The sequence below is a fragment of the Numenius arquata genome, chromosome 1, assembly GCF_964106895.1.
Source record: "Numenius arquata chromosome 1, bNumArq3.hap1.1, whole genome shotgun sequence".
Taxonomy (NCBI): Eukaryota; Metazoa; Chordata; class Aves; order Charadriiformes; family Scolopacidae; genus Numenius; species Numenius arquata.
In genome coordinates, this window is record NC_133576.1 from 103182487 (window position 1) to 103470844 (window position 288358).

General features: G+C 38.7%; 1 protein-coding gene across 1 annotated transcript; it reads right to left on the reverse strand.

Moving 5' to 3' along the window:
- Window positions 1-97705: 97705 nt before the first annotated feature.
- Window positions 97706-214534, reverse strand: TDRD3 (tudor domain containing 3). Its single transcript, XM_074160280.1, has 14 exons — window positions 214014-214534; window positions 169324-169408; window positions 165964-166029; window positions 156787-156947; window positions 154494-154635; window positions 146269-146340; window positions 145552-145701; window positions 144712-144852; window positions 140355-140511; window positions 139862-139987; window positions 130663-131498; window positions 128710-128835; window positions 107101-107237; window positions 97706-100643 (listed from the first exon to the last, which is right to left on the reverse strand). Exons 1-13 carry the CDS (start codon window positions 214052-214054, stop codon window positions 107118-107120), a joined length of 2223 nt encoding a protein of 740 aa, XP_074016381.1. The 5' UTR covers window positions 214055-214534; the 3' UTR covers window positions 97706-100643; window positions 107101-107117.
- Window positions 214535-288358: the final 73824 nt, after the last annotated feature.

Genomic DNA, 288358 nt, shown 5'->3' on the forward strand with positions numbered 1-288358 from the left:
TGACCCCATATTCTCTGTTCCTTCCCTATTTGGAAGTTATAGACAACAACAAGGTCTTCCCCTGGCCTGTTCTTCTCAAGGTTGAACAGCCCCAGCTCTCACAGTCTCTCCAAATGCTTTGGTCCCTTGACCACCTTGGTCACCTCAGTATGTTGATGTCTGTCTTGTACTGGAAAGCCCAAAATTGGACACCATACTAAAATGCAGTTTCACAAGTGTTAATTAGATGAAAATAATCACTTGCCTTGACCTTGCTGCCCAATATGAGGTTGGCCATCTTCCCTGCAAGGGCATACTACTGACTTAAAGTTCTTGTCCACTGGGACCCTCAGATCCTTTTCTATAAAATAATTTTATTCCCCAGCTGCTCAGGTGTAGTACTTCATATTTGCCTTAGTTGACCTTCATAAAGCTCCTGTTGGGTCATTCCTCTAGCCTGTAGAAATCCCACCAAATAGCAGCCCTGCCCACAAGTTTATAAATTGCTCCTCCTGATTCAGTACCACACACGAGCTTGTTGAGCAAGTCTCTGCTTCTAGAAAGAGTGCTCCTGGTAGATATTTATCCTGCTTGTTCTTAAGGGCACTGACTGGAGGAGATGCCACAGTTCTCCCAGCAATTTCTCCAGTGTTTTGCCATTTGTTAAGTAAGAACCACAAAATGACTTCACCCAGATAATAAACTTTAATTCATAGCTAAGTCCAAACAGCTGAAACCAATGAGACAATAAGGGTGGCCAAAGTTATGCTCCGATAACATTTAACAAATTATAGGTTTGATGTACCAGTTAGGGAAGGTATTACTACACAACAACACACAAGAACAACACATAAGAATGGTGATTCCAAAGGAAGGACTCTCACTCAAGAGTACCCAGAAGATTTAGTCACTCACCCAAGGATATTCAAAGGGGAAGTGAGGGCACTCAATCCTCAGAAGTTACTTTGGACAATGTCTTGCTCCAAAGGGAGGGCTTCCAATCACAGACCCACTGCTCCACGGAGAACCACTCAAAGGGAGTCTCTGGAAGGGGCCCCCTTTTATAGCCTGGTTGGATCTGAACTGTGGCCATCTACTGGTTGTGGTCCCAAGGCTTCCCTGGGGCTGAGGCACCCAATTGGCTGGGGACCCTGCCTGTTGTCCAAGAGTCCCACCTCCCTTTTCCCACCACTGGAGGTAAAAGTTGATGCTGGTCTGCACCCAGCTAGGGTGCGTGCATGCAGAAGTCATGGTGTATCACCAGTGACGTGAAAACAATGGCGTGAAAGAGTCAACAGCCGCGATGTTAAGAGCTCTAGCCCCTGTCAGGGATGGCTGGGGGGTGCTCCTGCCACACCATTCTCTCTTTGCCTGATTATTCCTTCTTCATTTTTGCTTACTCTCATCTCTGCAGAACTGGACTCTATTTTTAAGGCCTCTTCTCCAGCACTGAAATGATCTGAATTCTAATCTTGTCCTCCAGTGCACTGCAGATACAACCCAGTGCACTGGCGGACAGTATCTGGCTTGTATCTCCATAACTGTAATAAGTCTCCATACTCCACCACCCAGACCATAAGGAAATTTTTGAACAGATTTAAGTTTGTGAAAAAACTTTCAAAACAGTTTCAATACATATTTCTATTTTATTTAGATACATTGCAAACTACACTCCTATTAAATTTTTCTAATATATTTTGCATGCATCCAGTATGTCTGACAAGAACATGCTTCCTTATGAGAAAGTCATGACAGACAACACCCAGAAGCTTTATTAAACTCAAAACAGAAGCTTCTCTCCCCTGGTCACAGTCCATTATGTTACTGTGGAAGAATATTAGTTTGATTTGGAAATACTTGTTTTTTGACAGATTCCTCCTGAGTGTTACTTATCCTTTTAGTTATCTTCCAGATACCTTGAAATAATTGATGATTCGTTGCAGAATTTTCAGCACTGTCTCAGTTTTAACTGATATGATTGTCATCCTTAGTTTCATCTTTTTTTGAGCACTGGCACTACATTTACCCCATTTCCTTTCATTCTCCATGACTCAGTAATTAGTATTAATGATTCTAAAATTGCTTCAGCAATTATTTATTTTGGCATAGGGTTCATCCTCAAATGTGTTCCTTATTTAGTGCTCTACAGTTGGTTATACTTTGATGCTACATGCATCAACAATATTCTTTATTAAGGGAATGTTAAGGTTTATACCTTTTTCTTTATGCCAGATTAATACCATTTATTTGTCCAAATTGTTATCAATGAAAGGTGGAATCAGACCATCATGGTAAGTCAAGAAAATTTCTACTGAAGACAGTGAAATTATACTGATCTGAATAATTGGACTCTTAGACTTCATCTCAATTTTGCAAGCTGACTCTTGTCATACATAAAAAGATATTTTAATTTAAAGCAACCAAAAATTATTTTATTACAGCAGTTTAATTACCTCTATTCAAAAACTGAGTAACACATGAAAAACAGACGATTTACATTTTCTAGAAAGTAAAAGTACATTCTATAACAAAAATAAACTGTTCAATTTTTAGTCCTCCTACATAAAGTTTAAATAAATTGATCTCTCAACAGTTAGCAAATGTCTGAGAGAAAATAGAAAACAGGTAATCATCCAAACTCAGCATAGAATTGGGTAAGTATTTCTAGGCAGTCATTTCATACTGTTTTGAATTGAAAACTACACTGCCATGAATAGAGTTCGTAAGAAGGAGAGAAGAAATATTTCTAAAGTATAATTCTCATGCCATTAAAAAACCCAGTGGGATTTTAAGCATGTTTAAGGGAATATTTTGGTTTAATTTTCTTTTCCTTTTAGTGCTGTAGTTAGAAATGTATCATCAAAAACAATCAATGAGATAATTAGCTCACTGTACACTGCCAGAAGAAAGACCATCATTGCCAAGGAGTTTTGTATCTGTATAAATATAAGTCAAGAAAAATAACAACTTTAGGTGTCTCCAGAATTAAGCCCCAAGTAGAAAAAAAAAATTGTCAGAGGAAAAAAAAAATTGTCAGAGGAAAAAAAAATCAAAATATATCACCTCACCTCACCTTGCACACTACCAATATTCCCAGGCCTATCTGAAACGTCTCTCATCTGCCCTGCTCACAAGATTCAAGATTCTGATGTAACTTTTTGCAGAATCTTGAACTGGAAGTGGCATCTACCAAGCACAGTAGCAGCACCTTTCCAGTCTTGTAGAAAAATGGATGAAAAAATAAGAGTTTGAACCAGTCGACCTCCACGGCACAGAAAAAGGTATGGTTTTGTCCACAGGTAATCACAGATAGAGGTGGCTATTTACTCTGTACTGAGTAGCATGACCTAGATTATGGGCTTTGGAAGCAAGTGGTTAAGCACTTACACTTCATATAAGGACATACTTGAATTTAAGAAGCACCACTTAGAGACATGGAAAAGCCTGCAGATGCGATGCCCAGCTTTATGCAGTAGAATATGTCCAAAAATAGAAATGCAAGCTTAGAAATTTTAGAAGCCAAGTACTCATTTCAGAAGGTCCTCTGAACTCCATAAGCTATAAGCTTTTATATATTTCTAAGGTCACCCAACCCTGACACTGTAAAGATCAATAGATCTTGACTGAGTTATAAATTCACAAAGGTTGTGTACTTATGAGCCATGTAGTTCTTCTATGAGGAGTTAACATGAGCCTTTGAAATTCCTGAGCTAGTAGTGTAGTGGAACTAGCAATAAACGTGCTCCCAGTTTTTTTCTTTCTCATTGATATGTATTTATCGTAAAAAATCTTTAAGGTCTCCAGCTGGGAACTAATTCCATTCCCCCTCTGCCCTGTCAAAATCCCTCGCGTATATCTACTTTACTCAACTTTTCTTAACTGTCACACAGCATTTTTGCCTAAACTGTGACAGTGTCATAGCTGAAGATTCAAATGAGAATCACAGAAAAGCCTGTAAATTCAAAACAAGGAAAAAATCATTCTCCAAACACTTTACTGTCCAGCATGAGTGAGTCAATATTTATCAAGCCAATGTCAGAGAAACACATAATCTTACATCCGCAGTTCCGAGCCTGAGCATGAGCAAAAATGTAGAAGGCACAGTCATTCATCTACTTACTAGATTTAAATCACTCTAAGCAATGAAATATCACTGTTATCTTCAGAACCACCACAAAAAAAATATACAACCATATTGAGATAAGAGGTCATTTTCATGTTCAGACACCTAAAAGTATGTGCATACCATGCATCTATTCCTATGGTGTCTAGGCTTCCATTATGGACAGTGAAAAGAGAGCTCTCAGAGCTCAGCCTAAAGAAGACTTGTACAACTGTCCAGCTGAACAGCTGCCTCAGCTCAACTGACTGGATTAATTAGATCTCCCTTGACTGTATGGGATTTTATATACATAGCTCACGTATATATACCTGCACTGTAGAGACCTTATAGCCAGGAGTCTGAACCTGAAACTGAACCTCACCTTTAGTCTTCTCTAACTAGTTTTTTTTCAAACAAGAATGAAACTTCAGTTTGTTGGCACTCTTCTACATAAAAATGCTATAGTATGAAACTCGATCATACATTTAAGCAGCAGATTAGAGTAGGATTTACCTCACTTAATTTTAAATTTAGGCTATTTAGATGTCAACAGATGAGCTATTCATCCTAGGCTCTCTTGGTAGTCTTACATCACCATTCACTTAATCTGTTTTAGACAACCTCTTTAGGATGAGAAGAAATGTGCCCTGGAATTAATTATTTCTTTACGTTAACTTCAAGCGGCTCAAATCCAGCCACCTGCAACAACAGCCTGTCAATCACAAATATGAAATGGCAGAGCTGTGCTACAAACATTTTCTCTGTTCTGTGGAAGCAATGAATCTTTGAGAGCAAAGCCACATAAAGCTCCCATGTCTTCTTTTTTAAAACTCACAAATTAGTTAATCGTTGTGTCATCATCTGATTCATAGATGAAATTAGCTAACCTCAGTTCTCCGAGGGTTTAACCTAGGAGATGAAGTGGGATCAAGTCTTTATTTCCCTACTAGTGCCGAAGCATAGACCAAGTGGAGTAGTACTGTGAAATGTTGAATAAGATATGGTTAGACATGCTTTGTGCCCTTGATGAGAGCGTTCGACCACATCCATTTAGTTCAGTAGCCAAGCACTTTGAATCTAAAACCTTCATATTAAAGTAGTACAGAATGCCCCATCCCTGGAGGTGTTCGAGGCCAGGCTGGATGGGACTTTGAGCAACCTGCTCTAGTGGGAGGTGTCCCTGCCCATGGCAGGGGGGTTGGAACAAGATGGTCCTTAAGGATCCTCCCAACTCAAACCATTCCATAATTCTATAATTCTATAAATCTAACTAGGAAAGGAAAATACTCTCCCAGATAAGATAAAAGCTAGAAAGAAAGCACTGCAAACTCCCAGTCAACAAACCTTTTGCAGGCAACTCAGCACCCTGGAGTTGCTGAGGAGCCTTACAGAAGCTTACTCCAAAGTGCCCTTTGTGAGAGCTGTCACCTTGTCTGTCGTCAGATCTGAGCCTCATATAACCGTATGTGCTAGTCCTGGGGGAAAAACAAAAAAAGGTACAAACAGAAAGCAACATTGTTTCCAAGTCTCGACCACTTTATTTTCGACAATAATAAAGGAAAAAGTCTCCTTGAAAGCTACAGTGCAGAGTGAAATGCAGGTTTCGGGCAGGGACAGTTTCCTCAGGAAGAGGCCGGAAAGATATCATCTGGAAAGTTCATCAGATACTTGAGTAGAAATAGGAAAGTTGTTGGATCCTACTCTCTGCTGTGCCTGCCTTGCAGTGGGCAAGTCAGTAACAGGCATCAAAGATAAACTTCACAGCATCCTGACTGTGTTCCTGGGCCAAGTCCCAAATGTGGATCATAGTGAAGCCTGGAGGCAATTCTGGCAACAAGCTGAAAATTATCCCAACAGGCTGCCACCAGCTGAGTATTGCCAGCCCATGCAGCATGCCTCTTGCTTTTTCTTCTCTGTCTTTGATGTGCACCTTATGCTGACTACTGCAGGAAGGAACAGGCTTATTTAGCAGTGGCTGGGTTGCAGCCAGAGCTTTTGTAGGGAAGCAAAATGGGAATGAGTACGACAGAAAAACTGCCACAATTCAGCATGCAGGGTGGACAGTCATGCCACCACTAAATGCAAGTTTAATGTTTTTTACTCAAAAGGGGCAACATATATATGGATTCCCAGTACATGCGTGATCAAATTCGACTTTGCTGTGCACTTTATGTCCTTGACGTGTCTTTGTCTTTTATGTCTTTGATTTATTTACTTATGGACAGGCTGAGGCATGTCCAACATATTGTTTTAAAAGACATATAGCATTGTGAGAGGCAGGAAAAAAGAAATTGTGGGCTACGGATATAGGTTTGGGAATAGAATGTGAAGATCTGTGAATAAGTTATTTTTACTGACATCGTGAGCCTCGTCTTTAGACATTTGAGTTGCCTGCTGCTTAACAAAATGGCAAGACTTCTGGAACCTGAAACAGTGTCAGTGGCTTTAGACCAGTAGAAAAATTAACATATGAAGATGAGACACAAAAAGAACTACCCTTAGTACGTTACTCCAGGATCTCAAATGAAGACTTACTCCATGCATATTTTCTCCTCTTCCAATGTTCTTTGTTTGACTTTTTGCTTTTCTTAACAAAAGCAGGAAATTAGATCTGAAAGATTCCTAGGTCACTGTCTCACAGATCTGTGCTCTTCTCAGCAAATACCATCATATTTATTGAGTTATAGGTTTGAGTTTTATTCTTGATTTTTCCAGTCCTTAACTGTGACTTGATTATTTACTCCACTCTGGAAAAAGAATAAATAACTGCTTTTGTAAGAACAGCAAAGCAATCACAAATGATTGATACAACTTCCTTTGAAATATATTTCAACTTAATTTTGAAATATTTTTAAGTATATTCACATGCATTAGTAGCAGCATATTTCTCAGGTATTTTTCTGATACAGTAGGTTAATAATGACTTCCCCAATGTTTTCAAGGAGAAATTCAGCTCCTTTCCATTTTACCTAAGCAAGTGATTCAGACATAAGATCCCTTGTATATTTCCATTCTAATCTGTGTTTAGTTATGTCTTTGAACTCAGGCATTAGTGTCAGAAAAATAAACCTCAAAGTGACCATACCTCTCAAGCAAAAGACATGTAACATTGCTCATTAATGTCACAGGATTGTCCACTCATTTTTAGATGATTAAAGTAGAAAGAGGATTGGCTAATAGAGCTTCTTTTTGACTGTCTTGAGATTATAGTCACATGTTTTGAAGACAAAGTGGAACATCACCTTCTTTTTTCAGTACAAATCACTGTGACATATAAGATTTTGCCTGAGAATAATTATGCACAAAAAATCCTTGTCATAGCTTTCTGGAAAATCTCGTTCAATTTCCTGGAGCACCTTTTCTCTGTAGTATTTATCATCTTGGTTGGTATGGAATAGTATTTCTCAACAGTACTCTATAGCTACTATTTGGTCCATTGACACTTTACAGAGAGTTTAAAAGGATACTGTAAATGGCAGATGAAATTCTGTCTTGATAAATGCAGAATGACACCCATGGGGAAAAAATAATCCTAAATTGCGCATAGAGTGATGAGTTCTGAACTAGTTAATTACCACTAAGGAAAAAAAAAAGTTCTTTGAGCTCTAATGGACAATCTAAGAAAGTTATTAGTAGCTGTAAGACAGCAAAATGCTAGAAATTATTAGGGAAGGAATAGATAACACAATTGAGGACAAAAATATTCTGCCATTCAATTCTGTGATCCATCTGCATCTTGCAAACCATGTACAGTTCTCATATGTCAAAAAGCAATATAGTAGCCCTAAAAGACAAAGGTGGCGAATTTCATCAAAGGTAAGTGTGGTGGTTCACCCCAGACAGAAGCTAAGCACCCATCCAGTCACTTGCTCACCACCACCCAGCGGGATGAGGGAGAAAATCAGAAGAGCAAAAGCTTAAAAACTGTGGGTCAAGATAAAGGCAGTTTAATAAGTGAAGCAAAGCTGCATGCACAAGAAAATTTATCCACAGGCAGGCAGGTGTTCAGCCATCTCCAGGAAAGCAGAACCTCTGGACACTTAATGAGTACTTGAGAGGGCAAACACCATAACCATGAACTGCCCCCTTTACTCCATCTTCCCCATGCTTTTTCTGCTGAGTATAACATCATATGGCAGGGGATATCCTTTTGGTCAGTTGGGGTCAGCTGTCCTGGCTGTGTCTCCTTCAAATTTCTTTCCCAACCCCAGAATACTCACTGGTGGGGCAGCTTGAGAAACACAAAGACCTTGAAGTAAGCACTGCTCAGTGACAGCTAAAGTGTTGGTGTGCTATCAATACTGTTTTGATCACAAATCCAAAACACAGTGCTATACAGGCTGCTATGAAGGAAATTAACTCTATCCCAGCCAGATCCAATAAAAAAAACCAAAAGGCTTCAGTATAAGAAATGACCAAATAAACTAGGCCATCAAGTTTAATGATCAGGTAGATGATTCAAAACAAATAAAGCAGGAATGCTTTCACACAGTGTGCAATTAATATGTGGAATTAGTTGCCACAGGTTTAGTTTCCTTTAAAATGTGAAGGAAGAATAATTTTTAAAGAAGTAGTGAGAGATCCATCGTAATGACCTTTTAAAACAGACAAGAGTGTTTTCTTTCTCACCTATTTAGCCCATTAATCTGCAAACTGATCCAGAAACAAGAGCAAACACGTTTATCCCATTCCCCTTCTATCTCATCCATTCCTTTTCCTTTTCCTCCCTCTCCTCGTGGAGACATCAGGTGGTTATCATTTTTATTTTCACATAGTTACATAGTTACCTGGAGCTAATAGGAATTATGCATTTGCAGAGCCCAGATGAGAAAGGGCACATGAGCTCCCTTTATAGCAGCGTATGACATTGATGCAGTGGACTGCAAATAACATTGAAAAGTTCAAAGTGAATGAACTGAAAAATATCTTAAATTTCTTTCTGATCTGGTGATTTCAGTAGTTACATGAAACAGGGAAAAGCCAAACAATAAAGGTCTTGGTCCCTTAGAAGTCAATGCTAATTAATTCATGAAATTCCTATGACCTATATTAACCAGAACATCAAACAGTGACTTCTGACTGTAAAATATATGAAGTTCATGACCTTTTCTTTTATTTTTATAAATTAAATCGACGTTATTGTTTTGTCCCACATTCTGTTTCACCATAGATCTAATTACAGCTACATTCCCTAAATACAGTTAATACATTCCTTATTGACTGAATTTTTAACTGCCTGAAGTTCATCTATACTGACCTTGTTATTGATGGCACAGATTGAACCCCGGTTACTAGGACAAGTCTGGACACTGGCTCATATCAATGGTCTTTGTATAATGCAACCCTCGCAACAAACTACTCTTTCTTCCATACTCAGATTACTGCTCAGTTCGCTACTGAGTTCACCATGACTGAACTAACATGTGCACTGTACAGATTATTGGCAAACTATGTTCCTGAAGTAAAACAAGAAGAAAACTAATTTGACAGTACGTATACACCCAGTGCAATCCCATTCCTGCCCAGGCTAAGAATGTTGTTACTGGTTTTAATAAAAGTAGACCGCCTGATTGCTGGTGATCATTTGACAGATCTTAAGAATACTGACTTTTGAATACTAGCTCATTGGTTCAAACACAATCTTGAGAAATAATGACCAAAAAAGAGTGCATGTATGTTATTTTTTTAAAATCAAGATGCTAAGTGCAGTGAACTGGGGCTACCAACCCAGTTCCATGCAAAGGAGCGTTCATATCCCATAAATCAACATTGCAAAGCGTGTCTCTTCTACTAGTCTCAGCCTACAAGCTGAAAATTAATCTGTCCCTCATTTCCAGACCAGGCATAGAATATATGCCAAATAAAACCCAGCCAATCATAGCTGTTACTTTACCCTCAATGTAGGAAAAATCCTTTTTCCTTACTGTCAAGGCAGTGCTTTCCAAAAAACATTAAATATCTTTAAAATAAAACCACGCCTAGTGTTTTAGGGAGAACAAAGTCATCATGAAAATAATGTGTTGTTTACTTTATAAGATTGTGTTTAGCCCTTCATGTATATAAATCTGTTTCACCTGAATTTAATTGTTATCTAGGCCAATGCAAAGTAAATTTTATGGAACTTATTCGCTCTACCTGATAATTTCCAATTAATATTAATGGATTTTGCATATAGATCCATAGAAATAAAGGCCAAAAAGGATCTGTTAGGTCATCTAAACGGATTCTCTGCATATGACTGGTGATTAAATTTCAGCTGGTCCTTTCCAAAACTGAACAAAATCTTGCATGTGACTACAGCATGTCTTCTTGAACAGTCTTGATCTGAAGCTGAGAAAAGGCGAAAAATCCAGGACTTCCTTTGGTAGAATATAAATCTACTCCTTATTTCCTCAGTTTACCATTAATAATTCATCTCTTACTTAAAATCTGAGTTTGTTTGGCTTCACCTTCAATAAATGGTTCTTGCTGTGTCTTTTTTCACTTGTTTATAAAGTCTTTTATACCGGTCTAATTTCCATCTCTGAGTATTTATGTATTATAACCACATCATTTTCATACCCTCCTTTTTAAAAAGCCAAATAAGCCAGTTTCCTCAAGTGTTCCACTGATTTGTATTATTTCTGTCTCTCCAACTACTTGACACTTTTTTTGAACTGTCTAGAATTATCCTGCACCTTTCTTTGAAAATACGCACACTAAAATGATCTCACTATTCTAATTAAGGTCTCAGCAGGTGCACCTATACACTGCATTATAGTAAAGAGGGCCAAGGAATGAGCTTGAACACCAATCATCCAACCTGGCTGCTAACTCCTTCCCTGTCTGTGCTTTCTACTGCTCCAACCAGTTCTCTTCAGGACAAACCTGACGCAGAGAAGATCCTAAGCATCACAGATGTGAACTAATCAGTCCACCTTGACCAGGGCACAGGCATCATCACTTGCCCTCTTTTATTTATCTGGCCCAGACAGAGGCGTTAAAACCACTGGCAGAACGGAAAATTCCTAATTTATAGCATCCCAGGATTATTGGCTTTTCTCTCCACATCTTAATAACAGGAGCTCAAAGTCAGTTTTTTTATTTATTATGATTCCTAGAAGACCTTTTAAAAGGTTACATTAGAAACCTTTCCAAAGTGCAGTCCACATATTTTAGCTAAACTCTGCATTTGTCATTTTAAAAGGGCTACATCTGTATGTGGCTGTACTGAGGTACGTATTGCTGGAGAGGCCACAGATAAAAATTCAAAACTGTCAAATTTCTGGGTTTTGAGCACTGTTTTCTACTCTGGCAGTTGAATCTGCAAAGTTTATCAGTGGGACTTTTATATTTCCTTTCAAATTATTGATGGAAACCCTGAAAACATTGGTCCTATTATTAACATCAATGAAGTAATTAAAACGGTTCCATTCAACGATCTTTCCCCACTGACTACAGCTTTATTAAACCTCAGAATCCACATATGGTGTATTTTGGTGATTCTGGGTAAAGATGCTTATTTAATCAACATGCCAATATTACTAAGTCAATAGTTTTAAACAGTTCTAACTGTATTCTATCTATGTAGCTACAAAATTCAATCAAATATGTCCACCTGTTGGGGCAAAAATAGCAAGACGTAATTTCTATGACATGATGTGGACTGGCATTAACTCTTTAATGTCTTATTTCAGCAGTCAAATATTCTATCCAATAACCATCTCATGCAGGTATATCACATGAAAATAAAGCTCGTGATCTTCCTCCCTCCTTTGTAGCTGACAAACCTGACCGTTAGATGATTGTTATGCTCCTCATCATAATGTCATTATCCTTTGCATAGCTTCAGTGCGATGGGTGGAAAGCTACATGTATACATGATGTAGTTATACTACATCATCCCACCTGAAAGGTAGAAGGGGTTGATTTGGTCCCCTCAGGTACTACTGAGAAATGAATCGTTCTCCTGTTCCCTTGGTGTGTGTTATCATCACAGATGTTTATTACTGCAGCAGAATGCTACTGCTGCTGCCACCAAAATGCTGGGGATTTTTAAAGAAAATTATGAGCTTTTTGTCATCACCATCTACTTGTGGCTCTCCAGTGGACAAAGTTATCTTCCTGTTTTGTTACTGAGATATGCAGCAGGCAGCATTTGGGGCTTGTACAACTCTGCCATTAGCAAGCTGACTTCAAGCTACTCAGTGTTAATGGTGCCGGCTGTGTGACCTCTTTCCAATGTGCTTTAGAGCATATTACCATGGGATGGGGGACTCTGTAGGACCACGTCCATAACACTTAAGTATTCCAGAGGTAAACTTGAAGGCTCACAGCCCTATGCTGGATCTTGCATGGTGAGTCTTTGCAGTTCTGCCCTTTTATAAAAACAGGATCCATGCAACTAAAGCTATGCTTGAACTAGGAAAAAATCAGTCATGATGGTATTCTGTATCATCCTGACAAGCACATCTAAGTCAATGCCTCCACTAACATGATACCTTTCAGCCCTTTCAAGCAAAATTAGCTAATTCAGCAGATGCTCAGTTTTGACAGTACAACTGTTTGAATAATGAAAATTTCTGCTGTCAACCAAAGATCACATTCTTGATGACAATAACTATGCTGGCAGATGCTTTTATAACAGACACAGAATAAATCACATACACTGTGAAGTGCTCTGACAACCGTAAATAGTCTGGACCTAAATGTCCGTATTGCTATTGAAAGAACACTTGGGCTTGAAAAACTTTTAAACATTTCCCAAATTTTTACCTGGTATCTCATGACAAAGTAAACAAAGAGAACTGAGAACATTACGTTTTCTTTTTAATAACTTGTTAGAATATCCCAATTGATTTTTCTTGATTGATTTTCAGCCTCACCTCAACAGGCACTCCTAACTGGGTGAAAAAAACAGGGCTTCATTTATCTACTGCCCCACAGCACTCAATACTGATTCAGCTGGTGATTTACAGCTGTGAAAAATGTAAGTAAAAAGGTAGTCACAACACTTGCTGTTTGCACCTGCCTTAACTGCCATAAATAACAGGACCAAATGGTGAGCAATAAAGAATCAGATCCCAAGCGTCATGCACTTTCTTTCTGAATGGCAGAATAAACATGTTGAGACTTGAGTGTTCTCCTAAATTTGGGAAATCTGCTGTTCATTCTAATTACTCCAAAATTCTCTTGAGTTAAACCTCATCAGTCCAACAGAATTTTATGATTTTATGTAACACAGAAATTATTGACTGATTTTCCCTAAAGGATGTTCTTCTAGCCTCAGTTTTTATTACCATTTGATCCTAGTTATTTAATGGACCTAGCATATGTTACACATAGAGGAACAGACCTTTAAGACTACACTTGCTTTACTGATTCTACAAAAGTAAAGGAGGAAAGAACATGACTTATCACACAGGCCCAACAGACAATATAAACACAAGATCACATCAAGCCAACACATTCACTTTACTACTGGAAAAAAGCTATAAGCAAGCATCTGGGAGACATTAAATGATAAACACTTTATTAGTGTATAGTGCTATGTATACATTCCATAGCCTTACCACTTTATGATGTGATCAAACAAAATGTCTAAAGCATAGCAGAGATGAGTTAGTTTGGTATTTGGGCAGAACAACTCCAAGGAACCCATAGCTACTGCGGGAAGTGATGTTAGCAGTTCATAGCGTGGCATTTCTCTTTGAGCAAACATCCAAATGTAATAAAAGGGGTGACTGTTTGCAAGTTATCATCAGTATATGAAGCAAAAATTATTTTCTGAGAACTTGTTCAAAGCAAAAGGCTTATCTTAGCATCAGCTTTGCTAATGATATACTGCCTATGTAAATTTTCATGACTTTTCAAGCAGACATCAGTTCACATCAGTTCTGATCAAACTGTTGATGTGCAATAGGACCAAGTGAATCAAAATCCTGAAAAAAAAAAAAGGAATGTTAATGCTTTTTGATGAGTTGAATTTACGAAATATTTTGCGGATGCACAGTGGAATCACTTTTCCAAACAAGTAGAATAAAGAAGAGTTGAGCGGCAGGTTACCATCTACAAAAATTTTGATCCCATGAAGGAAAAATGAGCCAATTTTTCTGATTTGGTGTTGCAGTATTTCTGACTAATATCAGGGTTTTTTTCATAATAGAATTTTCTTCAGTCAAAAAATTTGTGCTTGATCACCTACAAATTTGAGGAGAGAGAGACTGGATTCACTGAAAAATGTCAACAGTCTTTTCTTTTCCCCAAAATTATATATTTAAAGGTACTGATATGATGGTTCTAGTCTTTTGCACAGTTACCCAATAACCAAAGTATTCATCCAGTATATGCAAGATCAAGGTTCAGGATCTCTCCTTGCTTCATGATGTTCTTGCCCAATGTTCAGATAATAATTTTTTTTTTATTACTGCTTTTTTAGAACATTCTGCAAAGGGTTGTCTTCAATTTCTCCGTGTACAAAATGAAATTGTGTCAATAGTAATTATGTGTAGCCCGGAGAAGGAAAATGAATGTAATGCTTGTCCTGATAAGGGAATGTCTAGTCTGTAGAGTCACTTGTTCTGAGATCGCACTTAACATCTTGCCGCAGAAGTAAATAGGGGAATCTCCACCAAGCAATTCCTCCCACCTTACAGTAGGAATGGGATGCAGTTGATAGATTTAACTATGCATGATGAAAATACAGGATACAGTTCACCTACAATTCATCGTCTAAATACATATGTTAACATACAAGCAAGGAACTTAAGTTCCCAGTGAAGTCTAAGGCGATTATAGCCAATATAGAAAATGAAGCTATACTGTGGTTCAGAGCTAATTAAAGTAGACAAATAGTTTTATTTTGCCATGCTTTAAATACATCCCTAGTATAATAAAATAAGAATAAAAACCCCATTGTATTACATCTGTAATCTGTTAACATGTACATTTTAATAAAAAAGAGAAGAATTTTTTTGTTTCCATTCAGAATAATTTTTCGATTATGAAACTAAAAATCAATTACTTATCAACCACTATTCTTGACAGTCATTTATCTCCCATTATCACATTACATTTTGTTGCACCAAATCACTCAAAAGATTGCTGTATTTCGGTTTCAAGATCTTGAGTTTTGAATCTCTTTGCAAAGGTAATTTGGATTAAATTCTTGTAATTCTTTAATGCTTCATTGCTAATTGCTATGGATTTACTTTTCACAATCAACTGAAAATATAACCCCAACTTTGTAATGAGGTTTTTTTAACTTTCGCTTTCTTCTAGAGGTTGTAAGCAATGAAACTAGTTTGATATAGTGCTTTGTATGGTTAGTAGAAGTAAATGACAGCTTGCTAAGGCACTTTATGTTGGATTTAGCTGCATTTGAATTAGGATATATTTTCACTAGTTTATGCACTGTCATATTAACAAAAACATGAAAAAAAAAAAGAGCTGAGAGATGGAAGACTGACTTAGTCCCATGCTATCTGTCAGCTATTTGAAGAATAAATCAGAGCTTTCTTATTATATGGTATTTCTTTATAACTATTAAATGAAATAAACAGTCCTTTTAAAAGCAACTTTACAGAACAAAACAAATAAGCAACATGTTGATCTTAGTGAGCACATTTCACCTCATGTTACTTGTGGTTCTGTTTAAGATAATAATAGCTGAGTCTGATGATAACTTTTAATGTCAGTGCTATCAAAAAGAATCCTTTAGCACACTTTGATTATATGGTAGTTGAGCAGTCTATCAGTAATAGGTTTAATAGTGCCTTTTGACAGTCTTATGTAACCATCTTGTTTGTTCAGGACATATACTCAAACTAAAGCAATTTATAGAAAGACCTTTCCCCCTGTTGCAGCTTGTTTACTTTCATTTAATCACAGCTTCCTTCTCATCAAATTGCATTTTTTCTGTCTTTAGGATGCTTGCTATTTTTATTAATACTCAGTAAACATCTCAGCTTTTTTACTCATTTTTTTTCTTACAGATACTGCTTTTGACATCATGTGACTGAGTAAATTCAAAGTTCTGCTTTCTGTCTCTTTTAACAACTTTCTAATATTAAAATTCTTATTACTAGTATTGTACAGAATATAATTCTCTTCAAACACTGTTTTCCATTTCTATTATCTCAGCATAAGTTGTTATTGCAGGGTATAGCCTTGTGTATTATGTGATGACACACTAATTTGTTGTTCTTTTTATGACTTGTTGACAAATCTTATTTTCACTTTATCATAGATTAATCCAAACAGCTTGGCCTTAATGCTTTGGAAACAAAATCGTTGCAGGTTGGCAATCCATTTCTCCTGAAAAAAAAAATTAACTTTTCCTTTTAAAAAGAAAAATAAGATGATAACATTTCAAGCTCATGTAAGACTGAAAGACTTGATTCCTCTCATTTCTTATTCAGGATAAGGGGCACATGTGCATGGTTTCATTTGCTTCTTTGCCAGAGCTTATGTCAGAAGTTTGATTCTTTGCTACATTGGCTTGGCTGATTCTTTTATCTTGCATATTGATTAATAAGTACTTTCTAGTTTGTCTTTCTAACGCTATCATTCAAAGGCAGAAGCTTTTTCCAAATGCAACCAAATGAGTTGGCTAGGAAATTTCAATACTATGGTAAAGAAAACAACCTTGTTACAAAAATATCTAATTACCTATGTTTAAGACTTCTCTTCTGAAATTAGAGAATCAAAATTACAAGTTCTTCGTCGAGGCATAATCAGAGAACATGCTTGTGGCCTCACTGAGAATAGTACATGACTAGCATTCCCAGGATTTCAGACCTGCTTCCATTTTGGATGCAACTTGATATCTATTACTGCTCTTGAAAAGGCACCTGGTCCACGGCGGAGGTGCAGCTCTCTACTGACTTCCGTTATACTCCCAGTAACCTTACTCAGGTGGTAAAAAAGAGCAGATAATTTGATTCTATGTGATATTACTCTGCCTTGAGAATCTCGTAGCAGGTGATACATAGAAGAAAAAAAGCATTGAATTTTCAGTTGACATCTTCTGGTTTTGGGGTCAGCTATACCTTCTTTTCTCTCTGATATAATTTGTTTCAAGATCTTCTGTTCTGTTCTAGAACAAGGTTCCCTAATCACAGCCATACGAAATTACTGCTACAAGTTTTGGAACAAACATTTTTTATCATCCCACCACATCTGCACCATGTAAAGCCATTCCTGTTACTCAACACAGGAATTCTGCCTGTATTGTTATGATCTTTCAATGGCTCAGTTCCAAAAAAGGAAGATGACCCACCAGTGCATTTGCAGCTTTCCACAAAACACTACCCAGGAGCCTGCATTTGTGCACAGCAGAAGAGTCAAAGCTTACACCCAAGTATTCAACCTCTCTTTTTTTCCCCTAGACTTAAGGACCGAAGCAAACTGACATGCGCTGTGGCCTCCTGTTGCCATGAATCTTGAATTTGTTATTAATCAAGACGCCTACCAAGCTTCAGAGATGGTCTTGAATGCCCACAGCCTGCCACCTCCCATGGACACAGAATCCCCAGCTGTGAGAAACAGAAAGGTCATTTGTAAATGGTGGTGACAGGAACCTTGAAATTCAGGCCTTTCTTCACGCAAGAACCCAGGTGGCAAGATACTTGCCATAACATGACCTGCTTCATTTCCTAGCAAAACCAACACAACTTACTGTTATTTCATACCACGCTCCTGCAACTCACCCACGGAACTCCTGTACGAAAATCAGCATAGCCATGATGCCCTGTGGCCATCTAAAAGCCACTAAACTGAGATTACTCTATCCAAGAGCTATTCAAGTAAGTTGAGGCAGGGCATACAGTAAATGCAGAACAGTGCCTAGACTGCGTAGGCACTGAGAAAACATCCCTGTAAAAGAAAGGCTACATCAAAAAAAAGTCCTCTCATCCATGTATTTTTGCCATCCCTATGGCAACAACATTTAGCCTTAATCAACACAGAAACATCACTAGTTTCCCTCAAAGTAAACTTGTATTGATGTAGTTGTTAGAGCTAAGAACAATCTTTGAGAAGCTATAGAAAAAGACTGTAAAGCATTCGGTGTTTCAAATACATCTGCACCCCATATTGTCCCTTTCATAACCAGTTACCCTCAAGAACTGTTGCATTGCAATTTTGCATTTAGAGAATCCAGCACTTTTGGGTGTTTAAGTGAAATTTGAGTGATGAGTTTCATTTGACAATTTACAGAGAGCTTTCCAGCCAAATCCAGCTTACTATTTGTCAGCTATACTACTGATATTAATGGTGGTCTGGGAAATGTGTTGCAAAGAAGGAGGAAGTAAAAAATACACTTGTTTGTTGAGGAATTATGTATCTATCAGCCTCACAGTTGGCACCATTACACCATTAACTAACTTGTTGTAAAATAGCTGTCTGGTTTTTTAATCACTCAGAAAGCATGAGATGAATCACCATCTGGCAGAACTTGTCTTCGTCCTTTGGGTGCAGAGGATCAAAGAGTAATGATACTCCCATCTAGCTGTTAGGTACTCACAAGTGGCGGGGGAGAGCACAGCCACAGTAAAGTCTCTCTAGATTGAAAGAAAAAATAAAAATCAAAACCAGTGTCATTGCTTTTTCTCATATTTTGTTCACTTTTCTTTAAAAACCATTGTCTTTTGAATTTTACAGGTGCTACACTATAGAAGAGTTCATTATCTGCTGACTATCCTCTCCAACTGTTTGCAGGAAGATTTATCTCACCAAACCTTTGCTGTCTAAACAGTATGATCTGGTATAAGGGATCATTTAAAGCAATAGGGAAGAGGTAGGTATCTTCAGACTATGATTCATCTCTATGATAGGCAGAACGGACACTTACCTCTGCCTGTGTGCTATAGGAAGAACCTTATGTAGATGAGTTCATGACTTACTAATGACTCTCAACCTCAGTGATCGCATCATGGCTGTACCTTTGACACCTGTGTCTAGAGAGCATAGATAGGCACCAGGAATGTTTATTTTGCATTCCTACAAGAGAACCATTTCTGGGAGGAAAAACAAACAAACAACAAAACCCACAAACCCCCAATATTCCATTGCTATAAAGTTGTAAAGAGAATTTTTTTCTCATGATGAGCTTCTTAAACCTTTCACATCATTAAAGTCATTTAAAATTAAAAAGATTTAAAAAATAAGCTGCCCATATCAAAATTTGCTGTCTGTTACTGTCTGTTTTTTAAAAGTATTTGTTTAGATTTTGTGGGGGAGGAGTTAAGTAATTTTTCTGCTGAATATAATTGAATAGAAATCATAGCGACAAATACATCTGCCTATTCCAAAGTCTCTTTAATACAAAGGAGACAGTCTCATTTAAGATTCACTTTTAAGCATTTTTCAAAAGTACGCCTTTAAATAATGACTCTTTAAGTGATACGAATTAAAGGCAAATTTGCAAACGTGACTGTCTCTATCTTTATACAAATATGCTTAAGTGCCTCTTAATTTCAAATAACTTTTATCTGCCAGTGCCAGTTTCCACTTGGAATTTGTTTTACTGGAGATTTATATCTAGTTGTTCATGCAACTGAGAGATTTCAGCCAACAATAGATGCTTTGCATCTTTCAATGCATAACACTGATTTTGCAGAATGACCCTTGCAATTTCTCTGACTTTTAAAAGATTCTTTCTCAGAGTGTCACAGAACGACAGCCTTTCACCAGAGTCTCTCATCCCTCTAGACATCTCTGTGGTACAACAAATCACATTATTTCTTGGTGGTATGATGTTACTTTGGATTTTTGCTTTTATGTTGGGACAACCAATTAAAACTACTGATAGACACAGGGTTAACACCAGATGCAAAAAGATATAAAGAATAAAAGCAGAACTAACAGTTCCACTTGTCAGCTGCTGTAAATCATTCTACCTGTTTCTGTTACACCCTTTTTGACCTAAAGAAACAAAAACAAATACAAACAAACAAACAAACAAAAAGCATCACTTTTTTTCCACATTTATGAACAAGTCAGTCAACACATAGTACTGTAGCTGAAAAAATTGTTGCAATGACAGATTAATGTCATGAAACTTATGTGCATTAAAAAGAACATAGTCAATGAGCTTTCTGTTTTTTTTCCATTCATACCACAGAGACATCTATCTCCCATTTTTGATACTGAAGCTTAGAGGATTAAAAATAACAAGGGAAAATGCGTTTATCTTTCTGCCTCTGAACTTCATTATTTAAAATAATGGAACTATTTCTTCCACAGATATTACTGTCTATAGTTGAGTTCTTCCTAACTGTGCCTACTGCAGTATATTGCACTGTTTTTTTCAAGGAGATACTTAACAGCTTTATCTAAGTACACTAGTCTGCCAGCCCAAAAAGTCTACAAAATGAATGGTGACTACTGAAGTTATTTACATCAATGATTCTGACCTTTACATTATCAAAACATTTATATCCCAAAACCAGCATCCTGCTTAACTCAAAATCCCACTGAAGCCAGCCAGTTGCACCTGAAGTGCAGGAGCGGGTTTCCACAGAAGTACAATGAAAAACTGGAACAGAACAAAAATATTTAGTGAAATTATTTCCCATGCTATATGGCACTCAAGTACTCAGTGACATCTTTTAAAACATGGAACACTCAAAATATCATTTAGTTGTAGGTTGTTGATAACATAGTTCCCGGGGCACCAGCCTTGATAGTAAAGTGAAGTTCATAGCAGCTCTAAAACAAGCAATACTGTGAGAACTAAAATAATTAATCCTGGTTGCCATGTGCCACTGTAGAAGATAATAATAGGATTAAATATTTAAGGATTGAAATTTAAAAACCGAAATATTTTAAGACCTCTATCTCTGTCAATGAATCAGTGTCTCAATCACTGTAATGAATCAAGCGGCAGATTCACACAATGAACTTGTATGCCTACCACAAAACTGAAGCATGATTATTTCTTAGAAAGTTTAGTAAGGAAAAAAACCAACCCTGAAGTAGCACCTTCCAGTGATATTTTCGTAAGCTCTTCATGCAAGACATTGTTGATGATTAAATGTGTGGTGTATAATGCAGAGAGGGGAGTGGTGGAGGAATGTGAATTTACTTTGTTGATGACTGCCAATTCAAGGGGTATGTGAAAATTCATTCCAGAAAGGAAAAAGAAGTCATTTCAAAAAAGGGAATGACTAGAGAATGATTACCAATGAAGTTAATCAGCACAGACAGTACTTATTTATTCCAGTGAGGTTGCCTTTGCTTTCACTGTACCTGTACAGTTTTGGCAAAGTGTTTTACATAACAATTATTCTTCGAAGAGTATAATTTTGAAATATCATATCTATTCAATAGTAAAGCAGCAATTTGTGTTAGAATTGTAGAAAATAGATTTAATAAACTGCCAGTTGAACAAAAAATGCATATGTATGTCAGAGTTCAACTACTGCCAACAAATTTTTCTATTTAAAAAAAGAAAATAACAACTTTTTGTTCATTCTGCTTTTCCTAGAATTTCCAATAGAAATGCTGATTATATTTTGTAACAGTAGTTTTGAAAACATCAGATGAATACTCCTGAGGATGCATGACCACTTATCAAAGAGATTTGTAGGAAAAATCCTGTAATGCAGGACATTTTCTTACTTCATAGTGAAGTGCAACTTGGTCGTCAAAATACTAAAGTTGAATGCACTTCATGTACACATTGTTAGTTAATTACGATAACTGAAGTTTTCACCTACTGGTTAGAAATTATTAGTCATTTTCATTTCAAAACATAAGTGACACATTCAACAGATCATTATTGCCCACTAGATTAGACGAACACACATACTGATATGCCTTTCTTTTTGCACAAAGTAATTCTATCTTAGAAGTGTAACTTTTCTGCCAGGCACATTCTGACAGAACACAGTTTTTCAGCTTTACTCGAACTAGTTCCCTGGTTGTTGTCCAGAAAGCCAGGAACAGCAACTACATTGTCTGGCCACCCAGTAAACAATATTTCGTACTTTACAAAAAAATAAGCTAAAGAATAATTTTTTTTTCAATAAATAGATTTTATTGGAGGGGGGAAATAAAAAACACAATGATACAACATTTTGGGAAATGTGCATATTCTCTGGAAAGCAGAATATATTTCAGAATACACAGGTAATATTCACAAATAAGCCCTTCTCCTTTATCTGTATGTAACTGCTCTAGTAGTGAGACATCACTGAATCTCAGGCTCACAGAAGCCCAAATGACAGTGTGTTAATGACATTAAATACAACATACTCTGGGTTCATGCTCTTGGGTTAAGATGTCCCACTAGATTCTGCTCGATTCGAACATGTGTTGTACTGCCTGTTCTTCCCCTCTGACCAGGTTGATTAACTCACTGGAGTTCCTCATATATCATCTGCGACTTCAATTAGCCAGGAAATTCCTCACCATCTCGGCTTGCTGCTTGCCCCTGCTACTAATTTCTTTCTTTGCTAGTCCTTCTCAGGACCAGTTACCCCACCAGCTGTTCGTGTTGCTCAGGCCTGATGAACCAAACTACATGCACACCTTCACACCATTTTATTTCTTCACAGCAGTACAGCAGTGAATGGGAGACCACAAGTAGCCTCTCCTAAGAAAATCTTTTCTTTCCTTTCAGAAAAAAAATTGCCAGGCTTTCCTTGCCTAAAATTTCTCACATAGAGTCTACAAAGCTGTGCCATCAGGTTAAGATATCTGTTTCTACCATTAGACATAAAGAGTAGCTGGCATGTCTGCATTTCTCCAGTATAATTATAAATCTCACATTTTCCCCAACTTTTTAACTAATTGGCTTTAACAGAAATGCCTCCAGATGTTTCGAGATCTATAAATCAACCTGGTTTAATGTGCCTATTGGACCATTCTGTCCTGGTTTCCTAGCAGAGCCTGAAAGCCCTTACAGGCTTCCATCTCACTGGAGATCAGGGAAAGATCAACATTTTTCCTCAGGCTTCAAGCAGCCAGGTTCACCCAAGATTATTTTTGCACCCTGTGGGAAAAAATACAGATAATCACTTCCAAACTGGTACTTTCTATGGAGTGAAACTAATAGGTATCAGAAGGTGTTCAGCTGGTTTCAGGTATATCAGTTGGCTGGAGTTATGCGAGTACAGTCCTGATTCACAACTTGGGATGCATCTCACTATGGAAAAGCACATGGAAGTACAGTTATAATGAAAGCTACTATGAATTTTTGTTTATATGAACTGAGACAAGGAATATGTTCACAAGCTGCGTGCTGCAAGACGAAGTCTTGTCAGGTAGCTATTCTTTTCTCACTGCTATCTTAAGAAAAAGCATTTGAATTTAAAGTCAACACAGTTTAGTTTTACAAAAAGAAACTGAAGGCTATATAAAGCCATATAAAAAACATGCACAAAATATGAAATCAATTTCTTGCATGAAAGACACCTTGCCTCATAAGATGAGTAACCAGGTGACGGAAGCAATGAAGCCATGCACTGTTGCTGAATGATGGTGAGAGCAGGAGAATGAACTTCATCATAGAGCGTCATGCTATCCGATTGGCACAGCAGAAAATATTCTTCTCATCTTGCGCTGAATCTAGACACACCATGAACATAACTATTGTTGTTTTACTCTTGATTTATGTTCATTATGTGTTCAAAAATATTGTGCATCAAGATTTTTTCTTTTTCTCATCTCCTCCCTATCTGAACAGCTGTAAAACAAAAATAGATTTTACTGCTTGATAGCTTCATGCGTGAGGATATCATTGAACACTCCTGCCGCACAGGAATTTGCACCGAGAGGGGAAATCAATAACAGGGAAAAACAGTGGACTCATGGTGTGAATTGTGCATTTAGGTCATATCAACAGAAGCTAAAGGAGTACCCTGCAGCTTCCACTCTGATTCCCAGGACAGACTTGGGCTTTTTTGTCCATTTCAGTTAAAATGATTGTCAATAGGGTGAGGCCTCTAAACTGAAGAATTGCTTTTGTCCTGTGTAGTAAACCAGGAAAAGAATACATGCTCTGCCACTGTGCATTGAAGATGCCTGCTGCACTGTCGGAAAAGGTCCTCTGAATCCTCTTGTGAGCTCACACTTCTTCACACAGACCATGCCTCTAAACATCATCTGCTTTGAAAAACACTCCCAGCCTCCAACATTTGCCCCACTTGCTTTTCTTTTGGGTTATGCTTTATACAGTTTTTCAGGGTGAATGAAAGATGGGTTTCCAAATGAACTGAAGTTAGGCCCTGAAGTCTTTTTGGTGGTTGTTTGGTTTTATGGGATTTTTTAAATACACAACTGGAATTAAATCAATGATTAAGAAACAACAATTTTAAGCCAGATGCCCAATGGAAACACACTTGGCTACTTTTCAACACTACAGGAAATCCTTGCAGCAAAGACTATGCAGCTGGATGAAGCCTTAAGCTGACATGATGAAGCTTTTGAGTCAACTTTGCCACCAGCTTTAGGAGTACCATCCCAAAATGGGTGAGACCTACACATACACATTTGGTTTGCATCTTTCCCTGTCTACCATCTGTCAAAGCACAAGCAGGCAAACCTTTTAAAACTCTCTGCTGGAAGCTTAAACAAGTGCTTTCCCCGGGCCTTTGGCAACTTTTCAATGGACTGAGGAGCACATGTACAGGTTTCATTGTCCTTTTCCACAATGTATCATTGGAATACTGTTTCTTTTTTACTTGACAATAAAACCAAGTGCCATTCATGACTGTAGGTGGAAAAATATCAGCAATAAAAACTGACTCCAGGTTTTCCTGCCATCTCAGTTATACAATAAATCTGAATAAATCCATGATCAGACATTTAGAAAAAAATATACTTCCTCATATTTTAATAGACTTATTATGATTCTGTGCCCAATGGGATACATGGTAGAGTAGTTTATCTGCAAATTACCTAAGTTTGAAAAAGCACTACATTATAAATTTGATAACTCATCACTTGTCCTTTCACAGGAAGAATAAGAAGAATATGCAGAAGATAGTAAACCTCCCCTTTACTTTACTCTTTTTCTGCAAACTTCCAATTTTTGCTTTCTTCTTTCTCACTGAACTTCTGTTAGAGAATACTTTCAATTCAGTTTGAAAGCTACTAATTCAACTTTCTTTAACAGTCAAATAAAGAGAGAAACATCTCCATATAGTAATATAAAAATACTTAAATTGGGGTTCCACTATAAATCCTCTAGATTTATGAATAACCAAATACATAGATAAATAAGGTAAACTTGTGCAGAAACTTTACATCCTGCAAACACTATTTTCTTGCCTGCCTCATTCTGCAAAAAAAGTAAAGACCTGGAAACAGAATCACAGAATCACAGAATCACCTAGGTTGGAAGGGACCTTTTAAGATCATCTAGTCCAACCGATTAAACAAACAAACAAAAAAAAAAAACACTAACCACCAAACCCAACAAAAAAAAAACCAAACAAAAAACCACACACAAAACACCACCCAACACTAATCCATATCCCTGAGCACCATGTCAACTCCTGTCTTGAATACCTCCAGGGATGGTGCCTCAACCACTTTCCTGGGCAGCCCATTCCAATGTCTGACAACCCTTTCAGTAAAGAAATATTTCCTAATATCTAACCTGAACCTCCCCTGGAGTAACTTGAAGCCATTGCCCCTTGTCCTATCATCTGTAACTTGGGAGAAGAGACCGACCCCTGCCTCTCTACAGCCTCCTTTCAGGTAGTTGTAGAGAGCGATAAGGTCTCCCCTCAGTCTCCTCTTCCCCAGACTGAACAACCCCAGCTCCCTCAGCCTCTCCTCGTAAGACTTACTCTCCAGACCCCTCACCAGCTTCGTTGCCCTTCTCTGGACCTGCTCCAGCACCTCAATGTCCTTCTTGTGGTAGGGGGCCCAAAACTGGACACAGTACTCGAGGTGGGGTCTCACCAGTGCCGAGTACAGGGGGACAATCACTTCTCGGGTCCTACTCACCACGCTATTCCTGATACAGGCCAGGATGCTGTTGGCCTTTTTGGCCACCTGGGCACACTGCTGGCTCATGTTCAGCCGACAGTCGACCAACACCCCCAGGTCCTTTTCTGCCAGGCAGCTCTCCAGCCACTCTGCCCCAAGCCTGTAGCGCTGCCTGGGGTTGTTGTGACCCAAGTGCAGGACCCGGCACTTGGCCTTGTTGAACCTCATTCCGTTGGTCTCAGCCCATCCATCCAGCCTGCCCAGATCCCTCTGCAAAGCCTCTCTACCCTCCAGCAGATCAACACTGCCACCCAACTTAGTGTCATCTGCAAATTTGCTGAGGGTGCATTCAATCCCCTCGTCCAGATCATTGATAAAGATGTTGAAGAGAACCAGCCCCAGTACCGAGCCCTGTGGGACACCACTCGTGACTGGTCGCCAACTGGACTTCACCCCATTCACCACAACTCTCTGGGCCCGGCCCTCCAGCCAGTTTTTAAACCAGCAAAACAAAAACAAAAAAAACAAAAACAAAACAAAACAAAACAAAAACAAAACAAACAAACAAACGAAACAGTAATCAAAAACAAGCAGAGGAAAGAATTGCTGAGAAGAGACATTTGTTATTAAGAGTTCTGAGTTAAACGGGACTTTGAGCAATGCTGTCTTCTCAGAGCTGATTTGTGCTTACATGGCTTACAGAGGGGTTTGGTGTCCTGGGTACGTCAACAACAAAAATACAATCATTGCCTCTCTTTTCCTATTTTACAGAAAAACATACTGATACTTAGCTCTGGTAGACTTACTCCCAAAAATTTTCAGTAGACAAGATAATTCCCTGAGATTTCTGTTCTTATTCAAGTGCAGCCTTTCTCTGATATTACCTAGAAGTAAGAACTTCTACTTCCCAATAAAAGCATCTTAGACACTTTCCTGACTGCAGAGGCCCCAGAATTTGGAAAAGAAATGCAATCAGCATTAGTCCTCTCTCATGTCCTCTGTTCACATCACTTGTCTCTGGGTGGTCAGGGCCAGGCTATAACACTTTATCAGCTGAAGAACATTACCTTCTATAAGGAGTTCCACCAGCTCCATTGTGCCTGTTTGCAGAATAGGTTCAACACAGCAGAAGTAAGAGTATGACACCTGTGCAAGGAAAGGATTATTATTGTTATCTAAAAGATTATAGAATCATAGAATCATTTAGGTTGGAAAAGACCCTTAAGATCACCAAGTCCAACCGTTAACCTGACACTACCAAGTCCACTACTAAACCATGTCTCTAAGCACTATGTCTACACATCTTTTAAATACCTTCAGGGATGGTGACTCAACCACTTACCTGGACAGCCTGTTCCAACGCTTCATAACCCTTTCTGTGAAGTAATTTTTCCTAATATCCAATCTAAACTTCCCCTCGCACAACTTGAGGCCATTTTCTCTTGTGCTATCACTTATTACTTGGGAGAAGAGACTGACACCCACCTCACTACAACCTCTTTTCAGGTAGTTGTAGAGAGCAATAAGGTCTCCTTTTCTCCAGACTAAACAACCCCAGCTCCCTCAGCTGCTCCTCATAAGAATTGTGCTCTAGACACTTCACCAGCTTTGTTGCCCTTCTCTGGACGAGATTGAGTGCCTCAATGTTTTTCTTGCAGTGAGGGGCCCAAAACTGAACACAGTATTCAAGGTGGGGCCTCATCATAGTCTTCTATGACGGCATGACTGGCTGGGTAAATGAGGGAAGAGCAGTGGACATTTTCTACCTATACTTTGGCAAGGCTTTTGACACTGTCTCCCATAAACACCCTCACAGACAAGATTAGGAAGTGTGGGTTAGATGAGTGGACAGTGAGAGGTGGATTGAGAACTGGTTGAATGACAGAGCTCAGAGGATTGTAATCAGCATTGCAGAATCTAGTTGGAGACCTGTAACTAGCGGTATTCCTCAGGGGTCCAGTCTTGTTCAACATATTCATCCAATGACCTGGATGAGTGGACAGAGTGCACCCTCAGCAAGTTTGCTGATGACAGAAAACTAGGAGGAATGGCTGACACACCAGAAGGCTGTGCCACTGTACAGTGAGACCTGAACAGGCTGGAGGGATGGGCAGAGAGGAACCTAAACAAGTTCAACAAAGGCAAGTGTAGGATTCTGCACGTAGGGAGAAATAACCCCATGTACCAGTACAAGTCAGTGGTTGACCTGTTGGAAAGCAGCTCTGCAGAGAAGGACCTAGGAGTTCTGGTGGACAAGTTGACCATGAGGCAGCAATGTGCCCTTGTGGCCAAGAAGGCCAATGGTCTCCTGGGGTGCATTAAAAAGAGTATGGCCAGCAGGTGAAGGGAGATTATCCTCCCCCACTACTCTGCCCTAGTGAGGCCAGCACTTCAATCTGTTTTACCTCAAACCAGGATGCTATTGGCCTTCTTGGCCACCTGGGCATACTGCTGGCTCATATTCAGCTGGCTGTTAACAAACACTCCCCAGGTCCTCCATGGATGGATGGCTCCATCCATAATATTCCCAGCATTGAAATGCACTTTAAGACCATACATTCATGCTGGCTAATACTAGCTGAGAGCTGTATTTCTTGACTAGCAGTGACTTGGCTTGACTCTTCTCCCAAGTGAATGATGACAGGACCAGAGGAAATGGTCTGAAGCTGGGGCAGGGGAGGTTTAGATTAGATATTAGGAAGAATTACTTTACTGAGAGAGTGGTCACAGCCTGCCCAGGGAGGTGGTGGAGTCACCATCCCTGGAGGCCCTGAAGGTATTTAAGAAACATGTAGACATGGCTCTTCAGGGCATGCTCTAGTGCCTGAGACTGTTGGTTTGCATCTGTTTGTGGGTGGGTGTGGTGTGTGGTTGTGGGTGTTTGTTTTGGTTTGGTGTTGTGTTTTGTTTTGTTTTGTTGGTTGGACTCGATGATCTCAAAGGTCCCTTCTAACCAAGAAGATTCTGTGATTCTGTGAAAAACCTACATATAGCCATAGAATCATAGAATCATAGAATGGTTAGAGTTGGAAGGGACCTTAAAGATCATCGAGTTCCAACCCCCCTGCCATGGACAGCGACACCTCCCATTACAGCAGGTTGCTCAAAGCCCCATCCAGCCTGGCCTTAAACACTTCCAGGGATGGGGCACCCACTCCTTCCCTGGGCAACTTGTTCCAGTGCTTCACCACCCTCACAGTAAAGAATTTCCTCCTAATATATAATCTGAATCTCCCCTCTTCCAATTTAAAACCATTACCCCTTGTCCTGTCACTAAACTTCCTGACAGAGTCCCTTGCCAGCTCGCCTGTAGGCTCCCTTCAGATATTGGAAGGCTGCTATGAGGTCTCCCCCGAGCCTTCTCTTCTCCAGGCTGAACAACCCATGTGGCTGCCAATCAGGTATTGAACTGATTCAAGTCTATTTAGTGCATAAGATATGGAAGAACAGTAAGACAGGTTTAGGAAAGTTTAAAGTTTTATCATTCCATATCAAGCTCTGGTCTTTCTTCTGATACTGGTTAAAATGTGTTTGGTTTCCAGTTAATCCATCAATGACACTTGTACATCACACAGCGCTCTCTGATGAACATTGCTTCTCATTCTTTGAACTGCAAACACCATCAAGTGGGTCTTACATTCATGAAATAAAAGAAAAATAAAATAAACCTGTACCTGTATCTTTTCCACTTCTTTTCCTCAGTTGTCTCAGGTTTTAAAGAAAGGAAAGGAGAGGTGAGAGTTTTCTTTGATCGAGTTTTGCTATAGCAGCTGAGAATGTTTAAGAAAGTCTGACTCCTGGGAAGATAAGAAAAACATAACGTTCACAGCCCTTGAAAGAACATAATTACAGTCCCTTTCTGCTACTCTAAAATATGCACACCTTCCACTTCATGGCTGCAGATCAGACACAGAATTTTTAAAATGACAGGGGTGAAAAATGTTCTTGTTCCATGCATGTTTGTTTTCATCCTTACCTGTTGATTGTCACTGTTGCTGGAAATGCTACACCAGCCAGGAGATCTCAGCTTGTTTGCCCCAGAGTTTGAAGCTTAACCTATTTTTTTTTCCTGAGTTTTATTTTTAGTTTAACTTGAGATGTGTTTAGTTCTTCTTCACCTTGCCCCATTTTGTTGCATCAAGTTATAAACTCAGTGGTTTGCTAGTTACTCCAAGTTTTTTAAGCAACTGTATCCAAAGTACTCCACAAACAAAGAGTGGCATTCCCTTTATAGTTTATGCAAAGTTCTCTCCAAGAAGAGAGGGACTTTTTTGTTATTTTAATGCATTGGCTGAGCAGTATCTTCTGTTGTTCTGAACAACAAAACAACTTTCTTGAATCTCTTACCCTGAGGCAAGGACAAAAAAGCTAGTTAGAGTTAGACTATGGGATTCAGGTGTTGCTGTGCCAGTAGAGCTTAGCAGAGAAGACGGTGGCTGATGAAATGTTCTTTTCATGCAAGGAGGATTTCAAGCCACATGAAACATTTCTTCCTCTGTTACAAAAGCTTATCAGGTTCCAGAGGCTTTAAAAAGTCCACATGGGAAATTCAATTTATATAGAGGCGTTTTAATCAATTATGTTAAAAAAGATTCCAAAACAGTGAAAACATATCCAAGTGAACAATACCCTACACAGAACAATGAAGGAAACTAAGTATCCGTGGAGCTTCTGGGGCAGAGCTCAAGGTCAAGACTCTTTTGCTATTGTGGGTGTTTACACTGTTTACATAATGCAGTTATGAATGCAGTCATCCAGGCATAATTTCTGAATTAACAGCAAAGAAAATTGGGGGCTAATTGAACTTTAGGTGTTTGAAACAAAATGATAAAAGCTCATTACATTAAAAATCCAGATCATAGTTAATCCACCATAAACTATACTCCAGTCCCAGAAATGTAAAATTTATCAACACTTTATTCTGGTCTCTTCATTGGGCTAACAGTACCAAAGACACTGACTAAGTCCTACTGTTGAAAACCAGAAAACAAGTTGTAGTGAAACTACACACAACAAAAGAGAACTTGAACAATAACAATGAAGTTAACACGAGAGAAAAAACCTAAATACAGTGCAGTAATTTTCTATTAATTGATTAACTGTTAAAATGAATAGATATTTTTGAATTATTGTTAAAGAGAATGAAAAGAATTGTGAGAGGATTTCATGTCACAATAAGAATTGCAAAAGTAGAGAAGATGAAGCATTTTATCTTATATGGAGTCCAAAAGAGAGTATTGATAGATGTTTAAATCATCTCCAAGAAGATCAATACATATTATGAGAGATGCATAGTTCATCATTCCTCTTGACCAACAGGAGTAATGAAATACACAATAGATAGGTGTAAACATTGAAATACTACTCTTTGAGAACATAAATAAACCTCCTGAAAATGAAGAGGTCCTCATTTTAACAAACGGAGTATCAGAAGTAGATCCATTCACTGCAGTGAATCCATTTTAAATAAATTATGTAGTTTAAACAAGGACAGGAAGCTAGTAGGCCTCATCTAAACAGGTATTTGAACTTGTACGGACCACCAAAAGAGAGTCCAGGTCTGCCGTGGGTGCCTGCATATATAATATTTCACCTAATTAGTGTAAACCTGAACAAAACACTGATCTCCAGTATAAAATGGCACATTGGAGTGACACTTATCTTAGTTCTCCTATAGTTATTCTCTTCCTCAACCTCAGAAGAATTGCTTACGCTGCATCAGCTATAATCTTATCTCCAAAGTCTTACAAATGCATATAAGCATTTACAAGCATAAAACAAGGATTTGTGCAAACAAATTATTCAGAATTTGTGTACCTTTCTGGTTCCTGCTTTTGACCATTACATAAAGATATAAATAAGAAAAAGCAAGCAACATAAAAAAAAAAAAAAAACCAAACAAAAACCACCACCATAAAATCCTCGTGTGGGAGCCAGTTACATGTTTTGGCAAAGTATGCAATGAGTCTTTTGAAATTTAATATCTTTTCAATTTCATATAAAGGCTTAATAGCACAAGAGATCATAAAGCCAAATTGATGCTGCCTTGGTGAGGTCAAGCTACCATTGAGGTAGCAACACAAACCGACATAAAGTGTCTGAATACAGACATGCTTCTCAAGAAGAAAAAGGAGTCCATGTCACCTTCCATAGCTGGTTTTCCAGTCACGAGAGGGACATCCTATATAAGGTCTATATGGCAGTGTGGCAAATGTGTCAACAGGAACTCCGGGCTCCTAGGAAAGATCTCCCAGAGCTGGAAGGTGGTGAGGCAGAGCAGTGCAGGGCTGTGGTTGAGCTAGCAACCCTGCTGGAAAGCAAATTGTCTTAACCTGCGCTCAGAACTGCCTTGGCCCATACAGGTATCACACCCGATGAGACAGTGCAGACACACTGTCACAACAACTGTGTCCTGAGCTATTTGGTACAGAGGCTCAGAAAAAGACCCTTTAGCCCCGTTTCATTTCCAGTACCCAAAGAACATAAAGCAGGAGGTCTAACTATTCCAGCCAACTTTGACACAATTTCTTTGACCCACAGAGGACAGCAAGCATCTCCAGGAAACAACTGACTCGCGCACAAGAGCTGAACTGCCCTCTGAAGTCATCTCTCTCGCATTCTCTTTGTCTCTTCTACTCCTCCTCAGCCTCTGGGAGACATGACCTCACTTCTAACAAAGATGCCTAGCTGAGGCGAGATAAATGTGCAACTTTTAGATTTTATTATCAAGTCTGGAAAAAACCCTCCATACTGTTAACTTCCAAACATGGAGGGAGGAGGTGATTCTTGATAATCTCAAAAAAAGTCTGGGCTGTTGGCTGAAAGTACATACTGAGCAGTGCTGGTCCACCGGGAAACTGCCCTAAGCCGACTGTCAAGCAGCAGCTACTGCCATCATCCATTAAAAAAAAAAGATCATAATGCACTTGTTATTTAATCAGCAGCCATACACCTTGTGTTGACTGTATATCACTGATCAACAAATGAATGTTAGTTTTGCCCTGAAGAAAGCAATAAAGTAGGACATAAAATTAATAATGAATGTCAGTGCATATGAGTAATAAATAGATTTTAATGTTTTCAGCTGCTTCGAGGGAAAAAAAAAAATCAATTTCTGAGGCAAAGTTTGATACTTTTACACAAAGCTCATTCCCACAAAAAACACCCAAACATTTTAATTTAAAAAACAAAAAACAGCAATAACTTTTTCATCTAAATTTGCCTAAAATCCTACTATAGAATTTTTTTCTGCATTGTTTCTTGTAACTTTAGTTTAACAAAGAACTAATAGCCCTGTGATCAGATGACCTATAAATAAATCAATGAATTAGTAATATTTTATTTCTTTAGCGTACTACCCAAATACAAAAGATGAAGCTGTGGGTTTAAGGTTGACTTGAATTAAAAATCTTACAGATATGGAGCCAATTTACACTTGGAAAAGAAATGGCTTGGCAGATGAGAGTGTGCCCTGGCAGTACAGCCTTCCACGAGAGCTCCCATCCTTCTGCGTCATCTTTTGTTTGCACTGCATCCATCCAATTTAGATCTGTCCTGCTCCCTAGCTTAGGTATTCGCAACACACCTATCATCTTCATATCTAAACTCCTCAGATCAGGAACTTTGTCCCACAGGGCACCTAATCCAGCAAAGTCATACAAGTATGAAACTTCTGAATCACTGTAATTAAGCAAAGGTGTCCGTTGACTGTGACCACTGACATAAAAGGAGTAACAAACAGATGTAAGGCAGTAGAGACCTACAAGAGGAGCTGAACAGAAAAGATAAGGAGGCAAGTGAAATCCACGTCCCAGAAACAGAAGGAGAGAGACACCAGGCCCTGAAGACTCAAGTGTTCAGTTTTGAAGTTAGAAAGCCAGAGCCAAAGGACACTTCTCAGAGAAGTTGCTTTGGGAAATCTGTGTAAACCAGGTGTTGAATATAGTCAACAAAGAGCCTTGATAATTGAAGAAAGTGTTTTAAAGCTTTTATCATTTTTCTCACTGAGCAGCTGCCAATAGTTGTCAACAAAAGCTTTCCAGATCCATTTCTGTCCAATTTCTGTTAAGCCCCATGTTGCAGCAAGACTTAGGGCCAAAATGAACTATTCTTGTCCTCTTCCTTTCTTTCATAATTATAATCAAGGATGAAAAATCACTAGGAAAATACATGTATAATTAACATAGTTGATGGATGTGTTGCTCTGTGGTTCCTGATTGTCTGTCTGAGAACACTGATAGCTTATCATTCTGTTCAGCAGTTAAAAATGCACCAAAGGTTGAGGCAAAGACCTTGTAGGAAGAAAATTGGGGAAATGCTAGCACAGGAGAAGATTTTTAAAAACAAGATAACAATCCTTATACATGACACAAAATCGGATCAGTTGTAATGTCAAAATACATGTCCTTCAAAAAAATGTTTTTGAGAACTACGGTTTCATAAAGTCTTTGCAGAACAACATGACACGACTTACCAAGCAGGGCTGTTCCATCCCCAACTTTTATGTAAACAGCTGGTTACAACGCACTTTCAAGGAAGGATCTAATCTGATCTCTTCCCACTTGATTACACAATTTAAATATGCCATTTAAAGTGTTTTGTTTTCTTCTTTGAAATTTTCTCAAGAGGGAAGATTTAATTTTTCGTTTAGAAGGTTTTTCAGTGGTAACTTGTTTTACAGAATTCTTACTTTTTTCCTGTAAAATCTGTCTTGAGTCCTTCCTCACCTCCACTTCCTTTGCCAAATTATTTAGTATAAAAACAGGTAAATAATTGTTCCGTACAGCTACAAAAATCAGAAACATATTCAGAGGAACACCACCTACAAGAGAAGGAATGGCTTGTAATTCTTACGTGCTTGAGTTTAATATATCCAGCAGGCTGAACTGCTAGTGAAGGGGGAGACTTTGTATTTATAGTAACAGAGCTGTCCATCATATATTTGATTGAAACTGATTATTACTCACCCATTAAAGTCAGTATATAATCTGTTCACTCCTTGCCCCTGGATATCTAAATACATCAGAATCCTTTCCTGGTAAGACAGCAACAAGCACAGTGATAGTTACAAACCCAATGACTAATCTAAATTTAATCAAAACCTTCCCCTCAGCTACCAAGGTAGCAGGAAATAACAGAATGAGCCACATGCTTCATCAGTGAGGGATAGTGACCAACACTTGTTTTCCCAGATGAAATGTCATCATAAGATGAGAAAAATTCAGCACATACAGCAAACATAACAGAAAAGTGACAGTACTTCTTTTTTCTTTTTTTCCAATGAAATTATTATTAAAAAAAAATCTGATAGTTGAATATGTAAACAATAAAAGTCTTCTCCCATAGCTGATCTATTGACTTTGTGAATGCACTCAAATAACTGATTTAACCTGATACTCTTCTCTCTTTGTGGGTGTTGGAAGCTGTGGGTTGACCCTGGCCAGACACTAGGTGCCCACCAAAGTTGCTTTATCACTCCAGCTTCTCAGCTGGACAGAGGAGAGAAAATACAATGAAAGGCTCATGAGTTGAGATCACTCACCAATTACCATCACGGGCAAAAAAAACTTGACTTGGGAAAATTAGTTTAATTTATTACCAATCAAATCAGAGTAGGATAATGAGAAATAAAAACTAAATCTTAAAACACCTTCCCCCTACCCCTACCTCCCTTCTTCCCATGCTCAGCTTCACTCCTGAATTCTCTACCTTCTCCCCCTGAGCAGCACAGGGGGACAGCAAACAGGGGTTGCAGTCAGTACATCACACATTGCTTCTGCTGCTCCTTCCTCCTCAGGGGGAGGACTCCTCGCACTCTTCTCCTGCTCCAGCATGGGTCCTTTCCAGAGGGACCTTTCCAGTCCTTCAGAAACAGAGTGCTTCAGCATGGGTTCCCCATGGGGTCACAGGTCCTGCCACAAAACTTGCTCCAGTGTGGGCTCCTCTCTTCACAGGTCCACAGGAGCCTGCTCCAGTGCCAGCTTCACATGGGGTCACAGCCTCCTTTGGGCATCAACCTGCTGTGTATTCCAAAATACTTAACAAAGTCATAGAATCAGAAACATCCTTTTTTTTTTTTTTTTTTTTTTTTTTTTTTTTGGTATCCTGCTCTACTTTAAAGAGCCACTTGTAGAAATCTTCTTGACTCCTACACTATCTGTCTTCCCTCAGATACATCTGGACATCTGGATACATCAAATCTGTAGCAGATATGCCACAAAAACAAATGACGATAGTGCAAAAGAGGCTCAAAATACACTTTGTGAACTTCATCAGTATTAACATGGAATTTTTCTCTACTCTTAGAAAAATCCACTGAACTGTGAAGACTTATTCATTGCTACAGATTTCTTCTCCATTGTCTGTGGAAACATTGTGTTGAGTAGGAAAAGTAATTTTTCTTCACTCTGAAAGGCATGGATTATATAGGTCTTTGACTATGGTAAATTACCTAGGCTGTATCACCCAAATGAGCTCTTCATAAAAAACACATTTTATGCATTTTAAATATAGTAAAAACTCAAAAAGTTTCTGACAGCTTCCATTTTTAAGACGAATTTTAAAAAATCTGTTTCAAAGAACACTATAGCTCAACTACATACTTTGTTCAAACAATTTCTGTTTGAAATTCACTCACTCAGGACATCACACTTAAAAGATAGGGAAAAAAAAAAAAAGGATGATTATGCTTTTTGCACAATTGAAATATTAGCTTTACTAAGAAGATGCCAAATTAATCATTATATGAATTTTAGAAAGTACTTATTTCTTCTGAAATTTAGTGATGTTGGGTCTGAGTAAAATTGCCATAGATTTTTATAAATTAAACAATACTCAACCAGTACTTGACTGGTGCATCTGCTGCAAATTGTGAACTTATACTGATGCCTCACTGTAGATTATAGGACCAAGTAATCTAGGATGACATATCTACATATTGTCCTTCTGTTCCACACTTTGATCTCTGCAGAAGCTGGCAGTTATGCAAGCTACAGCCAGCTGAGAAATTTTGTTAAATCCTGCAGGCCACAGATACTTGAGTGTACAACTGATTCTACTCAAAGCTGAAACTTCCGTGTTATATCTGATACATTTTTTTCCTGATTCAGTTAACATCCTCCACAGATTTTACCTAGTTTGAGCCAAATGCCTCTTCCATGAAATGCTGAATGCAGGACACTTCTGCAGATCTCTCCATAGAGGGAAGACAACTTTTAATTAGTGGGATCCTGAGCCAGCTGTGGTGCTAGCCTTTTAGCACTGAGATGACCCCATTTGTTCATCCTACAGGATCACCCTAACATTATTACTAGATGCCTGTGTTTTAATACTGTACTCATCATACAAAATTTTGCTTCTCTGTGAGCTAATGAGAATGACCACAGAAAAAATAGTTCATCCATGTATTTTATTTATTCAGGTCAGATACATTTCAGTAACTATCTTCTCTTTTTTTAATTTCCAAGACAATATTATAAAGAATTTGCCTATGTACTGAACAACAACAAAAAATATCCTAACATGCTGAAAATCTCTAGAGTGAGGGACAGGGTTGTTTGCTTGCTTTTCTCATCTGCCTACTGGACTGAGAATGTATTACACAAATTTCTGTGCAAGTGAATATTCAAATATTAGTCCACAGGCACTCCTTCGTTCCATGTTGATTGCATTTGATTGTTTTTACATGCTTCAGGCCAAAAAATACAAACTTCTTCCCTACTAAGCACTGTGTAGCTCTAAGCAGATGTTGCTTTAACCCTGTTTCTAACATAGAAACTAACAGAAAATGCCCAGAATTCCTGTGTTTTGCCTTATGGCTAACTTAAATGACTGCAACATAAACCTCTGTGTAAGCTTTTTCCTAAGCTTAGTAATTCATAATTGTTTTTCTTTAAAAAAACCCCTTTTATCCCTTTCCTAACTCCCTTTACTACACAGTAACATTCCAACCCATCCTCTACCCGTGCTAATAAACCCCAACTGACTACGAGGAGATTTCTGCTTTTCTAGCATCTTGTAACAAACTCAAATCCTATCATCCTATTATATAGCCCATTAACTCACATTTCCCACTCTTCAACTATACAAATTTGGCATCATTAAAATTTGGCATTACCAAGTGCAATCACCATTCTGATAATTACATAGTATCTCCGGTGACTGAGGATACCTATATGGAAGGATAGGAATAATGTATCTGTGAACATCCTACCAACTAGCAGTCTCTTCAGAGTCTTCATTTTCATAACATTTTTCTTTCCCCTTTTTCCTGCTCAAAACAGTAGCCAAGGGAAAGAGCAATGGAAGTAACTTCCATAGAGTTATTTGACAAAAGAATAATACAACTGGTGGCTCATTAAGAAAACATGCAGTTCAGAGTTATACAAAAATAGTATATTTGTACCTTGAACAAGGTTTACAATCCATCTAATGTCTTTTGGGTAGTTAGATTCCAAACAAATATAAAGCGAGGTTTCCAAGGAAGAAAGATTTACTCTTAATATTCTATCTAATTTTGCCTTTAAGAGTTGAACTCTTCTATAGAGGGGACTATTTTCTACTCTTTAAAATTAAAAAAAGAAAAATCACATGATGCATATAGGTTGAGGATAGGGTTTACAGAGTTCCTAAAACTGCTTATGGATTAACACTACACCAGAAAATCACAATATAGGTAAGGTTTAGTTAGTGAGCTCTTCAATCAAGTTAATGTAATAGATCGATATACTGACGTCTTTTAAGAGCACCTACAATGTCAGACAAAAATCAGACAGAGTGATGAGATGATAACAAAAATGATTGACAGGGAAGCCACATAAGCAGAAAACATACTGGATAAGATGTACTAACTTATGTAATGTTGTGAGTTAAACTGAGATAAAGCCATCTGTCATTTGCCCTCCCAGCCACAAAATCCAACATCCCATAAAGTGAGAACCAAGAAGCGTTTAATAGTCCAGAACCCCTTAACGACTGACTCAGCAAACCACAATGCAATTCACCCATAAGAAAGGCAGAAGAATTTGAAAAGGGCTGTTAATTAAAAGCAAAACACCTGAAGACATGCACATCGAATCTCACCAGCACTTAGTGCTAAGAAAACTCCGAAGAGATGTTATTCAACTGAAAATGTGGCAACTGAATTTACAAATAAATCTTTGGTCCAACCACAGTGTGAGAGACAACAGAACTTTTCTAAAAAAAGCTGAAAACTGCGGTAGCCAATGATGAATGGAAATTGGAATTAAAAATAAGATATTGAAAAGGATATGTTCTTAATTAGTCAAAGAAAGATGCTAGTGGTTTGATGTAGGATTGATCTAATGAATACAGACTCCCAAGTGTATATGAAAACAGTTGGAAAAGGTTTGAATGTGCCATTCCTCAGAAGTACTACCAATATTTAAATGTTGTACATTCAAGCTTTCTCTAGTTGCTGTCTGCATACACATCATCACTCACTCCTGTAATTTCCCTATTTCATTGTGAGTAGTGTATTCATTGACCTGTCCCAACTACTGTTTTGTTTTGTTGAGTCCAAGAAGCTTAGCCGGAGCGCAGTACAGCAAGTATCAAACAAAGGCAGGTTGGGTTATTACAGATAGTAAATTCAGAGAAGGTGACAGGCAAGCACTGGAACAGGCTGTCCATGAAGGTCATGGAGACTCCACCCTTAGAGATATTCAATAGCTGTCTGGACATGGTACTGGGCTAGTGGCTCTAGGTGGTTCTGCTTGAGCAGAGGGGTTGACCCAGATAACCTCCAAAGCTCCCTTCCAACCTCAACTATCCTGTGATTTTGTGATTCTATGAAATGAAGGGGATACAATTACCTCCCAAAAAACTGAAGAAGGTACATGAAGCCTACTAATAGTAAAGTGATAAACACTTCCAAACACTTCCATTAATATTTTGACTATCCTGATAAAAGTCCCTGCAAACCTGTACATGTCTGCTTCATCTCTACCTTACTAAATTTAGTAAGCCTCCCTATGTACACAAAGCTGTCTTATTGAAAACACATTACCACTAACTTTCTTTAACATATTGTACTTCTCAAGGTTGCATGACTATGTTTGTGTAGCCTTGTTACCATTTTTCATGTGAATTGCAGAGCTCTTTTCACCATCCCCCCTATGCCATTTACAGCACTGACTGCTCCTGAAGATTTCCCAAGTGATGAGGTCATTTTCAGAGTGGAAGGAACCATGTGCTCAAATGGTCAACCTGCCTGCTGAGGCAGACATAAATAAATCAAAAAGACTCAAGGCCAATATCAATAAACTTATGTAAGCCAAAAAAGTATTAGAGCCTGATAGGTACCTCTCAGGTTAGCTATACATTCATCTTCATTATAAGCTGAGGAACACTGAGGAGAAACTCACCAAGAGCAACATGACAGATGATAGCTCATCACAGTTAGAAAAGTAAGAGAAGGGGAAAACACTGTTCCAGTGGCACAAGAAGAAACTGCTAGCACATTACATGTTTATGGCCATATTTCAGTGAGCTCTAACTTGTTTCAATACCCTAGTGAAATTCTATATAGGAAATATGTGTTTAGTTACTGGATCTCAGACTGATCTCCAGAAGCAGGACACTACTACATTTTATTCTTGCAGTTAGTAAGGTAGCTAGAGAGAAATCAACTCATTCCCACACAGGCTTCATAAGACACTTCTCATTTTGAGGCCAATGAATCTGGTCATAAATTATTTCTAAAATGAGAGACACCACAACCACCATCCAGTTACCATTCCAAATGCTATTTTTCTTTCTTTGTGTATAAGTTTTTTTCTTAGGACTGAAGGGTGGAAATGAAGTTGGTTCAAAACAAGAGAGTATGTTTTGTTTTTTAAAATCAGGATTATATCTTTGAAATAAATAGTATTCAAAGACAGTGCACACATATTAGATACACTTTCATTGGTTATGGTCATTAGTCATGTATTTCACAATAATCAAGTGCCACCAAAAAGCTTTTGTACATTGCTTCTCATTTTTCATCCATATTTCTCATTCAGAAGACAACTCATCAAGCTACCAAACTCACACCGTGGTAGTCAATATAACATGTTCTCTGGCCACAGTTCATTTAATTGGGGAAGATCCATACCACAAAATCAATCAGTCCTGTGGGCTCAGTTTCAAACCTGAATGTAACAAATGGTATAGCACCTATGTCATCAAGAACTGGAGTCTTTCATTGTTGTTTAGATCACCCAAGGGTACTAACTAACTGTTGTTAGTTCACCCAAGGGTACTCAGGGAGCTGGCGGGAGAGCTCACCAAGCCTCTCTCCATTATCTATCAACAATCCTGGTCAACAGGAGAGGTACCAGATCACTGGAAGATGGCCAATGTGACGCCCATCTACAAGAAGGGCCGGAAGGAGGATCTAGGAGACTATAGGCCTGGCAGTCTGGCCTTGGTACCAGGAAAGATCATGGAGAGGATCATTTTGAGTGAGCTCACACAGCAAGTGCAGGGCAGCCGAGGGATCAGGGCCAGCCAGCAGGGGTTTATGAAAGAGAGGTCCTGCTTAACCAACTTGATCCCTTTCTATGACCATGTGACCCGCCTTCTCGATCTGGGGAAGGCTGTGGACGTTGTCTACCTGGACTTTGGTAAGGCCTTTGACACCATCCCCCACAGAGTTCTCCTGGAGAAGCTGGCGAATCATGGCATAGACAAGTGTACTCTTCACTGGGTAAAAAACTGGCTGGATGGCCGTGCCCAGGGAGTTGTAATTAATGGGGTGAAATCCCGTTGGCGGCCGGTCACCAGTGGTGTCCTTCAGGGCTCAGTTTTGGGGCCAGTCTTGTTTAATATCTTTATTGATGATCTGGATAAGGGGATTGAGTGCACCCTCAACAAGTTTGCAGATGACACCAAACTAGGTGGGAGTGTTCATCTGCTTGAGGGTCAGAAGGCTCTACAGAGGGACCTGGACAGGTTGGATCAATGGGCCAAGGCCAATGAGATGAGGTTTAATAAGGCCAAGTGCCGGGTCCTGCATTTCAGTCACAACAACCCCAGGCAACGCTACAGGCTTGGGGAAGAGTGGCTGGAAAGCTGCCCAGCAGAAAAGGACCTGGGGGTATTGGTGGACAGCCGGCTTAACATGAGCCAGCAGTGTGCCCAGGTGGCCAAGAAGGCCAACGGCATCCTGGCTTGTATCAGGAATAGCGTGGCCAGCAGGAGTAGGGAAGTGATCGTGCCTCTGTACTGGGCCCTGGTGAGGCCTCACCTCGAGTACTGTGTTCAGTTCTGGGCCCCTCACTACAGGAAGGACATTGAGCTGCTGGAGCATGTCCAGAGGAGAGCCACCAAGCTGGTGAGGGGTCTAGACAACAAGTCATATGAGGAGAGGCTGAGGGAACTGGGCATGTTTGGCTTGGAGAAGAGGAGGCTGAGGGGGGACCTCATTGCCCTCTACAACTACCTGAAAGGAGGTTGTCGAGAGGTGGGTGTTGGCCTCCTCTCCCAAGGGAATAATGACACGACCAGAGGAAGTGGTCTGAAGTAGGGGCTGGGGAGGTTTAGATTAGATATTAGGAAGAATTACTTTACTGAGAGAGTGGTTAAGCACTGGAACAGCCTGCCCAGGGAGGTGGTGGAGTCACCATCCCTGGAGGTATTTAAGGAACGTGTAGACGTGGCACTTCAGGGCATGCTCTAGTGCCCGAGATTGTTGGTTTGTGTCTGTTTGTGGGTGTTGTGGTGTGTGGTTGTGGGTGTTTGTTTTGGTTTGGTTTTGGTGGTGTGTGGGTTTTTTTGTTTTGGTTTGGTTTTTTTTGTTGGTTGGACTCAATGATCTCAAAGGTCCCTTCCAACGAAGTAGATTCTGTGATTCTGTGTTTCTAAGAACACTGCATTTTGAACTGCAATCTTGCAAGTATTGCATTATTTTAGCTATAAACCAAAAAGTGATGACAGAGGCCTGCAGGTCAGGGAAATCCGTAAGTAAGGAGCACAACAGAGGATGTGATTTTGCATAATCGAACAGATCTAGGAGAAAGTAGGGGAAAGTCCCCTTGCAACTGTTGCGTGAAGGGGCAAAATAGTTTTGGCAGAAAATAAACCCCCTTGCGTTCTAACACTCCTCACCGAGGTGGGAGGCTAGGGGCGGCTGGGTTTAAATTCTGAGTGATGCCCAATTCACCACTATCAGTTCAGTCGTGTTTAATATATTAAACTATCACGATTCTGGATACACTGACAGTGGACTGCACCTTCAGTCTAGTCGTGCTCACGAACGAGCACGGCCGCACTTTCGTGTCTGGTCACGTTCAGTGAGAAACCAAAACGGCTAGCTACTTAAACAGTGCAGTTTATTTAAGCAACAGATATAAAGGTTCTTATGGTTTGCCGGTGATAAGTACAGTCTGCAAAGCACGTGCAAGTAAAAGAAAAAATGTTGATGGTACAAAGCGCACGACAAAGTTACAAACAATACAGACTGGCTATAAATGTCACAGGTAACCCTCTAGAGAGATTTCTAAGTTCCCCGAGGAAGCACTCGGTATAGTCTAAGTCTTACCCACAGGCATCCCTATGGAGGGGAAGAAAGGCTCAGCCCGTTGACTGGTCCCGGGAGTCAGAGGCAGTCCGTGATGGGGTCCTCCCTGACTTGTTCACGATGGTGTCTTCCCTAGCATCCCCCCTTTCTCGGGTTATTTTTATATTATTTTTTAACTTCAAAGTGGAGTTTGAGTGACTTTAGTCATAAATACCTTTATTATGATTGGTGTAAAATTCTCTCGCCTCGCATTTAAAGGTATAGTTTACGAAAAATTCAGGGTGCAGACTCAAGGAGGAGTGGTCGCACCTTGGAGGCGGGTAGCCTTCGGGCTGGAGGTGTGTTTTGGTATTATAATGACATTATAATGAGCAAAGTTCACACAAAGGACAGCATTTCATCAAAATTTGACAGACTGTTGGCTCAGGGTAGCAAGCATGCCGCTTATCACTTCCATAGGATCACCTTGTTCCCATTCTGCTGTGTAATCACAGAGCTTGGCCGTGGAATCTTCACTCCACTCCATTCTCTGTGTTGCTTTTGCAAACAATATTGTTCAGGGAGTCATAGATGTAGCGGATTCCTTGCATACCAGCTGCCGCTGTGTTCCACCCTTGAAACGTTTCAATTTTATACTTTTCCTTAATGTGTGAACAATGCTATATATTTTTAATAAAAATTATATTTTAGGAATTATTCCACTGCAACTGAGCGTATAACCCATGGAAAGGAACTGTTCCGGTGAAGAAGATCTTCAGACAAACATAGCAACCGAAGCCAGCTCTCCCATTTCTGAGATGAGTGAGGCAATCACTAGGCTGTTATAGGAAATACTGATGAGTTTTGTCCTATCCAAAATAAGGAGAGATTGTCTGATTTTTGCAAAAAAAATTATCTTCGGCATCCTCAAGATATGACAAGTGTGTCTGGCCCTTCGGGAGACACATGAGGAATGTCTAGTTTCTGGATCTAAGGTAGGAGCTGTACAACAAAATGCTATAAATAGAACGTGATGATGCAAGAAATCTGGTAAACTTTAAAACAAATTTTCAAAAAGGATGGCATATAATGACTGTGTTTATTGTGAGACAGTACTTGACAACAGGGAGATAAAGACAAGAGAGACAGAAATGGTGAGTCTCTGGTAAACGATTTTACTTCATTTTAACAGCCGCCTTCTATCCTATCATCAAGGCAACAGTGGAAGCAGGAAACAGTAGAAACCAATGCTCTGTTTGCCAGGAACAGACTTTAAATATATTCATTACCTATGTTCGGATTATGCCTTTCCTTTTACCATTCCATCTTTTAATAAGAATGTCTACAATTCATATAAATTAACAACATGAGCACTGTCTGAATTAGATAACACTACACTGTGTCTTTCACTGTCATCTGATAATACCACTATTAATGATCTGTGCTTGGTAAATCCAATTAGAGACAGCAGCAGTCACAATGACCATGACCTCCATAAAGCTGATTTCAGCAAACTAAATGAGTTAAAAATTCACACAAATAATTCTGTTTTAACCTAAACTCATCAAGTAATGAAAACCTGTTCAGAAAAGATGTTCTCTCTTTTATCTTTAATGTGCTATATCTAGAAATTATGCTACCTATAAAAATGAATAAATAGACTGACTTTTCCTGGAACACTAGAAGTAGTAATACCAGAAATTGTAATCTCCTTTATGCTCTAGAACAATCTGCTACTATTCTCTCTGCTCCTTTCAGGTTCCCAGGGCACAACTGACAGGCATGCACATTATCTGATGCTCAAAATGGCACAAGAGAAAAACTCTCCTATTAATAACAGGTGTCACCTGCCAAGAAATTATGAGGACTTCATGCACACAAAAAGCTGCTACAAGCAAGACATATAGGACTATTGGGTCAAGCCCACCAGAAAGACCCTGTAGTTTTCCATTGTAGGGTGAATAATGGACTAACTAACAGAACCCCAAAAATAAAGGAATGACAGAAGGTGAGAAACTGAAAAATTAAAATTAGCCAAGCAGAACAGTGAAAATGCAGAGTCAAAACAAGGTATCAAGACTCATCAGTGCTGGGCAGAGAATTCAAACGTACTCCCAGCTCTGGAGTCACCTAAAGGGCATAAGTGGGAGAGATGGGGGAAAAATCCCCAAAGTATTAGTCAGCTGTTGTTCTAGATTTGTCCTCTTGAACTGGTTGATGAACAGCCTTATTGGCCCTAAGAGGACAGAGGGATTCTAGGACTTCTCCAGAGCTCACAGAATGTCATACCCATGCAAAAAACAGCTAGAACCTCCATAAAAGATTAGAGAGAAATAGGAAAGCTGCATTTAACAGGCGTGTCACTAAAGTGCCAGTGGCTTTTTTTGTTGTTTTCAACCAATAATGCTTGATTTCTGGTCACACAGCCACGTTCCACAAGAGAGCTCATATGCCTACTGCTCAGGGCTATCTCCCCACCTTCCCAAAAGCAAATTGGACCTGGACAAAGGTGGCTGAGGGAGTCTACAGCAAAGTAAGGGAATGGAGAATCAAGATCCAAGCACTTGATTATGTTTCCAACATCTCTTTTTTTTATCAAAATGGATATACTCACATGTGTGTGTTAGCAGCCACAGAAAATATAATACCTATCCTCCCCTGAAGGGTGTCAGACAGGTACAGGAGAGTGAATGCTTCCCATGTTTTTTTTCAATGTGTCTCAAATCCATTATGATGGGACCACTTCTGGGAGGATGTTGAAACCATTTGCTTTCAGAATAGCCCACAGAATATCACTTTTCTTCACTCTGTACATGCAAGCACTTCAACAAACATGACCAGTAACAACTGTGGAGGCAGTTTTATGATATGGATATCTGTCCCCTGGGAACAGGACTGAAGCTACAAACCCAATTTGCATGGACTACTGTGTGATCTTCAGATGGTAATAAACTAACGTGACTACTGCCAGCTAAAGGCTTGGTATTCTTATTACAAAACACCTGAGCAAAACAGACAGTATATAGCTTTTGAGACTCTAAATCAAACCTGTAACATTTTGTGAACGTAGGTCATGCCATTTTGTATCTTATTTTGCATTGGAGAATGAAAAGACAGCAGCCTTTAGAAGGTGTTTTGGTGGGAAACATGTCAACCAGCACTTTAAAAATTAGCTGAACATAACAAATGATTCTTAATATACATTCATAACACACACTGTAATGACTGAGAATGCTGCAAATACTGAATGTTAACTACTGGTAATGTCTTTTACGGACCCACACCACGGAGTACATGCAGTCATGTTTCAAGTTTCAGTTGACAGATTGACAGACACCAATTGACAGAATACACTGTAGTGGAATTCTTGACATTGCTATTTTCTATCATAGAGTGTAGATGCAGCATCACAGTAGGACATGTTTCCATGTGAAAGATTAGTCATAGGAAATGGTGCCTTACTATGTTTCAGTAATGCTGACTGTATGGAAAATTAAGGATGATGAAGGTATGGTGACAGTTTTCACTACCTTTTCATAAAATGTTGCTTTAAATGTTGCAAGGAGTAATTAAAAGAAAAATATGGTTATGAACTAATAAACTGAAATACTTGATTTACATAATCAATTTGTATCTGGAAAATCAATGGGTAGAAAGCAGAAAAGTCAAAAGTATGTTTATACCTCAGCTCTTTAAAGTACATGGTCCATATTAAATTGCAAGGAAGTCACTCGGGAGCCCTATGGCTCCTCCTAGAGAAACATAACAACAAAATAAGTTTTATCACAAATTTGAATAAGACAGTCCTTTAGAGTTGTTTTCCTTTAAGAGATACGGATACATACATTTATATATATGCATATGTATGTATGCATATCTGAACAAAATGTCCTAAGAACAGAAGTTTACAACATAAACTTCACTGTGTCCTAGTTTAGTGCTCTCACCAAAACATAAGACAAAATTCTTAAATGTTTAATTAAAAGTAACATTCAACCAGCAGCATGACAGTGTAAAGTGCTAGAATATGCCTGTAAGAATTGTTACTCTCTTCACATATTTTACATGCCATGTGGATTTTTCTTCTTTTCTAGATGACTCATATTTGTTAACAAATTCTCAGAAACAAATGCCAGAGGAATGAATCAAAAGGCTACCTCATGAAGGATAATGTTAGAGGCAAAAATAAATAGATCTGGGCATGCACAGAACATGCAGTTCTCGAGAACATTCCCATAGGAATATCACGAATACAGAGAAACTGAAGGCTTTTTGATTTATAGGAGAATGAACCTTTAACAATGGAAAATTCAGATAGAACTAAATATATATAAATTGCTTTAACAGATATTTCAGCAAATTGAAAATCTGAATTACTAGTTAAAAAAATGTTGAAATTTGAATTAAAGTGTCATGGCATTATCAATAGAATTATACTACCATAATGTAAATCAATCTAAATAAACCATAGATTTCTTGTTATTTGCCACATTTAATTAAAAATCATTCTGTGATCCATACTTGTATAATTTCCGAGGCCTCCTGTGGCTGCCAGTGACAGTCTACAGCTACAATAGGGAATCAGTTCATACAACAATGCATACTAATGAAGCAACTGATACAGCATTCTCTGCCAGCACAGGAGAAAATGCAAAAATGTTGTTGCCTTAATTGTGCAGATCACTGGGAATTATAACAGGATGGGATTTTTTCTGTGCTATTAATATATACTTTAGAGTGCAGCTGCAGAGTGTGCCACATTAATGTGTTAATTCCTTGATGCAAGTTTAATCACTTCTCATTGACAGAAAGCCAACTGCTTCCAAGTTGCTTGCACTGCTATAATATTTAATTTCTTTTTTTCCTTTTCCTCCTGTCTTCTCTTTTCAGACCATAGTTTAGCATACTCTAAACCTCTGCCAGTTACGGGAATTATAGATGTTGCTTTGAAAAAATAAGATTCCTTGAATCATCCTGGGGAAAAGAAAAAAAAAAAAAGAGACATAGCTAGACATGCAGAGCATTCTGTAAAAGGTCTTAACATTGAATTTACCATCTGACAAAGAGATGATTTACTTACTACACCTCTGTTATTACTGTATGCACTTTCACTTCTGGCAGTTTCATATGATAAGGTGGCATCTTTATGGTGGTTTGTTATATATTGAGTATTAAGTACCACAAAAAAATCCCCAAACGCCTATCAACAAATGTTTCAGCTAAGTGACCTTTTTCAGATTTCCAGCTGCAGCATATTTTCACTCAGGTGCTGCATATAAAGCAGTTTAAGGAGATGGAACTTAAATTTATGAAAAACAAAACTTCAAAAAGGAAAATATGGTTCTTCCTGCAATTTCTTGGCAGGATATCTGATGTTCTGGTTTGTCATTCAAATCAGACAGATCAGTTCTGACCTCTTCCTAAAGTGTGCACAATCCAGCTGATTTAATACCTTTTTGTGTGAAGGTAAGGGACAACAGAAATGCACCCCTAGCAGCAACTAGATGTTCAAACCTGCAAAACAAACATGGTGCTTAGCAAAGATAACGTTTTGATAGATGAAGTCCTCATGGTAGTCTTAGTTGAGATGTTCACAGTTCCTTATGTGTAGAGCTAATGCAGCAGAGCAGGGATGACTGAAGTGTGGACAGCGGATAAAACTAGCCCATAAAGCAGTTTTAGATGGTCTCTGGGAATGCTGCTGGCCAACCGATCAGCTCACATTACCTGCTGACCACCCCAGAATGAAACTCATGAATCTTCAATAATTCCCAGACAGGTTTTAACTCACCTGTGTTGGAAAATAAGAGCATTCTTCTTTCTCGCATCCTGGTTCAAGACCCCTCCTGCCCAGCCACTGGAGCCCAGCCCAGTAGCCCAAGGACTCTGGCCAGGATGAAGGATGCAGCTTCTGCTGTCACCTTTGCAGGTTCAGCCAGAAGTGAAGCTGAGCGTATATCCCAGACACACACACACAGAGAGGACATGAACGTGGCCGGTCACACAGACGAGGCGCTGCCTTCACGAGCACCCGTATTCAGGACTCACAGCAGACACAGGCACAGACAGCCACGTCCCCTCCTCCCCTTGGGCTGGCAGAGGCAGAAGGTCACTAGTGCAGCACACACACCACACTCCCCAGGTCCACAAGCACATGCACATTTGTGGATCCCCCAAGCACAGCCCCTCAGCCCCTTTCCGACCCAGTGTCTGGAGGTTAAAGACTCCTCACCAGCTCTAGTAGCTAATGACACTAAGAACCCACTGGCTCCAGTAGCTAGCTTCCTCCTTTTCTTATTATCCCATTTTATCCACTGAAAGAAGTCCTTAACCAGATACCCTTAAAGGAGCAGACACTCTCTTTCTATATACCTTTACACAAACCAAGTGTGGGAGGTTTTGTGCCCAAAACAAGGGGTATTCCGCAACCCAGAATTCTGGATTAACACAGACGTCATATCCACGTCTGTGGATATGAATATGAATATGAATATGAATTGCCTGTGGCAATTCCATGACATTAAGACCATTTAGCATGGAACAATCCATAACTTTATTTTAAAGTTGCCTTGTCCCCCAAAATCCTGAGGCTGAATACAAACTATTTGGCATGGTCATTGGCCTATGCCAGCTCGCAGATTAATTCAGACCATGCTAGCTGGCATAGGCAAAAAGAACACCACCTACTCCGTAAAATTGTTAGAACAGTTTCTAATGGATCCCAAGTGCTTGGGCATGTTCTTTGGCATTTCTTAATTTACTGGTGTAAACCTTGCCTACAAAGCTCAACAAGAACCAACCTGGGTTCAGCAAAGCCAGCAGAGAATTAAAAGTCATACTACTTGGTTTGTATGGTTTTAAATTGGAAGAGGGGAGATTTAGATTAGATATTAGGAAGAAATTCTTTACTGTGAGGGTGGTGAGGCATTGGAACAGGTTGCCCAGGGAAGGTGTGGATGCCCCATCCCTGGAAGTGTTTAAGGCCAGGCTGGATGGGGCTTTGAGCAACCTGGTCTAGCGGAGGTGTCCCTGCCCATGGCAGGGGGGTTGGAACTCAATGATCTTTAAGGTCCCTTCCAACTCTAACCATTCTATGATTCTATGATTCTATGATTCTAACTAAAGAGACCAGGAGTGGTGTAGCATGCTCTCATGTCTCTCCACTGAGGCCCATAGTTTATCTTATTGTATTTTTATCATGCAAATTTCCTCATTACTTTGACAAAGAAACAATTTTACCCTGTTTTAGGGGTCAAACCCCCAAGTGTATAAATGAGAAAAAGGGCAGAGACACATAGACTTTGACCTTCCATAAATATGAAGTCTTTTTAGCTTTTGCTTACTCAATTTCAAAAAGGGATTTAAGAATGGTCAGAACCACAGGTACAGATCAAATAAAATATAACAATAGCCAGCATGTATAGGGGCAGGGTGAAAAATCTTGAGGTATTTTCTGAATATGTTAGCAGCACTTGATTAATGATGAGGGAGCAGTTGAAGTGTCCAGAGTATCAATGCAGTCATGTTTGATCAGATTGATTTATTAGTATTGAAAAATAATGTTAGAGAAAAATACCAAGTTTTCTCAGACCTAGAAGATCCAAAGCATTGTCCCATACTTATTGACATTATCATAACAGTGACCAGAAATGCCAGAGAGTCTACAAGCACCAGTACAGCAATAAGGAGAAAGTGCAAAGGGCTTAGTAGCACGAAGATAATGGTTTGCATAACTTGATAAAGAAATTGAACCAATCTATATCTTGCTGCTGATAGCTTTTGAGTAGTATTTTTCATCTACTATGTTTTATACATCACAAAATTACAAGAAGCCACTTCTACTTCTTGTTTGTTTTCTATCTATTCTTTCTTTTGACAGGAGAGCATTTTCAGTGGAAGATGCATAGATGAACAGTCTAGTTTTTAGCTAGTTAGAAAAAAAGTATAATTACCAAAGAAATAAGTTGCATGTATCTTCTCCTGCCAACATCACCAGGAAACTGCAGAACTGCCTTCTTGATTTGAGATATGCATCTCATTTAAAAGTTTTATTTGCCAGTGCCTTTGATCAGCTAATAAAAATATCCCATTAAAAAAAGCCTGTCTGCAGAATTGAGTATTCTTTCTGGTTGCTTACCAATTGCCCAGTGATTATAAAGGGCAATAAGAAAATTTAAGCTAAAGAGTAAAAATATGACAATAAAAATAGCACATATACCATCTGCAGCATCACGCAGCATGGCTAATTTATGGCATGATGTTGAAAGTTAGAACAAGGCTCAACTGTACTTGCCTAAACTTTTTCTCCTACACAGATTAATAAAGAACAATCAATCCAGTGTACTGCTCTTTCAGTAGACTTAATGTACAGTGAATGGATAGTAATTAAACTTTAAACGTCTAAATTGTCATTGTGCTATGATCTCACTTTCTCTTTTTCTTCCTCTGGTACCACCTATAAATTACACTATAATGTATTATTAAAAGGATACAGGAGGCAGTATTGAGATTAGAATATCAAAGCACCACAGCAGCAAACAAGTAGAGTTCTGCTTTCAAAGACATTTTTATCCTACAAGTGCAGTAGCAAAAGAGCACATGATGATTTGCTGGGAGCAGAGAAGAAAGTTATACATGATTAAAGTATTTCAAACGAATAAAAGCAAGACAGATCCCCTTCTGGATGAAGGACTTCAGACATAAAGTCATGAGTTTCTACAGAAGAAGCTAAAAGCCAGCTTTGGTCATTAAAATACTGGTAGACTCACATTCCATAACTAGTAACCTAGCTCAGATCATTAATATCTTTGATAGCTTCCCATTCATTGTCATGGTCAATATCCCATGTCCTCCCTTGCCCACACTTATTTATGCTTAATTTTAGCTATCAGACTTTAACGTTCAAGCTAGTTGTCCAGTTTCCTCACACTCTCTTTATTGTCAGTGGGAAAAGGCAAGCTTCTACAGAGTCATTTGGAACAGGACCGCAAATATGGAAGAGGTCCAGATTTCCCTTGAGCAGATTATCTCACTCTGCTGACTGGGGAGAGGCCAGTGACAATGTTCCTAGTTTAAATATTTAAAACCAGGCAGCTCAATCCAAGTCAGTCTAGCCTAACACACCCGTACATCGTTTACTTTTGAAATAACAAAAGGCAAATTCTGCTTTCAGTTTCTCTGCTCACAGAGACAGTTTTGCACTGGGAAGGAAGTAATTGGCTTTGAATTACAGCGAAATAACCTGGTCTCTAACAGGGCAGGGCCAGCAGCTGGCTCATTTCTCCTGCAGCTGCCCAGGAGAATTCATCCAGCAGCTGATAGACCAAGGCTTGCAATCTGATATGAACAGATTTGGACAGACAGAGCTGATTGAAATTGATTGCTGGCCACCAAAGCATGGCGAGTTTTGTGTGAATAGTCCATGGGGAAGTGATGTGTGAGAGTGTGTGTGCTTGTACAAAGATTGCAGCAGCAGCAGTGTTAAAATTGTACCAAAAGATGAGGCGCTAACCTCCTCAAGAGGAACCCAAGATGTCTGTCAAGAAAGAAATGAGGTAGGTTAAACTAGAGGTGTCAGAATGAACAAACCACCTCCCTTTGTCTCCCTTGTGTGACCCCGTACTGTAGAATTCCTCTCTGCTCAGGTGCTAAAAGTCCAGGTAGGTTCAAAACTGACATGACAATGTCATGGGGAAAAAAAAAAAAAAAAATCTACCAAAGGCTGTTAAATGCAAAGACACCCCTCAATCCATGAGTCAATTGGTCAGGAACAACTGGAGGTTGGGATAATATTCTGGAAAATACCAAATGCTGACTTTCTTCATATACTCTTCCTTAGGCTACTCTTGGATAGCAGATATTCACTCTGACACAGTAGGGACATTTTATGTTCCTTGTCATATTGTTAAATTCTCTTACCAGACTGGGGGTTCTCCCTCACTTCCTATAAAATCTGTCACTGTCTCCCTCTCCAGTGAATCTGGGTAAGGATGGCGGGAAAACAGGTATGTCAGAAAGAAAAGTCTCATTTGATCAAGGTGCTCCAAAGAGAATAGAAGAGGAAACATTTGTTTCCTTCCACAGGCACAGATGAGATGGAAAGCAAATTTCCCACGCAGCAAGCAAACAAATCAACAGAAGGAAGTTTCGTCTGAATCTCTTATGCTGATTTATACAATCTGGGTGAAGATACAAATGCAGATCTCTGGATTCAGGACTAACTACCTAACCTGTTCAATTCCCTGTTAAGCCCTGTTCAACGTCTGGTCATCTAAAATGTTTTAAGAAGTAAAAGCTCAGATGTTCCAAACAGCTACCAAAAATACCAAGAGATTCCTGCATATGTTAACCTCAGCTATTCTAACCTTTCTTATACAGTAGCTCAGAAAAGCATAAGCACAACCTTTCATCCTTCTCTATTCAGCAAGTGTTCTACTACATACATGCTTTAGAGATTTGCAAAGTAAGGATGGTTGTTTGAATCAGGGTTCAAACAGCCACACTTTTTTATAAATCAGTTTTACATAAGCTCTGAGATTCAGAGAAGAGTAAAAAAGGCACCATTGCTGTAACGAAGTCTATTCTGCCACATAACACAGGTCACAGGTATTAAATCATGCTTTGGGTCTAATAACTGTGGTTGAGCCAGAGCACATCAAAAGGTTTTAGCAAGAAAGAACTAAAAAGGAAATAGGGCCAAAATAAAAAACTTTTCAAAGCTGCTGGGAAATTATAGTTCCTAGAGACACAGAACACAATATATCCCAACAAGGTCTAGAACATGAGAGAAACCAAAACTGAAAAGTTGTAAAGATAATTCAGCCTTATGTGTTCAATCAGACAGAAAGCAATAAAGTACACTAACTATGCTAGACCTAGATATTTCAGTTTAAATTATAAGCCTAGATTGGAAATGTTTCCTTCCAAAGGCAACCAGAATACCCAAAGCATCTGGCTGCTTTGAATAATGCATGAAGAGGGGAAAAAAAAATATTTTAACTTCCTTAGAAAAATAAGGAGAATTTTTGTTAGAATTCTAAACTTTACAGTCTCATTTCAGAAAAATAAAAATGCCTTGAGAGACACAAAATATTCTTAGACTAAAGCAATGTATATTAATTAAAACAATTCATTCTGGTTTTATTCAGAAACTATTGATACATTCTATTTAACTAAGACAAACTGTAAACACGTTTATCAAAGGGCTGAGATCTAAAAGTTGATATTATAACATCACTTTTACTTTTAATCAAGATTCATTTTAATAAAAGACTGATATCACAAAGATTTGTACATGTGCTTCAGTATATGCAGTCTGAGTAGTCCTATCTGACTCAACAGGAAAAGTCACAAAGGATAAAACTGAGCAGTTGCGTAAGTCTCTATAGGATTGGTGTTTAATACATTTGGGAAAAATAATTTAACTATTAGCCTCTGGGTGAGAAGAATCTGAAAGGCACTGATCCCCAAGGAGATCTGGATATTTTAATTGGGAATTTAATTAGATTACTACGTAATATGACAGAAAAATAAAAAGGGCAATGCAATTCTGATTGAGGTATCGCTTCACAGAAGTAGGGAGAAAATAATCCTCTCTGTTTTAGTCAGATAAGAAAAATAGTAGCTATAATTAGAAAAAAATAAATATAATTACATTACTGAAAATTAAAACCTTGAAAAATTATTAGAAAAAAATATTCTAATAAGGGGAACTATTAAGCCATGGCATAATCATTTGGAGAAAAGAATAAAAAGCAGAGTAGAATTTAGGAATTTTAAACTCCACGAAACATAATGTTAGAAAAATTACTCCCAGAACAAGCCTTCATAGGCTAGAAGGCAAGGTAAGAAGCTTTTTTTTCCCTGTATTTCCATTGCTTGTCATTCCATGAGCTTCCAGCTGTGTGAATAACACTAGTGACTCTGACCCAGTTTTGGATGCAGTGGCGGCTCACATAAGATATAGACATACTATGTCTGAGAGTATTCCCTCTCCGCAGGCAAGACACCAACGACGTCTCATGACTGACTCTAACTGTGCTGAATTATGCCATAATTAAATAATTATAATTACTTATATTAACCATAATTTAATATAATTACCTAAGTGATCACTGTAAGTTTGTCTCTCAAATTAGCAACTTTTTCTCCCATTCAAAGACAGATGTCCTTTGTGGTAACTGTCAGTGCTATTTTTTTTATTTCTTACAACCTGTCTTCCCTTGCCAGTTTGACTGAATAACAGGTACCTGCCCCTTGGAGAATTTGCCTCGATAGCTAAAAATGTTTGAATCCAACTCAGTCTTACATAGACTCAATTACAGCTCCTGCGCGACTGTAACAGTGTGGAGGACTCAGATTTGCAACACTTTCTGTTATAAAAATGTGGGGTTTGGGTTTTTTTATGACTTCAATAAATTGAACAATTCAGGTCAAAATTTTCTATGTGCCATGATTTCAATTTTAATGTTTAAAATGTTCAAAACCATGAAATATTCTGTAAGCACTGAGAAAACCTTGCTACAGTTTCTAAGACCAAACAGATTTCCAATTTGCCATGTCAGTGTCTGGGTGCAAGTAGAGGAAGTGATATATAATTTTACTTCAAATAAAAAAGTTGCTTAATTTTTTTCTGTTTCACAGGGACATACTCTGGCTTTATCCTTGGGAAAGAAGAAAATGAGATCCTATGATTTAGCATCCAGCCTCCCACCCCATCCCCACACCCCAAAAAATGAACCTCAGCTAGTAATTTCCCTAACTGCAGTACTAATTTGTAATAACAAAGTGATCATTTTTATATCACATGTAAAGAAGCAGAAGTTTTGCTTTTGCTCTTGTTCAAAAAAAAAAAAAAAAAAGGCAGTTTAATAGTTTAATAAAGGGAGTTCCCCTATTCTTTACGTTTTATGACGTGTGATTCTTCTGCTTGTCAGTTCATTTTGTAGTCTCCCTGTTCTATGAAAATAGCTTGTGACACAATCTTAAGTAAGGAAGTTCTCTAAGGATTTCAGGGCAATGTTAGTTAGTATATGAATGAACCACCCTCTACAAGCAGGAGGTTTGAACCTGCGTGGCAGTAATAGATCCATCTCAAAAAATATGCTTGCACATAAGGATTTTATTTAAAAAAAAAAAGAAATCCAGCCTCACTTGCTCAGACTGGAGTTCTTTCTTAGAAGCTGCCAAATCCCATAGCCTGACAGATGGAAGGTTGTTGCACCTCTGTGACCCCATCTCCAGCCAGTAGTGAGGTAGAGCATTCATTCCCAAGAAGCACACATGCACATTATATAGTGTACATATATAAATATATTCATATTCACACAAATCAACACAGAACACACACAGCACTCTCACACAAACAGGGAGCCTGGGCCCTGTTCCTCCTCTCCAGCTGATCAGATTGAAATCTGTCATTAGAATGTAACACCATGGGTGTCCATATACACAGTTACAAATACGTACATCTGATATATGTGTGTCTGCAATATCAATCCCTCCAGCAGCTGGCCTAGATGCTCGGTCTATCCAGTAGCAGGTCTCCCCAGTTGTGGGCACACAGACCTGTGAGACCCTGGAGGTTCATGGTCCCACTCCAGTCGCTGGTACTAACACCTCCCTGGCTAGTCCAGTTTTAAGTTCATTGATATTCACACAAACACATACTGAGGATGGAAGGCTCACCCACACAGGCAGTAAAAGCGAAGTTTAATAAAAAGATATGGCAAAGTGTGGTAATTAAGCACAGGACTAATTCAGACAAGTGTACTGACCTGCAACCTGATTACACTTAACCAGGTCCTTTAATCTCTTCTTCTATTTTCCCCACACAATTCCTCCCCAGTCCACCTTTTCCTGCCTTTATTAATACCCCTAAACAAGCCATAGTAAATCTCACACATCACTACAATCCCCTTAAAATACCCCTTAATAAGTTTTACACAATCATCAAAATACTCTTCTGCCTGCATCCCACGATGGGTCCTATTAGCCCTGCAGGCAGTGACATACAATTAAAGAGTAAAGGACATTACCTCAACCTTACATAACCTCCTTTTGTGCAGCTGACATATAACCAATTACTTATTTTAAAGAAACCTGAAGCCTGACATAATAGAGTAACTAGTACCAACAAGAAAGGAAAAAAAGGTTTTGGATTTGCTTACGCACAATTCATTATACTAATATTAGCAATTCTTTACTCTGTGGGATGGATGAGACAGTGGCTGCAAAGCAGGTCTTAAAATATCTAATGCAAAGAGTTAAACAATGAAAACATTTCTCCATTGAGGGCTGAGTATAGACAGTTCACCATGCAGCCATGAGGATTAAATGTTTGCATTAGCCACACAGAAATTAGCAGAGAAACTGTCCGTATCAGACCAAAATCTTCCTACCTTTTTGCAAAAAGTATCTTGAAAATCTGAAATAATCACGAAGCATCCTCTTGTGAACACCGTGTTTAACTACACTAAAGCAGATGTGTAACTGGTTGTTGTATCTGGAGCTACTTTTTTACAACCAAATGGTAGAATGGACAAGAACATATTTTTCTCCTCGAAAGAAGAGTATCTCAGCCTTTCCAAACAGAATTTGATTTGCCTCAAAATATGAGGCGAGCCTGCACCTGCAGGTTGTACAGATTACTGCAGTCTGGTTTAAGTGAACCCACTGCTTCGGAGCTCTGCTTTCCAATTCGTTTCTCAACAAACCTGCGGGATTTTGATGTAAGATTTTTCCTTTAATCTACAAGATTTCAAGTGATTACCTTCAAGCGATGATATGAAAGATAGCTTATAGCCACAGCAGAGTAACAAAAGGTCTTTATTTGGACCACCTCTGCTGTTGTCAGGACTTTCTCTGGTAGGCAGCCTTGGTTTTTTGAACTCGTTCACCTTTAATCTCTTCCTTTCTCCAGCACACAGATTTGTTTCTGTTTTCAGATATTCAGCAGAGCCCACCACTTCTCAGGCTATTTCTCTAGAGGAGATTGTAGTGATTGACTTAGCCCCCGCTTTTCTCTCTCCTTAACCCATGAGATTGAATACATTAGATAAATAATAACCAAACTTCATGCTGCAAAGCAACCAGGCAGAGGGAGATTTCATACCCATGGCTATCTGAACCATTCATGCTGGGTACTCAGGAAAATGAGGCCATTTAGCCTTGAATGAAAAGAGAGAGATGCACTATGAGCAGAAATGATTAGTGTTCAATCTTTTTTTCTTCTTTTTTTTTTTTTTAAAAAAAATAACTGAATTTTCCGAGCATGTGTCATACTGCATAGTATTAAAGAAGAAGGAGAGATAAAGGTTCCTTAGCCCATCATTTGAGCCCCCCTAGGAAATCATCCTTCAAGACTGTCAAGCGAAATGCATCTAACACATACTAGACTTGATCCTGAGCAGCTTACAGCTCCAAAAGATTTTTCAGGATCTACTACAGGTACATAAAACAATAATAGAGAATAAGATCAAAAAAAAGTTACTAAAATTTAACATGAAGAAAAATATTTCATACTAGAATTTTAACTTTAAATCACATCAGTTCACATACAGTCCTCAAATATAAGCCTACCAAACACTGTATTATTGTACATATACATCAAATGTCAAAGTACCTCTGTATTTTGAAGTGATAACAGTAACGTCTTGAGTATTTTCCAAGTGATGCTGCCTCTCAAATGCTAAATAAAATCTTAATTTCTGTTTAACATTTTTATAGCTTCAATTTCAAAAGATTTAAATTTATCTCATTAAAAGATTTGCAAAATATTTTTTCAGAACAACTTTGACCATAATACGAAAGGGGAACATATGTACCTCTATATATTTGTATGTATATACACACAGGTATTTAGAAAATATACATTTATATTTGTGTATGTGTATATATATGTGTACGCACACATTTATACACACCTACATATATGTGTGCATACACACATATATACGTACAAGGATCTCTGTAGATCATATAATTTCTATTTTCCCCTTCCTTATAGAAAGAATTTATCAAAATGTCCAAGAAGCTGAATTATGAGACAACTTTTTTAAAGTAAATAAGTGAACCCTCAACTATTAAAACAGTAAGTCCCCAATTGTTACCCTGAAAAATGCTAAATGACTTTCATCATCACAATGCAAGTCTTGATATTTATGGTTTTCTATGATTTTGCAATAAAGCAGTATGTAGCACTGCCCGTTCCAAAGGCAGCTAGAAAAGCTTATCTGGAGTGTTCATTGTTTTAATATTCTTTTACAGACATTATGATTTCTGCTTAACGTTCTGTTTAACGTCCCATTTCTGTTTAACATCTTTATTGATGATCTCGACAAGGACATAGGGTGTATTATCAGCAAGTTCGCAGATGACACCAAGTTAAGCAGGAGTGTTGATTCCCAGGAGGATAGGGAAGCTCTACAGAGAGACTTAGATAGATTGGATCATTGGGCCAACATCAATGGCATGAGTTTCAACAAGGGCAAGTGCCAGGTTCTGCACTTGGGCCACAATAACCCCAAGCAGCGCTACAGGCTTGGGGAAATGTGGCTGGAAAGCTGCCTGGAAGAAAGAGACCTGGGAGTTCTAACTGACAAGCGGCTGAATATGAGCCGGCAGTGTGCCCAGGTGGCCAAGAAAGTCAATGGCATCCTGGCTTGTATTAGAAATAGCATGACCAGCAGAAGTAGGGAGGTGATTGTGCCCCTGTACTCGGCACTGGTGAGGCCACACCTCGAGTATTGTGTCCGGTTTTGGGCACCTCAATACAAGAGAGATATCGAGGTGCTGGAGCGAGTGCAGAGGAGGGCAACGAAGCTGGTGAAGGGCCTGGAAAACAAATCATATGAAGAGTGGTTGAAGGAGCTGGGACTGTTTAGTATGAGGAAGAGGAGGCTGAGGGGAGACCTCATCACTCTCTACAACTACTTGAAAGGACATTGTAGGGAGGTTGGTGCTGGTCTCTTCGCACAGGTAATTAATGACAGAACGAGAGGGAATGGCTTCAAGCTCCAACAGGGTAGGTTTAGACTGAACATTAGGAAAGAATTTTTCACAGAAAGAGTGGTCGGGCATTGGAATAGGCTGCCCAGGGAGGTGGTGAGTCACCATCCCTGGATGTGTTTAAGAGACGTTTAGATGTGGTGTTGGGAGATATGGTATAGGGGAGAACTTTGTAGAGTAAGATAGATGGTTGGACTCGATGATCCCAAGGGTCTCTTCCAACCTAGATGATTCTATGATTCTATGATTAGAAGGTGGCATCTATGGAAGAGCTGCATTGGTTGTTGCACCATAGATGATAGCTTCCAGCAACATGCACCGTGGCTCTGTGACTCCACAAAGGAGCACTGCTTTTCTTTCAGCTCAGCAAATCTGTCAGCAGTTCATTCTGCAGATGACTTCATCAGAGAAAATCATAGAGTTCCTTTCTAGCACCCTCAGTCGTTATTTTTATTCTTTTTCAATTTTGAAGATGTCGTGTTCACGTAACTTCAGGAAAGCCTTTAGAGACCTTTGGTACTTCCGGAATTATAGCCTGAGAATGATTGCTTCCAACCATGGTTCTCTCCTTGGCTCTCTGCTCCCATAATGTTCTGAAGTTTGTTGTGTCATTTGGAGGGTGGAGCACAAAACTCAATGACAAAAAGGATTAGAAACAAAAGAGGAGACGTGACTTTGAGGTGGGAGGTTGAATTAAGAGGAACAGACAGATAGATAAGGTTTTTTTTCCTACACATCAGCAAGCTTTCAACAGTAGGAGCAAAATATTGTCTGTTTGGATAGACCACTACCTAATAGCTAAGGCAATTTGTGGGAGATGCAAATATGATTCCCATCAAAAATGGAGGGACTTTCAGGTTAACTGTGAATGCTCTCACATCATAACCACCTTCTCCTGCTTCTGTTCTGCAAAGTTTTATAAGGGGAACATAAGCAGAAGGAAAGTTAAGTGCCTGGAGTTCAGTCCTCCCTTTGGCAAGTGGTAGGTACTGGTGCGAAAACCAAAACTAAGATGTTTCTGCGCATTTTTGAAATTTGGGCACTGGCCAAAATGCAAAGCCCCTTCACATCAGGCAGCAGATGAATAGATTACAGGTTTGCACTTCAATGCTGAACTATCACTGCTGCTTCAGCATAAAGGATAGAGGTTTTTCTTTGCATCTCAACCTTTGGGACTCTCCCACATGAGCAAATCACAGCATTCATCAGAACTCTCCATTGAAATACACAGCTTCACGACAAGGCACCAGGACAGATAAAAGCTAACCATATTGTCAGCAAGCTTAGGTGGTGACTTTTTAAGTCATGACCTTTCAGGGATATCACATATTAAACACCTCAATATCCAGTAAAACTGTCTAGAGTTTCTTCACAAGGCTTAGATATATTGCATGTGTTGGCAACCCAGTTGCTCTGTGGCAGCTGACCTGCGTTTTGCCATTCTGCTGCCATGACAGTGTTGGCATTAGAATGTAATCAATACAATTTTGTATGCAATCTGGATCTAGCTTCAGAAAGGCATATAATTGGGTTATCTATTGAATTGTAACCTCGTAACAACTGCAGATGGGGCTTCTTGTATCTTATGCGGTCAAGGACAGGTGAAGTATGAGAGCATGTTATTGAAAACAGGAAATTCTATTAATAAGTCTATGTTTAATGTGCTTCAGTATGACCTGAATCTCCCCAGATCTGGAATCTTAATCTTTCTTTTCCAATTTATTAGCAGAGTAGCTTTAAGTATATGAATAAAGGAAAAGAATTAATAGAGAGAATGGAGTCTAGGAAGGGTCCTCTTTTCCTACTCTCCCATCTCTATCTCCAGGAATTGGAGTTTTTCCCTCCTCACATCCTACTAAAGGCTGGAGAGCTCATTAAGTATCAGATGAAAAAACCCAGTTGTTTAGACTTTGGCATATAAATAAAGCTTAGGAACTATGTTAGCACTACAAGTTACAAACTTTGGATTTTTTTGCAGATTTGTTGGATTGGTAGCACAAAGCAAAGCACCTAAACTTTATTTGAAGTTTACCTTACAAGCTTGCCAGTCAAGTTATTTATGAATTACTCCTGACTTCTGGGCTGGGTACAATAGCTAAAGCATGACCCATGAGCAAAACCTTGTATCTTTACTCGGTGATGCGATCCTTGTTAAGGGCTGGGGCAAAGCAGAGATCTATTCTCTTTGGAAGTGCAATAGGAACTGCCATGCTATTCCATAGGGACACTGATTTTAATAGTACATAAGCTAATTACATAGGACTGGACTTTCCCTGAGAGCTTTAACTAATGTGCTTCCAACTAGGAGAAAGGCAATAGCAATGGAACTACTACAAATATTTTAAAAGAAAGGCCACAATTGCTGCACTGTCCTCCCCTAACCTCAAGCAGCTGAGATGAAAAAAAGGGTTCAGAGCCCTTGATCTGGAGAGGAAGGAGAGAAGTATGGAGAGGTCTTTCATAGACCAGAAGATGACAGCCAAATGCAAAACAACTTCCCTGTCTTTTGCATCTTTATTCCCTTATAAAAAGCACCTTAAGTTTTGAGAACCCCATCCGTAGGTGGCTGGTTGTGCAATGTGCTGTACAGGGAAGCCCAGATACCTGTTTCAGGATTGTCTTCAAGTAGTTACGTGCGCATCTAGTCCAAGGTCCTTTCATTTCACATAAAGACATGGGGTCAAGTAGCAGAAAAAAAGGGGATTGTGTTCTTTTTATACGCTTCACACTGTGACTCATTAGCACACAGCGAAGCACTGTCACAGCATCTCATGCTGACAAGCCTCAATATTACAGCACGTCGCAACCAGAGAACTACCTGTTTAGGCTTAATTTATCTACTACTGTATCCCATAATCAGCTTGGTTTTGCTACTTTTATTCTGTTGTAAAAGCAAGAGCAGTTAACATCCCAATGTACATTTTACTGCTGGGTTATGGCAGGAGCCTGCAGATGAATAACTGTAGCTTTTGGAATATCCCAGGAAGTATTACTGTGAAACAGTCATGCAGGCAATTGGACAAGAAAAACAACAAAAGACTGAAATTCCAGGATGACATTCAAATCCACTCTGTTATTATGTTGTTTATACCAAAGCCCATGGCTCTGCTGTTGTTAAGGGTCTTGTCGGCTTTTCCATTATATGTTCTTATTTTCAGGGATTTGTTGGTCACAGAGATTCACTCCAGGCAGAGCGAAAACACTAGGAGACTAAAATCTGGCCAAAGGCAAAGAGCATTGTTTACAGCTGATAAATTCACAGCTGGACCAACTCTCTATTTTAACAATGTCAAAAATAAATGGAGAAGTAAGAATGTCTTCTTATAAAATGAAATTTAATCAGAACAAAACCTTTAACTTGATTTTTACAATACCATAACCAACTAAGCACTAAAATGCTGGTGAGCAAGACAAACTCTAGGCAGAGCTTTTCAACACAGTCACATGCCTTTTCACGCTCATTCCCAACTCAGAATTTCAGGGTAGGAGCAAGAGTACTTTGACATCTGCATCTTCATGGTAAAACTCTGCCTGCACATATAAGTTGCATTCAGTTACATACTTGAAAGTACACTTTGACCACCTCTAAGAATCTGTTTCCAGGTCTTCAGAAGCAGCAACAATCTAGATTAAATGGATGGTTCTAAGCCATGCATAGAGATCCAAATACTCACAAGCTTTGGATACAGTCACACTTCAGTTCACATGTCATAACTGATTTGTATGAAATCAGAAACACCTACAAAGCACCTCCAAAAAAAAGAGAGTCATAATTTAAGCATCACCCAGGTATATCTGAAGATAATATTTCTCTAAATTTTTAAACTTAATTCTATCATTAAAAGATGGGTATTAAACAATCTGATAAAGACAAAGAGGATTAGGAAAAAAAAAAAAAAAAAAAGAGGAAAAGTGACTTTGAGGTGGGAACTTGAAGAACAACAGACATATAGATTAGAAGAGTCCTGATTTTGTTCCTGCACATCAGCAAGCTTTCAATAGTGGGAGAGGAAATATTTGATGTATGGTTTTCCTCATTTTTAATTGAAGAAAAATTTCAAAGAAAATTCACATCTTCACTTTTTTGGAGAAAGTCTTCCAACACTCATACACTCATCATCTGATTTATATCTAGATTTATATAAATAATCTATATAATAGATTATAATCTATAATAGATAATAATAGATAATAATATAATAGATAATAAACTATATAATAGATTTATATCTATTTTTATATCTAGAAAATATGGAAATGTTTATTCACAAAAGTCACAGACATTTGGATTTAAGTAGCTTACCAAGATTTCTTAGCTTAGTTGTATCTATGGTATTCTCAGCTTGCCAGCAGGGAAAAGAATGTAACACAGGGCTGGGAGTGAGGATGCCAGGTTCAGTTTCTGGCTGTGTTGTTCACTGCCTCTGTCACCCCAGAGAAGGTGCTCTGCTGTCCTTCTATAAAATGGTGCCACAGAACTTCTTCCTGCCTTGAGGTGTCATGAGATGTTCAGAAACAACAGGCAACAAATTCATTATGTTAGAGAAAAAAAAAGAGATGAAGCAAAGATAAATTCTAAAAAGACAAGACTTCTTTTTCCCATTTTGCTCTGTGAGTTAAGTGACATCAACTCTTGGGGGGATACGCAGAACCATTTCAGCTTTGGAAAGTACATGTTTTTCCCAAATCCTTAGTCTGTAAGCACATTAACAACCATTTGCCTGAATGTTTTAATTATGGTCTATTCCTGCAATACATACAAAGACAAGCCGTCGCAAAGCTTTTATGGAGAGTGGCAAATCCTCTTGGACAACCGTAGCAGTATTAGAGCACCACAGTCATCCTGTTAGATTTGAAACCTGTACAGTTATTTACATCTTTTCAGCTCACCTCCAAGTTCTAAACCTTAAATCTCTGGTTACTGCAGAGATGTGCAAACAGTAGGAGGTCTCATGTATCATGCTAATACTTTTGGCACAGCAGCAAGAGACACTATAATTGCCTCAGCAAAATTCCTTCATTTATGTGTCTACATCACTGAAGAATTTGCAATTATTTTTAAATATTTGCTGGTGGGTCTTTTAAAAAATATTTATAGAGCTAACATTTTGTGCAGCTCAGAAACTATAAACTGCACAGTCTGTTCATTATTGTTTTGTGTGTTACACTTCACTGACACTACAATGTCTCTAATGGAAAGGAATCCTGATACTTTTATTGCCATGTGAATTTTAACGGGGTTTCCAGAGCACACAGGTACTCTTCTCCAACTCTGTAAAGGGTCAACATGAGCTGTTGCATTTCTAGTGGCCTATTAGGATGAAATAGAAATTGCAAAGCACGTAGGGTATACAAACCAGAAAACATGCTCCAGCCTCCTCAGATGATACTCATCAGACAAGCCACTGTGCCACAATTTCCTTCTATTTAATACATAACCTTAATATCTCCATGCTCAGAATAATTTGGAAATGCTCTCTATGCTGCTGTCTCTTTCTAAGTGAAGAACATTAAACATTTTGATAGCTTCGCTGTACCTCGCTGGGGATATTTTCCTATGGCAGGGCAAACTGGAAGTAAATAATAGCAGCAGAGTATTAAGAAAGATGAACAAAAATTCATTCACATAAACTCACAAAATATCCCTTGGCTAAGAACTTGGCTGAAAGGGGAAGTTTCACCAATAATAACAATTTTCATCACAGCTGAACAACTCCTGGTACAAGTGGAGATTTTTTTAATTATGGTTTGAAGCCCCTTTCAAGTAACACACAATGAACTTAAAAAAGGATAATTCTTTTTAAATCCCAGAATAAGCTTCAACATTTGCAGCGGGTTGGGGAGAGGGAAAGGCTGCAGAAAATTGCTTTGGGAAACAAGAAGAAAGATGCACCATGGTTGGTTTAAAAAAAAAAAAAAAAAAAACAAAGAAAAAGAAGTCTTAATTCTGGATACCAACAGACAAATCATAGTAGTGAGTTTCTATAGGAAAGAATCATGATTTAGAGTCAACAGGCCCAGAAGAAGTCCTTTCCCATCAGCTGACAGTCAGGAAGAATGTACTGGGCTCAGGTGATTATTGCTATCTTAAAGACAAGACCAAAGATGAGCTAGCATGCTACGCCAAGTAAAGGGACTCTCTTGAAGAGATTGATATTTGATATCCAACTTAAAATATGAGACTTTTGAAACACTATGCAACTGATGCAGGAAAAAAAACAAACAATCATGAATTCAAGAGTCATGTTAGCTAAATTACAAGGTATGGCAGCATAAAATGTATTTGTAAGGAAAACGCAGAAATTGCCAAGAATTAACATTTATAAGAGCAGCTGAAAAGTTATAATAATCACAAAAGTTCATTTATAATTACTGAAATTTTCCACCATATCCTGTCACATCTACCTGGTTTCAGATGAAATGGAGTGCTGTAGAAAGCTATTCCATTGCTGCACACAAAAAACAGACCACTAACTTGCCTTCATGCGCTTTCCTGCAAAATTACTTGAGCTTTCTAGTCAGAGTATCCTTCTAAAGCACTTGACTCCTCGAGACTCAATAACCACCTGAAATCTCAACAGAAACTTAAAACTGATCATGAAGTAAATTGAGCAATGATTTTCTTTTAACTCTAAATGAAATTAAAAGCAACATGACTGAGAAAGAGCAAAGCAGCCAACTTCAAGTGTAGTCAGCTTCCCTTTAGAGCACTTCTAAGCAGTTGGATTGTACTGAAGGCATCTATTAAAAATTGAAGTACAATAAAGGGAACAATTCCAGAATAATTGCTGTTACCTTTTTAAAGCTTTAATCAGCTAAGAAGCAGTGAAGATATTTACCAACCTCACACAGAAATCAACACAAAATTCAAAATCTTGTGAGCAACATTAAAATTCTGAGTTTGATTTGGCACATCATTTGCTTGATAACAATATTGAGGGCAGTGATTAGAATTACATACAGGGGAGTGCAGTCTTGCACACCCCCCACATCTCTGAAGCCATTTCTTCTGCTGCAATGGAGCAGCTCTGCATTGCACTGCAGGCAAGAGGCAGCCCTAAAACTGAGATAGCTATTAAAAAGGAGGATTACTTCAAGTGCTGGGGAGCCCTCCAGTGGGACAGAGTTATTATAGCGATTTCTCCACTGCCTCTGGCTCCAGCTTAGAGCGAAGTACATTGATGTTTGCCGTGCAGATGAACTCCCTGGGGAGTCAGTCTCATCTGCAACAATAAACATGTTGCTCCAAATCACACACACGTGCTGGGGAATTGTACAGTACATGCATCAGAAAAAATGAAAAAAAAAAAAAAAACCAGCATCAGAAAAAATGAAACAAAATCACTCGTTTACTTTAAAACTGTAAGCCTGTCCGCAAGGAATGCAAGCTCATGGGTTATAGCATGTCTTTGCATTCATGAGAGCCAAGTTCAAGTTCCTGATCTACTGTGGGGTTAAGAAAATCACTGTGTGATCTACTGCAGGGTTAGGCCAGAACCCCCCCGCCTCTGCTGAAGGATGGAGATCCAGCTGTACAGGAGGGTTTTTAAAATAAATATATTGGAGACAGTTGAAACCAGACTGCATACACGTATAACTACGTAAATACCACAGAAGTTTCAAAGAACAGCCAGCCAGCTCTCCTCCGGTTCATCTGTGAGTCTTCACCTCATTTCTCAGTTACTGCTGCTGCATTTCTCAGTAAAGGCCATTAACTGTAATGGCCCAGAACAGCGTCACAGAAGACAGACCTTTTTCGTTAGAAGTGCGCATGGATTAATGCCAACATTGATCAAAGCAGGGATCAGCCGCTCTCCCTCTTGTGCTGGGGCACTTTATGAAGCCTCAGCTGAGGCCCTAAGCCACAAGAGAGATCTCCAGCAACATGGGAGATCTCCACAAGAGAGCATATCAGTCAGCTGGCATTACCAGGTAAATTGACAGTGTTCACAGCCCAAGGGAAGAGCGTTCCTATGAGGATATTTCATCATAAAGGAAATCTGATACTTCTGATTGCTCAATCTGTTCCCACTCAATTTTGATTTTCCTTCATACTGACTTTGGGAGGGGAAGGCAATGTTTAAATATCCAAGGACAAACTAGGTCAAAAAAAACACTTTTTATGTGTTTGGGAGCATATTATTTTCATACAATAGCCCACGCAGCAGCATCAAGCTAGTTGTTTGGGTTTTTTCTCCCTAACCCTTCCGCTAGTGTACATCACACAGCTTCCAGCCCTCATGTAGACATCCTCTTGACTTCAATGTAGAGCGCAAGTATATTCAAGTGGCAACAGAAGAAAATCTCTGCTGTTGTAGTTTAAATTGCACAGTTTACAAAGTAGAAAAACATATGAGATTATTCCTGAGTGCTGTATTTCTAAAATGCACAAATTATGAAGAAACTAGACCTGGCTGAATCATTTGCATTTTTTTTTGTGAAGCATTGAAATTGTTGTTAAATTCTAAGAGCAAAGTGGCAGAACATTGGCATTTCAAAAAGGAGGCAAAGACTAATTACTAAGAAGTCAAAGGAAAAATATGGTCTTGTTCTGCACTTTCATTTTCTTCCATTTAGCAAGAACTAGAGCTGATTGTATTAAAATATTTCATTAAGCCTTGAATTTCCAAAGGTTGAAACAAGCTGCTCAGTGTTTAATTGCTCACAATACAAGAAAAATGAAAAATAGTGTAATCAGTATAATTGCAGAAGAAGAAAGCAGCTTTTCTTTCATTGATGCTAAACAAAATCAAACTTGTGCAAAATGTATATTTGCATCTTATGTTGTTTTAACAATGTATCAATTTACTAATATTAAACTAGAACACATAAAAACCCCCCATATTTATATAATTAGTCTCTTCCAAACTAAACCAAACCCGAAGGAAATATAAGAATGTAACTGGGGGGGGGGGGGGGGAAGGGGGGAAGGGGGAGGAAAGAGAGCATTATTTCACTGTACAACATGAACTTTCTATTTCTTATCATATTCTCACCACATGCCTGCAATAACACTCCTGCCCATAGCTTTAAATTACAGAATAATTAATAGCTATTAATGGAAGGCTATACTGCATAGATTCCCACTGTTACTCTAATAAAAGAGAACTCTAATATAGGCTTGACTCTTCTAGTAGAAGATTATACTGTTATAGAAGAGTATTTAAAACAGAAATTAAGGTAAATATATGCATTGTTTAAAGGAGAGATATGAACACACTGACTAGGTAATTTTTAAATTAATCTCACAGTAAGAAGCATCTGATTAGTTCCAAAGAGTGACTTCGCTGTTTGAGGAGGAAGGGAACTAGGGCAGCTCTGTTCTATCAGGCCCAGCAGATAATGATTCTGCATACACACATAGACTCTGTAGCTCTGGACCAAAAACCATCATCGAACCGTGGATGAAATATCAAAAATTCATTTTTGATGATTCAGTAGCTTCATTAAGCTACTGAACACCTGTCATGTGGGTAGAGATCAAGGAAGGGAGATGTGGCATAGACCGTTTTGGTCCTCTAAGAACCAACCTGGCATTTCAACGTCTTCCCTTCCAAAACTCAGCAGCGCCTGGTGAAATCATGTTGTGTCACATTCCTGAATGATATTTTGGCTTCACCTGCTGTGGGGTCAGTACATAGAGATGCCCTGCCCCTACAAAATGTAATTACCAGAAGGAAGTAGTTCACCACACACTTAAGGTTCAGCCTCTCTGCCTGCTGCAAAAATAGGAAACAGTCCACACTGAAACATTTATTGCACTAAGTGGAAGAAACACAGGCCTAATTCAGGTAGGTATTTAAGTTTTATAAACTATTTACATGAAAATAAACATTAATGTATGAACTTTCTTTGAAAAATTGGTTTTAGATGCTAATTTTATTTATCCAAAAACTGCCATTCTTTTGGCAAATAGAACAGTTTTGCTACACTTTGTATCATTGAGGCTTAGATTTCAGCAGAAGGAAGGTGGCAGCATCATTTTTTAAATGTTTTCCAGACATTAAAGAGAAAAATAGTTTTGCCTTTTTTTAAAAAAAAATATCTTTATGTTTTAAAAATAACAAAGCATGCCACAAAAAAACCACAATGTTGCGTTGAACACTGAGGATGGCAGTCATCTGACAAAGCACAGCATTCCCCATTGGGAAATCTGTTCAGGACTGCTAGTAGGAGCCAACTCACTTGAAGACTGAGTGGTTGCACCATATATTGTCTTAATACTTCAATCAGTGTATTAATACTAAATTGCAGTCCTGTTAGTAAGAGCATTTTGGAGATGCTGATGTTTTCACTGGATGAACTGCTCTCTGAAAGTGCTCTAAGGTAGATGAGATGATTCCTAGTCTTCACTATGCCATTTCTGACTTTTATTTGGTATACACAGTAACACAATATATGCTACAGTGATTCTGATAACAATTTAATTCCAGATCAGGGTCAGGCAGGAGCAGGAGAGAGGCTGCAGGGAATCGAGTTCTGGGAGTGCATGAGGCCATGATTAGGGTATAACTCATGTGGAAAGAGCTCAGAGTTGATCTGTGCTCTTATTTTATTCATGACCTACTCTGACCGCCAGTAGAATAATTTGGTCAAAAAGTTCACTTGGAGTTCTTTCATTTCAAAGTCAGCAACAAAACAAGAAAGAAATGCGGGATTTGTCAGTTGATTGAACTGCTTTTGCTATATTCACTTTCAGTAGAACGATGCTAATTTACACCAGCTGAGAATCTGCCCTGATATGTTTCATTTGCTCTTGAAGACCTTTAGAAAACATACCAAGTTCACCTGGTAATTTTCCCTAAACTTTTGAGGTCAGTCACCCCTACCTACTTCTGAACATCTCTTTGAATCAGAATGGGAATAATACAGTTTCTCTGCACGGAAAGAGATCCATTTCTCCTAATTTACAAAGAATTCAGTGAGCAAAATGATGATTCCATCTACTGTGATATCTCATAAATAAATATAACAGCAGAATCAGTGCTGTTGCCAGCTATTCCACAGGAACCTATCATCCTTACTAACAATATGTCAATATGCTCAATTAATGACTGGAAAGCAGATGAAAGCTCAAATTCATGGCAGGTTTTCAACCCAAGGATGAAAAATGCACATTTGCTTCCCAGGAGACAAAGAAATTAATCAAAAGATAGCATGCCACACACCAAGAAAAACACAGTGATAAGACACAGTGATACAATCCATGCAAAACCAGCTTAAAAATATTAAGAAGTCATTTTACTAGAGCACCCATGGAAAATGTATTTTCCTATTGAAGGGCAAGGAGGCAAGAAGAAAAAGAGGATAATAAAAAAATTATAAGCTTAGAAACTTATACAAGCTCAGTCTCAGTGAGACTGACAAGTTGAATTCTCTCTGTGCTATAAAAATACTTTTTAAGTAATTTGAAATTTTCAGAAAAATTATCTCTAGGCCTAAGATAATGACTCATTTAGGCAAATGAACATACTGAAAAACTTTCTGCCAAAACAAAATACAATTTTGCATTTTGTATCAACTGTGAAGGTTATCAACGTCTGAAGGTTAGTAACCTTCTTCTAGATTCTAACCTAACTTTACCCATGGAAAAAATAGTATTTCTGGCTCCTCTTCCACCATTCTCCTTTAACTCTTGTTTCCTAGCATTTACCCTGGATATGTTTCTACTCTGCAATCAGACTTTCTCTTGCTATACTAAACAAGCCTATTTCTTTTAATTTGTTCTGAAAAGATTGGCTCTGCATTCCCTGGTCATCCTAGTACTACTTTCCTGCAGCTTTTGCATTTTGAAATCATTTGAAGTCAAGGAGGTTATATCAGAGTAAATCTGTATGTAGTAGAAAGAAATAGGAGATGGTCTACGGGATAGACTTAAAGGTACCTGTGTGCCCTAGACTATATTTGTTTCTTATAGGGAGGGGAATAACACTGGGTTAATAACTTGGCCTCTCTAGTCTCATTGCTTTCCTTTGTTTCCTCTCAAACTGCTTTATTATTAATTGCAAAGATCAAATCATAATAAAATTGGAATGCAGAAACTTGGCTGTGCCAAAAAAACTTTCCCTAACCTCAAGGACATTTTGCCATTAGCAAATGCCTCACATAAAACTGAAAATAAATGCACGGACTCGGCTTACAAGATTTTCTTTCTACAGCTTCTCCACACTACCAAAACACAAAAACCAGACAAGGGCAATAGAGCCTAGGGTGCTCTGTTTCCTCTCCCCGAAGGTTATAATTGCTTATACATTAGCTTATGCTTCAAGAATTTACAGTGTAGAGTGATAAACTCATTATTACGTTATTTCTGCCTAGCTTCTTCATTTTTCCAATTATTCTGAGATTTAAATGGAAATGTATACCAAAACATAATTTCATATTTCATTGGAATGATCCCTGAAGCCTTATAATCTTATATGGGGAAATCTATACGTGAAATAGCCTCAAATGTCACATTCAAGGTCTCAAATCTCCTTATTTTACTTCTCTTTTAGAAGACTGAACTAAATTTTCCAGAAAATGTCAAAAATACCTGAATCAGCTCTGTTACTGACTTGGGTTCCACTGCTAGATCAAAATGTACCACATGAGAAAGGCAATTTCAACAGCAGAAGAAAAATATGGCAAGAAGACTTTACTGAATTCTTTAGTATTTTCGTAGACTGAAGGACTCAGATTTAAACTCATCTCAGGCTGAATCTTCCCTATTTGTTCCTGCTAACATGTGACAGTACAGCCTAGATTCACCCAGTTGAAATAAAATTACCGTCTTTATCAGTTCCCTCACCACAGAATTGCAAAAAACAGATGTGGTAGGACAAAGACATTAATTTGCAATTTACTGGCAACGACTAAGGGGGTAGAGACCACTTATATTGATTTAGCCTTTCTGTGCAACAGGTATGTCCTGCTTTGAGGTAAAACAGAACCAACTTTCTGTTCAGCTATTTTACACCTTAGCTAAGGCAAAAACCACAACAGCCCTAGATTTAGAAAAATGTTGCACATTTTTTCAGGTAAAGTAATTTACTGACTGAAATAGTGGCAATACAGCCTGAGAAGGATGGCTCTCAGTCAGCACAGGCATCTTGATTATTTCTTGGTGAGTGATTCAGAACCATATACTAATTAAAGCTGAAAGGGACTCAGGAGGTCATGTGACTGGGAAAAGCTTTGCCATTAGATAAGGTAGCTCAGGGCCCTATCTAATTGAGTTCAGAGTATTTTTGAGCATCTTCCACAACTTTTTGAGGCAATTTGTTCCAATACCTGATTGGAACAGGTATGATTTTTTTATTCTATGATTTTTTTACCTAATGTCTAATATAGGATTTTTCCTGAGGCAGCTTGCGTCCATTTCCCTCCATCTTTCACCCGTGCTACCCCCTTTAAAAGAAACTGGCTCCGTCTTCTCTACAGAAAGAAAAAATCCTTCTGCCAGTAGATAGCTGAAGACATCAGTTTATGCACAGAAAACAACCAGAGAGAAAGGTAAACATTACTATTTTAACAGTTGTGATACTTCAGAATATTGAAAGATTCTATTATACAAGAACTGAAAAAGACAGGTTCAGCCCATGGGTAGAATCATCGAATCATAGAATGGTTAGGGTTGGAAGGGACCTTAAAGATCATCGAGTTCCAACCCCCCTGCCATGGACAGCGACACCTCCCATTACAGCAGGTTGCTCAAAGCACCATCCAGCCTGGCCTTGAACACTTCCAGGAATGGGGCATCCACAGCTTCCCTGGGCAACCTGTTCCAGTGCTTCACCACCCTCACAGTAAAGAATTTCCTCCTAATATCTAATCTAAATCTCTCCTCTTCCAGTTTAAAACCATTACCCCTTGTCCTGTCACTACCTCTTCTGACAAAGAGTCCCTCTCCGTCTCTCCTGTAGGCTCCCTTCAGATATTGGAAGGCTGCTATGAGGTTTCCCTGGAGCCTTCCCTTCTCCAGGCTGAACAACCCTAGCTCCCTCAGCCTGTCTTCATAGGGGAGGTGCTCCATCCCTCTGATCATCTTCGTGGCCCTCCGCTGGACCCGTTCCAACAGGTCCATGTCCTTCCTGTGTTGAGGACTCCAAAGCTGGACACAGTATTCCAGGTAGGGTCTCACGAGTGCAGAGTAGAGGCGAAGAATCACCTCCCGCGACCTGCTGGCCACACTTCTCTTGATGCAGCGCAGGATGCGGTTGGCTTTCTGGGCTGTCAGCATGCACTGCCAGCTCATGTTGAGCTTCTCATCCACCAACACCCCCAAGTCCTTCTCCTCAGGGTTGCTCTCCAGCCATTCTCCGCCCAACCTGTATTTGTGCCTGGGATTGCCACGTCCCAGGTGCAGGACCCTGCACTTGGCCTGGTTGAACTTCATGCAGTTTGCACAAGCCCATCTCAAGCCTGTCCAGGTCCCTCTGGATGGCATCCCTTCCCTCCAGCATGTCAACCGCGCCACCGAGCTTGGTGTCATCAGCAAACTTGCTGAGGGTGCACTCTATCCCACTGTCCATGTCTCCAACAAAGATGTTGAACAGCACTGGTCCCAGTACCGACCCCTGAGGAACTCCACTCGTCACTGGCCGCCAATTGGACATTGAACCATTGACCACAACCCTTTGAGTGCGGCCATTCAGCCAGTTCCTGATCCACCCAGTGGTCCATCCATCAAACCCATGACTTTCCAATTTTGAGACCAGGATGTGGTGCAGGACAGTGTCAAACGCTTTGCATAAGTCCAGGTAGATGACATCTGTTGCTCTGCCCTTGTCCACCAAGCCTGTGGCAGTACTGTAAAAGGCCACCAAATTTGTCAGGCACGATTTGCCCTTGGTGAAGCCATGCTGGCTGTCTCCAACCATGTCCTTATTTTCTATGTGCCTTAGCAGAGATTCCAGGAGGATCTGCTCCATGATCTTGCCAGGCACAGAGGTGAGGCTGACTGGCCTGTAGTTCCCTGGGTCTTCTTTTTTTCCTTTTCTGAATATTGGGATTATGTTCCCCTTTTTCCAGTCAGCGGGAACTTTGCCAGATTGCCACGATTTCTCAAATATGATGGAAAGCGGCTTAGCAACTTCGTCTGCCAGCTCCCTCAGGACCCGTGGGTGGATTTCATCAGGTCCCATGGACTTATGCACCTTCAGGTTCCTTAATAGGTCTTGAACCTCATCTTCTCCTACTGTGGGCAGTTCTTCGTTCACAGAGCCCCTGGTTTTGCCTTCTGTGACTTGGGCAGTGTGGTTAGAGCCCTTGCTGGTGAAGACTGAGGCCAAAAAGTTGTTCAGTAGCTCAGCCTTATCCATATCCTGGGAGGCCAGGTCTCCCGTTTCCTTCCAGAGAGGGCCCACAACTTCCCTAGTCTTGTCTTTGTCCCTGACATATCTGTAGAAGTTTGAATAGAAGTAGTACAGAATATAGTATAGAAGCATGTGTTGGTGATTGCTAAGTTAACATCAGTAAGATTAACCTCCTCAAAAATGGCAAAATACTTTGTTGAGATAGGAGGCCCTGTAAAATGTGTTTTATAAATGGGTTTTCTGGTTTAGTCCTGCTACCTTGCTCTCGGTCAACTCCAAAATGATATTTCCATCACATGAGAAGTGGAACACAATGAAAAAGATTTAAATGATTCAGTGAACTTTGGCATGCACATTATTGAGATAAAACTCACACTCTTATTTCAAGCAAGCCTTAATGAATTGCAAATTTTTCCCCTGAAGGAACAGTGATTGGATATTGATTTAGAAAAAGGGATGTGATTAAAAAACAAACTACAACGGAATCAAATTACAACTATGTGGAATCTCATTGTATGATGAAATGTAACCATCCTATGTACACGACTCAGCATGGGAAGAAAAAAAAATAGCACGATTCTTTATCTCAGAGGAAGCAAAACAGAGGTAGAAAAGTCATCACACATTGCAGAACAGGCAAAAATCCATCCCTCGAGTGAGCTACTTAAGCTCTTTCTCAGTCTCCAGATGGATTTTATTAAGCTTTCTATTTCATTCTTTCAAACTTGTCTTTGTTTTTCTCTTGCTCAAATGCTGCAGGAAAAACTTATTTTTATTCTTTTCAGAACAAGCGTTATTCTAGAGCTTCGGCTGTGCAAGTACCAACAAGATTCAGTGTGTGTTGTGTGGGTGGCTTGAATATCACCTCTGTGTCTATATTTACAGATGATTGGTTAAATGCACAGAGACTGTTAATTGCAAAGTACCTTTAAATTATGGTGGTAATTTGGTTTTAAGGAAATAGGTAAATCAAGCTGAAGTGACATACACAAATCTAAAAGAAATTAACCTCATTTTCTTATTTGCTTTGAGCTCACCTGTCTCTTTAATGTCCCCCTATCCCTCACAATACCTCATTATTTCAGTAGATATGAGGTTTTATGCCATATTGTCCCCATCCCACACCTAACCCTAATCTTAAAACATCCCAGAGCTAACTCTACCATACCAGAACATGACCCCATTCTAACCCTGCAAAGCTCACAGAATCCACTGATAAATCAAGCTCTTCAGATCCCAGTATCCCTAAACTTAATCCCAACCCTGACTGCTCCACTATTACACTGGCTCCTGTCCTGCCCAGGTCTAGTCAGAGGTCATATGCCCCCTTATCCTGGCATTCTGAGTAGACCAAATTTCCAGGCCACCATGATCCCAGGAGGGAGTGAGTATCCCTGTTGGACTGGTCTTTCCTACTCTTCATGTAATAACTGCATTTCCCCTTTCCTTCATCCTAAAGAGAAGACTCACACCTTCCTCTATTGGAAAAAAAAAATAAAAAAATAAAAAAGGTGTACACATACATCTATCTTTTGTAGAAGCTGTAAATTGTGTGCACATGTAGGCTTCATCTTTATATATATATGTTTACATTGCTGTGGAGAAAAGAGGTCTGGAGACTGCTTCACAGCTCTAAAGCTGAGTGGCACCAACTGTCTCACACCTACACTCTACATAGTGCTTGTGGAATAAAGGGTCTGCCCTTCTCTTTCTCACACCCATCACTCCTGTTCCCACCACAAAACCTTATTCTAAGTTCCTTGCTAGGTGTCCTCCTACACACTTTTCCTTCTCCTATATTCTATAGGTTTACTTCTGCTACTCACCTTCCTCTGTTCACAGGTCTGTGTTGTTTTTCAAATGGTTTCTGTTCACCTACCCTAATCAGAGCCAATATACTGAGCTTTAAATGTTTCACAAATCCCCTTGATTCCTTTCTTGTTGATCCTTCCTCATTATCACACTAGGTATCCTTGTCCCATCATTCCTCCTTGAGCGCAGTCAGAGGAGCCAGTACCCATTTTTCTTCTCCCTATACCTTTGTGGTTATAACTACCTTAAATAATTCAACATCAGAGTAAATTATCTCACTAATCACTCCTTTTTCTCCAGATTATTTATGGCTATGTTAAACAGTACAGATCTATTTGATAAGACTTTATCGGTGACATTTCCCCTTTGGAAAATTGATTATTCCTGTTCTTCACTTCATAATCTTTTAACCTCTCCCAAAGAGTAACTTCCATGTTACCTGATAACACCTTAGTTGTTTGAAAGAGCTTTCAGTTAATAATCAGGTCAAAATTTTGTTTGAACTCCATGTACACTGTGTAACAGGATGATCTTTATTTATTTTTTTTTATGCATTTGGCGATTTTTTCAGAGTTACAGATCTAGAGGATATGATACACTAATGTAGAAGAGAAGAATCGGTTTGGGTTTTGTAGAGGGAGGTTAAGGTTGGGGGGAAGAAATAAAACAGGGGAAAAAAGAGTGGGAAGGGAGATTTATTGACAAATTTTTGAAAACTAACACTGGATAATGCAAGACCTGCTGTCATAGAGATGCTGACTTGCAGTCTACCTGGGGCAGGTAGAGATGTCCAGGTTAGCATGGGGGCAGGTTTTGAGACAGAAGAGTCTGCAAAACTAGCTTTAACGTTGACTATTTGTTGGAGTATCCGACACTGTCCACAGAAGTAGTATAAGGGTCAGAGCTGGTAAAAAGTGATGATTTTTAGTTATTTTTGAGGCAGATCGTGTTTTCTGGACTCTAGCTTTAACTCTAGCCTTAAGCAGAAAATCAGTGATGGTTTGGGATAGGAGGAACCGGAGATCTGTTATTTGTTTGTGGAATATACACACCAGAGAATAGAGAAGACCCAAATGGCATATTGATAGTTTTTTGCCTTAATCCTAGCCAAGAAAATCTGAGATTGTCAGTCTGTGAAGCATTTAAAGTGTTTAAAAGGCTGGAATGGAAGAATTAAATTTCCTAGTGAATCATCCACAGCACACAGAGCTAAGATGACTTAAAGCACCAACAGGGACAACTAACTCTGTGATAGAACAGTCTGTCTGGTCATAGCAGTTGTACTCAAGGAACAGCTAGGAATCTGCTGCAACCTTTGAGGATAACCCAAATAGAAAGAGGGTAACCTAAATGCCTTATGCAAGGTTCTTCAGAGAATTGCAGAATTATTATATAAAGATAACAAAATTAGGATATTCAGATTATAGTCAGGATTGTGGCTAGGATTTGTGTTTGGACCAGCAAGGAGAAAGCTAAAATTTCTGCACATTATTAATTGGGACCAGGGAGCACTCAGGACTCTGTATAATAAGAAACATGTTCTAGCCAGAAATCTGGCTAGAATTAAAACTGGGATTAGGAATTGGGCCACTGGGAGTAAAAAAAGGTTAAATCCTCCAAGACCAACGTGGCTAGGATGAAAGAAGGTGCTGGAAGGGACAAGGGTGTGGTTCTTGATGAGCTCATCTGAGGTTAGCAGGTGTTTCAAGTATGATTAGTTTAGGGGTTCAGATGAACAAAGATGATGGACAGAGATCAAATAACTATGTTCTTTACTGAATTGTGTAGACCTTGAAGCTGAAAGCTGCTGCCAGGGAGGCAGAATGTCTGAGATGACTCCTGAGGCAGGAAAGGTGCAACAGACCCTAGTGTTAAGCCCTGGAGTCAAGGTTAAGCGTATACTTAGCCTTCAAGACATTTGGGGGTCTGTGATAGTTCTCAGCAAGTTTCACAGGGGTCAGAATGAACTTGAGAACAGTATATTGCTGGGCTGTTTCAAACGTAATTTAGGTAACTCCTAATTTCCAGCCTACATGTATTCATAGCCAATTTATATTAATTTGTTGTTGCATTCAGTTAATGATCCGGTGATATAGGAATCACTATGCCCATGTTCAAATTATTATGCAATTAAAATCAGCTTCTCACACAAATAACCCTGTCGAACTCTTCAAACCAGATGGAGGGTCTGCATGGGTCTTACAGTCTGGGAAGGTCATTTTGCAACTGAGCCAGCGAGAGCCCTGCACACGAGCATCACTCGCTGGTCGCTGTCAAAGGCTGCAAGAGCCCATATCCAGCTGCACAGGTTCTGCCTTGCTTTCTCTGATCATCCTCATCCCGTAGGTAACAAAGCAAGAATATGAAAGGACCTGACTTTGTAGAGCCAGGAAAAGCATACTGAATTGCCCTTCACTTCAGATCAACTGCAAACAGAAAAGATACACAGAGTTACTGAATCAAAGCCTTCTCCTAGCCCAGAGGCTAATACCTTAGGCATCTGTCAGCTAAGTGGATCTTTCTTAAAAGAAAAACAAAACAAAACAAAAGCAAAACCCCAACCAAACTACCCAAATGAAAAAAAGCTTCTTCCATTCTTCTAAATTCCAACACAAGCAGAAAAAACATAGTGATGAGTACCCACAAGCAAGAACAGCTTCTGGGACAGTTCATAGAGAAAGAGGTCCTCTTTGAGAAATGGAATACAGCATAAAGACCAGAATAGCTGGAAGATAAATACAGGAGTCCTTGCCCAAACATGAGAGATTGAACTTGAGTCTGTAAATGAGGCTGACTCCTTTTTGAAAGCTCTTTTTCTTTCCTAAATAAACAACTGAAACTTGTAAACTAAGTATTTACCCGCCTATATTCTCCCTTTCCTGGATTTTTGAAGGGCTGTGTATCCTATTATATATATATATCTCAGAGGCTTCTCCTCCTCTCAGATAGAATTGGAGCACGTGCCTCCTCTTCTGTGTCGAGACAAGCATTGTTGCTTAGCAGGGTGTATATTGGAAGTATCTAAAGTTACAATGCAACACACAAGTAGGATATGCAGTCTCACAGACCATGAATTTTTCTTTATGATATTCATTAAAATCTGGCAAAAGCAATCATGCACTTTCAGGTTCACTATCATCAATAACATCTGAAGTGCTAATGTCCCGATGTGATGGAACCACTTGGCCAGAGCAGACTTCACAAGCTTTCCAGGGGTTTATCATGTGAATGCGACCTCATCTCTTTCTCTGTCTTGATCCATTCAAAAAGGGATATTTAGTAGTTGAAAGGAGACATAACCCACAAGTGGGTTAAGTTCATCAACTCACTTTTGACAGAGCCAAAATAATTCTTTATGTCAAAAAAAAAGACCCAGCATCCAGTTGTAACAATCCCATTTCCAGATGCCTTGGGAACACCCAGAAGAATGGTTTTGCTGCCTCTTGAGAGAAAATTCACCCCTGGTTTCAGTCATAGTGTTCAGGAACTCTCTGTCTCCTTAGATACTCCTGTAGGGCTAAAGTCCGAGACAACTGTCTTCTGCTTAATCATCTCCAGCCTTCAAAAAGTCTTCTCATCTTAATTCAAACCAAACTCAAATAGTCTTAAGCATCTCATGCTTCTCATGAGTTAATGTATCCCCAGATGGATAATCTGCTTCAGGGCTAGTTATAGATATCACAGCAGGAAGGTTTTAAATTATCCACTGCTGTGAAGAGTCCCCCATCTACCCCAGGTTCCTGTATCCTTGCACCCACTTAAGGTCTCTCTTTCCCTGGAGTTGTTATGCAGAACAAAAACTGCTGCTATAATCATTATATAGGTCAAGAGCTGCTACTATTCCTGTCACCAGACACTCATTATTCACTACTCTCTGGCCATTTTGATTGCATTTTACTCTTCATAAACTGGTTCTATTTGCTGTTAACCATCTCAACAAGAATAGTTCCAAGACACTTTTTTTTTCCCACTCAAAAAAGAGAGAGGAGGGGGGGGATAAAAAAAAATGGACACTTTTACTGATTTCATTTTAAGAGAAAATAACTCTACTTTCACAAAATCACAGAATGACAGAATGGTTGAGGTTGGAAGGGACCTCTGGAAGTCACCTGACCCAGCATCCCTATACAAGCGGGGCCACCTAGAGCTGCTTGCTCAGGACCACGTCCAGGCAGTTTCTGAATATCTCCAAAGGTGGAGACTCCACAACTTCCCTGGACAAACTGTGCCAGTGATCAGTCACCCTCACAGAAAGAAAGAGTTTCCTGATGTTAGGAGGGAACCTCCTGTGTTTCAGTTTGCACCCATTGCCTCTTGTCCTGTTGCTGGGCACTACTTTTTACCTTCTTTGTACCTTCCCTGCAGGTATTTATATATATTGATGATCCCCCTGAGCCTTCTCTTCTCCAGGCCGAATAAGTCCCAGCTCTCTCAGCCTTTGCTCAAATGTGAGATGCTCCAGTCCCTTCATCAGCTTCTTCACCCTTAGCTGGACCTTATGTCCATGTCTGTCTTGTACTGGGCAGCCCAAAACTGGACAGCACTCCAGGTGTGGCCTCCCCAGGGCTGAGCACAGAAGGATCAGCTCCCTTGACCTGCTGGCAATGCTTTGCTTCATGCAGCCCAGGATACCATCAGCTTTCTTTGCAGCAAGAGTACATTGCTTTGCTTTAAATGACACAACAATGCACTTCAGATCTCCCTTCTCCACTGACAACCTCCTTTATCTCAAGGATTACTTTATCCAAAGGTTTTCTCACCTAACATGGAGAACTCTGAAACTTCTACATTGAAAACAAGCTCCTCTGCACTGATTGCCATCAGAAGTACCTATTTATGTTGGTCAGCAGAGCTATTCACCTTTCTGAGACTCATACACTAGGTTCATACGCTCTGTTCATTAACCCTAATTCCTTTCTGTCATACCTGTGAGGAACAGACCGTTAAGAATTTCCTCCCCAGCGTCACCCCATTCTTACTAAAGGGTATCTGTATCTTCTGAGTAATTCAACATGAATGCACTTTCTTCTTCAATAGGCTGTTCCACTCATTACTATTTGCCATAGTTATATTAAATTTATCCTTGTCTCTCCATTAGAATACTTGACAAACTAGAAAAAAATAACTGGAAGAGAGATCTAAGCCCTGCTGTATATCCAAAGAAAAATAAAAAACAAACCCACAAAACACCAAAAAACTGCAACAACAACAAAAACAAAACCACAGAGATCCTAGCTTGCACCCAATCTACTGACTCACAGCCATGTTGGCTGAAACTGAAGGTCAGATCCAAAGCTGCAAGGGTTAAACTGTACAGTTTTGCCCAGCCATGCCTAAGGGCTGTTAGCAATAAAGAAGAGTAGATGGGCTTGATCAGCAGTCTGCCTCAAATGCTTCTGAATTAATTGGAGGCTTTCTGCCATTCCTGAGCTAACACAATACCTATGAGGGACCTGGAATGGAAAGCACGATCATGCAATTCTCCTTCCAGGCATGATACTGTAGCCTCCTTCTATGGACATCAGCCAAGTACCTAGAGAGAGCTGGGAGCTCTTGATGATCCTGCTCTGAAAAGAATTTCCAAGGCGATGGCTCTCTGGAACGTCCTTTTTGTTCCCAAGGGGAAGAAGTCATATGCCCCCCTACTGACAACCCAGGTCTGACTTTTCTTCTCTGCTGGTAGTACCCCAAACAGATCTTGCAAGTTAAGAGCCACTTTTTGTTAATACAGATGAATATGACACAACTCTCCAAGAATCAGGGTAAGGTATTTTTCACATAAAAATGGTGTTTGCACATGGCAAAAGGGGCTGGGGGAGAGAGAAAGAGAAGCAAAAGAAAAGAATAACAGATGAAAAGCAAGAAGGTCCAAGCCCAGCACCAGGAACCTTTACTCCACTCACCACAAAACTTAGGGACAAGTGTAATCCTCACTTTATTGATATAAGAAAGTGAACCTGTCTCTCACACGCATACTCTCTTTCTATTCCTTTTTTCTTAATGCTCACAGAAACTTCTACCTTTAGTCAATCATCCTTGCTGTAAGTCTTTTTAAATTGTAACTGCATCATCTCTCAGTTCTGGGGGGCCCCTTTTTCACATGAATCCCTGGGGATGTGGCTGCTATCTTAAATTCTTTGTACATTCATTCTCCCTGTATTTCATTTTCTGTCAAATTAGACTCTGAATTTATGAATACTGTTATCCGGAACCCTGGAACCTCCAATATAAGAAAGACATGGACCTGTTGGAACAGGTCCAGCAGAGGGCCACGAAGATGATCAGAGGGATGGAGCACCTCCCCTATGAAGACAGGTTGAGGGAGCTGGGGCTGTTCAGCCTGGAGAAGAAAAGGCTCTGGAGATATCTTATAGCAGCCTTCCAGTACCTAAAGGGGGTTACGGGAAAGCTGGAGAGGGACTTTTTGCAAGGACATGTAGTGATAGGACAAGGCGAATGGTTTTAAACTGAAATAGGGTAGATTTAGATTAGATATCGAGAAGAAGTTCTTCGCTGTGAGGGTGCTGAGACACTGGAACAGGTTTTCCAGGGAAATCATGGACGCCCAAATCCTGAAAGTTATTCCCATGAACTTGTTAACATTTTGAGCCAAAGAGTAAAAGTAAGCATTAGTTGTGATAAGCATAGCTCTGCCTGGGGCAAAGGAAACGAAATAATCTATGTCCACGGCACGTTAAGCAGCAGGGTGATCAAAATGCATCTGTACATCTCAATTTTCAGTTCTAACCGAAGAACTCTATATATTGTGTTCCCCAAACTTACCATTATTGCCATGTGCAGGTTTACACACCTGCTGGTTACCTTGCTCCCAAGACAGTTGTGTGTCTGAAAAGAAAGCAAATTATCTGGTAGGGGAGAACACTGTTGAGAAAGAGGAGCTGAAGCTGAGCTCCTTCTCATGGTAGTGGAGCTGCTACGGCCACTTCGCAGAGCAGAAAACTATGCCTAGAGCTGAAAAGATTATGCTGCCAGAGGTACTAATTAAAAGTCTGGAAACTCATAACAATTTGTGATAGTCACATTAATACAATCAACTTAGCAAATCTTCTCAGGATTACTCAGTTCCATTTGCATGACTTGGTTCTAATTCTAAAATGTATTAAATTCTCTTCCTTTGAAAGCAGACAAAAAAAGAGGCAAATTAGATAGAAGGTAAGGTTTTTCCTGCAATATAAAAGAAAATTTGAACAGAAAAACAACTGTCAGATGAAAGCAAGAGAGACAATGGGAAAAGCAGTCTTTCACTGTTGAACTTCACTCTGTTTTACAAACCAATAAAAAACCAGATTAATAGATTCCTTGTACAATAAAAATGGAAATAAGACAGACATATTTCCTCCTTGCAAACCTTTTAACCAGAAAATTCTGCACTGCCTTCTACCTGAGGACAGAAAAAGAAGGATTGTAAAGAAAGGCAAAATTTTGTGTAACAGAAAACAACAAAATTATCTAAACCATGGAGGGTTCGTGGAACTAATAATACCAAAGAAAGCTAAACATACTCTTGGAATAAGAGATACTACTCTGTTACTAGAAAAGGCAGTGATCTTAAATACAGGATTGATAAGGCAACTAGTAATTACATTGGACTACACTTACTTTATATCACCTCACAAATAGAATCAGCATTTAAAAAATAAAATAAAATAAAATTTTCTATGAAAATGCAAAATGATGACTCAAACTGAGACCCTAAAGCACTATTGTACACCTCAGCTGGACATTCCATTACAAGTATTTAGTCACCATTTTGTCTGTTATTGCCTGCAACTACACTCTTGCCTTTCACAGTAAGGTACATCACTTTAAGAGGTTAAACCATGCTGTAAAGGCAATTAGACTCCACTGCTTCATTTTAGCTTTCAGGCTAACAACAGGTCTGGTGACATGAAAGTGGGGAGCGGGAAGCAGAAAATTCACAGATATCCCTTGTAAGACCCACCTTGTGGACATCCACCAGGACGTTTTGTCCCTCAACAGAAATGGCCAGGAAATGTATGGCCTCCAAATGCCACCCACCCCTGAGTTCCCATGGTAAGGTCTGTACCAGCAGCAGAAGTCACAAATCGCTATATGCTTCTATGTCCCTGGCTGGGCAGTTAACAAAAACCACATCGCTAGAGCTTCTTCTACCTGGGAATTCACAGAACTCTCTTTTAAAAGTTGGAAAACTTCACTCAGTGAATATCAGGTTATGATAGATTTATCTGTGAAAATCCAGGCTCTTCTCCCAAAACTTACACACCCTACAATCAATCACCTCCATGTGGATGCTCTGAGGATTCTTTCTTTGTTGTTAGGATGATCTAAAACACTGGCTTACACTCTTAGTTTTCCCGCCCTGGGATAGCAGGCAGGGATGAAGAAGGGATGGCTCTCCAGGTAGCCATGCAGCCATGCTCTGTAGCCCCGCAATTCCAACTCACTCTTGCAAAAAAACTTAAATTTGCTTGCTAAATGCAGGCTTGTTAATCAACAGCAATCTGCTTATTAATGACAACAAAGGATACAAAATTGCCATGAAAATAAAAGGTTGAAATCAAAACCAATTTAAAAAGGCAACTGCTATATTTTAAGCGATGCAGTGGGGACAGTGACTATGTTTAGATAAGCTATAAATATAAAATACAAGGATTTGAGAGGAGCTTCCCAAAATAGCAACAGACACAAGCCTAATAAAGTCACAGATTGAACCACGGGCATCACTGTTTAAAATATAATGCAGGGCAACGTTAGCCAGCATGGACAGAGGTCACATATTGCATTTATTAATGAAGACAAACATAACTGAAATCAGAAATAAACCCAGTTTGGTTTATTTCACATTTTTGTATCTTCCATTTCATAGAATCACAGAATAGAATCATAGAATGGTTAGAGTTGGAAGGGACCTTAAAGATCATCGAGTTCCAACCCCCCTGCCATGGACAGGGACACCTCCCACTAGACCAGGTTGCTCAAAGCCCCATCCAGCCTGGCCTTGAACACTTCCAGGGATGGGGCATCCACAACTTCCCTGGGCAACCTGTTCCAGTGTCTCACCACCCTCACAGTAAAGAATTTCCTCCTAATATCTAATCTAAATCTCCCCTCTTCCAATTTAAAACCATTACCCCTTGTCCTATTTCAAACAAGTTTGCTCGAGAAGTCAGATGCTTTTACAGAAAGCCATTACAGAAACACAAAATCTGAGGTAAAAAGGAAATTGCAGTTGTCAGGTATGTTCCTCTCCATCGTTACAAGAAGCATCTGCTTGAAATTATCCCTAATGAACAAGCTGTATTCTTAAATTTCTACATAATCTGAAAACCTTTGATTTCCATTCAGAACCAGAGGGACTCAGTTTGAATAACTGCCTGGATGTTTCTCAAAGTAATTACCAGAAAATCACAAAACTCTGTCAAGAGGTGCTAAAAATCCAAGTAATCAACATAAGCGCTTTGAAGAACACACATCAGAGACAGAAGCTTAGATATTCTTCGTGTAAGTATCACTGAAGAATTAAGATCCAGTTTTTACTAAGTCCAGAAAGTCCATTAAGTCCCCTTCCCGCAAAGATGGAAAAGTGAAACATACTGTGTTGAGGAGATTGAGGCAAAAACCTATCCATTTGCCTGAATATAAGTGCTTTCTGTCCAAATAAACACGGTTACCCCTTTCTTTTTGCCTGAAAACATGGGCTATCCTAAGCTCTCACATTAATATGATTCAGCTGTCAAAGGCAAAGGGATTTTTCTCGTTAAATACAGATTCAATGATATTCATTATGCAGCATTCGAGTACTCTATCACAAGGAATTTTAGGACTGGATCCTTCAAAGGGATCCAGGCTTACAGTAATTTTCTGGGGTTATGAAATCTTCCAGCGAAACAGGGAATGATTAAGCATTTATAAAACAGAGCTTTGCTGAAGAAGCTTCCAAATAACGAAATCGTATCCACAGGAGTAAAATAATTCACACAACCTGTAAAAGTCACTGCATTTAGCTTAACTCAGCTGTTTGAGGGTGTTAATAGGAACAGGCAGAAATTCCTTTCCAGTTCCTGGAAACCATACTTTTTGGCGGTAGGCAAAGCATACATAAAAACATGTTTAGTCTTCTTAGCTATTTATAATTATTCTAGTCTTTAATGCATACTGACAGGGAATGGCTAATGAGAACTAGGATGAGCAACATTTTCTTGATTTCCCATGTATCTCATAGGGAAAAAAAGAAAAGAATTCTGTATGTTTAGATTAAGCATTTCCTAATTCAATATTTAAAAAGAAATTGCCATGCAGTGCTTCTCACACAAACAACAATTTTTAACATTATTTTGTAAGCAAAATATTGGAGATAAAATATTTTCGTACATTATAAGTTTACATAGTGAATCTGTCTGCATTCATAATCAGTGACACCTTTTCACAATGTTTTGAGCACAGCATAAACAGAAAGCCAATTTCAAATGTTTTATTAGAATGGGTATTTTAAAAACCACAAAGGCAAGGAGAAGCCAACAAAAGGACAATGAAGGAATATTTTTTTTAATTATTTTTATTTTTTTTTAGGAAAAAGGTTATCTACTTGTTACGGCATCACAGAAAAGTGAGCTTTGAGCTAATTCAGCTCAAAGGACAAATTCCATGAGCCTCTTGTCATTCAAGCTGACCTCTCTTAAGTTAAGGAGTACAAAAGGTATTTAGATTTCCTTTCAGAATCAAGCCCTAATTTGACTATACACATAAGAAAATTTCTAATTAGTGTTCCTGTATATCCCTGAAAAACTTAAATTTCTGCTATTTTAGCAGACTTAACCCTGAAATTTAGGGATATCAGCATGCAGAAAAATATTATTCCCTAAAAAAAGAAAAGTATCACATAAACCATAGTGAATATCAGAATTACTAAAACAGAGAAACAGAGAAGCCACAACTCAAAATAAAGGTATGAAACCAGAGCAAAAATAAGGTTAAAGTTGATGCTAGAACCCAAAACAATTAAATATTATTTCTGAAAGCAACAGTTCTTATTCTCATATAAGAAGTGACTATTTCAACAATATATTTGCAGTTTTTAAACTGGTTTTGACACAGATGCTTCCTTGGAATTGTGCCATTCTTTTTTAGTATGTTTCTATATTGCACCATATAGCCTTCCAGTACACTGTTTCCTGCACTATTAAAAAAAAAAAAAAAAAAAGTCTTTAGTACATTGATGCAGTGTTCTAGGTACTCAAAACTCTGTTCTGTTTGTAGAGGTTTTAAAACATTTTTCTAGTGCAAAAGTTAACCCTCAGCTCTAAGTAGAAGAAATGCAGTTCTGCATAGTTTCAAAAGAGCACTTAAACCCATTAATGCAAACCTGGATTCCTGTAAAGTGACTGAGAAAAATGCAAAAAACGGGCAAAGGAACAGAATGGGCAAAGGTACAGAAATAGGGTAGCAAATCAAGAATACACAGAGCACACAAAGATGAATGACATTTCAGGTCTGGTGGCTCTAGATTTACCATTAATTGCTATAATAAAATTAGCAGCAGTTTCTTTATTTTCTCTCTTAATTAGAAAATGGGTAAAATACAGCCAGCATTCACTCCTACTTGTTGCCAAGTTATACCCTAATTGCAATGGAAAATTGTAAGAATTACCAGGTAAAAGGCTTATTGATTTCAATAGGCTCTGTTGACTGCAGGATTGTTTGTCTGTGTAGGAGAATAAATAAAAATGTCATATTAGGTTTGTACAATCCACCCTAGGAAATGTGGTATGGGTGGGACAAGACAGATAGAAGGAGGTCAGCTATTCTTAGACTGCTGTTACCATGTAGCCAAAAATATGTGGGGTGAAGTAGGGGCAGAATTTTCAACTGGAAAAATGTTGCATGAATTGCTTGGTTTACACAGTGAGGAGGAAAAAGGGAGAGAGAGGATGATTTTCCTGCACAGTCTCTGTATTGCAGAGGAGCACAGACCCTCGTCTTTCCATAGGGCAGAGGCAGTCATACCCAACATCTGGGGCAGGGTGTCCTCTAACACCTCCTGAAGCTGATGAACCAGCCCATTTGCAACATTGTCCAATAAGTTTTCAAAAGCAGGTCCTTACACTGCTCGTATGACAGAGCACATGGACTTGTGAGATGGGGAGAGACTCTATCAGAGAGTGTAGTCATAGGACAAGGGGTAATGGTTTTAAACTGAAAGAGGGGAGATTTAGATTAGATATTAGGAGGAAATTCTTTACTGTAAGGGTGGTGAGGCACTGGAACAGGTTGCCCAGGGAAGTTGTGGATGCCCCATCCCTGGAAGTGTTTAAGGCCAGGCTGGATGGGGCTTTGAGCAACCTGCTGTAATGGGAGGTGTCGCTGCCCATGGCAGGGGGGTTAGAACTCGATGATCTTAAAGGTCCCTTCCAACCCAAACCATTCTATGATTCTATGACACAAGGACATGAATAAAAATCATTCTGCTTTGGCTATACTGATAGGGTCACAGTGTTTATACTTCCATAATCTCTTTCCATAAGGGAATGACCCTTTAAATGATCATAAATCTTTGCAACAGGAGGGTTTTTACCAGTATAATTAGATCAGGAAGAAAAAAATACACCCTTATGTGATCTAGTTATTATGCAGAGAACACATTTCAATGTATTCTAGGCACTGCTTTACCTGTCCAAAGATATTTATAATGAACTATGTTCTATAAATATCTCTTCTTTGAAAAGGTAAGCACTGACTGCTAGACTCAGAGTCATGCATTTCTCCAACAATGTAAATATTAAATGACAGGCCTTTGGTGAATGAACAATGATCTTCATCAACCATGGTCAATGAACCATAGCATTATAATTTGATCTTGTTCATTACATATTACTTGGCATTAGATAAATTGGAAGTACTTTTTGAATTTGCCAAGCACAGCTGAGGTCTCTTCTCCATAACTCCTTCAATTAATCACATATAGATGTTGACTTTTATATCGTATTTTGGGTTATTTATCTTACAGCATATCATAGCTCATAATAAAGGAATTTGAAGTATAAATCTCCATGCAAAGGCAAGTTTTAAATATGCTAACAACTTTCATATTTGGTACATTCAACTAAGCAGCTGGAGGAACTGGACCAAAAAAGGCTCAGTAAATGTAGACTCTTAAGTCTTGCATAAATCCTCACGTGATGCTTTAATTCTGCAGTCCACAGGCAAATACAGAGGAGGAAATATTTTTAAAGTGATGTGATAATCTAAAAGAAAATAATATATTCCAATCTTTCAGGTTACTCTGTGACCAGCACAGTCTATTCCAAATTTTATGGGATAAACAGATCTATGTTACAGCTCCTGCTAGTTACTGCTAGCAATAAAACATATTCATTGACAGCAAGTCCTGGAGGAAAAGAGCATTTATTTTTCATTAAATGGGTACTTCAGGATATGCCTACCCTTACGGTTTGTACAGTTCCGAGTTTCTTTGGAGGCATTTTGGAGACCATGCCAGGAGTACCCTGTTCCTCAGGTCCTGCTGCTGGGAATAGACACATTAGTCCAGCTCATCTGTTGGCAAGTCAATGCTCGTCAGACTTTGTTAATCTTGTGCCTAAGGCTGGCCCTGCTCCTGACATTGTCCGAGATACTCGGTTCTATCCCGCATTGGAAACACAAGTATGTAGCACAGAGATTTTACTCTGACAGCATTAGACTACTTTGCTTCTGGGTTCTACCATATCACATAACATATCGCTGTCAGTAGATGGCTTCCCTGCCTTACTTCAAAACATTCCAAACAGCATATTTAAGATAAAGTTGCTTCATGCTGGAAATACCAAACAACATAATAAACTACCTCTTCTTCCCCAGGCTCAGTTACTACCGTTAGAGTTTTTGTGTCAGGCGTGCTCAACTTTTTGCCTGTCTGTATATTCAGGGTGGAGTTTACCAACCAGTCAGGTCAACACCTTGTCAAGAAACATCAGCAGGCTGACACAAAATTCCCAATATCTGCCAGCAGTTCTCTGTTTTGTTGAGCAACAGTCATCTGGCACACAGGGAGTATGAGTCCAGCTATTTTAGAAACAGATTAGGGCAAATTCACAGTAGCAGCATTAGGTCAGCCAGGCCTAGAACGTACAACCCAAGTAATTCTTTCTATCGTAATTATAGCTTTATCTTTGTTTTCTTTAAATTATTTTAACTAGCCTATTTTTGGATATTCCTAATATATTACAAGGAGATGAGACATTGCTAGATGAAAAAAATGCATAGAAATTGTAATCAGAATAATAAATATCACATGATATGCTTCAGTAACAGGTGTTCCCCGCCATATAGTCTTACTGCAAATCCCTCTTACTGAGCAAGTTTTACTTGTCTTCTGAAGCACAGATCATTAGTTTCTGACGAGCCCCCAATTACCTCTTGTTGTTACCAATTAAGTTTTGTTCTACCAATGTTCCTTTGGGATCTATGGTGATTAAGGAGCTAGAAGATGATTCAAGGACCAAAGCAGTCACTGAGTGCTGATGTACTACGCCTTTGCAAAAGACCAACAAACCTACTGGCCTGGAGACCAGGAGTACCACAGGGCTCCACCCTGGGATCTGTCCTGTTTAACATCTTTACCAGTGACCTAAAAGAAGCAATGAAATGGTTGCTCATAAAGTTTGCAATGACACCAAACTGGAGGTGGGCTGGAAGGAGAACAAAGTAACATGCTTGAAGACAGGGCTACCATTCAGATAGACCTAGACAGGCTGGAGGAATGGGTCGACAGGAATCTCATTAAACGAAGGACAAATAAAAAGTTCAACACCTGGGAAGGAAGAACCCCTTACAGTGCTACAGGATGACTAGGCACTGACTGGCTGGGGAGCAGCTCTGTGGAAAAAGACCTGTGGGTATTAGTAGACAACAAGTTGAATATGAGGCAGTGGTATGCTCCAGCTGCAAGGAAGGCCAACAGTATCCTGTGCTATATCAACAGGAGCATAGACAGTAGATCAAAGGAAATTATCATCCACCTTTACTCAGGACTCATTCGACCCCACCTAGAATATCACATAGAGTTTTGGATTTGCTAATCCAAGGAAGACATCATTAAATCAGAATGAGTTCCATGGAGGGCTACTGCAATGGCCAAGGGCAGGATTACCTACTCTGTGAGGAGAGGCCAAGAAAACTGGACTTGTTCAGCCTGGAGAAGAGACAGCTGCAGGGGGAGCTAGCAGCAGCCTCCTCATAGGGAGATTTATCAAGACAGAGCCAGGCTCTTCACGGTGGTGCACGGCAGGAGAACAAAAGACTCTAAGCACATGCTGAAATAGGACAGGTTCAGACATTGTAAGGAAATAGTTTTTTCCCCATGAGGGCAGACAGTCAAACACCGGAGCAGGCTGCACAGAAAGGTGACGCATCAACATCCCTGAACTTTTGCAAGACCTGACTGAATAAAGCCCTGAGCAATTCTACTTTATCTCATAGGCTGACCCCGTTTTGAGTAAGAGGTTGGCCTAGAGATACGCTTCCTGAAGTCCCCTTCTAACCTGCACTGTTCTGTAACACTATGCAGTCTTTTTGCCCTGACCACTAGAAGACAGGTGCATGAAACTACCAGTTCAAAGAATTTAATCGACTCAATGAAGGCATATAAAACTGAACAGAAATTACCGCACACAATAAAAGCTTCGTGCTTATGACCACATGAGCCACAGAACCTTCTGCGACAGCCTGCTTCCACGCTGCAAACGGCTATTGACCGGGACCCACAGAATATTCTTCTTCCATGACCTCATTCAGCACAGTTCAGAAATTGCCCACAGATACCCCAAGGGTCAGATGAGAGCTCTTTAAACTGAAGATCAATGGAGACACAAGCACAAGTGTCTATAACTGAATGCTATCATGCTGCAATTAGATTTTTAGCCTTCTGAGGAATTAAATTCTGGAACAGTCTGGTAATATAAGTAATTGGGAATAACAGAGCTAAGTGCTTTCAAGAGCTAAGGAACTTTATCAAAGTGATAAATCAATCAATGTCCACAAAAAATTAACAAAGTCCTTACATGCAGAGGACTCGGGAGATTTGTATTTGCTATGCTGAAGAAATACCTGGATAAATGCCTACTGCCTATGTGATGAAAGTCAAAATCGCTCTAAAAATGTGATACTAAAATGTAAAGCAGCCCTGATAAGCAGTCTTTGATGAAAGGATCTGAGATAAAAGTATACAGTAGCATTACTCCTGCCTAGTTAATCCTGAAGTAGAATACTTTTCCCTGTTTTACAATAGATTTTTTTTGGCCAGGAAAAAACAGCATACAAAACCCAAACCAAATATCATTACCATTCTGCGTTACACTGGCTTTGAATTTGTAGGTGTTATGTTACCTAGGGAAAAGTCACAAAAATGACTAATGCAATGGTTAACAGTTTCCAGATTGCAGGTCAGAAACGGCCCGACTGAACAGTGTGGTCCAGACAAACACTCTGGGCACACATTGTCTTGAGAGATACTTGTCGGGTGCCTGTTGCCCAAACAGAAAATAATTGTACATAACAAAGAAACAGTGTGACTCATCATTCATGAATGCTTTCTCTGCAGGCAGAGGTACAAAAATGATGGAAGGAGACGTCAATGTTTTGGTCAGATGAGGACATCAATTCAGTTATACGGATTGGCTGGGCTTCAGCATAGGTCCCACAATTCCTCCATATGAGGCTAAATGAGGCTCTTAGTAAAAACGTGGCCTCCATTTAGCATCAAGGAAACAATACATACCTACCGTTATTTCTAACCGTGAATAAAAAGAGAAAACAAATTATCTAATGGCAGACTATTTTTATTGCCCTACTAAAAAATAACAGCATCTCACCTACACCTCAGGTAAACAGTGTTAAAGGCCTTCTTAACATCAACATCAAAGTAAGCACATTGTTGCAAAACACAAAAGTCAAACAAATAATGCTGATATGGTTGACACATTCAAAGGATCTTAAATTTGAGATTCTTTCTATAAATACTGTGCATTCTACCATAACAGAGGCTACATTTCAGAATGCTAAGTACTTTGCAGGTGGCATACTTCATTTGGCAAAATTAAGTTACTGTATCATCATTTAGATAGTGCTTTTCCCACCTGTCTTGTCCTTGTCCAAGTATTGCATCACTGCGGTTTGCAACACGTTCATGATACAGCTTTAATCCTTAACAACTTTTCAGCCACAGAGTCCCGGCTTCTTCCATATTTTCCGAGTATAGAGTACAGCTTCTCACACTAAGTTAGGAGGAACTTGTAATCCAACAGCAGTCTCTTAACTTCTCCGTCAGCTTTCATCTGAGACTCCCAATTGCTGTCTGGCTTCTTGCAAAGCGCTGTAGGAAAGCCAGAACGACAGGGATAACTAAAGCCAGGTTCCTCACGGGGTATAGAGACCGAATGAAGTGCTGGGGTAAGTGGTTTTCAAATATGACTACTCTATATCAGAATTGTTCAGATCTTCAATATTTTGGAAAAAAAAAAATGCCAGATTCCCCAGCCACGAAGCACAAACGTTCCTGGCTGATGCGTGTGCCACATTTTCACATTTCACAACTCTTACAACTTTTTGTGTCTTTCTAACAATGTAGTAGGTATCAGCTTACTGTTTTAAATTTGGTCACGTTTTTGGGTTGGGTTTTTTTTTTTGTTTTGTTTTTTTTTTGTGTGTACAGCTGTAAGAATTTATTCTTTAATTTTCCTTTTGAAGATGAGAGTTCAAAGTTAAAGTAACTAAGGATAATGGAGCTGCACAGGCTGAATTTTACTGCCATTTCTGCAGCTGTGGTACACTGAAACTTGACTGTAGCTCCTACTCCAGATTCATGTTGGCATGACAGATCCGGACCTTACCACATACAATGCTACATCTCAAGTTTTGATATACATTTTAATCCAACCAATCGGAGTAAAAAACACTCTTAGTACCTGGCCATCAAGAACATCTGTTACTGAGAGCATTTGATCATAATATACCCAAAGAGACTGATATGGCAAGAGCAGTGAAATGCCAGAGTAGATCATTTGTCTTATCCCATCAAATAAAGTGGGATGAAATCCTTTTTAATTAGCGGGGGGAAAAAAACATATCAATCTTTTAAAAATGGATATTTTTTTTTATTGTAAGAAAGCTATTTTACTCATTCAAATATTTATTCTGCTTTTTACTTTTATTATTATTGTAAACAAACTAAGTTCCTTTGCTAAATAGCTACAGAAGAATAATCAGCACAAAATAGATGGTTAATTGCAACTTAAATCTGCGCAGTCTTGTAAGATTACAGCAGTTTTACGCCTCTGTTTTAGCAGAGGCGTAGTCATTTATCTAATGACTAACAAAATATACTTGGGGTTAAGACTACTTTGACTATAAAACAAATATAAAATATTATTTATGCTTTTCAGCCTTTGAAGTTTAGAAATATGAAGTATAAAATCAAATCATTCAAGATCCCATGACATACTAAACTGCCTGAAAAAGACATGAGTATCTTCTGCACAATACTTACCTATGCATCCATTTTAAGATAGAAATAGACCAGTCAATTTGCATGAAATATTACAAGGCACTATAATATGATTGCAAACATTTTCCTCATAAGCAGCTGCAGAATTTTTTTAGACCATCTATAGTGATCTGTTGCTACTATAAGTCTAATCATTTGCCTTCCCACAGTTACTACTTATTTGAACACATGTAAAATTTATTTTTAACACATACTAGATTCTGGTTTCATTCATACCACCATAATTTCCAGAATATAATTATGTCTATCAACAGCCCATGTCTTTGTATGGAAACTGACTTTTTATGTCTCTCAATCTTGTGGGAAAATTAAGTATTGATGTGCTTTTTGTCTTTACTTTTTAAATTATTTGGAACCATTCTCAAAACCCCAGAACAAAATTGTCTTTAAAACCAGAACAGGCCAACATAAGCAATTGATATGAAATTAATATTAGGGGGAAAAAAAAAGTAATTATGAGTCTTTACCATTGCTTTGAAGGATACCACTAATACACAAAGCTTTTCATATGCATATCATGCTATGAGAAGGTCAGTAACTACATGTTTGGAATACCTTCCTGTAGTTTAGCTGCTCTCCTGCAATAGGTTGCTCTAAAAGATTCCAGAAAGGGAAAAAAAAACCAACCAAGAGAGCACCCTCAATAGTTGTATAGAAAGTAAAAAGCTGAACTGAATTAGCTAAAGTTGTGCCATTAGCTATTCTTGAGGCTTATATAGTTCTCAAGAAAGTGATGAGATTTTACTGGTGTTGGATCAAGTCACATGATGAAAGGACAGTTGAACTGGGATTCTCCTTCAAGAAAGCATCAAATCGACAATCATTCCAAATGATATGTTCCTTTGCACAAGAGCAGTGGAGACTTTTCTGTATGAAATCCCCTCCAACCATAATGCTAGAAAGGGACTGTTTACCCTACACTGCCAGATTTTTTCAGCTACCTGGCTAACATGAGACCAATCTTCATTCACTAGTTTGGCTCTTTGGGAGTTCTCTTGCAAATGTCTCTTCAGATTTACCTCAAGCTACACCTTTATCTCCTATAAAGCTTTTACTCATTCTGTGTCTAATGCCAAGTGCACCTCATGGGTAAGACTTGTCCTTCCTGTGACATCAACCTTTCACTACCCAATGGAAATCTCTGTTGTTAATACTGCCTTGGAAAGCCATATTCCCAACATATTTCATCTGCGCAAGGCTCAAGTTGCTACAGAGAGATTCTGCAGAGAAAATTCCAGCAGCGTTTCTTAGAAGAGTGACCTTGACAAGTGATCCTCAAAATGCTTTCTACAGTTGTTGCCAAAGACTTAATACGAAAGTACCTGTTAGTGACAAAAGAAAAAGCTATCTTTATACACATATAAAAAATACATATGAATATCTATCAAAAGATGTTAGTCCAAGGCAGAATTTTAAATGAAAACTTGACAACTTCAAACAAATTGAGTTACAAAACTCTGAAAACGTGTAAGATAAAACCAAAACATTTTCACTCTTTGTTTCAACATGATTTTACATCTCAACAATATAAAGCTGAAAAAAGGGTAAAAAATAAATTTTATTTGATGATAGTATTACCAACTTGGAACACAACTTTTAGAATAATTTAAATCAGAAATTCTAACTTTTTTTTAAACTTCCTTTAGGCAAAAATGTTATATACAAGTCCATGGCAAGGAAAACATCTCATTAGAATTGCATTCCTAACATTCAAGACAAAAATTCTCGTAAGCTCTATCTGTAACCCAAGTAAAGGAGGGCCACAGACCAGGGACCTACTGGTTCTACATGTCAAGAGGCACAGGTTGGCTCATATCCAGCTTGCAAAGGGCAAAGTTTCTTTATGATGGGTTTGTCTTAGAAACAGCTAAGTCAAAAGCATTCCAAAATAGAGTCAGGATTCAAGCTAGTAAATAAATAGTGTAGTTGATGAAGAGCCAGTGTTCCTTATCAGCCTTTTTTGTTTAACTACACAAACGTAGCCACACAAAGTTCAGGAGCTTGCTTTTGCTGATGCTTTTGACAAATTAAATGTTAGCTTTTACATCAGTTTTGAAGACCCACATGATAACATTTTTCTGAACATAAAAGCTAAATAAATTAATGTTTTACTTATGTGTGTAAACTTTACTGTGTTATGACTGGCAAATAGTTGCATTTGTGGTGTTGATGGACTATGCAAATCAAGAAAATCATTTATATACATACCTAGTTTATCATCATGTTGTTTCCAGAATAGGAATCAATGAGCATGAATATATCTGAATCCTTGCTTTTCAAAACAAGTTGACTCCAATAGTTTTTATCTACTAAATCTCTGGTTCTTCAGATCCTAAACAGGCAGAGCTTTCAAAAGAAGTCATTTCAGTTGAAATCAAAACAGAAAAGAATCATAAAACACACAAAGACAACACATCTTTTCAAGGGAACTCTCCAGCTGCTCATTTACCCTGGCTTTCCAGTTCCTCTGCACCAGTGAAAAGACCAGGACATGGTCTTTACTGTTTTACAAAAAACCCCAACATTCTCAAATATATTTCATTTGCCCACAGACAGCCACAACAGAATGCCACAACCACTACAGAGGAATGCTGCATTGTATTTCTACAGTCTTCAAATTTTCATAAGTAGGCTTTGTTTTCTACAGTTCACTAAATCGGACTGCAGTTTTCTTAATTTTATGACTCGGTTCACAGCAAGAATGAAAGATCAAAAGAACATAAAAGTTATTTTAATTTCAGAAATTGCTTCGGTACACTGATTGTAGGGCTCTCACCTAATGCACAGTCTATTTGCAAAGAAAAATCAAAACTGCTTTTTCAAATGATGCTATGGCTGCACAGCTTTATGAAGCTGAATAGCTGCTATCAGTGGTCTTAGCGGTAATTCTGGAAGTAAAGCATCCAACGTCCAATGTATTAGATCTACAATTTATTTATTTGCTGGTACAATTTAGCAAAACTGACCAGAATGATTCATAGTATTTGGAAAGTTGTTTCTAACTTAAATCTAACAAATTCAATAAAATTTGTTGTGTGTCAGTTGATAATGAAGAACTTCAACATTGTACAGCTCATGTTTTAAACTTCCAAATTTCTTTAGAATTATTAGTGAGTTGCATTATAATTCTCAAGAAGCTGCTTAGGATCCATTAAGGCAGCAAAACATTTGGTTCCTTACTATTCTGCAAATATTAATGTGCTTGCTACGATTTCACTGCATTTGGACAGTAATCTACATTACGTACTGCAAATACATTCAATTACATCATCAATATAAAACTTCTTTTCATCCAAATAAACCAATTTCCGTCCAGTTTTCTATGAGAACTCAAGAGAGAAATGCAGTAGATTTAATCGTACAACTTATATCATCAATAAGTATCTCAGGTAAAATTCTGTATTTACAGAACTACCTTAAAATATATGTGATATTTCAATCTTAATTAAATGATCAGAATAAAGTTTAGAAGGGACTTGCATGGTACACAGACCTTTAGTGCTTCTCAGCTAAAGAAATAGTGAAATTTCAACTATTTGTTATACTCACATGAGATTCAAAGATATATCTTGGAATGAAAAGTAGTTTGACATAAGATTCTTTCAAGCCTCAATGATAATTGAAAAAATTCTAATATGAAGCAATAAAAGCAGAGTTTAAAGCTACAAGAAAGTTAGAACTTACTATTTAACAGGTTGCACATATGTGCATGTATACACATATTTACGTTTAAAATACTCATATGCATCTTTCGGCATTTTTTGTTTAAACTACTTTCCTGTACCTTCTAGAAATGTTTCTATTTATGTAATATAAATATTCCTAAAAAGAAAATATTTACCTAGAATTATTTAGAAAATTGCTATTGAAACTGACAGGTTTTTTGTTCTCCCCTTCAACCTCTTAGTCACAGATCATGAAAAACATAGTAGGCAAATTTGTAATTTGGCCTTCAGCAACTTTGGAAAACAAACACAGAAAACACAGTCAAAACCTCTTCACTGTACAACAATTAGCTGAACATTTTTAACATGTTTCAATAATGCTAGCCTAAAATCTAAATTAAAGGTCCAATTCTGTCTGCTTTTGAGAAAATATAAATTTTACTAGAAACAATATTAGAACCAAAACCAATTCAAAATGAATAAAAATCATGATACATTAGTATTATGTTACCTAACAATGGAGGCTCAGTAAAAAGAATACAAGGCAAAGAATAGAATAGTGCACTGTGGTTTTATTGATGGCAGCAATGACAATTTGCCTCTTTCATATGTAAAAAGTATTCAGCTTCGTGTAACTAAGAACTTTAAAAAAGTCTCTTGTGGTGTCAGGTCCAAATTCCTTCTGTTCACATGAGCTTTCTTTGTTCCATCATCCTGCTGCTTGGAAAAAGACAGAATTTCCTCTAGAAGTCTTCTTCAAGTTGGAGCTGCCGGTGAATTTCCCCCCACCCCGAGAAGGTTGCTAAATGAAAAAAAAAAATACAATAGATAAGCATAAAAACTCTGTTCATTGTGTAACATACATTTCAGTGTTATTTTCTTCCTCCCAAAGAGTGGATATCTGCTTTTCAGTACTTACAGAGATACAAGTCTTTAAAAGAATAAATCAGAAGGTTGCGCTTCAATGCAATAAATATGACTGGTGTAATATAAGAAAAGAACACTTTCTGGCAATGACTTCTCACAAAAATGCAGTTTCTGCATTGGTAAAAACTTCAGTACAGATTTTATAGCAAGTTTGACAAGGTGTAGATTAATTCTGTCATGGAGCAAAGGAAGACTCAAGAAACAGATAATGACCTAGCTCTCATTGGTTCACAGTCTCAGGTTTTCAAGCTCCTCCAAAAGCTACGATCATTCAAAAAACTAACTTCTCCCCACTTGTTCCCCTTCTTTTTCATACTATCATGAAATTCTATCCAGGAAATATAAGCTGTGTTTTTATTATTACTAAGATACTAATTCTAATATCTTGAGTCTCTAGGAGTCCTCCTCAAAAATGGCAAGGAAACTAAAGGCCAGTCAGCCTCACCTCCATCCCTGGAAAGGTGATGGAACAGCTCATCCTGGATGTCTTCTCTAAGTATGTGGAGGAAAAGAAGGTTATCAGAAGTGGTCAACATGGATTCACCAAGGGGTGTCAAGAGGATGGGGCCAGACTCTTTTCAGCGGTGCCCAGCGACGGGACAAGGCACAACGAGCACATACTGGAACACAGGAAATTTTGTCTGAACATAAGGAAAAAATTCTTTACTTTGAGGGTGCCAGAGCACTGGAAAAGGCTGCCCAGAGAGGCTGTGGAGTCTCCTTCTCTGGAGATATTCAAAACCCACCTGGACGCCATCCTGTGCAACCTGCTCTAGATGAATCTGCTTTGGTGGGGATTTGGACTGGATGATCTCAGAAGGTCCCTTCCAACCCCTGGCATTCTGTGATTCTGTGTTAATATCTTATACAAACCTGAGTCAGTATTTGACTCATACCCTAAACAACCTAGAGCGGGTTCAAGGACACTCAGTGCAGTGCTCTGATAAAATTCTGAGTGTTCTCTTCCTCACACTGCTGGATATTAATAAAAATTTCTAGGTCAACTGCAACCACAGCGAGGTACTGATTACCCCGTACCTCTGTTACTTCACCTTAATATGACTACTCTGTTGGTCTGTCTGCATAATAAACACCACATCAAGATTTCCTTAAGGAAAAACTTCTTTACGGTGAGGGTGACAGAGCCCTGGAACAGGCTGCCCAGGGAGGTCGTGGAGTCCCCTTCTCTGGAGATTTTCAAGACACGCCTTGATGCAGTCCTGAGTAATGTGTTCTAGGAAATCCTGCTTTAGCAGGGGACTTGGACTAGATGATCTCTAGAGGTCCCTTCCAACTGACAATTCTGTGACTCCTGAAGTCTGCAGCAATTTTTCTTACCCAAAGCACAGAACAGTGTGGCAAGAAGTTCTTCAGGACAGAATCATAGAATGGTTTGGGTTGGAAAAGAACTTTTAAAGGTCATCTAGTCCAGCTCCCCCTGCAATGAGCAGGGACATCTTCAACTAGATCAGGTTGCTCAGAGCCCCGTCCAGGTTGACCTTAAATGTTTCCAGGGATGGGGCATTTACCACTTCTCTGGGCAACCTGTCCCAATGTTTCACCACCCTCATTCCAACAAATGTCTTCCTTATATCTAGTCTGAATCTACCCCGTTTCAGTTTAAAACCATTACCCTTGTCCTGTCACTACAGGCCCTACTGAAAAGTCTGTCCCCATTTTCTTATAATCCCCCTTTAAGTACTGAAAGGCTGCAATAAGGTCTCTCCAGAGCCTTCTCTTCTCCAGGCTGAACAATCCCATGGATCCAAATTCCACTTTTAAAAAGTAACTCAGGTTTTTAAAAACTTAACCCCATTACCCTGTAGACATAGATTATGAGCTGAATTTGACAAAACTGATTCCAGATTTGCAAGGACAACCTCAGCACCTAAATGAGTATGCTGAAAACTAATCCAGGAAGCAGTATAGCTTAATTTCTGCATTGTTGTACCAGTGCTAATAAGTCCTCCCTGTCAAGTGACGTAACATTATGTACAAAGGTCTAAAAGCTTTTGGGTCTGAGTTGACATGTCTACTGTATGGACCTAATGTTTCATCTTTGATACGTCCCTGTCATTCTCAATACAAATATGGCCAGCAAACTTTACTTTTGGAATTGCCTAAGCTGCGTTTGAAAACAAGGCACCTTGGCATTTTAAATGTTAAATACTACAGTATTAAAATTCTAAACAAATTACCAATTTATAATATAAAACAATCATCGACAAGGGCTCTCCATCTCTTTTCAGAAAAAAAAAAAAAAGTTACTTTACATAATACAGAGGTACTCCCTCTCAGGGAGTAAAGGTGTCATTAATCAATGATCTGGTGAAGAAGTAAAGCATCCTTCAGTGGAAGGCTGTGGCAAAATTATGGCTCACTGGATCCCTTAAAACTTCCCCTGAGAAGTCATGTCTTCATCTAACAGGTTATCAAAAACTTGAAATAAGAACAATAAGCCATGCTCTCAAAAAGCTCTAAGGAATAAAAAGGAGGAAAAAACACGTTGAAATCCACTTCTAGGAACTGACATTCAACATTCCTGTACTTTCACACGTCAAGACGTTAAAGCTACACTATTGTACAAGTCTGGGTAAGCTGAAAGTGATTTAGAAAAGGACTGTGTTTGATTTTCTGCCTACATTCAAAATCAGAGAAACTGATTACATCCACCGCTTATTTTTTGAAAAGCTTAGTAGATTTTCATTACTGGTTTCTCCCTAATTCCACTTTCTTCAACCAGTACCTCATTAGGTCATGTGTAATGAGTTTCAAAATGCAACCTAAGATACACGGTATCATGAGATGTACTATGGGGAGCTATAAGGCATATCTGATAAATATGCCCACTGTAGTATCACAATAAACATCTCCTCACATCACTTTACTCATCAAACAAGGCAAATGAGGGCAGCTACACTGGAGTCCACATGAGCTTCAGGAAGTAAGCCTAGCAGGCGAAAGCTAGTCTGTACCACACAGAAGAAGCTCCTGGATACAGCACTACGATATTTTTATCCTCAAAAAGATTGACAATAGAGTGTTCTTAAACTGAGGAAGAATTACCACTTTTCAACACTATCTAGAGATGCTCGCAAATGCCACACTCTTGAAGAGAAAAGAACAGGATGTTCAGTTTTGCAAATATTCACGGGAACACAGTGGCAGGGGGAAAAAATCCATATCATAAATTTTAGACAAAATAAAGGATTGCTTTGACTGGAACTAATACAGGAGCTAACTGTTTAAGTAGCACAACCCAGCCTCTACATAGAAGGCATCTCTTGCCTATTTTCTTTTCCTACCTGACTAATTCTAGTGTTTCAAGACCAATATATTTAATTTCATATTTTGACAACTTCTTTTTGGTGTTAACATCCGATAGCTGCTACATTATTTTATGTTGAAATGTAGTTGAGCTTAACTCTGGAAGTTTTCCAAACAGAAACCTAAATCTGATAAAGCAGCTAATTAAAATAGATAGATATAACAAATCACCTTAATATAAAATACATAAATGTTCAATTGACTACATTTTAGTCATTTAGAGACCGTTTCCACTTAATTGAAGTTCAAGACAGTTCAGTTACAGCAGCCAAAGACGACGGCATTGAATATTTTGATCTATAGGGAATGAATCTTCCTATCAAACAATAAGTTCTATTTTCTCATAATGAATTACTGTTTACACTGATGACTATTTAAGGTTTATATAACTCCTACAGTATTTGCTATTTGTACTGTAGAAGACAAAGTCCACAATATTCCAACAGAGTTAGACTTACAAAAGTAGCCAAAATTTACCAAATTTAAACTGTCACTGATTGTACATTGCACTGGGTTAATAAGTTCAGTTTGGGATGACAAATTGGCACTATCTAACTTAAGCTGATGTTGAAATAAACAGGCCTAGGCCAAAAGAGAACACAGGAAATACCTCATTCCATCAACTGCAGAAGAGTTTTAAATTATGATGAAGAAAAAGAAGGATATATCTGGATATATTTGCAATAAAAGCTGAACTTTTTAAAGCAAAGTGAGTAGTTGCTGAGAAATTATATTCAGCTTCCTGACACGTTTTCCAAAATATATCTCAGTAATTTCTTTTTCCTGGATGAGAAGAGTCCATTGATACTTGTTGACAAATGTTTTTAGGTTTATTTAACTGACACTATTTGTCACCTGAAACCAACCCCCTTTATTTAGAGATGTCTGACAGATAACAATACTATTTGAAGTATTTGGCAGCGGAAGGGCTGTAACTTTATTTTTATGGCAGGTAGGTTTTGATGCAGAGTCTGCTGTCCATTTAAATCGGGATCCTGACAGAATCTCCAAGGAAGGTATGAGAAAATCTGCAAGGAACAATCAATTGTGCCTTAGAAAGGTTGTTCCTTGCTGGCCAACAATTCATTCACTATTCTTGAGATACAGGAGTTACTTTCATTCTCTCTGGATATCTGTTTCCGCCCCCCTCCCAGCTGACCAAAGCCAAACACAGCTTTCCAGATTTATACTGTAAAATTAGAGAAATACCAAAAATGCTATCTAAAGATGCAAAAGAACCCCAAAACCAAAAAAAAAAAACCCAGAACACAACCAAAAACCTCCCTGGTTTAGCCTGCTGTCTACACTGAGCAAATTTTATTCAGCTGATCACACCAACACTCCTCTGAGCCACCTGAGCTGGGTTAGAACTCAGCTCAGTGCATAAGCCAGAATTATTTCTGCATAAATTATCTCATGATACGTTTATTGATAGTGAGCGATACACTTACTTAGAATAGAAAATCAAATTATATGGGCAAAAATAAAATAATTATCACCTTGGTGAGAGTCAGGAATAAATTTTGCTTTTATATTGCCAGTACTCCTGCAAACGGAAAGCATATGATCAAAAAAGTAAAATGATACATTATTGCATGTCAGAAATATCAAAAGCTGCAGAGATCAGCAGCACCCGAAGCCAACTGAAGGTGGAGGACTGGAGCAAGAAAAAAAACTAAGAAGAGCTTAGTAAAAATAAACTGGCTAATAGGGAAAAAAATTAAATTAGATTCAAGACAAAGGCACATTGTAGATGTACACCAAATAGCATACAACTTTACAAAGCTTTCTTTATTCGGGACTTTTAATCAGTGTTTTAAAATTAAGACTTTAGCAAGATCCACAAGTAAAATTAAAGTAGTACAGCATACTTTATTTGTTTAGTAAAAGAATTATAACTGTGTTATCTGGCTGGCCTTTTTAGATCTCTGAATGTACACATCAGGTGTATTTTCTGAGGATGATATATAATCCTTTAATTTCTGCTAACTAATAAAAGTATAGGTGCAAGTATATAGTCAAGATTCGAGTACGGTAAATATTCTTACGCCTTGTACCTCCCCATTCAATGGCGAGTTCACAGATTTTTTTTTACTTTAGTGTAGCAAATTCTCTTTCCCATGCTAAGCATAAAAATGAAAGAATATTTATTCACATAAATGGCTCATAAAAAGTAGAATATGGAACCTTGAATAGAGACAGACAGTACTGAGTTCAGCAGGGACTGCAGCCACTTATTTCAGAGAAGCTGGACCAATGTATGCGAACAAGAGAAACTTGATGCTGCTCCCAGGTGAAAAAGTATCAAGTAAAAGCTTGCTCAGATGACTTGAGTCCTTACATAAAGCAAAGTTAAAAAGCTATTCGCCGAAGTGTTTTTATTGCCTTCCCTCTTTCCACAGGTATATTAAGTCTCTTCCTACAGCCACAAAAACCCGAGAAGCAGAGATATCCAACTTCTAACATAAATACAAATATCCCTAAAAAAATTTAGAAGCAATATGCTGAACAGATCTTCCATGTAGGTGATGGCAACAAGTGGTTTCCAAACTAAAAAGACACAACCATAAAACTTTCATTTAAATGATAAGACATTGATTTAATAGCAATAGTTCTCTACTTAATAGCAACAGAGTAGGAACCACTACTCTGTACTTGGTCCTTATAAGCAGATTACCACTATTAAACAAAGTAGGTCACACATGTGCTGTTGCTTAATACTTTCTATTATTTTTTTTTTTCCAAAATGTGAAACAAGGTTTTTCTAGGAATTTTAAGTTGCCTACTTGCTTGTAAAATGGTGATTACAATAATTTAATTGTTCAAAATATTCATTATTTGCAAACCAACGCTGAGGGTTCTTATACAACCAACTACTGGCAAAGTTGCAGAAAGTTCCCTCACGAACTTCACAAAGACTGAAGAACACTGAAAAACAGAACAATCCAGATCTACTTTTCTTGAAATCTAACCCCATAAATAAAATGTCAATATCATATATTTACCTTTTATTTCTTATTAATCAGTTCCTAGCTCTTGGGGGTTGATAAAATTGTTGAGTAGGTCGTGTGGACCGTCTTGGCTGACCATCACCTCCTCTGCGGAATTCTAGAGTTTGCTCATATGTTTCTTCTTCCTCCTCCTGCAGGTAAATAGCATTGTTTTAAATGGAAGAGTAGATAAATGCATTATACTTGAGTAGGTATATGCATACATACGTACACACAACACATACACTCATATACACGTATGAATGAATTCATGCACACATAGCAACTGCTGCCTCTGTGCTGATGACCACTTAAGAAAATAAGTAAGATAATGGGAGTGGGTTTTTTATATCTAGGAAAGCTGAAAAAAACAAGATAGAAAATCTCAAAACTCAATCCCCAGGGCAGCAGCAGAAGTTATTAAATATTTGCAGGGAAAAAAGCATTTATATTAAAGCAAAATTATTTTCCAAGAGTCATACAGGCAACAAATTCAAGAAGCAAGATAACCTCAATAACCTGTCAGAGCAAGAGGAATATCAGCTTTTGGTAGTTTAGAAATGTGTGTGGAAATAAATAAAAAGAATTAGGAAATGGAAATGCAGGGAACAGCATCTGGCAATATGCATACTAGAAACACAGATCTGAAACAGTTGATAAAAATATGTGATGCGGTAATAATGAAAAAAGCCTGCAAGTATAGTGGATGGCAACTTAGATATGAAAGTGCTATGTGCAGCAATAATATATATAACTTCTGAATAATGACAGGAGAGGTGATTACATATTTGCAATATTGCATCCACTCCTAGACATCTCAATACCAGAAAGATATTGACAAATTCCAAGGAATTCTGACTTTCTGTCCCAAAAAAACCACAAGAGACTGGAGAATGATTTACAAAGGAAGATTAAAATAGCTAAAAATTTATGTTAGTCAAGAAATACTGAAAGGAAAAACATTCATCTGATGGAATATTTGAAGGTGGTAGACTTTAAAGATAGAGAAGAATTTTAAGAGCATTAGAGTTGATAAAGAAAAACAGAAGAAGTTATAGGCAAAAAAAATTTAAAAGTTTCTGAGCACAAGTACGATTGTCAAAGTCTCAAGGAAACAGTTATAACTTCATTTCTTTAATAACCAAACACTCCGCTGTAGTAGACACCAGGTCTAGAAGAAACATGCTGCAAGAAATCCACTTTTGGGAAAAAGCACTGAGTATGTAACTCATAATCCCCTTTCATTCACAACACAGGAACATACAGGAACACAAACCAAGAACATTGAATGATTAATTAAATGTTCATCAACAATTCCAACACCCAGGAACTGCCTTAGAGTGCAGCATGAATTTAACAAAGATTAAGTTAGGCACAGCAGTAACACATTTCACTAAGAGACAGAAAGGAAGATTTACAGCCTAAGTTTCTTTCTGTTGTGAAAAGTCAGATCTTACTCAAGAAAAGTCTCTTTCTGAATCAGCTTGAATATCAATAAACATGCATTTTTAAAATAAGTTACAGACAACCACATTCCTCATGGTAACCTCTGCTATGTATAGGGCACATCTGTGGTTATAGCTATATTTCCAGAACAACAGATTAAGCCCTACTATAATAAGCCTGCAATAACTGTAAAAGAAAACAAATTTTCAACACAACTGAATACAGCATAATTGATTTATATCTTTTCCTTTCACTGTAGCCAAAGGCTGAGAAACATGGAACTCTGCCACAAAGCTTACTTTTCTCAGTGCACTTCTTTTACTGCTTGCAGCACCATCAATTCCCTCATATAAAGAGTTTCAGACACACTGATTATCCAAAAGAAAAAAAAAAAACCACAAACAAAAAACCCACACCAAACCAACCAGAAAAACAGACATCTAACCAAAAAATCCACACAGTTTGCAATACTGTTATCCCTAGTACAATTCTTCAACTTAGTATATGAACTAATCTCCCATCACTGACAATGCAAGCTGTGCTAGTATCAAAATGTTAAAAGCTAAGCTAGATGCCTGAAGTGGTCTAAACACCTCTAGCTCTTTCAGTACACTCTAAGAAACTTGAATAGCTGAAAATAGTTTCATATTATTCGCCAAAAGGGTGAAGACAGACACAATTGAAATTTTTCTTAAAATTCTTTGCCAAAGCTTCAATCTGACACAAAAGAGCTCACTCTTCAAGAATAAATTGGTGAACTTCCATGTGTTCGTATTTCGATTTTTCCAAAACTGGAAAACTAAATGACATATATGCATGACCGAAAATTTAGCAATGCATATTGGTACTTTCTAGAGACTGTAGTGAATTAGACACGAATCTTTAATTTGTAACCTTGGTAGTCTTGGCTCAAAAAGATCAGAAATTAATCAGTTTAGTGCATTGTGTCTCACCTGCAATAGCCAACCTCTTTCTGAGGACAAATACATCAGAGTAAATTTCTAGAGCAGCAAATCTTCATCATATCTCGAAGTTAAATGTTGTTGATCCTCGGAATTCAGTAAAATCAAACTAAAACTAGAATTTGTCTTGCACATTTCTATTATGGTGTAGTTGCCTTTACACATAGAAAGAAAAGCTTCAGATGCATGCCTTCCAATTCAAGTATTTTTATTACAATAGGCAAGAATGAAATGTGAAATCACATTAGCTTCTTGAGGCTCTGAATGAAACGAAAGTGAGCAACACAGAAAATTAGAAGAATGATCGAGCAACAGAACACCCTTCAACTCTTCCCTAGTTTTCTCTAGGTACAGTGGCTCCCCACACAGAATTACTCATCATCTTGTTGAAGTCTGCCATCTTCACGTCAGATGACAAATTATCATTTGTTTCTTGGGTCTTAACTTTTCACATTTAATCCCAATTGGATCTAACATTCTCGAAAATAACAGTTGGCCAAGCCATATCTTTATTAAACATTGTTTCTTTTTTTTTTTTTTTTGCAAGTAATTGAATTTCTTTTCTTCCATCATTTTGTGATCACTGTCCCTCAATCCACCACTGCTGATCTTTCATCCTTTTTATATTTCCATTTTATTTTATTTCCATCTTAAGGATTTTTTCTGGGTTCATCTTTAAAATCTCTCCACTCCACGCTCAAAACTACTATCTCTCTTCTGGAACAGCATCCAACATTTATAGGCAGAACTTACTATCTCTAACATTCACTTCCTTGGTTTTTCCGTTCTTCAACCTAAAAACTTCGGCTGTCTACATTTCTTCTATTATAACTCTGCAGTCAATTAGGTCACACATCTTGCCACCAAATCTATTTTTCCAGTCTTTCTTGCTGCTTGCTTTCAATTTATCAGTTGCTCGTGACTCATTCTAAGTTATTCCATTTCCTACTTCCTTATCCATGTAAAATCTAGATTACATTTTATAAAGCAAAGATGGCCACAAATCTCTCAGAGCATTTTAATTCTCCTTCTGTTACCAGCAGAGGTTTCATATTAGTACACTACTCCAAAAACTTAATGTATTTTATTATCTACAAACTTTATCATCTTATTCATTATTTATCTAATATTCCAGGATCCAGGACTGAGTTTTCTAGTACTTGCACAATGCCTACCTAGGGAATGTACACTGAGATTAAATGATACCACTAAGTTCAACTGCAAAAGATAGCAAAAACTGGCAGATCCACACGAAAAAGCAAGGAAAGGTTTACAACATAAACAATGAAACACAGGTTTACAACATAAACAATGGTTTACAACATAAGGTTTACAACAAAAAGGTTTACAACATAAACAATGGGCGCACAGCTGAAGTGCCTCAAAGGCACTCAGCATGGGGAACAAGCAAGAGGAGTTAGAGACGTACGCACACCTCCAGGGCTATGATCTTATTGGCATTACTGAGACATGGTGGGATGGCTCTTATGACTGGAGTGTTGGAATAGAGGGTTACAGACTCTTCAGGAAGGACAAGCTGGGCAGACGGGGTGGGGGTGTTGCCCTCTATGTCAATGACCAGCTGGAGTGTGTGGAGCTCCACCTGGGGATGGATGAAAACCTGACAGAGAGCTTATGGGTCAGCATTAAAGGGAGAACAGGGGCAGGTGATGTTACAGTAGGGGTCTGCTACAGACCACCAGATCAGAGTGACAGGGAGGATAGGGCCCTTTATAGGCAGATAGGAGCAGCATCGCGCTCACACACCCTGGTCCTCATGGGGGACTTGAGCCACCCCGACATCTGTTGGAGGGACAACACAGCAGGGCACGTGAAATGAAGGAAGTTCTTGGAATGTGTTGATCATAACTTTCTTCTTCAGATGATCGAGGAGCCAATGAGGAAAGGAGCCGTGCTAGACCTTGACCTTACCAACAAGGAGGGACTGGTGGGGAATGTCAAGTTCAAGGGTAGCTTCGGCTGCAGTGACCACGAAATGGTAAAATTCAAGATTCATAGGAAAGCGAGGAGGGTATGCAGCAAGATCACTACCCTGGACTTCAGAAGAGCAGACTTTGGTCTCCTGAGAGATCTGATTGGCAGGGTAGCGTGGGAGAAAGAACTGGAGGGGAGAGGGGCCCAAGAAAGCTGGTTGGCATTCAAGGATCGCCTCCTCCAAGCTCAGGAGAGGTGCATCCCCCCAAAAAAAAAGAAGTCAGGCAAAATAACCAGCAGGCCTGCGTAGATGAACAAGGAACTGCTGGACAAGCTCAGGACCAAAAAGGAGGCCTATAGAGGGTGGAAGCAGGGACAAGTAAAATGGGCAGAATATGAAGAAACTGTCCAAATGGCCAGGAACCAGATAAGGCAAGCAAAGGCCCAGGCAGAACTAAATCTAGCCAGGGACATCAAAAACAATAAGAAAAACTTCTACAGATATGTCAGGGACAAAGACAAGACTAGGGAAGTTGTGGGCCCTCTCTGGAAGGAAACGGGAGACCTGGTCTCCCAGGATATGGATAAGGCTGAGCTACTGAACAACTTTTTGGCCTCAGTCTTCACCGGCAAGGGCTCTAACCACACTGCCCAAGTCACAGAAGGCAAAACCAGGGGCTCTGTGAATGAAGAACTGCCCACAGTAGGAGAAGATGAGGTTCGAGACCTATTAAGGAACATAAGTGCATAAGTCCATGGGACCTGATGAAATCCACCCACGGGTCCTGAGGGAGCTGGTGGACGAAGTTGCTAAGCCGCTTTCCATCATATTTGAGAAATCGTGGCAATCTGGCAAAGTTCCCGCTGACTGGAAAAAGGGGAACATAATCCCAATATTCAGAAAAGGAAAAAAGGAAGACCCAGGGAACTACAGGCCAGTCAGCCTCACCTCTGTGCCTGGCAAGATCATGGAGCAGATCCTCCTGGAATCTCTGCACGTGGCACATGGAAAATAAGGACGTGATTGGAGACAGCCAGCATGGCTTCACCAAGGGCAAATCGTGCCTGGCAAATTTGGTGGCCTTTTACACTACTGCCACAGGCTTGGTGGACAATGGCAGAGCAACAGATGTCATCTACCTGGACTTATGCAAAGCGTTTGACACTCTCCCGCACCACAACCTGGTCTCAAAATTGGAAAGTCATGGGTTTGATGGATGGACCACTCGGTGGATAAGGAACTGGCTGAATGGCCACACTCAAAGGGTTGTGGTCAATGGTTCAATGTCCAAGTGGCGGCCAGTGATGAATGGAGTTCCTCAGGGGTCAGTACTGGGATCAGTGCTGTTCAACATCTTTGTTGGAGACATGGACAGTGGGATAGAGTGAACCCTCAGCAAGTTTGCCGACGACACCAGGCTCGGTGGTGTGGTCGACACACTGGAGGGAAGGGATGCCATCCAGAGGGACCTGGACAGGCTTGAGAGGTGGGCTTGTGCAAACCGCATGAAGTTCAACCAGGCCAAGTGCAGGGTCATGAGACCCCACCTGGAATGCTGTGTCCAGCTTTGGAGTCCTCAACACAAGAAGGACATGAACCTGTTGGAACGGGTCCAGCAGAGTGCCATGAAGATGATCAGAGGGATGGAGCAACTCCCCTATGAAGACAGGCTGTGAGAGCTGGGGTTGTTCAGCTTAGAGAAGAGAAGGCTCCGGGGAGACCTCATAGCAGCCTTCCAATATCTAAAGGGAGCCTACAGGAGAGATGGCGAGGGACTCTTTGTCAGGAGATATAGTGACAGGACAGGGGGTAATGGTTTTTAATTGGAAGAGGGGAGATTTAGATTAGATATTAGGAGGAAATTCTTTACTGTGAGGGTGGTGAGGCACTGGAACAGGTTGCCCAGGGAAGTTGTGGATGCCCCATCCCTGGAAGTGTTTAAGGCCAGGCTGGATGGGGCTTTGAGCAACCTGCTCTAGTGGAGGTGTCCCGGCCCATGGCAGGGGGGTTGGAACTCGATGATCTTTAAGGCCCCTTCCAACTCTAATCATTCTATGATTCTATGAAATGGAGAAATAAATTATTGCAGTAACAGGTTAGAATGACATGAGAGAGAGGTTGGGGATGTCAGTAGTTTTTTAGGTATTTAAAAAAAACATGGTGAACAGGGAAGCATAAGTCATTGGGAATTTCAGCTTCTAATCAAGATTTTGCCATAAAAGTCTGTTATGACTTTTGATATTTTTGTTCCATGTCATAAGACAGACAAGAACTAAACAAGTGTTTAAGTGTAAAATGGGAATATATGCACACCCAGTGCTTTTATTTTGGACCCACATATTCTGAAGATCTTGTACCATCACAATACTTGACCAGTTGAGCTTAATGAATCAGCAAAGTAATTTCAGTCCAGCCAAGTGACTACCAGCACACTTTTACATTAAAAATTCAATCGATTTCATAGCTGCAGAACAAAGTTATAAATCCAGCATTTAAAATGCTTTAACAGCCAATTTACTCTTAAAATTAACAATATTAGAGTAGAATAAATTTTTATTTCGTTAAAAGTTTTCTCATTCAATTTCAATTGCAAGGCTTCTTTCAGTGCAATCAAAAGAACTGTTTAGAAACTTTTTTTTAAAAAATATATTGTCCTTTAAGGGAATACTTACTGCATACCTTCTGAGAACAATGAATAGGTGGATGATAGTAAAGAGCAGGACAGAAGTTACGCATTACACAAAAGCTTTGCTGAACGTTCTGTTCACATGTATTTAGGATGCAGTTGCAAGTCACAGCTGAGCAGCTCCAACAGTTTGCCACTTACAAAGTAGTTACTTCTGTCTATTCCCGCTTATGAACAGAAAATTCTGCTCTGTTCACTGGGCCCTTCTGCTAGGCTTTTCAATTATAGCTCTCTGTGGGCTATTTAAGTGATCATCACCAGAGCCTGTGCAAGAAGGAATGAAGGAGCAGCGTGGGGCCAGGAACCACGGGACGGAGAAGAGACAGAAGGCAAAGAAAACATAAGACATTTTCCATTTCAGTAATGTCAAATCACTACTTCAGTTTCAAATGTAGTTTTAACTTCACACACGTATTCAATGCATGGAAAACTTGCTGGACTCAGTAAAAGGGAAAAGGGCTTCCTTCCTTGCAAAATTAACTTCTCTTTCATGTGCATTTCAAGTCCCATTTCGCAGTCCAGATTTAATGCCTCTTTGCATTGCCCACTACGCTGGCAACAGCTGCCTCCTGCTGTTAACGCACCAAGTGATCTCATTTTGCTGGGTAAATTCCTTTCTTAAAACTTGGCTTCTTTTGCCTAATCATCCAACGTTGAACTCCTTGTGTACTTTAAGCTTTGATTTTTGCAGTTTCTACTTGCCCGTGCTCATATCAGTCCAAAATAGACTGTAAGATTTTCCAGACGTATCAAAAAAAAAAAACAAAACCCAAAACAAACAGAAAACCCGACTGCAGTACTGCCATATCGAAAAATTCACAAGTTTCCTTGAAAAAGCTAAACTTAAGCATTGAAATTGCAATATAGTACATATTCTATATTTGTAAGGAAAAAAAAAAAAAAATCATTGGGTAAAGTGTCTACAGTACTTCCTTAAACTTTTACTTTATCTGACTATTTAATGGGTTGTTAGAACTCCATAACAACTAAGACTGAAAACAGGATTTTGTGAAAACATAGTTTTTGTCATTTAATTATTTAAGTTATGTGATCTTTAAGCAGCTTTAGGGCATAAGCTCAAAAATAACTAACAAATGAGGTATGAAAATTCCAAGTAAAAGAGAAATTACCACTAATGTGGATTTTTCACGGATCTTAACCTAGTACTGACTGTGAGAAAGGCATTTTTGAAGTGTTTATTACAGAATTATTCAACACATTTGCTCTTGATCAATTTTCTTTGCAAGTTATTCTTGTGACTTGAAACATCCGGTTCCTCTCAGAGTAATCTTCTCAGTGTAATCTTTGCGAGTCTGCAGATGCTGATAATTTTTTCACAGTACACAACACATCTGTATTAAATTGGGCCTAAGGCCACACAAATTTCTGAGTTAAATTATGAGTGAGAAGGACAAGTGGGATTTAAGGTTATACTGCTAGACCTGCATAGACCTGACCCCTCACTGCTGTCAGATAATTAATATAAACTCTTAGCCTTATTAATGTGCCTTTAAAGGAGTCAGGGCAGCACTACATTTTAAGAAAAATATACTTTCAGTGTGCTCATACATATTATGTAAGACACTGCAGTAATGTATCACTGATGACTTACAGATAACTAATGGAAAGGATATGGCTGTGTTTAAATTAGAAATGTTACTTTTTAAAAAAAATGTTATAACAGTGATTAAATGATTTAGTGGTTTTCTGGTTTTTTTGTTTGTTTGTTTGTTTTTAAATTAGTCCTTTAACATACCATTCAGAATGTTAACAAAAAGATACACAATTATTATTGTTACTTAATTCTTGTCTGGATCTTTTGAAGTGTATCACCACACTACAACTAAATCAACTATGTGACACCCTTAAATTTACAAGCTAATTCTGGCAAGTAGGCTGTAGCCATAGACAGTTGCACCAAAGTAATGTCTGGCTACTGCTGAAATTGTTTTCCTTTCTCTTGTCCTGCTATTTTTTCTTCACTCTTCTTTCCGCTTTTCCTTTTCCTTTCTTGCTCAGATGTAAACTTTTAACCAATGTGGGTTTGAAAGTCAGAATGATCAGGATTAAGGAGAACAACTGTTTCCTTGTCTCAGAGCTGATAGCTGGTCATCAGCTCAGGCCACAAAATCGTACTCCTAATCACTCCTAAATTCTTTTCCCATTAAAATAATCTTATGGAATATGCAATTAGTCTGCCCTTATTCAATGTTATGGGTGTATGAAACAGATTTCAACATTAGAAGCAATTAATTAAGAACAATTAAAAGTAACTCTGAGGAGGATAATGACTTATGAACTGAAGTGGAACTTACACCTTCTTATCAGAGTGCGTGTGTGTTTGCGTGCAGGCGCGTCAGAGATAGGTAACCCCCACTATCAACCATGTCTTCTAAAGCAGAATCATTTTCATAGCAGAATTCACTGGTTCTACATTTTACTTCTCCTAGTAAACATGACCTGCTCAGATTTTCTAAAACTCAAACAGCATGATAGTTTTTTAAATTTAAAACAATTGCAACGATTTGTAAGCAAATTTAGAACTTAAAATCTCCAGATTTCTAATTAACTTTAAATTATCCTAAAGACCAAAACTATTAACTTTTAATATAACTGGTAACTCTACATGGCACTTATGAAAACAGAGTGAGAGAAAGGCAAAGACAATTCCAAAATAAATAATCGGGTATTTCTTCACTCTTGAATCATGAATGAAAGGGAAAAATGAAATAAAAGTCAGAAGACACATGAAAGATGATATACATTTTCTAACTCTCAAAACCAGAACAATGATATTCAAACTACATTCATTCTTTCATATCCATATTTCTAGGTATCCAGATATATTTTACTGAGGTGACAAAGAAAGAGCTAATATAAGTACTGTATCTTCTTTATTGGATGAGAACTTTTTTTGGTATTTAGATTTTTCTTAGAAAAGGATATAGAAAGCCTATAGAACACCAAGGATACATCTTTAAATTATCCAAATAAACGTAAAACAAAAATCCCATAATATAAAGACAATGTTTACATGCGCTTTTTCAAGTTTTTTTCTCTCACTTTGAGAAAGTACTGTTTTAATGTTGACTTCTGGATAAAACCAGCAAGTTGGTGAAATACAGGATATTTAATCAATAGACTATCTACCCTAATGTATGGAAACAGTTTCATTGGTCTAAAACAACAACAGACAACAAAGTGGGAAGAAAATGAAAGGATCACTTATATTGGAAATATTTGGCCTTATTGTCTAAATGAATATTTTTCAGAAGCAGTAGATTTTTATCCTGATTTGATAAGAACTTGTACAGTCTACTCAAAAAGAAAAAAATTTCATTTCAAAGTAAATTTTATCAAAAACTTTTAACTTCATCTCACTTTAAATTTCTTCTAATATTACATGCCTGAGGAAATTTTACTTTAGCCACTTCCAATAAGGAAGCTCAACTCCATCAACAGTAGGGACTAAGTAGTACCTAAGATATTTATTACTAATTGCATTGATACATCGGCATTAGTTTCTGTACGTAAAGGATAGGATAAACAACTGCAAATGATTTACAGAGTATATAAGTTCTTTTCCCACTTGAAAGTCACGATCCCATAAGCATCTAGCTACACATGGGACATTACAAGCATTAGATAATTAGTACAGATGGCATACATGTGTATAAACACATATATACTACATATATAGTACTCCACACGTAACCCTGATTTGACTTTTCCATCAAAACCATCAATAACCTTGCTGAAGATTTTAGCTTCACTGTAGTAAAATATTATATTATGCTATACAATATAAGACAGAGGTGACAGAAATAGCAGTGTTAAATGTAACTACTGAGAGATTTGCTGCAAAATCTTAACATGACTTTAACTGCCCTTAAAGGGATACAATTGACTTGCTGTATGGTACTGTATGACTCACTAAAAACCTCCTGAGACTACCCGTGAACTGCAACCACACAATTATTGTTTGTTGTCATTCTACATACAGCCAGAATAATTCCTACCCATTTATATACAATTGCAACCTATTATACTAATGCCACCTTTCTCACTTCTACTGTTTCTCAAATTGTAGGAGATTTTGATGTACTGTACAAGTAAAACACTACATTCTACTTTCAAGCTCTGCACAAAGCCTTTAATGCAACAGCGAAATTCAGGTAATCATTTCTCTAATGCAGAAGTCAAATTCAAAAGTTTCTAACAACTCATTAAAACAAACTCACTATGAAGTAGTTAAAACCAAGACATGCAGAAACTATTTGTTTCCCTTACTTACACTTAGGAAAAGGATTTGATACTTATGAGGGCATGTATTTGTCTCCACTGAACATACACGGGCCATAAAGTAAGTATGTGGTACGTAAAACTAGATGGCTTAGAGCTACGCCATAAAATCTGTTGCTTTTTCGTTTTCAAAATAAAAATATCAAGATGTCTCCTCCCTGAGAAGCCTTCACTTTAACATCAGAAATAAAACAATGATAATAAATCTTTTTCTGATGACTTTCACTAACCAAACATGGCCAGTTTTTGAAAATTCTACACAGTATTTTTCAGGGCCATCCATTTATCCAGTGAAGCCTTAATACACATTAAATTTAAGATACCAAATTTACAATAAATGTTTCAGTAATCCTAAAAAGAAAAATAATGGATATAAATCTAACTAAAAATGTTAATAGTGTATCTCATTTTTCCTCTGCTGAAAATATAAACTGCGACAAAAGCAGATGAGCTTTAAACACAGCTTATTTTTAAACGATTCTGTTAAGACAATATACACCTTGAGATTTGAGTGAGGCAATAAACCTTGGATACCAAGTGACAGAAAATTTGTAGATTCTTCAGAAAAATCAAGAAAAAGACAATAGATGGATGGACAAGGAAAAGAATCACATACTGCAATATGAGACTGCTAAAAGCAACACAACAGTTAACTCAGAATCAGACATTTTTCTGTGCTTCATTGCTTTTCTTCAACTCTGAAAACAAAGCACTCAATTATTTTTTAAATAGACTACATGCCAATTACATTTCCATAAAACTAGGATAACGTAAGCCTGGGGCATGATTATCCCACAGAGATTTTCCTAGCTTATCTGTTCCCCTTAAGGGTATTGTACAGGTTATTCATACTTGCAGTCATTCCCCTTGGCACATATTAAAATAAATGTGCAACGCTTCTTGTGACATTTGTGCTTGAAACAAACATTCCTTCCTGCAAGTTCTCACCATGTTCTTAATACAGAAAAAAAAGTCATGAATTCTAAAAGTTAGAATTACGTATTTAAGCCATTCACACCACATCCCCAAAACAAAACAGAAATACCAACTTCTATTAGTAAAAGCTTCTTCACACTGAGTAGTATCAATATCAAGCTATAAATATTTAAAGGTTTATTTTTGATCATTTCTAAAAGAGAAGTAGATACACCGAAATGAGATGTGTTATATAAATAACACACAACCAGCAGACACATCGAGTTGTCTCAATTCTGCAAGAAGAAAGCCACAAACTGGAAATAGAAATGTTTTCAACAAAACACATAAATTTAACAACATGAATTCAGTAACAGTATCCACTATAAGGAGTTATATGCCATAAGGAGTAGTGTTACTATAAGGAGCAATTGTGCTGGTTATTGGAAAACAGCAGTGAATAAAGGGTTCATCTCCATCCCTCCCCCATATACAACACTTAGCCCATCCCTCTACCAAATGTCTTTTTTTTTTTTGGTAGTAAATAAAGTATTCATCCAGTTTTTCAGAACACCAAGGTGAATGAAGACCTCTGGAAAGGTCTGGTTTACATTGAAAATACAGACACAGGTCCTAAACATATAGCCAAAAGGAATACTTGCATAGAGTTGGGAAAAAATGTCAGCATTCAGTTTCCTTACACTAAGCACACTCATAAGTAAAACCATACACATCCATACGGGAGAAAAAGAGTATCTTAAAAGTCAACACCTCTACATTACATATATGCTGTATGCTTACATTTTAAAATAAGATATGCTGAATTGCACTAATTTTTTAATTATTAACCACTACTTAAAAAAAAAAAAAAAATAGACCACATCATCCTGCAAGTTCTAAAACAGGTTCAAAAAATTATGACGGGCAAAATATGCTTATAAACATTAGGAACTTTTTAAACTGCTGCAGGATAGAACAAATCTTCAACATATTTTTATGTCTATATATAATTAATCAATAAATGATGACCAAAGTAAAAAAAAAACCACCCAAATTTTTCCATGTGTAAGAAAAGCAAAAGCACTACATAATAACCCAACACGCACCCTAATTTACTCACATTTGCAGTACTTCCCTTCCCTCCTTGATATGGAGGAAATTCCTTTTCCAGGTCGAGAGATCAACCTTCATTGAGTAGCTCCCTCTAACTGGCCTGGAACTTGTGGGAAACTCAACTCTCTCACTGGGGACTCACCCTCTCCCCTCTCCCTGGACAGCGATGATGAAACTATGACTAAGATGCAATTTCCAAAGGCCAGGCCTCGCAACACCCAGTAATTAGGACTTCTGACATGACCTAACGGGTGTCAGGCAACAAAAGGAGGTTAATTACGTGCACAGGGAAAAGAAACGAGATTGGAATGGGCCAAGGAGGAAACCAAGCAAGAAAAGAAGCCCCACCGAGCCAGCATCCAACATCTTGTAAAATTTTACTTTCAGCCCTAGTGCTCAAGAAGGTTCATCCGTCGGTGTCCTAGAGTGAAAAGGTACACTGAGGGAGCTCCATCAGGAAAGGAACAAAGATTAGTGCAATAACTAAACACCACTGTTTTCATTCTCTCCTACCTACCATTTGACCCACAGTGGAAGTTCTATATGGGTAAATACAACACAGGGAAAGAATGAAAATGCCCAGATCAGAAAACAGATCAACACAAGGAACAAATTAAAAAAGGAAACAAGATACTATGACATAACTACGCAAATCTTTTCAGCAAAATATTTTATATCTATCAAAATGAACCTAATTGAAACTTAAGATTTCCACTGAGTCAGAAATAACATTTCCAACTAGGTACTAACAAAAATACTTAGCGAATATAAGGTAAAGAAAGAACAAAAACAAAAATAAAAGAAGGCCAATAAATGTGCTTCATAAGCCTAGGAGAACCTGAAACAATCTTTCTGAGCAATTAAGATATTCCCTGATATCCTCCAGCAGGACTAGCATGTCCCAAGTTAGAAGATCCCATGATATTTGATATCCAGAATGTGGGAATTACATGATAAATGCACAAAACAAAAAAAAAAAAAACAACCCAAACCCTCTCTCTATGTATAGCCATCACATATTTGTTGCTTTCTTGTTAACCAACTTCTGCTCTCATCAGAGAAATAAGTATTCCACTTTGCTAAAGAGCTCTTCAACACCACACTTACTCTTTTTTTAAAAGGAATATGGAATTAATCTGAAAATCTTTGACATTCTGCTCCCCCCCCGCCCCATAAATTAGAACTATTAGTCAGTTTTATAGTTAAAAAAAATGCATCTTGACTAATTCAGCAAAAATATTAAATGCTTTACGTAAGGTTGAAGCAAATACTACTTCTCTAAAATTTTGAAAATCCAGATAGGCAAGCAAATTTTGTAGGAAAGATGTCAGACCAAAACGTTCCTCTTCTGTTTATGCTCTCTAAAGATATTCTGAGAAAATCTGATTAATTGCTGCTGTTCTTTGACAATAAGAACAATTATGTTTAGCTCAGACATCCACATGTACTCATTTAATAACAGTCTAAGTGTCTCTCTTGGAGCATGAAACCTGCAAATGACATCATTATTATGAAGAAAATAAAGCATGAGTAGAGTCCTTGAAGTTTTTTACAAACCTTATAAAATTTACTCTAAGAAAGTAAGCAGAAAAACACATCTCAAACCCAAAAAATCAACCCACCACCCCAAAAAACCCCAAAACCACAACCAAGGGAAAAAAAAAATTAAAAGAAAACAAAACAACCTACAAAAAAAAAAAAAAAACTGAAGAGGAGCAATTTCATGTGCAAGCATTTCAGACATTAACCACACCTGTACATGGAAACTTCAGTACAATAAATAATGTGTCTATTCAACAGGCACTGTATACTCTAAGAGTGAGTCAGATCTGGAATCATAGACACATACCCCACTATGAATTAGGTTTATCATAGCTTCTCTTCTGCGATATCGATCCAACAGTATCATGCCTCTCTTCCCTAGAAAGCTATCAGTCAGGAATACTATGACAATTCCTCTGGTTTCCTCTTTCATTAAAATCCTTTAAATTAATCTATTACAAGTGGACCAACTTAGAACACTGAAACATGAAGGAAACAGGGAAACGCTATGGTGATGGCAGGAACAGACTAGACTTTTTCATACAGGATCAAACACAATACTTGAAACAGGTTAAATTATGCTACCTCCAAACAAAATTGCAAGTCATTTTAAAGAAAGGTCTTTATTGAGGAACAGTCTCTCAGAATAAACAACCTGAGTAGTCCATACGCAGTCTCCAAATAAAGAATTCTCATCATATGCAACTACATTTAATAATAAAGGAGAGGGGAAAGGGGAGAACAGTGTGATGCTCCAGGTATCCTGCTTTAACTGACAACTTTTTCTTCAATAACTATAAACTCCAAGAAGAATGTGTCCTTAGTCCGATTCGTACGGCCAGCAATAATATGCCATGATATTTCATAGTCTGATGAATATGAAATGCTCAAGCGGCAGACTCAAACTTATTTTGCAATGCCTAATGATACAGACAGAAAATTGAAAGCTATTGTTTTATGCCCACTTAGTATAAATTACCTCCTCTCAACTGAAATTTTCCTGCTTTTATTTTATTAAAAAGTAAAATCCAGTTCCTTAACCACCTTTAAATGTCAGTTCCTACATTTCAGCTAAGGGCCAGTAACTTTCAGAGGAATAGCTAACTTAAGTTGTGAACATCTGTCTATATTCCAACACGGATACACTAAGCTGAAGTCTAAAAAACTCTGTTGTTTCTCAGAGGAAAGAGGTGCTAAAGAAAAAAAAAAAAAAAACAAACCTTACTAGTAGTTTAATCAGGATAAATGCTTTCCACAACACTTGTCTCTAAATACTGCCTTTTAAAAGATGGCTGGGGAAATAAGTAAATTACATAAAGAATTATCCTGACAGAACCTGAAGGTTAATTTTGTGTAAAGGCATGTATGATGATGCTCTGCAAAAGACGTGATAGAATTTAAGGCAACATTTCCAGTAATTAAAAAAGTCTCTGGGAAGAAAAATTAAAAATAAAAAACTTTAGGATGGACTATGAGAAGTAATTTTTCAGTCTGGCAGGACTGAGGCAACTGAAATCACCACATATAAGTGAGATGGAAAAAGAGGCACATTCCAAAGAAAAAACTGCCTACATCTGAAGTGTTTTAATAAAGCAGAAAGACAGCCTTTTGTAGAAACTAAATCCACCCTAGTAACTTTTTAGATTAAAATTAATTAAGAAATATGCGTCACCACTCAGGAGGAATGGTAGTCCAAAATACTCAGCCTCCATTTAATTCATTTAGTCAATGAGTAATTATGAACTGTAAAATCATTCTAGAGATTTTCCTAACAGTACAGAAGCCGAAGAACTAAAGACATCAAATTCTTGTCTGATGCAACTATTTAAGGGACATTTTCTCTATTGTAGTCTTAGAACTGGCTACGGAGACAGTACAATTCTCTTTTAACAGCCTTATTTTTAGTACAGTCAATGAGGACAGAAGCTAGGTAAGAGATCCCACCAAGACACATTTATCTACTGCACCTACTTAATTATTGAATGAGAAAGACTGCTTGCTGGACACACAATAGAAAAAAAAAAAAAAAAAAAAAGGATCATAGTGTGATGCCAAGGCTGTCCAGGCTGAAGAGCCATAAAGGAATGGCACCCAATCCTTCAAATATGTATTTCCCTGTTATAAATCAAGACACTGGAATGGGTTCAAAACCTCCATAAAACAAGTAGGCAAAAGTCTTCTCCAGCCTAAAGAGACAGCTGCAAATCTTTATTATTTAGTGATTTTCAGTGTTGCTCTTTACATTACTGGTGAGAGGTTTGAACCACTTCAGAAAACTCACAGGAGTTTATTCTTTACTTAACTGAAACAGGGAACAGCTATAAGAAAGCCCAGAATCATGGAATCATAGAATTGTCTAGGTTGGAAGGGACCTTTAAGATCATCTAGTCCAACCACCAACCTAACTCCGATTAAAAAAAAAACACAACAAAAAAAACCCCACACCACCAAACACCACATCACTAAACCATGTCTCTAGTTTGATTTAAGATAATTCAACATGTGTGCTCTTAGAGCTCTGTGAGTTACAAGACACAACATTAACAAATCTGAGCTCTCAAATTTTTGCCAGTGTGTATTAACTGTAATCCAAGACCCTTTGCTATTTTCTTTCCTCAACTCATTCTTTACTGGAAGAATGAGCTGATGAAAGCTGAAAAGTAGTTTTTCAGTCTCCACAGAACAAAACAGAGCTTAGAAGAACTAAGATTATACATACCTTAATAATTATTTTTGCCTTCTTATCTCTTTAGGCAGAAATACAGGAAGAAAAAACTAAACTACATACTTCACTTCATAAGTAGTATTTTTAAGTGAATTACTGTAAACAAAAAGTTCATATGAATTCTAGGTTGTTTTGAGAGCAATCAGAATAAGGCCATAACATAGGTAGGTGGGGAAACTACAATCTTGATTTCCTTCATATAATAATGAAAAAAAAAAAAGGTAATTGTAGCGTAAATAGCGGACCAAGGCCTATCACATGACTAAGGATACACAGAATGGAAAAGGGAAAACAAGGACTCAGTTTTGGGGAAAAATGTCACAAGCTAAGCACTTAGGCTACACGTTTTCATAATTTATTAAGGAAAGAAAATCCTATAAGTTAGAGAATAAAATTAAGACTTAAATTTTAAAGTATTATCTTGACTTTATTTAATGTTTTTTCCACAGAACAAACTATTAAGTGAGTAATGAAGGTCCTTAACATTCCATGCTTTTCAGTTGTTATTATAATCTTACATATTTCACAAGAAAAAACAATCAGTTCTTATTTCTACAATGTTTTTTCAGTGATTTTTTTTTTTTTTTCATTTGGGTTGTAATATTTTCATTAAGAGACCCCTGCTACATTAAGGGAAATAGAAGGATACAGTATTGTAGGATTACATACAAGATAGTTAAAAGAACTCTAAAACCGTGGAATCCAAATGCAATTTTATTATTGAAAATATTTATTAATTGCATACCTAAGATATTTTGCAAGCACAAAAAAAAAAACCCAACAGTTTTAGTGTTCTTACATATATTTATATGGGTATTGTACGTGATTATTGAAAAAAAAGAATCCCCACTAGCTTTTTGATTTATCTTATGTAAAATACAGTTTTATCTTCTATATTTCTAGCCATCAGAAAGATAAATAGCAGCATGTTAGGTGTCAGAGAGCCAGAAAACTTACTTAGGGCAAACTGGGTGATGGACAGTATATAATCAATTATCAAGGAATCTTAAGATCATCTAGTAACACTTTTTCCATTAAAGTGGAAAGCACGATGTATTCTGAGAATATCAGGCAGATGTGATCTACAGTCAAGAAAAAATCCTCCAATCCAAACAAAAACCACCAGAACCACAAAACTTGCACTAATGCAGTGCAGTTCAGTCTTAGAGTCAGCAGGAACAGAGAGCAGAATGTTAACCACAACAGGGGGTGAAAAGAAAACCAAATTATATTAAACCTACTAACAATGTAAAGAGTTTTCATTAACTTACTATTTTTGATGATTATAAAGGTTGCCAAAAGTAGCCCAGAAGCCTGGGTGCTGAAACAACAGACCATGTCATCAAAGTAAGGTCAGTGTAATATTTTGGCTGTTTTTTCAAGTCATTAGTTGAGAAACTTTTTGCCTTTTTTTTTTTTTCTTCCTCTCAGTTGTATGTTTTCACCAGTTTATATTTGTTGGAAAAAAAATTAAATTCAACACACGAGTACCAAAAAGCGTGCTGGAGAAATCAGTAAAGAATAATCAATTCTAACACATAGACTAAATTGGTGCCTTTTAGTCAATTCACTAAATCTTTTCTTAATAACTCTTTCAAAAAGAAGTCTGAAAAACTGGCAATATTAGGACATCAGAACTCACATACAGTATATTTCTACATTGGTAACAAGTCTTCAGTACAAACAGCTAAGAAAGACTTAGCTCTCTGGAAGTTACTTGGAAGGACCGAAATAAAACTCAGCATAACGCTTTGGGGGAAAAAAAAAAAAGTTCATTGTTGCTGATAACACCTAACAGTAAAGTAATTATTGAAGTCAGTTTAAAATCCCTCTTGTTCTCTTGTAAAGAGGAAATATCACAGTTACTTAAATCTTACGACAAAGAATTAAGTATTAAGCAGCATGAGAACTTCATTTTGCATTTGTGTGTGCTATCTAGATTTATCTATTAACATGAACACTGATACAAAGAAAAGTGACCAAGAGTGTTCAGCTTAAAAGACAAACCTGAGTATCAGAGTATGACTCCAACAGGTGATTAAGAACTGCAAATGCATAATGAGGACTACTGTTAGCATCCAAACACCAAAAAAAGTGAAGAGCAAGGTGCTAATCAACTTTCTCCTGCAAAAATCCTATAGCTACAAGGACCTTTTAGCAACAAAATAGTAAAACCATAAAGATTTTGTTTACTGTGAAGCTGTTGATTGGTATTTATCTTGTATAATGATAATGATCCAAATTTACTTGCCTGAAATCACACTGTTCACTTAGGCTCCTTGAGAGCGACAAGAACCTTGAGAAAGGTATCTTTCATTTCTGAATGGACTGAAAGGTCCTTAGAAAATCCTTATTTCTCCCCAGTAAGAACTGAGGAAACATCCATGACTAGATCAGGATGCAGCATGATCTTAGCACTATGCTACTTCAGCAGCAGAAACCCCTTTTGCATACATTGTCCCACCATAGAATGCTTCGGGTTGGAAAGGACCTTAAAGATCACTGAGTTCCAACCCCCCTGCCAGGGGCAGGGACACCTCCCACGAGACCAGGTTGCTCAAAGGCCCATCCAGCCTGGCCTCGAACACTTCCAGGGATGGGGCATTTGCAACTTCTGTGGGCATCTTGTGTCAGCTTTAACAAATGAACTCTTAAATAAAACAAATGAAACTGGAGGGAAAAAGGGGGCCCATCTCATTCAACTCATCCTGCAGCTAGATGACTGATGATCCAACATGGGAGGAGAGGGAAAAGGAGGAACATATGGTCAGAGACAGCAAAAAGAGGCAGGAACAAGGACCACTGCTTCAGGTTGGCACCTCACTACAAGATCAACTTAGCCTTAACACCAGCTCAAGTTCTTAGGCTGTGAGAGCTTTCAGAGGGTTAAAAGTAAAATAAAAGCCATTCCTCCAGACTGTGATCAGAAGTTTGAAGAAAATGCTGATTATTACCCAGAAAGAGGGTCAAAATAAGTACAATCATTCAGTAAGAAACTAGCACCTTACAGCTCAGCTATTGGGATAAAAAGAAGGGGAAAAAAGAAAACAGTAAGTTTTCATAGAAACAGCAATGCATCAGCTGGGAAGAGCTTCAGAGATCTTTTTAAGTACAAAAAGGCCATCTCTGAGGCTGTAAGGACATCTGAGAGCTACAGCTACAACACAAGTTAAAAGACCACTGGCAGGGAACAGTAGCTGACTGTTCAGCCCCTGCAGCAGTAGCAATGTGGCTATACGACCCAGAGGCAAGAAATGAAAATAAGCACAGTCAACTAATCATTAAGGAATCAATATACAAATACGACTACCTTTTGTGCAGCTTTTTATAGTAAGAGTAAACAGCAAAGTATTATGCACTCCTGATATTTTTCTTAAAATATCAAAACGTACCTCTATTTCTACAACATTCACAAATAAAGCCTTTCAAAATTTCCAACTTCCTCAAGGCTAATACATTCTAAACCTCATAAAATAGATTTTAAAGGCATACATTTCCACCACAGTATTTGGCAAAGAAGTAATCATTGAAACAAGAATAAAACCATGATACAAAATAAAGTGATACAGATGTCTACTTTAAGCCATACATACACACATAGTAAAAACCTTCAGAATAGAAATTTTAAAAGACTGTTTCCCAACCTTTACAGAACAACATACAATTTACATGAACTAAAACAGAAAACTCTGTTTAATAGAGTAAGCAACAAGTTTTAGAGAGAAAATATGCATAAAACTGTTTGGCTGACAGGTCGATTATTTGTTTCCAAACAACACAATTGAAGTTTATTATACAGGAATACCACATGATATTACACTTTTATGTTTCATATAGACAGCTAAAAGTTGAGATTTTGTTTGTGTATTCATTTAACTATTTTTCTACACATGCAATTAGTACTCTTTGCATGAGTAGGCATTAATTCCTGAAGGGTTACATATTTTGTACAAACTTACGTAATTTCTATTTTTTAATACAATTTGTTATCACATACCCATGTGTCTGCATGAACAGGCCTGATGTTGCTGAGAAGCACCTCTTCATAATTTCCATAATCACAGAATTTAACAACTGCAGTTGTCCCAGAAGAATGGAGAGCTTCAATTTCTGCCCGGTAGAACTTAAAAGAGAAAATTTCAAAGGTCATAAAATACTACCTGAAATACCAAAAACAGCTTAACAACTACCTTTTCATATGTATGTGTATATAACTTTAGTCTTAGCCTTTGTTTTGAATAAGATTTGTACCAGGTCTTAAGCAGGATGTATTAAACTTCCACGTGGTAGACTGCAAGGACATGGTAGAATGTATTTAGAATATTCATTGAGAAAACACGCAGCTTATGAAATTAGACTGAACATTTAGAAGACTTGATTTCATTTCTCGGAAAGCAGAACATCACTAATGCAAACACTGTTTTATATAGAGAATTGTTACTATAAGACTTTTTCTTTAAAAAAAATAGTATCAGTAAGTGCCTATCAGCCATATACACTGTACATAGTAATATATATCTATTTTAACACATAATAAAATATAATAAAAATATAAAAGTGCCTCTTCAAAAAGTCCATTTTCTAAACAAAAAAACTCCTCCAAACATGGTTAAGCTCAGTACTGTATTTTATGCTCACATTTCAAATTTGTCCTAGATGTGAGTAGCAGCATTTATTTTAACTATGACAAAACCAATAATCCTCAAAAATACCCTTCTAATGTGATGAATTCTTTTCAGGTAACAGTCTGGGATTGCCTCCTATCTACTTATTTTGCAAGTTTCATACTTTCTAGAATTTCAAAAACTCATCTCATAGTAATGCAAATATGCTTCTCAAAATAGGAAACAATTCCATAATATGCCGTTATATTTCACACTAATTCACCCAAGCTACATATTCCTATTTCAGCAAGTCAACTATGTTTTCACTACCAAAAATTTTGCATGCCTTATCTGCTTTAGTATACAAGCAAAAGAGAGAAAAACAAAGTCATGCCGCTGAGCTAACACTATCTACTTCCTGTAAAAAAGACCAAAAAAATGAAAAAAGCCTTGAATAAATATAAAATAAACACACAGAAAATGGTGAGAATAAAACCTTTTCAAGGAACAATAATATTTAAGGTTCTCTTCTCAGATTATTTGAAATTATTTGATTATTTTGACAAAACTGAAGAAGCTACCCAAGGAGAGTGACAGAGAACTCCTGAACAGATAAAAACAAGACAAAGAAAATAGCCTAAAACTTTTTAGCAAAGGAGAAGATGAAAATTGTCTTGTCGCAAGAGAAATCTTATTAATAGGAAAAACAGCTGAAGAGGAAGTATTTAAACTTTTAAAAAATTCAGTAAAACAATGCTATCACGCAGCATAACTTGTTTGTCCACAAATACTTCAGATAATAGTATACTAGTGATAATAAAAAAAGAAGCCTTTTTCTGTTTCCTTTCTGTGATGACTCAAATAAAGGAGGGAGGGTTTTTTTAAATAGTCCCATTCCTGCACACTCTGGTCTTCCCATGACTCTGGTAAGGGTTGCACACTGACTTATTCTAGTAAAAGGCATTCCACATCTACCATTACTGACTATTCTAGACAGCATATGTTCCTTGGAAAAGCATATGGGCACCTAAATCCATATTCATCCCTTCAAATTTTCAGCATGTAAGTCAAATGCTTCTGTTAGAAGCTTAGTCATCCTAAACTTCACCTAAATGAGAGGAACAATCACCTTCAAGATGACTCAATTTAAGTGCTTAAAGTTTTACGCAATTAATACAAGCAGCAGATATCATAAATAAATTTAAAAAAAAAAAAATAGAGCAAGAAGCTAGCCAAGAAGCACACTACACACCTATGAACAAAGCCCCGTGTCTCTGTGATAGCCTGCTAAATTTCCCACATGTAAGTAAGAAAACAAAAGGTACAATTTGAGGTACTTCTCATACCTTGTTGTCTTCCCAATAAAGAGCAAAACATTCATCCCCTGGTCTCCAACTTTTTCCATACTCCACATGAATTGAGGGTTCTAATATTTTCTCTGGTTTGATGGGCCCAGATCTCCTTTTGGGACCGGTGTTGTAATACAACATTTTATCATCGAAAGATGGGATCGTAGTGGGTCCTGATGATTTGATAGGTCCTACTCGTCTTCCTTTCTGATGATGCTCAGTATCTCCATTTGGTATAGCATTAAAATTATCAGTTCTGCCAGCATTTTGGTAATCGTTAACACCAAAATGTTGCTCACTTTTTACCATAAAGGCTTCATTACTTATTGTTCGTGCCTTCCTATCACAAAAATTTTCAGAATTGTGTATTTGGTTTTCCCTTTTCCCCCGTTTCTGGTTATTGTTGTCTGTAGTATCTTGAGCAGCAGAGTTCTCCTTGAATTCTGTGAAAGACACCCCTTTTCCTACTCTGTTTTGCATATTGTTATCCCTTTTTTTGAAAGCAATATCACTCTGGTGAGTGGCTATGGGATAACCCAAATCCTTTGGCTTATCATTTCTAGGATAATGTCTGTCACTTTTATTTTTTTCATCTGTCCAATGTTCTAAAGAGCTGTGCCTTTCAGGACCTCTGTTTCTTGGTAACCCACCGCTTTCCAAAGCCTGCCTTGAATTTTGGATATCCCTTTGAAAACGAGGAGGTTTCTCATTCCTTGGTTGTCTCATGTCATTGCGAGAAATGTGTCTTGAATGATTCTCTTTGATGCCATTCTGTTCTGTAGTCATAACTTTGTGCTGTACTTGATGTGGTGGCTGAAATTGCAATTTTGGTTCTACAAAGAAAAAAAATTTCAATTATTAAGATATTTCACATAAACATGTTTTAGACATAGCATTTGACCCCTAACTGATAAAGCAACAGTATTATCTAGAAAAGTATGAAGTATTTACCTTTGTGGTACAGAAATGGAATGGTACATAGAAAATTTAGCAAAGACATTTGAACCGCAATTCCTAGTCACTGGAAAATGTACATTACTCTGGGCTGTACTTAGTCCCAAAACACCTACCAGCATGAGAAAAGCCGGGCATAAATTTCCAGGAGGTTACTCATTTCTCCCTATGGACATCAACAACTCGCTTGAATAACAGCCATTTAAGACAAAAAAATAGAAATCCAACATGGAAAGGAGGAGGAAAATTAGGAGGAAAAAGGAATACTTTTAATGTGAATTGAAACTTTCTGTAAAAGTAACTTGTTAACACATATTCAGCATAAAAGTCAAAGGCAAGAAATACAAGTCACAAAATGAACAAGCTGACAAACTGTAGATAACGCGAATAGTAACAAAGCCCAGAACTCTGGAGACCCTGATCAATGAGCCATAACAGGAACCGCTCAAGCATTACCTTCAAGAGATTCAACCAGAACTCTAACCGATGAGAAGAAAAACAAGATTATCATGGATCTTATGAGAAAGAGTGAACTTGCTATGGGATGCTGGAAAGGAGGAAAAAAGGTGGCTGGGTACGAGATCTGCTAGCAGACTTTGAACCCGATTGAAAAGGAAAGCATAAACCCATGACAGTGATTCATGTTTATATGAGCAATTTTGTACCATGTGGGTGCCTGCAAAGGTGTCATTCCCTTGGCTGTGTCCATCCATGGCACATGGCCGTGGATGTACTGTGTGTGTGCATGGGCCTGGAAGGACTACATACTCAGACTCTCTGCTGCCTGACCCCGAGTACACTTCCCACAGGATGGAAAAACTAAGAACTTCAGTTTACATGTTACTACTAGAAGCAATGAATGCTGATACGTGACAAAAAATGTAAAAAAGTTTGTAGTTACTTGCTACATGGTAAGAGTTAAAATGAAAAAGCAAATTTTTAGCTTTTTAAATAAAAAAAAAAAAAAACCACCACAAACCAACTTCCAAGCATCACATTATTATTAAAAGCTCACTGAATTTTTATTAATTTAATTGAATAAAATGACTAATAAGAATCTAATTTTATTTTCACATACACTTGATTTACTCTAATATTTAGAAGTAAAAAAGGCTTCATTAAGAAAAACACTGTCATTTTAACGTGATGTAAATATACATGAGGCTTAGCACAATCATAATCTTGATAAAAATACGTCTTACTGTAAAATTGATGACCTTGAAACCAATAATGTTTTTAATGCATACATACGTAAATATATATTACTCAGAAAGAACCAAGAGTTTCATAAATATTTATTTTCTTCTTAAAAATGAAAGATGACTTTTTAAATCTTGCACAGTCTGTTTCTTTGGAGGACTGAAGAGGCAATTCTGCACAATCAGAAACTGAAAAGGTTTTGGCCTTCTATGTCCAGGGTCGATCTTCTAACTGAGATTGTTGTTATGTTTCTCACCACCTAGCTCATTTAATAGCAAATAATTATTAAAAAAAAAAAAAAAAAAAAAGAAAAAAAAAAAGATCTTTAAAGATCTTTTCTTGAGAGTCTTTCAAAGACTTAGATGTCTGCCAAAAGTTTTTGTGGCTTTGGATCCTGGACAAATGGAAGCACCAGCCTGTTCTCAGTCCCTGAGAACCGAAGGGAGAGAAAATATCTGAAACAAGCCTGGTTCTCAGCATTTGGTCCATTATTCCTTAATTCTGTAGTCAGAGCTCTTGGCACTGTTTTGTTCTCCCTGATAATCCTTGTGTTTACTTATTTAAGCTGGCAAAGATGGATGAATTGTTCCTCATAACACAAGGAAAATGAGAAGAAGATTAACAGAAAAAATCTTTTGTGTTCAGGAGCAGAAATTATCCAAGTACAAGCAAAGGTAGCTGTTTGACAGCAACTGCGTCTACCATTTTTGTTATCTCTCCCAGTCAGCAGGTTTCTCTCTCCAATCAAAACTCAACTTAATTTCAACACAGAAATATTTTCATAGGTGTCACCAAGCATTCACAGTTAAAAATAAATAAATAAATCTGCAGTATAAAACTATGGGTTGGTTTGTTTTAATTCTTTGCATTTCATTGAAATAAAGTATGTTTAGTATATGCTGTTTTACACTTAAAGAACTAGCAGACAACCACAACACACCACTTAAAGGGCAAAAGACTAAATTCACTTCCTAATAACTAATTTGTACTTTTTTGAAAAAACAAACAAACAACAAGAAGCTTAATGTGCTGTCTTGTCTCCAAAAAGGAATAGAAGTACCCCCGAAAAAAAATATAGAAGTATTTTAATTCATAGATATTTTTCTACTTGGTCTAAAGCCAACTATGAAAAGGTACCAAATCAAAGATAACAAATTAAACAACTGTTCTGCAGCTCCTGTTTACAAACGGAACCACCTCGCCTGGTTACTGCAAATCCAGAAGTGAATTCAGAAATTCTCAACAGTAGTGAGGTTTCAGGTGCCATTAGAAACACTAGATAAGAAAAACAAGGAGGGATGCACGGAGAAAAGCAAATTAGTCCTTTGTGTGCTTGAAAAGAAACAATTCTTCTTTTCAGACACTTTCTTCCCAGATCACATACGCAGTTTTTTCAAAAAGTGTGGCACGGCACAGAATTAAAAAATATTTCTCTCAGTTCAGCACAAGTCCCTTTTGTTTTTGTTTCTACATAGGGTCTCAGTCATTTAGCAGAAATTACGATCTGTCCAAAGGGTATAGAAGCCCAACGTTTTTGATAATGATAGATATGGCCATTCCAGGTAATCATATACTCCTAATCATATGCATCAGTGGAATAGTAGGGGTGTGCTCATTTATTCAAACCACTATGCCTATATAGAGGCCATCTCTCTGAATATCTGAAAAACAAACTTGGATTTTAAAGACCATATGGGACAGCAAGGGGCCAAAAATACTGCAGAACAATTGATCTTCTTTTACATTGAACAGAAGCTGTACTATGCTACATAAAAATGCAGGAAAATTCACCTGCCTGGGTAAAATTCACCTGGGCCCTCTTTAGTAGTTACTATGCAGAAAAATCAATGAAGAGATCTTACTCTTGGATATATAACATTATATATTTGAGTTGTCTCTAGCCATTTCCCTGGGGGGGGTGTCTTTCATTTCTGACAACTACTTTTTTTAATACTAAGAGAGAACTGCATGCCTCTACTGCTAACAACTGACAGGATCAAATTAAATGAAAATGGTGCTAATAATATATATCCTGTTTTCTGCAAACATTTGGATGCAGACTTCATGACAAAAGATTTCACAGCGCTGAGTATAATCACTGCAGATACATCATCACTGTGCAAACACTTAACTCTCACGCCATCTCGGTTCACATATAACTTAAGACAACTAATCATTAAGAAATTAAATGAGATAATTTTCAACCACAGTGGCAGAAAAATAGCAGAAAAATAACACTTTCACTAAATGATTTTTAAGATGTTTGAATTCAGACTGCACAGGTTCTCTCAAAATTGGCAAAGAAAGCAAGCACTTTTCAAAGACAAAAAGCCTGTAATTCAGCATATGCCTATGTGCTTCTTGAAAAATCCATCTGAAGTAGATTTTGCAAGATAAAAATAAGGCACAATCCTATGGGCTAGACACATTCACTAAGGCAAATAAAAATTAACAAAATGCAACTGAGCAATCATTGTAAAGCCTGCTGACTGCCAAATAACAGTAAGTACAAGAACATGTGTTGTTATGTCTTCAAAAGGTAAGAAGGTAGAAATGTTTAAAAAGCAATCAGAACACTTTATGAACTCTTCAAAAATGCTAGCACGTTTTGGGGTTTTTTTCAGAAAAGCATGACTCGGGAATTGCATCACATTGCATATTCTTCATTCAGAGAATGCTAAAAAAAGCCCCAATATATTGTTAAAACACACAAAACCAAAACCCCTATGTGTCATGTTAGGAAATATGCCAGAACTTTTGGAAACTGAAGGAGTCCAAAGCCTTTACAAAGTTTTCATAGAATTGTGTTTTTCTTCTTATGACATTTATGGAATCTTTATTTTTATTTAAGAGGGAAGAATACACAAATTTATTTTTAAAACACAATATGGAAGACTATAAACTAAAGTATATATGCTAATATAACAATTTTTTTTTTTACTCACATAACACTATGCCTTATTACACTACAGTATATTGGCTATGTACATGTACTAAACTCAAAGGATCATAAAACTCCCCCTAAGCAAACACTACCAATTAGCAGTATCATTTTAAAAGAAGCATTTCACTCATTTCACAATTCTTGGGAAATTACTATTACTTACTTACTATAAAATTATTGACAGTAAGAAAGGCATATATCCCATGGGGATTATTTCTATTATTTTTCCTTTAAATGTCTTTGTCACACATAAAAGCCTTCTCTAATCTCTCAATATAAGCACTAAATTTATCCAGCAAAAAAACCCAATGGTTGTAATGTGAGAGAAAACCACCACAACTGTTTTTATTTCTTTTCATTGTAAAAAACTAACTCATCTTTGGTAAACAAAATAACTTGCCAAAAATCTCTCTCAAGTAAAATTCCCTACAGATGCTTTAGAAAATGCAATTATATTCATCACCTGAACAGTTTACAAAATTGTATCAGCTAATGTAGAATGCTTGTGTGTTTAAAATACTTAAAGAAAATACCTTTTAAATGTCTGACAAAACCATTGAAGATTCACTACATAGATATTAGATCTACAACTAGCTTTGTTTCATAAAGAAAGCCATAAGCTTGTGACTACTCACCTTAAACTACAAACAACACACATAATAAGAAAAGGAATTCTACTGTAACTTTTGGTTCACTTCCTACAAACTGTTTCAGTAAAATCTAGACCCAATTGAAATATAAAAGGTGTTTAGCTACTTAGAAATCACTTGTTTTGCAGGCCAAAAAAGACACTGTTGCAACGAAACTCAAATAAACACACAGCAACAATATAATACCTGCTCTCTCTATATAGTATCTGTTCACAGTTAAAACTCAGCTTGTCATGAAAATGTTTTCTGAACTTCAACACGGCTCAGTAAATCTAATTCTACCAGCAGCAGCAAGAGCCTGACAAATTTGGTGGCCTTTCACGATACTGCCACAGCCTTGGTAGACAAGTGCAGAGCAACAGACGTCATCTACCCGGACTTATGCAAAGCGTTTGACACTAAACCACACGACATCCTGGTCTCAAAATTGGAAAGTCATGGGTTCGATGGATGGACCACTCAGTGGATAAGGAACTGGCTGGATGGCCGCACTCAAAGGGTTGTGGTCAATGGTTTAATGTCCAAGTGGCGGCCAGTGACAAGTGATGTTCCTCAGGGGTCGGTACTGAGAGCAGTGCTGTTCAACATCTTTGCTGGAGACATGGACAGTGGGATAGAGTGAACCCTCAGCAAGTTTGCCGACGACACCAAGCTCGGTGGTGCAGTCGACACACTGGAGGGAAGGGATGCCATCCAGAGGGACCTGGACAGGTTTGAGATGGGCTTGTGCAAATCGCATGAAGTCCAACCAGGCCAAGTGCAGGGTCCTGCACCTGGGACATGGCAATCCCAGGCACAAATACAGATTGGGTGGAGAATGACTAGAGAGCGGCCCTGAGGAGAAGGACTTGGGACTGCTCGTGGATGAGAAGCTCAACATGAGCCGGCAGTGCATGCTGACAGCCCAGAAAGCCAACTGCATCCTGGGCAGCATCAAGAGAAGTGTGGCCAGCAGGTCATGGGAGGTGATTCTACCCCTCTACTCTGCACTCGTGAGACCCCACCTGGAATACTGTGTCCAGCTTTGGAGTCCTCAACACAAGAAGGACATGGACCTGTTGGAACGGGTCCAACGGAGGGCCACAAAGATGATCAGAGGGATGGAGCACCTCCCCTATGAAGACAGGCTGAGAGAGTTGGGGTTGTTCAGCCTGGAGAAGAGAAGGCTCCAGGAAGTCCTCATAGCAGCCTTCCAATATCTGAAGGGAGCCTACAGAAGAGATGGGGAGGGACTCTTTGTCAGGGAGTATAGCGATAGGACAAGGGGCAATGGTTTTATATTGGAAGAGGGGAGATTTAAATTAGATACCAGAAAGAAATTCATTACTGTAAGGGTGGTGAGGCACTGGAACAGGTTGCCCAGAGGAGTTATGGATGCCCCATCCCTGGAAGTGTTTAAGGCCAGGCTGGATGGGGCTTTGAGCAACCTGCTGTAGTGGGAGGTGTCCCTGTCCATGGCAGGGGGGTTGGAACTTAATGATCTTTAAGGTCCCTTCCAGCTCTAACCATTCTATGATTCTAAGAGCCCTCTGGGTTTGCTAGCAGGCTCACTAATTCCTGAGCCCATCTGTTGGGCAGGTTTTCTATAACAAAATGTGTGTTGTTGTTCTTTGCTGCTGCTGCTTCCTTTTTTTTGGATAAAGACATCCTCTGTACAGCTCCAAGAACTGCATTTCTAGACTGCTGTGCTCTCTTCCACCTGAATATGTGGACTTTTAATTGCTACAGGCTGCAAAAAAGATTCAGACACATTAATGCAAATGCTACACTGCTTATGCAAGTATCAACTGTAAACGTGCAGCTTCAAACATCTGAAAAATCTAACAATAATACATCTTGAAAAAAAGCATGCATCCATTTAATGGAAGGCAGATAGTCCTATTAATTCTCACAGAAAACAGGGAATTTGGTGCACTGACAGACTATACATGGCTTCATGTTTTCATTTCTAATTCAATAATGACTCTCACACAACGAACCTTAAATTCACTGCTATAGCAAAAAGAGACACATATTTACCTATTACATGTAAGCTGCAAACAAAAATAATACATTCAACAAAAGATGTCTCATTTGACTAACCAAAGTGATGGGGATGTCCTACTTGTACTTCACATGCAGGTATCTACGGACATTACAGCCGTTCCTACCTTTCTCAATAGGGCAACCTGTTCACTTTCCATTACTATGAGCTTGTTTTCCACTTATTTAATATTACTTTAAAAAAAAAATAATCCCAGATCCAGTGAAAATACACAAAGCAAGAGAGAGTCCCTTATTAACAGCTGACAAAGACTATCTTGGAACTTAAGTTGTTAAAATAATGACATATACATGCAGTCACTCCTTAGATGCACTCATTCCTTAGAAAACTCAAAAATATCAAACAGTTCATATAAACTAGTATGACTTTTTTTGCACCCTTTATGAAAAATCCCATTTTATATGGAGAAAAAAATTACAACTTCATCACAAAACCTTCATGTTAAATAACTGAAGCAGATATTTTCATTTCATGTTGGCCGCTGAAACACCTCCAAGGCCATAACCAAAAGAAAAAACAATCTCCATTTATTACTCAGCTTACCGCAAATTTTACTTCAATATTACAGCAGCCTCTAGAGACCTCAGGATGATGGAGTTCCCTTTTTTTTCTTTTAACACATCTGTCTATTAAAGTTTCCAAAGTACTTCATGATTTAGACCTAAACAGACATCCTGATGCATAGACTACTTTCTCATATGGCTTCTTCAGAAAGAAAAGTAACTGAAAGGATATTAAGAAAAAAAAAGCCCAAATCTTTTGCATTAAATCTGAGGGAATATTTCACTTCCCTCTTCCTAAAATCCTACCTTTCCCTCAGTTTTTACAGTTATTCAGCAAGAAAACCACGAGAAAAATAGTTGTTTAATATTTTACAGCAGCTAAAAAGGTATTTTTTTCTTCTTCTCCAGATAGAGGGAATGCAAAAACAATTACGCTTACCCCAATTACTAAGCTCTTAACTGGGCAGCACACAAAACACTGCTGTTTATAAACACCCGCTGTTCATAAACTGAGGAAGGAGAACTGCGGTTATGGCTTTTTTCTTTACTTCTGAACAGCATGTAAGTCCCTTAAAGTTCTTTAAGAGAGCCTTTATCAAATTAGATTAACAAACTGGGATTTATGTTATTTTATTTCAAAATTACTGACTTCTAGACATCTAAGCCTGAAACAAACATCCTAAGCTCTTCTATAATCAAGACAGAAGCACAAACCACCACAGTATGATTTATTTGACCTTTCTTCAAAAGAGAGGAATAGCTCTCTAGCAATCCTTGGGTTTTTTAACTGCTGACTGTGGAAGAAGTTCTAGGAACCACCTTTTAGATGACAAAATTAAGAAAAAAATTTTACCAACACTGTCCAAAATTGATTCCAGATACATTCATTTCAATAACTTACCCTCTACTGTTAGAGTACCCATTTTGGATTCCAAGAAATCAAACAGTGTGCTTGGTGCAGACGGTCTGGTGTTTCCTAGCTCTTCTTCATCTTCAGGTCTTATTCGGCCTCGGCCCTTCCCTTTACCTGTAAACATCAGAAGTTATTTGTGGGGAATAAATAAAAAAAAAAGTTACCACTTTTTAAAAAAAGTTGTATTTGATTTTATAAAATATTTGTATTTTCTATCTTTAAAAAAGTCCATGGACAAAACAGATACAGATATTTTCCATTTAAGGACATTCAAATCTGTGACTTCAAATTCAAAAATTCTGACAAGAACACAATACACAGAGGTATTTTCTAAGTATTTGCTTTCAGGTTTGCAATGCATTCAAATTGGCAGGAAAAAAACCATGCAGATATGCCCTTCTATAACTACATTGGTAATCCACCATAAACAAATTCCTTTGCTCATAATCATTGTTTTAAAGCATTTCTTTGCAAATTATACCTCTAGGTGGTGGTCCCTGAACGGGTTTCTGTTTACTGCTGTTCAGAAGAAAATTTAATGCTGCCTCTAGGCTGTTACTGTTATCCATAAGTGCCTGTCTTGCTGCTTCTTTGCTGAAACCCATCTCTGTTATGTGTTTCAGAGCCTTTTCATCAACCTGAAATAAAAAGTACACACAGAACTAATCATAAGATACATCAGAGACTCTACAAAATAACCAGATTTTAATTTTTCATTAATTTTTAATTGAAACACTATTCCATATTTCACTGATGATAAATATTTCAGTTTTATATAAAATTCACATACAATCTCTCTTAGGTCCAAATAATGAGCTAGTAGAAAGGTTTTTAATATTTTGATTTTTAATTCACCAGTTTTCAGTTCTAATATTATGTGGTTTCAAGCACAAATTCCCCTAGTCTACCCCTTCCTTCGCTGTACACTGGAATAGTATGACAGACTCTTAACATACTTTCTCCGAGATGAAAACTAAAAGGAACCTCTCAAAGTAAACCAGTATAAAAACCAGCCACTTGTTCCTCTTTGGACCCTTTCACAACTTTTACAGACAATACAAAACCCAGTTTTCTTAAAAGACGGAGAAAATATAATCACTAAAGGTTCTGTAGAAGAAAGCAAAAAAATACAAACAATTTACTTCATACAGGCTTTCTTATTCTAAACTGTAGAGAGCATGATGACAAAAAGGCTAAGCAGGAATCACAGAGCACTAATCACAGAAAATAACCTTACATCTGCACTGTGCATTAAAGAACTCAAGTGAGAACTTCCAGCGCGGACAGACCTACATGCACTAAACATGAAACAGGACTAGGTCCTCTGTCCTTCCTCATCCCATACCCAACCAAAACGATGCCAGTTACCCATTTACTACAAAAGCTGTAAGCAAATACATTCTTAAGTAGAGTTCCATGAACGTAAGGTTTTGTCAACAGGTTCCAAAATAGCCATACTGTGACATTCCAATCCCACCCCACCCACCCCGAAATTCAAACCCAACAGAACTTAGCCTTTAAGATACACAACCTCTTCTTTCTCCATCTGCTTAAAAGAACATGAACTTTTATTGCCAGAATGATTTAAATTACAACTGTATGAGAGTTGTATGACAAATAACATTTAACCCTTCCTCTCCTCTGTTTTCCAGTCTTATGATGTAATCTCTCCACTCCTCATTTCTCTTGATGTTTTAATACATTCACTTTTTGTCTTAATTCCAGGTACACACTGTGCTTTGGGATAACAGATATGAACAGGTCTCCTTTTGGGGGCAGAGACACAAAAACTGCGTTTGTTGTTGCTATCTCAACACAGAGATTTCTCAATACAGTAAGCGAGAAGATATAACAACTCAAATAACTTTAATAACTATGGTTAGCTATGCAAATATCACTGTAATGAAGAAGACATGACTTTGCAGCGCTTGGCTACAACTCCCACATGCTCAGCAATATTAAGTCCAATGCTTTCATGTAGCCTTCTGCATTTCCAAACTCAACGATACTCTATGATTCTATGATGATTCTAGAATCATAGAATGGTTGGAGTTGGAAGGGACCTTAAAGATCATTGAGTTCCAACCCTCCTGCCATGGGCAGGGACACCTCCCACTAGAGCAGGTTGCTCAAAGCCCCATCCAGCCTGGCCTTGACTTCCAGGGATGGGGCATCCACATCTTCCCTGGGCAACCTGTTCCAGTGTCTCACCACCCTCACAGTAAAGAATTTCCTCCTAATATCTAATCTGAATCTTCCCTCTTCCAATTTAAAACCATTACCCCTTGTCCTGTCACTACACTTCCTGACAAAGAGTCCCTCTCCGGCTCTCCTGTAGGCTCCCTTCAGGCTGAAATTTACTGTTATTATTATATTACATTTTTATTATTATTTATTATATTATTACTGAAATTTACCAAATTAGCTGTCCAAAGAGTAAGTAAAGGAACAGCAACTTAAAAGGTCTTTAAAGAGCAAAGGGGCAGAAACATGACCTCAGCATCTACAGTGAATCATCATTCCACTTGAGTCTGACTTCCAGTTGCCTAAATAATGTCTTATTTTTAATGAAAGAATATAACAGTTCCTCCTCTGGGCCATTCTCGTAGATTCTTCTGTGTGGCAACAAGGGTACAATAGAGGCAAGTACTTCCTCAGCCAATCTGCTTCACTTTTCTCCCCTTGGTAGCTAAGAAGCTGGTTTGGATGAAAAGAGAACTTCTAGCCATTACTGCGCATCATCTCCTTTCAATGGTGGAAATTCTGTGCATATGACAGCTATGTTCAAAGACCAGCAGGAAATGAAGACTCATATATAAAGCACCTGGACTCTCAGCTACAGAGAAGAAAAAAAAAAAACACTTGGATAGAGCACAATTTGAGACCCAAGGGAAAGGCAATTTCCCAGATACAAAGACTGCTTGAGAAATGAGGTAATATCTTAAGTATCTTTGGATGTCAACAATACTCCCTTCAACTTCTTTTACACAGCACAAAACTTGCTTCTCATATACAAAACTGAAAAGACAACGAAAACTGTAAGATACATCCTATAAGGACTACGAAGAAAGGAGGATGATTGACCTCTGCAATCTATTGTCTGTCTATGAAGAAACTTTGCACTTCTTTGTTTCTTGTTTTGTAGGTAAAGATCAAGTGCTCCAGCTGTTTCAGAAGGTAACACATCGGATGGACTAAAAACCTTTAGCCTTTAGGCATTTCTAAACATACACACAAGCCAACAATATACACAGAAGTCGACAATCAAACCTACTTGATGTCACAATTCTAAAAAGACAAAACAAGTTTGTTATCCATTGCTTTTATATCTAAAAATCATTATTTGTAACGGAAGACGGCTTTCTATATAGGCTTAGTAGGTTCATATTTCTGTCTTCTGAATAACACCTAGATATGTTAAATGCCATAATATTAAGTTTTGATAAATTGGAATTTTACAGTTGCCATTTTACGGTGCAATGTAAGAAAGTTTCTTGCAGTTCATAGAGAAAAAAAGAAAAACAGAATACTTTAAACAATTACCCAATTTAAATTTTGTGAGGTTTTTTTGTTGCTGGGGCTTTCCTCTGTTTCTTTGGGGTGGGGGGGAGAGGTTAAGTCTATTTAGGTCAAGACACAGTTGTCGAGAAAGACAAACTGTACCACTGGTGCTACACCGGGGAGAAGGATGACTAAATGACCTCTTGAGGTCCTTTCAGCTCACATTTCTACAATTCTGTACAGCCATTTCTGAGCACAGTGCTGGAGGCAGCACTGCTGCAGGCTCTCCTCACTGCAAGATTATGACACACACTATACAAACAAAATTATAGCAGGCAGTTGCTATTCCTAACTGTCTTTTATTCTGATTGTTAAACCTTCGGTAAAAGTAAATAAGGCAGAAAATATTCAAGAATAAATAAGTGATATTTATAATCAATATCTTAATACTGGTTTACTGAGTTACTACATTGTTGCGATGCCTCTTTCAGTCGCTTTCATCACTCAAATCAGAATCAATAATTGTTATTGCATAATTGGAAATTCCTTTCTGGAGTTGTTCTTGATAACAAATGCTTTCTCCATCATAAGCTTTTAGATTGCTAAAGCAATCAAAACAGAAACTTCAATGACTGCTCATCTTACATCCACTTAATTCAATGCTGTGATCCCAAAGAACACTTCTCAGTAAGTATAAAGTTATGAAATGTATTGGAAGGTGATATTCTGGATCAAGGGGCACAGTTCAAATTCTCCAATAGTAACCCACCTTACTCAAAATGAAACATTACTTGTGACACTGTAAGCATGATATTCTCATGTCACAACAAAAGCATTTCTACATTGTTTTTTTAAATATCAGAGTACCACTTAGTTTTCTCAATATCAAAAGAAATGGTTTAATATGGATTCTTAAAATAAATATTAAATTAATTCAGAACAAAAGCTACATTAAAATATTATTTGATAAGTTGAAATTGAAGGATGAAAGTCTTCCTGCCTAAAATGAATTAAAAAATGTTAACATGCTGTTAAGTTTATTTAAACAAGAAAATAAAACTATACTGCAATGTCCAATACCACATATACTACTACTATTCTTTTGTGAGGACTTCAGTTTAAATTTTACTGGATAAGACAAAATTACAAAATCACATTGAAACTCCTAACTACCTCAGTAACATACAAAAGCACCTTAAGTATTCTAAACCAACTTCAAAATAAATTGAAAAGGAAAGCCCTTATTCCTCAGGGTCTCTTTGGTTTTATTTTTGTTATATTTGTTTTCATTTTTTAATAGTACACATTTAAGGTTCCATTGAAGTCTTCCACCTTACCAGTTCTCGGTAGACACCTTCATTCTTTCCCTCAGGTTTTGTTATCTTCTCTTTCTGGAACAGTTCCCTGTTTCGATTCCCTCCAGCATTGACACTGAGATTACTTCTGTTACTACCACCACCTCCTCCAAACGTCTTGGTCTTTAGATAAGCACAAAAATAACATTTCAGTAAACAGAACTTATGAAAATATGCCTTAATATTTAGCGAGTAGAAAAAGTGCAGTAAAATTGATGCAGCTGTATTTTTTATGATTGTCTTTGCACCAACAAATAAAGCACTAATTTACGTGCACAAAAAGATGAATTTATTAGGTAGGACTTATTTTTTCCCCTATGTCCAAATGAGGCTGTAAAAAGGGTATATAATTCTAGTTTTTATGACTTACCAAGTAAATTGGAAAAATAAACTAAAAAGGAAAACCAAGGGAGGACATAAAAACCTGACATGTTAGAACTAAACTTCCTAGCTATTCTTTCAGGCTGAATGCAGGGAATTGGGGGCTTTTAAGAACTGAAAAAAGCAGATGACAACTGATAATGTGTATTTATTACTTAAATCTTTTTAGCTAAATTGTAAACCCCACATTTTTTAATAGAGGTATCAAATCAAAATCATAGCTACAATAAAACATTATGATACCTTTATTAGCTTTATTAAAATAAGAACATACTCATCAATCCAAAAAGACTCTGTTTTGGACTCATCTTTTTAAAGACACGAGTAGAATTGTAAGGCGACAAACATCAGAAAGCATTTGTCATTTAAGAGAGAAATGCTTAAAATAACAAGAACAGATCAATCACAGTAAGTAAAATGCCGCAACTCATGCATTCTAACCTCCTTGCTCTTTGCTACTTCCGCGATAGCAGCTGTTCTCTGCTTTTCAAATTCATCATTGTCCGCAACAGGTTTTACAATATTTGTCATTTGCAGAGTCTTTCTGCGATCAAGCTCTCTGCTGTCCACTTGCACATGAGAGGCACATTTCTGAAAACGCAAAAGAAAGTTTTAATTAACTCTTCTGCCTACTCTCATTTGAAAAGAAAAAAAACCAACAGACCTACTATTCCATTGGAGTAGCACAACTGTAGATAAAGAACATGACAGCAAAAACATCCACCTCGCACATCTAGATGTCTTTGCTGAAAGCACACTCCACTGGTCCACTAGACAGGCCAAAAAGAATGACTTTTACATTTTAAGCTTAGTTCACCATGTAGCTAATATGATTCTTGTAAATACCTTTGTCATTTAAGAAGGGAATACATTAGCACCTACAATATCTGATGGGAAGAATCAAAGGCTCCACACACTAAATAAAATTTTAAGTTTCCAAAGAAAAGCATTAAATATGAACTGGCGCAACAAACTGACACGATCAATGTAATTTTTTATTTCTTTTTTAACAGGCACATGGTTTAGATCCAAGTCATCATGATTGAAGGTGTTTTGATAGCCTTTATCTAAATGGAAACAGGTTTCCTAGATATCACAATACAGTTGGTTTTGGTTTGGTTTTTTTTTTACGAACTGACAAAGAGAAGTATACTATACCTGCCCAAAAGGCAAAAAAGGGGGAGGACCACCTTCTGTTCCAATGTTACTCCTATTGTGTTTTGCTAAACTCTGTAAAACAAAATAGTTGATTAACAAATTGCGAACAAAACCCAGATTATATGATAAATGTCTCTATTTCAGAAAGTACACAAAACTTGCAAGTTGAACATTCTAAGCATAAAAAATAAAACCTATGATATACTTAAAATCCTGGGACACTTCACTTAAGCAAGGAGAAAGCTGGATGAGGGGCAGGGAGACAAAGAAAATCACAAAAATTTGCAGCAGGAAATTCATGAAGGAAACACATACAGTCCCATAGATTTCTGTGTGTCTAAGTGCTGTAGCAGGCTCCTCATTGCTTCCCTTTGTATTACGGGGGCTTCATTCTGCTCCCCATCCCCGTCTTCCAGCTCAGGGGACTGGCTACCAGGAGAACAACTGGTATTACTATTAAAGACTGAGGCAAAGGCGGCATTAAGTACCTCAGCCTTTTCCTCATCCTTGGTCCACTATGTTTCCCTCCACATCCAAGAAAGGATGGAAATTCTCCTTAGTCCTCCTTTTGTTGCTAATGTATTTAGAGAAACATTCTTTATTGTCTTTTATGGCAGTAGCCACATTAAGTTCTGGATGGGCTTTGACCCTTCTAATTTTCTCCCTGTGTAACCTCACAACATCTTTGTAGTCCTCCTGAGTGGCCTGCCCCTTCTTCTAAAGGTCATAAACTCTCTTTTTCCCCCTTAGTTGCAACCATAGCTCTCTGTTCAGCCAGGCTGGTCTTCTTTCCCGCCAGCTTGTCTTTTGGCACACGGGGACAGCCTGCTCCTGTACCTTAAAGATTTTCTTCTTGAAGAATGTCCAGCCTTCCTGGACTTCTTTGCCCTTCAAGAGTGCCTCCCAAGGGACTCTGTCAACCAGGCTCCTAAATAGCTCAAAGTCTGCCCTCTGGAAGTCCAAGGTGGTAGATCTACTAGCCCTCCTCCTCATTTCTCCAAGAATTGGAAACTCGACCATTTCATGATCGATACGCCCAAGACGGCCTCCAACCTTCACATCACTCTCAAGTCATTCTCTGTTCATGAACAACAGGTCCAGTGGGGCACCTTTCTTAGTTTCCACAGCACTCACCAGCTGTGTCAGGAATCTGTCTTCCACACACTCCAGGAACCTCCTAGACTGTTTCCTCTCTGCTGTACTGTATTTCCAGCAGACATCTGGTAAGTGGAAGTCCCCCATGAGAACAAGGACTAACGATTGTGAGACTTCTCCCAGTTGTTTATAGAATATTTCATCTGCCCATTCATCCTGTTTGAGTGGTCTATAACGGATTTCTACCATGACATCTGCCTTGTTGGTCTTCTCCCCTGATTCTCACCCATAAATAATCAAGCCTACCATCATCACCATTAAGCCCTAGACAATCAAAACACTCACTAACATACAGGGCTACCCCACTACCTCTCTTTCCTTGCCTATCCCTCCTGAGGAGTTTATAACCATCTGTTACAACACTCCAGTTATGCGAGTGATTCCACCATGTTTCTGTGATGGCAGTTATATCATAGTTTTCCTGCTGCACAATGGCTTCCAGCTCCTCCTGTTTGTTGCCCATGCTGCATGCATGGATGTAAATGCACTTCAGCTGGGCTACTGAACCCACCACCTTTTCTTTACATAGCACTTGGTGGACTTGCTGCCACTAGAGGTTGTAAAAGACATTCAGTTTCAAAGTGTCTAAGAATAGGTCAGACAAATTCAACCTAGAGAAGGCAAGGTTCAGGGGGATCTTAACAATCTACACAAATACCTGAGGGGAGACTGTAAAGAAGATGGAGCTAGACTCTTCCCAGTGGTGCCCAGTGACAGGACCAAAGGAAATAGGCACAAACTGAAACAGAGAAGGTTCCTCCCTGAACAATTTTTTACAGTGAGGATGACCAAGCACTGGCACAGGTTGCCCAGGGTGGTTCTAGTGCCTCCATGCTTGGAGATATTCAAAAGCTGCCTGAACATTGTTCTGGGCAACTGGCTCTAGGTGGCCCTGTTTAAGGAGGGGGGCTGGACAAGATGACCTCCAGAAGTCCCTCCCAACTCTGTGAAATTCATGAAGCCATGTAGAAGCAAATACTGAAACAATTAGTCAAGACTCTATTCTCTGATAAAGATAATACAACTTTATATAGCCAAGGCATCCAAGAGCTCAGGCTGTGTGCTCTTCCAAAAAATGTTTTTTAAACCATCTATTTTTGCACTGTTGGAACCAAAATACTCTGCCATTATAACATTTCCCCTGTGGCCTTATGAAAAGTAGGGTACATAAGCTAAATTCATCACCAGGTCTTTGGATCACGAAGACCAAAACAATAAGGATAACAATTACTGATACTTAGTATTTATAGAACAGAAGCACTCTAAACTCTTAGCTACAATGAGGCAATTAGTGACCTAGGCCTGAAAACAAAGCATTCTCAAATAATAAAAATTAATAGCGGCCAACAACAGTAAAAAGATGGATTTGTAAACATTGCATTAAATATATCTGCTCATAGTTGATAAACTTTTTCTTTCTTTACAATTTGAGAACTGCAGCAACCTGCAAGAAAATCCAAATCACTGGAATCAACATTCGGTTACATGTTAATTACTTAGTATTAGAATCATAGAATGGTTAGAGTTGGAAGGGACCTTAAAGATCATCGAGTTCCAACCCCCCTGCCATGGGCAGGGACACCTCCCACTACAGCAGGTTGCTCAAAGCCCCATCCAGCCTGGCCTTAAACACTTCCAGGGACGGGGCATCCACAACTTCCCTGGGCAACCTGTTCCAATGCCTCACCACCCTCACAGTAAAGAATTTCCTCCTAATATCTAATCTAAATCTCCCCTCTTCCAATTTAAAACCATTACCCCTTGTCCTGTCACTACACTTCCTGACAAAGAGTCCCTCTCCGGCTCTCCTGTAGGCTCCCTTCAGATATTGAAAGGCTGCTATGAGGACTTCCTGGAGCCTTCTCTTCTCCAGGCTGAACAACCCCAACTCCCTCAGCCTGTCTTCATAGGGGAGGTTCTCCATCCATCTGATCATCTTCGTGGCCCTCCGTATTAGACAGAAACATTTGGTTTCAGAAGTGGAAAAAGGAAGAACCGGTCCTTAATTCTGCTAAAATGCTTCAAAAGTGCATTTCCTATAATGCATCTGTTTTATCATCTTCACTTCTTATTGTCCCTTTTTTCCCACTGGGACAGTCATGCTTGATTACAGACATCATTTACTACTCGCCACTGGCAGAGAAAGTTTTAATCACTTAAGGCTATATATGACATTTACCTATATATTTATTACCCTAATGTAAAATTGATTTAATTCCATCATGTGAAAACTGTAGCATAAACATGAATATGCTTTAAGTCATTACACTTCCAGAGGATTTCTTGAAATAAAAAAGTAATTTAGCTAACCAATTAGCTAAATACCCAAATCAAAACTTTTGTTCCACTCTTTTCAAGTTAACTTTTACTTAGGAAACAAAGATCATTTTCTAAATCATTTGTGGTTATTAATCACTTTCAAGTGTGGAAAAAAAAAATTAAAAATCCTTTTCCTCATGCCTTGGAGTAAAAAACACTGTTAAAGTATTCAATAAATTATTCAAAACAAAGCACTTAGAAGTGCAGATATCATAATTTTTTTTCTGCTTTAGTTTCAATCAGCTCACTTCAAGTGTTGTTTAGAATTGTGAGCTAACCAAGGGCCGATCACTGTAGCACACTCCTACCTTCCCCTATCTATTAACTGAAGCAGTGCAGTACAACAATCAATTCATGGCCAAGCCACTTTGCTCCCCCAGGGTAGGCGTTCTTGGTACAATGGGATGAGGTTCAACAAGGCCAAGTGCCGGGTCCTGCACTTGGGTCACAACAACCCCAGGCAGCGCTACAGGCTTGGGGAAGAGTGGCTGAAGAGCTGCCTGGCAGAAAAGGACCTGGTGGCCCAGGTGGCCAAGAAGGCCAACAGCACCCTGGCCCGTATCAAGAACAGCGTGGTGAGTAGGACTCGGGAGGTGATCGTCCCCCTGTACTCGGCACTGGTGAGGCCCCACCTCAAGTACTGTGTCCAGTTTTGAGCTCCTTACCAGAAAAAAGACATTGAGGTGCTGGAACAGGTCCAGAGAAGGATAACGAAGCTGGTGAGGGGACTGGAGAATAAGTCTTATGAGGAGAGGCTGAGGGAGCTGGGGTTGTTCGGCCTAGAGAAAAGGAGGCTGAGGGGAGACCTTATCACTCTCTATAACTACCTGAAAGGAGGGTGTAGAGAGGAGGAGGTCGGTCTCTTCTCCCAAGTCACAGACGATAGGACAAGAGGAAATGGCCTCAAGTTGCACCAGGGGAGGTTCAGGTTGGATATTAGGAAGAATTTTTACACTGAAAGGGTTATTAAGCATTGGAATGGGCTGCCCAGGGAAGTGGTTGAGGCACCATCCCTGGAGGTATTCAAAAGACGGCTTGACGTAGTGCTTAGAGGCATGGTTTAGTGATGGTTTTTATCAGAGTTAGGTTGATGGTTGGACTAGATGGTCTTAAAAGGTCCCTTCCAACCTAGGCAATTTTATGATTTTATGAGTAAACACTACACTATTTTTTTTGTTTGGATCTAGAGAAATGTAGGCAATTCTGGAATGAATCCCAGCCCTGAATCAAATTATGATAAAAATATTTATATGATAACCTAAGAACTTGAGCATTTGATCATAGTTAATTCCTCATGCCCAATAATTAGGAAGCACTTGCTTAAGTTAAAGGTCACACTTTTTTTTTCTTCCCCAAATCATAATCAAGGAAACACATGCAAGAAAAAGACTGTTCCAAACTACTGCTCAAACATATAATTTGGCAAATAGCAAAAAAGCACTTAAAATTGACTGCATATTTACTAACATTTAGCTACATGTATTTTGAATCATAACAATTTATTGCATAAAATTGTTATGCAGAATGAAAGAACATTGCCTAATGGTAAATAACAGCTTTGAGATTTTCTTCTCAAGTAGCACTGTCTGCTGAGAAGTGAGAACAACTGCTTTGGAAATTAAACTCTACTTTGTACCAAATAAAAAGCAAACAAGAACAATATATTTTATTTACAATTAAATTTGCTTGTAGCAGAGTAGTAACTGTCACTTATAATAAACTTTGTTATTAAGACTTTTAGTATGCTTCTTTTACCCTTTCTGCTGTATTTGAATTGTAACAATAAAAAAAATATTTCCCAGAGAATATCTTAAGAAACAAAGGTTTACAATATGAGACTGAATTCCTAGATATTATACACTATTATATTAGAAAGAAGTGTGAGGGGATAATTTTTGAAGTACACATAAAACTACTCCCTTTTCCCATCAGGTAACCTTGATATTTAGCCTCACCTCCACAAAAAGAGAAGAAACATACTAGAGAATTTTACTTTTAGATAATCTGTAATTTGTCAGATTTTATGTTTTAAAAATTAAAGGGCCTAGCAAACAGTCTCACCAATCATCTCAGCAAAATTTGCTTCAGCCTTCACTTACAGATTGTCTGATATTTTGATTAATAACAATACAAAGTACTCTTTCTTTGTAAGAAGGGTACCAGCAATTATCTTGCTGATACTGATCCTCACTGATTGAGACACCAGTCACCACCAGAACACTGGGAACACTGTGAAGCAGTAATTATTTGGAACTGTATTCTCACCTAAAGAAGTCCATGACATATTACCTTTTATTTTCAAATAGTCTAGAAAAAACAACACAGAGTAACATTCTCATTTTCTCCTTAGCGACTCATTTACTGTCACTTAGATAGTGACACTTAAAGAGAAATTGAAATTTCTAGGCAAGAATTACCTTATGATAAAATCAAATGCTACAAAGGATACATTTATTCCACATGAACTATATTTGCAGTGTGATAATACTGCATTCATTAACATACACTATATTTGTAGTGCATGTCTTTTATCACTAAAACTTGATTCCTCTCGAAAGCAACTTCAAACAACATTCTGAATGGAAAAAAAAACGGTAATGCAACTGAAAACTGACAGATAGGTGCAAGGGCAATAATTTAAGACTGGACAAACAACTTTAAATTCTGAAGTTCTCCAATATTATTTGGGTTAATCGCACTAACTTTTTTAATAAGTACAATAGAAACTTATTTCACCATCTACAGAAGCAGCCCAATTAACACTTCTCAGACGTCGTAGTGGAGAGAGAAAAAAAGGCTCCAAAACAAGTAATTTGAAATAGTCGCGCAAATACAAGTTTTCTGTGTTTTTATGCAAACAAACACAGTTCAGCATTTCATTTAAGCTTCAGTGGCAAGATTAGACAAGGAGTGGCGAAGTCCTCACTTAAATATCTTTGAGAGTTGACAATCTCACTTATTTGTCAACCAATCTCCTCTGTAAAGCTTTCTGAACAGGACAGAAACATCGAGTTCATGAGGAAGCTGCCATCAAAGTAGCATCTGGCTTCTATAGACTTGTTTGAGCATTATCTGTCTAGCTGTCAGTCTGGATATAGAACTGGAACTACGATTTCCAGTGGTCATGGTTCATCCGTCCAAACTGATTTCTTGTCACCCACAGCTTTTCTGTCATGGCCACATTTAGGTTGGGAACCTGATCGTGTGCTGTGAGCTGGTCAATGAGAAAAAGAAAGCAACACTCCGGCAAATTGCAAGATGGAACCAGAAAACCAAAGGGGTAGCAATAGGCAATAGTTAACTTTCTACACTTTTATATTACCAGAGTTAATAAGTGAAAACCTAGTTACCACTCTTGTAAACACATCAACATAAAGCCAGAAGAACTGGCTAACAACAAGTGCTGAAAGTTGTAGTCAGCAGCATGCCAATGGTTATTAAATGGTTTGCTTTCTTGTAAACAGGATGTGTTCCACTGACATCAAAACAAATGAATATTTATAGAGCAACATTTATTTGTTGAAACCCCAATAGAATAAACATGAAAACAGACTGTCCAAAATATCACTGATAAAGCTAACCGATTCCATTGACCCTTCTTCTTATCAACTATTTGGCATTCCTAAGAATGTGTTAGTTTTATGTGTCTCTTCACACCCCATCAACCTTAAAACTTAGCATTTTTTAACCGAAGAGAGAATTCACAAGACTAATAAATATGAACAAAAATGGTAAATGTGATAGTTTCTGCTGTTGGTCCCAGAACCTTCTTTTCAATCAAACAAGCAGTTTCATTTAACACCAGGAATGTTTTTAAAAAACTACTTTTACCTATAAAAGCATGAAAAGGATGCCAAACAGAATCTACTAGAATGGACACTGTGTAACTCAAATGTTCAAATAAACATTGGTCCAGTTTGCTCAAATCTACAAAACACAAATCAAGACCAAAGAAGGCTGGCCGTAATAAAAACAACTGTGCCAAACAGCATTATCAACAATAAAAGAAGCTCATAAGAAGTTACTCTGTTTCAGAGATGTGGATGTAAAAGTATAGAGATGTGTGTCTGTATTAATAATAGTCAATCCAGCAAGTATTTGTGACTGTTTGTAGCAGGGTCACAACTTCCTGCCCTAGGAACTTCCACTCGTTGAGTGAAACATATGAAAACATATGAGAAAACATATGAAAAAGTCTTCCTGCAGCAACTTTTATTCTATTGTGACAGGAATCGGGGTAAAAACGAATAGAGGGGCTTAAGAGTATTTATGGCTTGTTAAAAGATTTTAAAACCTCCAATTTGTCTTTCTAATCACAAATTACCTAAAGCACTGATGAAATCTGCAATACAGAATTCATACGTAAGGTTACCAATATCAGTGCTTTCCATACACTTACTATTAGTTTTTTTGCCTCAAAAATACACAGACGGTAATTGTAAAAGGCAACTATATTTTGGTATCAAACACACTGTTTAGGAAAGTAACCACCTGTGACTGCACTAAATTTCATACATTTGATTAATGTTTTCAATCCTTGCTGACAATGAAAGGAATCAGTTCCTGTTTAAGATCACTTATAAGATACCTTATACATAAGACCACACATTTGGCTTCAACCCTAAAAATATTGTGACTGTAAAGTTCTAAAAGCTTATCATATGGAAGGTCACAGTCAACACATTCAGCTCGATGTCATTCATTGTAATATGCATCCTGTAAGACAAGCATTTCCAGTGGTGTTACCTCACCCTTTGCAATTCCCACTTCTCTATAAGATGCTCCACTTCACCTCCGAGAACTGCTGTGTTACTGTCATCCAACAGCAAGAATCCATTTCTCACTTCAACAGTTCCTGAAAGCTTAATTTTTGTTCCAGGTGGAGTGTTCAGGCTAGAAGTAGAAGCAAAGCCAAATATTTCAAATACGTTGATTAATTTTCTGCCACCAAAAACATATAAAAATCTACTCTTATGATACTTCCAACAATGTCATACTTCATAATAAAAAATTAGCATCAAAACCTTTTGCACTAATTCCTTCAGGATGCACAGTACTTTTCAATAGCTTTATTGGAATGCTTCCCATTCATTACACAAAAATGCCATATTGCAAATTAGATTCTAACAGAGATGAATGTTTGAAAATTGTCTGTTTGGTTAAAATCCAATTTAACAATACCAAACTAAGGATGTGATTTGTTTAGACTAACAGAAGATGTCTTAAAATCAGTTGTCTAAGAATAAGTTCCTCATTCTAGGATGCATTTATAGTTAATAAACGGAAGACCTCCAGATGGTTAATCATCTCATTTGTTTTAGATATTTAACTTAGGGGAAAACAAAGAGCTGTTAGAAAAGAAGCTTTCTATACCTTACTAACAGCCAGCACAGTAGCAGAATAAATATAAAAACATACATCTTGTAGTGCTGCTTCTCTCATTATTCTATCATTTGAAAACATATGGATGCTCTCTGTGGTCTACTCCCACCAGAAGGTACCTACCTGCTTTTCCTGTGAATGTACCCTATGAAAAACAACAGCAGATGCATAAAACAATCACGCATCTCCAAGCCATAATTGAAAGATATGACAAGCAGCACAGTCTGGAAACTATGATTTTTCTTGTGAGAAACAGTGCAGTCAGTTATAACCTCACAACTGAGAGACAATAACTTCTTCAAAATATACTAAAACTATCGCTACTATCACAGGACCATATCACACAGTGAGGAACACTCACAGTGAAGTCAGCCAATTTCAGCAATAACCACTAACCTTAGCAATATTAATGGATTTTCAGTATTGTTCTGATAAAAGCAAAGAAACTGATATCAGAAAAAATAGACATGAAAGAAAAATGGCAAAAAATTAAAATATTGAAAGGCAGGGAGCAATACAGAGAAACCCTAATAATGAAGAGCTTCTAATTTAAAAGAAAACTGTGATTTTTATTATTTGTTTAAAGAAACACTATGTACTGAAACAGCACATTATTCCAGGATAATAATAATCCAACTTCAAAACTGAAACAAACAGATACAACACAAATTAAATTTTCATACAATCTTACTTGAAAAGAAGAGCTCACATGATTATTAGAGTAATGAGTTCGCTGATGTTTTTGAGGTTTTATCTAAAAGCTTTCAAACTATGTCTTCTACTGAGTACTCTTCAAGTATTTTGTGATCTAGAATTAACTTACACTGGAAGCTGTTTGTCTTCCTTTTCTATTCTTTTTATATTCACATTGGAATATGATATTCCAAGTTCTGCTGGCTCAAGCTAAAATTAAAATATCATCAAGTGTCCCAGCTTTTAAAACAGCATCGTTCTAAACTGCAAGCTGGCTCCTGCTCAGGAGGAGCAGTTTAACAGTAAAATAGGACATTTAAAATGAAGTATAAAAGGTCTATATCTAACTGTTGCAGCTCACAGAGAAAGACAGAAAGAAGACTCTTTATTTTTTTAAATCAAAATAATCTGAACTAGAGTGAACAGCAAAGGACCCCATGACTAGAGACTAAACACTAGAGGCAATTTTCAGCATGTTCATAACTAAACACACAGAAAATCCCCATGTTCATCAGCAGCTCTCTCCTCCTTTATTTTTAACTGAAGAAATACTTACTAATTCAATCCAAGTTAAAGCCTTTCCCATGGTAAAGCAGCACAAGTTACATTAAGTTAGATGTGTCAGGACTGTGACATTCCTGCTGAAGTCAGACAAAAGATCTGCTACTACTAAAAATTGGGAATTTGGCTCAAGTTTGCACACACCAAAATGCTGTGTGCCATGTCAACTCTGACTCAGCAGATAGCTGCAAAAATGCACTTTCTTCTATTATGTACTTCAGCATAAATGGTATTGTAAGTTTATTCATAGATACCTTTGCATGCTGAATTTAAGGTTCTCCTTTATACATAAAATTTGAGAAGGAAACCTGTTTTGTCAAGTAAGATTTCAATATATTATGAAGGACGCTTTGATTATTTTAAGGACATTTAAGTATCAAAGCAAAAATTGAAAACAAAGTTGTTCACCTTATTTTTGACATGCTACTGTATTCTATAGCTGTGCAGCTTGTGTGTCCATCAGTCATCTGTAGACGTAACATTCTGGGAGCAGCCTGAGATTCTTCGTTATCCTTTGGTGCAGCAACATTGCGTATTTTCTGTATTTGCAGAACACATGGCCCTTCCAGCTGTATACGCAAAACAGAAAAGACATAACTGTTAACACCCACGAAGCAAACACACTGTAATATATAGATGCCCTAACGGATGCCCCCAGGCAAAGTAAAGTGCAATTTGATTAGGGAGTCCTGTTCAATTTCTGTCAGTCATGTACTGTACGTTCTAAAGCATGATAAAAATGGCTTTTTCAGTTGTGATGCTTCATACATCTCTGTGATACCAATTATGGAAAAGAAGTTAATGAAAAGAGTTGGGGAGGGCAAACAAACAAACAAAACCACAAATATTGTCACTTCCAACATACTACGGAGTACGTTCTAAAGAAACAAACAACCAGCTTTGAAGACAATCTGGTGGTATCAAAACTACATTTCAAGTACAACCACTTTGTAAGGACTAACTAGGAACACAGCTTCTTCAAACAGAGTGCAATCAGAATTGTAACAACCTCAAGGGACATCAGTATCTGTTGGTTACCTAAAAATGCAGTGTATCCTCGTATACACACCAGTTTCTTAACAACAACAATAAACCCCCAAGAAAACAAAAAAGAATCAATCAAAAGAAACACCCAACAAAACCCCAAAACAGCAAACCACTAAAAACCCAAACCACCCAATGAAACCACTTCATCACCTTTGCGTTATAGCTGAGTACACGGTCATTCTGATACCTCTAAGAAATAAAAATGAATAATCTGTTGCCGCTCAACTGATTTCTAGCACCCGAGAGACAGCAGAAAAGATGAAAAAGCGCACATTTCATCAGCTTCTTCCCTTTGAGAAACAGAATAGGTAGCCCGGAACACAACAAACTGAGAGCAGATAACCAAGAGGTGAATATATATATATTTATGAAGAAAAGAGAAATGAATAAATAAAAGAATAGAAGCAGTGAAACTAGATAAATTAGAAGATGAGGAAACAGGAACTTTATTTAGGATGAGAACAAAATAGAAAGGAAAATACTTTGGAATACCATCAAAGCATGAAATTGTACTAAGAAGAGGAGCAAAAGTCACTAAAAGAAACAAAACCAGCACCCTATAGAGTTCACTTCTTAAATGATTTTGTGATCTTGAGACAATAGGTAGTACTATAACTTTCCTATTCTTGACACTTTCAAATAAATTTAATTTGAAGGCACTTGCACCATCTATGACTTCAAATTGAAGCATGGAAGATACAATATTTGGAGTAGAGGATTTCTCAAAAGCTATATAAGTTATGTTTATTTGGAATCTACTGAAACTCAGAAGTTTTCATATCTTGTTTTTTCTTCAGTATGGAATGTTTGAAGAATAAAGCATAAAGAAGAACTACGGTATTTTCAGTAAGTGCTGACTGAATCTTATTTCTTTCAATAACAATTAAAAGACTAATCATTATTCTCTCATGAATGGATTTTTTTCCCCTTGGTTTGAACAGAGACAAAACTGGATCATCTAATGTATAGTATGAAAACAAGTTCCCCTCCTGTATCAGTTGACTACAGCACACACACACACAAAAATAATTCTCTTCTAGATTTTGTGTACAGAGTTATTCGTTGTATAGTAGTGAATGAAGCACAGTGTCATGCTCATGAGTTGCTTCAATAAAAGTCTATGCTTGTCAAACTAACACTAACAGCTTTCAATATTATACAATGTTTTCAAAGTAAAGATGAAGAAACAGTAGGCAACTGAGAAGCATTTCCAGTTAACCACAACTAGGTTTGTAACTCAGCTGAATAGTAGCTTTATTATGATGGCAATTTCTTTCACAAATGCTGAGGACATTCTAGTTCTAGGTACTCGCTTTTGGTTTTGTAGATCCCTTAAAAAAATCTGGAGTGAAAAGAAATGAGGGCTAGCCTAACTATGAATATATATGTCAATATGTTCACAGTTTTGTGCCCACAGTGTCAAGCACACACTACAGTAAAGCAGAGCTGCACATTTGTTGAGCTTGGAGAGTAATGCCTGCTTCTTTAACAAAGAAAATTACATGTCACTTCAGAAAATAGGTGCAAAAGAAGAATGGAAGTGTGTAGTTTTCTCATATGCACACCACATTAAGATCACAGTTATTTTTATGGACTTTCATGCATCTCCCAGTCCCAGTTCAAGCTAATTTCCATCTCTTCACATAGAACAAGCATATAGTGACAGGAGACAAGAAAGTCAGTCTTCCTGCAGAACAAGGACAGCCATCACTGGATTCCAGGTAAACCCAGAAGACACCAGTACTCATTGTGTGGACTATTTTAAAGCATCATTGTGAGAACGAAGACAGCAAAAAATATTATAATAAATAAACAAAATCAAATCAGTTATGATCAACATGGACACTTGTATATTTAATCAAAGAGCCAATCTGAAATCTCTTCAGCACTCGGGTGTTGAACGTCAGATATGAAAAAGTGAGACAATTTTTGTATACCCAGCAAAGATTTTTGGCAGGTTATATCCTGACTATTAAGGTTGTGAGTCATTTGCCATTATAAAATCTGCAGCTTCCAGTTCCCTTACTAACGCTTTGAACGCTTCATACACTAACATTGAATGTATCAGACAATTTCTACATCATCTAGGGTTCCACACACACATCCCTCTACAAAGGGGAAGAAAGAGAAAACATTTCAAGACGTCTGCTAGGATCAATGTAATTATTTCTAAAAAAGAACATTATGTTTGGCTTGTGACTAAAGCAAGTTCATTCTTTCAACACCTCTAAAACCTCTACCCTTTAAAAAAAAAAAAAAAGATTGCGATTTGACAAAACTGTAGCAATATCTGCAATGAAAGGATACATGTTTTGTGAATATTAATGGCTTTGTAAATGTCTGTACATTTTACAATGTTTTGTAGAGGTTAATGGCTATTCAACACACAAAACAGATGAGAGGGTGAAAAAATAATAGATTAAATACACAGATACAGAAATCCTAACAAACACTCCATAACAGAGACAGTAGTGACGTCCAGAACTCTTAAAACACTGGCTGATGTGCCACTGCAGTGTAACTCAATAGTCCATCGAGTCTAACCTTTCCATGGATCTCATGGAAAAGACCAAACTTATTACAGGACAGACACCAAGGTTGGACACGAAGGAACACAGAGGTGATTAAGGGGCTGGAACATATCTCCTATGAGGAAAGGCTGAGAGAACTAGGACTGTTCAGCCCACAAGAATGACAGTGGGCACAAAGTGAAACACCAGAGCTCTGAACATCAGGAAACACTTCTTTACTGTGAGGGTGATTGAGCACTACAACAGGCTGCCCAGGGAGGTTGTAGATTCTCCCTCATAGAAGACACTTCAAAGCCATAAGGATATGGTCCTGGGCACCAAGCTCTAGGTGACCCTGCTTGAGGGCGTTGGACCAGATAACTTCATCAGGTCCCTTCCAACCTCAACCACTCTGTGATCCTGTGACTGTTTTCTTGTATACAATACCATATTATTAGTTAGGTAATGCCTTCATTCTTAAGTTCCAAATAGTACAGTGGTAGCTTACTTTCTCCAGAAGTATTTACAGACTGGACAAGCAACAGCATACCTATTAAGGCTGGAATGCTATGAGAAGCTGTTCAGATGACTTTTTAAACAACAACAACAAAAAAACCCCGACCACACAAAAAAAAAAAAAAAAGAAACAAGTAGAAAAATAAAGAAATTGTATTTTATGTGCCGTAGTAGTACAAACAGCTTTCAGAGACTAAAGTCTAAAGGATGCAAATAAGTTAAGACCACAGAACATAGGCTAAATGAGTTGAGTAATGAGGACCACCTTTCTCCATCATTAATCCCATAATTAATGCTCTGCCTACTTTTTCAAGGTGAAAAACATAATAATAATATCTTACACTATTTAATGCCATTATAATATTCATACTGTAGGTTTTACATTAATGTATTGGAAAACTACTAGGTAAGTCAGAATCTGATATATGAAACAGCAGAAAAAAAGCATAAAAGGAATGACTTTTTATTAAACTTTAATTTCAAGTCATTGAGATATAGCACATCCCACTCCTTCCTCTTTATCCACAAAACCTATCAGTGCTAATTCAAGAACATGTGACACTTAGAAAGGAAAAACAAAATAAAAACAAACAAAAAAACTGAAGTAAATAAATATCCACGTTATCATATAACAGAATATACTCAGGTCTTTCTGGACATAGTTTTCATTAATTAAAACATCATTCACTTGTGTAGTTAGCTTATAGGCTTCTTTAACATGAAGAAGCAAATCTAAGTACTTAAACCATGTGATGTTCAGAAAAAAATATTCTGAAATATTAATTACACACACTGACCAGAGGGCAATTGCAAATATTAAGTCTTTGTACAACAAATCAATAGCCTTTCCAGCAAATCCTGAAAGTCAGTAAAACTATTTTGTATCAGTGGTCTTCAAAAAGTGCTCACACCCGGCTCAATGTCTGCTAATTAAGACAGTACTGCTCACAAACAGGGATTAAACTACTACTGCCATCCTTAGAATGAGAGGAGATGCTCCAGATCAAGCTAGGGTGATAAAATATGTACATGCATACATGCCAACATGATTAGAGATCTCTTCAGATCTAAGTTACAGAGATAAAATTTCAAACAATGCCCAATAGCTGGCTAATAATTTTCAACACGTTTTGCAATATAGCAACTAGACTATATTCTACTCTTTTCATAACTGTTACGGCACTGTCTTCCTAGAGGCATTGCTTTGACACACTCAAACCAGTCTGAAACCAAAAACTAGTCAGTTTTTGCTAAACCACAAAGATTGAACTAATTGTATCTAACATTATAGACTTTTTCTCAAAAATATGGAAGTAATCACGCCTTTTTAAGAGCTCCTGAAACAGATATTAAAAGCAAAGAACAATCAAAAACACTGATCGAGCTGAAGAGCTCAAGGCCCACAGCTCACCTAAGGCTGCCAAACAGCTATTTCTAAAAATACTAATATTCAGTTCGATATGTCATCATTACCACATGCACAGTCTTGTCAAAATCATCTCAATTGGAAAAAAGCAAACAACTAAAAACACACAGGATAATCTTTGACACATGCAGTTTTAAAAACAGTTACATCTGGAGATCTGATGCAGTAATCACTCTCACTGGAAGGTAAAGACAAGCATCTTGAGACCAGAGAGAGTGTTTTTTGTTTTAAATGTAGAGCAGTTGTAAATGGAATAGCAAACCTGATCATCCTTTATTTTTTTTTTTTTTAAAAAGCACACCTGTAGGAAAACAAAATCCACAATCAAAGAGACTCTAAAAGGCAACAAAGCACAGTTAGTTGTATTAAAGTAATGAGACAGAAATTGGGAAACATGAGTAACCTTAAACAGGAATTAGAAACGCTGGCAACTTATGTTTTAACTGCTTACCATCAATTTGTCAATACTCAGAAAGCATCTCTCTCAGCTCAGAAATTGAACTCTTACATAAAGTACTCAAAAGCATATATGTATACTCCTTATACATAAATTCTCAAAAGAAAACCAGTTACGCCTTAAATGTAACATCATCACTAAATTATACATTACAACTTCATAGTCTTTGCATTTTTATTCCACTAAATGGAAATGGGAGGGTTCAGCTTTTTCAAATCCTATGCAAATGTGGCCATCTTGTGGTTAGTACTGGTAATACTGATTTTTTTTACAATTCGTACAAAACACAGATATAAATGAATGAATAAAACATTTCTATGTACTAGTAACTGAAGTTGACAACCACCTATAACGGTCAAACATCTGTGTTGTTTCACTCTAGGACTCTATGCCAGCTTTTATGAAAATATTTGCCTACTACACTAATACTACAAAATAAAGTTATTTTCCATGCAAGACGAAAATACATCTTATGTTCTCCAGATACAGACAAATAATACAGATCCTAGGCTTGGATGAGAGGAACAATAGTAGCATATAATTTCTATTGTTTCCTGAAGCATTTCTGAACCACAAATTACTACTTTCTGAGAGATTATATCAAGAAGTCACTCCAGTACCAACCGTATCCTTCACTTGCACAAAGAAAATAACCTCCTTTATAAACACATAGTTCTGCAACATAAGATATTTGTATACATTGCAAGCTAAATAGCAGCACTTAATAAGTAGTCAGATTTGCTTTGTGTTACTAAAAAAAAAAAAAAAAAGGAAATGCTACAGTTAAAAAAGCAAAAATTCAGTATACTAATAGTCTGGGCTAAAAACTATAAAATGAATCAAACGGATTTCTTCTGTGCAATCATTACTTCTTTTCAAAACCTGGAGGATTATCAGCCTCCAGCAAACGGTTTGCAGGTGTTTGGTTTGGGTATTTTTAGAGTAATTTTCTAAGATCTTTGATCCAAATAAAGACAGTTGATTAAACTAAGACCAAACTAAACTTTAGTAGAAGTTCACATGCAAAAAATCCTGCTTCCCTAACAATAGTGATAGAACTGTGTAATTCCCTAGGATCTAACAAATACCATTTGTGAAGCAAACATTTGTCTTTGTTAAAGACCATTAGGGCCCAGTTTTCTTCTGTCCTGCCTGTTTCCTCCAGCTTCTCAAAATTCCTGCTGCTGGTGTCAGGAGTCATTACCTAAAAGAAAAAAGAAAACTCTTTTCTTCTTTAACCATTAAAAATGGAAGAAGTCTTTAAGCACTGACCTCTCTCAACTACCTGACAATCTGGGAAACAGAAATACCTTGAATCAAACAAACTTTCAAGAAGAAAGTTTGGATTGGACTGGATTCCTGCAGCATTCAATCCTAGTATCCACTCCTCCATCTCCATCAACTGGGGAAATGCATCAAGCTCCATTCAGTAACAGTTCCTTTTTTGTTTATTTAGGATCCTACATATATACTGGTTTGTGCTGCCAGTAACACAAATGAGAACCCTCAAAAGAACAGTAACACAAGAGCAGAACATACACCGAGGGGAGAGCAGCAACTTTAATAAGGATCCTTGAAAATTAAACTACAACTAGATTTTTCTCACCTTTTCATTTTCTGGGATGTTCAGTTTTACAAAATACAGATGTATTTGTGTGTGTACAGGTGCAGAAGATTGTTCCCATGAAAGGATAGCTGTTATTTCACAGGTATTTCAAAGCACTAATCACCACAGTTTTCAAGCGCACATCCCTCATTTTTGTACAGAGGTTTTTTATTTCATGGAAACAAACAGCACAATTGCACCGTCTCTAGTTTGAGCTGAGAAACATGAAAACCAAATGGTGACTTGAGCACCTAAACTAGAAGCAAACATTTTAAAGTATGTAAGTAGATTCTCATACATAAGGTCCATCAAAGCATTAAGGAATTTAGTAATGCTTTTACCTTCAATTGACCACTTGAACTATGCAATGACCATGGAAATTTAGAAAACATTCTCTCTAAAGGAAATGGACAAGTTGCTAGGTATATTCTCAAGTGATGAATGAAAACTGATCAATACTACAAATCCTACCATAATGAAACCAAATTCTGAAAAAAAAAAAAAAAACCACAGCAGAGTTAAAGTCACTTTGAACTGGAATTATGTTTCAATAGCAAAACTAAATAAGGCAAGTATGATCACATATACAACCTTAATTCTCTTGAGAATTACATTTAATTTAGGTTTGGACCTTGTGAGTACTACATGATCTGAAAGAAAAATGTAGTAATACTCCAATTAAGCAACTGAGAAATGAACAGTGCAAAAACACGATACCATAACAAGCAATTATTTTGCTTGTTTTCCTTATTCAAAAACAGGATACTGAAAAGGAAGAAAAATATTACAGTCATAGACATAAGAAACAGCTAAATCAAATTCTCTCAGGTGGTAAAAAATTATTTAAGCACTGAAGTATCTTGAACAACATGTTATCCAGAAACCTAAAGAGGTAAACAGTCAGATATTGTTTTCCTTTTAAGTAATACCTGCAAAAAACATAGCTCCACAAAATAAGAAACAAAGTTATTAAAACTTTTCCCAGAAGTTAGTTTAAGTAGTAACGTGTTGCATTCACAGACTGCTGCCTGGCTAAAAACGATGATTCTGCAATACACTGTCTCTCAACTGGGCTTTTCATACCTGACAATAATGTTCCTGCTGTTTTTCTGCTAGAAGCCAGCATTTACAGTCCATTTAGACAATAGCATCAGCAGAAAAAAACAAATCTGAACAGCTCTTAGCAGCTTCTCTCGTCAGTCTTGCTTTCTTAGAACAAACCCACCTTGATTTATCACTATTTGAATTTCAACAGTAATGAAATGTTTCCCCAGAACTTCCACATCCATGATATATATTGCCAATATTTGGAAGTTGGGGTTAATGCTTTGAATTGAGAACTACTACTAGCTTTAAAATACAATTCCTTCATTTATCCACTGTCTTAGGTGCACATAAGAAAGAAAACAGGAAGGGTGTACTGAAGGGGACTAATTTAATTTTTATCTAAACTTACAAAGTATGTTAAAAATCTATCAAAACCAAGTTTCAAGTAGAATACTATTCTGTTGCATATAAAGTGTTATCCCATCTAACATGGTTTATCTGTATAACCTATAGGATACACAGTTATGGGAAAATTACATGAAGTGTATAATTATAACCATGTATATCAATAAGTCAAGTAATACAGCATCAACATGTATCACTGTATCATAATCATACAGCTGTTTTGCTTTATTCCTAACCTGCTTTGTTGTCCTCACAAGAATAAACGAGGAGAAAAAACTGCCGATACCGTATCAAGATCAAACAGGTTAAATGACTTTTGAGTGATAAACTAAGTTTCTAGGATTGTTCATATTTATTTAAGCATTTCAAAGTTGAGAAATAAAAAGTGACTCCTCTCTTTATGAAGCCTAGTAGGTAAATGAATACGTTCATATATTTATTCTATAATATACTCAAATATTGGATTCTTTTTTATGTGAAGAAATGACAAAACCAGACTAATGCAGCATAGAAGACTGTCATCACACAAAATCACAGAATACAGAAAAAGTAAAGTAAAAATATTGTCTACCTTTTCCACCTTTCCACCATTGATGTCACTGGGGAGGAATTTCTTGCCAATCGTTCTTAAATCTGTCTGAAATTAATACAGAAGACAAGACAATATTAACTTAAAATTTCCTGTTTCAAAAAAAACTATCATTGTAAAATTGGAAAAAGGCCATTTCTTCTATAATGCCAACTATTTATAGACTATAAAAAACCCCATCCCTCTAACTGCATATGATGAAAAAAAAATACAACTGGGTTTACAAAAGAAAGCCTTCTGTTTTTTAAACTATATTCTTGTTTTAAACACATTTCCAAAGATGATTAAATGCCTTTGATAGATGAAAAAAAATGACTAAGTAATGTTTAATTATTAGACATAACTCTGAGGTTTGACAGAGGTAAACGTCTTTCTTTGCTTGCTATCTTAAAAAAAAGCATTTTTAGCTTCTGTGGTTTTACATGCACAAATCCTTCATAAAAGGTTGGGATGATTTTTGCAATTATACCTGGAGCAAAAGCTTAAAAAGTATTTAATGGAAATATGTTGTGACTTAAATATCTGATTACTTCTTTTGGAAGTGAGGTAGACAGCTGCATGACATTATTCAGCAACTGTGCAACACGTCAAGTGACAACATTAAACTAAAGAATTCATATGATCAAAGGAACAAATCTCCACAAAAGCACTTTCCTCACCTAACACTGTTTGGACAAGCATATCAATCAGGGCGATGTGTGACAAAAGGATGCACTGGATGGCTAAAAGGTACAGCATGTGAAAATAGGAAAGGGAGTAAAAACCAATTAAACTTTCTTGTTTTAGTGCATTTACATGTGTTCAGAAAAAAAAAAGCACAGCAGTGCAGCCTAAAACACCTGTGTTCAGTTTCTGAACTCCATTGCTCTAAATAAGCGTGTTGTTTTAAATAGAACATACTGGTGCAGATTACTGTATTCAAGCTGAAAACCCTCCTTATTTATTGTAATCATAAACACTTCCAAATGAAGGACTAAATGTAATTACTACTAGAACTTGTACACTAACTTGTCATTAATATATGCCAATGGATTATTGTTCCAGCATCCTAATCTGGAACTGATGGGGTCTGGAGCACAAGTCCATTGGGGTCTGGAGCACAAGTCTTACGAAGAGAGGCTGAGGGAGCTGGGGTTGTTCAGTCTGGGGAAGAGGAGACTGAGGGGAGACCTTATCGCTCTCTACAACTACCTGAAAGGAGGCTGTAGAGAGGCGGGGGTTGGTCTCTTCTCCCAAGTTACAGATGATAGGACAAGGGGTAATGGCCTCAAGTTATGCCAGGGGAAGTTCAGGTTAGATATTAGGAAATATTTCTTTACTGAAAGGGTTATCAGGCATTGGAATGGGCTGCCCAGGGAGGGGGTTGAGGCACCATCCCTGGAGGTATTCAAGAGAGGAGTTGACATGGTGCTTGGGAATATGGATTAGTGTTGGGTGGTGTGGTGGGGGGGGTGTGTGTGTGTGTTGGTTTTTTTTTGTTTGTTTGTTTGTTTGTTTTTTGTGGGGTTTTTTTGTTTTGTTTTTTTTTTTTCATTGGTTGGACTAGATGATCTTAAAAGGTCCCTTCCAACCTAGGTGATTCTGTGATTCTGTGAGCAGCACTATATTTTAGTATCTAAAACATTGTAAGTAAGAGTTTTACTCCATTTTTCAGTGAGAAACATTGGTACCCTACAAATAGAAAACTAATTGTAGAGATGCTCTTTTAGTGTACTTTCTCTGAGTATCTAGAGAGTGGATAAAAGCTCAACCCACTTTCTGCCGCACAAGATAACCACAAATAGTGATAAGAAAGCACAGTCGGTTTTCAATCTGATCCCACCTGAGGGAACTGATCTGTCATCTGTCAGTTTTTATCTCTGACTAGCAAACAGGCTCCTATAAACTGTTCCCTCATGTTCCATATCCATATAATTGACAAGTTTCCAGCAAGGTACTTTGCAATCACACCAGCAGGAAGGGGACACGACTTTTACAAACTCTTTGCAAGATCTTATACAAAATAAAAGCATTTGAAGGACTGAAAGTACATTTTATGTCTATTTCACACTTATTTAAGCAATTCACACACACACACAAAAAAAAATGTTGGTTGACTTCTTGGGTTTCTTCTGCCTGAAACGTGTCTCTAGCAGTCAAGGAAAGAATCTGTGAATTTGTAAGAAGTGGAATCTAAAAATCACTGCTCCTCTATTGTTCGAGCCACACTGCTATACCCGACTTACCCAACAGGCAACTTAATCTTCTGGGCATCAAAGCAACTGACTTCATGACAAAGATATTGATAAGCAATTAAAACTGGCTTTGGAGTACTTATGTAATATTTCTAGTTTATTTTATTATCTATCAAAAAAACTGGAAATACAACACATACACGCACAAATGATCATCTTAGTACTTGTTCCAGCATAAAACAACACGCAGGCTAAGGCCCAGCAACTTGTAAGTATTTTATTTTTTTATAAAGCAGTAATGCGTTCTCAGACATGGCATGCTATTACAGTCCAGAAACCAAATGCTTACCCTCTGCATGTTTTGTATTACATTCCTTGCATTTTTGCATTACAATTTTGCTTTACTTCTTTTCAAATTTGTTACATGAATTGCTGCACACATACATATCAGTGACCAAACACATGCTTCAAAGAATAAATGAAAAGAACAGAGAGGATACTCTTTTCAGAGTATCATCATAAACCAACAGTGGTTAAATCTCCAGGATGGACAAAATAATGCCTAACAATTCTCATTCACAATTTCATTACGAAAGAATACTTTTCTCTCAAGTGCTCTACTACACTGTTTTTCCCATTGGTACTACATATAGTTATTATAAAGGACAAAGTTTACATAAATCCATAGACAGTGCTTTAAAACTTCTGAGTATGTATGACTGAAGTTTTAAACACAGAAAACGCAAAATCTTCAAAACCATCTTCAAAACATCATGTCCAGAAGTTAAACTAAGTAATGGTATTTTATTCATCCCAACAAACTAATATTCTGTACTACAATTTCATACCTATGTCAGTATACAGAAATTCTGATTTTATTACTGCTTGTACTTTGACTTTAGATTTACATTTCATAAACATAAAAATATTTCCCTCCTGCAAATTATGTTCATTTTTGTCCTCCAGGTTTCACAGTTGGGAATACGTGTTACTTGCAAATAAAATTCACAACTCATATACGCAAGGAGAGAGCTAGGTATGCTGACCTTTACGTAAATAACACAGACAATGGTATACTTAATTAGCCACACAAACCTACACTTCAGCCATTGGATATATCATTTCCTGCATGATTTGTCAGAAAAAAGTTTTCACAATCATAACTTACATTAAGGGCAACTAGGATAATGTCATTTGTATTAACTTTTTCAGAGGAACTTATGCAAGCTTCAATTCCTTCATCTGAAAGATACCTGTTAAAGAAAAAAAAATAATATTAGAATATCACATGATGTATCTATTAGGCAAACATTTTTACTGTATATAGCATTATTGTCCTCAGTTTGTTTCTTCTGTGCTAGTGAAGCACAGACTTAAAAATACTTGGAAAGTGACTTCTTTCCTTACACTGAGATGAGATTGAGAAAGAGATTTCTTGTTCCATAATTTCTAAACAAACCAAAAAAAATCCCTCTACTTACAAAGTAACAACAGCCATCATTCTGATTATATCAAACAGCATAACACTATGCTCCTCCAAACATGCTCGCCTCCCCCCCACCCCCCAAATTTTAGGAACCTGGTTCCAAAAATCAACCATTTGGGCTTTACGTTATAAAAGTGGCCTACTTTCACTCATGCACTTACAAGGAAAAAACATAATATAACAATTGGAAAAAAAAAACCAAAACAAACCACAAAAACAAAACCTATCCCACACACAACACAAAATTCAACCACATCTGATTTTAAAGAGCAAGACTGTGCAGTTAAGAGCTCAAGGGCTGGGGCACGCATAACTGCACTCCTATAAAATATATTCTTAGAGAATAGATTCTTGCTTACCTGGGCTACAAAAAAAACTGATAAAAATGGAAGCGCATTACAGTGTATCAATAGTAAAATATGGTGAAAAAGTTTAAATAAGATCAGTGTCTTTCTGCAAAAATTCTGTGAGCGTACCATAGCTTTGTTCATCTGAAAACTAAGTAAGTTTTAAACTGATTCAGCTAATCAATTCAAAAGGGTTGTCCTATTCTAACCTCCAAAAACACTTTAACAAAAAAGAAAAAAGATAATTTTAACTTGAGTGGTCAGAAATTGTGACATTTGTTATTCATTTTGCATAATAGTTCCTATTCAAAGCCCCAGTTTTCATTTTTATGTAGCTGGCAATCTGCCTTCTCTGCACAGCTCTTCATTTTATTTAAATACATCACACAATCATTAAATAACTGATATTTGCTAGATACTCAGTCTGAAACACAGTACTTGCCCAAATAACATTTAAATAACTACCTATCAAGAAATCACCATTCCCCAAAGATTAAAGAACAAATTAAGAAAGAAAGCTTAATATATATTAAGAAAAATTACAAAGAAATATTCCTGAGTGCTTCAAGAAATACTTCTTTTTAAATAACATCCACAGCGTAACATATAAACAAGATTAAACCTTTGAAGGAAAGTGCACTTGATAGGCCTTTTTCATTCTAGCCCAGGTAACATTCATTAACATCACCCTCTCCAGCCCTGCCAGCGTTCCCAGACTAATTAATTATCCCAGTTCCGCTCTAACCAAGACACGTGATGGGATCTAACTGTTCAAGTCGGACACTGACATCTAAGAAATCCTGAGGGACCAGACTATCATCACCAAAAAACAAAACAAAATCAAAACAACCCAAACCCCAGATGCACTGAATGGGGAAAAAAAAAAAAAAATGTATATACAAGAGCATAAGAAGAAACAATCCTATTTTTTTATATAAAAGGCAGATGCTTAAGAAGAATAAGGTAGCAAGATTTGGTGGTTTTCATGGGAATGCAGGATTTCCCAGCTGAGTGACTCTGCACTCAAGTACTATGACTCGTGAAGATTCAGGTAACTACTGTGAATTATCAGATATCGTTAGCTGGGATCAGAAGGTAAATTAGAACAGCATTCCCACTCTGTGCCAGAGCAAACTAGAACAGATACATCCTACAGGCACTACTCTACTCTTGAGGCTTCAACTGTGGTTTAATTATAACAACAGACTTCCTAGAAAGAACAATATCGTAAACCCTACGAGTTTACCTTCTGTTGCCTCCAGCGTGAAATTGAACATAAGTTCGACAACAAGGGTTAGGAGGAGTACAAGGTCCATAAGATGAGTTTTAGACTGTAGGGGAACTCATGGAAAGATTCCTCCTCTTCTGCTCCTAACGTAAATGGAGTCATTTTTCAATTGTACTGAAGCCAGCAGGACTGCAGCTCTCTTACGAGTTACTTAGCCTAGTATTTTGATGTAAGCACTACCATTTTCCAGCAAGAGAAAAATGTTTTTATAAAGAATGAATTATCAAGAATCCGACCTAGACTCAAGTTTTCCCTATATAGGACAAGATTAATTCTGCTATCACAAAATTCACCGAGTCATGTTTTACTTTCTCACTTCAAAGTGAAGACTGAATCACAGCTGTCAAAAATCTCACTCTGCTTTAGTCAAAATTTTCAGTTTATAACTTCTTGTATATAAATTTTCAATTTAGCTTGTCTCATTACTTAGGAGGTTTTTTGAGACAGAAGGATAAAGAGAAACCCACTGAAAAAGACTATTCATTTTTGACTTGTACTAATTAAAGCAACAGAGCTTAGCAGAAACACTGCCCACCTGACTGAAATCTCTGCCAACGTAACAGAGGCACCAATCGTGAAATGCCACTGCGGACATCTGTTAGTTTGATTTAAGCAAACACTAAAGCTTTTCGGCAAAAGATTGATTAACATGGTTATTAAAATAGTCTTCAAAAAAGCAACATCTATGAACATCAAAGTAGGGGGGATATTGTATAGTTTGGAACTTGTTGGTTTGTTTTTTATAGATATTTATAACATGAAAGCATGAATTACTTAAATGCATAAAACCAGGATCAAAATTGTTTTCAAGAAAAAAGATCTAATCAGCAACTATGTCAGCAAAACTACGCTGAAGTACTTCAACGGAGAAAAAACCAAAATTATCAGAGCTTTCCAGTAACAATGTCAGGTGTTGCTTCTGTGCAACAGGATGTAGAAGCGCAGATTTCATCAGAAAAGGTCAGGAATTGGTTGAGGAACAAATCGCAACCAGGAAACACTGTACACCGGAATTAGCCAAAGCACAGATTTCTCCTTTTTTAATAGAACTAGTGTATATCAAGCCAGTCTTTTCCATTTCGCTTTAATAACTCCCTTAATACAGACTACTTTATACGGCAACAAGTACTCCAAATACACACATTTAGATTTTATTTACAATCTTACAGAAAGTTCTTGTTTTAAATAATTTACTTCATTTCCTCCTTATTCTCTGTACTGTCTCCTGTAAGAGCTACCTACATTTTAGTTTCGAATACTTCCGGCTACAGGCCCACAAATTACTTACAAAAAAACCAGTATTCTTAGGAAATTTTTGTTTTGAAATAAATGTATTTATACAGAAAATCGTACAACTATATCCCTCAAGTATGACAAAGGAGCTGCAACAGGCAAAATTAACTCTTCAGCTGGCATAATCCCTTCCCTCACAACACGTAGATTATTAAATCTGAAATTCTTTTTCCAGGCTCTGAAGGAAACCTTTTCGATCTGCTCTTAATAAGGGCATGTGATATGCTGAAGACAGGACCTTTACAGAATAAGGCCACTCAATCTTCTTGTTTTCTGTATTAGATGAAGGCAAAAAAAAATATATTATCTGACCCTAAACAAAGCCAAAGACAGCAAAAACCTCCTCTGGAGTCAAACAGAACAGTCCTGCAGCTCTGTGTCTCTATTATATCCACTCAAGTTCCACACAACATAGAATCACAGAATGATATGCAGTTGGAAGGGACCTCTGGAGATCATCTATTCCAACGCCCCTGACAAAGTAGGTCCATCTAGTGCAGGTTGCACAGGAACGTGTCCAGGTGGGTTTTGAACGTCTCCAGAGGAGGAGACTCCACCACCCCTCTGGGCAGCCTGTTCCAGTGCTCTGTCACCCTCAAAGTAAAGAAGTTCCTCCTCATGTTTAGGTGGAACTTCTTATGTTCAAGTTTGTGCCCATTTCCTCTTCTCCCATCACTGGGCACCACTGGAAAAAAAAAAAAAAAAAAAAAAAAAAAAAAGGCCCCTTCCTCTTGACACCCACCCTTTAAGTATTTACAGGTGTTGATCAGATCCCCCCCTAGCCTTCTCTTCTCCAGACTAAAAAGACCCAAGTCCCTCAGCCTCCAGTGATGCTCCAGGCCCCTAATCATCTTTGTCTGCTGTACCCTCTCCAGCAGTTCCCTGTCCTTCGTGAACTGGTTAGCCCAGACCTGGACACAGTACTCCAGACGGGGCCTCACCAGGGCAGAGTAGAGGGGCAGAACAAAACATCTGCATTACCTGTCTGCACATTTTGCAAAATACCACAACTCATCACAACAATGAAAGGTCAACTACAATGTGATCCTATTACATTAATCCAACACATTTCCTATTGCCATGGGGTAGGAAGCAATCCTAAACCACCCATGAACCAGAGCACACTGCTGGAAACAGCTCAAGTACCTCCCCAAGAGGTACCTGGCAGTGCTGTCCTCATCAGTTCTTGCTCTCCATATCTCCATCCCAACCAAGCTGTCCCAACCTCTTTTTTCTTAAAAGGCAAGGCGGCATGGGCAATAACCTGGCACAGAAAAGCCGCTGCCACAATCAACAAATTTCCCTTTGCCTCTCCCGTAAATATTTCAGAATTATGCACTTTTGCTTAAGGTACTGGAGCAAATAAATAACTGGTAAAATAAATGTTTGAGAAGCACAGAGTGAGAAGCAGCCAAGCTCCACAAAGCTCTCCAAGAAGTCAAAGGCTGGCCAGTAGCTGACCACTGACATCCTATGCTGACAGCAAAGAGACAAATTATTTCCTTAACATAAAATGCAAATACTACTAGCCTGGAAAATGAGCCTGAAAGACTTAAAAGGAAGCAACTATGTTCCAACTGGCAGCTTCATTTTTGGCTTTATCCACCAAAATCTTAAGCATCCTAAAGAGATGCTTATATTTTTGAGGAAATTAAAAAAAATAGAATTTGAAATGACAAAAAAAATCCCAACACACACAAAACCACACTGAACTTTCCTCTATTAGGATTGGTAACTAGAATAATGTAGATTGCAAGCATCCTTGGTTTCCAAGAAAAAGTGTACTTACTCCTTTCTTGCACATGCTTTAAAACAATTTCAGAAGTCATAAATTGAAGTAATGCAGGCAATTCAACTGATTTCAAAGGAATTATAGCATGTAATGCTGCATGAGTCACATAAAGATTTTGTGGTCTTGATATATTAATAGAAATTTAAAAAAAAAAAAAAGAAAGAAAATCAGTTTACAACCAAATGGGCACAAAGTTGCTGCTAATGGTTGAGATGGTTATTTGTGGAGTGTGCTCTTGAGAAAGAAGACCAGAAAAAAGAGGAAAATATACACTCCTATTGCAATTCTTCCACGTCATGCTCGCTGACACCTGAGGGATCTCTCACTTATTCCTCACCCTCCCACCCCAGCTCTCCTCATCTGAGACATGCAGCAGTACAATTCTCTTAGCAACAGCTTTTGTCAGTAGAACATCTCCTAGAAAGTACTTAGATTGTAACTTTACCTTCAAATAAAGCATTTTTAAAAGCCATTAATTAATGAATAAAAAGTAATGAATCAGCATTTTCTATGTGAAGCATTCACATATACATCCAGATCTGCAATTTTTCTATCAAAATGTTCTCAATAAGCTTCTATGAAAAACAGATTCTAGTAATTCTTCCTTCGCAATACACAAAAAAAAAAATTACATCAGTGATAGGCAGAGCTGTTTTCCCCACTGCTCCTTCATGTCAAGTATGATATCAATTTAATAATCTCCTTTTGCATATCATAGGTGTGCACATACTCCTTTCCGGTATTTCCCATTGCTAAGGGCTATAACTCTGTGGTACCAATCTCACCTGCGCCTCTGCCTATCTCATTTTATCTTCCCCTTTACTTCATCAAGAACAAATCTGTTCTTGATGTAATCACACCTGACGTGGCCTAAATAGACAGATTTTTGCACTGCTACACTATTAGCACCTGTATCTGAAACACCAAAGAAATCAGCAGCACCAAAAGATTTATTTTTGCTTCACTGTTCCATACTGTTGCATCAAATATTTGATCTGCAGACAAATATGCACACGTACACACATACTTTAAAAGGTTTAAAATAAGAACTTTATTCTATAATTAAATCCACCACGTAAACAACTTTCCTAGTAATATTTTTCACAAGCAGCTTTCTTGAAAAGCATGTTTTCTCTATTTCTAATTAACAGTTCATGAGCAAACATAAATCTTCAATCTTCCATCCTTTTTCTATCCCATATTACATTTTTCTAGAAATCCTCTGTAATTTTCTCCTATCATCTCTTCAATTAACATTTTATTAAGGAGAAGCTTTCTTTAAGGAAAACGAATAAACAAGGGAAGTTAGTATTAATAAACATGCTTTATAAAGTTTACATATTTCAGATTCACAACTTCACAGAATCACTGTGATATTGGCAGAAAACAGAAACTGCACTAACAGGACTTCATGTAATTCAGCGCCAGCCACATGGAACAATGTTGAAGTTTTACAGTAAATTTTAGACAGCTATTTTCACTGTGTGTATGCAGAAATCAGAATGTTCCTTCCATTAGTTCACTAAGAAAGCAGATTTATACAATCTTTCCATACAAAAGATAAGGTTTTAAAGGAAAAAAAAAAAAAATTTGCAGGGAGCTTTCAAATTTCTCATACTTGGTAACACCACAAAAGTAGAGAGAACAGTTTTAACAAGAAAGCAAAGTTCAACCAAAGAATGCAGTAGTAAGAGACCACCACTGGGTGCCAGTATTGTTCCACAACAGAAGTAGTATCTCTTGTACTAGCTTTTTAAAAATCTTAGGCGTTCTCTTAATAGGGTTTCAAATGTTCTGCTGAATTCCAGTTGTATAAAGGAATTACACTGCAATGTTAGAAATTTTATTGAGGTGCTATCGTTAGAGTCGTTTAAAAAAAAAAAAGTATTTTAAAACATTATTATGCTAAATATGAAAATCAGATTTTAAAGAAAGTTTCTGCATACCATATAACCTGCATAACAATACTGGGAAGGCAACTGACACTGCTTCTTCCCTTCAACTTTCCAGAATTTAAAGACTAATGTAGTATTACACAAACTACCAGACAAAATTAAATGGAACTAAGGGTGAATAAGAACAGAAAGATTTTAGAAAGATTCAAAAGCCCTACCAAAACTAGGGCCAACTGCTCCTTCATCCACAAGGTAAACATCTGTAAGGAATGACAAATACAGATTCAGTGGCATTCTTGGCAGTTTTACTATTAATATTCTCACACCCAGGAAAGTGAAGTTTTTCTGAATGTCTAACCTTGCTGCATTGTCTTCTGTTGCCTCTTGTTGTCTCCACATCTACTGAGAAGAGACCATGCCTTTCCTTTTTGCAATTACATTTAAAGACATAGTTCCTACATCTTGTATATCTTGCGCATCTGGAGTATCATCCTCTATATCTTGTACTTATAGTGATGATTATTGCTGTTCAAGGGTATTTTTGTTCTCTTATCACTTTTCCAATTTGTTAACATGACTTTGAACTCTGACCCTGAGCACTCACAGCTTAACATTCTTAAGGAGCTTATCTTGTGTTTAAGCTTAGTACTTCATGCTCCATCATCCAGGTGTTTAATGACAGTATCAACTGAGACTTGACCTAGAAGATGCCTTCATACAGCCTCAGATTTTGACAGCAAACAATCTGTAGCCCTTCTTTCTAGTACTGTTAAACCAGTTTTATAATTGCCTTACAGGAACTTAACCTAAACTATCTCCCTATTTTGCTCAAAGATGCAAAACCAAAATGTTAAATTAACAGGATGTACTGTGTTCTATCACTATTAAAAACTCACTAAGTTTTAAGTGGAATTATGCTAGCAAAAACCTATTTGCGCTGTCCAGAAAGCACACTGAGAATTACAGAATTTTGGTTTCAACTAGGTAGGCATTCAGATGAGATGACACCAAGGTACCATCTTCAAATAGTACTTTAAAATTAAATATCTTTAAAATATTACTGACATTCCTAAAACTGGTGCACAGCCACTACAGCACCTCAGTTGCCTGGGCAGCTAAACTCGCATCCCAGCTACCTAACTCTTCACTCCTGGGAATAAATCACTTCCTTAAGTGCAGCCTCCAACCCAGGTCAAGCTGAAACCCCAGAAAGGAATTCATAAAATATGCATTCCCAAGCTCAAGTTCTCACATGTTTAGCTGACAAAATTCAAGACCTAAACCTCTCTCAGATGTCCATGACACTTGACTTTCAATAAAAACACCAGCTAAGAAAGTCAAGGGATTTTTAGAACGGAACAAACAGAAAAAGGGTGTTTTTTTTTTTTCACATTACATAGTAAAAGGAGAATGTCGCCATTAATGCCCCCCCCTCCTTTTTTTAAATGTGGGGAAGAAAACACAAGTTAATTATCTAGCAGTAAAGTCTGTTTTGTCAGTGAAATCACGACCTAAGGAAAGCACAGCAAATGCTCAGAGCCAAGGAAAGGAAAAAAAGAAAAGGAAAGAAAGAAAAAAAAAAGAAAAATTGGGGGGAAAAAAAAAAAAGTGCAGTACTTTAAACAAAAACCAATGCATTAGCTCCTTCCTAGGTTACTTCTACCTGAAACTTTCAGTAGGAATGGGATAAAGACCAATAATTTAGAAGCATGACAGTCCTAAACACACACAGTACCATACACTACAAAAATTATTTCCTTGTGTAAGCAATACTAATCCGGCATCTGATGGTGAGGCCCAGCGCAAGAACCCGCTTTGCTGCTACTTCAGGAGCCTCCTGCTCCCCACCTTGCCTCTCTGACCTTCCTGCAGAACCAGTTCCTTCCCCTCCTACCAACACAGGAGAGGTTAAGGGTCTGGAAGTAACGGCTCTCCCGAACGACCAGTGGTTTTCCTTTCTCCTACAATAAAATGGGAGAGGAGAGCTGCCTTATACCTGGGTCAGCAGGTCACGAGATGGGATTTGGTGGTAAGGAGGTTTCTGCTAGGGGCCACCAAAGGCAGGGGACACACCAGCGCTCCCTGCAATACTTGAAGTGCTTCGAAGTCTGTATTTCTGTCATGATTTTTTTAGTCACCTTTACTAACCCAGCTTCTCATCCATTTCCAAAAGACAAGGACTATTTTTATACAAAAGCTTGAGTAACCACTGATAGTTTTAGAATTACTCTTTAATACATTTGACATTCAAACAGAAGTATAAGTCTATTATTAGGTTAGCCTGACAGTCCATCATTCTCTTTCACACCTCCCTAGACCCACACACAGTTCTTCTCTTTTTAATTACTGGCACATGTATTGTTTCTTTTTCCCTCCAGCTTCTCTGAAATGACTCTGTTCCAAAAATGAAGCATCAAAAGCAAGTTTTCAGCATACTCTTCACCAAGTTCTTATACAGAGAACAAGCATTTTAAGACATTTTAATGCTTGCTTTAGTGAGGTGTTTATAGTAGTACCTCCTACAGTGTGACGTATGCTTTATGGAAGAAAACAGATTTGCAAAAAATTCCTACTGCTGGGAATGCAATTTTGTGTTTTTTAAAAACACAAAAGTGTTTAAAACTGTATTATAAGACTGGCAGCACATCTTTTCACAAGCATTTCACAACAGAAAAGTTAAGAAAAACTTGGTGCTTGAACCAAACATAAAACTTAACGCCTTTACCAATGCACCTCCATCTCCAGTAACGCAACCATCAAAAGCCTCAGACTCTATGCTTGCACTTTCCCAAACGTAATATATTTCACTCAGCAAATGCTTTATCTAAACTATGTAAGAAAAACTAAAAACCAGAATAAAATTTCCTTTAAAATCTCAGCTCCCAACAGAAGAACATAAAATAAATCATTTGTAAAGCCCTGAATGAGAGTCAGAAAACCTAGAAATTGTAGAGCTGTGTGATGAGACATTCTCTTAACAGGCTGGTTTCAGGACACCCACTGTTCTCCTCCAAGCAAACGACTGGGAAAGGGAGAAATGCACGTGGAGAAGCCTCACTTGAATAGACAAGAAACCACGAAGCAGGGTACTCTCCGAAAGGGCTGCGCAGATGCTGAATTGACTTCCTTATGCTTTCAAAAAGCCCACAATCCACGGCCTTCACTGAATGCTGCACTGCTCATCTCTTTTCATTGGCATCTGTAAACAGGGTAAGAAATCACTGAAGGACGGGATAAAAGCTACAAATTAAGTTGTCAGATCTGCGTGTGGTAGGTTTTAATAAATTGTACAGCTGCCCTTTCAGGGCATTATTTGTGATATACTTTTAAATTGCGTTAGCAGCACTGTGAGTATATGCAAAGGTAACTACCCTCAAGGCTTACAGCAGTAAACGACCATTTTATTCTCAACTTTGAAACAACTGCAAATGCTACTAATACTTTGACAGGTGGTTTACATTCAAAAATTATCTAACAAAGTACAAATTTTTCATATTAAAGATGTCAATCTGAAACACTTCTTAGGAAGTAAAGAATTAAGTGGATTGGAAGGATGAAAGAAAACAGAATTTTCCCAAATAAAAGAGTGTAATCACCAGCTGTTTAGCACCAGAATGGGAGGAACTTTTGCCCATCTCACCCATGACCATATTTCTACTTCTTCAGTCCTGCATGAACACAGGAGACAGAGAATGTAACTTTCTCTACTGGAAGTAACAAATTCCATAACCCAGGGGTAATCATCAATTACATTGAAACACAGACACAGAAATCACTTATTTCACCACCAGGTATCTAAGACTAGAAGTGTCTGAATCAAATTGAGAACTCTATTCTGCTTCAGTGGCTGCATACCATCTTTTTATTGTTAAGATTAAAAATGTATAGAGCTCTTGCTTCACCATATAGATATTTACATACACAATCTTAGAGAGAATGAGTTGCTATCAAGTTCAAAAAAACAGGAAAAATCTCAAAAAATTAGATACCTAAGACATTACAAAAAATTTTCATCTGTGAGGAATTATTTCATTATTTAAAAAAAAAAAAAAGTGTTGCATGTTTTTGTGACTTCCCAGAGAACTTCATTCCAAGGCTATTATTACTGATGGCTTAGGCAAAATGGTAAAGGGGTAGTGAATTTTATATTTAAAACCCAAAAATTAATGGCCATGCTTCAAAGAAAAAAGGGAGGTTAATTATAACAAACAAACAAACAAACAAAAAAAGAAGTCAAAAGAAAGACCGACCAAAAATATTCTGGAGGACTAATTTGATAGAAGCTAATAATACAGACATTTCAAAGTGGATGCAAGAAACTTGACAGATGACAAGGCTGATAAATGACTGAGATGCAGAAGGATTAATAAAGAAAGAAAAAGCTGTAAGCTTTTTTCTTTTTTAATTTATTTCTAAACTATATCTCTACAACAGAGATTTGGAAGGTTTCCAAACGACAGTTATTGTTGAAATACGTATCTCAGCAAGATTCTCAAACTGATATTACAATATAAAAGGTCTTAGAATAAATACAGCAATGACAACAAGACCCCGGGGACCAGCAAATATTCACCAAAGAGCTCTACAAGAGCCAAAATACGAAACTGCTGACATGTTTTAAATCAACACCTCTACCAGAAAAATGGGAAAGAATAAAACATCATACAGTATTTTTAAAAGGAGCAATCAGATGAAAACCTAGGAGTTATATAGACCCTTATGAGCAAACTCATATAAGCTACAACAGAGACTGGAATTTGTAGGCTTGTGAGAAGCCTGTGAGTCTTCAGATGAAGTCGATACTTCTGGCAGATAGAAGATGTCCCACATGCAGCTATTAGACTTCTCTGAAAGGTGAAGGAAATGAGTGAAGGGGGAAAGAGGGAAGGGAGGAGGGAGTGGAAAGACTGTTGTTGAAATAGCTTTCGTAAGATCCTTCACCAAAGGTTCTTAAAGAAATTGAACTGTTAAGATTCTTCTTTTTTCTTGTGCCTTTTCTCGCATACTAAAACATGGTCCCTCTTCCAGAGGATTAGTTAACAGCAGCTGTATTCCATTGGTCTGCACTGCATATCACAAATACCAAGACAAAGGACTGGACAGCAAGGTGGCAATTGGTGGTGATTATACATAGTTCTAGATGACACCAAAACCTAAAGCTCACTGCCCTCTGTGACCATAGGATAAGACGTCAGGTGAGTTCCAACATTAATAAGCACAAAGTATGACACAAAGACAAAAAAACCACAACCATAACACAACATGCACAGTCCTGAGCTCTAACTTAGTTATCATTCATGAAAAACATGCAGTCATGTGGTTGTTTTCTGGACACTAACTCACAGCTCAGTAGCAGAACAAAGCACGCAAATAATACCAGGATCTGTTCTCAAAACAACACAAGACACAACTTATAAAACAATGCAAATCGGATCAGAATTACTAAGCAACAGAGCTGCTATTATAACTGAAAGTTATGTAAAGCTGAAAATTATGAGGTTTTTAATTTTTAACGCAGACTTCCATTACAGGTCATACAGTACAGCACAGAAACAGGTTCCCCAGAGCAGCTGCAGAACCTCCCACCCTTGGACTTCTGCAAGACGCAGCTACAAAAGCGCCAGCTGACTTATCTACAGTCCTTCTTGGAGCAAAATCTTTCTTAAGATGACTTTCAGGGATGTCTTCCAGTCAACCTTCCTGTTATATCAGGAACTCAACCCAATTTGCAACTGTACCTGAATATTACATTTTAATATGCAAACATATAGGTATAGTTTTAAGTAACCTAATGTTATGCTGCCTTCAGTTAATGCATTTTACTCATATATACATATGTAAGCCCAACATGGAAATATAGGTGTGTATATATATATTTTTTTTTTTTTTTATTTCCATGGTTTTAAATTCAACTGGAATTATGGCACAATTTCACAGATGCTGTTGTCAGCCCTCCAGGTCAGTGGTTTGCGTGTTTGTTTTAATTCATTTACTAAAGGGTTACCAAAAATATTTATAGAAGCTAAATAGCTTTTGCTCCAAGGTATGAATGAACATATACATTTTGCATTTAAGTACAAGAGAAATTTAAAGTCAGTTGCTAATACTGGTAAAGAGAGATAAAGATACCAAATCCCAGTTCAGAATACATCTAATTCTCTGTGGTAGGTTTTCCACCTCAAAGCATGAAGTGTTGTAGTTTGTACTGCGGCCTCAGCACAGGTTCAAGACATATGCCTTCAAATGTTACAATTCTTCTATAATTTAATGTCTTAATTTACAAACATTTATAAGGCATCCAGTAAACAGCTGATACCTATATGGCCTCTGTGTAACCAACCTGATTACATGACAGATTACAGAGCTCAGCTTTCTATAAAAAGCCAGACAAGAATTAACTAAGACCAGCTCTGAGCGTATACAACACAACTAATGAAGTGGTAATTTACTGTACAGGAACTTAGTACGTATTTTCATCAACTAATGACTTGGGAAGGAGCTGAGAATCAATAACGCCTCCAATACTGAAACAGATCTGTAAGAAACTATCACATAGATAAATGTAGGCAATTGAGTCTTTGTGTTACCGATATTGATTTGGGTTTCCCTCCCCCCTTCCCAAAATCAGTCACAACTACACGTTCTAAGTGTAACCACTTTTAAGAATCTGAATGCAATTTCACAATTGATATTTAGAGATTTTACTTGGCTGGATTTTTTTAATGTCGTTTCGCTCAACAATTGGTGGGAACACAGCAATTCATTCTGGTCTACCAACGCTGTCAATCATCCCAAGTTAAGATCCCGCCACCATTTAGTTCACTAAATGATAGAAGTCTGCAGTTTGGTGACACAGAGCACCCCTAAAATCACTGCCTCTGATGCCTTTCATTGGAAGTCAGCACCAAAAAACTTGAGCAAGCACAAACCTTTCACCCACAGAAACTGTTCTCTTACTCAAAATAGGCACAAAAGAAAGGCAAGATTAGAATTAGGATGTGGAGAAGGATGACAATAAGCTAACCAGTAATTAAGTATTACATGCAGTAACCTGAGGACATAAAAATCACATTAAAAAAAAGACTTGACTGGGCATAAAATAAAATGAACTTTAAATCATTATCTTGCTGTCAAATTTTGGATTGCATCTTCATAACCATATATATGTCAATATGTAGCTTCAGAACCACCTTGGTTATTTCCTTTTTTAATCAATTTAGTACTGTTTCTCCTTTCCTCCTGCACTCAAATTGCTGTTGCTGCCTTCTAATTCCTGCAATTTATAACTAATGTTTTTCCAGTTTCGAAAATGCAGGTAAATACAGCGATTACGGTGTTTATGCTAAATTATTATTGCAAGGCACAAAGTGAGGCTGTAATGCTTCTGGCATTCCACTGCATAGAAAAGCCAAGTCTACCATCAACAACTAGTTCTCTGCCAAACAAAAGGAAACATTTAAAAACTGGAAACAGGAAGCATGGCAGCAAAAAGTAAATTTCATTAACCATACCAAAATTCCAAGGAAAACCAGCTCCAACAAATACAAATGTGAGGTAATCACTTCTTTTTTTCTTCATAAAATAATCATTAAACTATTATTATTGCTGAATTGTTTTTAGAAATACTTTCTAATCATCAAAATCAAGGTTTTTATTTAATTTATTTTATTATTTTGGGAAAGTAATTCAGTTTATCATCAACACTGGGTAAAAAATTCTGCAAAACCTTATTATCTGTTTTGAGATTTCACCTTATCAATGACAGTTACAAAGGCAAGGAGCTCTGTAAACACTCTCCTTTCTAGCCTGCCTCTCTTTGTTTTGTTCATTTTGTCTTCAAATAGTGACAGTATAAGTATAACCATTATTTGTCAACATTTTTAATTAACCCAAGAGGATGATGTGTTTCCTCATTTATCTAAAATAACTGAAGCCGTAGGATAAGCACACAGAACACTTTTAACAGGTAAAGGGTTCATTTGTACTTCATTCCCTTCCCTATCTTCTACCTCTCCATGGATCTAAACTGTTCTTACTCTCAAACTGAGGAACTGCAGAAAAAAAGTAAGCTGATTTCATGTAATAATATGCAAGAAGGCATGTGAGATACCAGGGCTTTATGACCGAGATATGACAAGCAAGCTTTCAAGTGGGCAGCTCACAATATTCTCTGAGAAGAGAGATGATCCACTATATAAATACATTTCCTAGAAAGTACATCATTCTCTATGTAACTGCAGTATTATAACACTCACATATACAGGATTTATGTGCTGGCCTATAAATCATATAGTAATTTATCTACTTAACGCTATTTTTATTTTCAGTATCGGTCACACATTAATCCTACAAGCAAAATAAGTTTACCCAAATATAGTTTGTAAAGGTAGGTGCAGAAATAGGTGTGGAAGTAGGTCTATGATCTTTGACCACACCTTGATCATTACTGCCCTTAAAGCATTATAGACAGCTAGGAGAGGAGAGCAGAGGGTTTTATAAATATTTTAAGACTTGAATTTCCTAGGCTTCTCTTTTTAAACTAAACCATCCCAACTCTTTTAGCCCTTCCCTAAAAGGTGATGCTCTTTTCTAGTTCTCTACTTAAACTTCTTTTTCTCTCTTCCCTCTCCCTACCCGCACAGCTTTAATACAGTGCTGTACCCAAACTGTGCACTAACTCCAGCTAATGCCTTAGAGCACTAACCAAAGGAAAAGAACATTTTCAGGCATCTTAACAAACACCATACTGGATTACCAACCAGAATAGTTGCTTTCTATACCCCATTCAACAGCATGATACTGCATTATACTCTTTATGGTGTATAACAAAATAGAAAAAAAAAAAAATTTTTTTTCTGAAGAACTGGTGTTTATGAACTCTATGACAAACAGATGACAGATCCTAACTAGACTCACACAATATAATCTGCATGAAACCTATTGAAATACATTGCCTTTGTTTCTTTACCATTCCAAATCCTTTTCAAAGTTCATTTTAAATTCTAAAAAACTTGCCAGTGAAGTGCTTGCAACCCGTCAGGTTTGATACTGTCTCACACTGTAAGCAATCCCCCATTTCACAAGCAACTGTGTCTGCTGTATATAAACTACATTCTCTCCTAAGTATCTCAAAAAACTCCAAAAGCTTCATTAAAGATACAAGACAGTACTGCTTTTTCCTTGTCAAAACCTGTCATGCCATGTTTCTTAAATTCCTGTTTGTGGTTGCTTGTCATCCTATTATGTTTGTTTATAAAAACACTGAAAAATTATCAAACTGTTTACAGAACACAATGTTAGCCTGAGCATTTTAAGATTCTCATTTTTACATGGAAAAAAAAAAATCTAAAGGAGCAGTAACAATGGCTAAAGCACATGAATCTTTTCTAACAGTGTTTTTCTGCTGCCACATTTACAAGAGTGTGAAGTGTGACTCATTCAATTTTACATATAGCAAAAAGCAGGCATTTTGGAGGTAATCTTGTTACCCAGCTAACTACAGGCCCATAACTTTAACCTAATCCTGGATGGAGATAATCCAGATGAATAGATCAAAGACTTAAAATGAGGGGGGGGGGGGGGGGGGGGGGGAAAGAGTGCTTCATAAAATAACCCCCCCTACCTTAACTTGTTCCTTGTGATACTACTCTATTATAGGGAGAGATGAAGAATTATCTTCTGGAAAGAAGAGTATATTTCTGATTCTGTATTTCTAATTAAAGTCAGTTTAGAGGGAAAAAAAAACCACCACAACTTTTCTCTCAAAAGATTTGACCTACTCTTCAGATTTTGGGGAACACCTAGCCATTTAAACTTTCCCTTTGTGCTAATTGTTAGTGGCCGGTCCTATATTGGACCTATATAGTGGCTGACACTCTATTAAAGTGCCAGCATTCAAGTATGGCATCTGAAATTTAACTGATGTCAGCTTACAGTATGCCTTGTGGTGTTTACAGTCCTCGCATGACATCCCAGATCACAGGTCACAACATCTTTCACTGAAATGTTGCTGGTTACCACTCATGTCATATGTCAGATGAAAGTGAAGAGACATGAACTGTAACTTGTTCCTGCACATGACATTGTTTCAGCAACAGACACCTTACTGATACTCCCGTATTCAATGACTCAGTCACGTAGAATCTTCAGGTGAAGAGGCAATTTATTTTCTACAAGGGTAGTTTCTCACAGACGTTGCCTCACAGTGGGGAAGCTTCTCAGCAACAACTGCTAGAGGCATTAATTGCATAGTTTGCATGCAAGCTATCGAATACAGGCAGAGTATTCCTATAAATAGGCCAGATTTGTTCCCCAGAGACAGTGCACGCTGACTTGAAATGGGTTACAAAGGTTAACCTACACATGATTTGGCATCAGAACTTGGATGCGGGCTATTCTTGTTGCAGGATGGCAGCCAAGTAGTTGCTGGCAGCATCTTACAGCAGAATTTTTACCATGATGAATTCGGGTGGCTGCACCAGTACAATAGAGAAGAATAAATATATCATTCCCGAGGCAAAAAAAAATAAAAAAAAAAAAATAAGGAAGCTGTGCCTATCTGTAGTAGTAAAATTCAGGGCAAAGATTATCTGGAACCTCTCAGTGGCAATCTCAAACTTTCTATGGAGACGTGGCATGCTTTGCCATCAAAAGAGCAGTTTGCAAGTAGCTCAAGCAGCTACAACCACCTTTAGCTACAAAAGGTAAATCCATACCCTTCCTTCATTTAACAAAGCAGTGTATTTGTGCTCTAAAATATCTTAGCTTGTAAAAACACTTTTGTAAGCTTGTTAGGCAATTCAGCACATTTCCCCAATCCCAGTCCATACAAACTCCCAGGGGGTGACTGTTTTTTACTGGAAGCAGAGGGGCTTCACAAACTTCTTAGAGTACATTTGTCAAGCTTTTTATCAAGATGTATGAAATAGGCTGGATCTGCCCTCTTACAGCCCTTGAAGAAAAATGCTTACTTGTTAGCCTAAACTGTGTCAGAGCAAAGGGCTAATCCTATTCCCGTCCTACTAAGACAGGAAGGGAATAAACTAAAAGCTAGTTAGTTTTCAGCATTACCACAACAGCTTTGCGTTCCTGGAGGTATGCACCTGTATGCTGATACTTATCTCCTTCTACTAAGTACAAGATAACATCATGCCATGGCAAACCATTTCGGAACACAATTTCCCAGTTTTACACATAGACGCAGCATTATCAGACTCCTAAAGTCAAGACACATAGGAGTATTCTCACCATATAGAGAAAAACTTTCCAGACAAAAACTAAGCTACTGTGCCACAGAAGGAATTGAAACAATCAATAAGCAAAACTCCCATATACCACGAAAAAAATCTTTTTCATAAGTCAAATAACACACCTCAAAGCCTCAGGCATGATTTTCAAGGAAAGATTGTCCCTTTTTCCTCCCACTTTTTCCTCCTCCTGTCTACTGAGTACTAAATTCCCTTTTTTCTGCCCAAGAGATGAGAAGTATAAAAGCTTATCTGCTGATCCAGACAAACTATATCTACATTGATCTGCGTTTACCTTGGATTTTGCTGATTGTTAAAAACCGAAAGGATTCCGAGCCCAAAAGATTGATCACTTTTCCCAAGTTCATTACCTCTTCCTATAATCTTGCTTCTTTTTATCCTTGGCCCATCATAGCTACAGTAACACTACTACTGTAGATTAAAAAAAGAAAAAAAAAAAATCACTTTCAAAGAGTCCACTTGACAGTGATGCGTACATTGTAGCATTTGTTTTTACATGGATCACCTGTTTCCAAAAGAGATTCTCACATCTCACATAAAGGTATCTCACCTTTAGCCTCCTATAACGTTGTTTCACATATGTAGAATCATAGAATGGTTAGAGTTGGAAGGGACCTTAAAGATCATCGAGTTCCAACCCCCCTGCCATGGACAGGGACACCTCCCACTACAGCAGGTTGCTCAAAGCCCCATCCAGCCTGGCCTTAAACACTTCCAGGGATGGGGCATCCACAACTTCCCTGGGCAACCTGTTCCAGTGCCTCACCACCCTCACAGTAATGAATTTCCTCCTAATATCTAATCTGAATCTCCCCTCTTCCAACTTAAAACCATTACCCCTTGTCCTGTCACTACACTTCCTGACAAAAAGTCCCTCTCTGGGTCTCCTGTAGAAGTAGCAGTAGTTGCAGACTAAGAACCACCAATGAAACAACAGTTAATGGCTACTGCAAATAAATTAAGTCACAACGAGTAATTAAATTAAGCAGCTAGTAGGTTCCTTCATAATTTGCTACAAAGTCTTTGGGTTGACTGTAACGGGCTGATCCCTGAATTGGAAGCCAACGCTACAAACAGCTGACCCCCTCCAACCATTTACAGGTTACTCTGTAACTGTTCTTGAAGAAACTTCGTTTCTTTCTCCAGTTCCTTCCTCTTGAGGAGAAACCCATCTATAATGTCTACCATTATTACAGATAGAAGAGTAAAGTGGAAAAAAAATACATATAAGGATGATAACAAAATATAAAGTTTCAGCATTAAAAAAGTAAAAATTATACAGGATGAAGAAAAAAAAAAAACGCACCTAACCCAAAACCACAGATCCTTTCTACTCAGAACTTACAGAGGGATGGATCCAAAATCAGGAGAAATTATTAGACAGCAAAAGGCCCTTCCTGTTATTGATAGGAAGAGGAGTTTTCAATGACACTACATACAAAATACTGCACTGTTTAGGAAGGGATTTACAGTATACAACGAACTTGATGCCTCAAAATGCAGAGACTAAAATCTTGGCTACTTCTTCACAAGAAACCAAAACTTTTTTGGGAAATTTAATTAAAGTCAACTCTTACCTTCACCTGAGTTCCCCTGGAAATATTCTGGGGGATGGGGAAGAGACACAAATGGGTGTGCCAGCACCACAGCAGCTTTCAAAAGCCTCAAACAACTACATTTCTCAGACTCTAATACTTCTCTGACACTTTGATACCGCTAACTGTAACTTTCAGCTTCACATCCAGCATTCAATATGAAACCCAATTCATTTGTACACAATTACAGCTGAGATAATTCAGAGCATTGGCTGAAAAAATATTAGAAAAGTGACCAAAAAAAAGACTTTGTTTGCTATTGTGACCCTACTTGTACCTGCCACTACTTCAATTCAGGTAACAACCCAAAGTTTTGGGATTGCTGTTTATATTTTCCCACAGTGAGGTTAAAATAGGAACTACAGTATTTGCCACAGTATAATACAGACTACTTACAGTTTCTCAGGATTTATGAACTTAAGGTTTTGTAGCATCATTCCCAGCATCATTAGCATTTTCTGAGGTAGTCACAACCACAGTTTCCTCTACAAACTTCGACAGCATAAACACATCCAGAAGGTTTACCAGTACAATTATGCCTGCTTAATTAGAAGGGAAACTTTCACATATAGTTTAGTCTTATATTGTCTTCCATAACTACAGAAAAGAAACAAAAAATATCAAAACCCAAGCAGTGAAAACGAACTTCAACACACTAGCACAAGGTTTATTTAATTTAGAATTAAATATCCCTACGTATCTGCTACTATATTAACAGTGTAACTCCACTCATGACAACTCATAGCACAGTGAGCTACAAAAGTATGACAGCTTGGTGCCAAACTTCTTTAAGTCAAAATACGCAAGAGTTGTAACAGGGCACGTTGCACAGTTTTTACAAATGAGAAGCACCTGTGTTTCAAAAAAAAGAAATTTGTTTTATTTCTATAGGTAGCTTTAGGTTTAGAAGTCTCCTATTTTAAAAAGAAATTAATTTACTGGCTAGTGGTAATGAAGAAATCAGGCACAAATTTTCAGTTTAGACTGAAGATTTTATTTTCCCCAGGGAACTGAGGCATTCAAACACTACACCAATATGCCAAAAATGGAGGTATTCCAGTAATAAGGATCTTGAAATCTTCGGGTGGTTAAAGAGCTCTCTATTGAGGTACCTAGTGGTTCCGAGACACCCACTAGCCTCCAGCTCAGATGCATCCCAGCCTCCTATAAGTTGTGCCATACCTGCCAGCCCTTTGTCTCAACTGGCCTCAGGTACCTGCCTGTCCGGGTAATGCCTACAGGACTTGGCGCTCGGCTCACACGGGCTCACTGCACTCTTCACCTCCAATGGAAAAGCAAAGCCTCTTGCCACAGCTGCCACCCATAAAAGAGTGATAACAACATTTCTCTACCTCACAAAAGCACTGACGGGAAAATTGAACTTGAGGTAGGGAGCGATCAGAGGCAAAAAGTGCATATTTTGATGAGCAAATTTGGAACCTTTTTAATCAACAACTAAACATTTGGAGCAACACAGTCACTATACCTCATGTTCAGAAATACTGCTAAGATCACACACACAAATACACTCCTTCCTCCGTTATCTTCCTTCACGTCCTCCAAGAAAAAAGCAGATGAAAAAGTGCATTTATTTTATATACAGTGATTTATTACATCTGCTGCTATGATTAAAAACATAATTAAAAAGCAAAAACAATTAATATTGTCTACCATGGTAAAAAAAATAAAAATAAATAAATCACTGGGCTGTATTATACATCCATCTTAACTATGGCTAAACCACCCAGAAAACAAGTACTCCTTTAAAAATGGCTCAGGTAAAAACAAACATTTTACGAATGGGCCTCTGAACTGGGCCTCCAAACCCAAAAGTCAAAGTAAACAGCAGTAACTCATCCAAACCTCTAGAGCCTCAATGGCACATTGCAAGAGCCAACTTACATTTTACATTATATATTCACAGCTAGAAATGGGAAGAAGCAATCTGCAACTGAACTAGTGCCATCTGAACAGTTCTGATGAGATGCAGTGACCCCCACTGCAGAGGGTAAGCCAGATATTTGAATCTGAACGAGTCACTCTCTGCTCCATTTGTAATCACCACAGCAATTTATCTTTCTTATCTCGGACACCTAGCTTTGAAAGAGATGAATGGCCTCCTGGAGGTAATTATTTCTGTAAATTTAACGGAGACCTAAGAGTAACTACTACAACACGGGCATCTAAATTTCAGACAACTAAATTTCAACAGAGAATTAAGCCTGAGTCTACTGTTGGAGCCTAACTCCTAGGCTACATGTTCTTGACACCAGGCATCAAGACAAGAGCTGTACTTTCCAAAGCACAGACTAAGATTTACCCAGTATTTGAATGCAACTGCAAGATAGCCTTTCAGCATGTCACAGAACAAGATAAAGCCTCTACAAAAATAGGCAGAATCATAACAGTAGGAAAAAGGAAATTGTCTCCTCAGAAATAACTATTGAAAACATGTATATACATAATCAAAGTCTTCTGAGAATCCCAAGATATCCCCTAGTTTCCTGAGCATCAAAGAAAAAAGTCCTTCTTAGCAGGAACTACACTTGTACTTCCCACTCTTTTCTCTAATAGGAAGACAGAAACAGCTACTATACAGAGAGCTTGTAGAGGACTTGCCCAAGAAGTTAAAAATCATTTTACTGTCCTCCACCGATGACTGAACTTGTTGGCTCACAAAAATGTTGTAGATTGATCCGGATGATTTCAAGGAAACTGCTGCTTCAAACACTAAGTTACTTTTACACCTACGGCACCAGTGGCTGCTGCAATAGATTCCAGAAGCGCAAAGAAAGGAGATAGCGTTAAGTCAGAATGATTGAATTGACATCCCTCCTGGAAATCACCATCTCCAAGCACACCCAGCACCGCAACTCACAGCCACCTGCACAGCTACAGCCATAAGCTGCTTGCATAGCCCAGTCTAGAATATTTTACCATCGGAAAGTAAATGACTGACTCAACATTAAAGAAAGAAACCCAAGACAAGTAAATAAGGCACATAATTGCAATGCCTCTGAACGCCTACTAATGCAGGTGTCTGTTTTCAGAAAAAAAATTGCTATTGTTTTTTCACTGAATAGACACCAACCTAAATTTCTACTTTGTTTAACTCAAATTTGCAGCAAGTGGTATGCAGCCAGTTAACAGTAGCAATAATGCAAAAATCTTACAATCTCTGCTCTGTTTCATCCTACAAGCACCACAAAAAAATTCTTCCATCTTGCACTGCCTCTTGATGCTCTCAAGTTGATTTTATAACCATATTTTCACACGTACACAGAAAATTCAGGAACAGAAAAATAAAGCTCAATAATTTATCTGATGGGATATATAGAGAATCTAGAGATTGCTTTCAAAACCTATGTATTACTACACAAAAATTATATTCAAGACACACTAAGGTTTCAAAGACAATACCAGAGCATTAAAGGTCAGTCTTTTTATGTGTATTTACACACCCCGCTTCAAGCATAGACAAGACCATAATAGCCAGTCACTCTTATTCTCAATAGCTACTATCTGCAGTTCCCACTAAATACAAAATTTTGCCACCCTTAAGGTAATTTTTTTGTTATTACTGTTAGGATATTGTCACCAGAGAATCCAAGTGAACAATATGAAATAATTAAACTTGCCTTCAAGGGCTTCTGCAAGATGAGATGACATCACCTTCCTTTCTCAATATGGAATTAAGCGCAGCTAGATTTTAGTTAGAAGTGTCAACAAGACAAGCATTAACTTTGAATGCCCTACTTGAAACTACACTTTTTGGTGTCTGATAGTTCACATTTTCATATGAATTTAGAAGTACACACTGAATGTACAACAGTCATAAACTCCACAGTTCTGAAAATCCCAACTCCAGCCCTCCTCATCACCCTGCTTCCATCCCTAGTCAGAACTTCCATCCTTTCACTTCTCAGCCTTCTGTAGCTGATGCAAAGGGTTTTCTCTCAATCACCATCCAAGAATAAGGAGACCATCAGCAATGTGCTACAGAGAAACTCACAGGGAGGCAGGTAAAGAGTACTTTGCTAAGTATGCTCACACAAAGCAACTTGCCATCTGGCTTGACATTTTTCTGTTCTGGCAACACGTATTTTATTAATGCCACAATGTCAGATATACATGCTACAAAATTTCCTCATGACCTTAAAGGTTCAGAAATATTTTCGATACACCAGAGCTCTTTAATTCACACTGAATGCAGGAAAGTATTTTTGATAGAATCAACTAAGAGATTAAATAGAAGGCATTTCCCTTTTCCCCTCTCTGTATTCTACTGACAAGCTGTAAATGCCTACCTAAACAACTCAGTAAGGGCCTCTGTCTTCCTGCACACTCAGACTGTGCTTACCCTTTATGGCCAACTATTTATTTTGTCTTTACAGTTTTAAGGATCTAGCCAATGTCTGCTCAAAAATAAAATAAAAAAAAAAATATGTTCCTCATGAGACCATTTTCACATCCCTCTCCACAAACATGACTGCCCCCATCTCTCTCACATTACTGATAACCCTTTGAAAGACCAAGAGTCACTACCTTCACTTGGCAAACTATTACGCTATTTACTACCTAGAAGTTAAGAGAAGTTAATGGTTTGACAACAGAAAATTTGGATTTCAGGAAGAATGGTCAAATAACCATATGAAATAGCATAGGTCACAGTGCTGATCTCATAAAGTTGCTTTGTCCATACAGATTTGTTCAGAGAACTCCCTTTTTACTCACAGACTCTTTCCTGAACGAGGCATCACCTTGTTCTTCCACAGTCAGTACAAGCCCCTTACTATGTGGTAAGGTGCTGAGAGCGGGTCCAGAGAAGGGCAACGCAGCTGGTGAGGGGTCTGGAGAATAAGTCTTATGAGGAGCGGCTGAGGGAGCTGGGATTGTTTAACCTGGAGAAAAGGAGGCCAAGGGGGGACCTTATCGCTCTTTACAGCTACCTGAAAGGAGGTTGTAGAGAGGAGGGGGTGGGTCTCTTCTCTCAAGTCACAGGCAATAGCACAAGAAGACATGGCCTCAAGTTGCACCATGGGAGGTTCAGGTTGGATATTAGGAAGATTTTTTTACACTGAAAGGGTTATTAAGCATTGGAATGGCCTGCCCAGGGAAGTGGCTGAGGCACCATCCCTGAATATATTCAAAAGATGAGTTGACATAGAGCTTAGTGACATGGTTTAGCGATGGGGTTTTTGTTGTGTTTTGGTTTTTTTTTTTGTGGTTTTTTTTTTTTTTAATCAGAGTTAGGTTGATGGTTGGACTAGATGATCTTAAAGGTCCCTTCCAACTTAGACAATTCTATGATTCTATGTGTTTTGCCCAACTTCACATGTGTAATCATATACCTGTATCTCCTCTGAAGTCTGATTGATGGATCTATACAAATTCCCGATCTCCATGCTAACAAATGCAGTCACAAACTTCAGTGTGCAGTCTCACCCTGCAATATACAGTATGGTAACATCACATCACAAAGTATTCTTGATATGAATTAAATTGATACATGCTGCTTGTAAGCCTGAAAATTTTAATGTGTCTGAAGTAACTGAACTCCAGCTCCATCTTTTAGAGGAAACATGACCATCTATCATGAAAACTTACAAAAAACTAAGTATAAGTGTATTCACAACTCCGCCTGTGTTTACTGGTGAGATGCAGTAATTTGCAAGCAAGCCACGAGGTGGGGGGTGTTATATGGGGACTAAGACTTGAGGTGCTCAGCTCCAGCCATCAGAGCATTTACACACTGCAGCTTTCCTTTGACAAAAAAAATAATAATAAAAAAATCTCTTTTAAATGGTTTATATGACTGAAAACTGCAAGCTTCAGTACAAAGAAATCCACAGGACTCAAGAGGAAAAAGGGTGACAGAAGTGACATATAAGGATGAAGAACAAAGCCGGGGGAAAAAAAAATAAAGACAAAATATGTAAACTTATCTCTGCTTTTTTTTTTAATATCACTTCAACCGAGACCACTCAGTTTTCTGCAGTTAGAGGTTCTTTCAGCAGTATTCAGAAAGGATACCCAGAAAGAATGGAGCAACATGAAGTCTGTCTTTATTGTCATAAACAGGTAACTACTATGACAGCCATTTTGTCAGATAACTTGTTGCTTTTTTTTAAAATGCTTTTGTCCTCTTTTCTTGCTTTTTCTCTTCTTGCTTTAGAGTTCTTTGACTGGAGTTAATACGTTAGCAAGTGTGGAAACACGGTAACAGGAGACCCACGTTCCTGTTATCTATTCAGTGTATTTCAGATTAATTGAAACTTGGAACTAACTGCAATTCTGCTATCTTTCATTAATCCTTTCCTCTTCCACCCTGCACTCAGCTACTTCATGTTCTGCTTCCCTTACAAGTTTCACAAACAGTTATATTCCAGGCTGCTTCTGTCTGAAGTATTAAAAGCTAAACACTTTAGTATGCACCTGCTCTTGATCTCTGCCAGGTAAGGGAGGAGGTGGCAGTGAGTATAACTAATGCAGCAGGATAAACAGAGAAGTTAAATTCACAACCTCTGTTTTCTGATTCCCGGGGAGAAGAGAACAACAAAACTAACTTAGAGTTAGGACAAGTCATGGTGCCTCATCACAGATTGGGGAAAAAGCAGAATTTGCAAAGCAACACTTAGGATCATTGCCTTCCTTATTTTGAAGGCGTTGCCTCAAAACAAGATAAGACGCACTGAAACTTCCACTTTCTATGAAGAGAATAGCCTTCAAAAATTATTCTCTTATGCTTTTCAGGATAATTATCCGCCAACAACCACATAAGCCCTATAAACTAAATCATAAGAGAAGAACATCCCTCTCAGCCACTTTTATTTTGGACAATTTCTGATAATATCCTTTCTGCACCTGTTGAAATTTTATCTACCTCTCAAGTCTTTCAGGAAATGGTCACTTCCAACCTGTCTTGAATGATGAGCTTAGTTTCTGCTTCTAGAAACACGATGGGATTAAAAACACCTTACCGCAGCTGCACATTTTCCTAGCAAAGAATAACTGCAGTGGGTAATTGTACAAAGAATAACATCATACACAAAAACTAGAATTCAAATCATACAACTGCATGAACATTAGCATCTCTCCACAGTTTCAGTGGTAGGTATCTGAGCCTTTGTCAATTGCTTCTGTTGAAGTTGCTCCAAATGTCAAAATACATACAGAGACAAAGGCAGGGGGGGGGAGAAAAAACCACAAAACAAGAGACTGTCTCACTAAACCTAAGGGGTAATTTGCCTGAGATACTGAGGCAACTCTAAAGGAAGTTTGATTATTTATAAAACATGGAATGGCATCAAAGAAGAAAGACTATTTCACCAGAGCATATATTACAGATTCACAGAGAAAACAGGCTCTCACAGGAGGCAGAATACATGGTTCAAATCCCCAGGGCCTGAGCTGGTATCCACTTCACCGATATGGAAACACTCGAGCTACTGAACTAACGAGCATAAGGAAGAGACAAGACACTTTTGCCAAGTTTCCCTCTCCCTCCTCTTGTATTCAATACTTGGAAAAAAAAACCAAACACTTCACAGATGAAACAGATAAACCATTTCACATGAAGTCTAGTTTCTTCATTCTTGTTTCAGCATACAAATCCAAAAGTTTTTAAGATGCAGTTGAATTCAATTACCCTTAGAAAACAATGATTATATATTATGCAGTCTGTCCAGCAGCCCTGTCCACTGATGAATTCTAATCACGCAGGCCAATTTCAGCCAAATTTGACAGAGAAACAGAGGTCTTGGAGATGGTGAGTTCCCTCAAGTTTCACAGAAATCGGCTGCCGAGTAGAAGCAAAACATACAAATTAGCAGTTGCATTGTGGAGAAGGGAAACAGAACTTGGCTCTCATCCACTTCGAGCAGCAGTAATCAACTGGTCAATTGAAGCCCTCGCCTAGCTCTAAACCAGCCATAACACATGCTGGTGCTTGCCAAAGGGAAAGGGACATGAGAGGAAGCCAAATGTCTTCCGGGGTAGGACAGACCAGGAGAAGGAAATGAAGGCACCATAGTACACAAGCATTAGAGAGCATCAAGGGCACTGCAGTGGGCGGTCACAAGAGTCAAAGGGGAAAATTTACAATAATGAGTTTAGTTTTAGGAGCCGAGGGTGCAAGCCTGAAGACAACCATGCTTTCAGATTTCCATAGCTCTCAAAAGTTATTTTCAGCTTGTTTTGTCCTTTCATCAATAGAATCAAGTAATCACATGATGCTATGACTCAAAGCCAAACTACTTACTTACTTTAATGCAAGTTACTTAATGTTTATGCCCTACTATTCCCATTAAGAAATAGTGAAATCAAGTGTATGTCACAACATTTAGGAAGTAATATTAAGCTAAACAGCGCATAGTGAAATATACATCTGCATTCCACAGAAAATTGTAATTCCAGTATATGATGGGGTCAGGACTCCAGCAGATGCAGACAGACAAGCAAAAACCGGCTGAGATCAGATACCTCAAGAAATAACCACCTCTCAGCTGAGAAGTAGTAACTGATGACACTCTTCCTCTACCAAGTAGTAAAACAAGTACATCATCTTCACAGGGAGAGATAGCATGATAAAGCTAAACCTTTTTTATTCTGCATGTTTAACAACATTGGGACATAACCCACATGCAGTCACCAAGTCTCACAGAAGCCTGTGCAAGCCAAGCCCTACCTCCTGTAACTGCAGATGGCTGTTCACACTCTTCTAACTCACTTCTACTCAAACTCACAAGTACATGAGGGTCCCAAAAGGTACCATCCAAAGGCCACACACTTGCAATTTTGAAACTTGCATGTAGTTTACCATGCATTATATTTAGCTCAATAAGCCATTAATTAAATTTTTTTGAGGGTAGGGGGCTGAATAATAGCACATCTGCATCACATGGTATTTTCTCAGGCATTTGGTACTTTCCTCTATAATGACGGAGATTGAATGATAAGTATCTACACAGTATCTCCCTTCATTTTTCTCTTTCTCCTTGTGCTTGTCAGATCGCTTCCTTTCCTAAACTCTCCCTCCATTCAGGATCCTCTGTCTTCTGTCTGTCCTTCTTTATTTGACAGTAACAAACTGATCAAACATACAGAACGCCTTTCTTTTGAAGATTAACTACACAGAATAGGCTTCTTTGCCATGAAAAAGACTGAAGAAGGGATTTAGCATATCTATATGGTTGCAAGTGACTTTAAAGAGATAAAAAGGGGATTGGTTATTCACTGTCTTTAAATTAGCAAGTGGGAAATTCAGCAAACTTGGGAAAAGGGTGCTTCATACAGCATAGAAAGTTGTTATTCACTATTCTGTGGCTGCTAAAATTTTACATAGGTTCAAAAAACAACTGCACAGATCCATGCAGAAGAAATTCATCAAAAGGCTATTTAATAGAAATGAAACATCCAGCTGAGGAAATGCTGAAAAAAACCCAGCAGTTAAAAGCTGGGGAAACATTCTGAAACATCATCTCTACTTATCTGTCACACGCTCAGAGTTCTCTACAGACATCAGTTATTGGACTTGATTAGAGACACAGTAGTGGGACAGAAACTTTGATCGACACAGCAAAGGACACTGCAAGATCATCCACAGTAGAGACTGAGTGAGGAAAGATGTGCATGGGGAACAGAACGATTTAAGTTTCTTGGCTCTGTAGCAAAGTTAACTCGAAATACCACTTCCACATAAAATGAAGGATCTCTCATCTTTCGTGTTAGTCTCCAGTTCACGAATTTGAGAAATCAAGTTTAAGCAGCTGCCAGACCAAAAGAGGCATTCTAATAATGGTTCATATTAACTACTTAGTTTCTACATATCACATTTTCTATAATCAAGTACTACAGTATTTTTTTTCACTACATAGCAGCATAGCTTGTCCTAGCATAGCACGTCAAAGTTACATTAATGTAACCACTTAATAGTTTAAAAGAGATGCACAACTACAACAGAACTAATTTTCATTTTTCTTTTGAGGAGGGAGGGTTCAGGAGATTACATGCTAGTAATAAGTAAACTATGTAAGAAGCAGCACCATAGCAGTTCCTTGGCCAAAAGGAACATTACGAAGCCCAAAGATAAGCGCTGAGCCATAACCCCTGCAACCACCCAGGTTGGGAAGTGCCTGAACAGAAAGCAGCTCCGTGGGTTCACGGTGAATAACAAATTTGAACACAAACCAGTGTGCCTGTACAGTGGTAAAGACTAACGACATATGGGGCTGCATTAGCAAGACTGTAACCAGCAAATCAAGAGACATGATTATTCCACTCCTCCTAAAGCAAAGCCACATCTGAAATAGTGTCCAGTTATGGGGGTCTCCACTATGAGAGAAGACCCACAAACTGAAGACAGGCCACCAAGATGTTTTAGGGGGCTGGAACCCATGTCAGAGGAGGAGAATCTGAGAGTGACGTTTGGTTTGTCAAGTTTGTTCAGCCTGAAGAGCAGACCAAATGAGGCCAACAGCTCCCGCCCCTACTATCTGAAGGCAGTTTAAGAAGACAAACCCAATTCTGAGAGGTGTAGAGTGAAACAAAGTGCAAGAGACACAGGCTGAAACACGGGAAATCCCAACTGGACATAAGGGAGAGAAAAGTGTTCCTAAAGAGTGGCTAAGCACTGGAGCAGGCCATCTTGGAAATATTCAAAGCTCAACTAGACAAGGCCTTCAGCGAGATGACCTAACATCAGAGTTAGCCCTGCTTTGAGCAAGGGCTGGGACTAGAATAGAGCCTGTCCAGAGGTTGTCCAAGCAAACTTTTTTCTTAATGACATTTTGAGTATCTCAAAGCAAAACCTGGCATCTTTATAAAAATTAATTCCCAAAAATGCTTTCTCAAAGGAACATTTTGTGCCTTTTTTTCCAGTAAGGATACTTAAACGTTGGCTAATTGAGACTGGAATACATAACATATAATATTCATACATATAAGTAGCAAAAGGCTTTATCTTTAGTAGATCAAGTATAAATTTGATCATTTTTAATCACCTTATTTAGCTTATCAACTGTACTTATGAAGGAGCCTATTAATTCTCAATTCACGCTGTAAAATCTCACTTTATTACCACACAGAAACAGCACTGAACCATTAAACTACAAAATGAAACTTGGAAACATTATTAATTGGTATTTTGTTATTAAAGCATGTCTTCCATATCAGTGTCAAAGACCTGGACTACATCTGCTTCTAAACATTTTGTATTAATTTCAGAAATAATAGAAGCTTAACATCCCCAGTGTTTGCTGACTCACAAAGCAAGATGCTAAGCAAATGCCTCTGGATTTATTTGAAATACATAAAACAGAATTTTATCACCAACACAAAGTCCCCAAGAATAGCTGCTGTAGTGGGTACTGTTCTTAAAGAATTGGTTCTACTGCTCTAACTAAAAAACACGTAACTCTTGAAGATACCCCACACACATCCCTCCATCCTACCTGTCAAAACTGACAAAAAAAAAACCACACCCAAACAAACAAAAAGAAGGTCTTCTGACAACCTGGTCAGAAGACAAGGATGAAAGATGAGTACTTGCTACTAAAGAAGTATATGTTACAACTGAAAACACCGAGCATAAAATACTTTCTTTCACAGCTGTGGTCATCAATGCTTAAAATACACACATCCCTATTACTATTTGCATAATTTTAACTCAGCACAACAAGTTTTTCCCGCATAGGGAGAAGTTATTTTCAACCCTGCAGAAGTGGCAGGTTTCTTTTCATTCTACTTTATGGTAAAAATAGCCATTTCTACAGACCTTTAAAACTAGATTTATAGCATATTTACAAAAAAATCACTCAAAATAAGCAGTGCTAAGGCATGCACGCTCTTGCAATGTAAAAGAACGTACACTAAAGCTAAGATGTATTTACAATTAATCTAAAAAGCTCTACAGCTAGAGGTTCATATATTCTAAAGCTAAAAAAAAAAAAAATATACTACTGCATCTGTTAAAGGGCTTCCAAGAATTACTTCCAAGTTACAGTTCATCAGCTGCACATGAGCTACAGAAGTCTCATTCAACCACTAACCTACAGACAATCATAGGTCTGTAAAATAGATGAAGGTGATCAACCAAACCACTGCAAACCCAAGTTAGGTATCCATAAGTACAGCCTGAACATGCAACCAGGAGCATACTTTTCCTAACTGGGAGTATTTTTTATTAAAATGCTTGTAGCTATAGCAGCAAAAGTTTTACTATATCAAACACTTTTTCAAAGTTTGTAAAAATGAAAAAAACAGTTTGCACAAAAGAAAGCCTGCCATTGTACTTCACTGCTACTGCTACAAAGCAAGCACAAAAAAGAAACATGGTGAGACACCAAATGATGTTCCCTTTCATATGGTTTACTTAAACGTTCTTTGAAACAACAGGTAAAAATCAGGTGTTGAAGTAGTTCCTTCACTACTAGGCTTTATTTTCATATTCTCTGATTTAATTAATATTTTCAACTTAATATTTTAACATTGTGGGCTCAGGAAGAGGAAGGATATAAAATAAGGGCTCTAACACTCAAGACATTCATCTAAGCTCCCAGCCAGCTGATGTGTAACAGGAGAGAAACATATAGTCTTTATTCTCTCTGCTTTTTTTGAATGATGCTGTAACTCAACCTTTCACTTCCCTTCCCTCTTAAGTCAGTCACAGAAACATTCAATCTGACAGAAAATTACTTTTTTGTGATCAGCCAATAACTCAGGGAGGAAAAAGAGGAGAAGGAGAGAAGTTATTACTGTTATTGGGAGATAAAAAGAAGACAAAAAATACATTATTAATTTAAGAATCAAACAACAATGGAATACAGTGATTACTCTGCACAGAAAAAAAAAAAAAAAATTACAAACTCAAACCTAGAGAAGAAACTGGAAAATTGAATTATTTAAGAGTGGAATTCTGTAGCTATAAAGCAATAAGTTCATCGCTCTAGTGCTATCACATAAAGAAACTATGATCATAGCTAGAACATAACAGCAATTACTATTCTAGACGAAATCAAGCTTTTCCCATTTCTTCATGTTATTATCATGGTGACATGGTTAGGTTAGGAACTGAAATAAACTAAGAAAAGAGAAAACACAGTGAGTAATAAAATTATTAGAAAAAAAGTTTCCTCTCCCCTTCTCTTCCCCATTCCCAAACTTAGAGAAAATTGCACACTGGTAAACCCTTAGCAGCATTGTCCAAGGAAATCTTTTTCCATCTCAAAAACCCCACAACGGACAATCTTTTTGCCTAAGTGTCCAAGATCATAAGAAGCATCAGTCATGAATTTCTGTAATAGGTATCTGTCAAGGTTAAAACTCCATGGATTAACAAAACTCAACACTTCAAGCATAAAAAAACACTCCAAGATCTTGTTTCCTCATTTGCTCATTACACAAGGATTTTCTCCAGTTTAGCCAATCCTTCAGAATGAAATTCTGAAATGTATGCAAGAAAAGTTTCAGGCCAATTTGACAGTAACAAACTTAACCAGCCATGGAAAACAAAATTTAAAAAAAAAAAAAAAAAAAAAAAAAGAATTGTTACATACTTAACTTTACGTAATGACACAAAAATGGTATGAAATAATTATATGCTACATAGTCAAAAACAATTGTAACTATTAAACTCAAACTGGTTTAGCTTAAGATATTAAGTATAGACATTGATGTAATCACTTCATTTACTTTGATTCTCATAGTTACAAACAAATTTGATTTTATTATGTATCAAAAATAAATAAAACTGCAGATGGCACTCAAGTGAAAAGTTGCAGATGAATTTGGGAAGTACTTGCCACAAGGCAGAACCTCCAAGATGTTTCTTGGACTAGCTGAACAGCAACTCTCAAGCCTGTCAATGATTATGCATGTATTACACAGATGTATATGTATATTACATCTGAGTTAAAAAACACAACCCTGAGTAAGCTTTTAAAACCAAGAATCACAACTGTGCTCATTATACATTCTGTTTTCAACAAAGAGCAGCTTGATGGATCGTATCTTTTCCATAAGGATCCTCTCAGCGTTCCTTAGCAGTTCATCGCTTCAACACAAAATATGTCTCATTCAGAAATCACTACCCTGCACAGTCAGAACCAGACCCTTTGAAATCACCCACCTTCTTCTCTTCAGTCCTTCACTGACATTTTTTTCCCCCTCGCACTTTCCTCCAAACAACAGTGAAATGGAAACCTCAGCACTTGCAAATACTTTCAACTATAAACTAGAAAGTGTTCTAAGAAATTGAAAAACGTAATGCTTCATTAGTGTTACCATTCCAGAAAGTAATCTAGAATTCAACATCTCTGCATTGTATTTAACAATGTCTTGGGTACAGGATCACAGTTTAACAAATAAAACCACCAAAAAAAAAAGTATGTATTTGGAACATCCTAGTAAACTTAAATGTCCTGATGCCTTTTAAAGTCTCCCCCACTCCCACTGTACAATGTCTCTAACAGTAATCATAGTAATGTCAACCAAAAGAAAGAAGTATAAATGTACTTCCATCATAAATGGTAATTTCTATTTCTACCGTTCTATCAAGCAATACTACATAACAAGATGATCTAGCTGTTGAATGTTGTATTTTCCTCATTCGGTATACTGTCATCAATATCAGAGCTAAATAAGTGATTTTATATCTTCATAAAATGGGAAAATAATGTTATTAATGCGCTTGGTAAGGGTCCTGGATAGCATGCACTTGTAGCCTGTGTTTTAATGGTATATTCCGATTCATATCTAAATAAGTATTTATATATTGAGATAACAACATACTGTATTTTACAACAGTAAAAGAACATAACAAAGTGAAACTTCAGCAGATTGAAAAAAAAAAAACCAAAATGTTAACATGAGTCTCTACAACTACTTAACAGAAGAGATTTAGTGATAAGTACACACAGTGTTATCTAGCAGTAATAGCTGCAATGTAAAAATGTCAAACTTTTCCAGGTAACACACAGAGATGCGCCCAAGATAACCTCACTAACTCCAAACTTTGATAAGATAAGCTTTCAGCAAGCAGCACTGCTGCAACACAGCAGATGTTAGAAACAGTCCCTGCAGTCAGAAAGCACTGGACAAGAGAGCTCTTGCACTCTTTGCTCCTAGAGAAGATTTGCTACTTCATGATTTGTAACAGGCCAGAGCAATTTGACATACAATGTCACAACAATGCAGTGGGTTTTCTTTCTTCACCTAATGAAATTAATTTTTTTTTTTTTTTTTTTTTTTTTCTCAGATACAAGCTGCGAATACTGTTTCTCACTCACATTTCCCCAGGAAAATGCTGGGGCCATGCCAAAGACACAGCTGCCACGCCACTGAGAGTATCTTGAAGCTGTCTGAACACACACAGCTTTTTCTCCTCTGGCTTTCCTCAACAGCTCTTTTTCAGACATGACAAAGAAGCTCCTAGCCATTCCTGGAGCACTACGAGACAAACAACAGGAAAGAAAAAGCCAGTCTTAACCACGGTCCCCAGAGAGCGCTCTCTGAGAAAGAAGAATTTTCAGCAGTCTGTTCTCTTAACTCAGAGTAAGGTCTTTGCTTGCTACCAGTTAATGCCATCACTCCCATTTCTAATACCTATGCTACACTTCTCAAAGTGAAGGGCTCAAAATGACGCCAATGCAAGAATGCCCATCATGCTTCAATCACTTACCAGCATTACAAAAATTATTTAAACCAGTAACTTTCTTCTTCCTTAAATGTGCAAAGCAGTGCAGAGGTTGTACATCACTCCTACATCTGTCCAGTCTTCCTAAATCCTGACACCTCACTACTATGCGTTACATGAAACCTGTTTAGAAGCACTCATATACCATTCATCCCCCAGACAGCCTTTCCTTCTTTCTGTCAGGTGTATTAGAATTATTGTTACTGGAATCAAATATCCTCCTTTTGCTCAGAAGGAGAAAATGTACTGCTCCTGGAAATACAAGCAATACGCACAGCTTGGAGAATCAGTCTTAAATTTATTTTAATTATATTATCATGACTGTCACATAATAAGCAATGTATAAAAAATTAACCAACATATAGAATGTTTAAAATCCAACATTTCTAAGTGTAATTCTATTTAAGTTAAGCTTCAGGACAGTTTCATACTTCTACATACTCCTACATATATTATTTACATTAAGCTGTATTTTATCCAGCAGTAATACTTACGTAAAATACACACACATAAAGACCTGCTGAATGTCACTATGAATGACTGTATTGGGTCTGGCTGAGGCGGAGTTAATTTTCCCCTGTAGCAGCCCTCACAATGCTGTGCTTTGTATCAGTAGCTAGAAAGGTGTTGACAACACCAGAGTTTTGGCTATTGCTGAGCAGTTGCTCCCACAGCATCAGTGCTGTCTCCCCAACATTCCCCCCTCCCCACCAGTAGGCTGGGGGGTGGGCAAGATCTTAGGAAGGGACATAGCCAGGACAGCTGACCCAAACTGACCGAAGGGTCCATACCATATGACGTCTGCTCAGCAATAAAAGCTAGGAGAACAGAGGAGGAAGAGGCGGCATTCGTTAATTACAATGTCTTCCAGAGCAACCACTATGCTTACAGAAGCCCTACTTCCTGGAAAGCAGATGGACATTGCCTGCTGATGGGAAGCGGAGAACAATCTTCTGTTCTCCTTCACTTCTGCACACGGCCTTCACTTTTGCTTTATTAAACTGTCTTTATCTTGACCCATGAGTTTGTGGGATTTTTTCCATCTTTCTTACTCTCTCCCCACCAATCCTGCTGAGGAGGGGAGCGCTAGAATGGCTTGGTGGGCACCTGGTGTTCAGCCAAGTTCAACCCACCACAATGACAACTGCACCTCACTCCAAAATCGCCAGCTAGACTCCCACCAGCTCGTTGTTCAGGGTTTCAGGGTCTGAGGAGTGTGAGCATACAGAGACTGAAGAGAGAAAAAAACCCATCTGTCTCAAGAGTCATGACTTGAGAAAGCAAAATCCTTGCAAAGGGCTTTCTCCTGAGACCTGGTTCATCAATATCCAGCATCTACTCCAAATGCCTCAGCAGGCTTTCTCACTAATAACTTAAGTCTCCAGGAACATACAAGTTTAAAACACACCTACTTTTACTTTTGCTCAAATCCTAAGAGATACTGGCCATCAAGAAAACGTAGACTTCCTAAACACACTGCTACTTTTGTTAACAAACTCTTCCATTGGGAAGTTCAGTTGGGTTTGTTGGAAAAGCAAATCATAATCAAGCATGTTGCTATTCCATCCTGCCCAAGTCCTTCTCTCAAATCCCTACCAAAATCACCTTTTTACATGCTCCACTTACCTCTTCCCTCCCACAAATTTTGCTTCTGAGTGTAGTGTAAATCAACCTAAAGTGGTAAATCACAATCGTGTAACAAGCTCTACCCATTCACCTTGTTTAGGTGATGATATCCACTAGTCTACCAACAGACAAATTGATAGAAAATATTACAAAACTCAGAAGACATTGCCATCTCAGAGATAATGTGCACTGTTCAATATGAGGTCAGCCAAAGACCACGGGGACAAAAAGAGGCAGAAAGAAGGAAACTAGTACATCATTGAGTCAAAGACATTAAGTGACACTTGTCCCAATAATGTATCGGTGTATCAAAAAGATGGCAAAGCCTATGAGTTATAAAGCTAAGTAAATGATTTCTGGAACAAGACTCAATACATCTGAAGTCTCCAAGGACTCCAAAAAAGAGACTAGTTACGGAAAGCCTACGCACTCCTACAGAACTCATTGATTGGAGAAAATCAACAAGAAACATGCTTTACCAGGAAAATTAAGGCCACTGAAAAGGTGGGCGTTAAAAAAAAAGGTCTGTAACAATTTAAAGGACTTTCAGCTTTAGGTGTGTTACAAGCAGACTAAGCTTTTTTTCTTTCCTTTTTTTTTTTTTTTTCTTTTTTTCTTTTGTTGACCAAAGAGTTCACAGAAGCAACATCTTCACTCTAAGTTGCAACAATTCTATAAATCAAGTACATCTTACACTAGTGCTTCAGCTTCCTAGCAGATTATTCAGAGAAACCAGCAGGTGAAGTCTGTGTCCCCAAAGATGATGCATAAATCGATTTAAGATCTGACATAACAAGTCCAGAGATGGAAAGTCTCTCCCAGCAACTAATGAAAATCTGGAGGCTGAATTGCAGTCAGGCAGTGAAAAAATCACAGGTGAGACTGAGCGCATAGGGGACCATCACACTTGCTTTGTCTTTTCTCTCTGTCCTGTTTCCAACAGTCCTGTCTGTTTCTCTCCAAATTCCCACTCCCTCTTTCCCCACGTCCAATCAAGAGGAGAAAATACTTTCTCCAGCAGAACCACAGTGTGACAACACTTACCTACAACATAAAAGTAAGAGCATAAATGGTGGTTTTACTTATGCAGTCTGGGTTTATCTATCACAGTTCCTTTATTTGAAGGGTAGCCAGAAGCAGATGATTCAGGCAAAGAATGTAAAACACACCAAGTATCTAGAAGGTTCTGAAATAATTCCTAGCTTTCACCCATTTTAGAGCTGGTAGTCCAACTCCACTGCAAAGTTCAGTATTCAGTGCATCTGTCCCTACCTGACTTTGCCTAATTACGATTTTAACACCCTTATATTTTTCTGCTCCACCATCATGTAGCAATTAAGATCCACAATTTAATTACACATTGCTTGAAAAGCTACTTTAGTTTTCATCAGGTAGCAGCTATAATTTACTGGGTGGCCTAATTCTTGTCTTAAGAAAAATAGCTATTCTTGCTTTCTATTCATCATTTCTGTATGAACTACGGATTTTATAGACCTCTATCACCTCTCCCCTTATTGTTCCGTTTTCCAGACTAAAGATCTTCATCTTTCCAGCACAGAAGATCTTCCACACCCCTCATCCACTTTTTCACTGTCTATGAAAGCTTTGCTGTGCGGGGGTGATTACATTAATGCACACTGTTAATGATTTGGACATACCATTGGCATACATAATGGCCTAACAATTATTTTATTCTTTTTGAACAATTCCCACTAGCTTTCTGACCACTGCCATTCTCTGAATAAGTAACATTAGTGAATTTTGAGGTCGTCACTGTGTGGATTGGTTTGCACTATTTTTCCCTGCATAAGCATCATTTGCCATTCATCAAAACTGAACTACATTTGTATGTGAAATCACTGGGCAATGGTACCATAAGATTTTCCTGCAAATACACAGTCAGTTTAGATTTTATCAATCCCCATATATCAACAAACTGCTATGGTGCCACAACACTATCAGTCCTTAAGACCATTTTTTAATATGGTAAAGCCCTAGACCCCAGCAGAAATCTACTGGTAAAGTTTTTTCCATCTTGAAGGAATCATTTATTTATCTGGTTTCTCATTTTTTTATCCAACTGTACTAATCCACAGGATAGCCTTTTATCCCTGGCAAATAAGGATTTGATTGATGCCTGTGGTCAAATATTTTACCGATTTTCAAACCAGTCTGCCACTAGCTTTGGTAAGTGCTCTTTAATTCTAATTGCGACATTCAGTGAGCGATAATTCTGCAGGATTCGGTGAGAGTTACACGTTCATCTTACGTATTGCCTGCATATTACATAAACCTAAATTCTCCCTTAAGTTTTCTCTTCTACAAATCAAGGGGCTTCAAACATGTTAGTCCCCTACCATCTTCCCTCTCCTTATTTTAGCTATCCTTCTTCGTACCTTTTTAACTACTAATTATAGCCCTGAATCAATTTCTTGTAAAAGATGGAATGATTCCATCTGGTACGAGTCATTTGTTACCACCTAGCATCATCTTTCAAAAAAAAAAAAAAAAAAAAAAAAAAAAATTTATCTGTATTAGTTTCTTGGGCTCGTTTCCCTTAACAGAAGGTAAAATGCTGGACCTTTTCTGCTCCAGTGAAAATGACATCAAGAATTCAGGTTCTAGCTACCCGTTATTCATGATCCAGCAAGAATGCAAACTGATCAGACCAGCCAGTAAGGGGCACACCTGAACAAAAAATAAATGCAACAATGTGGCATTTTGTTTTGTACTGGAACTTTGAGATTTCACAGCACCAACCAGACTTCACAAAACACATACAAAGGAGTATCACAAAACACAAAAGGAGTATCAAGAACCTGAAAACAGATGCATCTCTCCTCTGAATCACTGTGTTATCCCTGTCCCTAAGGAACATCTTGTATCCAGCCTGGGCTTGCTCTGTAGGCAGGGACCAGTTTCAGCCAAGCTTTTCAAAGACATTTCAGTGGAAGGGCAAAATAACACGCAGGAAAAGCAGATCATCTTGCAGGATCCTGGAACTGACTACTTTGCCAAATTCCTGCTGCGCTCTTGGAAAGAGGTGTTAGAATCACCCCTGTGAGCACTTCCCCATGTTTCCAGGCACGCACCTGCTTTTGCTTTAGAGCTTGAATCACATCACATGACCAGCCATTCAAAGAATGAGTTTCAACAGACCAATCTTAAATCCAAAGTTATCTAGTATGCGGCACATAACTTGCTGAAATACCTAAAATTCAGTTTAAAATAGTTTGGTATACATCAACTACATAGTTTTCACTTACAAAGTATATTAATCCAAAATTACATCGATCCAGTTACACTTCTCACGGATTACTAAACTCTATTCTTTTGTTTCCAAACAACCAGTACAATTCCAATTCCTCTTCACCTCTGAAAATATCTTTTCATAGATGAAACGTTGTTTACCTAATCTTCAAAATATGCAAAGTTTTACAAGTCTATAAATTTTTGTCGCAGACTTACTAGTTTTTATGGCATCACATACTACAATGAAAAAAATCTTTACTACTTGACAAGGGACTCACGTGTACATTTAGTTGTACTAAAAAATTCTTTAGTCACCCAGTTTGAATGCCTTGCTTTCCCACATTCAGAGATCAATCAGTCACCAGACCCAAAATCTGTGGGACCACAGGCTAAACCATCTGTAGAACAGGGCATATTGTTCATTTTTGACAATGTATCAGCATTGCCATGGAATAAATTCCCAAGTTCTGCAAAGATCTAGGACACCGAAGAGGTCCTGGCTTGTCATATTCTCTTGTGAAATGCCATCTGGGAGACTTCAAAAAAAAAAAAAAAGAAAAAAAAAACACAACAACAACAAAATCTGTTCTAAGCCAGTAAGAAGTGTTATGCGATTCATTCTTTACACAGGAGAGTGTATTACGCAGTCCTTCTGGACTTCACTTCTAGCAAGAAAGCTAGATTCAATAACTCACGTTCCATGAAGGTCTATATTTTAACGGGAAGACTGGAAAATTGGTTCCAAAATTTATGAATGTAACTATAACAATACAAAAGGTAACTCTCTCCGCCCCTTAGACTTCTTTCTCATAAGTGTCTGGTAATTAAATACAACGATAACACAGAACTTCTGTTCCAAGACAGGATATCTTTTTCACTGCAACGTAACACAAACACACCTTATCTCATCCCTGAAGTCAGAGCTAATATCTCATTCTAAGGCACAGTGTAGTGCATAATGAAAAGAACTAGCCTCAAAAAATGCATACTTTTAAAGACAGCTGCAAGGACATATCTTCTGAAAAAACTACAATTCTGCACACAAACTATAGAGGTCTTTCACCCATTTTCACAAAACACCACCATCAAAAGAAAAAAAAAAAAAAAAAAAGAAAAGATTGTCAGCTTTAGCTACAACTGTTACATTTACTAGGTAGGGCTACTTCATGTTTCAAAAGCTGATAAAAATGTAACTGATATATTGAAACAAGCTTAAAAGGTAAACATTACAAATATCCAGGCAATTTTACAACGAATGACTCCCTTACAATACCTAATTGGAAAAATATGTATATATACGTATGACTGCTATACTATACTAACTACACCGTGTTACTGCTTCACTTGGTATTCAGAATCATTAAAAAAAACAACTGCAAAAATTCACATAAACAAATGTCTATATTAACTGTTCTTACCTTCACGGATTTAAGAAAGTTACAGTAAAATCCGATCAGCACAGGCAGTATCTTACAAGTTAGCAGATTTGCAACTATGGAAGAACAACAGTTTCTTACTTGGTTTGAAACACCAAGCAGTGCTTCTTCAGTATAAGTGGGGACAGACTTTAATGTATAAACTCAGCTCCATTTTTGTACTAGAAAACTTACCATTTTGACATGAGGTGGCAGCAACAGTGGCAACTAATTTGGTACAGAACACGATTTAACCACCAAGCATAGTCAGAAATATACTACATTAAATACCACTGAAGGCTTACTCACATGTGTGTTAAGTAACCTTAAGATCTACTAATAATATGAGAAAAGTCACAAGCATAAGAACAACAGCAAAACAGTTAAAAGCATGGCTGCCTAGGTTGTTATTTTTTTTTCCAACGTGCACGCACACATAGCTAAATGAGATTTTAGAAGCATTATTTCTTTTTCCACTCCACCTCACATTTCTCAAAAGTATATGCCTTCATTTTCCCCTTTTTCGTACTACCCTTTCAAATGCAACCAGGTCAAGGCATAATTCCAGTGGACCTGATAGTCAGCCCATTACTTGCTCAACCATCTTTCAGCCTCTGTCTTTGGCTCACACCCTGCAGTACTGCAAAAATAACAAGTGTTTATAGCCATTCAAGAGCATACGCCCCCAAGGAGAGAAACAAACACCGCAGAATAACAGATCATTTCTGAGGCGCCTCATATTTGTACTGCCAAAACCTGAAAGCCATTTACCAATGGCAACCATTCAACTGACAAAGTAGTAAAACAACTAAGAATTGTAAACTGTGTGATAAAATTTTGAATATGCAATAGAAAACAAACAAACAAAAAAAAAGAAAACCAAGAAAATAAAAATCACTTCTATGAATACCTTTCTCCTTTTTGAAGGGGAGAAAGTATGGAAGAGAAGGTGAGGGTGAGTTTCCAGTTACAGTCAAAACTTCCCTCTAAATAAGCAAACATTATGAAAATTAGCATAAAGAGTTATGATGCTTTCAATTCACTGACAGGCAGGAATCGCAGGATTGCGTGCTCTAGAATCGCTTAGGACAGTATTTTTGAAACATATGATACTTATCCAAGAAGCAAACCTAAAGGCACTAACTTTCTCAATTTGTTTAGTATTATCACAAAGTAATGCTGGAAAAGGTAGGTAAATGCTGTACCTCTGTACATTATCAAACATAGTATAACCAGCTAGTCAGAAGAGGTCATTATCCCTCTGCATTTAGCATTGGTGCGGCCTCACCTTGTGTTCTGTGTGCACAATTTAAGGATGTGAAGGTCCTTGAATGCTTCCAGAGAAGGGCAATAGAGCTAGTAAAGGAATGTCCTATGAGGAGTGGGTAAGGACTTTGGGCTTGTCTAGTTAGGAGAAAAGGAGGCTGAGGGGCCACTTCATTACTCTCTACAGCTTCCTGAGGAGGGGAAGTGGAGAGGGAGGTGCTGAGCTCTTCTCCCTGGGATCCAGTGACAGGACATGTGGGAATGGTTCAAAGCTGCTCCAGGGGAGGTTTAGACTCATCACCAGGAAGCATTTCTTTACCGAGAAGGTGGTCAAACACTGGAAGAGGCTTCCTAGAGAGGTGGTTGACGTCCCAAGTCTGTCAGTGTTTAAGAGCAACTTGGACAACATGCTTTAATCACCCTGAATTGGTCAGATAGTTGGACTAGATTATCGTCGTAGGTCCCTTCTGACTGAAATATTCTATTCTAAACCATATGACATTTGCTTTAAGCTTTTACAATTTAGGCATACATGAAATCACAGTCCAGGAGAACCATTAAGTTAAACAGCAGAACAGAAATATCCCCAAAATGCCACTGGAAATAACAATGCTTCTTGTAATTTTAGCAATTTTTCACAATTACAACCAAAGTAAGTCACATCGTGTTTTGAGAGGTAGTAATTGAGCTTTTGTTTTGGTGAAAGACTTGTAAGTAGTTAAGGAAAAAGCATGAAGTGTTGACTAATAAGCGAATTACTTTGATCAATTTTAAAAAAAAAAAAAAAAAAAAAACTTCCAGTCAACAATGCCAAAACACCTCTAGGCTAGCAAATGAGAAGCAGAGTTTGCAATAAAAGCACAAGTCATTGAAACACATTGTTCCAAAACAGATCCGGCGTGCCCAACGGTTAGGAATGGCTCGAAAACACCAATACCTGGGTTCAAGCCTCACGTGTGTATTTACCCTACTTTAACTCCACTTTTTCCACCTTAGCTTCCTTGCTGAAAGGGAGCGTGGTGCAATTAAAAACAATTCAGCTATCGGCAAGCGCCAGGCCTCCTGGCACTCGCTACCAGCCGACACCCAGCCGAGGCAGGCCTCGGGGAAAGGCAGGCAGGAGAGGGAGAAGGCAGGCAGGAGAGGGAGAAGGCAGGCAGGAGAGGGAGAAGGCAGGCAGGAGAGGGAGAAGGCAGGCAGGAGAGGGAGAAGGCAGGCAGGAGAGGGAGAAGGCAGGCAGGAGAGGGAGAAGGCAGGCAGGCCGCAGCGCGGCCCCCGCCGCCCCTCAGGCCCCTGTGGAGGCTCACGGCGCCGGGGCAGGGGTGCCGGGGAACGTCCCTTCCCCCAGGGCCACCACAGTGTGGGGGGGACAAGCTGCTCCTCGCTCCACAGACAGGCCCCAAGCCCATCGCAGGGGGCTGCACCCCCTTCCCGCGGCCACTGCCACTGGCTCCGGGCCGGTGCTCGGACTGAGGTCTCCCCTCACCGTTGCGCGCTTCAAAAACAGAAGAACACCCCAAGCCCCACGGAGTTACTTGCCCCCAGCCCCGGCCCGCTCCCCCAGGGGGTGGCGACCGGGCTCCGGCGAGGCCCGGCCCCAGCGGCAGAAAAGGCCGTGGTACAGCCGAGGTCGCCCCCCACTTACCAGCCCGACTCGGAGAGCGCCGCCCTCGTCCTGTCGGCCATGGCGCCTCCTGCCGCCGCTCACTCACGGAACTTAGGGGCGCCGGGGCCGGGCCGGCGCGGGGGCCGCCGGGCGCTGCGGGGGAGCCCCGGCGCTGGAAGCAAAGATGCCGGGCCCGCTCGTTCCCTCCGCCCTCTCCGGGGTGCTCGGCCCGGCCAGCTGTCCGGTGCGGGAGCGGAGCAGAGGGAAGGAAGGGGAGGAGGCGGCGCAGGCAGAGACGAACAAAGCCCGCGACCGGCTGCTACGGGGATGAAGGAGGAGGAGGAGGAGAAGGCGGCGGGAGAGGGCGTCCCGCTGCCTGCCTTGAAGCCGCTGCCGCCATGGCGGAGAAGGGAAGGAGTGAGGGCAGAGGAGGAGGTGCCGTGGGGCTGGGAGGCGGTGGAGCGCGGGGCTTGCCTGCTCCCTGCTTGCGGCCTCCGGGATCCTTCAGGCGCGGCCCGGCCCGGCCCGGCCTCGCTGCGCAGGCCCTCACTCACTCGCCCAGCCCTCTCCTGGGCCTCCGCCGCCTCGGCGGTGGCCGGCGGCCTGTCTCCTTGTAGTAGCGGGAGGAGTTTATTTTAAACGCATTTCATCTATAAATTATCGCTGATAACGTTGCGTAGGAAAAGAGTCTCCTCCATGCCCTCAAAGTGGGTGTTGTGAATGAGAAGGGATGGGTTTTTAGCCCTTAGATTGTCAAGACGTTCCTGTGTTTCTTTAATGTGTTTTGGTTTTTTTTTTTAATGCTTTGGGCTACAATGCAGCCCTAGAATCAATAAGCATGCGGGTTTGTGATCTGCCTTTCTAGTAGGAATTATACTTTAAAAGAATGGCGTTATTGTTGTAAATGCCCAGTTACCTCAGGCGCCAGTAACGTCAGATGGAGTGACATCTTCCCCTTCCCTCTGTGCTCCAGCAGTCAGAGAAATTGCCAGAAGGTGGACATGAGCGGGACAGGAGTTAAGAAAATGCCTACCTGAGCTTTGGCACTCGGTTTCTGCCTGCAGGTGAGGGCAGCTGCCTTCCAGAAGACACCAAGGATTCACATTAGTCAGTCACATCCAGCAACTTCTGTAACCCCTCGGTGCCAACTGTTGATTTTCTTTTACTGCGCCGAGGTTTCAAGGTTTCAAAACCTAACTACCCGGTCTGTGCACCTGTCAAAGATGCACTTTTGTCTGTGTGGGTCATTCTCATCCTTGGGACATCACAATTTTCATGCAGCATCTTCAGAACAGCTTCTTGTTTTCCTTTTTTTTTTTTTTTTCATCTGCCTGAAAACCTGTCTTTGCTATACTGAGTGGAAATCACTCAGAAGTTTGGCACATGACAAGCTGTGACCTGCTATGCCGGTTAGCACTATTATTATTTTTTTCTTCCCCCACTGCGGCCTGTTCGCTCATTGTAGTCTCTTCCATATTATATATATGCTCTATGACAAAAGTTTTGTCATCAGTGCGTATGGCATCCCACGTGGCTGCTGTTTTTCAAGAAGTTACACATCTTTTCTAAAATCAATAATTGTACAAAACTTGCCACAGAAGAAGGAAACAAAGCCTATGTTGTTCAGATTAATCTGAGCAATTTCTTATGTTACCCGTGTAATAACCCTTGAAGCTTTTTTGGTCTGGAGTCTTAACAGAAAGAATGTAGCCTACCCTAAGATAATAAATTTTAAAATAATAAAATAAAATTAATTTTTAATAATAAAATAAAAGACTGACACGTGATCTCTTTGCCAGCAAAATCTCAAAACAATAAGTATTGCACTTGGGGAAGATTTAATCCTTGTGCTGGTCATTAAAAAAAAAAATTAAAAAATAAGCAGGGAGTGCGTTATTAATTGGGAAAGTGCAACAATGCATTTTTGATGCAAGCTCCTAGAGAGCAACCACCAGAGCCATCTACACAAAGTTCAGTGTACTGAGCGAACCCTGCCAGGCATATAGTTCATGGATTGAATAACCATATGACTTGTTTGGATTTTCAAAGGTTGTGCAGTCCCCTATCACAACAAGAACCCAAGTGAATATGAACTTCCAAAGGAATAATGTCAAGGAGAGCCCTGAAATAGTCCCATTGTATGTCTGTCCCAAAGAAGCTCTTAAATTACTGCTGAGGACTACCCTGAAGTTAAGCAGAAGAGCCACGCTGAAATATTAGTGACCAAGTCACACCCTTGTTGCACATTGAACAACGGTAGCAGCTGCTGACATGGAAAAGCACCAGCAGACAGGTGGAAGCATAGTGCCAGTCCAGCCACTTATTATGCAAAAGAAATGGGAATAAAAGCACCTTGCATTTGGAGTCTGACCTGGCTGCACATTAAATTATCAAGAAAAGGTTGTAAACATAATTGTAACTCAAAAAGGGGTGCCTGTAGAGCCAATTAGTAAGGGATGGAGTATTACCTAGAAGAAGATAATGAGAATTACAGACTTTATGCATTACCTCATGTTAGTTTAAGACATGGAAGCTTTTGCTTACTTAAATCTTCATCGAAATCACCAGGCAATTATACCAGCAATTTACGCCAGCATATGGCTAGCTGTTGCACCTCATGGGACAAAACATCATCTATAAAGAAAATGTAGTAACCAGCACTGTCCTTCTTAAAGGTCTGCAGGCATCTGTTCTAACAAATTCATTATCTGCAAGCTGATATATATATATACACACACATATACGCATCCTTTTTGAACACGAGAAGTCCCCATTAGTGCATGTTTCTCTGCTCAGGGAGGGCACTGCCCCATCTTTGCTGTTTCTAGCTGCTGTTAGCTGTGCTGCTGCCAGGTAAATAATTAGCGCCACTGTAAAACAGAAGGTGATTTAATGCCTGCCAGGCAGTTTCATATGTAGCTTCAGGATAATTTGTGGTACAAAATCACTTTTTTATAATACCTTTGAAAGATGTCAATACCAGCCAAAAAAAAAAAAAAGAGTTGTTTTTAGTTGTTGTCATGGTTTGCACAAAGGCATCCCCATGCGTGACTGGTTGACAGTCCTATTTAAAAATAAAATAAAATAAAAATACTCCATGTGTAAATAAGCTATGTTAAATTTTAAGAAATGCCTCAATGAGTTATTCTCCAGAGAAGTGTTATGGAGCAAGGAGGGATGGCTACTTCTCGAGTGAAAGCAAGCCAGGAGTGGAGCATGGTAACATGGCAGGCAGGAGCAGTAACCTCAGCATAAGGACTCAGGATGTGGAGTGGCAAGTCCTGGTCAGGATCAGGGCCAGAGACGGTGAGCAGGGTCAGACACAGCCCAGTAGTCACCCAGTACGGCCACTAGGACGAGGCAAGTCCGAGCTCAGCCAGGAAGCCAGGTCTGAGTCCAGGTCAGGATGGAGGAGGTACAAGCCTGAGCGCAGACGTAGCTGTGACAGGGCTGCAATGTCACCCAGGCAGGGGCTGGTGGTACAGTCACTGCTTAAAAGTAACTCCCATGGGAAGGGAGAGTCAGGGCCTTGCTTTTACCTTCACAACAGCTCTTACTGGCAATGAAGATACCCCTGGACTTGGCCAGCTAAACTCTTTGACTCAGCCATCTAATCTCCTGGAAGCGGATGTGCTCTAGGCCCTGAGAATCACAGAATCACAGAATGATACAGGGTTGGAAGGGACCTCTGGAGATCATCTAGTCCAATCTCCCTGCCAAAGCAGGTCCACCTACAGCATGTTGCACAGAACAAGACAGTTCTGCTACTGCATTCATGTGTGAACAGGTCTGATGAAGACCATACTCGTTTATCCATGATTTGTCTCTGAAGATCTGTTTCTCAGTCTTTTAAGCAGTAACAGGCCTAATAGTAACAGCATTCCGAATCGTCTACAAACAGGACATGAGACTTAGCAGCTTACTCTGGTACATCCTTTACAAAGGATTTCAGCTTTCAAGGAAAACTGGAGAATTACCTGTATTGATCTTTTTCAAAGAAAAAAAAATACATCTAGTACTTTATATCCTCAAAGTGCTATACATGAAGCTATTTAAGTTGTAGCAAGATCTTACATGAATACAATTGTTTCATTAAGTTTTAGATCTATTAAATGTACCTTTTAGATAGTATATATGTTCAAAGTATGACATGGCTATTTAGAAAGGTAGAGGGGTTAAATGGGGAAAGATTGCTTAATATGTCATCTTGGGCACACTAACTGTAAGTACCAAACAGTGCCCAAAAATGTAATGTAAGACCAAAATAAGTAATAAGGACCCCGCATTTGTGCTGTGCTGTGCTCTGCTCTGCTTCTAAGCCATATTTACTTATGGAATATGGCTTGTTTTTCTATTACATTCAGGCTATTAACCAGCAAAGTTTAAAATACTACTATTTATTTCTGTATGACTCTCACTTTACTTTCATATCCTGTATTTATCTGCCTTATTTATTAGAAATGGAAGAGGTTGAGAGCAGAAGTTAAATACAGGCAGCAACTAGCTCCTGTTGTTTATTTTAGCAAAGGATAACTAGATCCTGTGATTTCACACAAAATCCACAACATGTATACCCTGTCAGCCAGTGACCAAGGGAGGCAACCCCTCCTCTGGAGTACCAGGTGATGTCAGGCATGTGAAGATACACCTAAAATGCAGTAGTCCTGACTGTGACCCTGTGCCCCTGTGACCTGGAACAACTTAATCTATGACAAAGAGGTTATTTCCACAGTGCTCTGTTATTGTAAGTACTAAAATATTCAGTCTATTTGAACACCTCCATTAGGGCAGTGCTGAGGCACAGAACAGACAGAACTAGTGCGCAGGGCAAGTTTTTTGCAGCAGCCCCTGCATGTTCCCACCCATGCCTTGATTCTTCCTGATTGCCTTGATCTCCTGCCAACTCTAGCCCAAAACTCCTTGGCTCAGCAGTGGGCTCACAAAACAGGGGAGCTGAAACTGTTGACTGCACCTGCCTGAAATGGGCAAGAGCAGAAACCTGTAACACCCATCGTGAGTTATGGCATCATGCACCCCAATCTGGTGTGCTGAAACCAACAACAGCCCAATGGAGACCCTGAAGGTCGAGGGAGGTCATTATCCCCCTCTACTCTGCACTGGTGAGGCCACAACTGGAATACTGTGTCAAGTTCTGGGCTCCCCAGTTCAAGAGAGACAGGGAACTACTGGAGAGAGTCCGACGTAGGGCAACTAAGATGATTAAGGGATTGGAGCATCTCCCTTATGAGGAAAGGCTGAGAGAGCTGGGGCTCTTTAGCCTGGAGAAGAGAAGGCTGAGGGGAGACCTTATCTATGTTTACAAATACCTAAAGGGTGGGTTGAAGGATGATGGAGCTGGACTCTTTTCAGTGGCTTCCGGTGATAGGACAAGGGGCAACAGGCACAAGCTGGAACACAGGAAGTTTCATTTAAATGCGAGACGAAACTTCTTTACGGTGAGGGTGACAGAGCCCTGGAACAGGCTGCCCAGGGAGGTCATGGAGTCCCCTTCTCTGGAGATTTTCAAGACCCGCCTTGATGCAGTCCTGAGTAATGTGCTATAAACAATCCTGCTTTGGCAGAGGAGTTGGACTAGATGATCTCTAGAGGTCCCTTCCAACTCTGAAAATTCCATGATTCCATGATTCCATGTACACTGAGTTCAATGTGAGGCCCCCACAAGGACAAGAATGTTGGTTTTGTCTCATTTTTTATGTCATCTTGTAAATAATACTCTTTCTTCATTACGTTATTTGAAGATAACAGGTCCTCTCACTGAATGCATGAGCAGATGATTCCTACCCTGGGTCTGTAGCCCAAAGTAGTTGGACACTGCAGGTAAAGGGCCTTCACTTCTGGTCACTGTATTTCTAGAAGTGTGCTGGGGTTTCACCAAAAGCATCTATCTCTCAGTGTCCCATGATGGGCCAGATCCTGATCTGATTTGGCTGCAGTTAGAAGGATCAGCTTTACTGCATGTGTTGTTGCTGCTCTTTGACCAAAATACTCAGGGCTGCTTGTGAATGTTTTCTCTGTTTTATCTGGAGTGGGAGGACAGTGGTCAGAGCTCAGTCTTTTTCCTTATCCTTCTTCTATCATGAACTTCCCTAAACTGTAGACGAACAGCAAGGAGGCTGGTTACTACAAGTGTCTCACACTGGAGAGGTGTTTTCTGGGGGTGGGAGACCAAGCCTGAACTGTTATGTCTCAAGGCAATCAAGCAGCTGGCATCTGTTATGGCATCTGGAGAAGGAATTGACTTTTCACAGTGTAAAGAGAAGAAGGGAAAATTACAGAAGTAATGAATTTTTAATGGGGGGGGAAGAAGGAGAGAAGCTTGGAAAGGAGCAGGATGAAGGAAGGAGACAAACAGGAGGCACATTTTGAAGCCTGCAAATTGTTAAAATTATGAAGCTTTGGACATACTACCACCACCTGTAGCCACAGATCATGTAGTTAAGGTGATATTGCAGGGAGAGAGAACTTCCACTAAAGGCCAAGACTAACATTTTTCTTAGGCTGTTCTAATTGATTTTGTCACCTGACTGCCTGCTTCTGGAACCCTTCATCTTGAACGCGCTCCTCACTTTCTTCTGCAAGTCACTAAATGTATGGCAGGCCCTGGTGATCTCGAAAGTGTAGTTCACGCTGGCATTATGCCAGTCTCAAACGCAGCACCACTGCTGTCAAAAGACGGTTGCCGAGGCACTGTGGTTGTCAGGTGTTATGGTCTGAGAAACCAACAACAATTTCTTGTCGTTTAGACAACTATTCTATCCCCCGATGACCCCCCCCACCCCGGGAAGGTGAGTCGGGAAAAAACAAGGAAACTGAAGGGTTAAAAATATAAACAGATTTAATAGAATAAGACTAGATAATTAACATTAATAACACTAAAGAACCAATATTGATACCAATATAAAATATACAAGGATTATACTCAGCCAATTCTATCACAGAATCACAGAATCCTAGTGGTTGGAAGGGACCTTTGAGATCATTGAGTCCAACCACATTAAAAAAACAAACAAACAAACAAAACCCCACAACACACAAAAACAAACAAACAAGCAAACAAAACAAAACAAAAAACCAACAAAAAAAAAACCCACACAAAAAAAAAAAAAAAAGCACCCACCAACTAAACCCCACACCCACAACCTCACACACAACACCCCACCACAAACCAACAGTCCCGGGCACTAGAGCATGCCCTGAAGAGCCATGTCTACACGTAAGCTCAGCAGGAAGCTGTGCACTCCCAGCAGTGAACAGCAAATGTGGGACACTGCGAGCGCTGCGGCTTTGGGAAGAAGGGCTCAGGGGTCCAGCACCGGGGCAATAAGTTCTCTGGATCGTCACCATCAAGGCAGAGAGAGAACTACTCAGCAAACTTTCTAATTTATATTGAATGCGACATTCATGATATGAAATAATACTGTTGGCCAGATTGGGTCAAGTGCCTGGGTCTCACTCCTCCTCGTCCCTGCACCTGGCTAACTTGAAAACACTGAGACCTTGAATCCTACATACCATAGCTGGCTATAAAGTAAATATTTTCACAAATTCAGACACTAGAGTCTTCCAGAAGTGCATTTTTCCCAAGCATTAGAAGATAAGTTAGTCCTGTGTCACTCAAACCAGGACATCAGGATAGGGGCGTTTATATATGGCATGATGATGCCGTTGCCAGGTTTGGGTGGCTGCTTGTCAAAAGGTGGACAATTCAGGTCTGAAAGTCAGTGCAGAAGAACCACTGCAGTGATCACTAGGGTACGATGGATCACCAAGTACAGCAGAATGTAATCTCATAATTCTGACGCTGGCAGGACCCCTTGAGAGCCAGAAGAAGGGCTTGTGTTTGTCAGTGATTCTGGCACAGCTCAACCTACTGGTCCTCTGGACACTGAATTGGTAAATAGCCAGGGAGCAGAGGATCAAACGGCATATGGCTTTGCAGACTTTCACCGGGCAGCAGTAAACATCCCAACCCTGAACAGCTGTGCCTCATCTCTAACAAGATTACTTTTAAGAGACTGATACTTTCTGGACTGGATGGAAATCTGGAAATAAGCGTGCTGCTGTCAGGGCTCTGAGTGCACCAAGAGGCTCTGCAGCCTCTTCACCCCTCCTTGGGGTTTCGGCTGCCTGTGCTCCAGTCCAGCTCTGATGTGGTGCAGCTGTAGCCCCAGATCAGGCTGCTGGGGAAAGAGCTGTATGAGGAGGAGCTATGGGAAGCCTCATGGGACTTCCTGCCCTTTGCTTGGGAGCTGCATTGAAGCTCAGGCCTCCACCCTTGAGACTTGCCTGAGGTATGCCTGTGACAAACACAAGCCCTTCTGCCATGGCCATGTGCCTTGCTGATCCTTGAACCACTGATTGCCGGCTTCAACTTGCACCTGCTTTGTCACTGCAGATATGTCTCTTAACTTGAATATTGGCTGACCCTGCTCACTGGCATGGTACCTGCTCAGGTACTGTGAGACTGAGCCTGCCTGGGTGGGATCACTGCCCTACCTACCTTGCTATTGCCCTCAGCTGCTGGCTTGCCTTCCCTTGTGGGCAAGCTCCTACTCTGGAGCTACGAACGCGGTTTGTTACTTTGAGAAATTAGTGTCCCGTTGACAGTTAGTTCATGTCTAAAGTCGAAACACGTGATGGAACTGAACAAAACTCACTAACAGTGGACACTGCTGAAGGCCATCTGCTATCCATACTCAATACTCAATACAATATCCATATTCAATGTGCAAGACAGCAACAGTGCCCTCACAAAGGAGAGCAGGTAGGGAATGCCTTGGTGCCCTCTGCAGACTTCTGCTTCTCTCATGCTTCCCCTGCCATTCAAGTTGAATTCGTCATAATTTGTCTCAGGGAAATGAAGGTCGATACTAATGGACACTGTTGGGCAGAACTGCTCATGAAGGACCGCATGGTGAAGTCATGGGATGCATATGGAGCAGACAAGCTAGGAGAAACACTTGGAGGGTCTTCCCAAACACGCTAAAGGCTTTGTGGAGTAGGTGTCATATGAGAGGGTGCCTCACACAGTGTCAGCTAGCTCTCAAGGAGACATAAAATACCTACAGTGTGGGCCTGGATGGAACACCTTAGAATTGCCTGTTCAGCCCCAGTGATGTCCTTGTTAAAACTAAGGCCATTCCTCTAGGGTGAGGCAGCAACACCCAAAATGCTGCAGATGATGGAAGCCCATGGATCAACCCATCAGAGCAATGCAGGCATAGACAACATCATCCTGCAGAGTACAAACAGAATATGACCTTAACTATAAACATAGATTAGATTAGGGAGCGCAGCTGCGCAACAAAACGGTGACTACCTATTATGCAGCAATATACATGGCTGTGTAGTAACTCTGTATATTGGTTTTGCTACTATTACTATTAAGACCATAAAGTTTTAATTTTTTACATCCACAATACCAGAAGACATCATCTCTATATGATCCAGCAGTCTGTGTCAGCACTTGACTTAATTGCAAGGTGGGAGGAAAAGACCAAATAAATAAATACCGTTTTCTCATGGAAATCTAAAAAGATTATTTTCAGATCATAAAAGATTCACTCTGTGGTTTTCCTCAAGTGCTGTCGTATGTTTGTGTTTGAGGAAAAACAAGTTATTGGAAATCTATGCCAGGCTCCAGCTACGCAGCTGACTTTGTGTTTATGACCGAATACACACTAAACAGGCAAGAATGTTTCTGTGTTATTTCCTGGCAGTGAAAATATACTGTGACATGCAGCTTTCCTATTCAGATGTGGAAGGTTTTGCCTACCACTGCTTTTCCCCTGTAGTCTGCAGGCCCAAACCAGTGCAATTCAGAAAAAATAACTAAAACTCCTTAAGAACTTCAAAGAAGCAGCAAAATCAACACATCTAACAATTGTGTGCAATAACCGGGCATGCTATTTGCTGACCTTCGCTTATGAATGATTCAGTTCCTTTCTCTTCTGATTCTGCTTTTGTTTATGTAGCTTTTCTGTCTCTTGATTTCAGTTGTTATTCTGTCCTCAGTGCTCCTTGTTCCCTGCCTGTTAGCAAAACACAAGAAACCAAAAGAATGAGAAAGAATCAGCGTATCTTCATAGTAGGTTTTTAATCTTCTTTCAATGGAGAACTGGGCCCTATATTCTGAATAACTGAAGAATTATGAAGGGAATTACAGAATTATAGAATCATCCTTAAAGCAGTCTTACGTATTTTAAGTTATTAAAAGCAAAATACTCTTTTTCCAAGTCTACGTTTCAGCTGAATTTTAGGTTAAATGCTGCTGTTCTCAAAGATGAAGAATGAAAAGAAACAGAAATGTTAGAGCCCTGAGCAGCTTCTCATTATTTGCAAGTATACGCTTTGAACTTCCCTGGCTTGGATATTTATTCTGAGTGCCTAAGAAATTTCAAATGGAGAATATATAACAATGGGGTGTAAGAGCGGAGGAAAGAGCTTCAGAGACCGATAAAGCTGCATAGCTCCAAATCCACAAGTGGGCTCCCCTTTCCACGATTGTTTTAAAAGCTGTCTTTCCTTTAATTCAGTACAAAAGCATAAGTTCACTTTTTCCACAGCCTACAAAAAATCCTGATTCAGTTCAGAGGCAAATATACGTGCTAATTCAGCAACAACTCTATGCAGAATCCAACAGTTGACAGCCTGGGGGACACAAATATGCGCCGGAAAGCACAGTGCTGTCTGGCAAATTAGTGAACCATTGAGAACTGGCACTCACCATGAAAAACGAGCAAACGGGGAAAAAAGAGAGAAATGAGAGATCAGAAGAAAAAGTTCTAGAGGAAAGACTACGAAAAATTGAGAGAATAAAGAAAAGTTGGCAACAACTGGGCCACAGCCCAGAGCAACAATTTGGGCTACCCGTCTCAACTGGAATTCAGACCAGTAAAATAAGATGCAATTAATTAAAATAATTTATTGTCATGAAACAGTAGTACATGGAGTAATGCTGCTAGTAAGCAAACCAAAGTAAACGCAACACATAAATATACAGAGAGGTCATTAAGGACTCCCTTTATTCTTCTCATAGAAATTGCCGTTTGGGGGGGGGATGGTGTGAATACAGATTTTATAAGTTTATATTTTTCCCTTTTCTGGCCACAAAATCAGAAATAATCAGTACTGTGTTCCACCCTCTTTAAAATTCACTGAGGCATTCCTTTAATTACGTTTGCATATGCTTATGCTTGTGGGGCTACTGTGTGAACCAGGTACCTGGCTCAAAAAAGAGATGTTGGAGAGAAAAGGTGCTGAGTTTTTTACTTTAAAGTGGATCTCTTTTCTGATCTGATTCACATTGCAGTTCTGCACCACTTGTATTGACATAGGGGTAGAAATTAATTAAGTCAGCACTGATGCTGGAGACAATATATCATCAGATCATTACCTCTCTGGAAAAAAACAAACCCATTATTTGTGGAGCAGTGTAGCTGCAAATTAGAGGTGTGAGGAGAACGCATAACTGAGGGGCATATGAAAGGCAAATGTGAGAGGGACAGGAAATGCGTGTGTGGGAAAAGCATATGGAAAACAACAGAGGGATGGGGAGAAGAGGGATAAAATGTGGTGGCAACACCTTGACCAACTCGCTGACCATTTTTATAGAGCTTAATTAAAACTGTCAAGTTCTGTTGGGTTTGTCTATTTTCAAATTTTCTGCAATTACTGCTGTAAGTCTCAGGTTTACATCAGTAGATACACAGGCATGGGCTAACACACTTTTACTGCTAAAAATGAAACGGTTGTTTTCCATCAAAGTACAAAAAGCAAAGCAGCAGAGCACAATCTACCAGCAGTTTGTTATCTATTTCAGTGCTCGCAACCACGTTCGCTTAGCCCTGTAAACAGGGTGGCCTGCTGTTAACAAATATTGCCCGAAGCAAAACACTAAACAATCTAAAAGAACCTTTTATACCTGTTTTACATATTTATTTCCAAACATTTCCTAACAGCTCCAGTTAATGCATTAAGGTGCCCAATCCTTACTGGCTGCACAAATCAGTCTTTCAGGCTGACGCCAGCAGTATTACCATGGTTACGATATTAGAGTGGCTTAACCTGGCAGGTGGCTTAGCAAAATGCCTAGCACCGAAACAATCCTAGCACACAATCTATAGTTTTCCATCAAACAAATTAGTATATCGCATTCTCTGTTGTCCAGATCATGGTAGGGTGGGGTTTTTTTTTTATTTGTTAAAGTTCGTTGTTTTTTTTTCCTGGGTAAAAATACTATTCTTGTAATTTTACCACTTATCAACTGCAAAATAATGAAACTATTTTCTAAAAAAACCCAGTTTTCTCTACTCACGGTTTTGTAGATTGAAAAATCTCAGTAAGGTGAACAACCAAGAAAAAGAAAAAACCTTACATAAACCACAAAAAGCCAATGTAAGGTTTATATTTATAACAACATTTAAGGTTGGACTTCGAATCTGGAAGGATCCTATACCAGCTGGAGGCTGTCCAGTGTTTGCTTGTTTGAGAGCATTCTTTGGAAGATGCAAAGCTCTGTGTTATTATTTTTTGACTGATGGCTTCTGAGCTAAGATCCCGAAGCTTTGCAGACAGATTCAGCTGTAAACAGTAGTCATTGACAATACCAAAATTACTGCATCATGGAAAGAGAATACTTGGCTACCAGGTATCCAGACCAAGCCCTTCACATACAAATAGCAAAATGTTCCATAGGACTTAAAGCAACGTGCCTTCATGGGAGGACAAAGAACCAGATGAATATAGAAATAAAAGTGGACAGATCTAACTTTGGCATTTGAGCAAGTACTGCTAGCAGTTTTTTGGATGGAAGCTACCAGCCATTGCAAATCACAGAGCAATACAAAGCCTCAATACCTCAGTTGATATTATTTTAATTTTTAATTCTAAAGATACTATGTAAAAACATTTTCTTTGTTCCTTCCTGTTTAATGAGGTACAATGCTAAAGAGCAAAGAGGGACTTTTCATTTTTAACACTTTCACACTGCTTGCAAAGGTGCATTTTCTGATCTGATTATACAACAGCGTAGTAGCTTAAATATAAATACTTAAGGAAGCCATTGTACTTATAAGTATATACTTATACATTATAAGCCAATACTTAAGGAGTGCCATTATGCAGAGCATGAAGGACGCCCAGGCGATCAGGCCCAGCCAGCATGGGTTCCTGAGGGGCAGGTCCTGCTTGACAAACCTGATCTCCTTCATACGAAGAACGATTGAGGGAGCTGGGACTGTTTAGTTTGAGGAAGAGGAGACTGAGGGGTGACCTCATCACTCTCTATAACTACTTGAAAGGACATTGTAGAGAAGTTGATGCTGGTCTCTTCTCACAAGCAAATAGCGATAGAACAAGAGGGAGTAGATTCAAGCTGCAACAGGGTAGGTTTAGACTAGACATTAGGAAGAAATTCTTCACAGTGAGAGTGATCAGACACTGGAACGGGCTGCCCAGGGAGGTGGTTGAGGCACCATCCTTGGATGAGTTTAAGAGTCGCTTAGATGTGGTGTTGGGGAATATGGTGTAGGGAAAAACTTTGTAGAGTAGGGAAGATGGTTGGACTCTATGATCCCAAGGGTCTTTTCCAGCCTGAATGATTCTATGATTCTATGATTCTATGATTCCTTCTATGACAAAGTGACCCTCTTGGTGGATGAGGGAAAGGCTGTGGATGTTGTTTAACTGGACTTTAGTAAGGCCTTTGATACAGTCTCCTACAGTATCCTCCCGGAGAAACTGGCTGCCCATGGCTTGGATGGGAGTACTCTCCACTGGGTTAAAAACTGTCTGGAGGGCCGGGCCCAGAGAGTGGTGGTAAATGGAGTTAAATCCAGTTGGCGGCTGGTCACAAGTGGTGTCCCACAGGGCTCAGTATTGGGGCCGTTTCTCTTTAACATCTTTATCAATGATCTGGATGAGGGGATCAAGTGCACCCTCAGTAAGTTTGCAGATGACACCAAGTTGGGAGGGAGTGTTGATCTGCTTGAAGGTAGGAAGGCTCTGCAGAGGGATCTGGACAGGCTGGATCGATGGGCCAATGAGATGAGGTTCAACAAGGCCAAGTGCGGGGTCCTGCACTTGGGTCACAACAACCCCATGCAGCGCTACAGGCTTGGGGCAGAGTGGCTGGAAAGATGCCTGGCACAAAAGGACCTGGGGGTGTTGGTCAACTGTCAGCAGAACATGAGCCAGCAGTGTGCCCAGGTGGCCAAGAAGGCCAACAGCATCTTGGCCTGTATCGGGAACAGTGTGGTGAGTAGGACTCAGGAGGTGATCGTCCCCCTGTACTTGGCACTGGTGAGGCCCCATCTCAGTACCCGAGGTGTCCAGTTTTGGGCCCCTCATCTCAAAAAAGACATTGAGGTGCTGGAGCAGATCCAGAGAAGGGCAACGAAGCTGGTGAAGGGTCTGGAGAGTAAGTCTTATGAGGAGTGGCTGAGGGAACTGGGATTGTTTAACCTGGAGAAAAGGAGGCTGAGGGGAGACCTTATCACTCTCTACAGCTACCTGAAAGGAGGTTGTATAGAGGCGGTGATTGGTCTCTTCTCCCAAGTCACAGGCGATAGGACAAGAAGAAACGGCCTCAAGTTGCACCAGGGGAGGTTCAGATTAGATATTAGGAAAAATTTTTACACTGAAAGGGTTATTAAGCTTTGGAATGGGCTGCCCAGGGAAGTGGTTGAGGCACCATCCCTGGAGGTATTCAAAAGATGGCTTGACATAATGCTTAGTGACATGGTTTAAAGATGTGGTTTTTTGTTTTTGTCAAAGTTAGGTTGATGGTTGGACTAGATTATCCTAAAGGTCCCTTCCAACCTGGACAATTCTATGATTCCATGATTCTAAGCACCCTGGAGTGTGTAGATGTTTCATTCATATGATTTGTAGATTCATTCATATGATTGCCCCATATATTTTCTGTTGCACCTCTGAAAACACTCATCTGTTGTGTTTCTTAGCTTGTGTGCATCTCTTTTTCCTCATGCTGATTCCACTGCTGTATCGATGAAGCGCCAGTCCTCCGGTCTTTATACCCTAGCACTCAAGTTTAGAGACTGAAGCCTTGTACAGAAGTGACTCAAAGAACTTTTTGCAATGAAAAAGCTGAAAAGCCTTCAATATTTAAATAGAAACATAAGTTTTTGAGTGTAGTAGAAAGCCTTCAGATCTTTTAACCTTATTCATCAATTAACATGTCTGCAACAGCTGGGTTTTGATCCATATTTTCAGAGAAGAGTAATGCTGCTGATACAGCATTTGCAGTTCAGTCACAGGAATACTGAAGCAGTTTTCAGAAGATAATTTAAAAAGTACTCGGTTGACAGGATGTTTCTTCAGGGAACCATTGATCGCATTCTCAAATTGCAACAGAACCAGAGATAGTCTTCATTTTAATTTCAATATCAGGAATACCTTAAGTGACGATCACAGCTAACCCATTTTAATGACAACCCTGAACATTTAGAAACTCTGTCTATTCAATATACTTCTGTGCAGAGAAACAAGAACAGATGGATACTTCCTTAACACCTGCTGCTGTGGGAGTCTTTTGAAACACTTGCAAGTAAGAAATTATTACTGCTATAAAATGTCTCTCAGTTTTATTTGTTTAGAGAATTTCTACAGAACATGCATACAATTTATTTTCGGTTTCTCAAGTCAGGTTGTGCTTTTGGAAAGCTGAAGAAGTATCACTTAGTGAAGGAAAGCTTATTTCTATGCCTCATAAAAAAGGGTTTAGGATATTAAATTGAAGATTTATTGCAATCTGTTGTGTAAGGAGGCTGAGGGATGCACATGGTATGCTACTACAGAAGTGATGGAATAGCTCCAGGGACGAAGAGCCTGGTCCTGCAAAGCAGGAGGAGTCCCAGTGAAGACGGGAGGGCTTTCTAGAGGAAAATGCAGAGAATTGAAGCCTAATGCTTTTCTGACTAGGAACATCACAGAAAGATGAAGTGCAGAGATTTTAGCTCATAATTATCTTAATAGCTTTCCTTGGGTGATTTAAATGTTTCTCTGCTTTCACATATAGCCAAAAGGAGAGAGACAAATTATTTCCGATGTTTGGAATGCTCTTCTCTGTTCTTCTGAAGTAATATGCATAGAATTTGTTTGTTTTTTGTTTGTTTTATAGAATTTCATGTGCAATAGATTCAAGAAATAAAATGTAAGTTCAAAGGATCTGAAAGTGAAATGTTATTAGTGATTTTAATCCACCTAGATTATTTAATGGGTTTCATTTTCATTATGCTTAGTGGTCAGAAATTGCCCTAAAAAATCTAGTTATTTGCAATAGGAAATACAGCCCAAACTACTTTAAATATCAAAAGACAGTCTAACTTGTGTCCAAAAATAAGAGAACATATTTTCTTCCTGCCATCTTTTTGCATGGGTGTTGCAAAAATGGATGCAGGTGATTAGAAATTTGGAAAATGGAAAGCATGGTAGTATCTGACACAGAAGTAAGGTATTGCTTCCAGTCCAGGCAGCCAGTGGGGATTAACCATGTAGCACATCACAGTGGGGATTAACCATGTAGCACATCACTCTGGTTCTACTTTTATAGATCCACAGAGTTAAAAATTGAAATAACTATGCAGACAATTTACTCTCAGCTTTTGCATAATAGAGGTCACAATACCTCACCCAGTAATTCTTGACCTATAATTTCTGACTGGGCTGGAGGACATCTCTTAGAAAGAAACATAATTGTAATTTAAAGGCTTCACATAGTCATAAATTCATTAATTCCCAAGGTAGGTTGTTTTGACTGTAAATTGCCATCATGCTAAAATGATGTACATTATTTTAGCTTGAATTGATATGTTTGTCTTCCAACTACAGAACTTTTATATGTTTTCTTACTGATTCCACAGTACTCTGATCTAAGTCTCACCCCAGTTTACATACTGATAGGTTGATCACATAACCACCGGCTTTTTGGTTGGCTAAACTTATTATCTTAACTTACTAACTTATTAACTTATATTAACTTATCTTCTGGCTGTAAGGTATGGTTTCCAAACTTTACCAAATTAAAAAAGATTCAGAAGAAAGCTAAAAGTATTTGCTCTATATTTGTAAAGACTAGACAGAATAAAATGTTATTTCTTACTCATCTCTGCACTAATGCCATGTATCAGCATACAAATATGCCTGTCAGTTTTTTTGTTAATTTATCTAAGAATCACAGCAATTAATTCAGACACTTTAGATAGTTTATTCTGCCAGTTTACTTGCATCTAGGCTAAATCTTTTAATCCGTTTTGGCTCCTCTGTCTCCTGAACACGAAGATAAGTTTGCTATATGTGTAGGACTTGAATTCCAAGAACTGAACACTATACGGTGTTTAATGTACAAGTTGAGATAAACCGTTTATCTACTGTGGGTGATTAGGACCGGAAGTACATGACTTATGAGGAGAAACTTAAAAGAAGTGAGTTTGTTCAGCCTTGAGAAGGTTGAGGGGAATTGTTGTCTACAAATGCCTATTGGGGGGTGTAGGGAAGATGAAGCTGGAGCCTCCTTGAGGGTGCACAGTGAAAGCATGAGATGCAGTGAGCACAAAGTACTGCAAAGGAAATTCTGATAAAATACTATAAGAAAAATATGGCTCCTATTGAAGGTAGGCAGGTTGCCCATGGAGGCTGAGGAATGTCCACTCTTAGAAATACTCAAAACTCGACTGGACAACCTGAGCAACCTGCCAGACCTACTCTGAATGGTGTGTTGGACCAGGTTCCTTCCAGAGAGAAGTTCCTTCCAGTCTAAATGACTCTGACTCTATGACTAATTAATTAGCTCTTCTGGCCTCATTCAGTGGTGGAACTGAAGTGATTCTGTAATTAGGGCTCGAAATGCAGACCTCATACTAGACTATGCTGTAATTTCCAGCGATGTAGTAGTAGCTGCTGCATAAAATGCTGACTTCTCCCAACAGCAGGTGGAAGGCAGATGGCTGAGAGGAAAGGAAGCACAGGCAAATCCAATCTCTGAATCAAGAGCCTTCTTTTTTGCTTTCATTGCCGCTAAAAAATGGTACAAAATGTTATGTTCTTGACACAACTACAAGAGGTGCCAAAGCTAAATGTTATTGAGCTTGCTTATCAGACATGATAAGCAATGCAACGTGTATAATACAGTTAACAACTTAATTTGTACCTGTTGTGTTCAAACGAATCATCCTATTATCTTTACTTAACAATCTTTTACACCCAGTTAAACTAATCCAGTGAAATAGACGTACCTAAGAATTAGGCTTTTGATATGATCAGTAAATTAAATTAACTTGACTCCAGGAAGAAAAAGATAAGAAAATGCCTGTCCTTACAAGAAAGGTCACAAACAAAGAATGGGAAGAGAGCACATTTAAAAATTCCAGGATATAAGGAAATAATGGCCAGAGGGATAAGGGACCTGCATATTCTGTAAATTTCTGTCTTTCTGACAGAAATCTTTTTACTCCACACTTTACTATATTCCAGACTAAGGTCACTTTCTGGTTATGTATTCTGACTTGATATATCTAAAATGCTGCACTTTTATTGCAGATCAACCAAACACACTGTATTGCAGCAATAAGTCAGAAATAAACATGTTAATGGAATAAACTACAGCTACATTGGCCAGTGTGTTGGAAGTATACACACCTTCCTCCCCACTTTCCTCTCCAGTTTGAGGCTAACAATCAAAGTCACATCCTTATATCGACAGGAGAAAAAGATATCAGAAGTCAATGCTTAAAACATTGGGAAAAACAGAAGATGAAACCAAGAAGGTATGAGCACTGTGGGTTACTCAGCTAAGGCTGTGGATATGGAAGAAGTGTCTTGCACACAAGTGAGAGCCTGGGAAGTAGTTATTTTCCGTAATACACCTTTTGCCTTAAAGAGTCTGTCTCCTTCTGCTAATTACTCCAGTATCAAATACTATTGAGGAGACAGATGTGCAAAACTCATCTCAGAGCTTTTTACACCTTCTCTTTCCAAAAGCAAGTCTTTTAGCTTAGATTTCAAAAAGTCCAGTCTGTAACATGATCTGCTTACATAACCAGGAAGATTTAGATGGTGTGGATACGTCCCAGAAAGGGTACAGTTAAGTCAAAGTCAGGCAACTCGACTGGAAAAACGAACAAACAGTTTCTCCAGAGAGATATCCACTAACCTTAAAGACTGTCAGCCATGACAATGGTGAGGTCTGTCAAGTTAGTTCCTTTGAAATGTATCTGCTTCAAAAATAAAACAAAAAAAAATCTTTCTTCTGCTTTTTAAGTGGATGAGCGATTCACCTGCCGGCATCCAGCTTGAGCAAAAGAAGACATAAACTTACTGAAACTCTGTCTTTTCAAGTGTTTCTATAGACTATCTCTGGTGTTTGAGATTGCAAGTTTATTTTCCTTTAACTGTGTAGAATAATTAGTTTTTCGGTCTTGGCAGATAATAAAGCAATCACGCCCAAACAGCATTACCAGGAACCCTTTTTTGCTACCACACCTTCTAACAGCCTTGTTCAGTGACTCATTCCCCCTGTTGCTGCACAATTTCTCCCTCTCTCCTGAGAACAGGGAGCAGCAGTACTTTCATCTTTGGTTATTCATCCCTTTGCAAGTCTGTTGCTACTCATCTGGCCCGTCTCCATTTTCTGAATTGAAAACTGAGTTTTGTTCATACAATGCATAATAGTGTGTGGGCTTGCCTTTCAACTGTATTTCTCTGACAAAAAATGCATTTGCAAGTTGTTATATCAAAAATTCTGCCGCCATAACAAGATTTGTAGCTGAAATGTGTATGTGTGTGTGCATATACTTGTGCCCATCTTCTTGAACAATAATTTAATGTAAAACTTTGGGTGTTATTTATATATCTACTCAAAGCTCTAGAGTAATTACTGTAGAGTAAAAGCAAAAAAGAAGAGAGATGCAAGTGTTATAAATCTTGCTTTATGTTTGGGGGCTGTACTAAACATAATTTGCCAGAAAGCTGCATCTTGTGTTTGCATAGTGTTTATCAGCCTTCACTATTTATAACAGATGGAACTAGGGCATTGTGAATGTTTCTATTAAACAGTAAATGACACTGCAACATAAACACAATATTGCGGAAGTTTGGTCTTGCAAATTAAATTCTACAACCTGGCAGATAGCTTACAAAGTTAAAATCATCTTATCTTCTGTTCTGTAGAATATAACTATAGCAGATATCCATTGCCACACGCTCAGTGAGGGCAACATTACTGCTGCACACTCTGAAAGCGAGGATAATACTGACAATTCTGCAAAGGCCATGCATGGATTTCATTAGGCACTATCACTTATGAAAAGAAATGAATGGTCAAGCAACAAAGACTGTCTTTTCTGGCAGGAAAAGAAACCTCGTCCTGATTCTGACTCTTAGGCACTTATGCACCCCCACATTTCTGATTAAAATAATTTTCCAAACTGATTTTAAATCAATAGACAAAATAGCAGCGTAACCACAGCCAGTCCACATTGAACAAGTGGCCATTGCTGATCTGGCAGAAACTTCTTCTTCCAGTGAACACACACGTCCAAACCTCTGACTTTGGCCATCTTTGAAGGACATTAATAATTGTTTACTCATGGGCATTTATGCAAGTCCTTCAGCTGATAATCACCTCCTTCTCCAATTTCCAACACCTTCATAATTTTTTTCTCACAGGCTGATGTGTCTTTCCTCCTGGGTCTCCATCCTTGTTTCAGGTCCACTTAAGACTAGAGGTAGACAGTTGCTCATTGTCTATAATTTCTGTTTTCACTTACTAAAAAAAAAAGATATTAAAAATTATTAAAAAAACCCTACCCCAAACCTCACTTGTGTGAATAAAACCATAGTACCATAGCATAAGAAGTGCCAACTACCAATGAGTCAAAATGTTCAAATACCCCCGCCCTTATTAGTTTAGAACCTTTTTGACAACCAGAACCAGTCAGATGGCCACAAAATGGCACTATTATTTTTTAGCTTCACTTGCTTAAAAAGTTACACGAGAGTTTCCATCTCTAAACTTTTGCAGAACCTGAGATCTTATTCTCTGTAGAGTCCAGACTTTTAATTACTGGGCTTACTTAGGATTATGTTTCATCTTGTCTGGGCCATGTGCATAGAATGGTGACCCACGTGGACCAGATGATATTGGGTACAGGTGTCAAGGTTTTGGTAGCCAGGAGATGCAGGGGTGGCCTCACCTCCATGAAAACATATCTAAGAAAGGCCAGAAAATGCCAAACAGGCAGAGGAGGAGGTTACAAAAGAGAGAAACAGCCCTGCAGACACCAAGGTAAGAGAAAGAGTAAGAGGAGGTACTCCAGGCACTGGAGCAGATTCACCCGCAGCACCTGAAGGACACCACGGAGAAGCAGATTTACCCTGAAGGACTGCAGTCCGTGGAAGGACCCACGCTGGAGCAAGGGGAAAGCGTGAGGAGGAAGGAGCAGCAGAGAGGAGCTGTTATGGACTGACCACAACTTCCGTTCCTCCTGCTTCACTCGGGTGTGGGGGCAGGAGGTACAGGTGTTGGGAATAAAGAAGTTACGCAGAACCTGGGAAAAAGTGGGGTGAGAGTTGGGAGAAAGTGTTTTAGTTTTTGCCTTTTTTTTCTTATCATCTTGCTCTATTTTAATTGTTAATGTTAAGTAATTTTCAAGTCAAATCTGTTTTGCCCATGACAATTATTGTTGAGCGATCTCATTGTCCTCATCTTGACCCGTGAGTTTTTTCATCTTGTTTTTACCTCCTGTTCCACCGAGGAGGGGCAATGAGAGAGCAGCTGGGTGGGAGTTTGACTTTTAGCCACGTCTAACCCACCATACTGTTGTATCATCTCTGTATCATCTCTATTTGATCTCTATCACATGAGTCCATTCAAAAAGTTACAGTTATAAAAAAATACGTGCATGCAACTTTGTGTTCTCTGGTTAAGCCCATGAAAGATTTCACTTGTCATTTTGTGGGTAAAACTGGACACTCCAGCAAAAGACGCATCTTTAAGCCTTATAATTTTTTAATTTCTCAAAGGTTATCCTCAGTAGTTTTTCTCATTTCTCATATTTCATTACAGAGCTGGGGTGGAAATGAATCCCATTACCCTGAGTAACTTTTGAAAAATAGTCCTTGTTCTTCGTACGTGTTCAATCCATAAGACGTACGCATAAGGTAGCATTCATTGAGATGTGAATACATAACCACAATGACATTAATATCCTGTCCATGACTCCCTGAAACATTGCTGGAGCTTCACACTTGCCAAGCTAAGTCAGTCTTCTGTACCTTCCTGTAGCTTTCTGCAGCTCAGGCTCTCTGCCATTATCTCCTGCAGTCGAGCATATTTACATACATGGCTTCACCTGGCATTCCAGCAATTCAAGACATCAAGATAGTGATAAATTTAAACAGTGCTTTTAGATTTGGGCATCAATATGTAAAAGGTAATATGGTTGAACTTTCAAACTAATATAAGCTGTATCACTATAAGAGAACACAAGAAATACTGCAAGTGGTATTAGACATTTCAACATCTACCGTAAGTATCTTTAAACCTTCCAAAAATATTTACAATATCTGGAAGTGACTCTAATGGATCTGAGGCACATGCAGTGTTCAGTCAAGTGGATTGTCCATTTAGTGGTTATGAACATATCTGATCATTAAAACTCAGATTCCTAACTGACCTTATGTGTAACCTTTGTTTTGCCCAGTGACACCTAATTATTTCAGCACTCAGATCTATAAAGCAGCTTAAGAGATTTTTAATTCTATCTATCTTGAGTGTAGAATCAGTACCATCAAACTTTAATCCAATCTCAGAATAGCATTAAACAAGCCTGGCAACTGAAAATCTGCCAGTTTGGTTGGGGTTCATACTTTTGAAATTGCCTATGACTGTTTATAAGATTTTTTTGAAAAACAGTTCTTCTGTATTTCTGATAGTGGCTCATCTATCGATACCAACCAAAGGCAAAAAGTTCAACACAATGCTAAAAATGTAGTTACAGTTTGTGGCTGAGCTTCTTCAAAAAGGTTCTGATTTTTAGATTAGAGCACTCCCTGTGTCCTTATATTTCAGGTTTAAGAATTCCTTTTTTCCTGTGAGAGTCTTTTCTTTCTAAAACTTGGCATGACATAACTATGATATTACTATTAATCTGCATTGTACACACCCAAGTCTCTATCTTTTCCATTGCCACAAGTACCATAAAAACATAGGGGACGTAAATGTCTCAGCTGAAAAGCGTAAGTTAAATGTTTAATTCACAATTCAGCTATCATGCAGGAAGCTGAATGGCTTGTAACTGTTTGGTCTTTAACTGATATAGGACCACAGATTTTAAAAAGCTGATGTGGTTAGCAAGGCCAGCTATTTCATTCAAGCCAAACAAGGAAAGAGTTAAATTTCTGATTGTTTTCTAATGGCTGACAGCAATGAAGACTTAGAATAGAATATTTCAGTCTGAAAGTACCTACAACAATCATATAATCCTACTGCCTGACCAATTTAGGACTGACCAAAAGTTAAAGCATGTCCAACAGCCTCTTAAACACTGACAGGCTTGGGACATCAACCACCTCTCCAGGAAGCCTCTTCCAGTGTTTGACTACCTTCCTAGTAAAGAAATGCTTCCTAATGTCCAGTCTGAACCTCCCCTGGAGCAGCTTTGGACCATTCCCACGTGTCCTATCACTGGATCCCAGGGAGAAGAGCTCAGCACCTCCCTCTCCACTTCCCTCCTCAGGAAGCTGTAGAGAGCAATGATGTGGCCCCACAGTCTCCTTTTCTCCAAACCAGACAAGCCCAAAGTCCTTAGCCAATCCTCAGAGGACTTGTGTTCAAAGCTTAGATTAAGTGGTAATACATGGCCCGAGTTGAAATTACTATGTATACATGCATGTATACCAAAAGGAAAACACAGAAAACAGCAAGAGAATTAATTGTTGTATACAACAGAGAGCAATCCAAACCAGAGAACTCAGAGTAAAATGTTATCAGGTCAAAGATATGTCTCTTGTTCCATCATTCATATTTCCATCATTCAGGAAAGCAGGATTTCATGTACATTTTTCTAAAATAAATAAGATTACAGCAAAGACATAACTGATTGCAGAATCAATTTCAGGGGAAAATAAAACAATATCTGAAAAGTCTCAAACTGCTTAACTTCTCAAGCTACAGCTATACGGAATTGTGTCTTGCTATTCTGCTTATTATAGGCTTGTAAGGAAAAAGAGTGTCATTTCCAAAATGTTATAGTTTGTGTGTTACAAACTGAAGGAAAAAAAAATATTAGCAGTGAGGGATTACTTCACATTTCATTTAAAGCCAAAACATACAGTTTGTAATGTAAAACTAAATCATTCTAAACTTAAACATTATATTTTTCTTATGGAGTGATTTAGCCCTACAAAAACAGCAATGCTGATTTGTCATAAGGAAGCCATTTTGCCAGTCAGAAATGGAATATTTTTCATTTAGTATTATCTTGATTATTCTACAATATAACTATTCCTTCTTACATGATTAATTTTTAATTGCTAAAGTTACTCCTGTCAGAGGTAAAGGAACAGAAGAACTTCTCAAAGTTTACATTTCCCTTCTTATCAAGTGAACATGCTAAAAAAGAAAAAAATACAAACTGCCCAACCTCCTAATGATAAAGCATGGCGTGCACAGGGCTCTCTGCTAGGATATGGGGGGAAGCCTTGGTCTTTGCTTTCAAGGTTACTGATATTTTTAATCAAAGACGGTCTAATGTAAAGTGCATGTGTTAGAGAAGCCAGATCTGGAAATCAGAGACCTGTTTGTTCTTGGGTGATTACCTTAATCACAAACCTTTACTTAGGCTTTGCTTGTGCGTACTTCCACATGATCCTTGAACGCCCAGCTATACAATGATGCGTTAGTCGTGACTTGACCATGCCTGAAAATTGAGGTATATTTAGGGGATTCGAGTTGAGTCAAAGGAACGCCTGCCTACGTGGGGATTGCTATCGAGCATGAAGTGACAGGCAGGAACCCACCAACAACAAATTTGAGTACCTAAAGGATTAGACCAAGGTGGAGTGGGTTGCTGGGAGGGATGTAATTGAGTTTTAGCCTGATTTTAAAAGGATTTATCTAGATGGGAATCCTTCTGATCATGTCATCATCCTTCGAATGTACCTGTTGATGGTGGCAGCCACTGCTCCCTTCCAATAGCTACAATCTTTTTATGATTTGTTGTACAATAACAGCAGCCAAAAGCAAGAGTGCCCAAAGAGCCAGGTGATGAGCTGTGTGGCTTAGAGTTGTTGCTGAGACAGATTAACACTCCTGGAGTATAACTGACCCATCTTTTGATGAAGATTTTTCCTATGCGGTGTGACGATGCAGCAGCCACAGCGAACAATTGTGATACAGGAAAATAATACTGAGACATCATCTTTCAAATGCCACCAAGACAGATGCCACCAGGTTTGGCATCTGGAGACCACAGAGGTCTGGATATGCTGTAGTAATACTTCTGTGCTTCCCCTGGCAGCAGGAGAACACCTTTCCCTCAGGGAAAAATTTACCACTGCGAGTCCAAAGGCAACAGCTCCCAAACATTCTGAGACTGAGATAATCCATGTCTCTTTATCAGCTTTGCCCATCAGAGGTTTACTTTTGCATCAACAGTGAAAGGTAGGAACCACATTTAGGTCTTCTGAGGCTGATTTGGAGCTACCCACCTCCTCCATGTATTGGCAGCACAGACATCTCACGCCTCTCATGTCACTCTGCTGTAAGTAAAGGCTGGGCCTCTCCTTTTCAAACACTACGAAGACGTTAAAGAAACAATTTAAATCTGACTCAAAGTTTCTCAGTCAGTGAAACGGAGACTTCTGCATCACAGCGCTGCTTTGGAATGTGACACTCGGGCTCAAATTGCACTGGTGCATTTTTGTAAGATGGTTCAACAAAAAATTAACTGTGTCCAGCAAGCAAAAATTTGATTTCTCTCCTATTGTACAGGAAATCTCTACAAGCTTTATTTCAGAGTCCAAAACTAAAATAGAATTTTATTTCAGATGTAAGATTGTAATGAAAATAAAACCCAGGGATATTCTTTCTGAAGGCAGACAAATTTCAGAGAATGCAAAGTACAAACGTTTCAAACATGCAATTACATAAACTATTTCATTTTGCAATAAAACTCAGTAAAATACTAAATTTTTAATGCTACTATATGATAGAATATGCAATTTAGCATTCAGAAGTCTACATTTTCCAACAATAGATGGCACTAGTAATTCCTGCATTCACCACAACATTAAATAATGTTATAGTGTTTTAACATATGCAAAAACTAATCAGAACTGCCCAAGTAATATATGGTGATCAACTCTGCTTTAAAACATTTATATAGTTTTTTTTTCGCATAGCAAAACAGACAGTATATGATAGCAGGAGCAACATCTCGAAAATATTTTACTACTTACAAGGATTTATCTGAACTGGGAAGTAGGAAAATATTCCACTCTCAATTACATTGGTGTAAATCATAATGTTCAATGCCAAAGAATAAAAAGAGGATTCTGTTTATTAGCACCCATAAAGCCTGTTGTGTACTTACATAGGAGAAGCAGGATTATTTTTACGTTTCATTTAAAAATTATCAAAGTAATTTTAGACATAAATCTCCCTTAGAAAAATACAAAAGTTAGTTTTAGATGGACACAAAGCTTGCTGGTGTTTGTTTGTGCAGCAGGAACATGCCTGCTCCTTCAGGAGAGGAACCGCATGGGTTTTACTTTAAAGAATCTAGCTTCAAGCGCTAGTTAGCGTGGGGAATACCGCAAAACCATCACATTATCTACGAATGCTGCTATAGCAGATGAGGGATCTAGACTATGACATGCACACCTTAACACAGCCCTAGGTTAGACAACCAGGCTGTTATTTAGCAACGACGGAAAGCTATTAATCTTTGTAGAAGATGATATACACACTACATTCCCTATGTTCTTCAGCAAGGTGAAGGTAGGATTGAAATCAGCTGACTAGTAGCTGGTGAGAGAAGACTAGGCACAAGATTTATAGGTCTGAAGTAGTGAACAAAGCACAGAGCACAATTTACTTATGGCATATAAGAATTAAAGTATGAGGAAATCACATTTCTTGTGTCCGTGATTTCCACAATAGAATAATTCTATATTAGCATGTGGGTTGTTGAAATCTCTTTGGCAAACCAAAAGAAAAGGAGGAAGGGGGCAGGAATGTGGACTTCACATCAAAGTAGTCATTCATGCTGATATAAGAGAGGCATAAGAAAACATGAGGATGACTGACTTCTGTCTAAACTGCAATAGCCCTCTCCAGAGTCTTCCTTAGTATAGATGAGCATCAACTTAGACCTTCACAGTCATTACAGGGTGTTATAATTAGAACTTTCAAGTCTTTAGGCGATAAAAGACATGACTTCAGAAATGGGAAGATCTGTGAGGCAGCAGCAGCTGCTCTGGCATTTTGGTAACTAGAGCTTCAGGAAAGTTACTTTTGCTTAATGGGTGATAGTGGGTGAGTGAGAGGATAACTCACCCATTATCAAAACACGCTGTTGTGCATCACTGCTTAATAATTGCTGCCTTTCAATGACAGTCCATGGGAGGGAAGCACCATTAGGCAAGTGAGGAGTCCTGCATGGACCTCTGAAATATAGTCCTTCTTCTCCAAGTAATGTGGAGAGTTCATTGCACGTGCTGTGGCAAATATCCGAGCTTCACGCAGGGTTGAACTTTAGATGAAGTCGGCATGTTTATAACAGCCAGGCTTAATCAGTCCCTTTGTTTAGAAAAATCAGCTTTAAGCAGACCTTAGAAATAACCATTCAATTTCTCGTTTAATATCTTCATTTTTAATTGGCTTGTTGCACTCTTTATATGCATTGAAATCCTAGTACGCTAGCTCCTGTGGGAAAAGAGAACTCAGCAATTCGAAGCTGTTAGCTGCTTTGAACATAGGGGATCTGATTCTCATTTATGATACAGTCGCTTTATATTGCTCAGGCAGTAAATTGCATTTACACCCAGTAAATGAGCAACTAGAGTAGCGTAAAGTAACTTTAGCATGAATGAGAATTAGGCCCACAGCCTTCCTAAGTTTTTATAGCAACTCTGTTATTCATCTCAATTGGTGAGATAGGGAATGATTGACAAGCAAATAGCAACACGGTATTACCTAGTTTGGAGGGAGAATTGAGCCAGGGATTAGAAAACCCCAATTCAGTGAAGGAAATCAGACTGGCTATTAAAAGTCTGAAGTCCAACAAAACACTAAGGCCAGATGGTTTCAGCATACATTTTTACAATCAGCTAAGTATAAAAGATGAAATAGCTCCCCTGCTAGTTAAAGTATTGCAAAATTATTTACAGATGGGAATTAATGTTAATGAGTCGTGTAGCTAACTCCCTACATACCATACTGAAAATTTACCGCCCTCGAGTTTAGTCCCAGCCAATGCACCAGAAAGTTTCATCTTTTGGAAATGGAAATAGATTTTCCTTGTTTTACCATGTACAACTAACCATTTCAATTTCACATCTAAGAGGCTTAAACAGAAGTAGGATAATAAGGGACAGAGCTAATACCAGAAATGTCCTCAACGTGAAGGTTATTTTAATTGTAAATTCCCATGGCTGGAAGATTTACTCATAAAACATAACATACAGTAGAAGTGTATTATAGAAAGGAAAGATATTAAAGATATATGCAAGAGTGGTTCAGGGGAATACAGAGCTCTGTCTCTAGGTGAGTGGCTTAAAGCAATGTTAGATCAAAATACAGATTTCACCATTTGATGATTGTTCATTTACTTTGGTTAAATGAGTTGGGTTAATCCATTTTGTTCCCATGAGGCAGCCACCCACTTGACAAAAGTACTAATGGACCACCCAGCTGCATGCACAGGCAAAAGACTCAGAATATTCTGTACTTTTTATTGGAACATATTTATCAATTGTTTGTCCAGACGTAATTGAGTAGATCTAACCCAACTGGGAATTTATAATAAACAAAGAAAACAGAAAATTCCCCCACTGTGGACTTTCACTTAGCTTAGCCAACTCAGTTGCTAGAACCATGATCTTATAAGGATATTTTCTCGCCTATGTCTTCTAAAGGTATATCGTTACAGACTTTTTCCATTGCATGCATGCATGCAAAGGAAGGAAAAATACAATGCATTCTATAGCTATTAATTGAAGATTGGATAATATTCCTGACCTCTCAAAAAAACCCATTGATTTGGAGTGGGAGGTGGTAGAAGATTAACAATTTTTGTCAGACAATCAGTGAAAACAAGAAACCTGAATAACCAATCAGTAATTTGGTTGTTCTATCACACAAAGAAAGGGCGAGATAATTAATTTTAAAATCACATTTAGAGTAGGCTGGATATTTGATGAGTTAAATGAACAGCCTTGGATGCGATGCTTCTTGACAAAGATCCTAACTCAGATCCAGGCTATAAGCAAGTGGTGCAATTCAAGACTCTCCTTTCCATTTGTTTCCATGATATAGGAAAAATATTCACCCCAGTCCTGGGCAGCTCTCCAGATGCTCAAATAGCACAGTGACCTAACGCAATGCAAGGGCGTTTTGAGGTGGAATAGAGTCACTATAACTGCCTTAGCTCAGCTTTTTCCACATGGCCCATAGGAGAGATGGGTTTAGACAAGAAAGGATTTGCCAACAGCATTTGGGTATAAGGCATATTGAATGTGTCACATCTTCTCACCCACCACATTTGGGTCTAACGACCAAATCCCTTTATTTCACATTGGAAGCTAAGTCAGTAAACTGCGGCTTCTAAGTAGAGTAAACACAATCTTTTCTCCCATTTCACTGCTCCAGGTGCTCTTTACCTACTGCTGCTAATTTGGCTCAATTAACAGAGGCTTAGAAACCCAAATTTTTACTTACGTTTGAGCTATAGATATCCCAATAAATTTGGATATGTGTTTGGCACACACATTGCCTCAAAATGCCACATTGACTTGATTAATTTTCTTCAAATTTAACACCAACAAACTTACCACCAGTCAAGAGCCCATTTGAGGGGGCTTTGGGGGGGTGTGTGTGTGCTTGTTTATTTGTTTGTTTTGATAAAACCTTCGTTCAAGTTTTTGGAGTAATAAATGTAGAAGTCCTACTAGGGCCCATTTTACAACAGCCACTATACACCTGTAGCTTCTACTACCACCTTCTGAATTGCAAGAGTGCCTTTCACAGAATCACAGAATGATATGGGGTTGGAAGGGACACCTGGAGATCATCTAGTCCAACCCCCCTGCCAAAGCAGGTCAGCAGGTTGCACAGGAACGTGTCCAGGCAGGTTTTTAATGTCTCCAGTGATGGAGACTCCACCACCTCTCTGGGCAGCCTGTTCCAGTGTTCTGCCACTCTCAAAGTAAAGAAGTTCCTCCTCATGTTTAGATGAAACTTCTTATGTTCAAGTTTGTGCCCATTTCCTCTTGGAAATGTGCCTTTATTGGAAGGGTGCCTTTATTGGAAAAGTGCCTTTCTTGTGCCTTTATTGGAAGAAATCTACTACAGTTATTGGAGCGAATTCCAGCAAGGGGCAAAGGGTATTTACAAAACCAATCATGTTGAAATGTCATCAGGTGCAAAAGGAGAATGCAGGAATGCCACCTATTTATTCTTGTAATCACAGAAGTGTTTAAATGTAAATACAAAGTGTGTGTATAAACTTATACCTTTATATATATATGTATGAAAAAACTTTTCAGTAACTTTGCTTTCAAGCTGGTTTTGTTCAGAAAAATATTGAATGAGTCTTAAGGACAGGACAGGCAGCAATGCCTTAGTGTGCATTCAGGGTTTTCTCTGCTGTCACTCACAAGGGGGTTATTACTTCTGTGAATGTATCAGCCCTGGCATTCCCAAGTCTCCAGCTAAAAATTGCTGTGAACCAGCTGCCTGACAGAGGGACTTGGTTTTGCATTTGGAAATGTGACCTTTCCTAAATTAATGCAGATTTTTCTCCTGTATACAAATTTAAATTTAAGCTTTTGTCTCACAAAGTGGCACAGGTAAAGTAGACTGGAATCTGAATGAACAGGTTTATATTTCTCTCCTCTCCACAGATAAAAATCTCACTAATCATTCCACTCCCTTAACAGAGTTGTTTCTCTTAGGTACAACTAGCTTATCGTTTGATCTCTGTTCTCTCTTCCATTAAACAGCAAACAATTTAAAGATACTCCTTCATCAAGATCCTTTCAATTGCTCACCATACACCTAGGGATAATCCAAAATGAATGAGACCTAGAATAAATTTCTGCTATTAGTCAAATATAATTACAGTTAGACAATTGCAACTTTTTTTTTTTTTTTTTTTTTTTTTTAATATTGCATTCTGGATCTGGGCTAGCAAGGCAGGTTAATGTAGCAATGTCAACTTTCTGCTTTTCCTTTGTTTCAACTTAACTTTAATTACAATCCTTCGGTATATAAGAGCAACTGACCTGACCGCTTCTGTATACAAAGAAACTACCATCCAATACATCATTTTAATAGTCCAGATTTAGAGAAAGGTGAAGGCAGATAAACCTTTTGCAGAGATCATTAAATGGCTGCCCTTTAGCCTAGATGAGAGAAAACAAACAAAACCCCCCAGTTGTACAGATAAACAAGTTTTTAAAACACAACTTCAGAAAAGATAAGAGGTTTCTGGTTATTTCTTGAACGACTCTCTCCTGACTTTCATTCAGTTATTCTCCTTGGCTTTTCAAACCCTTCTTCAACCTACTCAAATCACCAGTTTTGAAATAAGTTTGATGGTTTCTACTACCGGAGAGACCTGGATTTTATTTCTTTTTGAACCAGCAGTGCCCAAAGTACCAAAAAAAAAAAAAAAAAAAAAAAAAGAAAAAAAAAGGCAAAGGGCCATTGCTGAACGAAACTTAAGTTCCTTTTGGAGGGAATGTTTCATCATGAGAAATGATGGCAGCTACGCTCAGTAATAGGTTTCTACCATTTCCATGACTTATGCATAAACTGCTAAATGACCAAAGGCAGAACTGCAGGAGGTGCCAGTAAGTACTGAGCAGCACTGTTGTACCAATTATCGGTCCAAATTAGCAAAGCTCCGCTAACAGCTGATTCACTTGCGCTAGTAATGAGGAGAGTTACTGAAAAGCCTTGGGGCAAGTCTCTAAAACTCAGTTTATAATCCAAACCATGAGATGTAATTCCTGACAGTAGCAGCCTGCACAGCGCCAGCAATCAACTGGCACTAACTGCAAGGAACCGCGCACGCGCAGCTACTTGCAAACAATAAATAGAGGCACATTCCTCAGAGATATCATAGAATCATAGAATGGTTAGAGTTGGAAGGGACCTTAAAGATCATCTAGTTCCAACCCCCCTGCCATGGACAGGGACACCTCCACTAGAGCAGGTTGCTCAAAGCCCCATCCAGCCTGGCCTTGAACACTTCCAGGGATGGGGCATCCACAACTTCCCTGGGCAACCTGTTCCAGTGCTTCACCACCCTCACAGTAAAGAATTTCTTCCTAATATCTAATCTAAATCTCCCCTCTTCCAATTTAAAACCATTACCCCTTGTCCTGTCACTACATTTCCTGACAAAGAGTCCCTCTCCGGCTCTCCTGTAGGCTCCCTTCAGATATTGGAAGGCTGCTATGAGGTCTCCCGGGAGCCTTCTCTTCTCTAAGCTAAACAATCCCAGCTCTCTCAGCCTGTCTTCATAGGGGAGGTGCTCCATCCCTCTGATCATCTTCGTGGCCCTCCGCTGGACCCGTTCCAACAGGTCCATGTCCTTCCTGTGTTGAGGACTCCAAAGCTGGACACAGTATTCCAGGTGGGGTCTCACGAGAGCCAGAGTAGAGGGGTAGAATCACCTCCCGCCAGCTGCTGGCCACACTTCTCTTGATGCAGCCCAGGATGCAGTTGGCTTTCTGGACTGCCAGTGCACATTGCCGGCTCATGTTGAGCTTCTCATCCACCAACCACCCCCAAGTCCTTCTCCTCAGGGCTGCTCTCTAGCCATTCTCCACCCAATCTGTATTTGTGCCTGGCATTGCCATGTCCTAGGTGCAGGACCCTGCACTTGGCCTGGTTGAACTTCATGCGATTTGCACAAGCCCATCTCAAACCTGTCCAGGTCCATCTGGATGGCATCCCTTCCCTCCAGTGTGTCGACCACACCACCGAGCTTGGTGTCGTCGGCAAACTTGCTGAGTGTGCACTCCATCCCATTGTCCATGTCTCCAGCAAAGATGTTGAACAGCACTGGTCACAGTACCGACCCCTGAGGAACACCACTCATCACTGGCCGCCACTTGGACATTAAACCATTGACCACAACCCTTTGAGTGCGGCCATTCAGCCAGTTCCTTATCCACCGAGTGGTCCATCCATCGAACCCATGACTTTCCAATTTTGAGACCAGGATGTCGTGTGGTTTAGTGTCAAACGCTTTGCATAAGTCCAGGTAGATGACGTCTGTTGCTCTGCACTTGTCCACCAAGTCTGTGGCAGCATTGTAAAAGGCCACAAAATTTGTCAGGCACGATTTACCCTTGGTGAAGCCGTGTTGGTTGTCCCCAATCACTTCCTTATTTTCCATGTGCCTTAGCAGAGATTCCAGGAGAATCTGCTCCATGATCTTGCCAGGCACAGAGGTGAGGCTGACTGGCCTATAGTTCCCTGAATCTACCAATATATATATCCACCATACATAAACATCATTAATATCCACCAACAATAACCGTCGTTAATACTGCCTAAGTTAATGATAACAAACTTGTCTAACTCTTAGGAAAAGTCCGTTTCCACTTGTACATTTTCAGTGCACCTCGGCTTAAATAACTGAACTCCACGCAGCATTGAAACCCATCAGATTCTGGTGCATCTTCTGACACCTGGTTAATCAGAATTTTTCTTTGTATGAAAACACAGTAAACTGGGAAGTAGCTGTTCAGGAAAATAAAACGTTCAGTATATGTTGCTTCCTGAATCATGGAGAGAAGGAAGAAGGGACGAAAAGGCATTAATAGTCTTGACTACTGGAGCAGTCACACTGAGGGCTGTGGGCGATTAGGGGCTAATTCTGTCCACAGCAATATTTCCGGCTCCACAGAAGTAGAAGAATGAAGCCACCAGAGCAGTAACTTTTCAAAATTAACACATGAGAGTTGTGGGATGAATTCACTTTTTATTCTGCACCGTGGCAAATCAAGTACTGTCATCCCACCAGCCCCAGTACATTGTCTGTTTTTCATGAGAGGGATTTCCCCCTAAAGCCATATGTATTAACTATTTCTGTCTACTGATCTCTTAATTTTCATTGAAAAATTTTTCTCTTCTCAACAGACTGAGGTTTCCTTCCTCTCAGTTCCTTTCTTTTTTGAACATTTTCGTTTGAAGGATGAGAAGTAATTGGTACACAAATACTATTGCTGATATTAGTTTCACTCTAGACATGCTGAAACAGATACAGTTTGAAAGAACAAATTAGCTGCACAGTTTTCCTTATTGCATATTAAAAGTAATTTAGACAGCAAATATAAAGATTTAGCAAACACATTAAGACTGAAAGATCATTACTTATTAAACTAAAGTTGAGATAATACAATAATCAAATACAAAATACTGTTGCAAATAAAACCAGCAAGTTGATGGTGGTTTGATTTAGATTATCAAATTAATCCAACTAGGAATCAAACGTGGTTATGAGACTGAGACACGAAAAAGCTGCTTTTTTTCTAGTTCTGTATTGTGAAAGACATTGTTGTTGTATCTCAGTCTAATACAGCTTTTTTGTTCCCATTTTTACCATAGTAATAGGGATATTATTCTGACAGTGATTCAGCTGTCATGACTGCTTTCAGAGTTATGCATAGGCTGGATATTCTCAAGGAAGTAGAGAGACCAAACAGGCTTCCTTAGCTACAGTCTCACTGCTGTTTTCCCTTTTTCTTAACTGTCATAATTGTTCTAGTAGCTATTCTTTTGCTATTCTTATTACCCTCCCTATTGCACATAACAACATAAAAACTAAGCAACAGAAATAAAACAGAACAGTGTTTACTGCAACAGGTTTCTACACACAACAGTTGCTCCAGAAAGCACTTCTGTAACTTTGGCAGCACTTGCTAACATAAAAGACCAATTTAGGAACTCATTTTAAGGTTTCAGAAAATATTATCAGAAATGTTTTTTCACAAGCACATAAATTCATTCTTTGCACTTCCATGCGCTGGCAGACCAAGAAAGCGGCACTGCTTAAGACGAAGCAGGAAAAAAAAGAAATAGAAGGATAGCCTTTCACTTCTTGGTCTTGAGATCTTTGATTTATGCAGGTGCTGCATAGAATACCTGATACAGTACCCTTTCTTAAATTTTTTGACATCTTCATGCATCTAACAGAAAGCGGCATGTTTGTCTAGCTGGCATAGCCAGGTCAGTCAGTTCTCACCTCCTCTTGCAGAAGGTGCAGTATCGAAGAGGAGGGAGGGATGCTTCTATTATCTGTTTTAGTTAACAGGCTACATATCCATCTTATGTGTGCCTTTGATCACCTCTAGAAGTGATTCTCTTGTATGCAGCCTTTGATAAAAGTGCTTCTTAAAAATCGGATTAAATATCTCAACCTTAATACTGGGCTGTATGCCCTACATACAGTTAACAATAATCCAGTCATTTCCCAGCTGATAGGCTTTAGGGCTGAGATCACTCTAGGGTCACTAAACCATGCAGGAGCCACCCTTGGAAAAACTGACTCTTCCATCTGCCATGAGGTAAGCCCCAAAAATGTTACAGATAAATTCTCCATTATCTGCGGTATAACGAGGCAAATTACAGGTCGATCCCCCAGAACGAGACTGGTAGGGAATACAGTGCAGAGATACTGAAGAAGCACCACAGGAGTCAGACGGCGTTTCGGCGTGAGATGGAGCTGAGAACAGAACAGATTTGGTCTCCTGGCTGCGCTCTCTAGCACCCTCTGATCAACGGTTTCTGGCACGCAGCCCCGGATCTGAGCTGGCTCTGGCTGCTCCTGAAGTGCTGCCGAGGAAGTTAATAAACCTCCCGGAATTCACAGCCCTGGGAGGAATAATGTGAAGCCGTGAGGGTAGCTCTGCGCTGCTCAGCAGGGTGCTGGGACCGAGCCAGAGCAAATGAGCCCAGCTGATTCTGCTGAGGGACAGTTAATTGCCTCTGAAACATGCACCCCAGGACTCACGGTTCACTGTAAGGAGCAGGCTCAGGCTTGTAGGAGTCATTAATTGATCAATCAGCCGGGGAGAAGTAGCTAAAACTGCTTCTGACTTACTAGTGCTGACCCTGGAAGCAGTGCAGTTGTGATCATGCAAGGCTCTGCCTGATCCAAGAGGCTCTGCCTATCTGCCCAAGACCTGCACAGAATCAGCTCCCACACTTTTCTCTCCCTATCAGGGGAACCCACCGGCTCAATATTCACCCACAGTCATCAGTTAAATATATCACTTGCATGCAAACCCCAAGCAGAAGAGGTGGCATTAGTCTTTTTCCTTTCTCTTAACAAATAACCCATATTTGAATCATTCTTTAAAAATGACTAACGACCTTGTGAACACCCTACACTCACACTCATACATCTTTTCACCACCAGATGCCAGGTCATATATCCTGGCATGAAGGGAAATTAGGAAAATGTGTAGTAAGATCTCATCGAGGGGTATTTTCATGATCTCCTCAGTAATTTTTAATCTAAGCAGAAATTGCTTCTACACCTTCTTATACTAAATTCTACTCAGCATCAGATAATTCCACTTAAATGCAAGGTATTTCTTTAACTGGGCTCCCCAGTTCAAGAGAGACAGGGAGCTACCGGAGAGAGTCCAACGTAGGGCAACTAAGATGATTAAGGGATTGGAGCATCTCCCTTATGAGGAAAGGCTCAAAGAGCTGGGGCTCTTTAGCCTGGAGAAGAGAAGGCTGAAGGGAGACCTTATCTATGTTTACAAGTACCTAAAGGGTGGGTTGAAGGATGATGGAGCTGGACTCTTCAGTGGCTTCCGGTGATAGGACAAGGGGCAACAAGCTGGAACATAGGAAGTTCCATTTAAATACGAGGTGAAACTTCTTTACGGTGAGGGTGACAGAGCACTGGAACAGGCTGCCCAGGGAGGTTGTGGAGTCCCCTTCTCTGGAGATTTTCAAGACCCGCCTTGATGCAGTCCTGAGTAATGTGCTCTAGGCAATCCTGCTTTAGCAGGGGAGTTGGACTAGATGATCTCTAGAGGTCCCTTCCAACTCTGAAAATTCCATGATTGCGTGAACAGACAGCTTTTTCCCCATTCCTAGTGGTCTCTCTAGCACTTTACTGCAACTGCTGGTAGGAAGATTAATAGAAATGCTGGTAGCAGTTTTTCAACAGAAAGACACTTTCCTGCAAGATACCTATTCCCCCTTTCTTTTCTATTTTTTCTTCTTTAAGAAGATGGGAAGTTAGTAGCTTCCTCCATGCCTTGCAATTTCTTCTCTAGACCACCTGCTGGAGGTTATTACAACTCCACCATCACATTTATGACATTTATTTCTGATGAATCTTCCTTAAAAACTGTGGCTATGGTTCTATTAGATGGGAGTCATTCCATATTTGCAGTCTCATTGACATGAAATTCAATTAATTTTGTATTATGATCAGAAATATGGAATAGATTTGATTTTGCAGAAAATTGACATTTCAGCCAAGATAGTGTCTGTTATACTGATTTATCCGATTACAGCAAAATACTGTGAAACGTTTTTCCATTATGGTATTCCTCTGCAAGGGAGAGATTTCTTATTTATGTATAAGCAGAGGGAAAGTGCTTTGACCTAGGAATAAAGAAACTTGATTGTTCCCTCTTCACATCGCTATGTTATATGTCTGTGTATCTTGGGAAGCTTATTGCGTAGCAAGACCTCAGACTTTTCCTTAGAAAGCTGGCAACTGTCACCCCCCACTTCATCATAAAATGGCACTGCACAATAACTCATAGCTAACATTTTGGCAGAGCTGGAGAAAATACCTTTCTATTTTATGGCAAACTGGAGCTTCATCTGCTCAGGCAGAGTCCTCCTGGAATGAACATGGCAAATAGGAATCTGGGTTCTCACTAGGAGGGCTGAAGAGAACTCAAACTCTGCTGATGGCCTGTGAAAACGAACCCTGTAGTCACATAATAGGCTTTTTTCCCCTCCAGTTTTCTTTTAGAAAATGTGTTATTTAATTTATATATCTCTTGGTATATGACTTCTAATTAAAAAGCATAATCTGTCAATGATGGCATCACATGCTAGGCATAGACACATTTCTGTTACTGGGGGACATATTTTTGGATCTCATTTATAACTGTCTCTCACTTTTATCACTTTTATTAGCATTTTGCACTTTATTGATAAGCCTTATCTCATAGTGGCAATATTGGAAGTTGAGGAACATCTATAGTGTATTTGAATAACAAAGCAAACATTGTGAATCTCTGTCTGCCTTTTATGCCACCTTCCAGTTAAAGATTATTTTATTTTGTTGCAACAATTCCACAAGTTTTCATGGGATTATGCAAGTATCACAGAAAAATATAGTCTTTCATTATTTGCCATTTCATTTTGGTTACTTTGGACAACTTGGGTTAGCTGTCCCAGCCGTGTCCCCTCCCCACCCTCAGCCTATTGGCCTTTGCGGGGAGGTCTGGGGGGGGTGTGGAGAGATGTTACAGGAGCACTGTTCTGCGGTAGCCAACCCACTGGTGTGTTATCAACACTGTTTTAGCCACAAATGCAAAGCACAGTGCCACATGGGCTACTATGAAGAAAGTTAACTCTATCCCAGCCAGACCCACTACAGTGAGCTTCTTCCTGACCTCTGTGGACATGAAATCTCTTTCGGTACTTTCTAAAAGATCTGATGTTTCCTTCTGTCTGTTACAAGTTTAATAAGGCTGGCAAACTTTAAATGTCTGCATCTGGATTTTCTTATTCACTGTGCCATGAGGTGCAAATTACTTCACTTCAAAAATCACAGCATATATTTTAAGTAATTTCATCTGAAGACAAAGATTTAAAATTTTTCCCCAAGCCAGGATTGTTTGCAAAGATCATAAAAGGATACTTTGCATCTAGAGCTCTTAATGCATTTTAGGAATTCAGTTTTTACAATCACCTGTCAAAGATAACCATTAAAAACGATATGATATTAATAAAGAAAACTTTGGAGACAAATTTCTTTGATATGGCAAGTAGTTCTTGGCAGTGAAAGAAAGAAGCTGTGATGTGAGCAATTCTCTTATTTTGCTTGTTATAACAAATGCCATCCTACAGATGGATTTCAAGAAGTAATTCCAAAAAATATTAAATTATCTACTTTAAAAAATGAGTCAAGTGAGTCCTCCTTTTTTAAAGGCTGTGAAAAAGAAGTAGTCTTTTTTCAGGCTTGCCAGGAGAGAAGGGGATAAGCGGGAAGTAGAATTGATCTCATCTAAAATCTTCCAGTCAAGAACATTTATTATGGCATACGGCAGAAAGTGAGAGATGCTTATAAATGAGATCCAACTGTCTCTCCAGATGCATTTTGCTGAAATACTATTCAGAGTGAACCTTTAAAACCTGAATTTGGAAAGCATAAGCCATGCTAAAATAAATCTAAGCTGATATATTCATTTGTAACAAAATGAATGTGACACATCACGGCTATGACGATATGTAATTTCATCCTGAGAATTCAGTTTTCAGAGGTGATTTAATTTTCTTTAAAACATTAATGAAAACTACAAGACACAGATTAGAATAAATATCCTTGTCTCAAATGGATATTAACTTTGACAATGTTCACCCTACAACTGAAATACAATAGGCAAATCCACTATTTGCTAAGTCACCTATGATGGAAGGGGTTGATACATAATTATTTAAATGCTCAGTAGGATTATCACTCTAAAGACTCTGAGCAGGAGATAGGATAAAAGGTAGGAAAATTAGATCATTTATATATGTTTCATTAAATATTTTTTCAGGCATTAACACAATCCAGAAGAAGGATGCTACCTCAGCCTACTGCTATCTGCAAAGTTTGCACATAAGGTCTAAGACAGGGAAAAGTTAAACTGCAGTGAGAGATGTGTCCATGGTATGGAGCTGTTTGATAAATGCTGTTGCAGTATTTGTCTTAGACAGTCCCCAAACTGTGCCTATTAAAGTCAATGGGAATTTCCTATTGTGTCTACAGGCAACGAATAAGGCCTAGATTCTTTACGTTTGCTTTTACAATCTGCTTGATATTCTCAAATACGGTGCTGTCCTCCCTACAATCGTGTGTGTGCATGTATGCAAATGCGCACGCACTATTAAGACCTAGATGTGGGATTGAATTCTTTGCCTTCACACTCGAATGTCTACCAGAATGAGTTACTGTGCACCTTTCATATCACGGGGATGTATAGTCTTCATTAACCCAGCTGCATTAAAATCACAGCTCCAATATTTTGATTTAACAAAGCGTTTAATCCTGCGCCAACTTCAAGCATGTAAGTAGTCCTGTTGAGTTAACGGTGCTCCTCACATGATTGAACTTAAGCATGTACTTAATTGCTTGATTTGGGGCCAGAGCACTGAGAATGCAGCGGGAAGGAGCTGCTGGTGGGGGAATGCACTTTGCTAAGCCAGACACAGTTCAGGTTCTAAGGGCTTAGTTCAAAACTCTTTCTTTCTGGCAGGCCGAAACTTTGAAGAAGCCAAAAGTTTTTGCAATTGTTTGAAAGGATCATCATGGCTCAAAATTCAAGACAATAGAGGGAGTGAGGTGGTAGTGCAGACTGGATATAAACCAGAAAAAATAGGATCAGAAAGAACAAGAAGATTATGAGATATAGCAAAATGTCAAAACTAATAAGAGGAGATTTCAGCTACCCAGACACACAGGAGCAGGGACACAATGAGAAAAATAAATCAAGCAACAGTCATGTACTATATCCTCAATGTATTAAAAGGTGGCAAGAAAGACGAAAGTTCTGACTTTCAACAGTACAGCTGTTAGGAGGTAGAGGTGGAGGACTCACTAATGACCATAATCCAGTTGGATTCATTACTGCAGACTGAACCTGCAAGAGGAATAAAAAAACCCCAAGGACTTTGAACATAGAAGAATGGGGAAGTGATGGAGAGGATCCAGTGGGTTAAGCGTCTAATGGGAGGAGTGGGAGAAGGAAAGGACACAGAGGAAATGGAAACTGTTCAGAAAGCAATTACTGCATATCCAAGGGCGACACGTATTATCCAACAATATATACATTAGGAGGAGAAAAAGGCTGTAGAAAATAAACACAAAATTGAAGCAGATATTAAGAAAGAAATAAAAAAGATACATAAGCAGTGTAAAATTTCAGGTGCAGAAGGAGAACAGAAAATGTATACAATTAATTTAAGATAAAAGAAAGCACAGATACAAAAAGTGCAAGCAGATAATGAAATGAAGATGGTAGAAGATGACAGAAATAGACTTATATCAGAATACATCCCTAGCATACGTAAGAAAAACTCTGCAAAGAAAACAGCAGGTTTCCAGAGTGAAACCAAGGCAGCATGATACCATGAGCTGGTTCAAGCCCCATTCCTCATGGCTTATTTTACGAATACTGAAAGGTTTAGAACAATAAAGCAATAGGCAACACTTGTTTTTAGACAAATTTTTCTCCATATGCAATATACAGGAAAAAGGCAATCCTGCTTTCTCTATCTCACAGCCCAACTGACGACAAGACAGATAAGTTCACAGAGTTTTCCCACAACCTTCCACCTTTCCCAGAGTGGCCTGGCTGAATTACAAGTAACTACATATCATCCTTACAAGTAACTACATATCATCCTTACAAGTAACTACATATCATCCTTAGCAGGCACTGCAAGATGCTCAGGCAGTTGCCTCTTCCACTGCCGTTCTGCCTCCATTTTGCACAAGCTGGAAATTGGAAAATGTAGGAAGCACTGAGTTTGAAGGGCTATTTAGAGTTCTAGGCAGGATACATTTGCACTTTCAGGCCAGTTAAGGCATAACGGTTGTCAGTAAAATGTGAAACATGCTTTGGGGTAAGTTTGTAGTGGATCTCATGTCATTGCATTGGTGCCATTGAAATTGCATTTCCACTGTGTTTGTTTCTTTGCTATGGTTGACGTTCTACTACCTTACTTCCATTGGCGGATCTGTCCTACCAACTTTCAGCCTTCATCACTCCTAAAATTCACATTGTTGGCTTCTACTCACAAGCTCTCAAAAAACTTGACAGAAATCCTGGGATGAAGATGACTCTAGAGACTCGTTCCTGCCCTGTGCTGCCATCACCATAGCTAAGCAGTGTTACTTAAGTGATTTAACACTTCAGTTTTCAGATGCCCTTTACTTCGTCCAGGAGGCAACTTAGACTACATCTATGTGAATATATAATCTATTCTTGGAACATTTTTTGACACTGAGACCTACTGTAGAAGGTCCCACCTCCATGCTGTTAAACTCTTTGACCCTCAGAAACAGGACAGCTGCATGCAAACTCTCTATTGAAAATGGCCCCCTAACTTCTGAACTGTGCCTGGGAACTTTTGGAGAGACAGTTATTTTGCCTGGGCCAAAAACATCCCAAGAAGCAACCTGAAAAATTATAAATATCTACAGTTCAGCTGCCATGCCAGGGAGTGTTCCTCAATACTACTTGAGACTGTCGGCATGGGCCCTTGTGAAGAACTTTCTTCTAAAAATGCTTCTCTTTCTGTCTTTGCACTAATTACTGAGGAAATCTATGGAGACCTTCCTCCCCAAGCCAGGCTTTGGCTCATTCCCTTCTCCACCCCACAGCTAACAAACTAAGCTCATCCTACCAATATAAGGCAAGTCAGGATGGTTCAGGTCAGACAACTTGTAATTTCTTGGAAGTATTATAGCTTACAGCATTACGATCTAAAGTCTTTCACATCTACTTGGTAGAGTCTTATAGCACTTCATTAACTCACTTCCTAGGATCAGAGCACTTGGCTTTTGAGCTGCCCAAAGTGATGTTCCTGGAGCCAACCCTTCCTATACAAACGCATTATCTCCATGGCAACATATTTCTACCCCAAAACTACATCTGTAATTTAAAAACAATTGGAAGAAGCATCAAGACCACAGACAAATAGCCAGAAAATCACACTACCTCTATATTAATAGTGAAGTTAACAATAGAAAATCTTTGGCTAAGAGCAGAAGGCTACATCTTCTAATTTACACCCATATTTGAACCACAGTGATAAACCGTGAAGGACAGTGTTGTGACTTTAACGACTTCTGTTTAGATACCTCGTTTTGTTAAGCAGATTTTCTCCAAGTTTTTTTCATTCAAGATTCTGTACTGTTTTGGAAAGCAAAATACAACACAGCCAAAGCCATAGCAACGGGAATGTTAAATGACAGGTGGCAATAGGAGCAAGGTTGTGTAATTTGAGAAATGGTTCCACTCAATCAAATGTTGCATTTGGAAACAACAGATAGGAGGGCAGGTGCTTGCTTATCACCATTCGTAACGGAACTACAACTGCAGCTCCAGTTCAGTTTGAGAAGGTGCAGCACACAGTAGGATACAGAAATTGAATAGTCAGAGACGCAGCTTAAAGCCACAAGAGAAATCATGGATTGGTTTAACAAAGACACAAAAAGCCCTTGATATTCATGAGATTCAGTAAGCGCTGATAAAAAACCTCTTCTGATGCTTAACCCTTTATAACTTTGGGTGGGTTTTACTCTTGCTGTAGCATATGTGCACACTCTTGTGTGGAACAGAGCTAGTGGAAACATCGACCTGGGAAAAAGCTGAGAACCATATACACCAGCTATTAAAATGTACCGCTTCCCCTGTACAGTATAGTGCAATTAATTCCCTCATGGCAGCTTCTGAAATGAGAAAATATGTAAAATATGTATAATATATTTGGATGTATTTTATTTGCTTTGTTTAGTATTTGTCATTCTGATCAAAGTTGCAACAACAGAATTCCTATGCTCAGACATCTCCAAGTTCACCCTGTTCTTTCAGAAAAATAAATGTTTGTGTCAGATTGGAGTTTACTTTCAGACAAAACAAAACCTGAAAACAACTCAATGCTCTTCATTTTAAATTTTAATTAAATTTTAAATTGCAATATTAAGAAGAAATCCAAACTTGTACTTTATTGATGCTTATACTAAATGACTTTGTTCATTTTCTTACACATGAAACACGTTCGCTGTGTGACAGTTTAAGATATCAGGGCTACCTAATGTACAGAGAAGCTGTTGCCCTTTATACTTCTTTAACCTGAAAAAAAAAATAGATTTAATAGTATAACTTAAATATATTGATCTCACTTAATCAGCACAAAATACACTTGACTAAAGATATCTCTATCCCTTCTGATGTGAGGCTATAAACCAATGTATGTATCTACACTCCTTTATAATTCCAGTCAGTAGCACACATACTGTATATAAATGTGTCTTGATTATATTTGCTGTTCTTTTAAGTTCTGCATCAGTGGGAATCTTCAATAACAGAAGTAAAGCACGGAAAGCCTTCTGCCACCCTCTGCACCTTTCAGCAATAAATAAATAAGACCCCGATCCTGGAGGTAAGGCTAACCCCTTGCTTTTGCAAGGAGACCTTCTGATTTCAGTAGGTTTTCACATAGATCAAATTAAAGGATAAAGGTTTAAATCACTAATTGCAATAACATGTCAATTTTATTTGCATAACTCTTCTTTTACAAAATATGCTGAATTTCGAGACATGGAAAACCAGGACATTTGGCACAAACTTTTAATTTGAGCTTTTTTTAAACAGCTGAACATATAATTTATTTCTTCAGAACAAAGTTAAAGGCATTTGAAAAAAAACAAAATACTTTGCTAAAACTGTAATTAAAAAAATCTTTTTCATGAAAGCTTTTTTAGGTGAAGTAAATTATACTGGACATATATAAATAAAAAAATAAAAGAACAAAGAAGAACATGAACATATATTACTAGTGTAATTCATCAAAACCAGTTGACACTTCAATCTAATCCAGAAAATGAAAACACAGAACTTTATAGAGTTATAGGAAGTAAGCAATTTAGACGTACCATGGCACAAGGTCATCTAACAATGAAGCCAGGAAGATGTTCCCTTTTTATTCGCTCTCCTTCACTCTCTTAATCCTCCTGAATCTATCAAGTACAGATTAATATAAATCTTTTTAACAGCCAGAGGTGATCTTCAAATCAGATAATTAATAGTAGTGGTCCAAGTGTTCTATAACGGGTCCATCTTTCCATTTTAATATAAAATGAAAGGGCACTTTATGTAACTAAGCTATCACTTTGGGAAACGTTTCTTTTTACATAATAAAGTAATATATGTCTTAACTAATTAGTTCATTATTTTAAAATGTAATTTTTGGTAAAACTTACTGAGATAGTTCATCTTCCTTAAAAGGGTGCTGATGTGAAAAAAACAATTCTCAGAATACACTCACTGCTGCTCATTCAAAACACTCACTTGCTGAATCATTCCCCAAGTAGTCGGAGGTAAATGTATGAGGCAGAGGAAATACACTCAATTTGTTTTGAAAGTAAACCTCCAAGGCCATTTCATAAGCAAAAATCATATTCATGTCATACAGATACTGTGGTTAAGTTTATGATTCCAATTAGGCCTGGAGAGCTTTCAATACTCTAGTAAAAATTACTTCACTAATCTATATGTAAATATTTCAGTAAAGCCACTGAACAATGATCAGGTTCAGTATTAATATCACAAATTAAAGATGGCATCTGAAAACGTACCGTCTAGAAGAATGATCAGAGCTCATGCAGAAGACTAATCTGTGATTTCAGCAGCCTATAAGCACCATGGAAGCAGCTGTGCTGTTATATTCATTAAATCTCAGTGTTATATGTAAGAAAAACGCTAAATATTGAAACACAGCTAGTGGTCTGGTGGCAGCAGGGTGCATAGTAGGCAATCACCTGGCAATGACAGCCTGAAGAAACTCATAGTAGGACTAGCAGACATTATGTTTTATGGTTCAAATTGGCAATTAAAAGATAGTATCTGTGCTTGCATTTCCATTATACACTGTTAAACAAGAAAAAAAACCCCAACGACCCAAATAACCCCTCTAATTCTAATTATTTGTTTGTCTTACTGAAAGTGCGTTTACTTAAGTAAATGCAACAGCACATTTGCTTGATCCAGTGCTAGCCAAATATCCCGTTGAAGTCCTATCGAGAGGCAAGAGCAGTTCTATTGGAAGAAGGCATAACTATCTCCATACTTTCCAAAGTGTTTATGGGTTTTGTCGCTCCAGGACACATGAGCTGTCACTTGTTTACACCACTGCCTGCCCCAGTGCAGACTAGCCTTGCTCTGCCCCTGGACTCAGCTTTCGCACAGCAGTATGGAGACAAGCCAGCTGGAATGGGCAAGTCCAAAGTAAGAGTTCATGACTGGTCTTGCTCCTGTTTCTCCCCCTTGGCTTCACTGTCTTACATTGAGCTTTCTGGATATGCAATTAATAGCTTAAATTAATGAATAAGATATTCCTCTAACCGCTGTTCTGTCTAGGCATTAGATACCTGCTAATTTTTGGTATGAACCATGAGAGAACTGAGCAGGAGGAAGAGAAGGCTATCATAGCCTTCTGACCCATTTCCAAAAAGGGTTATTTTTGGTAAGGCCCCACCTTGAGTACTGTGTCCAGTTTTGGGCCCCTTACCACAAAAAAGACATCGAGGTGCTGGAGCAGGTCCAGAGAAGGGCAACAAAGCTGGTGAGGGGTCTGGAGAATAAGTCTTATGAGGAAAGACTGAGGGAGCTGGGGTTGTTTAGCCTAGAGAAAAGGAGGCTGAGGGGAGACCTTATCACTCTCTACAACTACCCGAAAGGAGGGTGTAGAGAAGCAGAGATTGGTCTCTTCTCCCAAGTCACAGGCGATAGGACAAGAGGAAGTGGCCTCAAATTGTGCCAGGGGAGGTTCAGGTTGGATATTAGGAAAAATTTTTACACTGAAAGGGTTATTAAGCATTGGAATGGGCTGCCCAGGGAAGTGGTTGAGGTACCATCCTTGGAGGTTTTCAAAAGGCGGGTTGACATAGTGCTTAGAGAATGATTTAGAAATGTGGGGGGTTCTTTTATATGGTTTTCTTTTCTTTTTTTTTATCAGAGTTAGGTTGATGGTTGGACTAGATGATCTTAAAGGTCCCTTCCAACCTAGACGATTCTATGATTCTATGATTCTATTCTGTATGTTGTGAATGACATGGGATTTGGTGTGAAATTAGGCTGAGAAAGGAAATCTAAACTCCATGACAAAGTCTAGTGTAGTGAAGTGTCCGATATCACGACAATTAAGCAAACCCTAAGAGAATGGAGATCAGCACCAATTTACCTTACTTAAATACTAGCAGCATAGATGATACCATTTGAAATAGGACCAATCAGCTGCAATCTCTTTTGTTTTGTCCCCCTGTTTCCCCTGTGGTAAAGGAAAGATAAGAAAACACAACTCAGAAGATAAAACAATTTTCACCCACAGATACGAAGAGACAGGAAGACCCATGTAGTCATCCTGTGATGTGGGAGAAGAGGTGTCTGCCCTCACGTAATTTGTATCTGATAAATAGAGACAGGAGAGATGGCAGCCAGAGAGCACACAAAAAGCATTTACCAGAAAGTACAAATTCTATTTGCAATTATATTGTAGTTGCTTTCAGCTGACTTCAGTCTTTTCCAAGTAGAATTCACCCATACAATACATTACAGGACAAAATATTTTATAGATGTCACCTAGAACCAGAAATTGTGGCACTTACCCATGGCCAGTATGCAAGGCTCGCTCTCGCGTGTGTTACAGGGATGACCATTTGTCTTCATGAAAACCATTTGACCCCAATATATTACAACAGGCTGTGAAACCGCAAGTTTTTTAATACTTTACATAATTGCCCACATTTGCCTGCGATTCCAGATCTTCATTTTGAACTCACTATTTTATAACAGCACAAAGGGAATTTAACTTGTCAAGTGGCTGGTAAAGCTGAAAATGAAATATCATAATAAAATATGTCTGGGGTAGACCTTTCTGACCCAAACTTCTCTTTTGCCAGCAGAACAATTTGTCTCACCAGTCACTGTATGGGCTCCATCAATTGTACAGCTGATGTTTTTTCTGGACTTGCATCAAGCCGCCTCAGTGCATCGATCAGGACGTTCTTAAACCTCTGTCCTTTGATGCTAAATCCAAAAGTTCCCTTTTCATGTGCCCTCAACAAATAGACATTGATGACCTCAGAACACACCAATACGATGAATTTTATCTTGAAGGACCTAGAATAATTAAATGAGACGAACTTGTTTCTGAAAGGTTTCCTTCAGCTCTGCCTCAAGGATGTGACAGATTTGCTGTTTTTTCTCAGTTTTCGATTTCTTTTGCTTTGTCAGGGAAAGCAATTCTGTTATATATCACACAAAATAGTGATGCAGTGAGGAGTGATGAGTGACAAAATCCAGCAGAAAAAAAGAGTTCAAATAAAAATGTTGCATATCTTAAACCGTACAGGATTTTGCCAAAAATGTAAAACCTTTAAGACTTGGCAGATAACATTAACCAGGATTTTCCTTGCTAAAAGACTAAAAAGAATTTTTTTTTCCTCAGAAAAGCAGGAGCAGTCAACAAAAAAAAAACAACTCATCATCATTAGGGATGCAAATACAGGGTAAATTTATCCAATGACCTTACTGAAGAAAAATTGTGAAAGTGAAAGACCCAAAATTCATACTGTTATCCACTGTCCATTTTTTGCATTCATTTCATTTCTCCTTATGCATCTGTATAATTATGTGGCTTTTGCCATCACTGTATCCTAAACACTTATAATCTTTTTTATTATTATTATTTTTTTCTCAGCTAGTAGAAATAGCTTGACTGTTTTATGCACTGACATGTACGAAAGATTATAACAGAAAAATTATGTAAAGGGTTTTTTTAAAATGTTCTGCCCTAAACACAGCAATCTCCATGGTTAGTCTCAGCCTCAGCATGAGCACCATTGATGATCACATAAATGTTTTGCCTCCTCATGTATCTTCAAGTCTCATTGCTGTGGACACAAGTTGCCATGGAAAGCATTGTTCCAAAGAAAAAAATAATTTCTTAGGCAGATAAAGGGGCTTTGAGGGCTTGCAGGGAGAAGAGCAGCTCAGGGCATGGCTGTGGGAAAGGCAGGACCGGGCAGTGGTGCTGGGCACAGTTGAAGGCCAGAGCTGAAGGGCTGAGGAGGGATGGAGAGAATAGGCAGGGGGAGCAGCTCAAAAAGCACAGTAGGGTTGGCTGAGAGCAGCTAGTAAGGAAAAAGTGGCAAGTACAGGGTGCTACCAGCTAACCTTGGCAGCACTGGGCAAGCACGACTAGCAAGTGCCTGGCAGCATGAGGCACAGCTGGCCAAGAGGAGGTGAGTTAACACAAACAACGTGGGCCACCATATCGGCTCCTTCTGAATCAGTGCTACCCTATAATCCCTAATAATTTCAAATTGTGAATGCAAATAATTGCAGGAGGGGGAACATTTTACACACACACACACCCCAGGGAAAGACTACAAATTGTTATTGTTGTTCTTTAAGAATTAATTACTCTGTTTTTCTTATATCCCTCAAATAGGAATATTATTACTTATGTCATTCGATTTATGAAGGGCAACGAAGCTTGTGAGGGGTCTGGAGAGCAAGTCTTATGAGGAGAGGCTGAGGGAGCTGGGGTTGTTCAGCTTAGATAAAAGGAGGCTGAGGGGAGACCTTATCACTCTCTACAACTACCTGAAAGGAGGCTGTAGAGAGGTGGGGGTCATTTTTTCTCCTAAGTCACAGGTGATAGGACAAGAGGAAATGGCCTCAAGTTGCACCAGGGAAGGTTCAGGTTGGATATTAGGAAATATTTTTACACTGAAAGGGTTATCAAGCATTGGAATGGGCTGCCCAGGGAAGTGGTTGAGGCACCATCCCTGAAGGTATTCAAAAGATGGGTTGACGTGGTGCTTATTGACATGGTTTAGTGATGGGGGTTTTTTTATCAGAGTTAGGTTGATGGTTGGACTAGATGATCTTAAAGGTCACAGAATCACAGAATCACAGAAAGATATGGGTTTGGAAGGGACCTCTGGAGATCATCTAGTCCAACCCCCCTGCCAAAGCAGATCCACCTAGAGCAGGTTGCACAGGAACTTGTTCAGGCGGGTTTTTAATGTCTCCAGAGAAGGAGACTCCACCACCTCCCTGGGCAGCTTGTTCCAGTGCTCTGCCACCCTCAAAGTAACAAAGTTTCTCCTCATGTTTAGATGGAACTCCTTATGTTCAAGTTTGTGCCCATTTCCTCTTGTCCTATTCCTGAGCACCACTGAAAAAAAATCGGCCCCTTCATCTTGACACCCACCCTTTAAGTATTTATAAGCATTGATCAGATCCCCCCTCAGCCTTCTCTTCTCCAGACTAAAAAGACCCAAGTCCCTCAGCCTTTCCCCATAAGAGAGATACTCTAGGCCCCTAACCATCTTTGTAGTCCTCTGCTGTACCCTCTCCAGCAGTTCCCTGTCCGTCTTGAACTGGGGAGCGCAGAACTGGACACAGTACTCCAGATGGGGCCTCACCAGGGCAGAGTAGAGGGGCAGGATAACTTCCCTCGACCTGCTGGTCACACTCTTCTTGATGCACCCCAGGATGCCATTGGCCTTCTTGGCCACAAGGGCACATTGCTGTCTCATGGTCATCCTGTTGTCCACCAGGACTCCCAGGTCCTTTTCCTCAAAGCTGCTCTCCAGCAGGTCAGCCCCCAACCTGTACTGGTGCATGGGGTTGTTCCTCCCCAGGTGCAGCACTCTACACTTGCCCTTGTTGAATTTCATCAGGTCCCTTCCAACCTAGGCAATTCTGTGATTCTATGATTCTGTGTTTGTGGGTGTCAAATGCCAAAAGATGCCAAAAGGCAGATGCCAAAGCTAATAAAAAGTCTGAATAACAAGTGGAGTGTATGCAATGTCAGTTTCTAAAAGACAGACCCCCTTTTTTCATAATAATTCCTCAATTCACGATCTCATTTTGATACACTATAATAGCTGAATAAACAAAACTAACTAGATTAAAATTCAATTGTGCAGAGACTACTAGATCATGAGTATGTTGTTTTGGAAAGGAAGGATTATTTTAAAGAAAACCATGAAAACTTATCAGATACAAAACCACAATGTCCATGCTGAGTAAATGCTATCTGTAAATACAAAGTAAATATTTTTACAAAATAACACAGATCCATTTAATCATTGGCATATCACGGCCTCTGTAAAAACTGGGTAAATTAAGATGATCAAATCAATTAAATTATATTACTACTAATCTCCCAATTCCCATAGTTATTTCTGATATTCCAATTTATAACTGTCATACACACTGAAATTCAGAAGATATATAGATGGCACCCCAGTTAGTTCTTATCATTGAATGGTGGCATTTGAAGCCAGGTCTTTTGTGTCACCAGAAAATGAAAAGTTCTGTGGAGACCAAAGATAAAGAGATGCTGCTAAGAAGACAGAGCCCCCAGAGAACTGAATGAGGGGACAAAAGCAGTGTCAGGATTGTGTTGATAATAGATCTCAACCAGATGTTCACTGACTTTTTGTGCCTTTTTAAAGCGGTGAAGCTTGTCTAAGTGAGACACTTTCAATAGTATTACCTTGAGGACTCTGAATAAAATTGCTGCTTCCAAGTGTTGTGTGCTTGATTTTTTTTTTCCTACAAATGACAAATTTAGTAATTACTCATTTTTATTTCCAGCCTGCATTTCATGTTTCATTAGGTTTCTTGTAACTACCTTCCACTTAATACAGCACTTGACATTTACAACAAGCTCTCCCTGACCAGGAGGCAAATGAAGTATCTCCTACCCTAGTAGAAGACACTGGAATTCAGAGACACCATCATGACTCAAGCTTGAGAAGTGGGCCCATTTGAACTTCATGAGATTCAACAAGGCCAAGTGCAGGGTCCTGCACCTGGGTAGGGGCAACCCCCAGTATCAATACCAGCTGGGTGATGAAGGGATTGAGAGAAACCCTGCAGACAAGGACTTGGGGGTGTTGGTTGATGAGAAGCTCAACATGAGCCAGCAACGTGTACTTGCAGCCCAGAAGGCTAATGACATCCTGGGCTGCATCAAAAGAAGCGTGGCCAGCAGGATGAGGGAGGTGATTCTGCCCCTCTGCTCTGGTGAGACTCCATGTGAAGTACTGTGTCCAGCTCTGAGGCCCTCAGCAGAGGAAACACATTTACCTGTTTGAGTGGGTCCAGAGGAGGACCACAAAAATGATCATAGGGCTGGAGCACTTCTCCTATGAAGACAGGCTGAGAGAGTGAGTGTTGTTCAGCCTGGAGAAGAGAAGGCTCCAGGGAGACCTTACTGCAGATTTTCAATACTTAAAGGGGGCTTATAAGAAGGATGGGGACAGATTTTCAGTAGGGCCTGTTGTGATAGGATGAGGGATGAGGACAGGAAAGAGGGTAGATTTACACTAGATATAAGGAAGACATTTTTTTACGATAAAGGTGGTGAAAGAGTGGAACAGGTTGCCCAGGGAGGTGGTAGATGCCCCACCCCTGGAAACATTCAAGGTCAGATTGGATAAGGCAACCTGATGTAGTTGAAGATGTCCCTCCTCATTGCAGGAGGGTTTGACTAGATGACCCTTAAAAGTCTCTTCTAACACAAACTATTCTATGATTCTATGATTTTGTGACTCATGTCATGCAGTTATCCTGATGGAAATCACTGAGTTGACCTTCAGGAGAAGGTCTGAAAATTACAAAGAACATCTATGGGGGCTTTTTATGTTATCAAGGCACATAGAAAAAATACTTTAGTTACAGTGCAGTGTTCACAGAGCTCTGTGTAAAGAATGGAGTAGAAACGGTGCTATTGAAAGAAGAGACTGTTGTCTTCTTCACTGTGTCAACACTTACCTGTTGATACATGCTGTGACACAACACACATCCTGTTTTTATTTATCATCTAGACTGATAAAATTTCTTTCTTTGTGTGGAAGCCAGGGCATGGAAGCAGGGAACCTTCTACAGAAGCTTTGTTTGCCACTCATTGTTTGCCCCTCGCTCGTGTGGTCACGTTCAGCCTATTTCTTTTAATCATTTTTTTTATGTGTCCTGCTTCCACCTCTTCAAAGCAGGAACTTTCTTCTCTCAAAGCAAGAGCTTTTACAGTGCGTATACTTTCACCATTCCAATTCCTCCTCTTCCTCTCCTCTGCCTCCCAGGAGTTTGTTTGTTTCCCATTCTGCCCCACATATCCACCACTCAGTTTGTGTGTTGCTCCTTCATTCCTTCCTCCCTCCTGTCAGTATCAGTGTCCATTTTTCCACTGCATGATGCTTCTGGACAGTCTTATGCCACAATTCTTTCCATGCTTCCTCATTATTAATATTTATATCATCTCGGAAACAAATATCTGAAGGCATAAATATATTGAACACTTCAGAGAGAATGAACAAAAGTAAGAGCTAGGTAGGTTGGAAGGCATGAATGAAAGCCGTTGACCACTTCTCTCTTTTACAGAGTTACAGAATACATATTTTAAGGAAATGCATCATCCTTTTCCTTTCAGTATTCAGATTTTCTCTCAAATCAAAGATGCTGACCACAGTTACCTGCAACCTCTTTGAATTCTGATATATCTGCTGTATCTGTTGCTCAACACTGGTGAGGCCACATCTGTAGTACTGAGTCCCATTCTGGGATCCCTGGTGCAAGATATGGATTTGCTGGAGTGAGTCCAGCAAAGGGCCATAGATACAATTAAGGAACTAGAGCATCTTTCGTAAGAGGAGACGCTGGGAGAAGTGGGACTGTTCAGCCCAGAGAAAAGAAGGATCAGAGTGGTCTTATCAATGTATATAAATACTTGATGGGAGGGAATAAAGAAGAGAGCGACAGATTCTTCTCAGTAGTGACCAGGATAAGAGGCAATGAGCACAAATTGAAACACATGAAATTCCATCTGCACACAAGACAACACTTGTTTTACTGTCAGGATGATCAAACACTGGCACAGGTGGCCCAGAGAGGTTGTGAGGTCTCCATCTGTGGAGATATTTACACTGTGACTGGACATGGACCTGAAAAACCTCCTGTAGCTTCCCCTGCCCTGAGCTGGGAATTGGAATAGATGATCTCCAGAGGTCCATTCCTACCCAAACAATTCTGTGACTCTATCTAATCAGTCAAGATCCTTGTGTTACAGACAGGAGAACTGACATTGAGTTAAATTAAAAAATTTACAAACATAGGGAAAAGTTTATCTGAAATTTTATACTGTATATTTTTTTATATATTCAGGAAATTTTAACTGACATAAACAGAAATGTAACTTCTGTGGGAAAAAGGTCTATGACAGATAAAAAGAACTAAACTTATGGTGAGTATGGTGAGAACTATGTACTTGTCAATTTTTTGCCAGATATCCAAATTCCTTTTTTTTAAAATTGACTATTATCAAATATAAGCATTTTATCTCTTTTGTAAGGGTAGGCAAATAATCCATTCAGAATTAACATGCAGCTTCTATCCCCAAGAATATTTGGTAGGAAATTATTTTAAAATAAGATTCAAATCTTTATAATTAAGAAGGGCAAATATATTAATAAGGATAAAGGGATACATTTCTAATCTCCAGGTTATGCAAATTACTCTGTGATTTTTGTCATTTACTTCAGAACCAGTAGAACAATGGATTTTTTTCACATGCATGACAATCCTTTTCATTTATGTTCTTGACACATTGCAACTGGATATTTATTCTTACATGGCAAACTTTAATGGCATTGAGACTATAAGTGCATATCTTCTACTTAAATATATTACCACTTTTAAAACCACAAAGTTTATAAATATTTTTCTTTACAAATAACCTTTACACAGATCTCAGATCTCAGCCTATTGTTGTTCGAATTATTTGCTAGGTACATAATTACAGGTGATTAAGGGGACAACTTTGCTTCAGGCAAAAATTCATGTTTCCTTTTTGCCTTTGCTTTATTTGTCCACGTGCCAAATACTGGACTGGCCAAATACCAAATAGGTCTGATTCCTGTTGTTATGAGACACGTCAAACAAATTTTATGCCTAGAAAAGGGCTACACAAATTCAAACAATTTGTTGTAGCCTCTCTTCCTTTTCCCTCGGCTGACATAGCAAGGAAAAACCGCTTGATAATACCAGGATTGGGCTAATCATCGCTATTGCATGGTGTTTATACAGCACGCTGAGACTCTCCCTATGCTCAGTTGAGGGATTAGGCAGAGTATGCCCAGATAATACAGCGCAGCAGCACGGGGAGATTCCTGAGACAGCTCAAAACGAGGGCAAGTAACATGCCAATACAGCTGCACTGCTTTAAATAAGCAGCTCCTTTATAATAGACAGGGGAGCTCTACATGCTCCCTGTTTCCCTGTTTTTTCCACTCAGAGTTATGTTCCAGCACCTCTCATACCACCTACCTGATGGTTCTTACACTGAGAGACACATCCTGGAAAACGCTTCACAGGTTAAGAGACAGGGAAGAGGAGCTTTGCCAGGGAGCTGTGGGTGGCAGAGCAAAGATTTCTGTAGGGCTGTAGCCAGGGGAATGGAACAGCAGTGAGGAGGGCTAAGTTGTGTAAGCAGATGATACAGAATAAACACATGGGTGCTAGTAACCCTTTAGCCTTTCTGGAGAACCCTTAGATGTGAAACTGTCACGGTGGTGAACCATAGGCTGCTTCCGCATTTTCTTTTCACATTATCCCCTCACCTTCAACCACTGCTTTCTCAGCATCACACTGTTCCTCATCCTTCTTATTTGTCTTTTTGGTGCCTTCATTGTTTTCTTTTACAGGCTCCCCAATAACATGCCCTCCTCAGATGTGCTCTGTATTTCTGGAAAAAATAGGGAGCGCATTTCCTATGCTGGTACTTCCCTCTACTCTGCGCTTGTGAGACCCCACCTGGAATACTGTGTCCAGCTTTGGAGTCCTCAACATAGGAAGGACATGGACCTGTTGGAATGGGTCCAGCGGAGGGCCACGAAGATGATCAGAGGGATGGAGCACCTCCCCTATGAAGACAGGCTGAGAGAGCTGGGGTTGTTCAGCCTGGAGAAGACAAGGCTCCAGGGAGACCTCATAGCAGCCTTCCAATATCTGAAGGGAGCCTACAGGAGAGCCGGAGAGGGACTCTTTGTCAGGAGATGTAGTGACAGGACAAGGGCTAATGGTTTTAAACTGGAAGAGGGGAGATTTAGATTAGATATCAGGAGGAAATTCTTTACTGTGAGGGTGGTGAGGCACTGGAACAGGTTTCCCAGGGAAGTTGTGGATGCCCCATCCCTGGAAGTGTTTAAGGCCAGGCTGGATGGTGCTTTGAGCAACCTGCTCTAGTGGAGGTGTCCCTGTCCATGGCAGGGGGGTTGGAACTTGATGATCTTTAAGGTCCCTTCCAACTCTAACCATTCTATGATTCTATGATTCTATGATTCCAATACTTACCAAAACCCCTAAGTCAATAAGCTCAAAGCCTTTGCAGTATTTGATGTCCCAAATTCCTTTGGCTTTAATAGCTCTCCATTTTACATACCCAAAGGCACACCTATGTACTGGGGCAGCTGACTAATTTACAGCAGTAGAGTGAAACATGACAGCTCTTCAAACGTAACTGCTCTTCTGTAAAGACAGACAGAAACATTGGAAAGCTTGATCCCAGGAGGACGCTCAAATTTGTAGACTGCTTCCTGTCAGCAATATCACTTTCCTGTAGTCAGAGTCAGAAACCTTCATTACAGTCATGGCTAACGGGCAATATTTCCTCGCACTGAAGGAGTACACAGTTCTGCTCATTGAGGTATAAGGTACAAGGGATGCTGGAAAGACAGAAAGAATCCCAAGTGAAAGAATATTTTCTATTCTTTGTCACGGAACTTCGGAGAAACTAAAGCCAGATATTGAAAAAAAGGTCTCACACAAGAAACAAATTGTTCTTAGTCATTTTTGGCCCTTTGGTTTAAATCTCAGATAGTAAATGAAGGAATTCTCAGGTATTCATACAGAAAAAATGAAGGCAGGTTTGAAACACAGACACTCTTAATGATACTTTTGTTAATGATGCTGGTATTAGTGCCAGTGTCCCAGGTTTCAGGATAGACTGGCAAACTAGGTTATCAAGGCACGTACTTCTACTTACAGCGTACTAGAACTGTGTGGTTCAACTGATGACAAGGGCAGCTGCTGTTTTGTGAAGCAGAGTTAATGCAACATGTTACAGAAAACACATACAATTGTCTTAAAGGGATAAATTTTCCTTTGTCGTGTACTCATTCACCTGAAAGTCCTTCAGAGTGGAACCTATGACTGTTCTGCATATGCATATAGATGAGATCACGAGGCCCCAGTTCTATAAAAAGTCCACATAAATAACTAACTGTGGTGATGTGAACAGGCCCACTGAAAGATATAGGCACTTTTAATGTGCAAAACCCCTTACTTTTATAAGTAAATAAATACTTCATCTACAAATAATGTGACTATGTACATATATAAAATGATGAGAAGCATTTGACAAACAGATCTGAAAGCTCAGCTTTTCTTTTTTTGATAGTTTTTTTGGGGAACAGAAGTTATTTACTTAAAATAAATCACTCTGGTCAGTAATTTCCAGTAAAATAATGAAAACTATACTTTCAGGCATAACCACACACCTAGATTGCCATATTCATCAGACCTTGGCTAACTAGGTGACAGAACTTAAAAAAACTACCAGGATTTCTAGTCAGCTTGCTTCTCGGCTCTCTTTTGCAGATCTGTTTGGGTCCATGCAGTTAACAAATTTCAAAATGTATGCAGAGTTGCTGAATAACTGTCACGTGAAACCAGAACCTTTTCTATCTATCTGAGAGAAAAAAGATTTGCGGTTATTGAATGAGAGTTTACAGGAGGCACAGAAACCACAGCATCACTTGCAGAACCATAAAGCTACACAAAATATCCTCTGCAAACTTACAAAACACTAATTCAGAAGTCCGGAAATCAAAAAATCAAGTATTTGCTAGTTAAATGAGAGAAAGGCAGAACTGATTGTACATAATGTGTACAATACATTGTACAAATTACTTTTTGCACCAAGATATTTTGAAATAGATGATTTCAGAGAGAAGTATTTAAAAAAATAAGTAAATTTGAAAATGTGCCATTTAGATTTTTAAAATTTCTAATCTACTTTTTTTTTTTAAGAACTCTTAACTTGGAGGAATTTTACAGTTGAGCAAGCCTCAGAGTAAAAAAGAAAGAAAGAAAAAAGAAATCTATCAACTGTGCAGACGCATCGGGTCTGTGTAGTACATCACACATATTAGTGACTACAGAAGAAATCACCTCCACGCAAGAGTGGCCTTTACCTTGGGGAGAAGGATCCATCTCCACTAGAACATTAAAACCTTCCGTAAAATCTTTAAGGCTTACTTCCTTGCTGCACCAAGTGCAGATACCACATGTGCCAGAACCAAGACCCACAACAGGATACACCATATACTCTAAGATCAGAAATACGTACCGGAAGAGGAAATATGTTGCTCTGGCACAGCAGCCCTCATCTGCCCATGATTTTTCCAATTGCATGAATATAAAGGACTAGAGCAGCTGTTGCCTCCATTATTACAGAATCACAGAATATTTTTGGTTGGATGGGACCTTTGAGATCATCGAGTCCAACCAACAAAACAAACAAACAAACAAACAAACAAACAAACCACAAAAAAAACAAAACCAAAAAACCCCTACCCAAAACAAAACACCAAGAAAAAAAGCACCCACAACCACACAGCACACCCACTCACAAACAGACACAAACCAACAATCTCAGGCACTAGAGCATGCCCTGAAGTGCCATGTCTACACGTTCCTTAAATACCTCCAGGGATGGTGACTCCACCACCTCCCTGGGCAGGCTGCTCCAGTGCCTGACCACTCTCTCAGTAAAGTAATTCTTCCTAATATCTAATCTAAACCTCCCCTGCCACAACTTTAGACCGTTTCCTCTGGTCCTGTCATTATTCACCTGGGAGAAGAGGCCAACACCCACCTCTCGACAACCTCCTTTCAGGTAGTTGTAGAGGGCAATGAGGTCCCTCCTCAGCCTCCTCTTCTCCAAACCAAACATGCCCAGTTCCCTCAGCCTCTCCTCATATGACTTGTTCTCTGGACCCCTCACCAGCTTGGTGGCTCTCCTCTGGACACGCTCCAGCAGCTCAATGTCCTTCCTGTAGTGAGGGGCCCAGAACTGAACACAGTACTCGAGGTGAGGCCTCACCAGGGCCGAGTACAGAGGCACGATCACTTCCCTGCTCCTGCTGGCCACGCTATTCCTGATACAGGCCAGGATGCCGTTGGCCTTCTTGGCCACCTGGGCACACTGCTGGCTCATGTTAAGCCGGCTGTCCACTAACATCCCCAGGTCCTTTTCTGCTGGGCAGCTTTCCAGCCACTCTTCCTCAAGCCTGTAGCGTTGCCCGGGGTTGTTGTGACCGAAATGCAGGACCCGGCACTTGGCCTTATTAAACCTCATCTCATTGGCCTTGGCCCATTGATCCAACCTGTCCAGGTCCCTCTGTGGAGCCTTCCGACCCTCAAGCAGATGAACACTCCCACCTAGTTTGGTGTCATCTGCAAACTTGCTGAGGGTGCGCTCAATCCCCTCATCTAGATCATCAATAAAGACATTAAACAAGACTGGCCCCAAGACTGAGCCCTGAGGGACCACTGGTGACTGGCCGCCAACTGGATTTCACCCCATTAATTACAACTCTATCTATTAACCTATCCCCACTCTACTTTTGTTTTGTTTTGTTTTGGTTTGGTTTTTTTCAGAAAGTGTCAATAAAAAAGGTTAACCTGATACTAACCAAGTAGTGGGTTAGTACTTTGTTCAAAGCAGACTGAGCTTTCCCCCTCTTTTCACAGAGGATTATAAGAGAACACTGACTGGTAACTGCTTGTGTCTAATTTTGACTGCATAAAGCAAAGTAGCAAAGGTGAAGATGTTTATGTCCCTCAAGGTATCGGTGTTTGTGGATATACTTTACTCATCTTCTCCAAATCTCCATTGATCTCATGTCATCATCTCAAAAAGTCAATAGGCCATTACTACCCAGAACAAACAGCAATTGCACCTGAATACAATTAATCTTGTGAGTGTCTTAAAATGCCTTGGAAATAATGGTTAAGATGATCATTAAAAAGGAAATGGGATGGTCAGAACTGTAATGGCATCATTAATTAGTATCAATATTGGACATTAATTTTTATTAATAAAATAATCATATTTATCTTAAGTGTCTAATAATTTTGTCAATATTCAAATAAAAGACATTAAAGAAGGGGTACATCCCAGCACATTTTTACTTGAAATATTTTCTTCCTGAAGGCTGTATTTGTGATATTGCTGATTGTTTAACAAAATACATTAAACTCACTATTACAGTCACTACATACTGTTCACTCACAGCATAATTACGAAGAGTAACAAGCAGGCAATAGCTACTTACCAGACAATAGCTACTTAATGCCTGTGGTACTACTGCAAGAGAAGTATCGTTGCACCCTTTTCACTCAGAGGAAAAAGCTATGGCTAGTCAGTCAGTGACAGAAATAGGGCCCATGTATCATTCCGTGTTGCAGGTATGGTGAGTTAGCCATGGCTAACAGCCAAATTCCCACTCAGCCGCTCACTCACCTCCATCCTCAGCGGGATGTGGGAGAAAAATAGGATGAAAAAGCTCATGGGTCCAGATGAGGACAGGGAGATCGCTCACCAATTACTGTCACAGGCAAACCGGACTCTACTCAATTTAATTTATTGACAATTAACATAGAGTAAGATGATGAGAAACAAAGAAAATAAAAATATCCCGCCCACCCCCCCACCTTTTTTCCAGTGTCCACATCATTCCCGACTCCTCTACCTCCTCCCCCATCAACAGTGCAAGGGGATGGAGAGAGAACAAGGATTGGGGACAGTACATAACAGCTCCTCTCTGCTGCTCCTTCCACCTCACACCTTTACCCTGCTCCATCATGGTCTCATCCAGGGGCTGCAGGGGAATCTCTGCTCTGGTGCCTGGAGCACCTCCTCCCCTCCTTCTTCAACTACTTTGGTGTCTGCAGGGCTGTTTCTCTAACATTTTTCCCTCACAGCTCACTGTACCGCTCCTCACAGGGGCCACCCCTGCAGCCAGGACCTCAACATGGACATCCAGTATAGAATGACACCAGCACACATGATGAGCATTTCTGCTCAAGTGGAAAGGAGAGAATCAGTCTCCCAACTCCCATTCCCTGCTGTGGTTCATGGTATATAATTGTGCAGATATGAGAAAAACAGAGGAGAGATTGAAAACGCAAAGCCTGTCCCAGCTAGATTCAGACCCTGCTCCTCAAAATACCCTTCTCAGAGGGTCATCCTCGTTACACCTGTTTTTCTTGAGCACCAAAACTTTAGGGAGGGTTGAATTTGTTGTCCCATTTCAAAACTTCTAGCTAAACTGAGACAGCTTTGGCTCCCACAAATCAAGGAGCAGCAGCTGCTTCAAGTTGATCCCAGAGGTCCGCATGTGGCAAGAGTTGGCTTGCAACCACGTACGGACCACATTGGTTCTATCCTGTGTAGAGCAGCAGCACCTCTAATGCTTTCCAGCTGGCGAGGATTGTCCTCGCCTCCATTGGGAGCTATGATGTAGACCTGTACTTCTCCCTGAGTGTATGCTCTCTTCTAGTGTGATGCTTTGCCAGGGCTGGTGCTCAACTGTCCCCTCCCACGCTTATTGGAGGAGAAAATTAAGACTTAGGAAGTTTTTCCTAGTTGTCACAAGATTCTGATGGAGATGGACCTTAGTAGCCGAAAGATCTGCCTCTGATGGAGGCTAACTTACCAAAAAGTTCACCTTGTCATGTTCTCCTACTGAATCTGAAATACTTTTATACCTGGGACTACAGGAAATATTTTTTCAATCTGTGTGGCTCGGGTCCTTCTTCAGGTTCCTCCCCCTTCAAGAAATGCTCCACATTTAGAATCTCCCCACTTCCGTTCTGCCCCTCACCCCACACCTGATGCTCACCAAGTGTTCTACTAGAGAACTGCGGTAATTAATTTTACAGAAAGAAGACCTGCAGAAAACAGATCAGAATTAGGAGATCTGCAACAACTAACTATGCTTATTACCTGTGGAAATATAAATGCCCAAAGAAGATAAAATTCCCATCATAATAATGAAAAAATATGAGAGAACATCAATTTAAAATTCCAGTACTTATTAACTAAACAATGCAAGTGGGGGAATTGAAATTTACATGAAATAATTAGAGATACTAAGTATTCTTCAAACACTCAAATGCATTACAAGAGTGAAAAGTTCATGCTTCCCCATACAATATTACTATGAAAAATTGATTTCAATATTAAAATCCTATCTGTGCAATGCATATGTCATTTTTTGTTGCTGTAATACAGCTTTTTACAATGATCAATTCCCAATTATTAGCCTGAAAAGCATCTCAATAGACAGAAATAGAGATGAATACCTCACTGCTATACAGCCAACATAAAGTACTTTAATCATTTTTTCCTTCTTCTTTCAAAGGAGGAAATCAAACCTCTGCTTATAAGATTTAGTGGTCCTTCAAAAAACAAAACCATTAGAATGAGTGGCACATGATCAGAAAAAGTGTATTCTGAGTGTCTGAGCAGTTAATAAGCTGTTGGACTTTGAGATATTAAAACAATAAATTTAAGATACAAATTCATGAACAAGAAAAGTTGTAAAGTATGTAGGCAAGTGCTTTATAGAATTCCATTTATTTGCTTCATGACGGTGAGCCCCTGTATATTATAGTCCAAATCAAAATTCATAATGGAGACAGAGAGAAAGAAGGTGAGGGAGCAGGACACTGCTTTAGAGGACAGGCTGTAAGAGAGACCAGATAAGGCAGGGAAAAAGAAAATTGAATAAATGTGTCAGGCTTCACCTTGCTCATTTTGCTTGTATGTTTCCCTTCATCCTATTGACTTGTATTTAGCTGTTGGGATAAAGATTAAGCTTAGGTCTATATATAAAATCCATGAATTATGTTTGTTTATTACTTATTCTTGCATGTAAAAAGCATATATACAGAGCAGAATTAGTCAACCATGTTGCTTACATTATAAAAATCAGCTACCTAGCTTTTCTAATTCATTATTATTACACAGAGTCACGGATTATCATGGTATCATACTGGGAAAGGCACTGTAGAAAAATATTAAACCAACAAACAAAAAAACAAACCTGAAGCAAATGTCATCAAAAGCTTAAAAAAAAGAGAGATGGGTGGATATGGGCAGTTTGTTGCATTAAAACTTTGAAACTAATGAAACAATGTTTGTCAACCAAACCAGTGGGGTTCTAAAATACAAGCTGTCCAACAATTTTCAAAAATGTGTAGACTTCACAGTAAAGGAAATAAGTCTTTAGAGGAATTAAGGAATGATAATGAGCTGAATTTGCAAGTGTTACTTCAGAAGATATCCCTAGATGAGATGAGAGCATGACAGAAAACACAAAGGTGCCTGTTTGAAAACTTTTAAAGTAAATAATGAATACAGGTATCATTAAAGATTAGAAGGAAACTCTGAGGAAAGATAACCAAGGTGATAGAAAAGAAGATGCAATATCAAGCTAAATAAATTTTCTGCAAAAGAATGACTAGTCAGTTCCAAACTCTTTCTCTTTTATGCAGCTGCATCCTTAACACCAGAAATCCTTCCAGCAACACAGTTAGGGGAAGGAGGCTCTTAAGATCTGTACTGACCACATGAAGTTACCACTGCTTTAAAACTTGGGCTAGGAGGAAGATTAATGAATTGGTGACAACCAGGCCTCAGCAATGAAGATCACAGTACTCGATTGCATAACACGGCCTCAGAAAAGGGCTTCAAATTTTCTTTTTCGTCTATGGGCATACAATTGCAGACTACGTACAGTCCTTACTCTCTAATAAATAAAGCATCGAACGGAACACAATGAAAAATAAATGGGCCAATTGCTGTGTGAAGTCAAAAACCCTGCTTTACCCTTTGACTTTAATAGCATCGCACTGGGTGCAAATTAGGATTAGTATTTGAATAATTCTGTACCAGACAGTCAATTTGTATGATGAAAATAGAACTTGCCTACTCAATACTCTATTTACAATTGCAAATGAAGGACGAGATTGATAAATCATCCAATTTCTGCCAACTTCTACACAAATAAGTTACCTATGGGCCAGAATTAATTTGTTGCAATGACATTGCAAGGTCAGGTGTTCCAAGGAAGCGTTGTGCTAGCCTTTCCACAAAGGGATGGTGGCAGAGTCATCTATTTGTCCTCTTTGGGTTTAGAACTGATGTCTTTAGCAACTTTTTTTGACATGAAAAGGTGATGGCAGGCCAGAGGAGGAGCTTCTGAACCAGCAATTTTACAGTGACCTGCATACTGAGTGGGTAAGAGCGGTAGTTGCATTCCCAGTATTACTGCTGGTTCAAAGACTGTGAAAATGGAATTTAGTGAACAAATTTGCATCCCCACATAACATCACACGCCAGGCTGTTGCGGGGAATAGGTGAATATAAAATTCCTATCTGTATTCTTCATATGTAATTTTAACATACACTTTTCACCTGGGAAGTCCAGCCCAATGAATCACTTGTCTTATCTAGACTCTTCTGCCTTAAAGGTTTGATAAAGAAGTATGAAAAACTACAGAATCTCTCTGCATGAAGAGGAAAAGCAAAACAAAATAAAAAGTTAAAGAAGAAAGAAGTTTTTCCTTAGCTACTGCCAAGTATCAAATTAGTTTCTGTTCATTTGAAGACTCACTTTGTATTAACTTTTCTTCTGACGTTACAGGAAACAGAACTTGCCTGAGGCTTCATCCTTTAAAGACTATTTCTGAGATGTTTTGCCTGTAATTGTTAGTTGTCATGAGGTCACCTTGCTCTTGGATCACAGTTTGTGAAGAGAGAAATCTGAACAAACATATTATTTTTAAAACCACGATGATACACGATAGCAAAATGTCATTCATGTTCCATTTCTGCTAGTGATCTTTTCTCTGCATACATGAGATATATACATAATGGTATGCTTAAAGGGAAAAATATGTATTTGAAAGAAAAAAACAAACCTGTTCACCAGCTTAAAATGCAAAACAAATCTTATTTACCCAAAAAAGAAATCCGTATCAATCCCAATGATTCTCCTCGCCTCCAGATTGTGATGGAAAAATGAAGCAATTAAACCAAAAACAGGAAGGTTTTTAAAGCCTGCTTGGAGCACTGCGACTGAAGGGCACTAGAGTGGTAAGACTTACCAATTAATCCTGATTCTGGTCCTTACTGCACACACTGGCAAGTCAGTGAGGATCTCTACACACAGCTTAACTGAATTTCTGACCGGGTAATGAAACTGTTGACCCTGAATGCAGCTTCTTCTAAATACCTCTGAGGAGCAACTGTTAGCAACCATGAGCAGTAATTTTAGAAAACCATTATTTCACACTGCAAAAAAACCCTAAGTATGAGATTTACTTTGCACCTGTCAAAACTTTACAGTTAGAAGGAAGCAGTACTAAAGTAATGGTTCAGGTTCCTTCTATATTCAACGGAGAGGAGTGTGAGCTTCAAAGCACCTCTAAAGAGAAATTTCAGGCACCTAATTCTGGTGTCTAAAACTAAGTGCTTAGCAGTATTCCTCACTATGTGTGGATTACATTATAATTGAAGGTAGGAGCCTGTAACTCTTTTTGCATAGTTTGAGAGATGCAAGGACAGGGAGGCTGGCTTGATTTCATTCATTTTTCTGCAGGAAGACATCCCAAGGCAAACTGACTCCTATGCAATTTACAGGAACATTTTCTTGGAACATTTTCTCCAGAAACACATTCTCTGGTTGGCACCTAGGAAACTGTATGAAGGAATATGAATAGAAACACAAACAAATAGTTGTAGTTGCTGATAACAGTCTTGAACAAAACCTTTACCTTCTTCCCACTGGAATAACCAACTAACCAACTGCGCAGGTACCAGATGAGCCATGTCACTCTCCAGGCTTCAAACCACAGCAAACTCACAGCTGTAGACAATTATGAAACAATATTCATTAGTTTCTGAGTAGTGCCAGAGATTCCTCGCTTTGAAGATGGGTGCAATATTATGCTCTCTTATCTGACATAACTGATGAAATATTTAGCTATGGCTTTAGCTATCCTGCACAATTAAGACCAATAGCTGAAAGTAATTCCTTCATGAGAGCTGTTAGGCTAGTGAAGATTATTAAATATATGATTTCTTTCTATAAGAAGCAGACCTCTATGAGTGGAAAAAGTAGCTCTAAGACATGTATTTTTTTATCTTAAATAAGGTATCTGGGAAAGCACATTTGAGAATGCTAGGACTTGTGCAATATCATGTAACTTTTCAAATTACAAGTTATGAATTTATACTGCAAGGTTAAACATTTTTTGTAGCTTTTCAGTCTGACAGTACAAAGTGCTAGTTATACATGACATAATGAAGTCATACAAGACAGAAATGAATTATTCATGAAACTGGTCATACTTATTCTGAAAAATTTTGCATGTATTATTTTTCACACATTATTCTACATAACTGGAAAGAAAAACAGGGAACAAAATGGGTGGCAGATCTTCACAGATAAATATCCCAAACTACACAAACGTTTCTAACTGTCACCGTTCCCCACATTGGTGCAGCTCAATCTCACCCTGTCAAATTCAGGTCTAATAATCTGCTGTTGTTTGGGATGGATACAATTACAAAGCAGTCTCTTGGCATGTTTGAGATGGATATAATAGCAAAATAAACTCTTAGCATGCTGCAAGAACTTGAAAAAAGGGACACAATAGATCTTTTTCTCAGAGCTACTCTATTGTAGAATATAGAGCATCTACTGAATATAACCCTCACACTTGAATCTTATCATGACACTCTCTTCCCCTTAGAACAATACCTTGATTAGGTGTGTCTCTGTATTTAAATTATTATAGAAGAAAACGAATATGAAATAAATGATTCCCAAACTACTTTTCTTGGCAAAATCCATTGTTTTTAAGGTGAGCGAACAATAAATTTATCTTTTTAATATAATGTCATCATTTACTAAATCTACTTATTTCACTATTGAAAGCAAGAGGGTTTTTCCAATAGAGGTGACTCTTCAGTGATTTCTGTGCACGTAGTCTCGCTCTGTTCCTGAAGAATGTTCCATTTATGAGACAAAAAAAATAAAGAACTGTTTTATGAATTCAATTATAACAATGGAGGAAAGAATGAGCAAAGCAGAATGTTAGAGTAGGAAATTTTCCTTGCAATGGGCAAGACACTACAAATACACCTAGCGCACTTGAAAGTATGGGTTTTGTTCTCTGTGATGAACAAAAATGTATAAGGCAATTCAGTCCTTTAGAGGTCTGAATTTTGTCTGCTTTGATATGAATACGGAGACAACTGTTTGGAGTGCTGTTCCCGATAAGAAATAAAGTGAAGCAGGAGAAGGCATTTGAACAGTAATGGGATAGTCACACTTGTAACGATTAAACACAGTTCCATGCAGAGTAATTTCAAAAGCAAAATCATTACAAAGGGAACAAAATGTACTTTTACAAGAGCTTTATCTGACATGACAACACTGTTCCAATGTTAGTAATATATGCTAGTTTCATAGTTTCTGGTTTGATTGTTTATACAATCTGCTATCTGCGCCACAGTCCTAATAATCGCAAAACTAAGTATCAGGTTTCTGCATTCTCATCCTTTTCCTTTCTCATCTATATTCTCAAATTTTAAATGTTTTGCTGTTACTATGTTTACTCTTAACTTCCCAAGAGAAGGATCATGGATGGATAGAAAGCAAGAGTGGGAAGGTGAACCTTAGTAGACTGAGAGGGAGGAATGGAAAGACAACAAACTGCAGATTTTCAAGGACCCAAAAAGGCTAAGACAACACTCCAGGAAACAGTTTCAACGTGGGCTTGTTTCGAAGTTTTCTGAATTGCTTTGCTATTTCATCTCACGCAATCACATGCTATTGATCTGCAAGTTAAGAGGAAAAACTCCATGCAACAGTACAGGCAGGGCTAGAAAACAGCTTTGCTGAAAAGGACCAGCAAGGAAGCTATCTTGATGGCCCATAAGTTCAACGTGAGTCAGCAATGTACCCTGTTGTGACAGAGGTTAACCACGTACTGGGCTGCATTAGCAAAAGCTTAGCCAGCAGGTCAAAAAAGTCGATTCTTTCCCTTTATTCAGCACTATAGGAGGCTGCATTTGAAATACAGTGATCAGGTCAGGGCTCCCCAGGACGAGAGATGTTGTCAAAATAAACTCCAATTGGACATAAGGAAAAAAGTATTTCAAAGGAGAGTTAAGAACTGGAACAGGCTGCCCGAAGGGGTTGTGTCATCTCCACCATGGAAACATTCAAACCCGAACTGAAGGCTGCCCTGAGCAACTTCAACTACTGTTGAAGCAAGCTCTGCTCTGATCAGGAGTTGGGACTAGGTAATCTTCAGAGGTCTTTTCCAACCTGAATAACGCTATGAACTAGGAGGAAATCCATTTTCCTACTTATCCACAGAGCAATTACAGTGCCATAATTCTGCAGTCATTTTTATGCAGCTCAGACCAGCTGAATAAAGAGATCCATTCCTATTCCCTTGCTCAGCCATTCATTTCCATCCTTATATTAACTCCTCACTTGTGCCAACACAAAAGCTTGTGCTTCCAGGTGGTAAACTAGGCAGAGAAACTGGTCCAAGTCTAAAATGGAATATTTATTTTGCTTGCCCCTCTGCCATTCCCTCCCTTTGTCCAGCACAACTGTTTGTGTGAGCACAGCAGCAGGAAAAGTAATCTGGGGAAGGCTGAAATGCCTCTTTTGGCAGCTCCAGGAGTTTAAAGTGATGGTTAAACTATGGCATAAATTTCTCTAGCTTATTCACAGCCAATGCCCTTCAGCTCTCTTGTAATAAACTGCTTCTGTGGGTATAATCTCTCCTTGTGGTTTCTGCTCAGTTAGTTCACCTCAGCCAGTGAGCTGTGGCCTCTGTGGCATGTTACATCTGCTGTGTGATATTAACCATGTCACAAGCCAAATTTTCAAAAATGTCAAACAATTTTACGTCCCTCATTTTTCTGATTTCCTTATTTACAGGGCACCAAGGGCCTCAGGTGCCCTAGAGGGGCTCTAGCTTTATTAACTACAACATCATGACAAGATTCAAACCCACTGGAAGTGATTTAGGATGGACATGTTTTTTTTTTTTCTTTAACTGGAGGAACCTAAAAGGACTAGTCACTGAAAATATCGCTCTTACTCACTGTGGCCCATCTCTCCATAGGCATAATAGCTTTGTAACTTTAAAGGACAGTATGAGAAAAAAAAATTGTTAGTTTTGGGAAGTACCCAGATAACATGGTGATACAAAAGCATAATGTTAAGAGCTGTTACAAGCCACCACCACCTCCAGCACCTCCAGGCCTGGGGATTCTTCCTGCCTGACCACTGGAGCCCAGCCCGGTGCCCGGAGATGTGGGGTCTCTGACCAGGATGAGGGATGAGGCTGCTTCTGTCCCCTTTGCAGGTTCAAGCAGCAGCAAAGCTGAGCACGTAGCCCAGAGACACACAGACACACACATGGATACCCACAAACAGAGGATATGGACATGATCGGTCACACAGATGGCCACAGACCAGGTGCTGCCTCCAGCAGCACCCACGTTCAAGACTGACAGCAGACACAGGCACGGACAGCCACGTCGCCTCCTCCCCTTGAGCTGGCAGAGACAGAAGGTCACTAGCCCAGCACACACACCACACTCCCCAGGTTCACAAGCACATGCACACTTGTGGATCCTCTGACACTGGAATGACCCTTCTGCCTCCCCGGTACCCCTGCCTGGATCCTGGCCCCCCTTATGCACCCCACGGGTCCCTGACTCACCAGCTGGTCCAGCTGGGTGCTCGCTGCACACACGCATCACTCACACACTCATCCCACAGGTACCCCACACTCACAGGTCCCCCCGACTACCTGCACGGACCCTCCGCCCACCTGATACCACCCAGGGCAGTGAATCCACCTGCACCCCCCACACACACCCAGTTTGGGGAAGGTATGGCATTTAGGACCGGAGTTTTTGCTCAGGCACAGATTCAGCGTGCAGCTGCTGAGAAGTCATGTGAACTACTTTACTCCTCAGTTCCTTTTTCTCTGAGACGGCGGTGAGCCTGCCCGCTTCGCAGTGCTGTTGTTCTAAAGATCAGCGCACTCAGGTTTTGAGATGGTCAGACATTCAAGTTGTGAGGCTTTAAAAAAAAAAAAAAAAGAGAATACCTTGATGAAGATACTGAATAAAAGTTCCCTTCAAAGCAAAAGGAAGGAATAGGGAAGATTAAAAAAGGCACCTCGTCTAAGAGGTTCAAAGCACAAAAGAGAAGGAGGGAATTCCTTTTAACCAGCCTCAGTCAGGTGCCCACATTAGCACACTATCACAGAGGTAAAAGAGAATCAACCTACATGATGCTCAGAAAGCAATATATGTTACGTGACATTACTTGTTAGAGGCACTTGTTTGGCCACATCTGCAGTAAGAAGCTTTCCCTGGTCCAGGCATATGCTGAGTCTCTATCGGGGCTAGACTTAATGCACATTCCAACCTCCCATCTACCACTGGGCACTCCCAGAAAAGGAATGCATGTTTGGGTAGGACAGCCACAGCCCATTTCAGTTGTTCCCTTATCTAGAAGGCTGGGAATGATATTACAGTGAACCACACCAGAGGAGTGTAAATGCAGCCTTCGTGACCGGTTTTTATAGCCCCTGCTTACTTTTTCATAATCACCATGGATCTGTACTCGAGCAAAAACTGAACTTGGGTCCTAAATCCCATTTCCAGCAATCTATTTGTATCCTTCACACAATGAAAAAAGAAGAAAACCGGAAAGTTCTAAGAAGTTCTGTTCTTGGTCTAGGTTGCCTTGGTTTGTGCACATAACTAAGCTTAAGCTAGGATCACCAAGAAAATGATCTGAAGTTCCGGCAGGGGAGGCTTACATCAGATATTAGGAAGAATGACTTTGCAGAAAGACTAGTCAGGCACTGGAGCAGCCTGCCCAGGGAGGTGATTAAGTCACCATCCCTGGAGGTATTTAAGAAGCGTGTAGATGTGGCACTTCAGGCCATGCTCTAGTGCCCAAGATTGTGGGGGTCTTTTGTGTGTGTATGGTTGGACTCAGTGATCTCAGAGGTCCTTTCCAACCACGAAGATTCTGTGATATGTGAAAAGCGTGCAGTGTGCCTGCCTCCGAAGACTATGAGCTACTCACACTATCACCCCTGGCTCTTAACCCTTCTCTAGATCCCTTCTCATATGATTGCTGTTGGCTGACTGTTCACTCTGGTCTCTTTTTTTCCAGTTTGAGTTGTCTGCGATTTCTCTACTTCTTGAAAGAGATTTAAGGAGGGCCTCGTGAGAGCACAGGGGGCCTTGCTGATTATCCTCCTAACTTAGGTAGCATGAATCTCCGAGTAGAAAGACAATTTATAAATAAGATGTATAACTACAGGGCTTCCTACTGTGGCTGCTACATAATGACTACCTGTCATTAAAAGCTTTTAATAAATTCAGAGAAAATTGTTTGCAGCGGTTGGTGCCCCAGAAGGCGCAATCAGTTTTATAAAGAATTTTTACAGACTTTGGACACCTTGGAGTTCATAAAACACTCAGATATATTCTCATATTGATTTAGGCTAATTTCTATTAAATCTAGCCCTTGATCAAGAAAAAAAAAAATAGAAATTTATTTTTTATTTGAGGAATAAAATATACAGGAACTTCACACTTCCCTACCATGTCAGATAATCAGATATTCTTTGTTTCTTTATTAAGATTGTTAAGGTTGGACACGTCCTCCCAGCAGGCATCTCTATTAAGGTTGCTTACCTATGCCCAACACTTAGCAGCTCCACAGACTTTTACAATGTGTCGCTTGGCTAACATTGAAAGCTTTAAAGGAGAACATACCAACTTAAAGAAACGCTTTATATTCTCAACCACTGGGTAATGCGTAGGCGTAAAGACAGATTTAAATTTTTTAAGAATTTTTTTTAGACTTTTAGAACTGCATTGCTAGTCTTCACTTCCTCTTTTATTGCTTTCAGCTAATTTTCTGCTGCACACTGAGAGTAAGCAGGTAATGAGAAGAAACAGAAGAGGACTCATAGAACATATGGACTACATTTTTCAAAACTAGGTAAAATCTAGTGTGTATTTCTAAATTAAACATATACAAACCAATAGTATGTAACTGACTATGTGCAACACCAATACCTGACTTGTACTGCATAGCAGGTATTGGATCCATTAATTAAGTGCATATTTCCAGTTGTGGGTACCTGATTTTGAAATTCTAGCCCATATATACATTTACCACAACACGTAACAGTAACGAGTAAACCATTTTTGCTCTTGCTGTCTGTTTAAATGGTACTTACTCAAGGAAAACGGACAGACATTTTAAAATGGCTGGTTTAGCTCATTTCCTCTCCATCTACAGACATGTTTTCCAGAAATGCAAGAACAGAGGCTACGCAAAACAGTGAACAGACTGGACTATGAAATGTTCTCTGTAGGAAAAAAAAAAAAAGAAAACTCACAGACAGCTTGTTTATGGCTAGAAGAGTGTAAACACGCATCTATTTTATATAACTCAGTAATCCTCTGACACAACTTGTGATGTGTTTGATCAGCAGGCTTCTTGTTCATCTTCCATCATAGAAGTATCTCTGCTTTCCTCAGGGGTATTGACAGCTGGCAGCAATCAAAGCCATCTAACTGCCAGTACCTCATTTAAAGGGAATGACATTCAGCTACAAAACTCCAAAATGGCTTTAATTCACTGTACTGTACTGTGCATCTCAATGAAAAAATACATCCTCACTTAGAAAAGGAGACATTTAGACCCTTTTTTCTAGGAAGGGTTTTGTTCATTAATCAGTACTTCAGAGGTGCGTAGCACATGGCATCACTTGTTCTTGAGAAGACCTCAGGCATAAAGTGGCCTTGTCTATTATAATCCACTTTGGACATGTTGTCTTTTGAGTTAAACAATACGAAGTCATCTTCTTTAGAATTAGTGTAATTGGTTTATCTGTGGCCTTTCAAACAGAAGCAGCATATTTCAGCAAATCGAACGTTAACAACAAATCACTCCACCTGTGTAGCTTTTCAGCCTGTTCATGGCATGTCACATATAAATTATCCCCTGATGTGCTGGCGTAGTGTGATTTTCCTTCTCACTTGTATCTCGTTTTCTAAGATTCTCAAAGAAGAAAAGTCAAACCACTACCATTTTAAATGACAGATATAGATGGTGGAAGAACTTTTTTTCTGAAAATTGCAAATGGTATTAAGCTCTGTCAGCATCTTGTCCTGACTCTGGAAAATGTTGGGAGTTTAGTCTCCTAACGTGGCATATACTAAATAGCCTGGAACTACAAAGTGGCTTTCCAGCCATTCCCAGCCTGTCCCAATGTCAGGTTTTGGTATAGTCTGACTCTCTGGAAAAGCAAAGAGGCCAACCTGAATGCCTCATTCCTCTAGAGAACTTTATATATCATTTTTGTACTGAGGAACTAACTGGGATCAGTGATAGGACTGGCACAATCTTTTTCTGGGATGTATACACACTGTCATCACCTGTAACTTCTGCAGGGTAATGGGGTCAATTTGGTTTTCACTTAACATGCTGGTAATTGTCCTGGTTACCAAAGCATTAACAGATCTGTATCCAAATTTGAACCCATGTTTCTTTTTATCATATGCACATCATCTTTTGTGTCGTTCAAGTTTGTAGTGTCTGAGCACTCCTGACCCTCCTTAAGCCTATTTTGACTCCCCTGAATTCAGTTCCCAGGCAAATGCTAGCTACGTCATGCTTTTATGTGTTAATTCTGTATCTTCAGTTGTGTATTCCAATTTCCAGTTTCCAATTTCAGTCTGGACTTCCATCAGATGTCCTTTCTTTCCTGGCATTATACACTAGGCTCCTGCATCATGTAGACTCTTTTATATTTTCAGTTTTTTTTAAAAATGCATCCTTCAT

Excerpts from the sequence above, each read along its gene's own strand:
- TDRD3 (XM_074160280.1), bottom strand. The coding sequence starts at position 214,054 with ATGGCCGACAGGACGAGGGCGGCGCTCTCCGAGTCGGGCTG. Across the intron at positions 145,702-146,268 it reads CTTTTTTGCCTTTTGGGCAG|AAATGTGCCTCTCATGTGCA; the intron begins GTATAGTATACT and ends TTGCGTTTTCAG. Across the intron at positions 131,499-139,861 it reads GGGTACTCTAACAGTAGAGG|AACCAAAATTGCAATTTCAG; the intron begins GTAAGTTATTGA and ends TTTTCTTTGTAG.